Source organism: Molothrus aeneus, chromosome 3 (assembly GCF_037042795.1).
Source record: "Molothrus aeneus isolate 106 chromosome 3, BPBGC_Maene_1.0, whole genome shotgun sequence".
In the NCBI taxonomy this organism is placed as follows: domain Eukaryota; kingdom Metazoa; phylum Chordata; class Aves; order Passeriformes; family Icteridae; genus Molothrus; species Molothrus aeneus.
Window position 1 is genome coordinate 48,551,111 of NC_089648.1, and position 244,468 is coordinate 48,795,578.

The 244,468-nt window shown below is 39.1% G+C and overlaps 3 protein-coding genes across 9 annotated transcripts; 1 reads left to right on the plus strand and 2 right to left on the minus strand.

Annotated features, from left to right (window-relative positions):
* The first annotated feature begins 2,426 nt into the window (after window positions 1-2,426).
* On the plus strand, window positions 2,427-26,676 carry LOC136553923 (uncharacterized). The gene is made up of 14 exons (XM_066545684.1): window positions 2,427-2,652; window positions 5,809-5,928; window positions 6,854-6,973; window positions 8,048-8,167; window positions 12,369-12,491; window positions 13,519-13,601; window positions 14,799-14,924; window positions 15,751-15,796; window positions 16,932-17,065; window positions 21,347-21,475; window positions 23,087-23,201; window positions 24,075-24,209; window positions 25,412-25,537; window positions 26,467-26,676. The coding sequence occupies exons 1-14, from the start codon at window positions 2,427-2,429 to the stop codon at window positions 26,586-26,588; spliced, it is 1,725 nt and encodes a 574-aa protein (XP_066401781.1). The 3' UTR covers window positions 26,589-26,676.
* A 2,777-nt stretch (window positions 26,677-29,453) lies between these two features.
* On the minus strand, window positions 29,454-139,090 carry MAP7 (microtubule associated protein 7). 7 transcript variants are annotated; one of them, XM_066546870.1, is made up of 19 exons: window positions 138,994-139,090; window positions 77,424-77,492; window positions 72,657-72,734; window positions 64,423-64,586; window positions 63,556-63,667; window positions 62,591-62,677; window positions 60,316-60,426; window positions 54,477-54,590; window positions 50,973-51,121; window positions 48,413-48,522; window positions 47,742-48,022; window positions 43,990-44,173; window positions 42,044-42,236; window positions 40,488-40,589; window positions 40,157-40,207; window positions 40,003-40,060; window positions 37,429-37,558; window positions 32,031-32,257; window positions 29,454-31,292 (listed from the first exon to the last, which is right to left on the minus strand). In XM_066546870.1, exons 1-19 carry the CDS (start codon window positions 139,037-139,039, stop codon window positions 31,282-31,284), a joined length of 2,277 nt encoding a protein of 758 aa, XP_066402967.1. In that variant the 5' UTR covers window positions 139,040-139,090; the 3' UTR covers window positions 29,454-31,281. The 7 variants fall into 7 exon arrangements, with proteins under 7 accessions (XP_066402967.1, XP_066402966.1, XP_066402964.1 ...); XM_066546869.1 differs by lacking the exon at window positions 138,994-139,090 and adding an exon at window positions 128,011-128,576 and having other exon boundaries at window positions 50,973-51,097; XM_066546867.1 differs by lacking the exon at window positions 138,994-139,090 and adding an exon at window positions 128,011-128,576.
* Window positions 139,091-141,769: 2,679 nt separating this feature from the next.
* MAP3K5 (mitogen-activated protein kinase kinase kinase 5) lies at window positions 141,770-239,931 on the minus strand. The gene is made up of 30 exons (XM_066545685.1): window positions 239,511-239,931; window positions 210,993-211,132; window positions 208,262-208,285; window positions 198,299-198,492; window positions 197,926-198,094; window positions 196,899-197,005; window positions 194,299-194,469; window positions 190,327-190,439; window positions 184,285-184,444; window positions 182,054-182,207; window positions 179,397-179,504; window positions 174,217-174,266; window positions 170,091-170,186; window positions 168,545-168,626; window positions 166,969-167,102; window positions 162,943-163,070; window positions 161,862-161,998; window positions 161,143-161,248; window positions 160,012-160,169; window positions 159,355-159,532; window positions 158,525-158,545; window positions 157,276-157,453; window positions 157,008-157,176; window positions 153,996-154,181; window positions 150,627-150,732; window positions 148,090-148,330; window positions 145,234-145,346; window positions 144,218-144,330; window positions 143,258-143,334; window positions 141,770-142,581 (listed from the first exon to the last, which is right to left on the minus strand). Exons 1-30 carry the CDS (start codon window positions 239,914-239,916, stop codon window positions 142,521-142,523), a joined length of 4,080 nt encoding a protein of 1,359 aa, XP_066401782.1. The 5' UTR covers window positions 239,917-239,931; the 3' UTR covers window positions 141,770-142,520.
* Window positions 239,932-244,468: the final 4,537 nt, after the last annotated feature.

Sequence of the window (244,468 nt, forward strand, 5' to 3'; positions counted from 1 at the left end):
TCCCAAATTAATTTATACAGAATTCCAAATAGCCTTCACACAGTAAGGTTAATTCTTGGAAGTCTCTTTTGCACACAAACTGAATGGAAATGGTTTGGAGAGGCTTTTTTAATACTGTACAAAGGAACAGATTTTTTTTTCCCTTGGAGACAAAAATCAAGATGTTGAGTGTGGGACAATTACTATTTGAAGCATGTTCTGTACAAGAATAAAAACAAAAATAGTCTAACATTATTATGGTACTACTATTTTTTTCCTCTCCTGCAATCTTGAGGTGACATTTTATTCAATTAATAAGGAAACTTATCAAGGTCATGAAACCAATCAAAACCATTTGATTTATAGTTTCAACCCTTATCTTTATAGCAGCTGTTGTGATTTCAGAGAATGTTTGAAGATCCGTAAAACCAGCCTTCCACACTGGCTTTCAAGTATTTGTTTCAAATCAAAGAACAATTGCCTGACTGAGTAATCAAACTATGCATCAGGACACCTGAGTTTTATGCCTTCAGGCAAATTATAGCCTAGTTTTCAAGTTTCATGCACTTCTTTAACTCCCACTTATCTAAAAGAGAGTTGCAAGAGCTTGGCACCTCTGAAACTTGTTTTTAAACCATTTTGGGAATATTTTCTTTACAGATACATTGGAAAGCTGGTTTTAGTGTTCGCAGTACATTTTGAAATGTTTAGTAAGAGCTTTACAGAAATGCAGCCATTACTAGCAAATTGAAACAGTATCATTGAAGCAATCCTGTTGTTTTATCATCTCAGTGCAGTACAGTTCAAGTTACCTTTAAAGAACCTCACAATTAACCATTACAGTTTATTAGAGCAGAGCAAGAGACGAAGGAGCATGTGAAGGGTAGCAGGCTTTTAGGATGAAAGCTGATGGATGGAAAATGATGAGCAAAGGTGAAGAGCAAGTGGTGGGAGAAGTAGGACCTGGCAATCACATGGGTTCCCTATTCTTTAGAAGACCCCTACTGAAAGGATCCAGAAAACATGATGAGAAAATAGACATACTAGCCTTGCTTTTGATGACATTAAGAAGCCAGACAGAGATCAGAACTCAATGGATTTGCAGAGCTGGTCAAGGAAGTAGCCAGAAAAATCAAAATCACAGTTCTTTGTAATGAATTGCATTATGTATTAGAAGTGTCTTAATTTTTGGTTTACCAGTGTAGGCAAACTTATTTGTGACAGGTGGAATTTGTGATTAAGAAAATTACATCAAGAGAAAAAAAAGCAGTTGTTGGACAGACCAGAGAGATTTGGGTGAGTCTGTTCATGAGTGTTTGGAGATGGGTGCAGAACAAATGGTTGATTTTTAAACATGATTTATTTAGAAAATAAAGATTCATTAAAGGACAGAGGTGAAAACTTACCAATAAATGTATCAAATGCAATCATTAGAGTAAATCCACCAAATCAATGAATAAGAAGTTAATAAAAGTGATTAACTTTCAGCAGACTCGTACCTACAGGATCCCTAATTAAGGTAACTGTGAATTAAACTAGTTTTTACTGGAATCCTCAATATTACAAAAATCACCTCATGCTGCAAGAATTAAACCAGGGTTATTTGTAAAACTCTTCAGCCAAGGGTGGGCACATGCACCAGACTGGTGAATTAAGAAAAAGGAAAACTGAACATTTTTCTTTTACTACCTCTTTCTGCATGAAAACAGCAGATAATTTTTGCATCCTCCCATTGCTAACTTATTCAGCCCACTTAGCAGGACTGGCTTGACAGGAAGAAAATGGTGCTAAATTCATTTGGTCACTGTCTTTTTTTTTTTTTCCCCCTGTTTTCTATTCTTGCTGATTTGCAAAATCTCAGGTGACTGAGTTATGAGTTGTTTGTCCAACAGCTCCTTTGTTCTGATCTGTGCTTCAGCAAAAACTGGAAAAACCTGTCTGCTTGCTTTTTTTTTTCATCTTCCTCTCTCCAATTGGTAGCTGCAGCTTGTACACATGCAGACAAGGTGGTGCCTACCTCTCATGTGGAAAGCTGCCGTACAAAAACAGGTTGCATTTTCCATTATCCCAGAGTTTTTCTAGCCTCATACAGGCTTTGGTGGATGATCCATAACCTAAACTCCATTTGCTCTCTATGAAATGTGTTTAGGTCATTATCTTACTTCTCTTCAAGTGAAAGGAAGGTGTGTCTCCAGTGCACTCATTTTAAATAATAATTTATGAACTTCAGGAGATCTGCAGAAACCACCAGCCTTGTGAAATGTATTTTTTTTGGACACAGAAGTCTCTCTGCCTTACAGCATCTGCGCATGGTGTGGTGTTAATATCTGTAAGACAGAACAAACAGTGAAGAGGCAAGCTAGTGCAAAAGGCGGACAAATTGAGAAGAAACTTTTGTTTCCATCTCCTTCCTTTTCTTCTTGATTTGTGCTGCTGCTGGAACAAGAATGGGTCAGCTATGTGGACGATGCATGAAGCTCCTGCGGGACTTCATAGGCTTTGTTCAGAGGATGTCCTCTGACTTGGTGCAAGGCATCAAGGAATGCTTAACTCTGATAAGCAATTGCTCCTGCTTAAAACAGAACAGCTCTAAAAACAGGCAGCTGTACAAGCCCATCCTACAGCCTCATGAGAGAGTGACTGCACAGGAGTTTCTTCAGCATATTGAAACAGGTAAGAAGACTTTCTTTTTCTTAAGGATTGTGAAAGAGCAAGGGGATTAATTTTGTGGGTTGAAAGCAAATTGCTATCTGATCTGCTCTGGTATGGCATTGAATAGCTCAGTGATGATGAGGAAAGGCCAGAGCTACAGAGCATTTTCTTTGTGTACAGGACACCAAGGGCTCAAGTCGTGCAACAGTTGGATCTGGGTAGAAGTGGTCAATAACTTTCTTGCTCTGCCACCACTGTTAATATATAACCCATGTAAATGTGTTTCATAAAAATGACTCCTTCTAGAAATTTAAGTTATTTTTTTGAAGTCAGTTAAAAGGAACTGGCAAAACTAGACATAGGCTTTGATAGGACTGGATGCTACGTGAGTGCTGAGCTGTGAGGGAGCAGATCACATTGTGATGTGCACAGTTGTGCACCTCTGTGTTGGCTGAACCCTGGGACTTATGCTAGGAATGTCTGGGCTATACATGAGGAAAATCAAAGTCACCCTGGGATAAGCATCATTGAGCTCTCAGGATTCCAAGCAACTGTGCTTTTGTGCAAATGTTTTAGACATCAGGCTTAATCACAATCATGGGATTCTGTTTGAATCAAAGTAGATGTATGTCTTCATCTATCTCCTTAGCTTTACAAGTTATCTGCCTATTTCCTCTGTTTTTCTGTTTGTGATATCCTCTTTGTCCTGTCCTAGGATACAATATCAATAGGAAAACTTGCGTTTTTATTTCACTTCTGCAATCATCTTGAATGAGTGTATTTTGTTGGTTGTCCAATCTAAAAATAGTCCTTATCTCAAGATAAAGGGGTCATGGTTTTGCTTTGTTTCACAACTAATTGTTGTGACTTTATGTTTAACAGCTTTGGGCTAAAGCTACTACACAAAATTGCATAGTCCCCTACTTTGGTTTGTGTGAAGGGTGTGGAGCTACTATTCATTTACTTGTCTTTTTGGGAACATGAAACAATCTTGTAAGGGGAACCAGGAGAGACATTTTTCCTTGGTGTGACATGGTTAATTCTATTTGAAATGATCTGTCATGGAACAACCTTTGGAATAATTGCTGTGACTCTGGTAGTTGGGAACGAGTGTGGATTAGCCTCAGTCGGTATTAGCTGATGCCATTATCCAGCAAATGTGGTGGGTCCTGTGCTGCTGCTAAGGTTCACTGTTTGTTGCACCTTTAGCACTGGTTTAAATCCTGACATTCATATCCAGAATAGGGACAAATCTTTCAGCTTGTCATACAGTGGAGATCTTCCAGGGCTGAACTTTCTCTTCCAAAGTCCAGCGTGCTCCTGACTCCATAGGACACTGTCTTGGCAGTATCCCCGCACAGCTGATGGCTGAGATGTAATGAAGGGGAGGCCAGAATGGTTCCTTGTAGCAGCCCCTGGTGTTCCCTGAAAAGAATAAATGTGTGTTTTCTTGAGAGATCCTTTCCTCTCTGAGATCAGTCTTCAAAAGTCTGGTCTGTCTTGGATCCATGGGAGCTGGGGTACAGTAGCAGGATGCCTAGAGCTTCTCTGACAACAGTACACATGACAACAAGGGGTTTCAGGGAGGTCCCATTGTCCGTGACAGGACATATACAGCACCCAGGAAGCAGAACCAGTCTGGTTGTCTGGATGGCCAGATCTTACTGCCTAGACAAATGGAGGCAGGGAAACCTCACAAAGAGAAGCAAGAACGCATCCCTCTTACTTTAATACTCACCTTTGTATTTTATTCCAAGAGGGAACAAGCCTATCCTCAAAACAAAATATAATAAACAAAATATGATAAATAGGAACAAAATATAATAAATAGGAGCAAAATATAATAAATAGGAACAAATATAATAAGCAAAAAGACAGTGTTTGGACAATTTGGCTGCAAGGAGAGACTTCATGGTTGATCATCACACTCATCTGTTAACCAGGGCAGGAAATTTTGATATTTTGAGCAGGTGAAGATTTTGAGTGGTTTCAGTTTTATCACTCTCCCAGACAAAACTACATATAGAAGAATCAGATAGATTCAGGTTCAGATAGTAAAAGGAACAGAATTAAACCATGTGAAGAGGTTTTTTTGTTTTTTTTTTTTGTCGAAAACCTTGCACATACAGGCGAGTCCTTCCCTTTGTGTATACTACTAATTATTTTTTAAAATTATTTTTATATGAAGCAGTTCTGTGAAGCTCACTTGCCTAATCCTGAGGGTAGGAGTTTGCTAGTCTTGACATGTCAGCAGCTTCTAATGGCTTGAGATATTGGCTGTGTTTGGTAGTGAGGCATGAACACCATGCTTCTCACATCCCTCACATTTCTTTGTCTCGTGGGAGGTAATAGCTAGATATTTTTCACAGAAGTATTTAAATCGTTATTGCACAGCTTTGATCTATTGCCTGAAAAAATATCTTATAATTGTGTGCTCCACCTGTTGATCAATCATACATTGCCTTTTTAACTCTGTTCTTTCATTCAGTGTCCCTTTCCTTTTCCTCTCTGCTGTTCCATTCCACATATTATATTATGCAGTGACTTACAGAAGTCATGCATGACTGCTATTGCTTGATGACTGTTGTTGAACATCTGGTTCATTCATAGGGGAGCTATCATACTTGAGAACCGGTAGACTCATGCTAGAAATTTAAGCCTGAGGCAAGCCAGTTTGCATGTTGCTATTCCTTTAAATCCTGTATTTCAATACGCAAGACAGGAAACACAGTGAACTTCAGATGTGGTAACTTAGAAATATATACTCTTGCTATACTTATAAATATATATAGAAATACAAAATAAATTAGAAATATATACTCTTACTTAACTAAGAACACCATGTTCAGTATTTTAACAAAGATTCAGAAAAAGGTAAAGATTTTTGTGGAAAACAAGAACACCTGCATTTATATTAGATAGCATAAAAGTGTCCAAAGTTTATAATTTATCTTGTTTCCAATCACTAGCTTTGTGAGCTTTACAAGAGGCATTGCCAAGGACAGGTTATTCCCAGTTCATCTATTGCTTCTGCTCATGGAAACATGAATAAAGATAGATGGGTTTATGGAGTACAGAAATCCTTATGCGTTTGGTTGGCTTTAAATTTTAATTTCTTTTTGTAAACTAACCCTTTACAGATGTAATTAAGCCTGTGCTGTCATTTTACATCTTTAGATTTTGAAATGTCTCCACTGGGAAAGGACCCTCTGGAAGCCTTGAGAACCTTATCCTTTTCGGAAAACCCAGGTTTACAGCAGTCGGCTGCCCTCTATTACTTGCATATGAGTCAGCACAGTAAGTTATCTCAGTAAGCATTAGAAAATTTTCATGTGATTATAAAAAAAAATATTATTTCAAACTGTGAAACTCCTTTTGATTCATTAAGCAAGTTTTTTTTTTTGCTTTCATGCCATGTTGTTTGCTAAAGAAGATGGAAAACTATCATTGCCATATAGGCAGAGTCAGTTCTGGGTTTTGCTATAAGGAGATATCTCTTACGATTATAAAAGACTGTTACTTATGTGAAGCTCAGCAGAACCCAAAGTATTTAAAGTTAGTGTATACTGAATCTCCTGAAAGCAACACAGTCAAAATATGGTGAAAGGAAATGGACATAGTGACCAGTTAACGTTAAAAATTATATACAAAAGAGGACAATGGTCCAGAAGTTAGATTGTAGTGAAAAGCTATGAAGGACACATTCTTCTTTGTTTCAAATATTCTGTGGGAGCACTTGGCTCTTGAGGTAGTTTGTTAATGGTTAGGAGTCAGCCTAGATATCCCAAATAAAATATCAGCAAGAGTTTGAATTCTACAAAAAGGTAAAAATACTAGCAATAAGCAGGTTGCAATTTATTTATTTGTTTATTTTAATTTTACTTCAAAGACAATATTCTGTCACTTTGATTATAGCTTTATCCTATGTATTATTTGCTGGATAAAAAGTGCAGGTAGCCACAAGACAAGGACCTGCTGTGAGGCAGAATGACTTGTTTGTTAGCAAGGCACACCTCTTCCCTTCCCATGATGTTTTTGAGGTACTTGATTATTCAAAACTTCTTCAGGAAACTTGCCCTGTTTGCTAGTAGCAGTGGAATTTTAATGAAGGTGAATACCACTCTGCCTGTGTATGGGAGCACCTCAGGCTTAAGTCCATCAAGGGAAAAATGTGACTGTGATGAACAATGGGACTCATGAATATTTCCTCTCACTCTTGCAGTGAACATCCCCCTGCCTGTGGAACATCTGGAACCCTTCTATGCCTTACTACGTTCTGCTGACCTGGAAGTGCAGCAGATGTCTTCCTTGTCCCTTGTCAACTTCCTCCTGGAAGGAAATAGTGAGTAATTAATGACACATCTCTCTTCAGATGAAGAAGTATCTGTTCAGCCAGACTCAGACAGAAGGTGGGCACTTTACACAAATCTAGATTCCTTTTTTGTTCCTCATAGGACACAAAGTGTGAGTCTGATTCTGACTGCAAGATACATAGCTTCTGGTGGCACCAAGATAGATCAGATCCCTCCAGCTACATTATATAATGTGACAAGAGTTCTTCGATCTGTGTCCAAAGGCTGATAAATTATTCCCAGGCCAGTGTGGGAATTGTATTCTCATTCTTGGATCTACAGACATTTTTCCTTTCAAACAACGGATACAGCTAATATAAATAAACTCTCATTTTCTGGTTATTTATGAACTGGACCTTAGTCTTAAATGGCTTGCAGAGAGAAAAAAAAGTTTAAACGCTTAGTGTAATTTACTTGCTTCTGTAACCAAAGGGGAAAATAGACTTTGGATAGAATCTGGGAGATGCAGAAGAATAACTTCCCAATAAAGTTTATCTTAATAGACAGGGCAAGAACATGCCACACCTCATCAGTAGAGTCCTTGTTGCATCTACTACTGCACTCCTCGTCACCTGAGCCCCAACAAGCTCCATCCTGCAGTCCCATGATAGTAGAAGACAGAGTCAGTCTTCAGCAAAGCTGGCTTTTTTCTTTGCTTTCTTTTTTTTAAGGATTTTGCTGCAAATAATATCATGTCATTATTTACAAAGAAAAATGATACTTAAAGGGTAGACCTCAGAAGAAAAAGAAAGGGGGGAGGGCGATTGCTGAGTAAGTTGCAAACGTATTGGAAAGCTGCAGTTGCTCTTGCCAAAATTAACCTCATTTGGGACCTTCTGGCCTAAAACCTCCAAACATCTGTTACACTCTTTCATGCATCTGAAGGAAAATTAAGCAAACCCAGCTGGACACTGTGAGTGGCTTTTTGGCTGTTTCTATCTTAATTCTATTTTGTATAATCGTAATGTAGATATCCAAAGCAGTCAATGGATGATGTATTCTTTCCGCAAAATACTAAATCCTTACTTTTTTATTTGTCCATTTTTTCTTGGATTTTTGAATAGTTGACAAAGAATTAGTTGTCCAAATGGGTTTACTTGAGCCAATTCTGGATCTGCTTGAATCAGGGGATCCCACTGTCCAGTGTAATTCCTGTGCCTGCATCATGACTTTGGCTCTTTCAGGTGAGTGTTTTCTTTGCCTTTATCCTCAGCTGTGAATTCATTCAACTCTTCCATCATATTTTAAGATGAAACAACCTATTTGCAATTGGTGGAAGAGTCATAAGACGCAGCAACAAGTTTTGGTATTCCCACATCATAAATTCAACCTCCTGACATTCCAGTTATTTTTCTCAGTGTTTCTGACTTTGTGCTCTTATTATTACAAACCTTTTTCTGATTTTCATCCTAAATGTATTCATGACTGGCTTATCTTAATTAATGTCTGCATTGGCTTTTGCTTCAGGAGTTCTGTCCCTCTGATGTCTATGCTGATGAGGTTCCTTCATTTTACTAGACTGAGAAAGCCAAGGTCTTTTAAGACTCCTCTTGTAAGTGAGACTCTCCATTCATCTTCAGAGTCCTTCCCGGTGTAAATGATATGTTCCAGGAATGGAACCTCGCATTTGCATGTGCTGTATGGTGATACCACAGGCCTCAGGCTGTGGTGTTGTTGCAGTGCTAAGATGTAGAAAAATGCTGCAGGAGTTCTGTTTTGGATTAATCTCTTCTGAAAGAGAAGTCACTAGAAATGTGCAGTACTTCAGCTGAGGTCTCACCTGTGCCTTTTGTTGTGGCACATACAGAAATATGTTTTGTGGTGCATCTCATGGTAACACTTGCAGGTTTGGTGATTGTGCCATGGTGATGATGTCAACCTACAGCTGACTTAATCACTTAGGCTTGCTCCTCCTTTGCTGCTATTTCCAGCAGACACCAAGTAATCAAGTCTCTGTACCACAAGTGTTTCCAAGTGCAGATCCCTGCATTTTGTACAGGTTTCATTCTGTTTCCATTGCTTCAGTATTCTAACTTGTCTGTTATTTGTAAAATATTCTGGTCCTCCACTGCATTGACAGTTCTACATTAGCATCTTTGTTTTAACTCTCTGGTTCAAAACAAATACAGACTAGCCCTCATGGAATTCCATTTGTAGCCTCTTCCCAGGTGGTCATTCCCATTCAGCAAAATTTTCTGCCAGTTTGCTTTCAGTCAGTTTTTTATCCATCATGTACTACTTGCATTTGTCACCATCTTCTGCTTAACTATGAATATTTCATATAATGATTTTAATATTTTCCTGGTATCCAGACAGGTAAGTTCAGCCACAGTTACCAAAAGAAAGGTTATCATGTTAGTCTGTCTTACTCTACCTTGTGCAAACTCATAGTTCTCCAGTACAAACTGTGTACAAGACTGTAGAAAAGCTGTGTTTTCACATTTGTTTCCCTTCTTGTAGCCAGTTTCCTTTTCCAGCTTGGGAAGGTGCAATCTGATGTCCAAGAAGGTTAAGGGAGGCATGATGAAAGTGGTAATTTCTCATTTAAGTATTTATGTTGCAAAGGAGGAGTGGATAAGCTGGATCCAACCACATGAAAGTGCTGATTTGCATTTTATCCCACCTTTTTGTTTTATTTTGTTTTATTTTCAGGTTTTTAAACACTCTTCCCTTAGGAGCTTATTTTTAAGCATTGCATATTATGGTCAGGTTTAAAATTCTACATACTACAGTACTTTGTGTGGAATGCAAATTGCCTCATTTAAATGTCTTAATTAGGCATGGCATCACTAAACTTTTAGGTACTTGGCTCTAGAAGGACTTTCTTTGTGTAGGATCACTGAAGTTAAGCCCCTAAAAATTACAGAGATGTCCCTTCACCTGTTTTAAAAAAAGTCCACCAAGAAAGTGATTTGTTTGGGCATCTAAGGATGTTACTTAGTCCTGAAGGCACTCATACCCTGCTACATGTCTGACCTGGAATACAGGGAGGGAACCCTCAGCTACTGCAGATCCAGGCTGCCTTCATTCCCTGTGGTCTTCTTTTGTCTTTGAACACTTCCTTAAGCGCCAATGTCCTTCTGAGCACAAGTACTCCAAATTAAGCACTTAAAGAGCTTTCAGAGCTGAACATAGAGGTGGGCAGTCCTGCATAGGCTGGGTTGCTCCCTGGTGTTTGATCAGTGTTGAGGATCTCTGTCCCAGTTTAACTAGAATTCAAATGGGCTGGATCCATTTATTTGTTTTTCAGACTATATTTAGATACCACAGCAATGAGACTAAAGCAAGAGGCAATTCTTCAGGGTTTATTTTAATTTTAACTTGCAGACTCTGGTATTTTTAAGCGTTTGCTTGAGAAAAGTATCCTGTTCAGTCATATCCTTCAAGAAGACCATTTATGCAAAAAAGATAAATATGGAAGCACAACCAAATTAGGAAGATCCTTAGATGGCTTTAAGGTGACTAAAATTCTGCATCTAAGAATGGTCTAATTCTGTTGCAACAAGCATGCAAGACTATGTACAGAGTGAAACTGTTTAGCAGTGTTACTGCAGGTCATGTGTAAACTGGGTTGTCTCCCTGCTGCAATAGGGAGCTGAAAAATAAGAAGAGCAAACTTCTCAAAAAATATTTGAAGCTTAGTTTGTTCCAACACCAGCATTTGTTCACACAGCAAAAGGACACATGCATAGTTGCAATTATCTGCAGCTTTTTAATCACTGAGTGAAAGTGAGTGAATCAGTTATGAGATAAGAACTCAAGAGTACTTCAGAACTAAATGTTCACATGCTCGAGGTTTAGGGGGGTCTGAACATCTGCTTCAAGCTAAAACAAGGAGGATGCACTGAGTGTAAAGCACATTCAAAGTTGTTCTGATGGGAATTTTTAGGTACACAAATGTCTGAGTGTGGAAAGAAAGAATTTATAAATTAGTGAGTTATTCAAACACAGCTTGAGTAGATGTTGATTCCCCACTTTAGAGTACTGTCTCAAACACATGGCTTCCTTCTAAAAGCCTTCCAAGGGGTGTCAGTGGTTGCAATGGCATCAGTGGAGGGACTGCATTTTTTAAGATAAACAGGTGGTCCAGGAGAGAAGCATGATCTAGCCTGCCACCTCTCATACAGAGATGGCAAGAGTTACACATCTTGGTGAGATCGATTTCCCCATCCAGTCTGTCATCATAAACTGGTAAAACAAGTGTTCAGGCACAATATCTGATAGAAGAAAGAATTAGCCTAAGTTTTGTCCAAATGTTCATAATCCCTTTTCTCAAAGGTAAGGTTCTTTTCCACATTCACAAACATTTATGGAGTATATTGTGTACAAGAATAAGGGAACGAGTGATATCTAAATTCTTCCTTAATCTTTTTACTTCTCTTTTTTATTCACCTGAGTAGTTTGCATCACACCCATTGGAGTCATACAAAAGACTTTCTGCTTCTACTGAGGGAAACAAAAGAATGGTATGTAGGCAGATTAGATTAGAGAAGGGCTTGTCTATGAAAGGGGCCAGAATATTTCACCAGAATAATAGCTTCCCACATGGAAAAGCTATTTTAAATGGATTACTCTCTACAGAACAATTATTTTTCTCATTTTTTTCAGAATAAAAGTTATTTACTTGAGTATATACTCATAGGAAGACAGAAAATTACTTGCCCTGGAATATTAAACTGATACTCTCTGAACTATACTTGAATAAACATCCTAGCTAATCTATGTCAATTCCTCACTATATAGGTTTTAGGTATAAAACTAGCATCTTTGTTCTCATAACTCTCAAAGTTAGTTAGCACCTGAAGAATTGATCTCATCCAAATACTTTTTTTTTAATTTGCTCTGTCTGCTTCATGTTTCTCTCAGCAAACTTCCACAGACTGGCCATTGTTTAAATGGTGTATAAATATTGTTAATTTCCTTAGAAACCTCTGCACTGTTTGTAGATGTCAAGTGAGTAATACAGGGAAATTCCAAGAAAGAACTTGGCCCTGAATATACCCTACTAAATTAATTAAACCTTACCTGCAGTTAATGAGGTAGTTTTTGGTTATCACACTGTGAATAGGTTGGTCAGACATACCAAGGGTTTGACAAGTACAACACTCTGTTAACCTGTTTAAAGGATCTTAAGGATATTTTAATTATCGTAGTAACAAACCAAAAGCATTGAACCAGCTGTGATTTATGGCTAATCCAGAAATAATGAAATAAGGAAACAGGTTTCCTTCCTGTTAAGCTCTTAGAATTTTTAAGAGTTTCCTTTGAGCATGCAGAGAAATCAGAGAAGGGAACACCAAGGGATAGTCCTGCTGGTTGTCCTGCTTGTGGCTCACAGTAAGATGGCAGTAAATATTTCTTTCTTTCTCTGATTCTTTTCTCCAGAGTCCAACCGAGAGGCTATTGGTGCTGCTAGAGGAGTTACACCCCTACTGTCTCTTGCCAATTCCTATGATCCCAGAGTCCAGCAAAATGCAGTTGGTGCTATTCTGAACCTCACACAATCAGGTACTTTTGGACTAATGGTTTACCTAAATTGCCAAAAGAAAACTCACTGATAGAAAAATAATCCTAAAGCTTAAGGCAAGAATAAAAGCATATCTGATCAACAAGTTATTTCTTCTGCATGTGGCATTCATGTTGGTACCATAGGTGATGATTTAAATTTTGCTGATACAGGCCCTTTTTTGCCTAGTAGCAAAACAAAAAATCTTGATTTTTAAATCCAAGAGGCTAGTATAAGAATATTTAAACAATCAGTCAAAGAAATAGGAAAAAAGTAGCTATTTGTTAAAGAAACAATTTGGCCTAAAAAATTAGCCGGACATTTGCTGCACTTTAAAGCAATCTCAGGAGCTTATCCAACAAAGTCAAGCTTTAGGAGCTTTTTGCTGACTTAACTCAGTGCTGGAATATACTAAGTATAACTATCACGAGTCAGACATTAAAGGCTCCTGGAATATCTGCAAAGAGCTTTATCAAAAGCAGTACTTGGACCTCTGCAATGATATGTAGACTACCATAATTAACTCTAAAACAAACCAGCATTAAATTTCACCTACCAAGATGATACCATTATTCCACAGAGCTAAACGATAAAGTCATGAATAACATCTCTGAACTCTGTGTTGTGGAAGGAAACAGTTGGAAAGAACTTATACAGTTGGCTATTACATTTCTGGTATTGTTCAGGATATTTTAAATAATTTGTTTTGAAAACACAGAAATCACAGTGAAGATCATACCTGAGACTTTTCAGCCTCTCCAGCAATTCAGATTCTCAGAGCAGTTTTTAGCATAAAACCATCAAAAGCTTAACCAGACAGCCTGCTAGTCTTTTTGCTAAAATATCTGCATACTGCTGCATTACACAAGCTCTAAATTATATACTCTCCAGTCACACTGACTGGCATATATTTGGACAACATCAGCACTCTTTAGAACCCAAGAACTGTGCACATCCCTTTTGAATGGTGCCTCCAGATGAGAGGAAGGGAGGGAGGAAGACACTTTTACTTTTTCTTTTTAATGGCAGAGAAAATCCAACAAGTCCTTTGCAAGGAAGGAGCCCTACCAGTTCTTGCCTTGCTGCTGGAATCTCCTGACTCAGAAGTCCAGGTATGACTAAAATATGTCAGATTTTAAAACAGTAACATCGTGACTGTAAGGAGAGCACAAACCTCAGTATGCAGAAATGAAAAGGAGGAAGAGGAGAAATGTTTTCTCTGTTGAAGTGGAGAAACATGGGAGAGCATCTTGACAAAACTCAGCTCAGTCACATAATATATATTAAAAGACCCAATATGTCTCATTGCATAGGAGAAAGTTTGTGATCTAAAATTTCTTCTGCCAGCACACATTAATGTATGCACAGGGTTGTTATGTGGCTACCTTCTTTGTTTTTCAGATCATCAGACATGATGCAGATAGGTGTCTTCCTCTGGGTTTTGGTTTTTTGTTTCAACTGGGGCATTTTTGCATTCTAACTTTGATCATCCACTCTAAGCAATGTTACTAAGTATTCTGAGAAGACAACTTGAATAGATCTTTTTCTTGTTGTTGTAAATATCTGTAAAGCATCCTATTTTATGCCTATCACAGACACCTGTTTGTGATTCTGCACACTCATCAGAGAGCCTGTCAGTGCAAAAGTGTGCTGATAAATAGACTATGAATCAGAGCTGTAATCCTTACACTCTGCTAGTTTGTTTATTCAGTCCTTTGAGTAGCACAGAATTTTTTGCCCATTAGTTTAATTATCTCTACTCAGATATTTTAGATGTCTGAAGGGATGGACCCTCTGGAGTTGCTTTCTGGAAACTGTTTCCACATTTTTAGATTTCTCTGAGATTCATCTTAAAATTTCCATCTCTAGCTCAACCTGTTTCTTGTAATTATACCTCCCTAGTAATAGATACTTTTATATGTGTAGTCTTCCCTAGCGTTAATGGTTAGATGCTTTGGAAATAATGTCTTGACATGCTAGGGCAATATCTACATCCAGCTTGAGTATATCAATGTAAACATATAATACAATAGATGCAGATGACTTAACTTAGATGCCAGCAGCAATGTCAGTGCAGCAGCAGAGCACGTTCCCAAACAGCCAGGGTCCTAATAAATGTACTACACGCCCCAGCAGGATTGCTGGAGCAGCTACAGCATGTTGTTTCAACCCTATAAACACCCTTAGGATGAAAAAGCATGTTATTTTTATTGGTTTTAAATCTGAGCATTTCTCCAATTTATTTGTATTCTCTTCAGTGTGTCACCACTCTGACCTTTCTCTCTATGTTTTTTCTTGGCTCTTTGCAGTACTACAGCTGTGCTGCCCTGAGCAACGTGGCAGCCAATGTTCAGCACCACAAAGCCTTGCTGAGACCCAGTGACAGATTCCTGCTGTGGACACTGATCTCTCTCTTATCCTCTTCTGTGGACAAGGTAAAGCTGTAGTTTTCTCTTTGTGAAAAGACTTAGCATCCAAGTAGAGGTATAGACTTGGGCTTCCAGTTTCAGCCTCACATTAGTCTGTTCATCTACTGTGCAAGTACCTATGCAGCATCTTTCCCATGAGAAAAGACACCTATAATAGAAAATACATGGGTTCTACAAGGTCAATGTATGAAGAAAGCCAAGGGAAATTATTAAAGTTGTTCTGCAGCCCTGGACACTTCCTTTAGACTAGGATAGCCAGTGTGTTATTAACTTGAAACACCATGTGAGAAGTGCCCTGTCCAGGCTCTGTCTTTGATCATTGTGTGTGTGACAGAAGTTGTCTGACACATCTGTTGTGCTACTTGTTTTTTTCTTTTTGGTATCCGGAACTTTTACTGTATGGCTTCAAGGATGACATCTTGAGAATTTTGCTTTGTTGGAAGCCACATCAAGGAAACTTCAAGAAACCACAGTTCCTGGTGGAACTTGAAATTCTGTGTAGAAGGGAGGTGAAAAAAACTGCAAAGCAAATGGGACAATTTCTTTCCCTTAATTTTCTTATAACTTATCAGATGTTCTAAAATAAAGCCAACATCTGAACCCCATTTTTCATCAACAATAGGATGACTGATACTAGGAGGTTGAAAAAAATTTCATCAAAACTTTGGAAAAAAACATGTGCCAAAACTTACTTTTGAAGATAATGTAAGAGCTTACTAGTGTTGTCATATTTATTTTGTGTGCAATAGGCAAGAACATGCATTACTGAAACTGCTCTTTTTCCTCCTCTCTCTCATTTTTAATTTTTGGTTTTCCTCTTTGGCACAAGCAGGTTTCAAGCCAGGCATGTGTTTGCCTAAGAAATTTGGCTACCAGTGGTAAGCAATGTCTTGGAGATAAAGAAACCACACTATTTCTATCTCTCTCTGCCTTTCAGAGTGAGCACAGTGGGCCGGGAACCTTTCCTATCAAAAGCAAAGAGACATTTTCTACATTTTAACTGGATGTTAAGGGAAGAGGAAGGTGCAGTGCATATACTAACTAAATCTGCTTTAGAGCTCCCAGGTAGCAAGGGGAGTATCTGGAGAAAGTGAGAAAGGTAGCCGAGGTGTGCTTATGTACAGAGCCTTAGTGAGTTGCTGAGCTTTCCTTCTTTCCATGTTTCCTAAGCATTAAACCCAATTAGGACAGAATGTCTTCTGAAATTACTTATTGAGTGGGAACCTGTCTTCTCCAAGGCATGATTCTGTCTATCATTAAATATAATTTTCTCCCATGCATTTGTCATCCTCCTAAAAACCCTATTGAATGTCCAAGATTCATTTCTATGACATATTCAGGAAATAGTGGCCGAGGATTGGCACACTCAGTGCTAAAGTCCCAGACTCCAGGGTAGACTTATTCATCTAGAAAATGTAGAGGTGCTTAATTCTCAAGAAGTCACAATTATAGAGGAGCTGAGAGCAAAGGAAGTGCTGTGCCACTCCTTGACGAGTTTGAAACACCCAGTCTGCTTGACCTTTTAGATCTGCCTCTCCATCTGCTGGCTGCTCTGGCATTGCCTTTTAGTGCACTCACTGAGGTTGCAGGAGCAAGTGGGGTATAACAACTCAGTGGGATGGCTGGGCTCTCTTCTGGTTAACTAAAACTCTGCGAGATAGGTGGTGATTGGGAGGTCTTTCTGTTTGTTCAGCAGAAGCTGCCACCTTCATACCTGGCCTTATGCCAATGATAGAGTCAGAAAATTCTCCTCACTCGTTTTCTTAAGGTTCAGACACAGACTGAGGGTGCCCAAACCTACATTCTGTCATCAAGCTTGTATTAATCCCTCAGCAAAAGGAGGCAGAACAAATGAGCATTTCTTTTTATAACTGAACATCTGGCATTGCCTATCGCATGGAGATGGGGAGGTATCCTCTAATTTGATACAACAGTCAACTGTTTGAGTCAGAGCCTGAATTACTCCCTGCAGTGCTCTGAACCCCCCTGACCTCCTTTGTTTTCCCACACCAGTGGACATCCAGGCTGAGATGGTTGCTGAGAACGTCCTGCCCCAGCTGTGCTCTCTCCTGGCCTCTGGAAGCGAGGACGTGCGTCGTGCCTCCATCGCTCTGCTCTGGATACTCTCCCAGCACCCGCCCAACCAGGTATGGGAGATCATTTCCCTAAAACAGAGGGGAAAGACTCGTTCTGGCCACCACCAGGGGTAACACTGTTATGGCAAAACAGCCTATGAAATGCAATTTGAGAATGACCAAGAGACTCTGGGAGCCTTCCCAACCCTTCTCTCTCCTACCCAAAATAACCAGGCTTCATTTACTGCATCTGCACTGTCACCAACTACCTGAGGAGCCACCTGTTGTGCTGAGGGGGATCCCAAGGAGAGACCAGTGAGAGAGTAGAGGGGCAGATGGATGTCAGAGCCGTTGGATATGTGGATATGTGCCTTGCACTCCTTGCAACTCCCTCTAGTCCCCTCAGTCCCCAGATAGGTGTATGAGGGGGAGGACAAACACAGCGCCATGAGAGACTGCCACCATGAGGGCAACCAAGGAAGTTATATCTTGGCTACAGAGCTTCCCCACCCACTGAAAAGCAGAAAAACTGATTTAGAGCACACATTTAAAGTGCATAAGTGCAGAACAAAGAGCAAATATCCGTTACTCACTACATGGACAGTGTTATTCAAAAGTGCATTTGTAGAATATTGACATATTTTGAATGAGGATCAAAACAAAAAGGGGGACTAACAGCATTTAAAATCTTGTCTATCTTTAGTTAGTGCATTAGGACTTTCAACAGGACTGTGTATCCTCATGTCCTAAGTTACAGAACGATTCTTTTGCCCATGTTCAGGGTAAACACCACCATCAATAGTGCAACCCTAGCAAATACACGAAGAAGTCTGGCTGCAATTAAATTACGGCAAGTACTGACAGATTATTCTCGTTTTTAAATAAACTTTTCTTTACAGTAATTACAGACATCCTTAAGAACGTAGATGTGAAAGGTTTTGTAAGTGTTTTAAGCTAACAACAGCATTTGAAAGTAGTCAGAGGTTGGGTACATAGAGCAAAAACATGTGAACCTTTCCTGCCACATTGCTTCAAGCAGTAGTGATAGGGTCTGAATAGCTTCAGGTGGCCTTAGGTGCTTCTTGTGCCTGAAATACACTCAGCCTGATTGGGAATTTACTCTGGGTCTGGAAAGCTTGGTGTGTAACAATTCAGTTGTCTGTATGCAAACCAAAATTGCACCTCCCCTACCTCTGGGATGTGATAGGAAAATGGGTGAGCTCAATGCCTGGGAAGGCAGCAACTAGAGCACAGAGCTATTCAAGGCAGAGTGGCTGCATGAGCACAGAACATCCTCAATTGCTTGTAAAACTGCCTCATAGAATCAAAACATAATTTTCTCTCAACAAGCTTACAATTGAAATGCATTAAGTTAGTTGAAGGCCATTTGCACAGTAAATATGTTATTCAGTAGGAGACATTATGCTGGAACATGGTCCTCACTCAGATTTGCTTTTCTTATCTCCAAATATCATTCACATTTTTTGTTCTCCCAGGAAAGAGTACCCACAAATCCCTTTCTCCCTGATCCTCAAACCTGTCTTTACCAGTGTTTCAAATCCCTCGCCACAAAGAGACACTGTGAACTCAGCCTCACTACACCAGTGGTGAAACAGCCCATCCTTCATGGGGGAAAAAGGATCAGTAGCAGGAGACTGGAAAGCAAAGCATCTCACTTTATTCCCCAATGAGAAGTATCTACATCTCTAAATTTGTTTAAGCGAGCAAACACAGCTATCCCTGACTACTGAATGTTGCTGCTTTGTGCGAGCGAGCCCTGGGCACTCTGAGAAGAGTCTGACTTCTTTGTATTCACATCCTGCCTCCCCATCTCTCTGCCTTTTCTGGCCTGCTTTTCAAGTCTTTTCAACGTTTCTTTCTCTAACTCAGCCTGAATTCTCCGTGACTGAAAAAGGGACTTCTCCATGGGAACAACTGTTGGAAAACAAACCACTGAACAAAGCTAACCTTTACAACCAAGTCAAGTGATGCTTGAATTATTACAAATACTACCCAGGATACAATGGGGCAGAATCTGTCTGCCCTTTAGTTACCATGAAGCAAACCCCCAGGAATGCTTCACGGGAACTCCTTGCCCTGCTTCAGCCCCCTTTTTGCAATCTCCTGGTCAGGCTGTTGACAGGGATTCCCAGCAAGGGCTGGAAAACTTCGCTTTTGCAGCGGGAATTTTATTCAGTTTTCCCAAGGACAGCCCAACCCTGAAGCACTAAAGAAACAGGCTTTGTGAGAAAACAGTCTTTTAAGTCAAATTCCTTTGAGCAAAAGACCTGGAAGTTAGGTTCTCTCTATTCCAGATGGTGCCACTGAATCTCCACTCCAGGTACAAAATAACTTTGCCTTGACATTTTGCTAACTGGTAAATGGGATAATATTTACCTTGTCAAGAAATCCCTGTGTAAGGAGTATGAGTGCAGCATTGCAACTGGAAGCACACTTGCTGTTGGATTTTTTTTTTCCTTGCCTTTATTTTTTTAATATTCTAGTCTTGGGAGAAGTTAGATCAATATCCATCTGAACCACTCAATCTATTTTTACTCACAGTTTTCTCGTGATTCTCTTGCATTGTGCAGAATTGAGCCAGAAAACAAAATCTGGATCTCAGCCATATTCCAGCCAAAAAAAGAAGTTCAGCAAAATTCAAGTACTGTCACTTGCTAGTGTAGGTCCTAAATAAACAAAATATCTTGGCAGGGAAGTCATTATATATTAGAAAGTTCCTTTATAATCCATAGAAAATTTCCTCCTCTCAGGTTGTAGCAAATCAAAAATGGGTATCATAGTTGATGGGATTACGTAGAAAAGAGGACATTTGGCCCCAAAAGCGTAGAAGACAGTCATCAGTGGTAATTTAATTGGATTATCTAAAACTATATTATTTCTTCCTTTAAAGAAAATCTAAGGAAAATTTACTGTCATGTCTGCATATAGGATTCTTTAAATGCCCTGTGTTTAGGCATAGAACTGCCCTTTCAACTTACTTTCCTGTCTTATTTTAGGATTGCTGGTTATGACAGTGCTTAAAATGAGCTAAGTGAAGATGTCAGCCGGTATTAAAAGAAAATAAGATACACTTTTGCAATTTAGCCTAAGCAAAAGAAAGATTAAAGTTAAACTAACTTTTAAAGACATCCACCTTTCAACACTGCTTTAGTGATCCTGATATTTCATAGGTTTCAGAATTATGTGATTTTTTGCAGCTGTGTATAGGACCAATGATTTGTTTTATATTGAACTCCCTTGCTAATGTGTCTCAGTTTCCAGGCAGTACAAATTATACAGTTCATTGTGAACAAACAGAAGAACTGCATTAAAAACTCCTAAATTCCTAAGGGAAGGAGACTGAATGAAAAAACACTCCCAAGAGGAAATCTTTTGCTTTTAACTGTAGACCTAAAACAAACTCTGTTGAAGTCAGGTTTCTCTTACACACAGCAGTGCTCCCTTAATCCATATGGTTATTGAGGTAACTACCTGTGCAGTAATCCAGACTCCAATCTGATACTACAGAACAAGAGTAATGGCTGCAAACTGAAAGAAAGTACGTTTAGATTTGGTATTAGGAAAAAAATCCTTACTGTGAGGGTGGTGAGGCACTGGAACACATTGCCCAGAGAATTTGTGAATGCCCCATCCCTGGAAGTGTTTAAGACCAGGTTAGATGGGGCTCTGAGCAACCTCGCCCAGTGGAAGGTGTTCCTGCCCATGGCAGAGGGTTTGCAACTAGATGATCTTTAAAGTCCTTCCCAAGCCAGGTCATTCTGTGATTCAAATAATATTAGTGGTAATTGGAGGAAGGCTACATTCAGAGAGAGATACCCAGCAAAGTACCTCTAAAATATCATCAGACAGCATAGAAATGTGTGTAAATAAGATGTTGTTCAGGACATGATTACTGAAGAGGTGTCTGATCACAAACTGATCTAAACATACAACCCATTATTGTAGCCAGGTAAATTGCTGAGCTACTCAAGGACACACTGCTGCTGCTACTTCACCGTGTAGTTCTGCCTTTCACAGCAACCCTGACAACCTCTCCTTCCAGCAGGATCACACATCCTTCCCCTGACTAGCAATGACCACGGTGAGGCATTTGATGGAAACAACAATAAACTACACAACCTTGAAGACTCCAGCCTTCCATAGCAAGTACTGAATAGTCAGTGCAATCAGACCATACTTGAGAGAAGCAGCACTGGACCCAGCCACATCCTTGGTTTAAATAAGCAAACTAATGCTCTTCTTGCAGAGCTAAGTTCAATCTCTCCATAGCCGACTGCAAAGCTGCATTGTGTTGTCCACACTGGATACTGAGATACTGGTTGCTCTTCTCAGGACACTCTGGCATGTGCTGAGCTCCTGCAGAGCCTGGGGATGTTACTGGCAGCACATAAAACAGACCCTGTGATTGTTGGACATACTGCTTGCATCATCAAAAACCTGTGCCTTTCCAAAAACAGACAGGTAGGTACACAATTTTTGTCACTGAACTATACCCTGGGAGGTTGCCATTGTGTTTATATCAAATCAGCATTAAAAAATAATTAATTCTGTGGGTAATTAAACATATGCCAATTTGCTATATATTTTACACAGAATTGAATATATGAATAAAAGGACCATAATGAAAGGTAGTTCTATTCATATTTTCCTAATACAATATAAAAAAGCTAATTAAAATAATAAATATCTATTTTTTGCTATGAATGATGTGGTTACCTAATTTGACTGCATCATAGGTATAAAAAGTTCAAGCAAGAACATTTCATACTGACTAAAGGAATTGTTCAGGAAAATCTGAGGTCTGTTACGAACTGTATCTTTATTTCCTGGCTCTCATGCTTCAGCTGCTGTTTGTTGTGAAACAAAACCCCAGCTATTGATGTACATTTTGCCTCTTTGGCAAGATATTAGTTATGCCAAAATGCTATAAAGATCTCTCTTGCTGACTTTGCTTCAAAATCCATATGCAAGGATGCACTTCCTTTCTCCTTGCCTTTTAGAGTACCCTGATCAAACAGTACCACCAGTAGCAATCAATAATGAGGAAAAAACCCCACCAAATCCTCACTTCTGCTTTGTTCCACCTCATAGTACACACTTTTTAAGACTCAGTTCTTTATTTCCCCCTTTGTTCACAATACAATTACTACTAGTTCCAGAGATTTAAACCAGCCAGAAGGAAAATTACAGGGTTTTTTACTAAGATAAGAATTATATAAATTTCTAATAGCTGTGACATCGAGTTTTGCAGGAAACTAGATTCCCTTAAACTCAAGGCCCACAGTAGGAATAAAAATGGACCATCATTCAAAGTTTGACAAATATAGTCTTCTTTTGAAATACCTAAAGTCTGTGACTTTATGCTGTTATCAGCTGGGACCTGCTTTACCTTCAATAAAGCTTAATAAGATAGAGAGTATCAAGCTCTTGCTGCATAAGTGAATAAACAGACATGAGTGGGAGTGCCAGGTTTCCAGGATCAATTCTAAGGAATGCTCCCTAAAACACAAGTCCTTGGCACAAGAGGAAAAAGGCAGTACTGTTTTTATGCCAGCAGGACAGAAACTGAGTGTGGGAGCTTGAAAAGCAGCAGTCTCAAATCCACCTTGAACCTCTAAGCAGCAAGTTAAAAAAACACAGCAAAAAATGCAGCATAAAATGAGTATCCGAAAAAGATACTCCATTTTGCTGATAGACACTTGAGCTCAATTAGGGAGCCATGAGCAACTTCCATTGTTAGGACGTCCCAGAGAGCTGATGACTTCATGATTCAACTTCACTAGCAACCAGTCACCCCCAGCTGACTCATTCAGAACTCATTTCTTGGTCTCATTTTTTGCTTTTAGTCCAGGTCAGCACAAGTTAAGCCTCCTATCTCTTTTCAACTCAGTCTATAACATACGTATCTCAGTACAGGTGATCTCTGAACAATCCAAGGTGTTTTCACCTGGTGTGGTAGATCTAAGAGGAGACATTTCCATTATTGATGGTTTCACCTCAGTACTTCTGAAGCCCCCAGACACCACTAAACCCTAATGGAAGTGCTAAACATGACTCTCTCTCTTGTGGCAGAGAATCACTGAGAGCCGCTGTGTCGAAGGTCTCCTCCAGACCATGCTTTTGACCGACACTCAGGAAGACTCCCTTCATTACGTGACATCCTGCCTTGCTGAGCTAGCAAAGCAAGGTATGGCAGCAACCCTCCATCAATGGCTGAATCAGAGAAGTGCACATGTCCTGTACTAATTCTAACAGGAGATGGAGCACAACTGGACACACAGCCCAAGTCTTTCCTTTTAAATTCATTGTAAGTTTCAACAACAAAATCCAATTCACTGGCAGGATACATGGGCTCCATTGTCTGCATTTTTGTTCATCTGTTTAAAATTCTTTAATTTTTTTTTTGCTGAACTTTACTGCTGTACATGGCCTGTCTACTTCTATTTGTAACATTTCCCTGTTTCTCAGGCTGAAATAATTTTATCATTGCAGAAACTGATATAAGACTAAAATATGAAGTAGGTCTATATCTGGAAATTTTTTGCACATGGATTTTATCAGAGATACCAAATTGGCACTCATGAAAGGTACAGCACTCTTTAAAGCAGAAAGGATGAGTGTAAATTTTCCCAACATGACCCAGCATTGGATATTGTCTGTCAAACAGGTCATCTCTTCTATCTGGTGTGATGGCCATGCAGCTGGCAACACATCACATTTAATTTTGCGAGTGGAGCGTGCTCCTGGAGTAGCTGCTGGACAGACTGAGCCCAATAGGCCAAGAGTGGATCTTGCACATAAAGTGATTAATTTTTGCAGAACAAAAAGCCAACAAAATATGAACCAAATCCATGGCCTTACCTTACTGAGAGCATAACCTCAGAACATGACCCTTTTTAACAACCTAAACGTACTTTTAACCAAGTTCAGCACTTATTTTGCCTCTCCAGTTGCATGAAGGATTCACCATTTCAGCAGTTTCTGGCAGACCTCTCAGCTTCATTTCTTTGACACGGGAGTTCCTATTTAGAGACTATTCTCTTACCTTTCTGCCTTCCAGAAGGAGCCATGTTACACATGGTCCAGTGGATGGATGAACCTTTGACAAGGTGCTTGGTGAGACTGGCTGGCCAACTGGAACATCCTGAGCCATCCTTTCATGCTGCCTCCATCATCCAGCACATGATCAGTCACGGTAACTCACACAGGATTAACTGTGCTTTGAAAGAGACTTATGGCTGTCTGGAGTGAAATTAGCCTTTTCCCAAAAGACTGTCAGGCACTGAACAACCTTAAATACTCCTCTATCATCCCCCCACTTGGTCTCTACGAATTTTTCAGAGTACAAGTGCCTATAGTCACCCTTGAAATAAAACAGTCCTTGAGTGCACGAGAAACTCCAGGGATGAAAGTGGACCACAGATAAAGGTCTGATTTACATGGTTTTTGCCGTCTTCAAGAACGGCCATTCTGCAGAGCTGGTCCGTAGCTAATTCTGAGGTCCTTGCAAACAGCTTCAGTAGGAAGGTGGGAGACTATTAACATAGTCCTCACCATGGGAGAGATGAGAATGTGTTTCAGACAAGGGTCACTTCAAATAAGGTTGTATCTTACTGTTTGACCTTCTTTCTCAGTATGTAAAATATGATGGCATCCCCCACAGACAGCAGAGGCTGTGTTCCAAAATTTTAGAATAACTCTACTCCCTGACCAGCAAGAGAAAAACTCTTACTGAACCAAATCCTGCTGATATAATTCTAGACTAAATTAGCAGGAGCAGTGAAGTAAAGTAGTTTTAAGAATGTCGCCAAAATTTTTCAAGTTTCAATGAAAGAGAATAAAAAAGCATTATTTTTACCTGTAGAAAACAGTTTTATGCTTAAATACTTGCCTCATGCAGCTGAGAGCCTTTAATACTTGCAAGAAAAAGCTGTTCTGATGATACTTGCCACATTCTCTAGAAAGGTATAGTTAGATTTTAGACATTAGACATAAGAAAAACAGAAATCTGTGGTAAGTCCCCATTAAGGGAAAATGCAAATCTGTTTCATTTCTAGCATTGATGATTTGCAACAGAGCAGACTCTCTCTCAGGTAGTGAACAGAATCCAACAGCATAATCATCTAATGGATAGCTTCACCTACCAGGCCAACCACTGTCAATCAGTAGGCCCCTTGCACAGGGATCAGATTCCCAGCAGCCCACTCATCTTTTTATTTACCGGAAGTATCAGCAGTATTACCAGAAGCTGTAGTACAGGGAAGTCACTTGTCAGTCTTTGCAGTAATGTTGGTTTTAGCTGAAGGTGGATGAGTCATTATTGAAATGTTACAAAACTCAGTTTTCAAAGTGCTTAAAGGCTTGCATTGATCTCCAGTGGTTCTCCCATTTACACAGAAAAAATGATGCTTTTGTCAAAGTATCACATTGAAGAGATTCAAGCCTACCTCAAGAATTTTCTTACCCACCAAGAGGTCCGTTTTCAGCAGCTGGGCATCTCCACACTCTGCAGACTACGAGCAGGTACGTCCTTCCTGCCAAGGCTGCCTGCACCCATCAGCAGCAAACAGGCACTGCTTAGTAACAGACATCACAGAATCATTAGGGTTGGAAAAGACCTCTAAGATGAGTCCAACCACTGACAGTGCAAATTTCTCCAGGGACTAGCTCTGCTCACTAAAGAAAACAGAATAATCTTAAGGGTAGCTGTTACCTTACATGTTTTTAAGCAGCTCTTCAAGACTATCTCCCAATAAAGGCAGGAGGATTTTGTTTGTTTGCTTTAAAACTAAAGGCATTCAGAACAGCAGGGAAATGGGACTTCAGGAAAATCTTACCCTATATAAGAACTTTTGGCACTTATTGGAATAAAATCCCAATATTGCCGGATGGAACGTGCCTGGGCTCGTCTGACCCTTGCTGCTTGCAACCTAAAAGTTTTTCAAATGTGATTTTAGTTTATTTTGATGAAGCAAGCAAATAAGAAATTTGTATAATTAGCTGATAGTAAAGCTGGGAAGTCTCACATCTTCATACTTCAAAGTCCCTTAATATTACTTAATATTATGCTGGGTTAAGTTAGTCTTCTTGTCTTTGGATAAGTTGAGTACCTATGAGGGTTATAATGTGGTAATAACTGTATATTGCACATATCTTTATGTATGTAGAGCCAGAGCCAAAACCCCACTGTATCTACATAGGCAGCTGCTGCATAAGGCTGAATTTGGCAACTGAGATTTATACGTCTGGATCAGGAGAATTTAGCAGCAATCTTGAATGGTTGTAGGGATGAAAACTGAATTTGTATGTGCTTTGTGTGGTATTTTTCTGTCTTACCTGTAATAAGAATCACCAACCAACTGTATCTAACCTGAAAAATAAGTTTTCTATGCATCTGCATTAGAACATAGCGAAAAATAGCAGGTTGCCTAACACCTGTTATTTCTCTTCAGATCCAGACTTTTCATTAGCATTCAGAAAAAGCCAAATGGCCAAACTCCTTGAGCAAGTCCGTCAGCAAACAGAAGAAACTCAAGAGCTCCTTAGGGCAGCTATGTGCCACGAAGACAGTTAATATTTAAGCCAAATGGTTTATGAAAACTTACCAGATCCAATGGCCTGAACTTTCAGAGGAAACAACTCTTTTCCTTGGTTCCTGTAATTTTCCTGCTACTTGCAATTTCGCCATACATAAGAGATGTCCCAATAACAAGAATTGGAGCAGGTCAAAACACCTGCTATGCTTGGTTAACCTTCCATGGCTTGTTTTTGGTTTCCTCACCCCCCCCTTCAGAAAAACTAGCACTGTATTAATGAGGTTTTATTCATGCAACAGGCTGATTCCATTGATGAGGCATCTCTCAAGTATGCAGGTCTGCATTCATCTTTATTCTGTGTCTGTTCCATGTCCTGTATTTCAGAGCACACTCCAAGGACTTTAGAAAATAATTGAATCAACCCATACTATAAAGGTAGAAAACTACAAACAGGTTACTACAGAAAGTAACTGCTGAGGGACAATTCTCAAAGTACAAAAAATTTGTAAGAAACAAGAATAGGTAAAGCCTTACAGCTGATCCTTGTCCACACTATAGGCTCTACTCTCCAGCAGAAGAGCAGAGGCATGTTAAGGCAAGGAAATGTTGCTCAGAGCAAGTACAGAACACAGCAGGAACCATGAATGATTTGGGTGAGATGTGTTTAAGTACAGAACTGTGTTCTGCAAATGTTAAATTCTTTCTAAAGCTGCTCGCAACAAGGGATGAGTGAAAATATTTGACAAAATTAGGATTTTTTGTTATATTTTGTATTGATATTCATTTTAAATTGAGTTAAAGAACAATAAAAAGGTATTCATGTTTAAATTCAACTTATTTTCTTACACATATACTTCCCATGGGCAAGCAGATGTTCAGCCATCTCCAGGAAAACTGGGTTCCATCATGTGTAATGGTTACTTGGGAAGACACACATGTAACTTTAAACATCCCCCTTTCCTCTTCCTTCCCCCAGCTTTATATGCCCAGCATGACAATGTAAGGTATGGAATGTCCCTATGGTCAGCTGGGGTCACCTGTCCCAGCTGTCCCCTCCCAACTTCTCATGCAACCCCAGGCAGGTGGGGTGGGGTGAGAGGCAGACTCTGTGCAAGTGCTGATGAGCAGTAACTAAAACATCCTTGTGTTACCAACCTTGTGTTCAGCACAAACCCAAACACGGCCCCCTTTGAGCTACTGTGAAGAAAATTAACTCTACCCCAGCCAAAAGCAGCACACTGTCTTTCGAGGCACTTCTGACCATCTCATAGCTCTTATGTGCACGTAGAGCTTTAGAGCTGACACTGGGTACAAACATGCTATAAAAGTGAGATTAAAAAAATAGTTTAAAGAAGTTATTCCGTCACTTAAGAGCTCAGTGTTCCATTTTATTGTGGCTCAAATCTCTGAATTTAACTTTGGTGCTTGAGGGAGGCATTTTTGATAATTATTTATTTTAATATCTGCAAGTTCTTTCCAATGGTACTGTTTGGGAAAAAACAGAACAAAACAATGCACCTCCCCTCCAAAAAAAAACCAACCAAAAACCCAAAAAAACAAAGCAAAAACAAACAAGCCAAAAAAGTAAAACCAACCAAAACCACACTCAGTGCAGTAAAAAGGCCTTATGAAATTGCAGGGTAGACAGAAACTTTGGATAAAGCAATATGGCATTTTCAATATTCATCCATGACAGGAATTCCATTTTGAAATCTCATGTGACAAACCACGTGCTCAGCCTTGGGCAGGTGGACTTTCTAAAACAAAGGACTGGCTGAATGACACACCTGGGAACAAAAACATCTCATACTGTAAACCACCCCTGTGGGTGATTTTAGATCAGTTTCCAAAAAGAAGCAGTGTAATATTAAGTAATGATATTAGATATTAGTGTCCTGTATCTGTATTCTTAGGTAATCTCAAACATTATTTCAGTGTCTTAGTAAGAAAGCTAACAAATAACAAAGGATTCTTCATCAGGAATGAGGAGATAAAAGACATGAAGCAAACAGAGCTAATGGTGAGCAATGGAGCAGTTATGATGTCCTGAAATAACTCACAGAGCATCGTCCCTGTGAGCATCGATGCTGTGCTGTGGAGATGGGAGCACAGAGCTGAGCCTTCCCAGAGCACAGAGCTCTCTGCTGGGGAAGGCTGCTGCTCCCAACCCTCACAACAGCTGTCTGCACCTGCTACTTCCTCCTCACAGAGCAGTTCCACCTTGCCCCTCATGGTACAAACAACACAACCAGTTGCAATAGCAGGCAGAGGAGCTGACCTTCCTCCCAATATTTTATTGTCAAAACCAACACTAAACAGAAGAGAAACTGTTTTCCCTGCATTAAAAGAGGCTTAACCAAAAGATTTAAAAATTCAATATTAAATCCTTTTTTAAAATTTCATACATCTACTCTCAATTCCCTTGTTTTTATATTGTATGTCATGCCCTTGAAACAGGAAATAGTTGCTCTCATTTGAAGCAAACCTGGATTGACTGTAATGACAACTGTTTTTAACCCAGCCCTGCTAAAAAAAAATCAAAGCAAAAAAAGTAAATGTGAGAAATAAAGCCAGCCCATTTTTCCACAAACAGTGAAGCAAATGTGCTGAAATCTCCCCAAAAATAGACCAGCATAATTTATAACCAATCCTAAATAGCTCAAGATCAACACAATTTGAACCCGATCCTAAATGAATCCTAAGACTTAAAACTGAAGCTAAATGTAACTGCCTATTTCATTGCTCTCCTTCTTGTTGCAAGTGACTCTGTATTGATTTCTAGTAAAGAAATTAGAGAAAATCTGAAGCAAAATTTTAAGCAGACCATGAGTAACAAGAAGAGTTTTCTATCAGAGATTGACTCTTGCTTCAATTATGCGAGAAAATGAAAATATAAGTAGAAATAAATATTTCAAACAAGTTTTATTTGGTACTTACATGCTATATATAGTTTTAAAGAAAAACTACATATTTTGGACACTTCAAAATATTGTGGCTATGTACATGGAAAACTAAAGAAAGCAAGAAAGGAACCCAATTCATTTTACTGTGTCACAAGTTACTATTGAAAGCACTCTGACTGAATGGCTATTTTTTCCTTTCCATAAATATTCTGGCAGATGAAGTCTCTTTCATTTTATTTCCATTGCTTTTGTCCCATCTCCTCTATAAGATGAACACTCGGCAGCAGCAGAAATTTCTTCAAAACTCCTTCGGCTTTTGTCTCAGAGGATCTCTTCTGCTAGCACAGACTTTCTGCACAGCTTCCTAGAGGCCTCACTCAGTGCTCACCAGAGGCAAGTGCAGGAATCTTAATGGAAAATTCTCTGTTAGCAGGAGCTGAGAGCCCATGAACCTCCATTTTCCCTACCCAAGGATCTTCTCACTGATTCAGAGAGCAATGCCTCAAGCCTTTGGCGATGCAGCAAACGCAAACACCCAGAGCGAGCTCTGCCTCCAACAGCATTGTTTAGCAAAGCACAAAAACGTGCAAGGTTTTACAGTTCTGCACAACAGCAACCAAAAGTGTGGGATGGAACAATGAATGACAGTAGAAATCAGCATCAAACTAAAGAGAAAGCAACCTGCATCACTCCCCTTATCACTCAAGCTGCACTGCTTTATAAAAACCACGCACTACATAAAAAAGCACAATGACCATTTTCCATTTGCTCTGAAACGAGCAAACCCCAAAAATCCCTGAACCTGCATCATCATCCAAAACTCAAATATCCCAGGTTTCACACAGTCTTCAAAAGTCTGATAAGGCAAAGGAAAAGTCTTCCATCATTGGGAACAGCAGCAATTTACAGGACTCAAAACAAGATATTTCCTTGTATGTGTGTGCACGCATGTGTGCACATATGCATACACATCTTTTATAGTATTGTGAACATGGATGTAACTAAAAAAAATCAAGTTTGCAGTATCTTTTTTGCCACATTTGTCTAATTTATTCAATCAAATGATTTATTTCTGTACTGAGCAAAATTCATAAATACATAATCTAGGAGAACAATAGGTTATCCTCTTGTCTATGAAAAAATAATGCTTTCAAATTTTCACATTTTAAAACCTTTCTTGTTTTGTGTTTTTAGAGAAAATGTGAGAAGATCATAGTGACGTCTCAATTTACAGAATGTCCCTGTAGGAATTACATTTACAAGAACCTGATACAGAAGCCTATAGTTCGCCCCCATAATTAGAGTTCTCTGCAATAACATTTAAACCAACAGGTTTAAATAAAACACCCCATTAACTCTACTTGTAGAGCAATGAGGCATTTATTTTTCAAGTATTAGAACCATAAAGTGTAAAAGATTCTTTGCCAATTTTACAATTATGCCTTTTAAACCAACACCCACCTTTTTTAAAAACAAAAAAGAATCAGTCCCACCACCCAAATCAGCCCGTTACTTTCAGATTCCAGTGTCTTGTGTCTTAAGGAATGCAGAAATATTCATTTACTAACAAAAAAAGCTTGTTGGAAATAGCCATATTAAGTAACGCACATGAAGCATGATTTTTCTAGTGATGAAAGCTATTAGAATGGTGATCCAAGTCTATTCCCCTCATTTCTTCTGCTGGTTTTACTAAAGTCCTTCCAAAAAAGATATTCAATAAATCTTTAAAAAACTGGAGAGAAAAAATAAAACACTCCTTCATAGCATGGAAGAAACTCCACTGACTGCAGAGATGCTCATATCACCTTTGGTTCTTCAGAAGAAACAATCAGATCACTTCTAAAACAGAAGGTAAACATGACAGGTCAGAGTGGCAATTCTTTCTTCAAAATGTTAGGTGCTTATGCAATTATTTTAATGGGAGATGATTTTCCTTACATTTTTAGGCCAGAGAAAAATACAGTGCTATCCGATTTAATTTGCTAAATCGGTATTTGTTTACCTAGCATTCTTGCAAAGTTATGATGTAATTCAGAAAAACCCAGTGTCCTGGAAACCATCCCTCGATGCCTGCAAGAACTTGATGAGGAAAGCATATCCAGAATTTCAAAAAGTAGTTTTTAAGAAGTAGTTACTCCCCTTCTGCATGTGCATGTCAAGCACTGCACTTGCAAAACTGGAACCCAGCTGCTGATCATAAGATCAGAACAGCAGCTGTCACCTATCACTTCTGCTTGAAAGCACAGGGCAAACTTTTCCAAGCAACTTCAAAGGGCACAAAGTAAAGCATATGTGAGAAGCCCTCATCCAGGAAAGGATAAGGCCTCACCACCATTGCACTGCATCTGTATGTGCCCAGCATGCATAGCTTTACAAAGAGATGTGCTCTTTGTATTGATTTGTTTAGAATTTAAACAAATTAAATTTGTTTAAAATTTAAACAGCGTTTAAATATTAAAAAAATAGAGTTCAAAAATCCTTAAATGAATAAGCTTATCAATATAAGCTGATTGATAGCTCAGAGACTTCTCTCAATTACAACAAATTACAAGTGTTAGTGAACAACGGCAAACCTACCTGCTGTTTGATGTGTTTGAACACTATCTACCTGAGGCAAAAGAGTGCCCTTATCTTCAAAGGCTAGAATTGGATTCAAAGGAATTTCAGGACTGTTGCTTCCATCATTGTTCATAGCATCCAGCCGGGATGGTTTAGAACCAATAGGCAGGTTCATGATCTCTTCAAAATTATCATTCTGCATAGACATTCCATTTTCATTTGCATTCTCCTCTGGATTGAGATTGCTGAAAGAGAAACATAGCAATTTTTCCTTAGGTACTTTATCTAGAACAGAAGTTTAGTCATCCTCAAAGCAATAGTACAAATGGAAGAGAAGTCTGCATCGATCCCAAGCATTCTTTTAGCCAGTGAAAAGAAAACTATGCTTCTACCATAGTAGGAAACAATGGTTTTGCAGCCAAGTACTTGGTATTCCTTCCCTCAAACCCGTGGGATAGTAGTTACCTTTGGTTACATGATAGCCAGAACTACAGGGTGGACACTGCAGTCTGAGAAGCAACTGCAATGGGAATCAGTAAGGAAATCTCTGCAGCACCACCACTACCTGGAACCACCCACATAATGCAATTTACAGCTCCTAACATCTTTTTCAGATCTCATAACCTTTGTTGTACCCTTCCTCTTACTGCAAATCAATGTAATCACCCTTGGATAAGATCACTGTTATTTTTATTATTTCTTGGATCACCTTCTGCCACCAGTTTTGGAGCAGCTTCTTCTATATGCCACTTATCCAGAGAAAAAACTCCCTTTTCAATATAGTGCTCCTTTCATTCCCTTCTCTCATAAAAGATCTTAGAGGCCATTTCCAAGGCACTACCCAGCTCCACACTTCTCCTGTTGATCACATCCAAGCCAAAAGAGCCCTCTCCCAGAACCCCTCGTCAATCTGGACTTTCGTTTTCCATCTGCCATGTGACAAAGGTACCTTATGAGCGAGCTCCTGCACATCTCCCCCATCCAGAGCAGCACAAGCACAGACACTCTGCATTTACATGTACTGTCCCCAGATGATATTGCTCACGTCTCGCAGCCTTGGGCCTCCCCTCCCAACCCCTTTATTGGGTGCTGCATCGTCAAATCCTTCTGACTCTGCAGATGGCATGTCCTATCCTGCCAGAGAGGAGAAACTAAGGTGCTACGTCAGTGAACAGGATGACAGTAATGGAACCATAAGCTCCTCAGGCAAGAGCAAGTACTCAACAAATACTCAAAAATCTTGTGATCTTTCACAGGTTCTTCCCAAAGCCCTCAAACAGTTAGATCCTGGCAATCCTGGATACCTGTTCCCTGTTTGGGCCCCATTGCAACTATTCAGGTTGTTTAGAAATGTTTTGGCCACGAAGGCACAGATGCAATTTTCCTAGATTGAAACTTGGCTACCAATTTCCTCAGGCCATTTCTCAGAAGGCAGCTTGGCTTCACAGGCTTATTTTCTGACAGCACATTTACTAGTCTTAAAAAGAAACCTGCTTGTAATTGGCAGACAGTATATTTTCATTTGCCAGCTTCTTTGTACAACTTTGCACAAACAATTAAAGAATTGTTTTACAGTATTCCCCTAGAGACAAAAAACAATCATTGCTCTTTTGAAAGTGGCAGTGCTTTTTTATCCAAAGCTCAGATTTCCTGTGAGAATCACATGCTGGTGTTCATATGAAGCCTTCCCAGTTTTTCAAACCATCACCAGTTCTTTTTCAGAAAGGCACTCCCCTTTTTTTCATCTGTGGATATGCTGGGCAAATTTCAAAGTGAAAAATATGTTTCACTGCACTGAGTTTGAGAGCAGGCACAGGAACCCTGCTTGGTGCCACCCTTTTGTGCCAGAGACCCACATGTGTAAGAGGAGGACCAGAATCTGTGAAATGCTTTAGGACTATTAAAAGCTGCTTTGTAATGTATGGTCATTAGTTCATTATTCACTAGAAGGTATCCTGTTATTTACTTTATCTCCATATACTGCCAATAGCCATATCAGAACTAGGATAACAAGCCAAGTTTGATGAATGGGTTAGAAAGAGGTGGAAAGAGAGCAACTGCTCATTCATACAAATTAAAAAGCACAGTAGTTCAACAAGTATTAGAGCAATGAAGAACCCTTTTGCTTCTGCAAACAGAATTTTTCTACCCAATTTATCAGCTGACTTAGTGAATAAATAAGTTTATATTTCTTCATAGTTTATGTTTATGTGCCATGGCACTGCCAGTATTACACATGGAGTTAGAGCATAATTCGTTCAGACTTGAATAATGTCTTTTGAGACAGAGGAGTCTACAATCACAAAGGGGGTACAAAAAAGGAAATCAGAACTATAAAGATTCTAAATTTTGTGGTATAAAATCTTCTAGAATCTATGCTGCTTGATCCACCTAAGGACTGGAGGAGCAAATTTAGACTAAACAAGGGAAATAGAAGAGTGGAATTAATTTCCAGTGGACATCTTAGAGGCCACAAGCTCAAAAGGGGATTAGATGAATTCCTAGGAGATTGGTATGCCCTTCAGCTTCTGGTAATTAGCAGCTTAGGGAGTACTTGAGCCTATGGTTGCATTTGGACCACAATGCTTAGCAACCCTTCATTGGCCAGAGGATCTCCTGGTAATTACCTTTTTTTTTCCCCTCTACATTGTGCTACAGGCCATTAAAACAAAGAACACAAAAAAACAGAAAAGGTTTTTGACCTGCTACAGCTGTTCTTACTGTCTTATGTTACATTCTTAATGTTGTCTAAGTGTCTAATGCAACACCAGAGATATCCTTTTCAGGCATACAATGTTGCAGAAAGAACTGGATAATTTTGGCATTCTAACATATTCCATAAGTGTGCGTGTAGCAAGACACTTATGTAATAGAGGAAAAAAAAGTTGCTTAAGTTGTTGAGAATGCATTTCCAAACATAACAGTCTTGCAAGCATCTGAAGGACATCTCCATGGCAGCTGAAAAGTATCTCTGCAGCTTCACATTTTGACCTGGACACATCATTATTAACAAGACAGACTGGAGGATGTTGGGAAAAGAGGAGCCAGTTTAATTAAAGAAACTGGAACTGAAACTTTAAACAAAAATTGAAAATTACTGAAAATTATATCTGTTGTAGATAATTTTAGCCAAAACTCTATGTAGACACAGCCTGAAATTAGAATTTGAAGAGACTAAAAAATAAAGAAAGCCAGAATTTAGTATATCTGCTTCCGATCATTCATCAGAAATCAACACTGAATAGGAAAAAAAAATACAGATTTGCAGGCCTTTGAAAAACACTATTTTCACAGCTGTTACTTCTGATATAAAAGGAAAATGTCAGTCACCCCATTTATTGAGAGGATTTTTGCAGAGGAGACATAGATAGACATTAACAGCAAAATGTATTCCAGACTTCTGGATTATTTAAATAAATGATGCTTATTTTTAATCCACTGAGACAACAGCACTGAAACCAGCCAGTAATGAGGAGCTTTCTTTTCCAGGACAAGATATGAAGGCAATCACACAGACCAACTGTATATTTCTAAAAACTGGTTATCTAACCTGCCCAGACCCAGCTCCATGCACCCAGCATGGAGACACGTGAGGTGAACTGCACTCACTGAGGTGTTAGCACTGCATTGCAAGTGTTTGTAGAAAACAGCACAGAAAAGAGGAATTACAGAGTAAGTACCATAAGGAAAGTGCTGTCAACATAAACCACTGTAATGAAATAACTTTTTCTAAGAAGTAGCGGGCATGATCTATCTTGGGCAAAGAATTAGGGAATGGAGTATAAACAAAAAATCTGTAAGTGGGCTATGGATTAGGCTTCTGTAGGGTTCTGCATCACTCCATCCTCTCACCCACACAAGCACATGACACAAATCCCCCAGGTAACACCTTTTTAACTTCTGGTCAGAAACCTCAGCACTCTTGTCCTTAAAACATGAAGAAGTATTTTTCAGACAAAAGACAAATCTTGCTGAGGGCCAAAATGAGGTGCTCGCTCAGGAGACAACCTGCACCCACTGCCCCTGTGTGTGCTACCATGTCAGGTGTATCTGGATGCCAGACAACCACAGCACACAAGACACAATAGCAGTGGTGTTGGCACCTGTGGCTTTTACCATGTGACAAAAATCTGTGGGACACTACCAAGTGCTTCAGGCTTCACCTTCCCAGCCACTGTGGACATACCTCTGAAGAAGACACATTCCAACCTGGCATGCCAGTTTTCCCTTCCACAACCTCACATGTGCTTCCTACTTTTGTCAGTGTTCCTCAATCTCATTTATTCATTCTTCACTGTGGTCATTCTGAGGTTCCTTCCATGCCGATTATAATGGTACAGGACAGCACTCATTAGTGTGGCACATTTTATATTTCAAACATCAAGGTGCTTGTAAGGCTGGGAGTGATTAACATTTTAATAGCTGCCCAAGACAATTATGAGGCAGCTCTGTGCAGCTCATCCAATGCACCTCAGTGTCACTGACAGAACTTCCTCAGCAGGAGCATCCTTGTCAGCATGACAGCAGGCTAAGATCCCCCAGGCATATGGAGGGATCGAGAAAGGGCAAATTCCTCCTTCAATTAGTGCCAATCACACCCTGAAGCATACTGTCCATTACAGACTGCACAATGGCTTCCCATATTCAAGTTTTTCCATGCATATTCTGGCACTACCTACATAAAACATGAAAGGACTGCGAGATTATTTGGCTTTCTGCATCACTAAAACTAAAATAACTGACAGCTCATGCTTATGTAACAGACGTCACTCAGTTCAATAGTCAGGTTTCAAGCTTTTCAACAATTTCTCAAAGTCTGAGTGGCTTGCTTCATGGCTACAGAGCTCCCAATGTATAATATCTGCCTCCTCCAATACTCCGTATGAGGAACAAAGGTGTTTTTTTTAAATGCATAACCAAAGTGACTAAGCTTGTATCTCACACAAAGGACATATGTACAACACCACTTGCTAATACTTCAAGCAGTTTAGAAATCAAAACATCTAGGCTGAAACCACAGTATTCATTATTTGAATTAAGAAAAGCAGTGCAAGCCCAGAGTGGGTTTTATGAAGCTTAATTCAGGGAAAGAAACAGAAAAAAATTCCCTTTCCATTAAGTTTCAATAAATGTAACAACGTGTTTGCTGCCAAACACATTGTTCCAAATGCTGCAAAGAACACGTTCTATTTTGTAAAAAATTCTTCCCTATCATTTAGCAAAAATCAGTTACTACTCCTTGAAATATGACAAAGTTCTTTCCTTAACAGAGGAAAGGATGAAAACCAGGAAACAAGGCAGATCGAACAGTTGCTTCTTATTTAATTAACAAACTCATGGGTCTGAATATGATTTATTATTCCAGCAGCCCTCTCCCCCAGCCAGGGCTCCCCAGTGACACCGGGCAGTGTTTTACCTGTCCACGCTCCCGGGGGGCTGGTGCGGAGGGCTGGCGGCCGCGGTCCCGTTGTGCGGGGGTGGCACCTCTGCGTGCTGCAGCTGGGGCCCTGCTGCTGGCTCTGGGGGACATGCAGGGCTGCCTGCGACTGGGCACAGAAAACAGGGTTGCATTAAACCAAGCAGCAGCATCTACCCTGTAAACTGGGGGAAAATATTTTCTACAAAAGCCAGCACAGCCAAGGCGAGTTACAGTTTTAAAAAAATAGAGGGTTCGCACACCCCTCCCCACCCCTCTACCCAATTCCATCTCCTTTGTCAGCTTTTTGGGCATACAAACCCTGTTTCAGGTCCAAAGTAAATGTCAGAAAGCCAGATTTCAAAGCCATAGCATTGTGAACAAGAATAAACCTTTTACAATCATATGCACAATTCCAACATATAAGCCAGTGGGCAAAAGAGGCTGATATCTGATAGAATGCTATGCTGGCACTTTTCAAGTAGCAATAGAGAATGGAATAGAGCAAAACTTGGATATTACTAATTCCATACACTGGTATTTCTTGATTCCAGTGACTGGATGGAACTGAAAAGGAAAAGGAAATGAAGAAAAAAAAATCTCCATTGGGAAGGACACTTCTTTCAATAAGTACCAAATGATTACTACAAAACATTGCAGAGAGCAACATAAAATGAGGTTATCCCTGTCCCTCATGCCAAGACCACGTAATACATGTTTCTGGCCTGCCTTGTGGCTTTCTTTTAAAGTACAACTACAGCCTTCTGCATTGTATTTAGAGTCCCTCTATTCATATTCAGGTCAGTAAGAGGAAGCAACTGCACCCCACCCTGCTAACATCTGCCACAGTAATTGCAAGGACAATTAGTATTCATAGGCTTGGACACATTTATCTACATTACCCAAAACCTCGTCTGGTAAGCCCCTCCTTCAGCTGCTCAATTTCACTGTACTCCAAATGTCTGGGTAAAGACTTTTATACTGAATGTCTTAGTGTGACCTTTGGCCAGTTTTTATATGGAAGATACTAGAAATAGAGGTTTCTGTGCTTCTACAAATTGAATAACAGGAAAATATTTTTGCTTTAACATTTAGAAGGAAAAAGCAGAATAAACAGAAATGTGGAACAATCTCATATTTTTGAAGCAGAGGCCAAACAAATGACAAAAAGCTGATGGATTTTTTTTCATTGTGTGATTTGCCCATTCCCATGTATGTCTCCTCAGGTTTTGGCAAACAGTAAGACTTAAGAAAAAATTTTAAAAACAAATTGTTTGTGGAGAGTCAGGCAAATTCATGTGGCTGGCATATACCTTTAACTCAATGGTACATATAGAAAATGCAAAGTCAAACAGTAGAGCAGCCCTGAGGCTGAGAGCAGTTTTCTTTTTATTCAGTCATTCAAGGACTCTGGCCTTCCCTTGGGCCTGGGGAAATGGAGATCCGAAGTTTCCTCTGCCTTAGGAAACTGATAGAAGACTACTTTTTGTCTGTCTCTAGAGGGAAAGCACTAGCCAACGGTTGTGGAAGCCTTTATAGTTTCAGGAATTCTTTAAATGGTTTATAACACCTTCAACAGTGCCCAAAGACAAAGATGGCATCCCAGATGAGTCCTGTATCAGTAGCTCACAAACCTTTTCCCCTTGAGATAATATGTAAACAAAGAAACACAGGTAATGAAATCTATGTAAAAAAGGTTTCCTGACAGTACTAATTAGAGTGTTCACTTTAAAAATCAAGAAAAAAAGTCATCCATTAGTCAGTGCTGCTGTCTTCCCTGTTACTCAACCCAAATTCAAAGGAGAAAAAGATTAATGTCATTTAATATGTTATGCTACAATAGGACAAGCCATTTGATAGCTTGACTTCAGTATCTTTAAACACTGCTAATTCACACCTGGTGATTGTTGAATATAAGCTACATTTTATTTTTCTTCCTTTATTATAAGTATATAATAAAGGAAAAAAATATATATTCTATATAAGATTACCTAAAAAGAAACAGAGGGAATGGAGTAGAAGGAAAGCATAAGAGTGTGGGTGTGACAAGACTAAGCTTTTATATCAGCTCAATTTTGTCAAAAAAAGAAATAAAGACCAAGTGAATAAGGCAGCAGGTGTGGAAGAAAGAAGTCACAGGGAGATATTTAGAACAATAAATGCTTTGTTTTAATGACTAACAAGAAATAGTTTTTTTTTTTAAGAAAGTGGAGTAAATCTGCAACAATCACATCTGAAATAATATAAAAAACAAAATGTAGAATCAGTTTATTTTGTGATTCAAACCACAAAAGAATTTCTTTTCACTATATAAGTAATTAAACTTATTAAGAAAATTCCTTTTGCTAAACACCAATGTGACAAAGTTGCTAAAACATTGGACTCATTTAGTAATGGCTAACTACCTACACAGAAAGCCTAAATAATTAATGTCTGCTAAGATTTCATCTATATTCCTCTCATAGTTTTTATTACTGCAGTTAGTGTGCCAAGTTTCAGAACTGTTTCTCAAATCATTGTGCTCAGTAGGCATTTATTCACCTGTTGTGCTCAGGGCACAGTTAAACACAATACCTGCTTCTCCAGTAATATTTGCCTTTGATATATGTCCATTTTGCTGGTCATTGGATTTCTACAAAGGAAGCACAGTTTTGTAAATTAAGAATGGCACTAGGGAAAAAAACAGAAACGTGTTCAACATTTACACATGTTAAGTAGCAGCACTGACCTTATCTACAGCTTCTACACGCCTAGTTCTCTTCATGATCTCCTCAAGCCTCTACAATGAAATGTAAAGGAGAAAAATAATGTTTGGTGGCATTAATTTGAATATCTTTCTTCCAAACCACAACTGCTTGTCATTTATCAGCTGTATCTATTTATTGCAAAAAAATGAATTATTTATTACTGTTGGCAATATTCCCTTCATTGTCACATCAGGCCAATGAGGACTGCAGCCTTTCTGAGAGCACATTTACATCATTTACTTCCTACTGCTCAGGTGGAAACAGACTGCTAAGGCACAACCAATCACAGTTTCTCTGCATGGACTGAGTTACCTTCTTCCTTTCCAAGCGCTCTTGCTCTTCTCTTTGGAAATGCTTTTCACGTTCTAATCGAATCCTCTCAGCCTCTTCCCGCAGGCGAGCTTCCTCTTCTTTCTGTGTTGGTGGTAAAAGAAAAAGAAGCAAGGAAAAATAGGAGAGGAATGACAAGTTTTATACTCTATATCTAATTATGTCTGTCTACAACACCCTGAAAACACACTTTTGAGGTTTACAAGTCACCAAAAATCTTTTCAGATGGAACTGCGTATTTCTTGATTAATTTCCATGTTTTGCATAGTATTAAGAGAGAATAACTAAACAATGGACATTATGTTTGGTTCCGTGTCTGTTCAAGAACATGGCAGATGACAAAAAAGGAATAAATTTTTCTAGCCTTCAGCCTTAAACAGCAGCCAGGAAAGTATTAGAGAGATCCATATTTTGTGTGGTGGATATTTCTGAGAGTAAAACAAATGCAGCAGAATGTTTTGTTTGGCCAACAGAGTAACTGTTTAACAGGATCAAGGGCAAACAGCCACAGGCCCATTTGCACAAACTTTCCATTTCTGCTTTTTTAATGAAATGCAAAATTTGCCTGGAATATACTGTAGAGGGGCCTTGCTCCCTGCCTGGGACACTATTATATGATGGAACTACTACAATAGATAATTTCTTGCATCTCTAACATCCAAAAAAGCCTTGGCCCTGTTATATCTTTGAGGGCTAAATTGAGTTAAACCTCAGTTTAGCATTTCAAAGAAAGTAGCACAAATCTTCTGGAAAAGAAGAATGGAATTTCTCAGCCATATCCACTAACACAGTCCTTTAAACATTTATTATCAGAAGCATACATTTATACATCAGAAGAAAAACCTCGTGTCTACAAGGCAAATTGAAGTGTTGGATTGTGGAAGAATAAAGCACATGCAAGAAGTAAGAGGACATGTGAGAAGAGAAGAATCCAATCCAGAATGCTTACCACAGCCTCTCCTGAAGTCAGTAAACCAACATTATGCCCATCAAAAATGAAAGCACTTGAAAAACTTAATTTTCATTTATTATGTCTTTTGACTAATTTCTGGAGTACTGGGCCAGATAAAGGTTCTCCTTGGTTTGATTAATTCTACCCCTTCCCACCAGCCCCACACAAAAGCAGTATTTGACATAGGATTAGAATTCAACACAGTGAATAGTTATCTTTAGATCTGGACTTGCTATAACTCTTGGGACAAAGAATCCTCTGGTATAACAGCATTTATCAAAATTCCCCAACACAACTATATTGATCTTTTCATCCTAATTTATGAGGAATAAGAAAGGATTTGTTCAAAATACATTGAAAAGGGAGAGAGGGAAAAAAAAACCCCAAAACTCAACTCCCTACCACATGTTTCTGTCAAGTAGAAAGATCTCTGCTCTTTGAACTACTCTATGGAATGAACTCTGTCCCAACACTTTTCAGATAGCATTTAAATTGTAGCTATTGCTCTAATTTAGGAAGGGAAGTGCGGCTACATCCACTTTGCTGCCAGCTAGACTGGCCCAGAAATTCCAAGAGGGAAGCATACTTGTCTCTGAACACGCTCCATCTCTTCTTTCTCCTTCTGCTCTCTCTCTTCTGCCTGGCGGCGCAGCCGTTCCTCCTTTTCCCGCTCCTCTGCATCCTTCCTTTGTTTTTCTGCTTCTTGTCTGCGAACTTCCTCCTCCTCTCGGCGAGCTCTTTCTTCAGCTATCCTCTGTGACAGCTCCTCTTTCTTTTGTCTGCAATCATTAAATAAGCATAAGAAAAACAGGTAATAAAAGTAGGGAGAAAAGCCAAACGACCAGGTTCCTGATCCAGCACTGCTGTCCCAATTTGATAAAGGGTGCACTGCTGTCCTATTCTGTTCTGCTTCCCATAGAGGCCAAACATGAAGCCCTATGGAATATAAAAACCTTTGCAATTCAACACCAATACTTTTCCTGCATATCTCTGCCTAGTTGATGACTTGCATACTTTCTGAGTCAGAAATAGTATCTTTGATTAATACATTCTGCAAAACACTCCTTTCTGCTATAATCATATTTTTAAAAGTATGCATTTTTGTCACCCATCTCACTTCATGGCAATGATTCCTTGATTTAAAAAAGTATCTAATTCTGCCAATTTTTGAAGGTTTCCTCCCAACCTTACTAATGGCTCCTCATATCCTTGTGTTATGAAGCGAGTGACTTTTCCCTTCACCTTTGACGTTTCCCAAATTATTTAGGACTTTTTAGCATACCTTCCCAGCTGAAGAATCCTCACCTGCTTAGTAGATTTTTATATGGGAACTACTTTGTGCTTGTGATCTTCCTTGATGTCTTTCTGCACTTATTTTTCTAATTTTACTAATTTAACAATTGTAAAGAAAAAATAAAACTCAACATTCAAAACGTAGATTTATCTTGGGGTCATTCAGAATGACATTTTCATTTTGTTCCAGAATATGTTTCACATATTCAACTCCAAACAAGATCTCTTCCCTCAGAGATAATTCACCCAGAGACCAACACCAGTAAAGTTAGGATTATTTCCTATTCCTACATTCCTTTATGCTTATTAGTACAGCAATTCAGCTTCCATTTTGTAAGATATGTCTCAACCTGTTCACAACTGACTTATCTCACTGGAGACCAACATCATCTCACTGGCCTCAACTCCTTTCAAGTTCTTTTATGAAGGCACTGCACAGACACTGAAAACTCCTTTCACTGTGAAAGCTGATTATCTTTACTTTTTATTTTTGATCTTTCTGACTTAGTATTTATTCACTATATTACTCTTACGCCACAGCAGCTTTTTTTCTTTAAAACTCTTTTTGAGAGTCAGTGTCGTGAGCCTTTTGGAAAGCCAGGCTTTTTTAACTAGTTCTGCCTTGTTCCTATTAGCAAAGTGGTTTAAGAAATCCGACAAATTCCAGAGGCATGGCAGCCCTCCAAAAAAACACAACTTGTAGACTTGTAGCCAGAGTCATGAGTATTCTGATGGGCTACTCATTTGCTATTAGAAAGTGAGATGTAACATTAATTACCCTCCAAAACTTCTGCGAGGGTGTTGGGGGTGTCTTTATTTTAAACAAGAAAACAAAGAGGTCTAAGTCACACCTAAAGCACCACCCACAACAGAGATCTTACAACTCAAAGTAAAAGACTGATCACAAAGTTGAAAACAGCCGTGCAGAGTTCTCTAGCCAGAATAAAAAAGTACAGCTTAGTTAATCTCTGAGGAAAAAAACGAATCACAACTGCAAGGATCTACTCTCTCCTCCTGACTTATTTTAAAGCTCTACTTAGAAAAAGTTTTAACCTTACACATCTGCTTAGGTACCACCACCAACTGAAAAACCCAGCAGCAAAATACGGTTTTGGGGAGGAACTTGTGCCTTCTGCACTTCAGTGCTGTGCTTCACATGTAACAATGTGACAGCAGAATACACACAACAAGTTGCTACAAACGTCTACATGCTTCTCTGCTGCAGAGGCCTAGAATTACCTTTCAAGCTCTTCTCTCTCCCTCCTTTCCTGCTCCTCCCGTTCCCGCTGCTCACGGGCAAGGCGCCTCTTTTCAGTCAGCAGCCTTGTTGCTTCTTCAGGGTCAGTTGTACCTGCAGAGGGCTTGGGCAGTGCTGGGGCTGGAGAAGGAGTTGGTGGGGCAGGAGGTAGGGATGGGCTGGCTGCTGAAACAAATGGGAAAGAAAATGAGTTTGTACAGACACAGTAGCCAAGATGTCACTCCCTTGAACAAAAAATACTTGTAAATGCACTGCAAAGTGTTTTCAAGATTATGTGTTTTTTTAAATGATTCAGAGGAGGAAGAGGTTTCTAGATGCCAGAGGTTCACACACCTTCAGGGAAGTTTGGTTTTGCAGGGTATGTGAAAGCATTGCAGCTGAAAGTGTAAGTCAAATTTTCCGTCAGAACAAATGCTGACAGGTGCTGAACAGAAGTTATGCTGACTTAGAAAGTCCTTACCATCACATTACTTAAGTTTGCCCAATTCTGTTTGAAGAGCAGAAATAAAACATTGTGAAATTATATTTTCTTCTGTATGATCATCCACTTCTGAAGATCAGATCCAGAATTTTTGGTGATAGTCACTTTTGGTGACTTGGTGATCTCAAACATCAACTGCCTGATGTGATCTGCACTAATGGTAGGACACCAGCTATCATCAGTTTTGCAGCTGCTCCAACCTGAGGCAACTCATGGGACACAGCTTTTTAAATGTTGCCACTATTGGTGAACTGTGGCTTGTGTTCAAATTTCAGTAATGCCTTCATATCAATTCTTTATTCAGGGCCAGCTTTGTCCATGTGGCAGAGAAGATGTTACTTTTTCATATAGTTTTCATAGGGTTTTTTTCATATTTCTGTAAGTTTGCCTGGCATTATCTAGCACAGGTACAGAGTGACTTATCACCTTTTCTCTAGACACCAGGGACCATTACCAACACACAAGCTAATGTTAGGAAGCATTCCCAGAGTAATTCCATCTGGTAATGCAGGCAAACATGGAGAGGGAAGACTTTGAACTGTCAATGAAATTAGATTCTGACCCAGTAATATATATGTAAAATAAGTCATAAAGAGCAGCAAGCAGATGATTATAAATCTGCATTTCTAACCATACACTGAGCTGTGGCAATTTTCCTAACCTCACTAACAACTTCTAAAGGGGGGTCTCCTCCCCGATTCCCCCCTTCCTATACCTCATCATGTAAACAAACAAATTAATTTGTTTTCTGTGCTGAATTCCCATCTGTTGACCTCTCCTCTCCTCTTCTATCAGCTAAAAACTACAGAGGTCTTTCTATAACTGCTTCAGAGCTTCGACCATGAATTTAAATGATACTTCTACACCAGTAATTCAAAGAGTGCCAGTGCCTGTTCTCTAGCCTTGAGGTGAGCTGGCACAGTTTAGCCCTAGTGCAATGGAGCACTATTCTCTCACATTAACAAAACAGGTATTCAGCCCAACCCCAGGGAACAGTCCCGAGCTGGGCTAACCTCCAAGATGTAGCTGGGAACTTAGAAAATTCTGGGATGTTGGAATATAAAAAGGTAAGCAATTTGATCACTCTGAATCTTGGGAGCCATTTAGAGCCATGCTCTTAGTAGCCTTGGGGACAGAAGGTAAGAAAATGAGGCTGCAATTACAGCCTGGATCAGAAACATACCAGAGAGCCTTTGTAATTGTAAACAGTATAAATGACAGAGTTCCTGTACCTCAGCCCTTTCTAATTTACTAACATGGGCCAAGGCAGGGCTGTTGCTTTGAAGGGAGCATAGCTTTGTGCTGCTTGGAGCTCGCTTCTTGCCCCAGGCGCTGAAGTTGGCAGCATAACAAGCAGCTTAATGCACACCTGCCCTGCTGTCAGAACAGATAACACCCAAAAGACCTTTAAAGCTTCAGTGGCATTAGTAAAGTTGTGTATGAGATTTGCCTGCAAAAGCTTGAACAGCTTCATCAGCAATTGCTACCTGCTGACCTCCTGGCTCCTGTGAACACAGAGCCAGCAGGCAGCTGAGCCAGACCAGCGAAAGGCGAGTGTGTTACCTGTAGGGAATGAGCTGTACTCACCTGCAACACAGTCCCAGGAGAATCAGCAACATTCCTCTAGCCCCAAATGCTGTACTTGCACCTCTCTAGATTCTTGAATTCAACTAGTGACTCAGTTTTGGTAGCTGGGGCCTCCATTGGCAGTACAAAGCCATCCTATAACCTCACATGTAAAATGTTTTGCTTGAGGTCTTTATCTCTGGTCCCAACCACCACCTCCTCTGGCTTTGGGAAAACACATTCAATTTGAAGGGCTGCTCCCTGCTTTGACTATAGTACCCTTCTCTTTCATTTGTCTCCACTTTATATCTTTGCTTGTATTCTTTGATGTGAATACAAACTGCTTGAGTTTTGAATACCTTTATCACACATAAACACATCTTGAAACACACATGTTTCAATACTAAGAGATCTTGTCACAAACTCAAATGTTGACAGATGCTGCAAAGAAGTGGAGCCTCTCTTTCTCCTGAACTAAACAGTGAAACAAGCATGATGGTTTTTCTGGTCGGCACCTTGTACTGGAGAGCTACAACTTGTAAACACTTGCAAAGTTATCTCAGTGCTATCTCTGAAATGGTCTTAAAAGGAAGTTTTCTCCTCAAAAGGAAGCAGACAAAAGATAGCAATTAAATCTCCTTTGCATGCCCGTGGCGAATAGATACATCCATTCACCCTTTTTGTGGGGTTGCACCTTCTGTAGTAGACCTGGGTATCAGACAGGAACTGCTGTAACGGGACTTAAAAAAAACACAAGAAATCAATTCACGTGAGGCTTTCTTCACAGAACAACCCCAAACTATACCTGCTGCAGTTGAATGCAAGCTTACTAATACTTAAAACTCTTATCTGAAAGATAACTACAGGGAAGTCTACGAATTTTAAGTTCAGAATCATAACTAACCCAACTTCTGTATCCCAGTGGCCACACTGGACTTTCTATCTCATCTGCAAGAGACTGTTTATGCCATATTTAGAATGAACTAAATTGTCTGCTAGAAGAAACCTATATTTTTTAATTTTCAGATTTACCTTTTGCCCTTTCTACACTTTACAGTCTTTTTTTTGTGTACATCCTTTTCTGCATTGCTACTTTTCAAGGCTGGTAGGGTTTGGTGTGGGTTTCTTGTTCACTGGTTAACTATTTTTAATAACTCATTTTCCCTTAAAAATTCTCCCTATTCCTTTTTACTCTTCTCCTTACTCTTCTTTGCATTCCACTATATTCTGCTAATCTCTCCTGTGATATGGTTCTTTTTCAATATTATACACAAGCTAGCAGTGTTACCAGCACAAGTGCACTGTGTCTAGCAGAGCAGGACATTCTCACTGCTCACACACCTTATGTGGTGGCTTCCTGTACCATCTTCAGACCATTATTATTCTACTTCAACAGCTTGTAAATAAGCTATGTTAGGATATGGAGAACAAAATTCCTGTCCAAAAAGGCAGAGAAAAAGCTTGTGAAGCTACGCTGCGTGAGGCAACTTGGCATGTTGTTTTGACTTAGAAGAATGAGGGCTTCAACCTGCCTACAATTTTCTCATCATGAACATACATCAATAGGAGTGTTGTGAAGAATTCAGACAAACCTTTGACAGAAAAATACTGAAAGCTACATAATTTCAGAAAATGGGAAGGAAAAATATAAAAGATTCCTTATCCTAAAGTAGGATGTCTCCTTACCTTGAGTTAGCTGTGCTTGGACAGTGAGCTGCTCCTGACTTGTGGGTTCTCCAGCACCTGCTGAAGTTCCTTTACTCTCTTCTGTCCTCACCTCATTGGCCTTTTCAGCCTCCTTTTCTGGTCTTTTCTTCTCACCTTCTGGTTTGATCTCTTTTTTGACTGGCCGGATGTTGCCAGGAGAGGGAGGACGTGTCTGAGCAGAGGAAACTTTGGAGGAACCAGGTGGGGAAGTTATCTGCTTGGGTGTGCCAGGCAAAAAAGGCAAAGACTTTGACGCATGCCTGTGTAATCAAAGAGTGACAATGCTGGTTTCCACTTATATATCACTTCTACAACCATAGCAGCTAAAAATAAAGCCACTTCTCTGTTTCTCTATCAAGCAGGACTGCTGGCACAACTGAATGGGTTTCACGCAAAATGCCTCTCTCCAACTCTCCAGATGTGTGTGAGCACTGAGCCCAACCAGGAAGGAAGAAACCAAGTATTTTCCTGCCCCTTCCCCTTCTCCAGAACAGTAGCAAGATTTTTTTAAAAGCAGAACTGTCTTTCCCTTTCTTCACAGAGAGAAAACATCTACATCATCAAATACATTTGCCCTGTTTCACATTTGATTAATAGAACAATCAGAGCTGCCTATAGCTCATGTCCAGCTAAGGCTGTACTTGACTTACCAAACTGGAGAGGGAGCTGATGATCTAGCTTTGAGGCTGGAAGTAAAATGACCTCCTTTAAAGTTGGCTGAGAAGCTGGATGACAAATGGTCCTTTTCTCTTTTGTCAGTCTATAGCTCAGCAAACAAAAAGACAAAGTCAAGCCAGAGTTCACACAGCTAAAGACAGCAAAGCAAGCTTAGTTAAGGACAAGGAGTTGGGGGGCTGAGAAAAAGCAGTGCTGAGTCAGTGGTTTCTGCAGCTTGTTTAACAAGTTCCTTAATATAGCTCCTGTAACCTGACACCATCTTTGTCAGTAGATGTGCATTTGACAACAAGAATCCTTCCTAACCATTCTCTCCTGTCCTAAGATGTAATGGGCTAATTTGCAGAGGCTTATTTTTACACAGGCAAAAAAATTACCTTTTATAGTTTGATCTTTGCTGACTGCCACAGAGTACCTTCCACTGCTTCCCATAAACACAGAATTTCTTTTGAAGAAAACACAAAACAAACTCCCCCTCCCCTTGGCTCATACTTGGTCACAGTCTTTCTATATAGCACAATATTTTGGATTCATGCTTATAAGTGAACACCACAGATGTCCTCAAAGCTTCCAAATATGGTACACCAGTTATCCAAGTCTTTCTTTCCTTGGATGATTTTACAGCACATACTTTTTGCCATTGGTTCTTATACATGATAGTGATTTCCTTTTTCCTTCTTTATTTTTTAAAAAATAAAATGCTAAGTTGAGAAACATTTCCAATAACACAAACCAGAGCTACAACAGAACAACTGCTTTAAGGCAATATATCAGAACTTAAGTATCTATATACTCCCCATATTTTAGTATAGATGAAAAACTTCATGGTTTTGGAATAAGGAGCTCAGACCCCAGGAGTCTGAAGACTAGGAATGCTGGAAAGTACACTGAGCTGCCACTCAGCCAGCATGATGAAGAAAGAGGCCGCTGCTCACCACCTTGGCTGAGGCTGAAACACAACCCCTGTAATAGGTGCATCATGAGGCTTGAGAGCCTCACCAGCTGAAAGCTGTGCAATGCTTGTCCCCTGAACTGAAAGCCAGGTTAACAGCTGGAAAAGACAGACTGAAAACAACTTCATGAGCACATGATGCACTGAGTTAGCAAAGTAAATACAACCAGAACAAATGCACTACAATGAACAAGAGTTTTGGCTTGCTAACAGTAACTCTCTATTGTATCTACTTTATTAGTATTGAAAGCAGAGCATCAGAAAATTTTTCCTCATATCAATAAAGTAAAAAGCTGAATTAATACAGAAGTTTTCAGAAGCATAAAAGATTCTCCACATCATACAGGCTACTGGAAACAGCTCTTAACTCATTTTATATCAACAAGAGTTTCATATTACCTCCTCCACCAAAAAGTAACAACCTGTCTTCTTTCTAATTTAGGAAAAAAGAAAAGCCAAACCCCAAACCTCATGCAATCAGAAAGACTTAAGAGGAAGCACCAACAGGCCGTGCTCTATGCACATGCTAGGAAATTTCTCTAAAGATACATACTAAGACTATGCCTTAGCTTAAACTTCAGTATACTACCCTCTGCCTGAAAGATTAAGTAGAGGCTATGACTTGTGGCACTTTGATTAACACTGCTTCCAATAAGGATGGCAATAGCAGCACTGCCTCTTGACCTTCTGCCCATCAGGCCAAACAAAAATGCGAGCACCTCTTACACAATATTTTGCAGAGATTACTTCAACCCTTCTCACACTCTAACTCAGGTTGTGGAGTACAAGAAAAATATAACTGCTCAGGTTCAGCAAATGAATTTGAACTGGGTCTGACTGCATCCCATTGGCTTGGAGCACAGTGAACACGAGTTTGCTCTACTGTTTCGATTTTCCTAAAAGCTCAGATCAGCCATAGTACTGCTATTAAATCATTCAGAATGAACAGTGACCTGTAGAAAGCCTTGCTTATAAACCATGCTCCTAAACCAACTTCTTCCTTCCCAGGGAGGAAACATTTACTAGCCTTTCTTAGGTTCTGGTACCTAAGAAAGTACAGATGAAGTGAGAGTACTCTATGCACTTGTGGACAGAGACATGTGAGTGCATGCATTCCCCGCCCCCTCTATTCTAGGGGCTCAGCTGAATTTGCCAGAGGTCTCAAAAGACATCAAATTCTGGAACCTTTGTGGAAACAGCCTGCTGGGAAAAACAAGTTCCCCACTGAGGGAAAAATGGCAACACCATCTTGGGCCTTAAAAGGCAGCAAAGAATCCACTTGAGAACAGGGCACTGTGACTGCCTCTGTGCCTTGTGAGAAACTAAGGCATCTACTCTGCAAACACAGGTGTTTGGAAAACATCAGTGCTTTTCCACATGGATTCTTTGGTGCATAATCAGGTTGTGCCACCACATAATGTAGCATGTTTCAGTTAAAATCCAGCCAACTATGACACAAACTGGAGAGGAGGGGATGATGCAGAGGAGAGGAAGTATCCCTGCAGCTATTCCAGTCCTAACAAGCACTGCAGTCAGGTGGTCATGGCACGGGACACCAAGGACACATTGGCTGCCAAGCTTACCCCTGAAAGGTGCGTTGTTCTCCGACGTCCAACGGCATCGGTGGAGGCATAGAGTTTTGCTCTTTCTCCTGAATTCCTGCAGTTCAGGGCCTTGTAGGACAGAGGGCTGAGGGGGCTGCAAGATGCTGAACGGGGACAAACGGGGATAACTACGGTGTTGGTTGGTTTCATTATTTATTAGTTTTAATTACAGAGTAGCATTGGAGAATTGACAGAGGAAAGCCAGCAGGAACAGAAACGACCGAGAAAGACAGAAAAGAAAGAAGGTATTAATACACAGAGAAATGGCTAAGTATCAAATCAGAACCATCATTTGACACGTTAGCTTGGCCACACATACAGTAAGGATGCAAGTTCAATAGGTGTTCATGCACTTTTCCATTTGTAAACTAATAATTTCTTTCTAAAAATTTAAGAAATATGCCATGATACTGGGTAGTAGATAGTATTTTCCCATTAAGTTTTTGTACAACTGGTGGTTCTGAAAAAGCAGTAGAAACAATGGCTGCTCTGACAGATTAGCTTAGTAGACACATTGAAATGAGTTTCAATTACATTCAGAATAGAAAGCAATCAAATGAAATCAGAATGCCTACGAACTGCATTGGAAGTGAAGAAAAATTAAAGGAGACATACACACAAAGATCAAAACTCATTGACAATACAAACCAGTTTCAACTAGGAAATCAATGAAATTGCTGTCTACAATTTGCAGCAAATGATTTTTTTTTAATTCTTGTTTTTAGGAATATTTCAGCCCATTATATTTTTGATACTTCTAGAATAACAACTTACTCAAATACATTCTCAACAGCAAATTATGTTACGCATTAAAAAAAAACAGGCTGACAACAACAAATCAGCTTGGAAATTAGTTTTTGAGTAACCAGGATGGCAGCTTGTGTTGGTCTGCACAAGCAAAAAGACTGTTATCAAAAGACCTGACAATAGCAGGTATCAGATATACAATGCTCTGATTTTATCTTCAAAGAGAACTTTAACTGCAAAACATATCATGGGAAACTTCTTGCAGCAAAGTGTTCTTGGACTTTCTCTTGATTTAACTGAAGGAGAAGATTGGGAAAAACTACGTTATCAGCTCCTGTTTGTCTCTTCTGGTCATTTAATTGAGTCTTAGCACAGTTACTATCCAGCATGTCACTTGAGGATAAAATAGGGGCTCTATATAGTATCTTTCCTATTCCTTTTTTTTCCTCCATGTCAAAGAAATTTACATCCTCTATTTCCATAATGAAAAGCCAAACCAAATGAAACTAAACCAATATTTCTTGCCTGTATATCCCTCCCTGAGCACACTTGAAAGAATGCAGTTCCACATACAGTTAATTCTTCTAGTCTTACAAAAGTACAGCTGCTGTTACAGGAAGAGCTCATAGACTTAACAGTACTAATGCTGCAAATTCTCCTGTACCAAGAGATTAACATTATGAATAAAGAGTCTCATGTAAGCGTTACAGCAATGGCGCTAATGCTTGCCTTATAGTTCATAGGGATTTATGTTTAATGAGGAATTATGACTAACTTAAAAACAAGCAAGAAACAAGAAAACAGGGATTTTTTGCTTGTGGTTTTATGTTGGTTGAGGGCATCTAAACCAGATAGGAGGCAGTGGCATAATGCTTTACACACCTTATCATTTATGTGGCTCCTGCCCTGTGATTCAATTCCCCTTCTGCATGCTGATTATCTGAAGTTACCACCAAGGAAGACAACACAAGTATTAAAAGAGAAACAGTTCATTTTCCTTTGTGAAGTTGCCAGACAATGCTTTAGGCAGCACTTCCAATGATTCACATACTAACAGGATTACATCTATTCAGAGGAGCTTTTTGAAAGCTATTTACAAAACATTTTGGCTTCAAAGGATTTATTTAAAAAAAGATCCAGATGTATTCTTATGCTGGATGTCCCTAATACTTCCTTAAAATTTAAGGACATGAGTACATATTTAACTCAGTTTGGATTTTTTACATTGCAATTTATTTTTACAGCCAAAGGGCAGGGTAATTTTCTAGGGAATAATGGCAGGCTGGGATGAGTGGAGTGTTCAGAGTGCAGCTGTGAGCCATTGACATCACTTGATCATTAATCTCCAGGAAGCATCCTGTATGAAGGGGCTGAAGTTACTGCTCCTAGAGAATAATACCTGGAAAAAAATGAGCAGATGGATCATTTTTCTGGTGCTTTAGTTCCAGTTAGCATAGGGAAGGCATTTCAGGGAAGTGCCTTAGACTGAACTGACAAATCAGTCTTTCCTGCTTTTTGTAGCCTTTCTCAATATTCCACTCGGTTTAGCTGTGCAGTATAAACAAGTATAAACAAGAGCAGTCACAAAAAGCTTCATGCTTGCTCCAAGAAGGTAACACATGCAACCTTCTCAACTATTCCCTAATGAAGAGCTGAGTTTCCAATATCCTTCTTGGTAGGTGACATTAAATATTAATTTTATGAGTGATTGTTTTTGAAGAGTAAAAAAGAATGCTGTGCTTCTTAATTTTACTATTTGTAGAATATCATCCATATTTTTGCTCCTACAGCACCACCCCTGTGGAAACGTACCACAGCCTAATTAGTTATAAGAGTTCTTAAGTGAAAGCTTCTTTAAAAGTAATCTTAGCAGATCTCTGTTCCTTCTTACCTTCTATGTTCTTTAATTAGAATAAAAATCCTGTCCACATCAGACAAGAAAGACTTGCCTCAACTTATAATAATATATTGCTGCACGTGCTGAGGGTGTAATGGTAAAGTTCCAAGTGGATGATTACAAAACATTCTATTATAAAACATCCTATGATAAAAGAAGAGGTAGCTGTCACCTAAAATACATGATAAGCAAGTATGCCCTGGTTGTATTTGGAATACAGTTTTGCCTGGGCCTTCAATTACCACCTAGCAATATCATCACATTTCTGCACATTAATTTTCCCTCAGTGAGTACCATCAGGGAGCTGTTCTGGGGTTGGCAGACAACTTTACAATTATTATAACCCCACTGAACCTGCACACTTAACTTCACAGGTATTAAATGCACAGTAGCCAGGGCCTATCTTTATAAAAGTCTAACTTTCTCCATGTGGGAAGTGCTCTGGTAGGGGCTGAAACTCCTTTGCAGCAAGCAGCTCACAGCTTTAGCAGTGGATGTGCTAAATCAGCTCTTTCCAATAAGGTGTGCATTTCCTTAAACAGCCATGGCCAGCATGATGTTGTTGCCCTGCATGTTTTGTATGTTATGTTTTTTATTCATTTATTGCATTGATGAAGAGGCACAAGTAAGAACGAGTTAGTAGGAGAAAGAGAAAGAGGCATAGCAAACAACTGTACAGGGAAGCTTTCATGCTGTCATGCACACTAACCACAGACGTTCAAGTTCATTCTGGGATGCTACCATACACCCATAATTAGATCAGTGACTTTACAGCTTCCGGCAGGGAATCTGGAAAAATAAGTGTCTGAGACATGAAGCCTCTGCTGTTACAGGATTACCTGCATCTCCAGACAATGCAGCTGTGCTTTTACTCCGAGCCAGGAATGAGTGTGTGGGCGTCAGGAGCCTGCTAACGATGCTGCTCTCCCAGGGACTGAGCTGAAGACGGCGAGCTGAACATGCACCATACAAGCAAGATGTTAGATCAAACACTTCACAGATAACCACATGCTGCAGAGTGTTAGTACTCTTTCCTCACTACTGCATACCATGAAAATCTTGAAACTGTCCACAGTAGTTCAGTGTTTTGCATTTAATTATTACTCCTTTTTAGCAGAGGAATTCCTATAGAAATATGTACATCTGAACATTTAATTTATGTTACTGCCTGTGGCATTATGGCAAATTGTTACCAAATGAGTACGGATATTCTGCACATCTGCCACATTCCACGTTAGGAATCACAGGATAATTTCCCTACTAGAGAAACAGTTGCCACTTCTAAATATAGACTTCAACAGAGATGTTTGTGTCCCAAAGGCTTCCTACACTAAAGGCTTCCTACACTTAAACACCTTCCAAAGTTTGCCAGCCTACTTAGAAAAACCAAAGAAGGCCGCTCACTGCTATACAGAGAATTATGTCAATGAGGTTTTATCAAAGCACTGCAAAAGGATAGTGTGCCTCAACTGCAGATACCAAGCTCAGCAGCTGCAGTTGTCTCAGTAATAGGTGAAGCCATAGAAAACAGTTAATATATTTGATCATTAATTCTCTGTCCACAGATCCCGCTAATGAACACTTTTCACATAGTTGCTCTGTTTTGAAAATGCAATACATGTTGACCTGGCTGCAATCACACTGCTACTTTGCTTTTCCCAGTGTTGTCTAACGCAAACATAGCTTTTCAATATAATCCTTTTATCTTGTAAAGTTTCTTTACTTTTTTTAAAAATACTAATTAATGATTTATCATGGCAAAGCATTAACCAGAAGAATCCTGTAAGTTACTTTCTGCATTGAATTGGGTATTTCTTTCATATTCCAATGCAACAAATTGTTTCATTATGACTATCACAAGCCAAAACATTCAACTACTTCCCAAAGTAGTTCATTATAGTAAGCTTACACTACAGCAGTAATCTTGATATTGCAAGCAAAGGCAGGTCTTTTTACACCTCAGCATTCATTTACCTTCGTTTAGTGTTTGCCGCAACAAAACTGCAGCTTGAATTTATGAGGCTTAATCTCTATAACATTCATTGAAGTGACTGGCCATAACAAACTTGACATTCATTTGCATTTTTAAAGGAAGAAATCCATCACTTTTAATAGACATAAACTCTGAATCTGTCTTTAATCTATCTACTCCTTGCTGAGCGCCATGAAAAGAGAGGCTGATCTCAATCTCCCCCTATGAAAATATAATTGCTTAATCTGCCCTCAGTGCTGTTTTGCACTTCTCAAATTGCTCCCTTAAATTCCAGTAATGCAATAAGGGGCATTACTACAGAAATATAGGACTCTCAAACACAGCAGGCTCTTTTCCTAACTGTCCTTTTACACAATGTACTATTGCCAGAGCTTTTTGTGATTAATGGTTCCATTCTGCAATGGTAGAGATCATACAGACACACAAAATACCCTACAGAGACCTCCATTACAGCACACACATTATCATTAAGCTTGCAGTTTAACAATGTAGAAATCACAGAGCTACCATTAAACTGGATGCAGCAATGGCAAAGCCTTTGCTTCCTCTCATCTCCAGGCCCCATGCTCAGTATGATCCCTGTTTAAAGCTACTGTTGCAAGACAACAGATTCTTTTTTGTGGTCTCAGGCTTTAGTAGGTGAGGCTCACAAGTATTATTGTGGATGAGTTTGGAGAACTCTTCTACCATAGTTTAACATAAAGATCACACAACTTCAGAAAGCAATCCTCGATATTTTAGGCCAGTAAACCAGTACTATATACACTATCCATTTCTTGGCATTTATCTTTACATGTTAAGTGAATGTTACCATGTAAATACAGTCCTGCGGGCCAGCTGCAGGCCTTACGTCACTATATAAGCTTATATAAGCTTCCAGAGATGAAATAATCTCAAGAGGACACAGCTAAGAGACTGATGATTTAGAACACCAATGTCTCACCTGCCATGTCTCACATATTTCATATTCCTTGCCCTAAAGATGAGTATGGTTTAATTATCTTAGGCCCTAACTCAGGGGAGCTTGTATACACATCCCCTATTAGAAGCAATCACGTGTCACAGCATCCAACTGAAGCACTCAGGCAGTGTTTGGGAGTGAGTTAGTTGACATGTACAACAGTGAATTAAAACCAAAAACTACTTTCTCCATATAAGTAATAGGCCTGGTTCGAGATGTCAAAATAATTTTAGCCAGGACCTTGGAGTGAAGTCACCCTGATTCTCTGCAATGGGTGTAGATCAGAGTTTGTTCAGATGCACCTTGGCTTTGTGGGCCAGGGTCATCACATAATTAATTTTCCAAATGCACAGCTACCTGAAAGCATCACACTTCACACATTCAATACATATTTTAACAGATTAGCTCCACCATTCACCTAGAACAGACAAACTTTCCCCCACTGGGTTCCAACTACAAGAGTATTAATATCTAAATGCATTGAACAGCTTCAGTTTGGTGTCTAAACCACACTGGAGCAAAACTGAATACCAAACAAAGAACATCCCAGAATAATAAGATCAACTTTAAGACAATGAGGTCAGGGGTTTCTTTTCTTGCTCTTTTTGTTTTTAATGCCTCAGGGTGATATTTTCAAGAATTAGTCTTACAAACCATCTGACAGACAAGGGGAAGCAGTATTTTTTGTTCTCATGATGTGTTAAGCTATCACTCATAGAATAGGGCTATTTCATAGAATTATAGAATGGTTTGGGTTTGAAGGGATCTGAAGGATCATCAAGTTCCAACCTTCCTCTCATGGGCAGGGACACCTTCCATTAGATCAGGTTGCTCAAAGCCCCATCTAGCTAGACCTTGGGCATCCACAATTTCCATGGGCAACCTGTTCCACCTGCCTCCTCCAACCTATCTCACCAGCCTCAGAGTGAAGATTTTCTTCCTAATATCCAATCTAAACCTTTCATTTTGAAGCAATTAGCTCTTGGTCCTATTACTACATGTCCTTGTAAGAAGTCCTTCCCCAGCTCTCTTGGAGGACCCTTTTGCTGTAAAGTCTCCCTGAAGCCTTCTCTTCTCCAGCCTGAACAAGCCCAAGTCTCTCAGCTTTTATTGCTCCATTTTCACACAGGAAGCACATTTATGATAGGCTTACTGGTACAAGGAAGTACCCTTACCCCCAGCCACAAGCAGGTTATTTTTAACAGATTAAAGATCTTTACAACCTAACTTGTAACTAAAAAACACACAAAGTTGCAGGGTGCTGGCAAAATAAATTGGTTACAATCACCTGTACTTGTCTTCAGGATATACAACCTGAATACTGGAAAGTTGTCTTAGCAGCAGCAGAATAATTTGCAAGTAAGCAAACAGCAGCATTTGATTAGCTGTAGGAACAGATGGGAGGCAGGGATTTAACAGGCCTTCTGATGAGCACCACGAAGGAGACTCTCATTGATAAATGTGGTGTTTGCTTATACACATACACAATATGGTGAAGAGTACATAGGAGGAAACTGCTCTTTCTACAGGAAACAATACTGAAGCCCCTGAATATCTTCTACAACGGTTGCAGAAAACAGTGATGCAGTGACTGAGACAATCATCTTCTTGAAAGAAAAATCACTGCAGAGAAAGGGGAGGAAAACAACTAGGGTGCAAGTTTCCAAAAATTCAAGTATGTAACTCATACCTCATGAAAAATAGTATCCCTTTGCTAAGCTCTCCTTAAAGAGCAGAACTGCCAAAATCTATTGGTCAACAGCAGTTTTCTCCAGTTGAATGTGTGTTCATGTTCTGTTACAGTTTCAACTATTCACTAACTACAGTAACATAAAAGCATGAGAAGCATGTTCTAGCTGCCCGATTGTACAACTGTGATAAAGAGCTATACAGCAATACAATGCTTGAAATGGCATCAACCAGTCTTTTAGCCAATTAGTTAATGAAAACTTTTGTCTTTTGCTGCACCAAAAAAAAAAAAAAAAAAAAATTGCCCTTCAAATGATAAAAAGGTGCTGCACAACAGATGACAAGTTCTTGTTGACAGCTATAAGCCACTTAGTAGGTAAGCTTATCATCCTTATCTCCAGCTCACTGTTTTGCAGGTAGGAGTCTGTATCACAGAGTGTGGTGATTGGGTGCCCTCTGGAAGGTGAAATGGGGAGCAGGCAGTCACAGCCTTCCTTTAAGCATCTGCATTAAGAGGTTGAGGCCACTAGAGAGACTAGTGGCACTTCTCCAGATACATGGCTCAACTAGATTTAGGTATCTGACTTTGCATGAGAAAAAGCATTTCTAGCATTTGCATTTACTTTCTGTCTTGGAGCCTGAAAAAGTCACAAGAGACTCCTAAAGGGTTCCATGCTGTTTTAGTAAAAATGCCAAGCAAAAATGCCTCAACGTTTTGACAGATGGCCATCACTTCCATATTCCTTTTTTTTCCCTACCATTAGACTGCCTAGTATGCTGTTTAAGTTCTCCTGAATTTGAAATGGGTGGCAGAAGCTAAAACACTGTGTTACAGTCCATAAGAGACTATCCTTCATACTTAATGCCTGCTGCTGTTCACCTGCCCACTTCACCAAGATCCTTCTTCAAAAAAAGCATCCGGCAAAGAACAGCAATAATTTGAAAAAATTTACACACCTGAAAAGCTAATAAAGTTAAAACTGACTGGATTTCAACATTTAGAGCAAGAAATAACTAATGCTTAGGAATAAATTATTTCCTAAGGTAATACTGTATTTTTTACAAGTTACCAGACAGTACGACTAGGTTTGCCCCCTAAGATGAACATGGCTCATCAAATCAACCAGATAAACATGTTCACTCAAACTTGGAACTTGGTTAAGACACACAAATAATGACATCAACCAGACAACTCAACTAAAAAAGTCCATTTAAAAAAAATTTTTAAAATAATTTTATGGATTGAAATGGGACAGAACTCAGTAGAGGACAAAAAAAATCCCTACCAAGTACTTTACTGTAAAGCTCTTTGCACAAGTTACACAAGAGACATTCTTTTATAAAACTTGTAAGCTCAATACTTCAATCTCATAAGTCTTCAGAACAGCAGCAGAAATTCAGCTATGTTAATTTTTAAAAGCTTGATGGTTTGTCTTTTTTCAGACTTGTAAACATCAAAAATGTACACTGAAATGAAGCAATCTTTGAGAAATAACTGGACACAAAAATTCAATAAACAGACAATATGAAAAACATCCACACCTCCACACCTCTTCCATAAAAATAACCAAAATGCTAATAAAATCAGAAAATGTAATAAAATAACTGCTTGAAAGCTTCATGCAACATGTTCTTCGACATTCAAGAGCTATTACCAAAAAAGAAAGGAAAACAAAATAATGACAAAATGGTCTAATGCAAATAAAAGGTCACACATGATTGCATGCACTATGGAGTGATGTATTCTTTCAATAGTTGTACCTCATTTACTAAAAACCTGACAGAAGCACTGCTTTTATCATTTGCTAAAGTAGGATTGTTTAGGTAAGTTCTCTTGTTTTAAAAAACAAGAATTATTTGTTCTCACAGGAAAAAATGTTCAACCATTTACTTGTCACATTTGAAGTCTTTCCACTACCACTTAGATGAAGTACAGAAAATGACTTCAGAAGCTTGTTTTATGTGCAAAGTAATACATCAGTATAGAACATTCTTTCTTGCTGCTCTTTTAATGCTTTTTTCTTCAAAACTGTACCTCTGTCTGGAGAATTTAGTAATGTTGCAGATGAGGAGGAGAGCCGCTTGTTTATGACTGGATCAACATGTTTCGAAAGGTTCATTGTTGAAACAGACCGCCTGTCTCGATCTAAAACAAATGGAGATAATGCTAATTGACAGCCCACATGCAACAGTGCAAGTTCCTAGCTCACTAGTGGGAGGAGGAAAACAGGACTAAGGTCACTCCTGCTCTACCACAAGAACTTCCAAAATAGAATGGAATTCTCAGTAGACGTTGTACAGGTGACTCAAAGACTAGGCACAACACAATTTAAGCTTCAAATGTGTAAAACATTCTGTTCATTATCACTCAATGGGTTGCAATCTAAAGACTTTCAATATTGTCAGAAAATCTCTACTCACAACTTAGAATAGAAAGCTTCATGGAAGGACTAAGATGCTTGGAAACACAAAGTTATTCACTAAAACACCACCCTGCCATCTGAATAAAAGGTGACAGGGCACTGTTACTAGGCAGATGGTCAATATTGTGGCAATGGCATGCTGAAAGATTAAGGGAATATTAGTGCACAAAGGAAGTAAGAGTAAGCACAAAAGAAATTAAAAGATTTAGTTAAAAATCCCACAGTTATGTGTAAGTTCTAAACCACCTACCAGAATTATTTTCAGAGTGCTGAAAATCCAAGCTCAGCACACACCTTAGCAGATATAAAAAAATCAGCCTCTGTGGAAAGGACTTGTAATGCACCTACTTGGCATACATAACACGAAAAATTTATAATTTGATTTCAGTTTCTCTACATTTTAGAGCGGTATTGCATCGTTTGCACAACTGTTGTAGTCAGCATCTGCGTCCTGCTGAGGGGGTAATGGTTACTTCAAGAATAGAGACTGCACACTCTTTGTGCCTATGTGTGCCACAGAAAGTTTGCTGTGTCCCTTTTCTCTCTCTCAAAAAACACCCCAAACAAAAAGAGCTCCAAGCTCCGTGCTTCAACTACACATTCCCCGTTACAAATTTTCATCTGCAAATCTGAGATCCAAAAGATGCTGTGAGAATCAAATCTGCTTTTGCTTACGTTTTAGCATGTACTGAACCTCAGCACGACTCAGCAAAGCACTCAACCATGCTGAAATGCAATGAGGCTTGAGCACATGCCTAACTGCTCTGCTGATTCATAGTCTGTGTGTCCAAAAATGTGTCCCTACACTGTTTGCAAAGCAGATACAAACTCAGGACAATGACAGCATTAAGGATGCTGCTGCTGAAATATTATTTGCCACTGTTTATTTGTGACAAGTGTATTAAGATTGTATTTACCCGTTCTGTCCCAATAGATTAAACTATACTCACTGTGTACAAAAAAATTCACAGAATTTTTCATAGAGTCTATGAAAAAAAAATTAATAGAAACAGAGTCTGTGAAAAAAAATTCATAGAAATAGAGTCTGTAGGCTGTCAAGATGATCCCAAATTGATCTGTGGTGTAAACTGGAGAATGCCCTGTGCAAGTCACTACTGGACACACTATGTTCAGGCTTCCTGAGAACAGGAATATTTGTGGGAACAGGATGAGGATCTTGATCTCATGTATAATCTGCCACTGAGAAACTACACAGTGTATCGGTACAGCCATAAAGCTTCTATATTTGGTAGAAAGGATGTACTGCATAAACTGGCTTTCTGAAGATGACAAATGACAATATTGAAAATCACCTCTGTTGTTAGGCATGACAACATTTCTCGTGTCAATGAACCTTATTTAAATGAATGACATTCAGCATAAGGATTTGCATACAAGTGTTGGCAATACGAATCCTATAAATGTAGAATAGGCCAAATGCAATCCATTGCCTGGAAAATTGCTGCTTTCTTTATCCAAAAAAAAAACCAAAAAAGAAAGAAAAAAAAAGGAATTAAAATACCCATGAGCAACGAAACAGCCAATGCAGCTGGTTATGTGTCTGTGTTCTTGTGCAAAATTGTAAATCCTACATGCCAAAAGGGTTTTAGACAATAACAAAATATTCAAATTTGCTCTCCTTGAATTCCAGCAGATAGAATATTATGCTTCATTTCAGTGAATTGTGCCAAATCTTTAGAGTCAGCCAGCAGTAACTCTCCACCAGAAAAATAAATAATAATGAAAAATCTGGTACTAACAGTTCTAATCTATCAGCATGGTGTTAAGCATGCATTGCAACTACATGAGGGTGGTTTAGTTACTGATGATCTCACTTCCTGAGAACTAGCTACAGGTGAAGGAATAACAAACCACAGCATTATGTACCAGGTTTTCTAGCACCACCCAGAGATTTGAAGTGGTGCTCCAGGCCTGCTAAATCGAGAAAGGTGAATGATGATTCAAAATAATAACCTAGGGACAGAACGCAAGACAATGATTTTTCACAGAAAATAAAATAAAAATCAAATAAGTTATACAAAGTTAAGCAAAAAAGTAACCTTTTATGAAAAAAAACTGTTTACTGAAATTATATATGACAAAGATTTCAGAGCATTCTTTTCTCAACTTTTTTTCCTCCCCTGATGAGAGGTTAGACACATAGAAATTAGAATAGGAAGAAAAGAACTTAAAGGATCACTTCCTGTTAAAAGAAGTAAAGGAAAAGTTCTCTTTTGGGAGATTTGATTCACAGTGAACAGGGCATATACACATTAATGATTGACAGATTAAGTTAGAGAAGATATTTGGGTGGAAAAGCATATAGCTAAAATTCACTTAAACTTAATTTGCCAATCTTTAGGGGAAGAAAAGGGACTTCTATTTCCCCAAATTTCAGTACACAGCACAGATCTCTAATTGCAAAGAACAATTTTCCTCCATTGTGTCTTGTATTTGGTCATTTCCACCAGACCTACTTATAGAGGCACAAAGCTAGCATTTGCCACAGTAGCTCATATCACAAGATTGACACAGCACAAGCACACCCACATATATATACACACAAACGAACAACAGCAAAGCAGCAGGAGCGAGAAGCTGTAGCAAGGTAGTTCCAGAATAAGTCAACTCCCAAAAGAAGCTGTAACTTTTGTTCATATTTCTTTCTCCTTGTTACCTTTTTGCTACACAAGAATGTCACAAACATGCCACTGCTAGCAATAATAGGACCAAGAGAAAAGAATTCAAACTAACATACACTGAAATATCCTTCCTTTCAGAAGGAGAAATGTAAATTCCAGTTGACTGGTGGGGAAGGGAAACTGGCAAGCAAAGCAAGCCTCCCTCTTTACCTGTGTTATTAATGCGGTTGTGCAGTGCTCCTCCCCAGGACCACCTGTTTTGCCTTTGTTTTGGCTTCTGGCTTCTTTCAATTGTGCGACGTACAACAGCTTCATGTCGTTCCTTGAGTACAACAGGATAACACATTTGGATACTACTGGGTTCTTAACTTTATTTTCTTATCAAACCCTGCTACCCTCCATCACATGGACAATACCAAGTAGGCATCTTAGGTCTTTAGGCTTATGTGCTGCCTACTTAAAACACACAGACTAAAACAAAATTAAGCAGCAAGTAAGCCATAAATAAGTTAGAATATTAAATGAAATTTTGAAAAGGTAAGATCTGTTTAAGTGGCCCTACCACTACACAAACACACCCTAGTGCTACTTCCCATGTACTAAATACCAGAAGAGTGGGAGAGATAGGAAACACAACACCCACAAGGATGAGGTGGCTTAGATAGGATCACACTGCCCATACTTCCCAGTTTAACTGGGAGACAAATCAGCCAAGAGCATATTTCACTGCACACTCATTTCTGAAAAGGTTTTCTTAGGGCAACTTATATTTAACTACCCTTAAACTGAATGGCTAAGAATTAACAGATAACCATACAAACCTGACCCAAATTGTTTTTCTGCATGAGTTTGCACAGTGCCATACACAGTAATCCAGGCAGGCTCAACTTCACTGCATTTGATTCATAACAGAAGCAGTACCTGTGCAAGTAAGGCTTAAAATCCTTCCACACACACTGTCATACTGACCATGGCTCATGTTGCATTGTCTACATCAGCTCTCAGAGAAAAAGGCTGATAGTACTGTACCTTAGGGCAAGAGAAGTTGAAAAGCTGTTTCATGACATTCGTTCTTACCTTCTCTTCTTCTAGTTTCTGCCTTCGCTTTTCCTCTACGGCAGCTCGCCTTCTCTCTTCCTTTAGTCTCTGCTCTTCTAGCTTCTTTCTGCGTTCCTCTAGGTGCTTCTCATAATGTTGCCGTGCTCTCTCTTCTCTTTCTAACCAGACGGATTCTCTTGCAGCTGTGAGAAAAATGGGAAATAAAAGTATTAACTTGCTTTATGTAATGAAGTCTTTAATCCATTTTGAATAACCAAGGTAAATGGAAAGCCTTTTGAACTCTCTTTCTTCAGAGATACATAATATCCTTACCTCTCCTCATGTATGAAAACATACCCTGGTCACACACTGATTTTATGTAATCTCAATATACTTATTATGAATTACCAACAGTTATTTGAGCAGACAGTTTCTTCATGGAAGACAGAATTTTTTGCCAGCTTAAAATGCCTAAATACCGAAGTCAGATGCATGTGAACAAACTTATGTTACATAAACCATGCTAATTCTCTGTAATATTTTACTGAAAAAAAACAGTAAAAAGAGAGGTGAAACTATCAGAACTTTCACCTTTATTGATCAATACAGATCTCTTATGATAGAAGTGGATGGAATAACAATTCTAGCACCTGGACCAACAAAAGAAGTTACCCACCGAAGAAGTCTAAAGGTAAACATTAATCTGTCACATAATTCCACTTATACACAGCTTCAAACAACATGTTTCAGAAGAGTTAATCAAGATAAATCAAGAAGCCCTACACAGGACCAATTTGTTTCCCTATCAGGGTCTGAATTTTCATTAATTTTGTAGATGCAGGCTCAGACCGAAGTCCACATGAAACCACTGATGATACTCTGGATCTCTCCACACTGGTGTCTTGAAAGCTTTGCGACCCAGAGTGGACCTAGATTGTTCCCTTATGCAACATTGTATGTTTGCGGTCTAAGTCAGTGCTACCATCACACAGGAAATGCTCTAGAGACTTAAAGAATCCTTTCACTACAGTGGTACAAAAATTAATTTAAAAAACCAAAATCCAACAAAAGCAAACCAACCTACCACAAAAAAACCCCAAACCCAGTGCATACATCCTGTTACCTAGACCCTGAACACACTAAGTAACCCAAACAATGTAGTTGTTCAAAACTGGAACTCAATCAAACCCTTTTGCAGAAGACTTGAAAAATCCATTATCTTTGAAGGAGCTAAGGGCATCTAAAAACATAATTGCATATATCTCATGAAAATCCAGCTTGCTGTAGCATGTCAGCTTTTAATGAATATGTCACTTATGTACAGACTCTATTGATCATATCAAGATGAGCTGCTGCTGTGAGCCACAAGACTTCCACGGATCCTGTGATGAGCTGGCTCTTTTGTGCCTGGAATATGCTTACAATGGGAACCCAGCACAAAAAAGCTCTTTGGTGGTCTACTGAAAATTAATAAATTACAAAAAGAAAAAAAAACCAACAAAACCTCAACAGCTTTCTTAACTGATGTCACTGGAATATTAATTTGCCTATAAAAGACATGGAGATTATTTGTTCTTGCTTTTATTAATGTAAATGGCTAAACTTTCTTGAGACACTGTTCATGGTGATTTCCATAGGATTCAGTCTGTCATGTTGTTCAGAAAAAGCAATGAAAATAGGACATTTGAACTTTTAAGACTAAATTCAAGAAGAGAGAGGCTAAAAAGATATTTAGGCATGTTCTTAGTTCTGGTACAACAATCAGAATGCTGGACCTCTGGACAGAACATTTATCTTCATCTTTCTGCTTCTCTGAGAAGGGGTGATAAAAATCACACTTCTGTGATACAGCAAGACAGCTCAATAACGGAAACAAGCATTAGTGATGGATTAATCCAGGCTGTGTTCAGAATCCAGGATGTGTTCAGCTGGAATAACTTTTAACAAAAATAATAGATCTGATTCAAAACAAATAAAAAGCTACAATGTTTCCACCTTTAGACTACAGGCAAAAGACAGAAGAAAATATGTGCCCACCTGCTAACATGAGGAAGTTACTAATTTTATGCTTGGACCAAGTATTTAACAAGTACACGAAAGTATGATTTATGATACATCTGTTTGCTGAAACAAGTGTAATATCTATTTTCATTAATTTAACTTTTTTCACAGATAAAGATATAATCTTAACTATTTCTATTTTTTTTTCAATTTTCAATTCCTGCATTTTATCTTATTAGAGAATCAAAGGAGAACATCTGCTTTGTTTACACTTCTTCCTGCACGCACTACTGACATTCTTCTATGAACTTAAGGGCTCAGTTTTGGTCACCTATAAGGTAGGAATATACAGGGACATAAGTTAGTGTCCTTAGATATATAAGGATATCTTCAGGAAAAATAAGAAGTCTAGAATATTTTTCTTTCATTCTTATGTCCCCATTTATGAATTTTCAGAAACATTTTCCTGCCACCCCAAACAGATAGAAAAAAATTGTCTTGTAGAGTAAAAAGTTTACTCTTTAGACCTCTGCTCTAACATAAAAAAAATATTTAAAAAAATATATTAAGCTCTATTCTGGATACACAGGTGTGCTTCCAGAAGCACAGCATCAAATGCCTTGCTGATAGAAAGAATCAGCAGATGAGCCTACAGGAAACTGAAGATATCTCTAAAAGGTCTCATCAACCTGAAAGAGCAGCCAATTTGAGGATGTGGCAGGGAAGAATACCAGCTTCTATGATGGGGTCTCCAGAAACTGTGCCAAGAGCTCTGCCTGGTGCTAAGCCAACACAGAACTCCACTGGGGGTATAGTCCAACAAAAAAGCATTTTCTCAGGCCTGAGCATCATTAAGGTTCATGATCTTTCTCTCCCTTGTAATACCTCATATTGTATGACAATGTGCAAGATTCATTCGAGCAAAGTCTGGTCACCATTCCAGTAGCACCTGCATGATGAAAGCTTAAATTCCATTGGAACAATTACATTAAAGCTGGAAAGTACAAATAAAAGTCACAGCCTGATCCATTTTCTATTCCATTCCTTAATACAATCAATATATTTGAACAGTCATGTGATACAAGGACACAAAATTAGAGCATAAAAACAGGATTTAGAAATTGAGCCCTAAACATGCTGTTGAATACCTTCTGCTTGTTTGCAAACTAGAATGCTGGATTAGATTACAAAGCAACATAATTAAGGCTGTGTTTCTGACACTTCTGAAGTGAATAACATCAAGAGAAAACAAGGTCAATCAAGAAAGAGACACTCCAATATTAAGAGACACATAAGACTTGAAACCAATAAATTTTACACTGGAATTAACTAATGTAATGTGGAAGATGTTGGCTACAAACCTTGCATATTTCTTTCTTGGAAATAATTTTGTCGTTTCTTTCCCCAGCCACACATACTAGAATGATTCTTTGCAGGGGTTTTAGGCAGTGAGGGAAGGAGGAGCATGCACTAGGTATCAAAGCCTTTATTTTCTGTTTATCTCTGTGAAGCAAAGAATGTGCCCCCAGATTCTCTTTTTCTGTCTCTTCCCTTCAGTCCTTTTTCTTTTGGTTTACCACCTATACAAGGGCAGATCAGTCTATCAACCATGATTTCTCAGTCTGCCTTTTGAATCCACCTCAGATGGACAGCTCACCTGAGCCAAAATCCTACAGTCTTTGTCAAGCTTTCCAGCCTTTATCTTTTCCAACTTTACAGCACCGACCTCAGCAAGAGCTTTCTCCTCTGACTGCTCTTTCACCTTTGCTCACTGCCAGCTCTGCACTGAGGCTGTGATTGCCCCCTTGCTGCATTAGTAGTAAAATGGATCAGTGATGCTTTAACCATACCTAAAAACGGGGACATTACACAGAAGTGGCTGACTGAACAAATTAGAAGGTGAACTTCAGAGCTGTAATTAAAGGTGAAGTAATGTGAGATTCTCTAAGCCAACCTTTCCCCAGTAACCACGCTCCAAGGGACATTTATCACATAAGTTTTTAAACTATTCTTCCTTAAAAATTGTTTTCTTGTCTTATAAACCCTTTTAACATTCAAATTATCCAAGGAGATCCCAAAATTATTCATATGCTAGGGTCAATGATTCCCAATTTCTGTGAGGCTTCTTTCTGTTGGATAAAGTTCTGCCCCCAAGTGCCAGGGAAGAAAACAGGCCAGAAGGAATTTACTCACAGAAAAAAAATTGTAATTTTTATTAATGTTATTATTATCCCAGTGATCACTTACTGTGATGTTTAAAATACTACTTTAGTGCTTATGCATTGTAAGTATTAAGAATTTAATGAATTTAGCCAACTGAAACTCAGACATATTCTAAGAACTAAGATTAATCACTCTTTATTTAAGGAAGTGTGCTAAGTCAAAAAGCAGTATTACCATCTTTTGTTCCCAACACCAGAAACTAAATTAACTACGTGTCCTTGTCAGGATCATAATTCTGATTAAAAAAAGATCAGACTTCAAGCAGGATTACCGTAGATAAAACATGCACAGAAGTGAGACTCAAAAAAGTGAGACTCAGTTTTCTAAAGAATCAGGGACCAAGATACTGTTAAGTAATAACAAGAAAATTCTTCCTCTTTGCCAGGCCACCACCTAAGAATTACCAGAATGAAATCCATTTTAACACCCCAGTTATTTTCCCCGTTGAAAAACACATTTTGATTTTTCTTTCCAGTTAAGGAGGACCAGGTCTGTGCTTTCCAGTTAGGGAGGAAACAGAGACTAACTGGCAAGACTAACTTTCTCCTCTGTTACTAAACTTCTACCCTCCAAAATGGTAACAGCACTTAATCTGCACATGCAGAAAAGCCCATGGACCTTCCCAGCTGATTCCCAAACCTTGTCTGGGAATCAGCAAGCAGACAGCTAGTTGGCTGGAGCCAACACCCTGCCAGGATCCATCATAACAGCTTTATAGTAAGAACAATTAAGTTTTAGCATCAGGAAATGCTCTTCAACACTGTTAATTTGGCAGTACAGATACAATCATTACAGCAGATAAGGGTAAAATTCACATGATGAAAAAGCAGCAATTTTCAGTAATGTTTTCCAGTTTGAGCAAGCCATCTACCATAGCTGCATTCATAAAAAGTCAGTTCCAACATGTTCGTCTCAACATTCAGGGCCAGAACACAGCTGCTCAGCCTGACACGTGTAAGTGCCAAGCTGGAGCCAGAGTGTGATAGCTCCCTTTGCTCCAGCCTCCAGGAACAGAGCCATTTGACCTACCACTGCCTCTCTTGGGATTTCCATTTCCCCCAATTCAAGAGGGTTAGTTTAGTCTCGCATAGAGAGATCTGATATCTTTATTTTAAAGGACAGATGTTAACTTTTATGCACAGGTGCTATGGGAACGAGCACTGCTGGAAAAAGCACAAAAATGAAAACATGGTTACTAAAGAGCAAGTGACAACTCTGGAAGCATTACTTAGAAAATCAAGATCACCCTAATAATCCTTTAAGGCCTGAATGTGATATCAGCAAAACACACATTACCAAATGGTTAGGAGATTAAAAAGATTGAAGCAGAAAACCCTTCATGAAATTGTTACAACTTTAGTCACGCAAAAGGAACTACAAAAAAAAAAGTCAAAGAATTAATATTTTAGAAGTGTTGGGATGGCATTTCAAAAGCAATGCCTTTCCTACAGTGAAGAAACTAAAACAATCACTTTTTGATGGTGTGATTTGCTGATTGTGTCCCTGTGTATCTTCTAGGTTACCTAAAGAAAAGTCCAAAAGAAAACATGAATATACTAAAGGTGAAAGGGGCATTTTTTGTAGAAGCTTCTTTAATCTTTTCCATTAGGTGGCTCAACATGATCCTCAAGAAACAGCAGATACTGACAGTCCCAACGCATATATGTGCTCTATATATATATATATATATATATATTCAGACAAAAATGATAGCATTTCCTACTCTCTAAGCACTCATTAAAAACGAGACTTAGAAACCCAAGTGTGCTAAGAAGTCTAAGGCTGCTAAAATACTATTTCCAGGTGCAAAGAAATCCTCAGGAGTTCAGAGCACATGCCAATCCACCACAGGAAAGCCAAATCTATTACAGCACAGTGGAACTTGAAAAAAATTAGAACTTGAGAGTAAAAAAAGGGGAAAGAAAAATGGTCTTAAATCAACTCTTCTTTAATAACTGAATATTGCCCAATAAATAAATATAATCCTTATTAAAGTGGTACTCCACAAGTTCTTAACAGAAGGGTCAACAACTTAATTTTCCTGACCTCCAGGAGATAAGTTGCTGAAAGTACAAAACAAAATTACTATCAGCTCTACACCTAAAGAATTGAACACTGTCCTTTCCTTTTTTTAGAACAAAGAATAATTTTATTTGATGTAGGACTGAAATTCTCAACTTCTGTATAACAAGAAGTCTTTGCTAAACCTGAAAGATCCCCTGAACCAAAAGGAAAGGAATTAAGTTTAAATCCAACATAATTCTATTGAAAAAAATTAAAATTCCTTCCTTTAGTTGCTTTACTGTTGCATGGCTGATGTCCCAGTATTAACAAAATCCAACTCTAATTTTCAGCAAGACACATTTATGTAACAATATTATACAACCTAATGTTTAAGAGAGACAGCTTAGGAATTTCTTTGCTGTGGTTCACATGACATGAGTGACTGATTATCTAGGATCTGCACTAAATGCACTAAAAAAAAAAAAAAAGAAAAAGTTACACGCTGTTGCAAAAATCATTGCTCTGCTGTACTGGAACACAAACCTCAAGAGACAGCTCCTAAATCATACTAAATCATAGCAGACAAATATACAGATGAAAGTACAATGCAACTTTCAATTTTCTTGTTAGTTCAAAATAATCCTCCAAGCAACAACACACAATACACTCAGACATCACAGGGACATGCAAAACTCTCCCATGTGGAAATGAAGGATTCCACATCAATTTACAAAAACTCCCGATGTTGCTTTGATGTTGCTTTTAAAACACATCACACAAAATAGCACATTTATCAACAGAAGTCATGTCCTTCTGGTAATAAATACTCATTTATCAATAGCTAGAAAAATCAGAGTTGAGTTGAATTCAAGGAAAGTATCTTTCTCTTCCATTTGACTAAAGCATTGTTATTATACAATGATAAAACCTGAGAAAAAAAGAAATTCAAGACATGGAACCATCATATGTGAATAATTAATTAAAATGGGCCAGTAACATCCATTTGCTCTGAAACCTGAAGAAACTAAGCCCACACATACCATCAACCTCAACTCCAGGAGCAGCTTTTCAGGGATTATCAAACATCCCGTCATGTTACCCCTTGAGCAAGCCAAAACTAAAGCTTTCCTTTTCCTCTCCAAAACAATCCTAGTGATTCATGCATGGCTACTGCAATGTTATAAGGTGCTGTAAACAAGGGAGGATATAAATGCTATCAAGACCTAGGTGACACTTAATGATGGCTCTTCAGGTTAGAAGAAGCAGCATAATTCTGGCTGGAGTTACAATATAGTTCAATAAACTTTCAGAAGTTGGAAATGGGAAATAAAGAACTTCTGTTTCTCAAGCCCTTAGAACAATTCAGCATTGAAATAAATCAGAGTAAACACATAAAAAAGAGGAAATAATTTTATTTCCCAACTTCCCTATTACCACAGAACTTTGTGGCAGCCAAACATTTAAATGTTGTTCAGAAAGCCACCAGTTTGGCTTCACATAATTCTTAATTCTCTCACCACCACACTCAGTACACTGCCAATCAGTAGTCACTTGTTAGACAGCCTTCACTATTCACTCAAACTGTGTTATACTTATGCAGGCATGGCTGACATAAGATATTGAGCACACCTATTTGATACCTACAAAAGGTTTGACCTGAAAAATGTACCCCAAATATACATTAAAAAATTCAAAGCATACATTGGCAAGATGTTCTTCGATTCTATTTTATGGTATTCAGAATTTTAATCTTAATTGATAAAATATCCCAAAACCTCAAAATTCCATTTACAACAGCTAAGTTCCCTTGCATGATTTCAGATTTAACACCGACTTTTCATTCACATTCATAGAACAGGTGAGAGATACAGTACTGATGAACTAAAACATTTACTTTAAAGATATGGTAGCATATCTGGGATGACACTATTGCAAATCTAGCACTACCATTTTGCTGACTGCCCCTAAAAGTAAGCTGGCAATAATGCTGCATGCAGATGACAGTCCAGTAAAAACAAACAAACAAACACCAGAGGGGGCCTTACCTAGCTGTTTTTCTCTCTCTTCTCTCCGTTCTCTGGCAAGCCGTTGCCTGTCATCAACCTTTAGTACTGTTGGATGATCTACAAATGGAGAAAGCGGAGTATTAGGCACACAGCATAAAATCAAATACTACCAAACCCAAACTTAAAGGACAATGGCTGTTAAACAGCCCTAATTATTCTGTCAAAATAGATAATGTTTTGAGAAATACATCTTATTTTAAAAAACCCAGAAAACTGGTAATTAGAATGCATTCCTATTTTTTAATAAATAAAATACTTCTAAAGAATAGACTAAGATGTGACTGCAAATACCCAGCAAGACTACTGCTTGTGAAAACCAAGGAAGAAACTTTATATTGTTTCCAAGCCTAAAACTACTTGAATTCTAGAGAGCATTTTGAAAAAATGCTGTTTATTATTCCATAATAATGTCTCTCCAAAATGCATCCACAGGAGAGGCTATTATAATCAAGCTTTGTCTTCCCCTTGATATTGCCTCAGAACAGCTAATAAGCCCTATATCATGACACAAGAACCTCAACATCCAAGCAAAACAGGCTGAACCAAAACACTGATTTGGCTTAGTAGTTCTAAAGCAGTTCTGGCTGAGCCTCTGGAAAAAGCATGATATTGATCTCAAAAGATGTTTATGTGCACATGTGTTAAAAACTCTGGCAAATATACTAAAGGCAGTGAGGCATCACATGCATGGACTGGCATAACACGAGTCAAGTAAGATGAGAGCTTTAACTATCGTAGATTGAAATTTATCTACATGAGTACTTCACAACTATCTGCAACTGGCTGCTTGGATCACAGCAGTAAGACTGAGGATAGCATGAAGAATCTGTGTCAGAGCCCAGGTCTGACTTTAAAAATTCAGGTTTGGTTGGAAAACATCACTTGCTCAATGATGGTTCTGGAAGACAACAAAGTGCTGAACAGCTAGCATCCAACTTCCAGTCTCAGCAATGGAGCTGTTCCAGACAAAGGGAACAAAATCCAAGTTAGCAATTCATCTCAGCATGCTGCCAAAACCAATTTCCTACTCAGCCTGTCCTGTTAAACCTGGAAAGCTCTTAATTTTATGGGGTTTTTTTCAGTAGCACTGAAAAAGTCTGCTTTGCATAAGAATACAATAAACAAAAAACCCACAGAAAAATAAAAAAAAATTCTGGATATAAATAAATGGTCTGATTTATTTTGGTATTGAGAGGAACTCAGTTTTAAAGTATTTTAAGATAAAGAGCTTTTCGAATACTGTCATCATGAAAGAACACAAGACAACAGAGCCTTTTCACTATTCGGTGTGAATACACATGTAATCAACTTGTAAAAATGTGTAGACTCAGCCTACTTGTGTACAGGCTGCATACCTATGAAAAAAGTTATTAGCAAACAATACAATGGGTCATAAAACTGAGGTTAAAGATATTTGCAAAGTAAGTCCCTGAACTGAGGCTGTGCTAAACTAATTTTGAATAGATATTTGAATTAGATTTTTAAAAAATTATGTGCATTTCATCCTCCAACAGAGGTTTCTGCATGAGAATGACAGGATTTCTTGGGTGAACCTGTTCACCAACAGCTACCACACTTTAATTACTCTTGAACTCTAATCAGTGAAAAACTATTATCTCAACTACTGCCAGACTAGAGCCCCAATTAAGAGTGCTAATAGCAATACAAAGTAACAGCTGCAAGGAGCAAACCCATTGCACAGTTGGCAGGGAGAACCTTCAAGCACGACAGCCCCCATGAAGGGCACAACAAGTGAAAAAGTCACCAGCAAAGGCAAAGGTAATCTGTCACCCAGCTGCAGGTCAAAACTTTAATGTTGGCTGGCTAGCCCAGAGTGCTGCCATTAATGACACTGTGCTCAGCCATGGCTTGGCAGAGATTTGCCCACTGCAGGGTGTACATCTGCGTTTGGCTGATGTTCAGCAGCGCGCTGACTCACACGCAGTCCCTTCAGCATGCAGACACAGGTCAAAAGGGTAATAATATTCCTTCTCTCTGGTGACTGGCACACCAGGTTCACAAAACATGAATTTCTGTGGCATGAGTAATTAGTGCTTGTGGAATAATGCACATTTTCCCTGGAAAACAAGGATTCCCTTCAAGGGCTGTCAGCAAAGTCAATGTAACATTGAGTTGACAGAAAATGATGAGGCACTGGGGAAAAATGTAGAAACCTGCTTATTTCAGAATATCCTTCCACTTGGGGTTTTTTTCCTTTTCTTGAGAAGAGAGATTTCCCTATCGGAGGGAAGCAACAATTCTTCAAAGAGGCAGGAGGGTTACATGGAGAGGCAAACTGAAAAGGCTCCCTTAAGAATTCCTAATTATAAGCAATGAAGGTATAAAATAAATTTTTAAAGTTGCCCTCTGCCACTCTGTTTGAAGATATCCAATTATTTTTTTCATATCACACACCTGATATTGTTCACACAAGAGCAGCCCCTCTCCCAACACCCCAGGATGTTAGAACAATCCTAAAGAATTCACATTAAGTTGCAGGCTATGCAGAGCGTGTGTCTTCAGTAACAAGCAATTCTGCATACATTTGGGATCACAAAGAGCTAAATCAATATTAGTACAAAGATGAGGGTAACACCTTTGTAGCAGACCATCATTGCATTTGCTCTGCTAGAAGCTGGAGCACATATTATCAGTGCAAGACTCACACTGACAATTAAAATGTCTTCTCTAAGTCTTCAAAATTATCCTTCATGGTTTGGCTACAACCCCAACCTCCAACATTTGCATTCTGAATCCAGATATTCTGCTGGCACCCCCAGTGCAGAGCATCGATAGTTTCAAACTGTGGCAAAAGAAGAGAGTTCACTGGGACTGCTCCCCATTTTATTTCTCACATCTCTATTCATTAAAAACCCACCAGGCAAATACCTGGGGGATTGGCATTTCTTCTTATTCAGTAACAATACCAGGACAAACAAACAAAATATTTTGTACTCTCTTTTGCTCATATTCCTCATCAGACCATAAGCTTTAACTTACTGTGAAAGGAAATGGGAAAAATGTCAGCTGCAACAAATCCTGCAAGAATTTCTCATTTTTTAGAGAAATAATTGCCAACTTGGCATATGCAAAACCCAAGAGACAACACTCCAAGAAGACCCACATGCTGCTTTGGAAGTTGCAGTCTGGTAATGCTGCAATATGTGGGAACTCACACTCAGCAATCTACTTCCTTCCACTCATGTAACAGGCATAGAATTAAGCATTTGTATGATAGGGATGTTTGGAGAATAAATAAGCCATAGTTCTGCATAGGAGAAGTTAGTTTTGTACCTGCTGCTGGAAATTAAGCCTCTAAATTCCTTATGAAAACAGTGTATGTCCATATATTTAGAACATTTAGTGTGTGTTCAAAATACATTTTAATAAGTTAATAGGTAATTTTGAAAGCTTAGAAGCCGTGAACAATATTTTGCAGAAATTCTGCACTGAAACATCAATAGTTTTTTTGTCCCTAAAGACAGCAACAAAAGGAAAAAACAAGTTTTACAAATCAACAAAAGGAAAAAACAAGTTTTACAAATCTTCTATAGAACTAAGACTCAACAAACTCTTAAGCAAAATTGGTATTTGTAGAAATTTAGTTCCTAAATTAACAATTGTCATATATAGTTGTAAATATGACCAGTTTTTGTGGCTCATATTATAAGCTCCATTCTGCTTTCCCTTGCTCCAGCCCCAAGAATTTTGGATTCCTTCTACACACCACCATAGATGAAGGGAACATAGGAACAGGTAGGACAGCCTCCTGAGATATGAAAACTGGATTAAACTATTGTAGAATAAGGCAAGTACTGAACACTGTCCATCACAAAGAGCTGTGGAAAAAGGTAATATTATCTTTGTTTTCTCCTCCTTTTCCAACACTGTATATCTGATTGAGAGCAGCCATGATTCCTGCACTCTGTGCAGGACCCAGCATGCCTGGCAGAGCATGCCAGGTGTGATCTGAACACAGACAATGCTGGGATTCCTTCCCTCTGGGGACACAGGCCAAGGCACCCCTTTTGGTGATAGAGAAAAATCTGTCAGTACAAAACAGTCACTGAGCTGCCAGGCTGTCAAGGAGCTGAAAGGGGGATGTTGCAGTGAGCCTGGTCCTCAGCACCACAAGCACCTCTCCTTTCCCAGGCATCTAAGCACAAGCATTACTAATTGCATTCTTTAACCTTGGGTACCTGAATTGCAACATAAGCAGAATTTAGAATCTGAGTCCTCTTCTGGATCTTGGTCTGAGCATGCAAGTGGAACAGACCCATGACACCAAGGACTACAGTAAGGTTTTAAGCACATACATTTTCAACTGTGTAAGCAAACAGTGAATTAATTCCACACAATGTACCCGTGAGGTATGGTGAAGTAATGAGAAACATCTGCCCACTGCATAGAGCATGTTACAGAATGTGGCATGCTTTGTGGTAAGTGAGGAAATGCCTGAACAGAGGCACATGTATACAAAGCTGCAAATCTTTGCCTACAGCACATAATTCTTGTCCAAGCACAGATGCAAATACGGTGGCTTCTGTTGTCTTTTCTCACTTCCCAGCCCTCATTCCTAAGCTATTCTAAAATATAACTGAACAGTCACTGATACCAGTTTTGTCTGAAACAGTAAGTGAGGTACAAAAGCAACAAACTTTAGAACTAGTTTCTGTGACAACAGCTGTTTTCCATGCACCATTGAGGCAAACAGCCTTAAAACATGGAGCATGTGGAATGGTGTACCTGGTTTAGTTCCAGCGTTGCTTTGTCCTGAAGTGACTTTCTTATCTTGTGTTTCAGAACCTTCAGTTGCTAAAATAAGGAAGAAGATATTAATTAACCATTTTACTTAGTAGTAGATCACTCACCTTATTATATTGAAACTAAAATATTGCTGTATTGCCTTTAAAATCAGACTGTTCCAAGATTTCACCTAAATGCCATTCTACATCATTTTGCATTAAAAAAAACCCCAAAGGCAGAAAGCATTTAAGCCACAATACAAGTTCCCAATTCAACTTGAGCAAAGAGCCACAAGAAGATTTCATCTGAGCAATGTGTTTTAACAAGACTTATAAGATGACTTGCAGATCCCAGGTTTCTAAAGGTATGGTATGAGATACTGGTAAAAACTTCTTTACAAATTACACATCCATAATGCAGGACTGGAGAGAGGACTATTAGGGACCTGAATGAAATATAACTGAGGAAATATTCCCATTGTTTGCAACAGACTTTTGATTGGCCCCTACCAGCCTAGAACAAGATCTAATTTCGGAGTTCTGAATGCCCTTTCAACAACCCTTTATAAAGAAAAAAACCCCAGAAGATTCATTACTATTATTCAAATTAAAACCATATCCTTGGTTCAGCATCTATCTCTAACTAAAAAAAAAAAAAAACAACAAACCAAGAAATTAGATGCCAGGATTTTTTCATCTTACTACTCATCTTTGTACCCAGCTGTTCCACTATAGGGGTGCTGGAGTCCAGAACACACCAATCTGGGAGCAGCCTAAAGGCAGACTGTAAGAATTCTAAGAAGCCCTCCAAAAACAGCTTGAAAGCATTTGCAAGCAAGGATAAAGAGGCAGTTATAAATAAAGCCTAGGGGATGAAAGACACCAATTCATTTGAACAAAAATATCACTAGAAATGAAAGTTGGAAAAAAACCCTGATTACTCCAGATTTAAAAGCTAAACAGGCATTACTGTATTAGATCCACTTTAGAAAACATAATTAAAACAAATTTTCCTCAGAAGGCTCCAAGCAATTTCTTACGCATGTCAACTTTAACAATACACACTCAGCATTTACTACCTCAGTGAGTTCATTCCCTTCGTGCCTCACAGAAATCTTTGTTTCCCTGCTTACCTCTTTCCACAGGCATGTTTCAGGATTAACACAGAGGGTAAAAGGTAGCAGGAAGAACCTGTATGCTACACATACTGTACCTTTTTTGCAGGGGAAAGTTGGGTGAGGGAAATAGAAAAATGCTGTTATCAAATGTTTCATGTTCAAGAGCAATGTTTTGCCAAGAACAGTGTTCAAAAATCACATCGTCTCACCAAAAAAAATTGTGTGAAACCTTAAATAATTGTCAGACACTGCTCTTCTTGACACCTGTATTAAGTCTCTTGCAAATAACCGCTGTTCAACTTAAAAAATACTGATTCCAAATGACCTGAAAGGCAGCCCAGCATAAGATTTTAGTATTTGCCATTTTAAAGACTCATACAAAACATTAGTGTGACCTATGGGTAGATGGATTGATTTTTGGCAAGATAATTTGAGCACCACTGAACTTGGTAGGATCTACCATTATAAAAATCCATACCTGGTGCTGGAACAAGTCCAGAGAAAGCCAAGAGAGTTGGTGGAGTGACTGGAGCACAAGTGCTGTGAGGAGCAGGGGAGGAAGCTGGGGGTATTTAGCCTGAAGAAAGGGAGGCTCAAGGGGAATCATATCACTTTCTACAACTGCCTGAAAGGAGCTTGTAGCCAGGTGGGGGTCAGCTGCTTCTCACAGAACAAGAAGAAGGAAATGGCCTCAAGTTGCACAAGGGGAGTTTTAGACTGGATATTAGGAAAAAAAATCTTCCCAAAAGAGTCATCAGACTGCCCAGGGAAGTGTCGAAACCACCATCTCTGGAAGGGTTAAAAAACTTGGGGATGTGGCACTCAGGGCCGTGGTTTAGTGGTGAACATGGCAGTGTTAGTTTAACTGTTGGACTTCATTTTTAGAGGTCTTTTCCAACCTTAACATTTCAGTGATTCTAAACTCTTTATATCTTACCTCTCCCTCAAAGTTAAGGTACTTGTAAAACAAGCTTTTCTCCTGCATGTATCAACTATTTAGAACATTCTCAGAAAAAGTCCTACTATAACTCAGTGGGACTACATCACAATTCCCATCAGTCTGGCCTAGGGCATCATCTAGAAGAGCAAACTGTCATAAAAAAGTAAAAATACTGTTTCTAAGAGCTAGTGAGTACACTGATGCTCTAATAGTGTCAGCACAAATTTCTCTGCATCTTTCATACCGAGTATGTGCATTATTTTCTACAAGGACTGCACCATGGGATTATGCAACACTCCATTAACTTCAAAACTGTGGTTTAAATGCCATCCAGAAAATACACTTGCAAAAAAGGCCTAGGTACACGAAGTAATACTTTTTTCCCATATTTCCTTGTCTAACATTTCCTTGGAATATTTTTTGACATGGTTTGAATACGCATTCATATGACCACTTATATGACAAGTGATGAAAAGAACAGATGGCACACCATGAATTTTAACGATGCTGGAGATCAAATAGGAATTGGCACATTTAGTGCATTTAGTAACCAGTGTAGGTGTGCTCCCACACAAAATACCTCCTGCTCTAGGATACAAACAGATTAATCAGACAACCAAACATCTAAAATCTACAACTAAATATTGACAGCACCGGTTTCAATACCTAGCAGATGCCGGAAGAGATATAATTTAACTGCCTAATATTTGCTCTGCTGTTTATCTTGGACCACTACCTTTCCATAAGGGAATAAAAGTTGCATAAAGAAGTGTTAGAGATGGATCATTTTCTGTGAAGCACAGCTGTCTCTCTCAGCTCTGCCATTACTGCATAGCACAGCTTTACACAGAAAGCTGTACCTCAGCTTCTTTTTGTGGAAAGAGGGGAAAAATAGGGGGGGAAAGGCAAGAAAAGATATATGTATTGCTACTAAATAATATGCATTTGTAAATGCTGAGCTTTCAAGTAACACCAGTTGCAACACAGAATTCAGCATCTATACCAGGGGCAGAGCTGAAAGGGATCCATAAGGATGACTAGTGCTAGGGAGGACCTCTGCAGGCTCAGCTTTTAGCTTTGCTTTGAACCAAGACAAGTTCAAAACTGGCAGATTATTCCTACAAGAACATTTGGTAATGGAAATTAAATCTATTTAGAAGTTTCTGATCAGTTTCAATATATCTATGTGTTCATGATCAGACAGGTTTAATCAATAGTTCTGGTACCAAGGTAAGTACAAGCTCTAGAAGGACTGACAAGCAATTTCATAGGATGTCAGCTCACCCCATGTCTCACACACAGCCATTATAATTATAGTAAATTCCTACAGCAGTTAATAATCTCTGTGCCAAATACCAGTACCAAAGTTTACTTGCTAAAATGGAAAAAAACCCCCCACTTTATGATGGCCAGAACTACTTTGAAAGAGGCTGTTCCATGATCAGCATCTGTCAGAGAAAAATGCCTTTAATAACCTTCCAGTCTAAGGTGTTCCTCTTGAACTAACAAAACCAGTTATCTCCAGCTTGTCCAAAGGAGGCCTGTGTGAGGAGAAGTAGAAATTGCCAGCAGTGGGAAGTAAAACAAGCACAAAGAGAAAATTTATATTAAAATATTCAAAGCTGAGAAAAAGGCTCATGAAAAACACTGTGAAAGAAGGAAAACTGCAAGTTTTTAGTGCTTCTCTACGTGCCAGATAAGCTCTGGCCAAAGATTGGCGAGAGACAATTTAACATACTCGAGGGGAAAAACTTTGTTGAGAATTAGAGCCTCTGGGAGGATGCACTGGAAAGCAAGAAGGAACATTCACCCAGATCCTGGAAAACACTGAATGCCAAACATTGAGAGACAAAGCATCACACTGGCATTTTGACAGGCTTTTTTAAAAACACAAGGGTTGTGCAGATTACGAACACTTGTTTTTCAGACTGTGGCACATCAAGCACATGTTTGCACAGCGTGAACCAGCTATTCCCAGTGAGGTGAATGGCAAACCAAAGGCCCCACAGCAAGGCTGAGGAGCTGGAAAGAAGACGCTTAAGCTCTGTTCCATGGAAGAAGGGAATCAGCCACAAGACAGAGGCAGTTCTATTTCCAGAAGGTCTCTACCTCCAGAAGTGTAAGCCTCAAGAGATTAAACGCAGTGTGAAGAGGCACTTGGGGAACACAAGGAAGAAGTGCTGCTGAGACCTGTGCCAAGGTCAGGATGGGCACAGCAGCCCCCCCAGAACTGCATCCTAGCCCAGGTCTGGAAAGGGGAGCTGTACCAGGGCTGCACAGCTGTGGATGAGAGCACAAGCACAGGAGAGCCCCAGGCCTGCAGACAGCCATGGCAGTGCAGGTACACCTCTGGGCACAGGGTGCTCTGAGCACCAAAGGGGAAAGACCACCCTCCAGCTCCCTGCTCTATTTCTGCTAGTGTGAGAGAAGTTACTGAGAAGCAGTCATGAGAAAAAAGAAACAGCTAAATCAGAGGAGGAGGGATTACAGGGAAAAAAAAGAAGAAAATCTAGCTATTCTGTACCTGCCACTTGTCATCTAATGCCCCTGGTATGACTAAACAGCTACTTTTTTTAGCTGTCAGAGAGTGCTGGGGGTGTGTGGGATGGGGAAGGCTTCAGAAATGACAGCTGGAACAAACTCATGCCTCAGTAAAAAAGTGCTGCCAATACACAGCAGAGGAAATTCAGCATTAAACTGGGAAATTTAAAGCAGAGCTAACTGGGAACTGATATAGTCTTTACTCCTTAGCATCTAATCCTGCTACCTCCAACTACTTCCTTATGAACACTGCTCAAAAAGAAAAATAAAACAAAATAAAAGCCCTACTCTTAAATTCCCTCGTGTATTTTATATAGCATGTCGCCCCTGACATGCACAATGTAAAAAATGCATCGTTTGAATTACCCAGAATTAAGCAGAGAACAGAGTAGTCTAAATTTGTATATGTAATAATAAAGAATTGGGGCTAGTCTAGGCACTTTTGTCTAGACACTGGGAACAGTGGCTAGCTAGCATGTCAGTCAAGTCAGAGGCATTGCTGTGCTAGGTAGAGCATGTTGAAAGTACAGATACAGGTCAGAGCTGACAGAATTTATTATTTATTAATTCAGAAACACATTAAGACCAAAATCCTGAGTACCTGGCTCAGAATAAGCATCTGAGCATTCAGCAACTGGCTATTCTATTCTAAGGCAGCATCACTGAAATTTAATACTAAAGAGTCTCTTTAATGGCAAAACTGGGTTGTTTATCCTAAAAGCAAATTCCTGTGAGCCATGATCCGGGGGCTGAATACATGGGAAAGCAGAAGTCAACACAAATTAAAGCTTTTCCAGTACTTGTGACTTTTGCCTCTTCTTACATCCATAGTTTATGAATAAGACATGCAAAAACTACTCTCCATATTTACAGTAAAAATATATTTTGCAAGTCCTTAGACTTTCACATTCTTTGTGTCATCAATATCTATATATATTTAGACAAACGATATACTAAGTAATATTTTAGTGCAATTTATTGGTTTAGAGTTAAATAATGTGTTCATTCCATACTTGCACACCATGCTTACTTCTTACTTGCATTTTAAAATTGCAATCTGAGGAACAAAGGACAGCAATCTTTCCAGAGAAAAATAGGTCTCAAAGCTCTATGGCTGGCCAAAAATTACCAAGATGCATGCAGTACAGCTGACAGATAAAAAGGTAAAAAAACCAAGTACCTGGATGTTTAATACTAAAATCCTCATAGTAAGTCTGGACAAAATGATGATCTGCTCTCTTCTTTAGAGTTGTTGGAGAGGATAAGTTGTAAAGAGCCTCATTTAAAAACTCACTTGTCAGACACTAGTTTTCAAAATCTGCTTGTCAATAATGACTCTGAAACTTCCCCTCAAGAAGAGAGTGGGGTGAGTGTTGGCCTGGAAGCCTGTTCCAGCACTGCTGGAGACAATATTTTCCAGTGCTTCTGTACTATACTGAACATTGGACAGACCAAATTTCTTATGCTGCTGCTTCTACTATCTCTGTCTGAGCTGAACACTAAGTCAATGCTACTCCTCACTGTCACAGCATAAGCACATTGCAGCCCTAATCTTATTCAGGGCCTGTTAACACTTTTCAGAAGATTATTATAAAACAGTGCCTTGAGCGAACCCAAATTGCACTGCCACCAGCACTGCTTTGCTTCTGTAAACGCCTATGCATGCAAACATAACCATTACCAAAGCCAAGTCCTTCAAAACAAGATAAGAGGGAAATTCTCACCTTAAATTAACACATGCTACAATGAGACCCTGCTGAGAGGCTTGAAAATGGATTAGTGACCCAAACACAACACTTGGTACACAAAGCCCAACCATCTTCCTCTCATCACCGAAATCCATTTGTACAAACTGCACAGAAGAGCTGTGTCCAAGACAGTTACTCTAACACTTCAACTGTACAGGAGCACAGCACTAAGCATTGGCATTTTATTAGTATAAAACAGCTCCTCCTTTTCTCCCTTTCTGTAACAACTTAAAACTTCCCTTCTGTACAGGAGGTAATAAATGGTGCCTTGCACGTTGTTGCTGGCCTCCAAGGCGCAAGCAGCCTGGCAGCAGCCAGCTCCTATCCACAGACCATTCTGAAGCAACCTTCATCCTTTAAAGCCCTGCCTGCTGAGCCCTTCCTGCATAGCAAATGTGCTGTCCTGGTAGTTGGCAGATGCTCCCTGAGCAGTAGCTTAGGACAGGAGCAAAAGGGGACACTAAGAAAACTTTGCTTACACTTACTATGGACAAGGAGCTTCCTGGTGCTTCTGGGAAGGTTCAGTGACCAGTTCAAGAGACAGGCTCAGAGCAGCACTGGGGGTGAGCTCAGATCCTACAATTCTTTTAGTGCAACAAGGGAAGTACCTCTGGAGATTGGAGGACTGTTAGACTCAGCAATAGGTTGCAGGAGGGACAAGGAGAGCACAGCATGAATGTGCCTTTTGCGGAAGCTTGCCCACAAAGAGATGTCAGCTTTCTAGGGAATGGGGAAACCAAGACACTGATGGTGCACTGACTGCCCTTATTTCAGTTTAATCCTTTAGGGAAGGGCATACAAATAGGAATAGAACTGAAGCATCAGCTTGGAAATTTTACACATGTATTGTCCATTCTATTCTACCCAAAAAACCCAAGCCCTCTTGAATGCACTGAATACCAGGTTCAATAGAGACACTAGAAATATTTCTCTAGCAGAGCTACCATTTCAGAAGAAAAACAGAAACACATCAAAAACAACTCTATCAGGCTTCTTAATTTAAATTCTTCAGAAAACTCTTGGCAGGATGGGTAGGGCTATACCATCAAATCAAAATATTTTTGTAACAAATTTTTGTTCTAACTAACAACACAGATAAAATTATTTCAAGAGATTTTCAAGGTTTTGCCAACTATTATAGCAGTGAGGGAGAAAGAACTGCAGGAATTCTGCAGAAGTCCTGGATCTAATGCACTCCAGTGTGATAAAACGAAAGTCTAGATTTCTGTTTTGAAACGATAGAGACATGTACCTAATTCTTGTTATGTCAACACTCAGATCATCTTGTTAAGGGAAATAAGTTTAAGCGATTTCTAAATGAACTAAGGTGAAGAAAGAGTATTTCCAGACTATAGACAAATTTGCTATTTTTATTTAAGGTAATACAACTCTTCGCAACTTCAGATAAAAACTTTTTGAAACTTCCATCATTAGCAAATGGAAAATGCCTGCTCTTCTACAGTCTAAACAGCAGTACTTACAAAGTACATTTGCAAGTTGGAGTTTGAGTCAGAAAAGTGACAGAATATCTGTGTTTCATTTGTATTCACTGAAACATGAAAGCAAAGTTCATGCCTTATTTAAACATGCCTATTAATTAAGTTTATATTAAAATATTTTCAATTCTTAAAAGGTCAATGCTTTAGTACATCTTTTTGTACTTCCAACAGTGTGGAACTTACCAGTCTGGTTTGCAAATATAAATAAATTATATGACACCAAGCTGCAGTGACCGTCCCAGTTCTTTTTGCTCTGGCACTTATCACAGAAGTCTACAATCACAGTTGCCAAACAAAGCACTGTTACCAATGCTCCTCATCTCTAATGTCCTGGCTGAGCAAAGCAGAGTGAAAACTCACCAGCATTAGTGCTTACTACTCCTGGAATGGTATAAAACTTGCCATTGTTTTCATCATATAGACTAGAGAGATAAACACAGCTAATTCAGCCCTCAACTGTAAAACATTAAAGACAGAAGCACAAATAGATTTATTTGGAAACAATCCACAGACATAAATCTGGATGATGCAACTGGCTATAGGGAAAGGGACAGCTTTTTTTTTTCTTTTAAAGATTAAACTTGTATAACTCCTCCATTGGGAGATGCATATTTATAAAAGATTACTTTTGGCTGACCACATCAGCTTTAAAAAGCATTGTATCCTAAAATATTAAATAACGTAGAAGATACCAAACCAAATGCCTTTGTAGGGAGAGTTAGATTCTCTTAAGGATGATAAAAGAAACACAGTGTCTGTAACAGCATTTTTTAAAAAGCTGACACTCATATTCCCTGGATAATGAAATTTCATTATCTCACTGCAATATAAAACAAGGATACTAACATGAAAGGAGCCCTGGAAAAAAGGTTTTCTGCTGAAAAAGCCTGTGCTATGAAGTCAGTTCTGCAGTTGGCCAGAAGGCTAGCAAGCTCACCCAAACACAGATGAGACACGTGAATGGAAGCTTTTTAATTACACATCACCAAAATGAAATCTGAAATGCCACTGCCTGAGGGCATGCAGGACAGCTTCAGTTCCAGACAGCCAGCAATTTCTGCTGTGCAGCCTGTCTTAGGGCATGAGCTCTCCGAACACCAAAAGCAGGCAATGTGCAAGATGCAGTGATTTATTTGTGAGACTGTTACACAAGGGCAAACACCTTCAGCCAAGGTACAAGAGTACCAGCTGCTTCTCCTCAGATTTCTCATTGCTGCAGGCAGCATTTGCTACCACGATGTCAGAGAGATTCCCATACCCAGGTTGAGTGTCAGTGTATTGCTGCAGTAGCTGTACATGGAAGGTCACCTCAGACAGTATGAAATGAAGCACCTGTACAATTTTCTAGATGAAAAGCTCTTCTGGACTTAAACCAGAGATCATTCTCCAAACTATGAGGTAATTCCTGTGAGTAATTCCAAGGTACAATGAAGCTTACACCTACTGCTGAGAAATGGAGAATCGGGCACAGACCAGCCTGCTTTCTGTATCACACCGATTCCAAGGTGAGATTGCTTGAATTGCAGAAAGAAACTTGAGTGTCCAATTATTTGATACCCTCAGTCAGAGGGCACAGTGACCAAAGCATATTGCAGCCTGTGAGTGTTAGTGAGATAGCAACTGCAGCAAAGTGAGTGTGGGCATGGAGAGGGGGGAAATGGATACTTTGCTATACATTGCTCTATTGAGCAATTTGATCTTGAGATATAGTTATTTTTGAAAACAATGCAATCTCTTTAGTCTCAAAGAAAAGAGGACATAATCACTTCTCCCCACTGAAGTAAAATAAAATGAAACATTCTTTTGATGCGATACATATTTTTAATTTAAATGACTATGCTACAAAATGAACAATATCTAGTGATTAATTTAGGATACTCCTGCCAACACAGAGCTTTTCAGACAACATAGTGCTTTCTTCTTGCCACCCCACTGACATACACAAGTCACCATACCCATGCTTTCCTCTATGCTTTCAACTCTTCTGACTTAGCTCCATGTGCACTGAAGTTCATAGTTACCATCCCAGTGACTTCATGTTTTAGACAGAGTAGGCCCATAATAGTTGTTCTTCTGCCACCACAGAATCACAGGATGAATCACAGAATGGTCTGGGCTGGAAGGGACCTTAATGATCATCTAGTTTCAACCCTTCTACTATGGACAGAAACATAGTCCACTGGAGATCAAGTTGCTCAAAGCCCCATCCAACCTGGCCTTGGACATTTCCAAGAATGGGGCATCCACAACTTCCTAGGCCACCTGTTCCAGTGCTTTACCATCCTCATGTGAAGAATTCCTTCATACATGGCAGCATACTGATCATTTAAAAGCAAGGCACTACTCTTTTTCTGTGTCACAGTAATTAATTCCTATCTACGGCACCAAGTGATTCAGTTGCCTTGTGGGGACACCCCCACACACACCCCTTTTTCAGGCGGCGTCTCAGTGTGCCCTGCGTAAGAACAAACAAGTGTTATCTTCACCGACATCCAAATGCTAAGCCTTGCTCTTGCCAGGTGAGGTTTAAACCAAGGAAACAAATGAGGTTTTAGAACTGCTTTTTTCCACAGGTAGGAAATTCAGATTTTTGCTTTAATAATTTCTCTCTGCTGCATGTGCAGCTGCAGGCACACTCTAAAACTAGGGCACTTTAGCATTTTACACACACAAATACACACAAGAGCAGCTGCAAGATGCATAGGACACTTAGCAAATGAAATGATATTAACTTTTTAAGCATAAGAAAGTTCAAAAATAGAACTATTCTCCTTCAAAGCCTTCTTCTTTGGTTACTCTGCATTGCCACCTTACACAACTATACAAGTGAGACTAGAACAGAACTCTCCCACTGCGTTACTTTTAGAATACACTTAACATCTCCCTGACCTTCTGGGTAGCTCGAATCACTTTCTTTCTACAGAGCTTCAGCCAACAGTACAGCAGCTCTCACTGGATTCCAGGTTACTGGCCTGCCACACAAATGACAATTCCCTCACTACCCATCCCCATTAAAAGACATCTACAATAAAGCTTAAGAGAAATCCATTATCCAAGTTCTCCTGTCCTCTGCTTTCAATTACTTTAAACTCAGAATCACTGTATCTGCTGAACTAAGTGAAGTCCTGGCCTTCATCCCATAATTGCTTTAAAGCATCTTCAGTCTCATCCTTTTGCGTCTAGGAAGAAGATGGGGTTGCAAGAGTAACGTTGTTCAATTACCTCATTTGGGAGAGAATAAATGGGCACTCATCACAATAAGAGAAACAGGACAATTTCAACCCAGCCTATTGATTTAGTGGCTATTTTCCTCAGTCATAATAGAAGTACATTTGCACAAACAGACAAGTGGTTTTAGACTGAAAGTGTTTCATGCCCATTGTGGTTTAGTTTCACAGGACAACTCCCAAGAAACTGCTCTGCACAAGCCCTGACAACTACCTTTGGTGAGATCTTATCAAACCTTTCACCAGAGAATGAGTTAAAATAAAGATGCTCAAAACACAAGAAGAGAGGATAAGGGAAAAAAAAAAAAGAAGTATCATTTAATGCTAACAGTCTAAGGCATTAGTACTCCATGTAAAGGAACATGGGGTAAAATTTACTATAATTGGCTATAAAGCTGCAGTTTTCTGTAAGATTTAGCTTGTAAATAAAATAATGAAGTAGCACAACCTTTTTTACCAAGAAAAAGTTCATTGCCACATGGGTTTCATCTCCTGACTTGGCACCCTGAACTGAATGTGGGAGAGCCATGTCAACACCAGAATCCGCCTCAGGAGCTTGACTTGGCTGAAAAGCCAAGTTAGGCATTACACTGAGATAGCTACACTGCTCCTGGTATCTAATTATCTTCACACAACAACACTTTAGGCCACTTAGATTTATTCCTGGCACATTTGCTGTGATTTCTCTTCCAGACAGATAAAATCTAGACTATCTACAAATTAATGGGATCAATACAAGTAACATAGGTAATCACTGCTGCAGGTTTTCTTGGGCAAAGCTCCCTATAGGTTAAATTTTGTGGAGATGTTCAAAAGTCCTCCTTCAAGCCTCAGAAAAATAAAACATGAATAATGCCTGCAAATTGCTATAGCAACAACCACCTCTCAACTAAAGACAGCAGGAAGATTCACGGAAGCTGGGCTTTGTTTATATAGCCTACTCTGTAGAGACATTTATTTCCAAAACAGAACTACAAAGGCTCCATGCTGTTATTTAGTAGTTGAGCTCCTGGATGCACACGTTCAAGCCATTACTCTAATTCAGAGTTCTCTTGCCTGAGGAAAACAGGCAGTTTTCTGGTAGCCTGCCTCTGCCTCGCTGGAAGGGATGCTGTAACTACTTAGAGCAAGTGCAACACTCCATTTGCTGCTTCTTCTCCTGTTCTTTTTATATAAAAGATCTGTGCTATGACTGCAAGCCAAATAAAACGAGCATTTAGTGTGGTGCAAAATGCATGTACACAGAAACAGCGCAGCAAAAAGGAATGTTTCCTACCATTGCTGAGCAGGGAACAGAGCTGAAACACTGACTTAAGAAAATATATTTCTGTTGCATGACTTATCCTTAATCACTTCAATCACTGTCAAAAACAAAAGCTGTGCCAGGCCCACACTATCATATTTAAGGAGGCAGAAGACAAATATAGCTAATAGCAGCCAAGAGCTCAACAAGATTCTCAAGACACCACTTTCTGGAAAACTTGTGTTTCAAAGTAAACAGCATAGGAAACTGGAAAATTTATTTTCAATTCAGGGAGCATTTCTTTTCTGCTGTCCAGCTGTCGGGAAGTAGGGCTTCCTGAGGAGCTATGTACTGCTTGGCAGAAAGGCAGCAGATTCTAATTGCTAATTACAACACCCCATGCACAGAACTGAGTCTGCACAAACAATCTTAGTAATTCCTGAGCTCCATGCATTTGAAAAATTATAACAAATGAATATGTGTTTAGGAAGCTAAAGGTATATATTTCTATCAGAAGGTATTACGTGCAGTCTTTAAATAACACCAACAGTTACTTTTAAAAAGTCTTTATTAGGAAGACATCAAATGGTTACAAGAGCTCTTTGGCCTTCGTTTAAGAATAACTCACCACAAAAACCAAAGTATATTTTTTACCCAGGTTATCTCTCAAACCTGAGGTCAAGTGGCACACCAGTAAAAAGTACATCTTGTCTTTATACACTGCCACCCCACACTCTCCATACAAATCCACAGCTTGCAGAAGTCTTTTAAAAAACCAAAACTTGTTTCTCTATAGGATCTCCATGGGTAGGTGATTTCTCTTAGACACAGACCACTCTATTGGCAGCACAAACATTTGCCCTAAGTCCAGTACTACAACAGCTCTTTGTATCTCATGAAAGCATAAAACATTCCAAGTCCATGAAGGTTCTCTTTTAGTTACTTAAGCATTGGTGTCATTGGCTTTCCAAGCAATTGCTTGTTAGCTCTCTTGGTGATTCCATTGCTGGACTGCCATAAATTGCAGTTCTTAGGCCTTTGGGGACATAAATTTCATTTTTTGCCCCTCTACAGTCTTCAGAGAAACCTTTTGCCTCTGACTGACTCACTTTTATTTTAAGCATGTTCCACAATTTCAAAACCAGACTGAAAGGATTCAGCCATATTCAGGTTACAACCACTGAAAATTAATTCTTCTGAGAAAAAACCACATGGATGGTTGCTACTGAAAATAAATCAAACCAAACATTTCTGGTTTTTTAACAGAAGTAAGAAAAATCTTTCCTTACCCCCTTCACTGCTTTTAGTTCAATATACATGTATAGGTAGTGTGTACATCCAACCAATCAAATAGGATGTTTAAAAAAAGTGTTACTGTCATTGTATTTGATGCCTTATTTAACTTGGAGAAAATCCACCATGGTGCTGTTTGGATTGTGTCTAAGAGACAAAACACAGAATAAGTGTTAAAGTTGTTGCCTTGCTTTTGTGCTCTAATTTTTAATTGGTTTATAATGATGACATGACAGAATATGCAATGTAAAATATCTGACTAAGCACAGCAACAAGCTGTAATCAGAAGAACTCTATTTACCAACAAGTTTCAAGAATAAAAACCAAACCCAGATACTATTTCAAACTTAAACCCTCCAGTGTTCAATATTTTGCTACAAAGGCCTCTCATTCTTAATACAAAGATGTGCACAAATCTTTGCTTTTGGACTGTTTCTAGTAACTCAACTACAAACTTTCAGAACATATTTGAAGTTTCCATTAAGCTGTATCATCACAACCTCAGGTATGCAGGGCTACCGAGATTGATCAAAGTCTGACTTCCTCCACAGTTATTTAGCCTTACTGATGGGAGGGTTAATAATTTCCAATAACACAATCACATGCTTAATTATTTGATAGTATGTCATGTATTATATGTATTAAACAAGCTGCAGGGTCAAATTTCACACTGAGATTTCCTAACTTTTCAGTTCTTGAACTTGAAACCCTAAAAGTTAACCAAAAGCTTGCATAATGCACTGACATATATCAGTCATCAAAATTTATGAATATACAATCATTACAAACAGGTAACTTTACATACCAGCAAGATTCCTTTCCACTAGATGCCCTCCTGTTCCTCTTATCCTATTGAACAACTTCTTTGGCCCCTTTCCTCATCTTACATCCCCCCTCTATGCCTTCTCAACCTCCATCTCTTGTTCTTGAAACTGCTACACTGCAACTCTCTTCTGTGGCCATTCTCCTTTTTACCCCTGTAGTTCTCTGGGCAGAGAGAATTGCTCAGATTGTTCTAACAAATATCTCCTCATGCCCACCTCTCCCTAAAGGCATCACATCACGTTTCCTGCAAACCCAAGCAGCAGGCATCTGGGCAGCATGGGAGAAAAACAAGCCTCTACACTCCTAGCTGGTGCACCTGGTGCCAAAGCTGCCAGCAGAGACTGGGACTTTTTTCTCTGGCTGCTTCCCCTCAGACCCCAGAGCTCCAGGGAGGACCATGCTCAACTCATTCCATGGGGACTGGGAATAAGTTGAACACTGATTAGACCAAAGCATTTGAGAGGCAAGGCTGCTGCCTCAGTTCAGCCAAAAATCCTGGACAGAAATATAACATTCAAATGCTGAATTCATCCCTGACAGGCATGAGCTGTGACTCTTTATGCCGCTAATTTGAATAGATTCGCATAAGGTCAAGAGGAGACGTAGCTCTAAAACCAAATTCATACTGTTCCCAGTTTCAAATCTTTTCATTAAAGCCTTGTGCCCTTAAGCCATCCCTTGAGACTGATACTAAGATTTTTTTTTTCCAAACAGCAGAATTTCCCTATTTCTTTCCTATGTCTCATTCTTTAGAAATTGGTCCATTTGCTGAAGATGAAGAAAACAAGAATTAGGGAGAGAATCTGGCAAAAGAGAAATAGAGACCAAACCATTTAAATCTATCAAAGTTGTAAAGAGACTGAAACAAGACTCTTTAAATGGGAAATGTTATGCAACCTTTATTATTTGCCATCTGCCTTGTAAAATTCAAATTAAGCATGAGAATGATAAAATTCTCACTTGGGGTTATTTTATTATGCAAAGCATCTTGATTTTACAACATCACTGAAACGCTTCATGGAATTACAGCTCTTTAATACAATAAAGTGGCCTCCTCTTTATCATGGATTGATAAAACAAAGAATTTAGACCTCTAAGCCACATACTTCGTGGCAGCAGCCTAGCCTTCACAGACCTGCTAACAAAGATGAAGGATTCCAATCACTCTGATAGCAATGCTAAAAATAGAATTTCATGAAAAGTCTTTAAATGTTATCCCAGAAACAATGAGGCCTTGTTAACAATTTATATAATGTTTTAAACATTAATAACAAGTTTTATATATTTCATATATTTTGAGTCCCTGCCTTTAAAGAGTTTTACAAGAATTGCTAGACTAAACAACAGTGTACCAAGAGTACCTCTAGAGTTATTTTGTTTAAGACCATGTTCTTGGTTCTGATTCTTTTGTTTAGTCAACCAAAAGAGGAAAAAATGGACTGTCTCATTGGGGTGTTTATTGCAAGTGACTTACATCAGTGCAACACTTCAAAGTCAACCTATTGTTCTATAATGCACATCAAATATTCCACTTCAGCACAAAAAATGAAGCCACGCAAAAAGTTATGCATTACATAAATAGTAAAAAAGGAGAAAATGGATGCTGCAATCACAGTATTTGACTCTATGCAGAAATGCATTGCTCAGCATATTAGAGTTATATATCTGAAAGCCCAGGCAGCCTGTGCTGGACGCCTGAGATAGCAGGTCCACTAATTTCAGACCGGCTGACCACACCTCCCTTCTCTCCCTTGAACAAGTGAAACAGGGATGGAAAAGTGCTCAACACTTCTTCATCTTCAGGCAGGTCACTCAGGCACTGTCCTCCAGCCCTTCCCTTCGCTCACAGACACAGTGGTTTGGAAGCTGGTTGCCAGAGCCATTAAGTCTTCTTGTGCACAAACACCAAACAGAACTGGCTCCATATAAACAATGGAATGGTTCCCACAAATTGCCTGCAGGATCCACACACTCCTCTTCCTGGCTAGACTCAAGTATAACTACAAAACTTTGGCTTATATGGGAGACACACATTGAGTTTTGTTGCACAAAACTTGGGACCACATAGATCGGTTACTGGTACTAAGTGCTTCCTGGGCTCCCTGTATTGCACTGTGGAAATTAGTTTTAGGATGCAAATGGACTTATCTAAAAGGTTGTTCATTAAGCCTTGCCCAGGTGGATTGCCATTCCACAGGGAGACAAAACTCATCAAACCTGCTTCAATCTTTCATAAAAGTATTTTTGTGGGTAGCGAGTAGCTTACCAGTGAGGTTCCAGGCTACAAGATTATTAAAGCTCTATGGAATGTGACTAAAATAACATAATTCGTGTCCACCTTACTGGTTTATCTTCATTCAACACAATGACTATTTCAAAGTCAATCACTTTGAAGCATGATGCTGCTGTGTAAGAGATCACCTTGCTTCACAGCTCCTTGTTCAGCACAGCCAAGCAGAACATCGCTGACCAGGCTCTGAACAATTAGGACTTATATCACAACTATACAACAGAGGACACAATAATAAGATGCACTCTGTATCTTTTCACAACACTCTAAAACATTGCTTCCAGCAGCTGGAGTGCCAACTAACTTATTTTCATTAGTGCTTACCTATTGCTGTGCCAGCTTTGTAATTAAAACAAACAAAACCAAAATAAATTTGGCAGCACTTTTTGCTTCCAACAAGCACTTCTCCTGCTTTTAATAGAAGATCAATGCCAAAAGCTGATGCAACTAGAGACAAACACTCTGCAAAACTAAGGTTTACCAGACAGCATTTTAAAGGTGCCCTCAACCTTTTCATCACCTACCAGTTCTTGTCTATGAGCAGCAGGTTTAGCAAAGCATGAGTCCTAGTCAGTTCATTGATCACCTGCATCAAGAATTGTTTTGGGATGTGTTAAACTCATCTCCTGGTTTCTAGCACCCAGCTGCATTTCCCTTCCAGAACAGTGTTTAAGGGACACCCGTGAGTACTACAGCCTGAGGCTCTCTCCAGCTACCTAAAGGCAGCACCACCAACATTTCTGCTGGCCTGCCCCAGTCCAAGCTCCAATCATTCAAATATTCCTTTATAGAGAGCACAATCCCTCCTCTTTTACACTCTGAGACTAGCTCAGTTGGTGAGAACATGGTGCTAAAAACACCAAGGCCTAGGGTTTAATCCCTGTATGGGCCACTCACTTAAAAGTTGGACTTTATGATCCTTGTGCATCCTTTCCAACTCAGAATATTCTGTGATCTGTGACCTGCCACTCTCCTTTATCTCTTTCCACCCAGTAAAGGGCCTGACATACCTCTTGCGTCCCATGCTATGCATGGCCTGACAACAAGCCTGGGGGTGGATTCTCTCACAGTTGAGTGTTTACTCTGCTGTCCATAGTCTGCTTTGCAGCACAGATCACAACAGATAAATGGGAAAAATGGTACCATACCTTTTAAATAACTTTGTTTGGGAGTATGTTTGAAGGGGAACAAGAGCAGTTTTATTCTGAGGCCCAGAAAGCAGAAAAATAAATTAAAAAAAAAAAATGAAGCAACAAACATACAAGCTTGTCCATCTAACAACACCATAAAGCTGAATATGATTTTTTTTAAATGTTAAAAACAGACATGTGATCTTCAGAGAGGTCTTAGGAACAGAGTGATTTGGAACTGATTGCAGCCTTCATAATAAGACAAATTATTATTCTTCTCAGTGTTCTTACACAATACAGACTATTTTGGATGGGAATTAGGCTGCCTGTAAAGCATACAAAGCATCCTAACTACCACAGCTTTTCAACAGCCTGCTTTTTTAAACTATTTATCAAGAGAATCACTATTCTTTGCCAATTTTTGAATATGCACACAGCTTTATACATCTGTCAGATTTTTGGACAGATCTTTGCTTGGCATTTCTACACCACCTTGAACGACAGCACCTGATTCAAGGCAGCACTACATCAGTGCCACTATGCAAAGCCAGAGAGAAAGAGAACTACCCTCTATTTTTAAAGTCCCAAAATTCACTAACAAAACCTAATGCCAAACCCACACATTTTCAAACTACACAAATGAACAGAAATTAGTGTCACAATGAACTGATACTCATACCTGCATAATTACCAGTAGGTAGTCCTAGCTGTCCTCTCCTCCTACCCTTCTGCAAATTAGGAGCAGTCTAAATTTAGCTATACAAGTTAAACCTCCTGCTATTGCTACATATAGACTGGGAATTATAAGTATGTATTAATTATAAGCAATTATAAGTATGCATATACTTAAATATATTTAAGTTAGTTTGAGATAGCAGCAAGAAAATAAATCAGTTTGCACCCTATATAGAGGTTTATTTTGTCTGCATTTGATTTTATTTTGATGACACAAACAGTCTCACAAACCAAGAAGAGTTGATCTTGAGTTCAAATTTTTTTCCTGAATTCTGTTGGTAAATAATGTGAAAAAATAATATGAATTAAGGAGTTCCAGCTTTTATTATTTTCTGCTAAGCCAGGAAAATATTATTTTTATTTTGGTAGAAGACTAGACCTATGCAATTAGATTGTGCTAAATGTGTAATTTGTTTTCATTTGCAGAATGTTTATCACTTCATTCTTCCCCTCATAGCTGTGCTCAATGTATACTGAATAAAGTAGCATGGTTTGAAAACCAAAACAATTATCATTCTACCTCAAAAGAATAGAAGTTCTATTGAAGAGAACAGAACACTTGTCAATTCCCTATTTGGGCAAAATTCAGATAACTTGCCAAATTACATACAGCAGTGAATATGATTATCTGGGAAGATCATTCTGATAATATTGTAAAATTTATTTTAAAATAGGGCTGTAAATTATCTTCCCCTTGGAAGAATTAATGTTATATAACATGAATTGGTCTGTGATGCTCTCAGATCTCCGCTAGAACAATAATCTTCTATGGACGTTCCAAGGAAATCTCTTAAAGACATGCTAGTGAGTCATCTGGTCAGGAGCTAAAGAACACTCACTGGCTTTGGAAACTGTTCTTCCTCAACATCTAATCTGGGATTAGATATTGTAATGATTAAGAAGAGACTGTAAGCAACCTGGGAGAAGGACACTGTACTCCAAGTAGTTCATGCATCACGTGGTGCTACTGTGAGTCAGGCTGTACAACTTCAGTGGGAAGCTAAATAACATATTTGCATATGTTGAAAACTTCTTTGCACAGTAGCAGAACTCAAAGCTCCCACCCTATAAGCACCTCCTCCTATGCAGAAGATCTGCAACACTTCCTTAAGACATGAGATCATAATGCATATATTTAAGCCCATTCAGGCTCTTCATCAGAGATCTGGACTGACAAATCAATCCCCAATTGCTACAGAACAAGGTTTACAAGGTTTACTCTGTTTGATTCCTCTGAGGTAAGTACAAATCAGAAGGAACCATGCCAGTTGAGTGGAAAGAAAATGTCTCTCCAATTCCAATATTATAACCCAGGAAGTCTTAAATATGTCCCAGATTCGCCAGTGGCTAATTGCTACTATAGGACAAGTCACTACTTCCCCCCCCAGAAAAGCTCTCAAAACAAGTCTTATGAAAGCTTAGTTTCCTAAGCATAAGAAACACTGGGCAAAGAATAAACTACACTGTTACATGTAGATTTTTTTGTATTTTTTCATAAATATGAAATTCATTAATTCAAAATTTCTGAGGTATCCTGTATTTTAACAGATACTTTGTGTGCCCAATGAGGTCTGAAGCTTACCGTGTCCCACAGACCACTAGCTATTAACGATTCTGGCCTCAAAACATTCTGAATGCAAAAAAGTGCTCAAGATATTCCTCCTCTACCTCACAAAGCCCTTAATCCTTCCAATGTAGATATGACAGCCCCTTCCCCTACAGCTAAGCAGCCTAAGGCAGCTCTTCCTGTTTAAGAGGTGGCCACCCAGCTAACTGCATACAGTTAATTCTCCACCACCAAAGGCAGCACACCACCTAAACCTCACAGTAACAAACCAGAAAGCCCACACTGTTGTGCTCCACCCTGCCCTTAAAAGGAAATGGTGGAAAATATTTTGCATTTGTATTCCTCTTCTTCCATTTGACTAAACCATGCAAGTGACCTGAAATAATAAGCATGGGCTGATTAATTACTGCATGTGTTCCCTTCTGCAAAACTGAAAGGTCAGCTGGGGTAAAAGGAAAGGGTGACTTGATGAATAAGACTAAACACTCCTGTTTTTAAGCAGCCACCTTGTTCGATGAACCACACACAAACCAAGAAAGGGCTCTTTTCACTACATGCACTCAGGCTTAAACAGACCAGCTGAGAAATAGTTACTGAACTACTAGCTCTGAAGATGGAGAAAAAGCCTTATGTGGGCCTCCTTCCCAAGGCTAAGCGCTTAATGGTGTATTAAATATGTAGACATCTTAGTGCAGATTTCTAAGGATTTCTCTATATTTACATAACAGTTGGCAGCTCTCTCATCTGTGGTTGGAGTTTTTTGTTTGGGTTGATTTTTTCTTCATAAAACCATCTGCAACAGTGTACTTGTTTTTACAGCTTTGTTTGTGTAGAAGAGGTGTTCACAACTGCATTTTCTCTTACTAAGTGCCACAGACATCATTAGGGCTCTTCTGGGTATGAGGACACAGATGTACCAAACAGCAGCAACCATCCCAAAGTGCATTCATCTGAGACTGCATCTTAGAGTTGATTTTAACACTTTCTCTGACATGACTTTGTTACATTATTGCTGTACTTAAGTGTTGAAACGCAGGGAATCATACAGTGTATGATTTTCAGAAGCCCTTCATGTTATACTGATTGAGGACTGAAGAGGAAATCCAGAGAGATCAGAGCAAGGCAATGCTGAATTAAGTCAGAAAATTTAGATACTTCAACAAACAAGAAATATTTCACTCTCCTACTCAAGAGTGGTCCTCCTGTTTTAACCATGATGTGGAGAAAATTTACTGTGAAGAAGTTTCAGCAATCCCCAGTTCTCAAAGTCACAAAAGTTAACACCGAGTCAATTCCTAATTTTGCCATTAATAATATCAGTCTTTCCACAGAGAAAAAGCAACTAGAGAGCAAGCAGGTGTTTTGAATCTAGCAAGATGATTACACAAATTAGTTTTTCAAGGTATATAATTATCAAATTCTTAAATCACTTACTTCAGAGACTGTAACAAGAGAAGGCAAGCAGACAGGCTGAGCCTTGTAGATTAAGCAATGAAAATGTTAATTAAGAAAGTTATAGAAGGGAAAGGAAATAATCCAGTTCCTCTGCATTAGCATGTGGAGCCGTGGGCTCAGTTGCTATGTGGTGAGGAAGACTTTTATAAAGCAAAACCAAGTGGAAAGTAGAGTTCAGGCTTCAGAAGGGGAAAAGAGAGGGTCAAATTTTTTAGTGCTGTCTCCTGCCGTCACTCTTTACACATCCTTCTGCATGCCCAGGGGACAGAAGTAGCAGTCTAACAAAAAAAGGGGCAGATGTTGATGCTAATACACACTCTACACTACACCAACTCCCAAGGGGCTCCATGGACAGCATGTCAGCCAGCTTCAAGGCTGAAGCAGTGAGCAAAGACCCTTATAAATCTAATATCTATTTGACAGGTGCTTCTGTTATTGCAAATGTACATATTTCACCAGGACCAGACTGAATACCTAGAATTATTTTTTCCAGGAGAGATAAACAAGGTTCATAAACCATGGGCACATCACCCACTCCAGGCTGACAAACTAGTGCACAGAGGGCACTAAATCATACATAAGTTTGCAGGCCCCTAGGAGTCTGGGGACACAGCTTCATTAAGCAAAAAGAGCTTACTAACAGTGACTGCAAGGCTTGGGGGATCAGGTCTCACTGGGCCACTATGAAAACTACAGCAAGTACAGAAAGAGGCTAAGGACTCATTGACTGCTTCGAATGTCACAGCCTCCTTTAGAGGTCATGTTTAGATCTGCTGTAGTCCTATGGAATATCACCTTTGCTTCCATATATGCATTCAGGCCTTTAAAGTGTGCATCATTAAGAGCCACCTTTGCATTTCATACAGCTGAGAGAAAGACTTGGCTATGATCTAATTAAACAAAGTCACTGGAGTGCCTCCTCCAAATCTGTCCTCCTAAGACTACCATACCCCTCTGCCATTGTACAAGTATAGATCAAAGCAGCAGGGATGTATTTATCATGGCATAAAACATGCTTTAGCACAAACCCACCATATTTTCCTCAGCCAAAAGCACACAAATAATCTGTGACTGCAACAGTAGCAAGTTATTTCACAATAACCTAGTTTCTGAACTAACAACTTATCTGGCAGACCCAGCAGCAGTACTTCTTGTTCAGGACATTCCTAATGGATGTAACACGTTCAAACCACCTACTCCCTGTCCCAATATCCCTCTTCATACACTCTTTGCTTGCTCTGCAGTTTGATGCAAGTCTAGCTAAAGCAGCATGAAGAAATTGAGAATAGGGGCATGTCAAGATGAAAAGCTCTCTCAGTAAAGTGAGTAGAGTAGGGGGAAAAAAATAAATCTGACTGTGCCACATCAACAGCTTTTTAAAGACTAAATCTAGCATGTGCCAACAGGCCTAAGAGCAACCTGTCACTGAAGTCCAGAGACACTCAGCTTGAGTGACTCATCTACAACATGAGCTCTCACCTCCTATATGCCTTCTTAAGAATCACCCAGAGTTATCCTAAAATTTACCAGGAAGCAGAAACAGTCCCAGAATACTAAGATATTTTCATATGTGTATGGTCTTGCCAAGATGCCAAAATTGCTCTTTTCCAAGCACTACTTGCCTGTATTAGAGCAATAAACTAAGAACACTAAAGCAGGCTTTGCAGTAAGAGCCTTAGAAAAAACAGATACAGTGAGCTACCAGCTTGAAGGACTCATTCAGCTGCCAGTAAAGAAACTCTCTGACATCTCTTGAAAAATCTTCTATAGTCTACTATAAATTTTATCCTTCAGCTTGCTAGCAATGACCTACACTGAAAACTAGGGGAGCCTAAGGAAGTTCTGAATGTATCTCAAGACATCATATTAAAATTATATGTCTGAAAACCAGGCTTCACCTCCCTACAGTTCAGACCCTTTATTACCTGCTATCAAACTGCTTAATATTTCTCTATCTGTTAATACTCACACCCTTGCAGTCCCTTGAGTGCTGCAGTTGTTAACAGAACTGATTGAGAAGGCAGGTGCAAATGCTTGAGCACTCGTGGAGACCTGAGGGCAGAGAACAAGCAGGGCACACGTGCATCCTCAGAGTTGTGGGCACTGCCCAGCTGAGGCCATAACTTGGGCTGAACTCTTCCTGCCCCTGCTGAACACAATTTGTCTTGTGTGCACTTGATAAATAGATAGTAGAACAGTCAGAACAGGGGGTTGCATTTATTAAGTTTAAATACATTTTAGTGCGATTCAGATCTTAATTCAAGGAAAGGCTGCAACTCCTCTGTCCATTGGCTCAAATTAATCTCCAGTTAACTATTGGAATGCACCAGGATAAAAATTTTAACTACTAAGTGACTTAACTGTAAAAACTTAAATGTGTGTCAACATTTTACCCTTCCATTCATTTGCCTCCTTTTACAATGAAAAGAGTGCAGAAAACAAGCACACTGAAATAATATGTGCTCCTTTTGTTAATCACCAGCTATATTATTTCCAGTTATCTGGACAAGAACACCAATCTTTTGTCTTCATCTCTAGAACACTACTATAGTTCTATAGATAAAAAAAGCAGCTGACCTGTTAAACAAAAGAAAATACATGCATGTTTTAGTTTTAGATAAGACTAATACCAACATCCTCCTCTTCACACCTCAGTCCTCTCCCTCAAAGTGTTCCTGGGTTACCCTCATATAGAGTTACACCAAAAAATTTCAGTTGAAATCTGGTCTTTAGTTAGGCATCCCAAGTATTTACAGGATTTTAGTTTCCTATTTTTCCTTCCTCACAGAAGGAAAGGTTGTGAAGTTAGTTGACATCTTCTTCCACATCCCAATATGGTCTGGAAAAGACAACACAAACTAAAAGAAACAAATCTAACAGCCAACTCTGCACCCAAAGGGACTCCATGGTTTCCCACAGCCTTTTTTCTTAACATCATTGAAATCAGTTTTCACCCCCAAATTCAGTGATTCATCCCTGTGTCATGACATTGGTTTCAGTACCAGGTAAAAACCCAAATCCTAGCATGGGATTTTAACTCACTGTAGCCATCTGTTTCAAGAGGATTACATGGATTTTTTTTTTAAAGTGCTAGACACATTAAAAATAGCAGAGAGCCATTTCAAATGCTTTTTCAGCTTCCCTGTGTTAAAAATATCACTTAGGCTTGAAAGTCAGAGCTACACAGCCCTATAAATTTGCTGTGTCTATTATGTCCTCTGACATCATAGAAAACCCAAAACTAATATTATAAAAGTAGTAGTACAAGCATCAGTGATTTATTAGCATCTCCATTTTTATTATTCATGACTAAAGGAAGCAGATGTAGTCCCTGTCTAAGTCTCAGCTATCCTCAGGCTTTCATTTAATAGCATAATTATAATTTCAAATAGGGCAAATCTTCAAACACTGCTTCATTTTTATTTTGACAACTTAGTGTTAAAGTTTTCAAAACCAGGAAGAGAACACTTCCAAAGAACATTTGTTAACAAATGTGAAAGTCTCATTCTGCTTCATACATTGACTGCACAGTTGCAGAGAACAAACAGCATATGCATTTCAGGGAGGTGGATAAACGTCTTTTTCCAAGACATTTTGTTGCTGGCCAATATGTGTATTTCTAATCTTTTACTGCCTAGGGAAAAAAAACAACCCACAGAAATTTTGTTTGCTTTGATTCAGATAGCTGGAACTGATCTGCTTTCTGTCTGAGCTGTGATTTGTTCTGCATACATGACAAAAAATTGCTTCTATCCTATCCCCCTATGCAAGAGAAGCAAATATTCCATACATATTCTGATCTATGGATTTTTTGTTTCTTTTTCTTCCAAGAAACCTGTGCAATCTTCTTTGTAGGTAAAAAAAAAAAAGCACCAAATGAAAGAAGCATTATCCTTTCTATTTGATCAAATAGGTTGTTCAGTTATTGTAGATGTGTGATGGACTTGTCATCCTGGTAATATCATAGCTCCCTAACCACAAGCAGGAAGAACATAAGTGAAGCCACACTCCAATACATGACCCTAGTTTTGAAAAGTCAGGACAAACCTTTTGTTTCATAGGAATTTGTTGTCCCTACCCAATGCCAACTTTCTGTAAATACAGATCAGCTTTCCAACCAGGCCAGAGGGGCGGGAAGTCAACTACTAAGGATGTGCACACAGAAAGGTGCCTGTGGATGTACAAGCTACTCCACGTTCCCTGCCCCTCCCACTTGCATCATTTTACGCTGCCTTGGCCTCTGCTTTTGTTTCCCATACAAATGTTGGTCACTGGACACAGGTTTTAAGAACTGTAGCCGCTCTGACTTTGTAGCACTACACAGAGACATAGCAAAACCCCTCACTTCATAGTATTTTCCCATTATAAGTACTGAAGAATTACATATCAACTCTTTATTCTTCTTTTCTACTAAAGAGCCTCAAAATATAGGAATTTCTTGTTTAATTTAGTATTTTTTATTATGCTGATTTTTAAAAATAGCTAAGTAAAAAATTGTATCAACCTAAGTTATAATGACCTAAAAGTTTGCCTTGTTTTCTATGAATTCATTTAGTCAAGGCCTTATAACAAAATGCTGTCTTTTTTCACATCCTCCAATGATGATTTTTATTATATTAATTATTACTATATTGTACTTCCATTTCTACTTTCCAGCATTATCTGACAGCTGCAGAATTCCTCAGCTTTGGTAACCAATATTAAGTTTTCAGATGAATTCAATTTCCAAAGATTTTGGCAATGATACAACAGATTACAGCAACAGCTTTTCGTATCTGAAGTTCCCAATTACTTTTGAAATTAAAGTGAGGTGCATGGTCTCAGCTTACTTTTACTGCTGTTCCCCCTCACAATTACTCCACAGCTCAGCATCCCCATTTTTCCCTTCCTTGAACTCTCCAGACCCTAGAGAAAAAGCCTGCAATCTAAGATCAGAAACAATAAAAAGGGAGAAAATTCTTATAACCATCAAGGAAAACAGTTAAGCATACATTAACAGTAACAAACCATCAGAGAATGCTAGCAAATCTTTATTTCCAGAAACACTAAGTTTCATTTGCCCCATTTAACTAATAAATTCAACCCCCCCCAGATTACTCATTGTCATAACTTCACAACCTTATTTGGAGATTACAAAACCTCATACTGAATTCACTTTCAGAATAATCCCAATATGATAGCATGATTTAAGCAAATGAAAGTTGCAGATATCAAATCAGGCCACATTTACTAGGACCTCTGATTGTTCAGTGAGCACAACTGCATCCTGTGCTGGGGCTGTGCCCTTGGGAATGGTGCCATGATGGGCAAGGGCTGATTGATCACTGCTGTGTGCTAAAGGCAGGCACCACAACATAAGGCAACACCAGCAGCTGCTGACTCCTCTATTCACAGCATCTGTGGTGACTTCCACCCCTCCAGGTTAGCTCTAGAGCTGACACCAATTGTAGGGGAAAAAAAAACCAAAACAAACTGCTGCAGCTGGCACCTGGGATACAGAGGATGAAGTAAAGGACCATCTCCATACAGGGACTGTGAGCTGTCATTCCATGAGGGGAAATAAGGGTCAGATGAAGGTGTTGCACGTAGAAAGCATGATAGCATCAAACTGCTATTCAGTATCAGGCTACTTCCAGGTATGTTAAATAGCACTTACAGCAAAGGAAATAAAAAGCAATTAAGTGATTACTTCAGAGAAAGTTCATAGTGAACAAAAAGGATAGCCTTAAGTTCACAGAATAAACACAGGAGGCAACTACCAAAAAGTCAAACAGAAATGCTGAATGACAAAATAAGACAGCAAAAAAGCACCTTCATCACAAAATGGCTTATTGTTTGTTTTAGGTTTTTTAAAAATATTTTTGCTGTGTTTATTCACCAGAAAATAACCTAAATGGAGGTAGAAGGGAAAACACAAAATAATACTCTTGTTTTCACGCTGTGCCTGTACAAAGTTGAAAACTAAAGAGATTAAAAGTTATAAAAAGCACCACTAATTCACCCTTTGGGGAGTAACTCTGGCAGTGCTTCCATACCACAGAACATCTTTTGCCAGTTGTCTGGCCTAGAGTGGATGAAGGAAAGGAAATATTCTGATACCAAAGTTGTCAGTACTTTTGGAATTGGGATGTTGCACTGCAGCTGTTTTAGCAACTGCAGGCCCTAGTTTATGTAAAAGACTTCATTACAGACTAACAAGCCCCTTCCTGTTTTTTCAGATTTGAAGTTACAAGTAATTAGACTAAATGATGTTGTGAACAAATAGATAATTGCACCATATATCAAGAGCATGGCTACTTGTAACCAATAAGTCAACCTTAATAAGTAATCTGGTGTTTTAGAAAGTAATTAGTAATGAATTACTTAGATATTAACAACAGATACTGCAGGAAGATAAAACCTTCACTTTCATAATCTACCTTGAAAAAAAGAAAATCAGAATATCAATGTATTAGCAGGTTGCTCTTCTGCAACCCTTGCATCATGTTAGACTCTTCACAGTTAATTGTAAAGTGAAAGTACAAAGGAAAACTACTACATGCATTCCACAACTAGAAATAATGTTTTCCATTTACAAATTTTAATTGGAAAGACATTTAAAAGGTCTCTTTCTGGAAAGACGAAGAGCAAGGTGCTTACCTATTTCATCCATTATATTCAGTACTGAACACTCATTTGCACTGCAGAGGTCTACTGTGCATCCATAGCATGATCCATATCACCCTGAATGCATGGCTTCAATCTCCCAGCCTATATTAAAAAAATTCAGGCTGCCAATTTTGCAAACCTGAAGTAGAAAGGAGGTGGTGTCACGGCAGAAAAAGGCGCAGGTTCAGAAAGCGTGGAGAGCGCATGCCATCAAGGTATCCTTTTGAGGTCAAAACTGACCCACTCTCACCATTTCTGGCCCCACATCTGATCAAAATGGAGTTTGTCACATCCACAGCATCATGAGATTATATTCAAGGACAGGGAGGGGGGAGAAGTCTGCGGAGCACTTCCCTGTGCTCTGCGTCAATAGATTTGGGCTTAGCCTCTGTTAAGCAGCTCAAGCCACCGGTTATTGGTGCTGGCAGCTGTCTACCACACTGCCCCACTTCCTATTTCAAAACACACTGCCTGGGAAGGAGGCCTTGGACAGCCAGCTCCAACCTGCTCCCAAATAAAATGGAGAAGTCACACAGTGGGAACCTCCATGTTTGCCTTGAACAGCCCTTCAATTGTTTAAAACACATCCTCACCTCCCTTTTCAAACAGCTTAATGCAAAGATCAGTTACAGCAATACTGAAAAATCCAACAAGCATTTCAAGAGCAAATACTGAATTGAGATGGAGCCTTGATTTTAAAGAATTTTTGCATGTGTACATAAGCAGATTGTTTACTTAGGCATTTCCAAGATTTTAGTATTAAATATATTATTTGGCATTTTAACATTTCTTTGACATCAGGTAATTATTCATGTGTTTCTATTGGCTTGATAACAAACCAGCCTTTTCAACAATCATAATGCAGTCATTAATGTCAACACTTTTCTCAATATGGCAAAACAGTTGCTAGCAAAATAATATCAACTACTATACCACTTCCCTCATCCTCAAAAAAAAAAAAGCTAATAGCATATTTAATCTAGATTTTAAGAAATACCTGTGCTCTAGAGCCACCTACTCTATGCCATGTTTAATTTACCACTAAGAAATAACACACATCTATGTAATATGACCAAAACTAATTCTCCCCTGCAATTCACTCATTATAAATTTTGTTACAAAACAACTAAAATCAGATTTGTCTCACCAACAAAATCATGGCATCGTTATAGCTCCCATTTGAGTACCAACAGTGAATAAACATGCTGGTTCTACACTGACCATTTGCTAAGCCATAATAACTCCTGTACTCATGTGGCACAAGGGCTTCTCCCACCCACTGCATGCTGGCCCATGCACAGGAGCTTAAAAAGGCACACAGCAAAGTCCTGTGCTGCAATGTGAAAAGCAGCCATGTGGCTGGTATAACCAGGGAGCCTGGGAGAGTGGGATTAAGCATGTAGTCCTGTCAGAGCCTTCTCATACACCCTCAGCAATGAAAGTCCCAGGAGCACTAGCCAGCACTTAGCCTCTCACAGCTTGGATCTACATCTTTAGATGAAAACATTCCTATTCTCTGATCTTTTATCATTCATTTACTCAAATTATTGGTTCTGAAGCAAATATTCTCCTTCAGTCCTACAACTGAAAAAATATGAAACCAAATTTTGCAGGAGGACTGGCTACCCTGTCATTGAACTGTAACTAAGGCTCTAGAGCAGCTCCCATGAAACTGAGCCTGATGGTTTTATGGAATAGTACAAGTAGATTGCTAAACATTATGTAGTTTGAGTTGCAAACTCAAAATAGAATGTAAATATTAATTACCTTATATTAGGAATACTAAGGATTCATTATCATTAATTTTATTACTTTTGTTTGGATGATGAGCAGGTAACTTGCTCTGCAAAAGGTCCCCCTGAGGTACAGCACATGAAGTATGGAAAGCACACAAACAAATCCAGAACCCAGTTCACTCGGAGCATGTCCAAAAACACCCCACTGATAGGGACTGCAAAGCAGAATTAGAAACCTAGGGAGAGAACAGGTTAAACTAACAACACCCCTCCCAGCAATAGTTCTAAAAGGAGTGTTTGTGTATTCTGATACAGTCACACACAGTTCAGATCACATGGCCTGAGGAGGTAAAAGCTATTCCATCACTGGCATGTAGGGTAAATTAACTTGCTAATTCACTTTCGAATGCACAGTTCACTGAGCATACAATTACATAAAAAAGGAGAATAAAAACTTATGCAGCCAAGCATATTAAATTTGTATGGGTTTCTACATTATACAGAGTAGGGTTTTTTAAAATTCTGATAAATACATATTCATAAACAAAACCACATCATTCACCTTTAAATCAAGTCACATGCACAGCAGTGAACATACGCCATCCGTCTCTAGCACTGCCAGACAAAAGCTACATTGCCAAAAATAGCCACAGAGTGTGCTGGAGTAGCTGCAGAATGTCCTAGATACATTTAGGCCATAAAGACTGAACAGCACTAATGCAAGGAAAACTTAGGCAGTAAGGTTCATAACAGGCCAGGGCTGAAAAGAGAGAGGAAGATGAATTTCCATCCTTGAAGCTAATTTTTAATAGATGCTATTTTAGCTCAGTTTAAAAGGGAGACTTAAAAGGCAGAAAGCTGAGAAATGCAGAGCCAGAACACATGTATATCTACTCAAAACATTACAGAAAAAGAATGTATTAAAACCCTTGGTAGAGGCTTTCTATGAAAAAGCCAGCTAAAAGAAAAAAAAAAGTGCTTTTCTTTGTTTTAAGAGAAGAATATATAGAGAGCTGACTTTACAAGAGCACTGTCCTGTGCTCTGGTAGATGTTTCTCCTAATCAGTTTCTGAATTGTTTTTAAAACAGAATTTCTTCCTACTCCTCTTCTGAAAGGAATAGGAAAATTTACCAGGTTTTTTCCTAGATCATGTAAAATACTATAAGCTGAAAGAGCTAAACAAGTAAAGATCAGAGAGGGTGCTAAGTGTTTAGGTCAGTTTCTATTGCACCTGGGCTGCTGGCAACAAGTAGGCCCCTGTCTGTCTGTCGGCAGGGTTCATTGAGAGAGCTTTAAACTAGACTGGAAGGGAGCTGGAGACATAGGCTCAACAGAGATTGGGTGTGGGAGAACTATAGCAACCACACTAGGAGGAAAAGGAAGCTAAAGAGAGAATACCTCAAACCAGCACAAGCAGCCAAAGATGCAACCACAACACAGGATTTATAGGGCATCCCTCTGGGGATATTGGCACAATCAAACAGTTCTGTAAGGTGCTTGTACACAGGGCACACATATGGGAGACAAACAGGAGGAACTGGAGATCTGTGGGCAGTCACAGGGTTTGACCTCATCACAGTTATGGAGACATGATGGGATGGGATTACTGGAATGCTGTCATGCAGGGCCATGCGCTGTTTAGGAGAAACAGACCAGGAAGATGCAGTGGTGGAGTTGCCCTCTATGTGAGACAACACATAGCATGTATCAAGCTCTGTCTAGGGACGGATGATGACCTAAGAGTCAGGAAAAAAGGACAGATCAGTAAGAGACACTGTTGTGGGTGTTTGCTGCAGGCCGTCTGATCAGTAGAAGGAAGCAGATAAGCCCTTCTACCAGTGGCTCAAAGCAGCCTCAAAGTCACAGGCACTGGTTCTTGTGGGGGTCTTTAACCATCCTGACACCTGCTGGAGCAACACAGCAAAGAAGAGTCTAACGGTAGAGAAGGTTCCTGGAAAGCACTGGTGACAACTTCCTGTCACAGGTAGTGGAGGAATGGTGTGCTGCTTGACTTCATGCTACCAAATGGGGAAGGCCTTCTTGGAGATGTGAAAGGTTGGGAGCAGCCTTGGCTGCAGCAACCATGAGATTGAGGAGTTCATTATTAGGTGAGGAAGAAGCAGGGCAGCAAGTAAGATTATAACCATGGACACAAGGAGAGGTGACTTTAGGCTCTTCAGGGATCTTCTTTTAAGAATCCCATAGGAACGGGCCCTGATGTTAAGAAGGATCTCTAAAAGTTGAGATCACTTCGGCCAGGCTCAAGAATGATGCATTCCAATGAGAAAGAAATCAAGCCAGCAGGGCAAGAGACCTCCATGGATGAATGAACTTACTCCATTCAAGTAAGTCATTACTTTAGCACAAGCGCCATCAGAGAGTCATCTTCATAAACTTCAGCCATTTCATTTCAGGAGATTTTGGATGCACTGGCAAGTGAGTGTTTATCAGTCAAATACTGAGAGTGACCAGAGCTAATCTCTGCAATAGAGAGAGCAGTGTTCTGTCTTTCTAATGCCATCCTCCAAGTTACCTCTGAGGAAGAAAGCTCAGTCTGAGTGAAGAGATCATTGCCTATATCAACTGACTGAGACAAAATGGATTTCCCCAGATTAGCAGAGGATTGCCTTACACTGGCAGGCAAGGCTTCACCTTTAGGAGGCAGACCAGCAGTAGAAAGACAAGAGGCATCTTGACACATGCCCTGACTCACTTACTGAGTGACTCTCCATGTGGGCCTTCTTAAATTGTCTGTGAACCACCTATTGCTCTTCCTTTGTGTCTATAAATGTCTCCATAATAAATTAGCCTATCAGTTATTTATCATACATGTATAGATGTATTCAATTTATTTTTCCTGTTCTTTAAATGTCAAAGCAAAAAGTGGATATTTGAACTACTTACTTTCTGTAGACAGGAAACAATCACAATTATGGGGCTTAACAGTCTCCTGGCAAGACATGCTTTCACTGTAGATTCAATGTCCTCACAAAATTATTTTAGCACATTAACAGAAAAAGCTTCTGAAAATCTGAACAAACAGCCAGTTCCTTCCCCCCCACAGCCCCCCCCCCCCCAGCAGTAATAGCACTTTTTTTTTTTTTCTGTAGAAGTCAATAGTCACTGTGGCATAAGAATAAGCAGAAGTCAGGTGTCCTTCACTGTTCTGTTGACTTTGCTCCTGACCCACTGTGTGAGCTCTGCCCTTCCAACTGCACGCAGAAGGGCAATGCCCCCATACCCAAGAGCAAGCTAGTATATAAACATCAAAAAGAACAATTAAACAGAAGCATTGGTACTGAGAGCAGATCTCATGTTGAAAACACTCCCCAAACCCCAAAGAGCATTAGCTGAAAACAGCTGAGTGCATTGGCTTAAGACTAAGAACAATGTAAAGATCCCTTTTGAGAGTTCAGTCTCTTCCATCGCTGTCCTGAAAACAACCTGTGTAAGGCAAATTATGGCTGGACAGGGGGAACATGGCTGGCAGCTGACAGATACCATAAGGGTTCTGCAATTCCCATTCCAGGAAGGGGAGAGAAACACACCTCTCTCTTGGAGTTCTCATGAGCCATATGCCAGAAATAAGACCTGTAGGTGATCCAGGTAGCCTGAGACAAGTCATTAGATGCTGAAAAAAGCCCTCTTTCTGCCCAAAAATGTGATCAAAACATGCAGAATATTTTTTTTATTCTTAACCCATAATTGCACAATTGATCACACAGTTTCAGCAAAAAACCTTCTCCAACTATTTTCTATGAGCCTTAGGATGCCAATTTGATTTCAAGTTTTTTTAAGTGTAGTTTATGTCACTATACACATTTGGACTTCAGTTAGACCTATATCCACAGATTGTTTTTTTAACAGCTATTTTGATTAATAGTACGGTTATGAGGGAATTTACTTGAGGGTGAGATTTGCTTCCCTTGTACCAGTGTCCTAGAAGAGGAGAAAAGAGTTATTCCACACATTTAAGTACCTAAGCAATGGTGTCTAATACACTCTTCAGTAGGAGGCTGTCAGGAGAGTCATGGCTTCCACTGTTGAGCAAAAATAGGCAAGTTTCAGTCACAAGAAATCAGAATTAAGCAGCAGTGCATGTAGGCCTCCTTAATAAGAAGAGAGAGGTAGAATTCAGAATCTTGGAAGTGCCATAATTTGCAGCTATGGAGCATTAAAGAAAGAAAAATATTTCTGTTTATTACCATCATTATGGAGCTCCTAGAAATGCAGGCTAAAGCAGCTAAAGTTAGTTTCACTAGGATGTTATTACTGGAAAGACATAGGAACTTCAACAAACAGCTCCAGGACAGGCCATTTTCCTTAGGAAGTGCACCACCTTTTCCCAAATGCTTCAGTGTACTGTCAAAGTGTTATACATGTAACTGCTGTACAGCATCCATGGGAAGCAGGGACCCTTCAGAAACACTGTCCATTCACTTTTTTGTAAGCACGTCTGTATCCAGGTGTGACTACACACCTACACATCTTTTCTGTGAGAACTGCCAGGAACTGCACCTTGCCTGATGTGCTGGCGCACCTTTCCTCCCAGCTATGTCCTTTCCTCCCAGCAGACAAAATTCTGTGGAAAGAGCAGTCTCTTCTGCATTTATTTAAGCTGTATGCTTGGCAAGTCCTTGAAGAAACTGCTCTGGACCAAGGAATTTGGTGAACAGCTTTAAAAGACAGAGCCACACTATCAAACACTGCAATTACTGAACAGTGAATAGAGCCTGAACAACCATGCAGCAGTTAAGTATTTGATTCAGTGGCAGAGTAGCCAGCCTCATTACTCCCCAAAGTGTTATTTGAGGCAGTTCATAAGCTGCAGCCAAATCCCAGTCTTAAGGCAGCAGCCTTGTTAGCCGATGTTAAAGTACTTGCAACAAAAAAAGAATCCCCACAACCCAAACAAAGAAAAAACAAAAGCAAAAAGCCCCCAAACAAACCAAAACTAAACAACAGCAACAATCATCCAACCAAAACAACGAACTGAAAAAGCCTCCCAAGCCTCCAAATAACCAATAACATTTGGGACAGGTTCACTATTAAATAATGCAGACTTCAGAGACCACACATCAAAGAATTGAGTGGACCATTTCACTTTTTTGTAATAGTCTCCCTGAGGCACCGGCTAACTGTTTCAGTACAGTCACTTCTGTAGCTTTTTTGTTTGAAAATGCTGACTTTATACATCCTGGATGACATCCATAAGCCATCATTTTAACACCTCTCTCTTTCTGACTCATGATGCATCGTTTGCAATAAAATAAATGCAGCAAAGTCAAATTCAGTGCCAGGTTCCCCCAGCATAAGCAGTGCAGCAAATTGATGGTATGGCTGCAAAACAATCTAGACATTTACTGCCAGTAGCATGAGAACAAACCCAAGGAATCTGGACCCAGTCCAGCATAGCTTCTCTCCCATTCTTGTAAATGCAGCTTTGATCTCTGGGAAGCTCTAAAACACAAGTCAGATGAGCTACTGGCACACAAATAGCCACTATTCCAGATAAACAGACAGTGCAGGCTTCTGGGAAGCCCAGGTAAGTAAACATTGCAATAAAACAACATGAAGTGTGAAAAAGCAAGATTTCAGTCACAAAATTAAAGCAGAAGTAACTCTTCTCTATAATGCCTGTCTTCCTTGTGCCAGACATTCTTGACCTGTCGTCCCATCAAATCCTATGGAGCCCTGTTCTCTGATGAGTAGTAGGCTGGGTATTTCAGGACTGAAGCCCTTTGTTTCTCCACACAAGTAATACCAGGCTGTGCTGGAGCAGCCCTGCCTGCAGTCCTGCCAGAATGCCTCAGCCCTGACTGAGGAGAGAGATGATTCAGACCATTCATTTTATAAGTCCCTTGCTCCAAACTCCCTTTCTCCAAGTTGCCTAATAGCCTAATAATTCCCCACTTGCCAGAAAAAAAAAGTTCTAAAAGTAGCTATTCCACTGCAAAATTATCAACCTTTTTATAGTTCTACTATTTTGAGATATCATGTGACAGCAGGATGTACAGCCCCACCAATAATTCAGAAAATAAACAGATCTGGGATTCAAAGGCTGATGAGAAACTTGCACCAATTTCTTCAAGGCAACTTGAGGTACTGTACTTGTCCTTGGGAGCATTCTCATTCTTTGAAATGGGTATTGTATAGTTATTTTTTAAAGCAAGAATTAGACCACTAATTGTTTACTTGCAAAATGCAGTTCAGTTCAATAAAGCCAGAGAGATCCAGACAGGGCAATAAGTGCTTCCAGTCCATTAACAAAAGAAGAATAAAAATGTTTTAAGCATGGTCAGATTTGCTACATTTTCAATTTACTTTGCTTCAGAAGAATGACAACAGGGACAAAGTTGGCCCAGCCTTGTTAATGGTGCTGCACAAGCCTAAGCATGCATCTTCTTGCCAGACATCTTTAAAATTCCCCACACATAGCTCTTCTTAGGACAAACTGAGCTCTGCACTACTCATGAGTTAGAACTACATTGGGCAGAATTACAGTTGGGCAAAACATTTGCAGCTCTGAAAAGAGAAAACCATTCAGTTGCAACTATCCCATGCAATATTTTAAATACTTCAAGCTCAATAAGCCTTGTTTTTATTTCAACTCCTATTTAGAGAATTTATTAAAAGACCTTTGGTAAAGGTTTTTAAAACCATGGGAAAGGAGCACACATGAGCTTTTCAGTGCTCATAAACAGAAGTACCTAAGTGCTTTACTAGGTGGACTTCAACTGATACCATGGGATATCTTTCCAATTGTGACAGCTGACTACAAAAGTTAGTGTCCATCTATTTGTAGAATTAACTACAGCAGGTAATAGCCTAGCTGAGCTTTTTCCCCCACTCTCTTAGAAGCAAAGTACTTGACACAATAGAGCAAGAACGGGATCTAGAATTGCTGTCTACAAGCCTTGGGTTTCATTTTGCCAAAGCCTGTGACACAACCAATAGTGTAATTTCTTCCCACACCCTTCTGGCATTAATAATCTGCCTATGTCTGTATTTGTTTAAGGATTTGAAAAAAAAACCCTCAAAACAAACCATACTCCATCTCCTCCCCATAAATAAGTGCTCCTACTTTGTTTACCTGGGGGTGAAGGAATGGCTTAGCAATATTAACTATTGTTCTTTCTCAAATAATCTATTTGAAGTATTGGCAGAGTTGTCAACGATGCCTCACAAACACCTATGTCACAGTATGTGGGTGAAGGGTAGTACCCCCCTTGCTCAAGGGCAGATACAGGGGCAAAGGCTTCCCTTCATGTCAAAAGCACTAAGCACATAACCACAGCACTGCTCTGTACTTTGCCACAGCAGTCAGCAGCAATCCTTGCTTGGAAAGCTCTGACATGAAGATATCCTCCAAAAGGTACCCACAGACAGCAGAAATACAAACACCACTGATGAAAAAAGTTTAGCCAATAAGCTTCACCAAAATCACAAATCACACTATAATATGTTAGAATGTCTTACCCAGCTGGGACAGGGAATGGAAATACTTCAAAAATTTGTTATTTCCCAGGCTGACCAGGCAGCTCTGTATGTGCAAAATTTACCAAAAGATACTCAAACTGCACAGAAGATTATATGAACTGTTGTACATATCTACATCTCAAGTCCATGAATAGGCAATCCGATGCAGTGGCAGCAGAGCCAGCAAACCAGCCTGGCAGGCAAACTCCATTTCCATCTGCTTGGCCACCAGCACCTCAGCACGCAGAGCTCTTGGCTCCACTGGCACGTGACGGGCAGAGCTCGGAGCACCATGGCCATCGTGCCATGCAAGTGTCCATTAAAGCAGCCCCACTCTGCAAGCAGCAGGGTGTGAGCAGCTCTGACCAGATACAGGCCATGCCAGCCCGGCCCAACCAGGTCACCGAGTACAGCACCAGGAAACAGCAGAAAAGGCACAACTGCCAATTAACATAAGCCTCAACGCTCCACTTACTCAGCAGCCAGCTGCATTCAACACAAATTAGCTTCTCTTTCAGTACAAAGTCCCAATTAATCTTAAAGGCATGCAGGACACCAACAGATTCCCAGTTTTCCTCATTTTATTTTCCTCCCTTTAAAAAGCAAAGCATAAAAACATAATCCAACATTGCACTGCTTTGTAGTGCAGCACAAAATAAAGGTATTTGGAACATGGCATTAGCATTTATAATTGCACAACAGTGTCTTATATAATAGAAAAGCCAGATCTCATTGGATTTTCCCATTTAAAGATCCAAGAGTGCAATAGAGAGCAGAGGTTTAAGGACATGCACACAGTGATTTCACATCTTTTAATATCTACAAGTAGCAAAGTCTTCTCAAAAATTTACAGGCCAAATATGTTGTTAAAAAAAGTATTTGTGATATGTACCTCACAAATATATGTATGTTATGCTCCATATTAAATCAATCTGGAGGAAACAATAAATGCTGTTTTTACTTAAAGAACATTTAAGCAAATGGAAAGTCTGACAAAAAGAAAGGGAGAAAACCTTGTGCAGAGGTTTTGGAAAGGAGGTGCACTGTTGCTCTGCCAGTAAGTAATTAGAACTTCTTTGGCTGACTGTTTTCCTGCAGAGTAATATTCAATAATCCCTACACAGCATGAAATATTTGAATCAGATGGGAAAGCTCTCATATAATCACTATTGTCAGGATGTTCTGTAAAAACAAGTTTCCTCTCCCCAGAGAGGGAAACAGATACTGTTCCTGTAAATGCTACTAGACATGATATTTTTTCTGTAAGTCACAAGAATTTCCATGTGAAAAGGTCTCAGAGGGACTGTTAATCAATAACTGGTTATTTTCCAATAACCAGTCTCAGAAGGAAGCAGCTTTAAAACTGAAAAACAAGCTTTCCTCAAGTGAAGAGCAAGCCTCAGTTTTTATAAATATACTGTTATGCCATCTGGAGAAAAAAAATGTCATGAAGATAGGTAGTGATAGGACAAGGGGGAATTGATTTCAAACTGAAGGAGGGTAGGTTTAGAGTAGATGTTGGAAAGGAATTCCCCACACTGTGAGGGTGGGGAGACACTACAACAGGTTGCCCATGGAAGCTGTAGATCTCATCCCTGGAAGTGCTTAAGACCAGACTGGATGGGCCTCTGAGGAACCTGCTCTAATGGAATATGTCTCTGCCCACAGCAGGGGGGTCAGAAGTATATGAGCTTTAAAGTTCCTTCCAGCCTAAACCATTCTGGGATTCTCTTGACTTGTGTCATTCTCGCTCACTCCCAGCCTCCTAGCTCAGTGTACTTCCACACTAGCTCAGTCCACCGAAGTGAGGTCAGGTTGGATATTCTGTGAAGAGAATTTGCTAAGAATGAGGATGGCAAAAGTCCTTTAAAAGTAAGGAAATGCCTCCCCCTCTCCTCAGACACACATTACAACAAGTTTTATAACCACAGAGAAAAATTCAAAATCTTACTCTTAAGGGTACTGGCTTCTCTTTACTTCAGAACAGAACATCCCACTTATAAGCATGCAGTAACTCTATCAATCCACTATGTTTTAAGAAGTATCTTGGCTCATTTTAAGCATAAAACATGTTACCAACACCAGAAATGCAGAAGTGAACCTTTTCATGAAGTTGTTCCCTACCTTGTTTCCTTCTAAAGCTATGTTACTTTATATGATGTCACAAAAGTGAATGGAAGAGGGAGCATAACCTCTCTCCCTAACACAGACTCCCTTCCTTCTGAAAGCTCCCGGGAACTCATCAGGATTACAAACCCATATTGATGTTTCCCCTACTTAAAAATAAAACAGAACTAAACCAACCACACCCCCCACATCTCCCCCACAAAAAAGGCAGGAACACAGAAGAGGCCAATGACATCTTAAAAGTACCCCTGCCCAAGAACTCTACTGAAAACTGGCTGTCAGACTTTGACATCAGCAAACCTTTGTGCCTTGATGTATAGGAAAAAAAACCAAACCTCAGTTTAAGCATCTGGGACTAGATTTTAGGGGTAAGAGCTTGCTACTGACAATTATCTAGATATTTTTGAAAAGAAATCCCGGGACAAGTTTAAGAAAAGTCTGCAATCCCAGCCTGGAGTATAAAGAAAGACTAAACAGCAGCAGTTTCTCAAAGAGTAAGCTAAATCCTCATGGAGATTAGTTAAGAGTTCCCTTAAAGGAAACTGCTAGTAGCAGCAAAACACACTGAACTGTTTATAGTCAGGCAATAGCAGGGCCTGTTTGCAGAAATAAAATGAGCAGAAATCACCTCTGCGAACCTTGGGGTCAGGAGCCTTTTCAGAACTGCAACACAATTATCATGGAGATGTTGTCTTCACTTCTCAGGAAAGGAAGATCAAACCATCCTACTATCACCTTAAATATTTCAGTCCTGGAACATTGCTCATCACGCAGATGCCACAAACATGTGAAATCTGAGAGGAATTGTAAAAAAAGTCTAAAAAAACCAGGAGGCATCCACAACCATTTCTGTGCTCTGTGTGACCACCCCAGTCTGCACAGTACTGCTTTGCTCTGCATCAGTTACTGACTACAAAGATTTAAGTTGAACATACTGTAGAGAAAAGCCAGGCTGTGCTGCATGCAGCCTTCAGTGACACTGAGCATGTGAGGTATGGTTTACAGCAGCATAACTCTACCTAACTCACAGGGATGGTGAGGCTCATAGAAACTCCCTGGACACAAACTATGACAATTGTGTTTCCTAAAGCTGACAATAATCTGGTAGAGAAAAATACTAGCACAGAAGCAGATCAATACATTACAGCATAATTCACAAAAAACCAAAGTGGAAGTGTAAGAACATATCAAAACAGTGATAACCCAGGCACAACAAGCACAAACTACTTGATCTGCAGCCTGGTTTTATTGCCAATACCTCTCTCAGCAGCTGGTTGTTGCTGTCCTTTTCTGGTTTACAGATGGCAACTGCCATCTGCTTTTTTCCTTACCTCTTATTTTGCAGTTCAGACTGCAAGTAAACACATCACTACCATTGTTAGGTGGCTAGTAAAGGTTGTTTGTGTTTAGAAAAACCCAACAAAACAAAACCTACTTTTTCTTCCTTTGCTGCAGAGAATGAGAGTGAGGTAAACATGTTTTCATTTTTCTAGTGAAAGGAGATGCACACCAAAAGTGAAAGCGGCATTATCTAGAATTTGTATGGACCGCATGTTCAAGATGGGATGTACATTCCTCAATGAAAGCACTGCTACAATTAAGAAGAAATGACAGGCAAGAAGGTTCATCAGATTGTTTTCCACCACACTGCCACTCCTGCACTATAAACTAGTGCAAACTCCACTGACATGACATCTCTGTCCTTAGAAACAGCTCAGATGTGTTTGGTGTGATTAGTGGTGTCTTAGCACACAAGCCAAAATTCAGTACTGTAATTTTACTAGTGCATTTAGTCAGCATGCAGGCGATGAGGCAATTGACTTTGAATAAAGGAAAAAAACCCAAAGCCAGAACTGGCTGTGTGAAAGAAGGACTTCTTATTTCAAGGGCGGGTAACTGGATAAACCTGCATTTCCAAAACAGCTTTCAGAAAAGCTTCCTGAAGCAGAATTGAGAAACAAGATAGCTTTGTACACTAAGATACAACAGTATGAATCAAGTTCTGTCAGCACTTCTATAATACGCCTTGCCTGTGCACGAGCTTAAAAAGAAGCCGAAAAAGATAGGAATTCAAGAAGGAAAAATCCCCACCCAAGCCTCCTCAGCACATTTAACAAAATGTTCTAGAGTATCATAGATTTTAGGTCAAGGATCTTTCACTGGACTTTCAACTTCTCAGACTGTCTGCCTAGGACATCAGCACTACAATCATATTCCCATCAATCAAATCAGAACTCAGGCATCCTAGAGAAAACTGAGTTTTGAAAGTGTTAGCTCCTTAATCCTTTTCCTTACTGCCTCCCAACAGAAAGATGATAAAAATTCTTCCTAATTTTTTCTGTGTCATTGACTATCCTCAGATCTTTCAGGGAGCAACCCTTTTCTTGATTAGGAAAGAGCACATTTTTAGCAAGGCATACCGTGCAATTGAAGGTGGATATGGCAGTATGCTGCAGGAAAGCTCTTGTGAAGACAGAATTCACCAGCTGGAGTATTTCCTGTAAGGGTGTGCCATGGCACCAGCTTCATTTCATAGCCCTTCAATGCTCAACAAAAAGCCAGTGGCAGAGCACAGAAGAGATCTGTGAGCAGTTGTGCCTGGTGTGACATTGTAGAAGGAGACTTGGTCCTATGTCAGCTTCAGATATAAGAAGACAACTCAGAAGAATGTTGACAGTGAAAATAAATCAATCAATCAACCTCTGTGTGAAGACTAGGCCAATTAGTAGGCATTACTGGAGGCTCACACTGCAGTGATGTGAAACAGAAGAAATAAAGACTGATGAGCAGGTGGCCAGCAACCAAACCACAAACTCTAAGTACATTGAGTCCCTTCTGGGAACCCCAGTACCTTGACCATTTCTCCTGGCTTCTTGAGGGTTTTGGATAACTCTCAGAACAGAAGTCAGTTGGTCTATGAATTAAGTTGATTGTAGATCTGGCCTCCAACATGCACTATTGAAGACCCCTTGCTGCAATTAGAGACCAGTTGAAAAACCACAAATGTGACTTCTACCAGGAAACTCCTGCTTTCCCTGAAGCCATCTCTACAGACACTAGTACCAGATAAGAAGGAGTGCTTCATCTAACTGAATTTTTATTCCTGTGTGATAAGCATCAACTGTAAGACCTCTATAACTTGGAATCTCTGCTACTTGCCACATTTTACATCTCATTAGATACCTATGCTTGATTTGTTCAAACTCTTAATTCCAAACCCAGTTTCTTCTTGTTGACAACTGCACAGATAAACTACATAAAAATGTGCAGAAATACAGCTAATCCCTGAGAAAAACTGTTTCCTCCAGAGAGCTGAAGAGCAAAACTAGGCTTCAACAGATCTGAAGTAACTGGATGAAAATCTATTTGTCCAGAATAAAACAGAACAAAAACTTCAACAAACAATAAAAATCAATCTCGTACCACCATCTCATTGAAGCTACAGAAGGTATTCATCTACTTCAAAACAACTCAGAGCTCCCCAGGAGAAAAACACAGAGTAGAGTTACAGGTATGTGCCAGTACTGACAAAGCAGTTCAGTTTTTCACTGGTATAGCCTGCTCCAAACCCCTTGTCTCCTCCACTACAACAGGGACACAATTCTGCTTTCTGGAGAAACCTGCATCCACGTTAAGCTGCAGTGACCTGCCTTCTGGAACTTCATTTACTCTAGCCATTATCAGCAAGTTAATCATTTAAAGGAGAAAGTGAAGCTAGCATTCAAGTGGTTCTCCTCTGAAACTGCCAGCATAAAAAGAAAATTTATACCATCTGCATGCTACCCCTAGTCATTCCTCCCTTGAACTTGACTAAGCAGTTAAGGCTACATCTACACACTACGATGAGGCTTGGGACAATTCAGTCATGGGTTTCATGGTTAGCCCTATAAATCAATGTGAGTTTTATGCAGAATTTAGTAAATGTGATTCCACTCTGCTGAAAAAGAAAAATAATTTACTTCAAGCAGCAAGTTTTCAAAGTCCAAGTTTTAGAATACTCTGATTTAATTTCTGATACTTCATCTGCATTTTTGTTTATTAAACATTGGCTCTTAGTGTCTCTTACATTCATTATACAAATCTGACCTATAGACATCAGTGTCCACTCAAACCATGCTTCAACTCAATGCATCTAAAACTCATGAGTTTCAAGCAGTGCTTGGCTGCAAATACAATGCACTGTGAGATGCACCTTCAGTGACTAAAGGCAGTTCATTAAAACAGAGCAAATTGCATTAATCATTGTGGCATTTGTTCTGGAACATTACTGTTGTGGTCTGAGGTTGGGTAGACTAGATTAAATAATACCATAGCATGTCTCAGCAAACAAACAAAAAATCCCACATCCACAAATCACTTCTGAAGAGACGTCTGATAATGCCATGAGACTCTTTTGAGATGCTGTCATTCAGAACTCCTAATTCTCAAACAACAGAAAAACAAGGCCTCCGGTTGTAAAGTACAGATTGAATTCAAAGAAGCCAGAAAAAATTAAAAAGGCACAAAAATTATTCTGTAGGTAGATAAGAAAGCAAAGAAGGCACACATGTGAGCTTGTGTAGGAAGAAAAATTATGTACTCCCACTGAATCAGCTGATCCTGGTAATACATAGAGCTCCATCACCACTCATGGCCACAAGCAACGCCCTAGGCCAGTGCTCATTAATTTCTCTGGAGTTCAACATGACAAGCAAAAGCTTTTCCCTTAAAAATAAATTTAGACTGCTACATACCTGGGTAAAAAGCCAGCTTAGAGGGAGTGAACAGATACAGCAGTTTCTGAGCAAGCTTTGCAAACAGCAGCAAGAGAACCAAAACCACAATCACAAAAACATCAGGTGATAAAGTGCAATGTATTTCTTTTGAAAACATGAGCTAAGCTATTGCCTCAATTTTTCACTGCAAAATAAAAACATGGTGTGTGTCACACAGTACAATAGGAAACGGGAATCCATTTCTTCTTGCTGTCAACTTATTCCAAAGTTGTGTTACTGTATAAAGTCCTCTAAATAGTATTATTGGCATATTTTCAGGGAAAAAAGAATGCAACAAGAACTCAGAGCATTTCAGGATTCTTGGACAGATCTATCACTCTCCAGGTTTCTCTTTTTCCCCATAAGAAATGGCCATGAACCCACATTCCCTTTACACTTATTTTCCACACAGAATCATATATCAAATTCCAGTTTTTTAAAGTCATGACTTTTACAGAGATAATAGGGAATAGGGAAAAATTCCACTGCTTGCTGTCAATCTTTCATGAGTGGTGTTTCTTTCAAGAAATTCTTTCAAGAAAGCTTTCTCAAGCTTTCTTGAGAATTATCTCAAACTGAACACCAATCTCTTTGCAACTTCAACAAGCATCCCATCCTGCAAGTACAGTAGCCAAATGTTGCATCCTATTCTCCCCAGTTCAGCAGTTCTGCTGAACACCATGTTATCATTTAGACCTTGGTTGAAATAACTGCATGTACTTAACAAAAGCTATTTTGCAAAATTCAGTCTTTCCTTAGAAGGGATTATCCTAGTTCACATGCCAAGTTCAACTGAATGCACCTTAACAAATAACTTAAACTTTCAAAACTATCAACATCATATTTTTTTTTTACTTTTGCCATCAATGCACTCAATGTCAAGTGTGCTCCCTGAACACATGAATAGACCACAGGCTGTTTCCCCCCAAAAAAGTAGTCACCAAAAGAACTGAACAAAATCCTTCAGAATCAGCCGTGGAAGCCTCTTCTCATGGGACTGAGCTAGAAGTGTAAGATGATTCTCACCCAGCACAGATAAGCACTGTCAGTAATCCCAGCTCACACTTTGATGAACAGGCTGTGTTACAATACAAGCCAAGTCCTCAGACCTTGGACTTTCACTCTGAAAGCCAGAGGGACTGAACAAATCAGATTTGCTCTACTGGTCTGTAGACACATTCCCTGCTATCCCCCAGACTTCCAGCATAGTCTCTTTCCTTTACTGCTTATAAATTTCTTCATGTTAGGATCTCTTTGTCATGGTTACAAATGGGATGCTTCCTGCTACCTAGCACCTACAGCTATGAATGGGGACTCCCTACAAACAGAGGCAGGGGTTTCCTGAAAAAAACACCAGTTCGTTTTGTATCCCCAACAGCTACACTGTAAACAATGAATGTAGGGCTTTTAAAAGAATGTACCTCGCAGACACTTTGAGAGGCATTTCAAAAGACCTCATTGCAATCTACAACTGCTTTGTGCAGGGAAGAGGAGGGGCAGACAGTGATTTCTATGCTGACCAGTTACAGGACCTCAGGGAATGGCCTGAAGTTGTGTCAGGGGAGGTTTAGGTTGGATATCAGGAAAAGGTTCTTCACCCAGATGGTGGTTGGGCACTGGAACAGGCTCCCCAGGGAAGTGGTCACAGAACCAATCCTAACCGAGTTTGAGAAATGTTTGGACAATACTCTTGGGCACATGGTGTGATTCTCAGGGATGGTCCTGTGATGGGCCAGGAGCTGGACTCAATGATCCTTGTGGATCCCTTCCAACTCAACCTTTTCTGTGATTCTGTAAATAAATGTCCAGAAGAATCAAAGATACTTTTGGACCCCTCTTCTCCTGACCTTAGCTAGCAGAAAGAAAGGAAGTGCACAGACACATCAGCAGAATTCAGTGGAAGGTGCGGGACACCAGACCACACTGTCTGGGTTCTCAACCCTGCCCCTTTACACAACCAGCATCGAAATGAGAATTGGTTCCTGTCCTTCCTTCCATCCACCTTTCACTCACTTTGCCTCAAATGCAGATGGGCAAATAGGGCTATATATTGTCAGAAAAACCTCCAGTACTTGATTTTGGTAAGCCAGTTCATCAGCCTTCAACAATTGGCTCACCATTTTTTGCCCCAAACAAACTGGAGGTCAGCCTCCTGACCAGCATCAAGAGGCCCCATTGAGAGCCACCATCCCAGGCAGTTTTGTTGGTTTAAAGTGTGGTGAAAGCCAGAGACTCCACTGTCATGCTGGATCCTGCCTGAGGCACAGACTCTGCAGCGTGGGATAAAATTACACTTCCACGCCCCATGCAATACCTGTTTTGTAAGTATACAGTTTCAGTGTCTAGGACTATCAGTTTAATGCACCTAAGATGCCAAGTTCCCTTTTCTTTCAGGTATCTTAAGTTTGCTTTGGGTATAGACACACAGTAACAGACAACAACTGAACTACAAGTTAGACAATCTGAGTCTAAAAAGAAATATGTTTCCCTATCACATGCAGAACATGGCAACTAAGCACCCTAACAGTCATGATATAAGAAATCTCCTCCATGTCTCTGGAAGAACAAATCTTTCATCTGAAATGAGCAGTATGCACAAACATTACCAGCCACAGAACAGTTGCAAAATCTGCTGGTGATCACTGACATCACTGTCATTCACCAAGGGACTGAAAAAAGCCCTTCTCTTGTTTTCAAGATGACAAAGAATCAGTGCTACTGTTCAGAAAGCTAAGGCAGGTATGTCCAGCTTTGTATTAGCAATACTCACTCAGTAGATTAGAGGTACCCTCTCCCTTGATGAGTTTTAAATAAGCAGGATGGTGAAGGATTCCATTGCTAAATTGAGACTTTTCACTAACTTGTCACAAATGTCATAATTATTTCAGTTATTAAGTATTCAAATTCATAACCCAGAAACATAAGCATTGCTTTTCCAGCCTTGTCAAGTGATAGTTTTAGAAACACATTATCAACAGTTGAGAAGGTCCTCCTCCTAAGAGGAAGGAGAGGAAGCATCACTTTAAAATTTCATAAAATTGAGCAAGGTTTTAAGACTACATCCAAGGAGCACAAAATTAACAGAGCAGAGGAGGGAAATCTTCTAAGGCACATTGAATTGCTTGTGCCTGAATTCAAGGAATGGCTGAAGCTGAAGTTCACACACACAGGATGGATACCTGTAATTAAACACTAATCTACTCAAAGTGATGTATTTGTGATTTATGTACAGAACCACATACATACATTCTCTTCAGTCACAGAAACAATATCTGTTTAACTACACACACTTTAAGGAAACATTAAGGCTGCTAAGTGTGTGGTTCTCTTCCTGTTTTGCCTGTTTTCTTTGTGAATATAGACGCAGAACTGCAGGAAAGCTGGTAACTAAACCAAAAACCAATTCAAGTGCAGAATAAGCTTCTGTAAACCCATAGAAATTGTATTTGAAGAGTGTACTATGTAGCAAAATTCCTGAATATTATAACAGGAAAGGAGAATAAATACTGTTAATAAAGGTAAAAAAGGATAATCAAAGTAATTTTTATTTGCACTCTTCTACTACACAACAGCATCTCAAGACACCCCTGAAACAGTGGGTGACATACAGATATATAACAAATATGCAGGCCTTGTTCCAAAACCAAGAAGAGGAAAGGAAGTTGAAATATTTGTTGAAAAAGCAGTAAATACAGTTCACATCAAAGCAAAGGAAAGATCAGGAGCACTTGGCTATAAAGGTCATTGCATGCTTTTCATATCTCCAACATTGTCATTATTTGTTTTCACTGGAGAAACAAACTCATTTTGCCCACCAGACTCCTCCAATTACAATGCAGACAGCCAGACAAGCAGAGGAATGGCCAGTACTAAAATCAATTTAGAGAAAACCTCACAAAGGCCAGCCACTTTAAGATCCACATAAATATTTGTTTCCAAGATGATAAAACAACTCTCATAAAAAGTCTAATCAAGGCTTAGTAGTCTAAAAAGATCTGAACAATGAAAATATTGATTATTTTAAATCTTGTGATGATATTGAAATACTCTTAATGGAGGAAGGAACTTCTTTGGAGTATCAGATCCATTAAAGGCCTCTTGGGTTTTAAACTGCTGTACAAAGACAGGTCCAGCATGATAACAGAAATTGCAGATTAAGACAACATTTAGCCCATTTCCCACAAAGACAACCCTGACTTAGGATGTGCTAGAGAGAAAAAAAAAAATCTCAGTAGCTGCAGGTGCTTGCTGAGCAAAAACAACAGGTAAAGAACTAAGAAAGGCAAACTCTGTAAAGAAGCAAGAGAAAACAGACACTAAAGATTCACAAAAGCCCCATGTGGGTCCATCACCCAGTCAGAGCTGCACTGGAGTGAACTTTCTTGGTACCAGGTGAGAAGAACAGCATCCTGAGTACATGCATTCTTCATTACCAGGCATTCCAGGCTAACCCACCTAATGACTGATAACATTCAAATGTACAGACATAGGTATTTACCAACAGGTATCACTGTGCAAATGGTGTACTGTTCTAGAGACACTATGAGCTACTTTAAATATTTAGTAAAATGAAAAGCAAATGAATATTGTTCCAGAATATTTTGTACCATTTCCTATATTATTTCTCACCAGGAGTAGTCAAGGTAAGCTGACAAATTTTTTATCTTCTTAAAACTGCATGAACTTGTTTGCTTGCTGTCTGTGCTACTGTTCACATGCATCTGCTTACATTTCACAGCAACAATAGAAAATAAAGGAATAATCAAAAATCAAATCTCAGTTAAAACAAGAGAGACAAAGGATAAGCACATATGTGCAGCTCTTGCAAGTAGAAAAGAGTAGCTAAGTCAACAAATTGTTGGGAAACTAGCAGTGCCATTGAATAAAACCAGGCAAATTATTGATTTTTAGCTTTATGGACTGTTGACTCTGGAAGCCATCCAGTGGGTGATAAAGGAAAGTAATATGCTTCTTAAAACATTAAGAACTCAATAACCTCATGCTAGAGTTTGGATCTCCATTTTATATGGGCAGTTTCAAATACACAGAAGAGCAGTTAACTTACAGCATACACAAGACCCTAACACAACAGGCATATTAACAATGACTGGCAATATATATTTTATCATGAAACTCTAACCAGTTAAGTTTTTTACTATTCTGAGAAAAAAAGAGTACAAGCTGCAAACTCAAAAAACCCAACAAATAAGACCTGAGTTCTGAATTTGTTTGTAAAAGCTTTTACAAGAAAAAGAAAATAATCAGTTAGCTGTAAATTATTCAGTTCTAATAAATACACATGCTATAAATTTGCTATTTAAATGCTTTCTAGGCTCTCCTGTTACATGGTAGAATGGTAATAACTGAAATTTAAAGCAGTGTCTTGAGGCTACAAACTAACATTTGTTTTGTAAACAAAAACTGGTACAATCCACCCCCTCCCTCCGCCCCCCCAAAAGGAGTGCTCATACACATAGAACCACTCGAAGAAAAAAAAAATAGTCACAATTGTAAGTAGCAGAATCCCTGCCAGACTGAGTTTAAATACGAGGATCCATGTAGGAAATAGGAATTAAATAATACAAGGGAGACAGTGACTACACAGGCTTAACAGACCTACTATCCTACTATAAATCAATGGCCATCAGTATCCCTCTGCCATCACTGCTTACCTACCCTAAGCACCATAAATATGTTTCTTTAACAATTTTTCGGGTTTGTGTTTTCTGTTTTGTTGTCAGACAAAAAGTCAGCATATTAGAACAATGTGTATTTTTATACTCTGCCAAAGGCACACTGCCCCTCCCGCACACAAGTGGAAGTATGGACAGTTTCACATTGTCTTTGGCAAAGCTGTCTTCTGTAACAGGCAGGCATTGCATTCTCTACTCTCCAAGCCTACCCTTCTTTTTAACAGTTTTTTACCCAGACTGTAAACAGAAGTCAAAGTAAACACACAGAAACTCACTCATATATTTCAGATACAGGACCACTATCCCTACCAGAAGAATTGTGATTAATAACGAAAAAGTATTGTTTTCTTCACAGTCAAAGCAGCCGATTGCATAACAAGCCAGGGGATTTAAACACACCTATCATGCACAGCACATTTGTGAGTGCCAAACTGCACCAGTCACTTACAGACTCTGTAGCACACAGAGGAGCTAATAAAACACTGCTGTGCCTGCTATCCCTCAGGCAGCCCTGAGTGCACTGCAGAACAGTAACGTACCTTTCAGTCTTGTGGAATTCCCATTTTTTTGCTGTTCATCCTCTTCATTAATGGTGAATAAACCTGGGGGATTTGGCCTGGCACTTTTCTTCAGTCTCTCTTGTCGGAGGGCAGTAGTTGAACCAGGCATGCTGCTGTTGCCTCTTGCTTATTAAAAAAAGTAAGAAACTCCAGCCCCTAATTAGCTGCTAGCTGCAACGCTGTCTGCTCATTTGAGCACTTGTAACAGATCCCCTATGGATAAGCAGTATGCAAACAGCTGACAAATACCAACATCTAGTCGGCAGGAAAGGCTTGCAGTTGTTCCCCTCCTTGAAGAAAAGCCCTAATCAAAGGCACATTGGTTTGGATGCTGCTCTTTGCTGTCTTAACCTGTTCAATCAGATCCCAGCCCACAGCTCCAGGTTCCTCGCAGCAGCACCTTCTTCCCTGCAACCTTCTTCCAGCCACAGCACACTAAAATATTCAGCACGCAGTACAAGAGGAGAAAATATGATACGCCGCTGTTAACAGTTGCCCTGACAACACGGACACATCCTAATCAAAGGAGGGTCTATGAGTGCTGTCTCCTCAGCTGCAGCGAGCCAGCCTTGGGAACGCTGTCTCCTGCACGCTTGTGGAGAGCTGGAAGCTCCTCGGCAGCACGGGCTGCTCCTTCCTCCTCTCCAGGCAGCGGGAGAATGGAGCTGCCGTTGCACAAGCAGATGAGCACTGAGTGAAAAGAAGCCTGGAAGGCACCAGGCATGAACCTGCTTTTTGCTCAGCTGTTCTGCTTATTCATGTTTAAAAATTTCAGCCTAACCTAAAACAATGAGGATGAGTCCTCTTCTGTATTTGCATGTGCTGGGTGTCGTGTGTGCCGCCGCCCCCCCACCCCCTTAATCACCTTCCTATGCAGTACATACCTTTTGCATTAGGAATGCATACACCCACAATTACAGACAGGTGTTGGAACATTCTTTTCCACATGTGAAAACGCAAAAATGAGAATTTCTAGTTTGTGTGGAAAGCATGGGGCAACAAAATTCTGAAAATTCTGTGCCACGCCATTAGTTTTACAGCATCAACCTTTAACATACACTTCACAAAATGAGCAAAGTCCAAGCAGCCCAGGTAGTTTTAGTTAATTGATTTCCCTCATTAAAAAAAAAAAAAAATCCAGCATTCTGGATCCAGCTCATAAAATCCAGCATTCTGGATTTTCTTAAGCCATTTACAACACAATGCTTGCTCACAAGTTTGGCAGTCTGAATGTTTCATCCTTCACAGCTGCAAATGCCACTATGCAACATGCCGGATATTTCACCTGAGAGACACCTTAAACTTCATCTGCTTCCACCTCAGTTCAGGGTGTGCTCACCATTTCAAAATGCTACTGAAGAAAAACTGCCAGCTGGAATCACTCTATAATTTCAAAAGTACATTATTTTTCCTCACTTCAGGGTTGTTTTGTTTTGGTTGGTTTTTTGTTTGTTTTTTTAAGAGAATCTTGATGTAACCTGATCAGCCACCACAAGATGGCACAGACATTAGCTGACAAGTCTGTAGGTGGCTCATTGAAAACTGCGAGTCACACAGATCTATGTGATCACCTCAACAACAAGGGTAACAAAACCAAAGCAGGGTCAGAATTTATGACATGAACGATGCTGACTGCCACAGTGGCCTGGGATGCTCTTTACAGAGGAGTCCTGGATCATGCTCAGCTGGCAAGATAGCTCTGTCCTTGCACATCTCAGGCTCATGAGCCAGGACCACAGCAGATTGAGAAGAACACAGCACCACCTGAAGGCTCAGCTGCACCGTTCTTCCCTCTCCAGCACAGCCACAAAACACCCAACCAAAACAGAAGCATTTTTCAGGACCAAGCCCAGAGCCCATCTCTAGCATGTATTTCCTCCTGGCTACACCTTGGACTCTGGGTGTACACGGAAGCTGCACATGATGACATTTGTGTGCAGTTAGAGACGCTTTGTACTACAGGGTGTGGACAAAAGAGTAAGGAAAGAAGCTCTAACACAAGCTGCTCTTTGCCTCAGCAATTTGCCTTCTGGCGTTTATACAGGCACCACTACTTTATTCCATAAAGAGAAGCAGCTTCATTCCTCAAATCCCATCCACCTAACGCCTCCCACAAACACTACATAACAGAACACACATCATCACAGAAAGTGGACAGTAGTTAGTACCATCACAGTTTTCCATACGTGCCAAGATTTGCCAAGAGAAAAAAGTAATAGAAAACAATATTTATATGGCAGCTTCATTAAATATTGCTCCACCCCGTTTCACTGCTTTAAGTCCCTAAGTAAGGATTTCTACCCTTTTAAAAATTATGTTTAATCGCCTTTGATTAGAAAGTCCTTAAATAGGCATTTCAAAACATGCCAGAAGTATGTACACAAAAATACACCTGACTGGAGCAGCTTCCCACCTTACAGGTATGTTTACTGTTTCAGCATGTCCATTTCCCTATTATGCAGAACAGCTACAGGACTGAGAATTACTTCCTTGGTCCTTGCAGAATCCCCCACACCCATAAGAGTAACTTGCCCTCCATGCAAAATGTAGTAATAACCAAGTTTGACGCTTCAGGGGCTGGTGCAGATGGATTTGGGCAATGACACACAGGCAACTGATGGTACATTTTTCTTCCTGTTGACTTACTAATGCAGAGGTGACAGAGCAAAAGTATCAACAGCACATTCAGCTTACACAGCAAGATTTTATTTCAAGGTCCCTGTGGTTAAAAACTATGCCAGCTCACAAAATGTTTTCAAATGCCTAATAAAATTCAACCTACTACGTATAAGAGACACCTATTAAAATAAAAAAACCCATAACTTTAGGCACTTGGGAAAATTTTTTTTTTCTGAAAAACATTCCTAAAAATACTATTGAACACATATTAAAGATACCAGCACTGCCTAAGAGACTGTACTGACAACTCCCCCTTCCTCAATCCACTGGTTGAAGGAAGAAAAAGAAGTTCCTGAGATATTCCTAGCAGGAAAGCTTTGCTTATTTCAGCCTTGTCTCATCTACGTGGGAGCTTCTATAGGAAAACTGGGATGAAAGCAACATTCTCCTGAGGGAACAAAGGGGTGGATAATTTTAGGAACAAGGCTTTTCAACACTTGGAAAAAAAAAAAGACAAAACAAACAATTTTCTTAAATAACCTCTATTATTGATATTTTTTCCCCCCTCTAACCACTAGTCATCCATGTTTTTGTCATTAAAACAATCACAGCTGAGCTCTCTTACTGATGGAGTAAAACTCTCTCAAGAGAGAGATGGCGTGAGGACAACTGTGTATCTTGAGGGCACTGGGTCATTTATGGGTTTTCCTTTTTACAACACCTGCAAACTGATTATCAGTCAAACCATGACACTTAAACACACCCACTTTCACCAACTAAACTCTATAGGTGTAATTACCTGCACAAACCATCATCTGATATGCAGCAGTCTTTAACAGCAGTTTAACAAGGACTATTAGGACACTTAATATCATGATATGGGAAATGTAAATATTTAAGACAATATGCTGAGAGATGTTTCTGCTTCATCATCAGGTATTAAGACTTGATATCTTTACCTATGAAATGCAAAGGAAGTTGAAACCAGTCACCATGGCTGAATTCTAGATTTGCTATCTTCTTTCATTAACAGGATTGTTTCATTCCCTGTAAACTATCCAAACTGTCCATGAAGTTCATTACTGGGATTTAGAGTATAATGAATTGCACTTAATTTTACATTCCACAGCCACAACCTTGTGAAAGCTTCCCCTCAACTTGCATGTATTTTGTATCAAGAAATAGATCAAGTAAATATATTATTTTAGCATACATTCCTTTACAGATTGCCACTATTCCATTGTTTTTTTTCTGATTTTCTTACAACTGAAGAGGTTCAGGGCAAGGTAGTTATCTATGTTAGAATTTTGCTTTCATATTCATGTTTTCCCTGTGTGAAACAAAAGGGTTCCATTGGGAACTAGGTTCCAAATGTTTTTTTCTTGGGGAAAAAAAAATCAGGAAAATTCAGTTAAAATCTCCCATCCTGTTCTGCAAAAAACATTACAACAAAAAATTTTAACATACCTAATCATCAAAACACACAAATCATATTTTGCATAGATTTTTCATATTTTCAATATTAATAATCTGTAGCAAAAGCCTTTTCTAAGAACTCATTTAAAAATACATATTATAGGCAGTGCTGGATCATACAAATCTCAAATTTGAAGGGATCCATAAAGATCATCAACTCCCTCTGCCTCACAGGGCTATGTTGGAATATACATAAACTAACTAAATTCCAAACTCAATCTGTTCCTAGTTTTCTTCAGGAATCATATGTCTGTTTATTTTCTACTTCACTAGGTTTTGAATCAGGAAGTCAAGCCTAAAAGATGGAGAAAGTAGGGCCTGTTTTGTTTTCTGGTTGGTTTTTTTTTTCCTACTCATATGAGAAAACAGCTATTTATCCAGCCTTAAAGCACTGGAAACTTCCTTTTCTCTAGCATTTAAATCTAGGACAAAACAAACCAGCCTTAAAAAGACAGACAGGATTCATCTCCGTACCTCGTTTTGGGGTTTTTTTACAGTTAACTTGGAAATAGCCAAAATAGCTACTGTATTAGAAAAAACACTTTCTTCCATTAAGTCAACCACTGTCTCAAACACCTAATGTTTTTCATTGCAGCTCTCTATTTTCTCTTCCTTCTACCTCTTGTTTTCCAAAAATGACACATAGTAACCTTGTCTTTATAGACGTTTCTAAGTTTCTCTTCAAAGATATCTCTAAGGCCTCAATTTTATACACAAGATAATAAAGGACCAGCCAATTATTTTTACTGCAGTAATGTAAAATTTAATTGTACTGAATTATTTTCAAACAATTTCAGTATATAAACATCTGATATAATAATTGATTTCTTCTTTTCCCCTTCTTGGAAGGAAAAAAATTGCCTCTTGAATTAATCAGTAGGAATATAAAATGCTAGAGAATAAGAAGGGAAACCTTCTTCCCAGTTTGCTGTTGTGCTGACATGCACGGCGCCACACACTGGACCAAGGGCTGTTAGAGCTCCTCAGAAGTGACTAGGCAGAAGGTAAGTGTTAACTGTTTCCCCTTCTGTCAAAGAAATCTAAACCTGTGTGCATTTCCATGCATAGGAAAAATTTAGGAGAAGGCTGGAAGCCCTACCCTGTTTCAGTCAAACTCATTCATCAGCACAAAAAGGCACATGAACATGAGGAGAACTTCTTCATCAAGAACTTAAGAGTCTCATCATTCACAAACACTTTCCACACATACACACCAATAAAACAATCACACAAGACTTACATTAACAAGTCTGTCACATGTTTTAATTAAATTGATTTGCATAGTATGACTAACTATAAACATTGCACAAGGCACACCATGATGAATCAGAAACATATTTGATCATTCTTAGTCAACACTATTTTTATATAACAGAATGATGTTGGATCAGGCCCTATAGTAGAACATATCATGTGATTTCAACCACTGGTCATTTAAATAATGAAAGGCAGCAAGGAATTGGGAGTTCACAGGACAGTAGCAAACAGGAATTTGGTAGAAGATAGAAGTTATGAATTCTAATTGCCCTACAATTAATACCCAGGGCAATGTTGTCACTGCTTCTGTCTGGGGGAAAAAAAACTAAAACAACAACAACAAAAAGCAGCTTATTTTTTTAGAATACCTGGGTTTAATACGTGTCAAGAGAACCAAGCATTTGTATAGCACTCAAAATTAAGTGCACTTACTAAGTTTTCAGTAGAAATGAATACTTCAAAGACAAGGCTCCAAGCTTTTTTTCCACAGAAATGGGGACATGAAAGAAAAGAAACTATGTCAAGACCAAATTAAAATTTTTTCCATTGTTGTATTACCGGCATTAGTATCTGATGGAGGGAATCCTGTGAACTGTGTTAATTACCAGTGCTTTCCTGACATCTTAGTTCCCAACATGTTTCTTAGAGGATGACCAAGATGTCTGGACTTTTGGATAAGGAAGAACAGAGTTTCAGACAGAGAGACAGGGATATATTTGAAGACATCAGTACTTTATTTCTCCCCTCATGAGTCCCACAGCAACTCTCGTCCTGGAGCACAAATCATTCCATCACCTCTCTGAAGAATCTCATTGCCAACAAGAGTCAGGGTTTCTAACTCCATTTATCTGAACAGCAAGGCAGCCTAGTCCTGCATGTCATCTTAGCAGACACCTTACAGTTGTTTCCCCTGAACTCTGACAGATCTCTTAGAATACATATTTTCAAGTTTTGTCCCTAAAGCCTACTTGTTTTCATGAAAGCAACTATGGCACAACTCCAGAACCAACACTAAGGGAGAGATGCAGAATTAAACCTTAACCAGTTTCACAAATACACCATTTCTCATGCATGTGTAAGGTAAAAGAAGAATATAATATACACAGAACCTTTTCTGCCATAGTTCCTGGCAGACCACTGCATTTCTCTAATAGAAGTCACATAGAGGGGATCCCCTCCCTGAAGGAAGGGCAGATACACAGAGTTCCCACAACAACTGCAGCAGCAGCACACTGTGTCTTGTATTGTGGATGTAGACTCACCTTCTTTTCTGCTTGAAAAAATGTGTATGTTGTTGCAAGATAATACAGTATTTACATAATTGAGGCAATTATTTCTCTGATCATTTAATTACCTTTAACACTACAAATAATTTTCAGCTCTAAAGTATTAAATTTGTTTATCTGGGATAATAATAAATCATGCAAATAAAATATTAGCCATCTCAGAGTATGGTAAATTTACAACTTTTTGCAGTTTGAAACAGCACATACACAAGTACATCTCTTTTCAAAACTAAGCCCAAGGAAAACAGCAATGCATACTACTTTAACTAAATTAGTAAAACTTCTCTTTGTGTACTGGAAGTACCACATAAGCCAGCTGTTTGACTATCACTTAACAGGCCTGATTCTTCATAAACTTTTTTTTTTTTTAATAACAGTGTTTGGTTTTGAGGCTTTTGTGTGTGGAGAGTTACTATGGTCTTGAACTCTAGCGTGGGGGGGGGAATTTTTTTGGACAGGGTTGGATTTTTGTTGTTGAGTTTGTGTTGCTTGTGGTTTGTTTCACACACACACACCTCTTTTTTTTTTTTTTTACTAGTAATGCTGGGTGTAGGTGGGTGGAGAAAGCCTCACTCCCATTACACAATAAGCACAGAAAAAGGCTCGTTTCAACTTTTCCAAAGTGTGTAGTCCTTGCACAGACATTACTTGACCAACAAGAGATACCCAGCCACAATACTTGAACAGCTTTCTGAAGCTGAGGGATGGCTTCTATGAGGATTTTAACCTAAATTTAATTTAGTTGTATCATTTTCATTCTACAAGGTAGTGATAAATCTGAGTCTCTGTGCATTTAGTACTGCCTCAAAAATCGTTAATGTGGGACTAAAGATATAATCACAGGCTCTGAGACACGATTTCATAGCTTGAATAGATTTTCTTTAGAGGGGAGATGGCAATAGAAGAATTGCAGATCCACGATTTATACACCAAAAGATAGAAAGGATTCGCAATGTGCTAACGTTTAGATAATCACAGATGGAAATCAGAGCACGCCCACCACACACAAGCATCAACACCTGCAGCGTTTGTGAGCACCCACCCTCGCGGCAGTCCCTGATCCCCACACCTGGAAACAGCTCCCACAGTGGCTGTTCACGGGAGGGGTGAGCGCAAGGAGCCCTGGCCGGGGCAGAGGTGACCCCCGGGCGGCACCGCAGCCTGTGCCGGAGCACCGCGACATCATCACCCCGGGGCCGGTGGCCGGGCACGGGCATGGTCCATCCCCTCCTCCGGCTGCAGTGACCGCCCTGCACCCGGCAGCTCCCCCTGGGAAGGACACGGAGCGCCTGAGCTGGCCAGAGAGACAAAACCCGCGTGTCTCAACACCGTCGTGTAAACTCTCCCCAGCAAAACACGTTGGAACCGCTGGGAAAGAGCCATGGGAACCAGAGCATGCCTTCAGCTCCCAGACACTCTATGCTTTCTGCACTTTTGTGTTTTCCCGAATAATTTATCTATTTGTTAGGAAACAAAAAATAAACACAGAAAGATGAAATTTGATTTCTTCTCAGATGGAGAAAATACCAGGCTAAGCAAGCAACAGATCAGCAGTTAAAGAGCAAACACCTCAAGTTTTCAGCTTTCACAAGCCACTTGGCACTGACATGATTTAAAGGGCAGATTTGTTTTGCAGCAAAAAGCACAGAGTAATACTAAGCTCACTTAGAAGACAGAGCTAACTACAACAGTACACAAAACCACGGCATTAAAGCTTCTTTGCAATGTTACAAACACATAGCTCTCTCTGTTATCCCAGAGCTTAAGTAAATTGTTACCTGTGCACAGAGCTGGCCAAGGCAGCCCAGAGCACGCATGGGGAACTCTCACAGGCAGAGACATGCCTATGTTTATGGATGGGCAGCCATAAAATGAGGTGCCTCAGAAGCTTCTCCATGTGGCATTCCCCACAAGAGGGCTCCTCTCATCTCAGGAATCACTGAAGAGCTCGTTAGCGCTATTAGATGCTCGAGTAGCTATGACTGAAAAATTCTAACTGGTGTAACTTAGTATATCTCCTGAGCACTCTACTCACTTTGCCATCTATAAATTTATGAATGGCAGAATAAAAAAACTCCTTCACCCTGATAATTAAGCCATTTACCCAAAGAAAGCTAGTTAAGTGCAGCAGACCATTTGCCAATAAAGGGATCCACTTGTAACATCCCCCTGCAAAATCCTGGTGGTGATGTTGAAGCTTTCCCCAGGATCAGCCCTGAAAGTCCATGCATGTAGCCACACGAGGCAAGGAAAGAAACAAACCAGCCAAGCACCACAACACACACACAGAGCTTTGTTTTTATAACAGAGGCAATAGTTTGACCGGTAGCTAATTTCACCAAACACAGATGGGACGTTGATCTTCCTGAGGAGCCGGATGCAGACACAGGTGTTCTGCCTGCGGAGCAGACTGCAGCCAAAGCCATCTGCATGGCCCTCCCTGGGCACACACATCTGCTCACTCATGGATGGACCAAAGAGCCACGGAGCAGATCCCTGATGTGCTTTGAGGTTGTTCCTGTTTCTGAACACCTGCAAAGCACTCCCTGTGATATCTCAGAGACCTAAAAGGATCTCAGCAGACAACGAACTTCACAGAAAAGCTTCATAGAGGTTTAACTCTGACATTTTACTCACAGAGAAGTTTCAAATGAACTTTGACAGCACAAAGTAATTTAAATTCAAAATACTCAAGAACTTAGCAAGCAGATCCTTCAGTCTACAGATGTCCCAATGAGTAAAAGTTCAACACAGCAGCTTGAAATGAAACTATAAAGCAAACACAGAATAAATCTAGGCACATAAGTAATTTTAAAACAGAACATATGCAAAATACATGTCATCTGTTGACTCATTTCTAGTTTTGGTACGTAATCATAAAAAGACTGATAATCCAGCTTAAAAAAAAAAAAATCTCATCAGCAAGGTAAGAAACTGGAAAAGAGTTTGTTAGAAATGGCTTCAATAAACCAGTCAGTTCTTCCCGTGGAAAGAGAAGTCAATGTGGTTGCAAACTCTGAACACACAGGATGTGCATCTGTGTTCCTTTCTGAAGATGAAATTTAGAGTGATACCTGGGAGTGACTCGTAAGGATTTCTGAGCTATATTCTATACTTCTAATGAAGACAGCACTTGGCTGGGTCTGCCCACAGTCATTGCTTGTGACTGCATGTCTGCATTACATAAAGTATGTATTAAAAATATTATACTGAGAAAACACTATCAGCCAACAGCCATATGGCCTATTCATATGCTGTTTTGATATAAAAACTCACTCTTTGATTTAGAGATAAACTTGGGCTTATATTAGAGAAGGACTAGCAAAAGGTGAATGGAATGGGACTGGGGAGGAAGGTAAAAAAAGGAAAAAAGGAGAGGACCAAAAGTTGGACTCAGACTTCACAGTCCAGCAAGCAGCAAAAGCAAACAGCATCCGCGCCTACAACAGTGATACAGCGGTCGATCCGCTTGCGTAAGCCAAAATCTCCTCCCTGCACCCTCCTCGCCCTTAGGGCCAAAATAAAAGCGAGTTAAAACGGTCTCGCAGTGTACATCCCTCCTTATAGGAGACATCTGCAAGGACATCTCCCCTCTTTCCCTGTAGGAAATGAGGGCTTGCAGCAGCGCGTCGCTCGCACGCGTTTGAGGCGCAGCCAAACCCCGCAGCGGGCCTCGCTCGGCGGGCACCGGGGCGCTGCCACCGGGTACCTTGACCCTGCCGAGAAGTCCCTCTGCCCTCGCCGGGGCTCACCCCGTCCCCGTTAGCAGCGTCTTGCGGCTGCCCACCCTCCCTTATTGCGGGAGCTCGGCGCTACCTCAAGCCCCGGTCAAAGCCCGCAGCCCGGCGGCCGCCCCCTCCAGACCCCTCCTCGCCGGGCGGCTCCGCGCCCCGCGTTAGTCCCGCCACCCGGCCGCACTCCGAGCCCTTGGAGCGGAGCTTTCAGAAGAACCAGCGGCGACCCGGGAGCGACGGCGCGGCCCCGCCGATGCCCCTGCGCGAGGTCGGGACGGGTCTCGCTGCTACGGCGGGCACGGTTCGGGCGCGCCGCCCCCTCCAGGGCAGCTCTGCCCGCCGCCCCGGCCGACCCCCCGGCTGTCCCCGGCCGGGCCGCGGCGGTGCCCGGGGAAAGGCAGCGAAGTCCCCGCACGGCCGGGCGGCCGCGGAGCGCCCCCGCACCTGTTGCGGGCGAGGCCGCCGCCGGGCCCCGCCGCGCTCCCGCTCCGCACGGCGCCCGCAGCCGCCCGGGAGCGCAGGGCCCCCGCAGCCGCGGCCCGATCCGCGCCGCCCTCCCGCCGCCCCGAGCGGCCGCAGCCCCTGCTCACCTGCGGGCCGCCGGCGCGGGCCGCTCCTGCCCGCGGCCTCCGCCATGTCTCCCTCCTGCTGCTCGCCGAGCGCGGCTGCTCCGCCCCGCGGCTCCGCGGCCCGGGGCAGGTGAGCGCCACGTCCCCCGCCCCCGCCCGCGGCTCTGCCCGGCAGCAGGTGAGGGCGGGACCGGCGCCCGCGGCCCGGGAGCAGCCGCCTCTGACGGGCTGGAGGCGTTTATGCCGCGGCAGCGGTGGTGGTAGCGGTGCGGGGGTGGCTGCCCGCACTCCCGGCCCCTGCGGCGGCCCGGGCTGCCGAGGTGCCGCCGTTCACACAGGTGTGATTAGTTTTTTCTTCAGAGCAGCTCCCGCCGCATTGGCACAGCTCGTTCGGTACCGGCGCCGAGAGAAAAAACAGGTTTGGGGATGCTCGCCATCTCGGCAGTAGGTGGGAGGAGTGGCGGCCGCCTCGCAAGCCCAGGCGATGCGCCGCATCGTGTGGGAAAGAGCTGCACTGCCGTAGACTCGTTCCTGAGGCACGTGCTCCTAAACAGCCGCTTCTAAAGCTGCGTGCAACGCCTTGCTTCCAAAAAAAGGCTCTGTGAAGAGCTGTCGATGTATCAGTCGCTTCTGTAAAGGTCATGGTCCTGTTACCTTTCCTATGAGTTTGCCTTAACTTGTTTTATGCTGCTTTTTAGGCTCGTAAGAGTGTTTCTCTTTAAAGTGTTCTAATCTGCATCAAAACATCATTTAATTTTTCATCTGCTTGTAGGTAGCACCAATCATCAGAACTACAGGTGAAGGAGGGTGGGTGAATTGGGGAATGCATAGGATGCAGCTGTAGATGCAGGCAAGCAGGTGGAGAGGGGCAGCTCCCTTGGTCTGATGCACTTGGACCAAGCAAACTTCAGTCACCATGCAGAGCACTGCCCTTTCAGAAACTGCTAAGTTCAGAGCACAAGGTCTTCTAGGGGAAGGAGAGATTAATATTTTGCTGTTGCACCAAGAGCCATTTGTGCTCTAAAACAAGGAGTTTGGGGCTTGGGTGATAAACACGCCCTGTGGCTTGTGGGCAGGAGTGTCTGTAATAGAAGAATAGGCTGGGCTCTATGCTGAAAGGTGCAAAATCAGCACTGCCTTGGTCGAGTTTTTACTTCTATGGTCCCTTAAGGGAAGTGTAAAGGTGTCTCTCAGTCAGCTTGAGTCCTGGATTAAACAGCACTGATCAAGGACTAAGAGGCTATCCAAGTTCAAAGCCAGTGGTATGCCCTATGGTCAAAATGTTGCCCTCAGCAACATCCTGCACTAACATAATCTCAAAGCCCTCACCTGTGGTCTATCCACCCACCAGGGAGCCAGGCTGAAGAATCCCAGGCTGACCTGTCTGATGCACATTGTCCCAAAGTGTTATGTCATGTTTTGTCTGAGGATGTAAAAGGTAACATCTGGTACAATCTATATGAAGTAGCTGATGTAGGGATCTTACATAAGCTTTTGTGCACAGATCTGGTATCTGTATGGATTAGCTGTGCTGCTTAGGGAACCACATTCAGACCAGAATTGCGTGTACATGGCCTGGCCTGGGCATGGACCAGATCCAACAGAGTCTCACCATGGAGAATACAGAACTGATTGCTGAGCAATGCTGCAGAAGCCACCTTGGGTCTCGTGAAGCCAGCAGAGAACTATAGGAGTTAATTCCAGCTGGTTCCAGGCTAGGTCTCATGGAGATGTTCAGTGGAAACCTCGATCACAATTCGTTCTCCCTTACATAGCTGGCATTTCTGAGCAGCCTGAGTCATAGAGAACAGGCTGCATGCTTTCCAAGTAAACAGAGCAGTGCAATTACCTTCCAGTCATACTGCATGAAAACAGAGGTTTTCAAAGCTGGACCAATACAGGATCATGCTTCACACAAAAATCAAATAGGGGAAGTTCATTGTCTTAGGGTTACTTCTCAATGGGTGAAGTCTTTTTTAAGTTTTGGGTTTTACAAGTCAGCTTCCACCTCTGGTCCTTCTAGTGTTTAAAATTACTTTGAAAATGTACTGTTTTCTGCTGTAATAGCAGTAGAAATTAATAAACAGTAGTTGTGTTTCTAGTGAAATGCAGTGAAGTTTTTGGAATGAGTTGAATACATCCATGCCTAAAAATCAATAGAACCATCTTCAGAGTAAAAAAAAAATCTGACTAAAATGATTTAATCAACTGTTCTGTATCTTATTTTTTTAATACATAATTGTTGCAGCGTAGCCAGCAAAAGTTACTGTATACACATTAGGACAATGTGTTTATGTTTAAAAAAAATAATTAGTTTCTTTTGAAAATACCTGCTAGACCTGAAAAATTAAGAGCATAAGCCTTTTACTGGTTACCAAGGCTTATGAAAAAAAGAAGTAGCTTCTTGTCCAGGCAAGTCCTACCTGCAATGGAATTTTTGCAGATGACCCAGAAGAATCTGTTGATACCCAGTACTAGAATAGTGGAGTGACAATGACAGTGGATGAACAGGGAACACCCACCACCCTTTTTAATTGCACATGAGAAAAAAAATAAATCATTACATAAACAAAAGCAGAAAAAGAAACAACAGTCCACAATGACTATTCAGTGCATGGAGGCAGGACTTTTCATTTCTCAAGTACAGCACCCAGAGAAGAATTTTGTTTGGTCTTGGCTTGTTAGTACTGTAATTAGACTGAATAGAAAAACAAAGAAAATATTCAATGCTATGGTTATCATCCTCAAATCACAATAAATGTAAGATGCATCAAAAAGGTTCCCTTGATACTCAGTATGAATTTTTTTCTTTTTTTTTATTCCAATATTTTCCAGTTCTACACCACTGTTGTTATTTTATAAGTCCAAAAATATAGGAAAAAGTAAGTCTTAGGTTATTTTTATTTTCAATTGTGTATGTCAGAGATAGCTTTAGAACAAGCTAACATTACCATGGTTCAGGTGTATACAACTGGTACAGTTCAGTAGTACATAAACAACTCTAAAACAAATGCACCATAGAACTTAAATTACCAAAAATAAACAATATTAGACTATGTAGGGCAGTAGGTAAAAACAATTACCTTTAGATCTTGCACACTAAAAGAAAAATATCTAATTATGATTGAAATTATGAAGCTGTACTACAGATAATATTAATATATATTACAAAGAAATTGAAAGTTGTCACATTTTGTTTTTGTTCCAGTGATGTACTGTTACATGAAATCTTACATCAGCTTGTCATGAAATTAACATCTGCTTACTTTAACTACAATATTTCATGAGTTTATAACTTTTGTGTGTATGTTTTCTAAAAATTGTTGAAAAACTTGCATGTAAAAACATTGAAAGTAAAATAATGTTGCAGGTTGTTTACAGATTCCTTATGGATTATAGGAGTAAAAGCAGTCAGGAAGCTGCAGTGTTTTTAACATTGGTAAACAAATACTGGATTAAAGTGCAACAGTCCCTCTGACAGCACACCTGCTCTGGCTGAAAGGAAATCTTTTCATCTCTGCAGAGAAGCAAAGAAAAAAATATCAGTGTCAGGCGTGTTTCTCTCGAAAGTCAGTGATCGCCTTCCAGAGCGTGCACAGCATTCCTCCTCTGTAAAGAAAAATCATAAAGACACTCAGGTACAAAGAAACTCTCTAGTCTGAAAGCCTTCCAGCTGAGGTGCTTTCTGATTTTCTTGCTCTGGTTTTGATCAATGATATTCAGTGGGAAGGTTAATCAAAGGTGAAATCCAACATGCATTACTCAAACAAGGAACAGAGTCCTTTTCTGATTACAAGACAGGGCAATCTTTCCACTTGGCAGATGCCTGCTGTCTGGAATTCAGACCTCTGGTCCAAAGGACTTGCATAACCCACATTTGACTTCCAACATGATGCAAGCTGGTGACCTATACACCTGGCATGATTAGGTGAAATGTAGTGTTACTTACAGTCCATGTGTAACATTTCTGAAGTTTGATGATGATAATAAACTACTGAAAGTTTTTCTAGCTCTTCTTTTTAAAATAAAAGCAAGGCTCTAATGGGATATCTAGGGTCTCCAGATGTAAAGTAAATGCTTTACCTTAAAATTTTGCTTTCAATAGAAAAAAAGCTTATTTTGAGATTTAAATAGTATCAGCTGTTTGGCAGAAATGTATCAGCATACAAAGACATACTGGAAAGTGTTAGTTATTTTAAATGAATTGCACACAGTGCAATAAATAGAGACTTAGTATCAATTTTTCTTCTTACAAAGCACAGTTCATTTAACTCTGAAGCATTACCTCAGTCTCAAACATTTCAGATCATCTCGTGTAACATAGCAGAGAACGTCCGTTAAGGTATAGTCTTCAGCCAAGAACTGCAGAAAGAAATTTAAATGAACCTTTTGTTAGAAATATTATTTAAATTCCTAAGCTCATCTTGCTAGAATCATCTGCCCCTAAAAATAGAAGGGTAAATTTGAGAGAAACCTAAAATTGGGCTGAAATGTAGTACATGCAACAGAAAAACATGGTTTCTACAAATACAGTGAAACTACTTAAATTTTTTACACTGTATACTCTGCATCGGCATACCAAACACAACTTGAAAGATGTAATGCTTTTACAGCTACTCAAAACCTTTGTCAACTGGCATTTCTATTGCTACCACTGGTATCACAGAATTACAGACTTCAATGAACGCAAATTGGACCATAAGTAATAGCACATTTAACCCATGAGGAAATTCAAACAGTTAAGATGTACGTTTTCAAGAATGGCATCTAAATTTGATGTCATTGAACTTGGAGGAACCTTTGGTCTGATCTGTAGGAGTGATAACTACATGCAGGTATTCCTAAATTAGCTGAAATCTTTAACACCTCAAAATTATATAATTTGCTGCAGAGCAGACTGATCTACTTCAGGATATTTCACTGTAGCACAGCTAGCCAAGGGTGAACATGTATCCTGTATCCAGAGTATCATCAGCAGGAATGCTGCAGTGTGTAAAGACACTGAAAACCCAAGAGTGTCTATTTACCAGGATATTTTATTGCTTTATTCACAATCATATTTAGGAACTATTAATGGTACTTTATATTTATGAAGGCCTTCACATTCATGGCTTTTCCCTATCCTGTAAAAACAAAATAATCTCTAAAAATGTGCTGAAGTAATTAGAAAGGTTTGGTATTTTTTAAACTGTGTCACAAAACAGTAATGGCAACTGTGCCAGGCAGTGGATGGGATTATTGCTACCTTGTTTATTGTGGCCTCATCAGCTCCATGAACTCTCAGCCAGTTTATGAGATCAGGGTCTTCGGTCCCTGTGCCAGTGGAATGACGATGACGGACAGACAATCCAGGAATATCTGGAACAAGCATATTTGAGACAAGGTTTTGTGTTGCCAAAGCAACCTTTTGTCATTTTTGACTCCTCAAGCACTTCAGTGAGCTTTTGCTTCAAGTGTAGAATACCAGTATACCCATAAATAAATGCCAATTCCCAAAGAACACACTTAATTACAATTTATAGACAGTTATACATTAATTTCTCTGCTTGGTTAGGGTATAGTTAAAGTAGTGTGAACATTGACACACACAACATTTTTCTGCCCTCTTCTGAAAATGACTTTGCTAGTACAAAGCACATCAATTTCACTGTCACTCTTTCTACACTAAGGTTGTTGCATCAATTAACTGAACTGTTCAGTGTAACTCATACAATTGCTGCACAGGCAATGTCTTAGGCTGAGGATCAGCTGCTTTTGGAAGCAACACTTAGAAGCACATTACACAGAAATATCAAACTGCATTAGCACTTCCACCTTCTTCGGGGCAGACACAGCAAACTCGGCTTTTCTCAGTAACATTTAAGTTGTATTTGCATCTCACCAATTAAGTGTATTTGCATCTCGCCTCTTGAACTTTCACTGTAACAATTGGAACAGTCTGTAATTCAAGGAACATATATCGAAACATACTAGATTATCCTCTTTAGGAATAATATTTATTCAGTAGGATATGAGCCTTGCTCTCTTCCATATAATCACAAACAAAAATATTCAAATCATACTCATTCCTTGTACTGTGATTAACAAATCCAGTAATTTGTTTCCACAATGCACATTCTTACTTCAGAGCAAACCCTACCAGAAGCAGCAAAATAAAGCATCTTTGCTGAGGCTACCTCAATAAACTGGACAGACATTCAGCTGGCACTTTGTCATCTGTAGCGAGTATGAAACTTTTCTTCAAAAATTCTTCTCACTTACCTATTGGCTGTGACCTGAGCTGTAGGTTCCTGATCTCTTGATCTTTTTCTTCTATAGCTTGATGCAAGAGGACTTGAAATTCTCTCTCCTTTTGAACTAACTCCTCCAATAACCTGTGAAGTAATGAGGAAAAAAAAAACATTTCCTTCAGTAGCTTCAAATTTTCAGGAAAGGAAAGATCTTACTATACCTAAACTGGAAACATTCATGGCAAAGACAAGGACAGAATTCCTCAGCTTTCACTGAAGGTATATTCTTTCACTACAAATTGATTTTGATCTATATCAAGACACAAACATTCATACAGAAGCCCCAAACACACCAGCATCCACATAAACATTCACCCACTAAACAAGTGGTATGGTAGAATATTTCAGTAAAATTTCCACACCTGTGCTCTGTTTTAAACAAAACTGGAACTGAGAACAAATATCAAAGTGGTTCATAATCTAAGGGTTAAACCTTTGTAAGGAAAAATGCCAGTTCACATCTCTCCAGCAGACATTTTCAAAGGTATGGAAAGGGTAGAGTAGTGATGAAAACGTGGTGAAAACATATGGTTGCATTTCATAAATATGAAAAAAGCTTCTCAACCACACAAGGGCTGTCCCTTCCTCACATATAAGGTACTTTGTGCCTGCCCTCCTAGACTATATTAAGAGTGAGAAAAGAGGAGGCAAAATACTTGCCTACTTCCCTAAGCAATTATTTCTGAGAATGTAAAGCAGAAGTAAATTGAAACTCATGTTTGACCTCCTTCATAAGACAAACCCAGAGAGAAACCTGTAGAGATTCAGTGGCTAGCACCATTTGAGCTGATCAAAAGAAAATAGAATATAATGGAAAATTAGTATGTAAAACTGCTGCAATTTGTTCTTTTAGAAAAGTGGTTTAGTAAAATGCAGGACTTGTGAATGATATCTTATCAGGAACTTGGTCAAAATTTGGACATGGAGAGCAGATTCATGAACCTAAAATTGACTCCTGAGTCTTCAGAAGTTCTGCCTTGAAAGGACTGCAGCATCTTCATCCCTTTCTTGAAACCTCTGTCAGCCTGAGAACTGTGCAATAACTGTTCTATTTCAGCATGTTTCCTTTTATTTATCCATGTATTATTATTTTTTTTTATTTATACCAGTTGAGCACTGCAACCCTTTTCTGAAAGACAGGAATTCAGTTAGAAAATATGCCACAGAAGCCCCTTACCTGCCTTTGCACAGGGGTAAACTGAATCCCGCATGATTGCATTGTAAAAACATCTTGCCCTACTTTTAGCTTGCATGCAGGCTCACTAGAAACATATTTGCACTTGAGTGCTTCCACACCTGAGCTAAGAAACCTTAACAAGTCCACCCTGCATGGGAACAGAGCTGGTTGCTGCATCACCCACAGCTTGGGTGTAGGGTGTATTCTCAGTGCAAACCGATACTCTGTCCAGACAGGTCACCTTTCAGTTAATTTATTCCTAGTCTATCTATTCTGGTTGGAAAAGGCCTTCAGGGCCAATAAAATAATCCATTATTTTCTCCTGATAACTGCTTGCTGCTTGTGCCAATAAAGCTTTCAAAAATATTTTTTTTAATTCTCTATTATTTATTAAAAATTTCTGCATGAATGACTGGATGTGATTATTTGGCCAAAGGCTTTGCATTTGAGAAATTTACAGAAGCAAAATGCTAGCAAAAAAAAGTACCTCTACAAGCTGATCACTTTGGAGGCTATTCCCCACCATAAGCTGGGGAAGTAAAGTGAGTCAATCTGTAAGGTGAGTCAATCTAAAATATTTATGTATTTCTCTAGGTATAGCAATAAGACAATCAAAATATTTCTCAGTGGTCACAAGTAAAAAAAATTAACTGTGACATAAGGACCCCAAAATACTCATACTTTACTAAATACAGTACAGTCTAATGAATTACTCTAATTATGGCAACCTTCTCAGACACATGTAAAAGTAAAGTGTAATTTAATATTTTAATTTCAAATGAAAATGTAGCTCCAACACATTTTCTACCAGGATGACAACTGTCTTATTGAAGACATGTTCTCTTTCTATCAAGGTCACATTTAAAATTTACTGAGGTCAGTGTCATAAATCACATACTGCAAAAGCGAAATATCTATTTTAACTAGACTATTTGGTATATTTTAATGAAAAGAAAACAAAATATATAGAAGATGATTTGGATTTTTCTCTGACATTGCTTAAAAAAACAACAAAACCTTAAAGAACCACTTTTCACTTGCACAAAGTGCAAGACATATTTCTGAAAAAAACCACAATATCCAAATTTCTGGTTCATTTCTTCTCTTAAGCAAAACACCTATTTTCCCCATCTTTCTCTTTAATAAAAAGCTAATGGTTGCTGGTAAGAACAGATTCTCCCTGCAGTGACTTCTGTGCACAAAACAAATCTGAAGTAGTTTCCTTATGGAGTTTCTGTGTAGCTGTCTATTAGCTTGAGTTCACTTGCTGAGAATAGCTAAAGAAAAGAACAGCAAGTTCTGCCTTAATGGAAACAAAACATAACACCATTTATCAGCCACACAGAGCACACCAAAGAGAGAAAAAGCAGAAGTTTGGCAGCAAGTCAGTTTTTTACAGACCTTCCCTGAAAGGGCACCTGAAATCAAGTCTGACCTTAACTTGCTTCACTCTGGTTTTGTTGAAATTCATACAACTATGTAAGTGATCAGTCACAGCTAAAAAAGGATGATCATTAAAGGGAACAACTTACACTGCAATGGAATTTTGGCACTGTCACTAGTATTCCAGCTTATATATATTTTGAAAGCTAACCAAAGCATATTGCTGTGAGCAGGCTAGTGTCCCTGCCTCCTGATATCCAGACTTACCTGTTTGTCTCTAATTTTAGCCTGCCCAGCTGGACACTCAGTGATCTGTGAGCAGCCTGGGAGTCATGGGACACCGTAGAGCTGAGTGTGCTAACACCTGAGGTAGCTACTGCATCCTCCAAGACAATGCAAGGCTGCTGGATGGTTTGATTCTGAGGCTGTTCATCTTGATCTTCAACTTCTATATCATCTTGATCAGCTGTATCACTTTCAGATGCAAGGCTAAAATGTGGCCTCAATTCTATTAAAATATAAGCAAGAGAAAAACCACCAAAGAAGTTAAACATAAGTTAAATATTAAAACAAAAGCAGACCCAAGTGACTGTTTCCAGATCATCCTATAGCTTTGGTTACAACAGACCTGAAATTTCTGTAACAGGACAAGAGATATTTTCTAGGGGTTTAAGAGCACTCAAAACATAACAGCACTTTTGTTTATACAGATTATTATTCTGCCTATCAAAGAGCTGTAAAAAACAAACATCTGTATGAACATGATTCCTGATTTGGCTGCCATTTTATGACAAATTGTGCTGAAGTATCATGTATAGCAGAGTTTCTTTTGCTTAATTTCATTCTCAGTAGTTTGCATTTACTTATGTGTCTGACTTGAAACATTTTATTGAACAAATAGCCATTATTTCTTTTCTATCCAGGTATTCCTGCTGTTGCTGCTCTGGCATATTTATCATTCCATCCTTATAAGAATACCATGTTCACAAAAAAATTGCATTCAAACATAAAGAAATTATAAAAAGGCCCCTCTCCCAACAATTAAAAGCACACATCCCTTCTCCTTATCAGAGAGAACGCTGCCTATTTTGTAATGATGCACATCCACACAACTACAAACACAAAGCTATACCCTGGTTTCTGTTGTTCCCTGTTTAAACTACCTGCCAGAGCCTACTAGGTATGCAAGATATGTATACTAGATCTGACACTCCTACACAACCTATTAGTGTTAACAACATCTGTTTGTTTATTCTAACTATTTAATATAAATCTTTCTTCTTTCTTTCCTTCAATTGTGGCTCCTTATTTCTAAGAACTCCCCCTAGTCTCCTCACCAAAATGTAATATTTTTCCTGAATCCCACTTGCTTTATGCCCTTTCTGCTGAGTAACTAAACTAACAAGTATGTTTATCTTCCTTACAAAAGAAGCTTTTGTTCCTTGATCTATTTCACCTCTTCATTTCAATGCTACATACCTTCCTCAAGGTATATAGCATTGAATATAATAAGGTCAACAGAGCTGTGCTTCCTCTAAATTCAGGAAAGCAGATTTATTATGTAGCAGTTACCCAAATATTGCTAGGCAAATATGTCTGGATTTGCTTTGAACTTCTGTTCTTATTAGCAGGATGTACAAGTTCTTTGCCATTGTTCACCACTAGGCAGCATAATATTGGCTTTGTACCATTCCTTAAACATCCCATAACTTTTAGAAGAGTTAAGGGCAGTGATAAATCTCCACATTATAAGAAAAATAATTAAGAAAAAAGAGTGAGAAAAAGGCAAGGGAAAGTAATCAGAAGTAGAGAAGCAGCAGGTGATCAGTGCCTGAAAACCACTGGGGCACAGAGGCTTTTGTTTAAGCTTGACCACCTACAATTAATGCTGTCACTGAGCTGTATGGGGAAGAACAGACTACTAAGGAGGAATTCCACAGTTACTCCTATTACACAGCAATGAAGTACATTCCTGTAAGAGGTGTTCAGCATTCTAATCAGAAGACAGGAATTTCTTTGTGACCTGAAAGTAACACATAAACTCTATTTATATCTTGTTGTTTGTGCTAGGGATATGGAAAGTAAGGAGAATAGGAATAGATGTAACTTTCAAAGTAATTTTCAGATCCCCTTATTGATAATCTAAGACTCAACCCACTGCAGGAAACAGAAATGTAAGTATTCTGACTTAAAGCATTAAATGAAAATTATTTTGTGATATTTGAAAATATCACCATTAATTCCATTACCATTAATTCCAGCATTAGAAGTTAAGAAGAAGCAGAAAAACTAAACTTGGAAATAGGTAGAGAAGTAACAGAATGGGCTACAGTTTCATCTAAACAGACTCTTTCCCTCAGTGAAGCCATACACTCTAAAGCCACATTTAAAATACAATGTAGAAATTGCAGGCACTGCAGACCTGTTTGTTTGGTTTTGGCAGGTTTTAAGTCAAGGTTTTGGGGTTGTTTGGGTTTGTTGTATTTTGGGATTTTCTTAAGACAGCTTCTGGCCATAAGCAATAGGCCACATTTTGCACCTCAAAAAATTAGGTCCCAGAGCACCTTAACCTACTACTACTCACCGTGTTGCAGAATCATTTAGATTACACATTGTGGAAAGGTGCTTTCCAATGCAGCTTGAACAATACACAGATTAATTTCTGAATTGCAAAACAGACAGTGAACAGGAAAAAGGCCACTGCTGGTTTCAAAATCTTAAGTGAAGCATAATGATCAACAACCCTAAAGCATGTTTAAAGAGATCAGCTGATAAACATTTGCTGAGTATTAAGAATGACTCACCTGGGACCAGAATTGTAATAGCAGTCTGCACAGCTTTTCTGATTATGCTGTCCAGTGCAAACATCCAATGTGGCTTAATATTATGATTTCGGAGAACTTTATTGACCTAGTGAGAGAAAATTCAGTTCAGATATTACATATCCCACAGCTTAAAATGACAATATATGTCATATGAAGTGTTTAAACTTCTAGATGCTATATCCAAGCAGATGATTACAATTATTTCTTGATAGTAACATTATCAACTTCATCTATTTTAATATAAGTCATGCAATATGTTGTATTTTTTTCATCAAAAAAAAATACAACATATTGCTGTGTTAGGTGACAGTTGATGGCTGTGATACTTAACCTTCATGGCTGTGGAGAGAAACTTCAGAAGAATGCAAGCAAGACAAATAACAAGGACTATGTTATGAAAGGCTTGCAGCTGAAGCTAATTAATCTTGTTACTTTTTTTGGCATCACTTTCACTGCTTGCTCTGAGCACTACTTGTCTATTCCAAAGTACAATTGTAGGAAATATAAAAGAACTAATGTAATGCTGCTCCTACTTAATTCTGAAACTAGTTAATTAATATTAGTTTAAACAATTAGGGAACTTCATTTGTGTGCTGTACCATTTTCTCTTTCCTTCTGCTTCTTACTTTATATAGTCTAATGGTTTTCTACACTGATTTGCTCCTAATTGCCTACAGACCTGCTTACAAACTGCTTTGAGTCATATTTTACATACAAAACTATCAAGTTACAGCATTATAAAAAAGGAGCAACTACTGATAATGAAAAAAGTGGAAAAAAGATACTTCACTCTTCCTAAAAAAGGGATAAGTTCAATTCCCTCATTCTGTGATAACCTTTCTGTAAAAAATGACTGAAGTCACACAAATGATGCCTTCAGAGGATACGTAAAAGTTACTAATCCTACTATTTTCACTGCCAAAAAGCAAGAGTATTCAGTGATGCAGTAATTTATGCAGGTACCTGCACTGGCTTTGGTTGGGATGGAGTGAATTTCTTTCACAGCAGTCCACATGGTGCTATGTTTTAGACTGTGACTCAAACAGCCTTGATAGCACACACGTTTCATCTCCTGCTGAGCAAAGCTTACATGCTGTAAAGGCTGCCTCTGTTCCTTACACTGCCCCAGCAGTGAGGGGGCTGTGGGTGGACTAAAGGCTGGAGGGGCACATGGCTGGCACAGCTGGAGCAGCTGACTTAGGAAATATTCCCTTGTGTATGGGCAATACATATGATGGGCAATAAACTAGAGGCTGCTTTTTCCAAAGGAGCTGCTGCTCAGGGACTGGCTGGGCACAAGTCTGCTGTTGGTGACTGACTGCTTTTGCAACACTTGTGAGCTTTTTTCCCCCCTTTCACTTATTTAACAATCTTTATTTTGACCCACAAATTTTCTCACTTTTGGTCCTTCGAATTCTCTCCCTCCTCCTGTTGGGAGGGAGTGAATGAGTGACTGGGTAGGGGTTTTCCTCTACCTGCCAGCCAGGGTCCACCCAGCACAGCAGTACCTGTGTCTGCTCAATTCTATGGCCGATGGCCACGAGATGGCACTTGGACACTGTGTTTGGACTTGGAGAGCTGTGCAGTGCCAGGGGAGCCTGCCTTGGGCCTGACACCTGGGCAGCAGCTGCCCCTAAGGCTTGCCCACTGTCCTCTGAGGCAACTCAGCTCCCCTCTGCGAGCACTTTGCACCTTCCCAAACCAACTGCTGCCAAGACAGTGACATGTTTAGCTAAGTCTAGCTTTACTGAGAACTGAAGAAACAAAATCTAACTTTGTCAAGATCACAACCATCCATAGTAATGTGACTTAGTTATTTATATGACATCACAAAATTACTTTTTCTTGGTTGGTCTGATAAGGATGTTGTGATTATTAAACACTGTAACCTAAGATCAACTTATTAAGTACTAAGAGCAAGGGAACCACTTTCCCTCACTTTTAGCAGTACCTCAGTCTCTGCAGCATCTGAGGTCTTGATACTGTCCCGGATTTCAGTGTAGAATAGAAATCTATTGTATGGCCAAAATAATTAAGATTGCACACATATAAAGCAAAGTTTTTCTTTTAACTTTCTGTGGGTTTAGTTAAATAACAGATAGTAATGAAAGAGACACTTATCAGTTAAAAAAAGCAACTTGTAATTATGAAGTTAACAGAAAGTAAATTTTTTACTGATAAGAATACAACCCAGGAAATTACTACCAAACAACTGATGCCCAGCAACATCTTTATCAAAGAGCACAAGTATTTATACTATTACCCCCTGCATTGTTTTCTTGACCTTGTATTCTTGTTTTTTCTCCTCCAGTATCAAAACAATATTAATATGAGATTAATAGAGAGAGCTGAAAACATACTCAAAAGAATCAAAAACTTTTGATTTGTAGAAAGATCTCTTTCACAGATTCATTTAACACTTATTTTTAATAAAAGCATCTAATCTTGTTAGTGTAGTCTATGCAACACTTTACATGATATGCCATCCTTCCTGACTTGTCTTCTACTTGTCTGAGTGCCCCAGGTTTGAATTCTAAAAGGCTCATCCACCTCAAATACCTACCTGAATTGTCATTTCATTTTTACTACATGACTTCAGTCTGGACAAGTGATGTTCAGTACAGCTGCACCCTCCCATGTTCATTATTCATCCTAATAATTAAGCCTAACTGTTTGGGAATTAACACTTAAATACATATCTTAAGAAAACATTTGCTGTTTGTAAACTGGCTATTTAAGGGCTACCCATGCATGTGTTTGGCTGCTCAATGTAGGAAACGATAAATCTTGCATTTATTATTAGTAGAAAAGTAACAATCCTCCTTATCCTGCTTATTATAAATTGAAATGATAATTTTAGTTTGGCAGAAATCTGCTAATCAAAATACCAAAAATAAGAATTAATATAGTATTACAAGATAGATAGACTACTATGGGGGGCAATGCATTAATTTGTAAGACAAGTTTAAGAGATCTGCATTTATGTAGGATAAACCTGACATTTATTGTAAGTCTTATTACCCAGGAAACCTTCAAAAATGAGATTTTTTAAAAAGGCTTTCTTGCCTTACTATTATGACACAATATTCACACAATTATTCTGAACTTGCTTTATCTTTAATCAGTAAGATCTCGGTAGTGTTCAGGGTCTGTGTCCTGCCAAAGGATCACAAGGCAACCAAACCAAGTCACTGCTATGGGTTCAGATTTTGCTATTACAGTTTCAAAGCCCTCAAATATTATTGTTTCAGCAGCTCTGGGTGGAAGTTAAACAAGTTCACTTTGATCCTGGTTTATTTCGTTTTTTCAGTTTAGGTGAACAAATTTCTGAGTAAAAACGCAACTTACAGCATCTTGAAAACCAAACAGCACAAGCTGCACTTGGCTGATACCATGGCTATCAAAGTCCAACTCCAGCTTCAATTTTGAAAGCGTGGTTGCGATGATTTTGCGATCAGTGGACCGTACAAACTCTCTGAGGCTGGAAACGAGTGTTGTGATATGTTCCCATTTTAGCTTGGGTTCTTCAGCTCCCTGGGAGAAGAGAGGGGAAAAGAAATAGTTTTGATAGTCATCTTTTTGAAACATACATCCAGAAAGACTTCAGTAAATAATGTCAGCCGGCACTATGGGTTTTCAGAAACTCTGCTGCTATGGTTAAGGGGAAGGTGCAGCTGCAGGTCAGGTGCTGGTGGCAGCATAACTGCAGCAGCACAGAGCTCTGGGGCTGGGCTCCCTGGGGACAGGCAGGGAGGAACTCATTGAACAGGTAGCTGACTTCATTTTACACCATTTGCTGAAGAATGTGTGCACACTGTAGTGTGTATGTGTCTTTGTACAGCAATGAATAAAGATATGAATAAATATACTGTGCACTGGGTACTACAAATGACTCATAATTGCAAACACACACATGCTTTGCAGTGCTTCTAATTTCTGGGTGCCTCTCAGAGACAATGTGCAAAGTCCTACAGCAGCATTTAAAAGAAGAGATTAGTCAAAGTTATGCAGGAGGCTTACAAAGGTACTCCTTGTTTCTTATGTAATTTCCTAATTTCCCTTAATACAGAACTTCTACACTTGGCTGTTCTTAAAGCAAGTCTACAAAGATCTCACCTTTCTAGTATAAATATTCATATGCCTATTTTTAAAAGCTTTTGTGATCATGAGCTACCAAAAGCAAAAAGCTCAAAAGCATTCATCAGAATAACCAGCCTAAGTAACCAGGAAGCAGAGCACTGTATTTGCTCTTATAATTAAAGTTATGCTAAGTGAATGCCAATTTCAAAGCCAAATCTTAAATTAAGCCAGAGTTGTAGTTCAACATGAAGTATTAGATGCTTATTCTGAAGGAAGTAAAGTAAATATTTATATAGACTAAGGATATCCAACATTGATTTCTGTAAAAGAAGGACATATGGTGTTTGGTTCTATTGCATTTGCCAGTTTTATGCCATGAATGTTACGGCTGGCCAGACACCAAGAACTCTTGTTTGCCAGTAACACTGAGCTTTTAACTATAGTCAAGTAATTCTGATCAAGGTGAAACAAGGATAATTTTATTGAGAAAGAAGCTTAAAAAAACTTCTAGTGCAGTCAAAAATACCACTGACTAAAACATCCACCTAAGATAAAAGGTCCTAGCCTCTGATCTTGATCTGCTTTGAAGAATTCACCTGATGATTTTCTACGCAGAAGTGGATCTCTCACTGCTCTGCAGTAGCCAATCTTCTTTCCAGGTAAATAATTAAAAAGCCATTAGGGCAGATAGGTAAAGGCACACCATAGCCCTTGACTAGAAGATCCAAGTCCACCAAGGCACTAGGCACCATGGGGACAGGAGGAGCAGTATGACTTGCTAATTAGAAATAGTGACCTATTTTGTGAGGAGTATTCTCCTCCCCTAGCCCTCAAACCCAATGACTTTACTGAAAGCTTTCTTGTGAAATGTGTTTGTGAAGAGAAAAACTCTATGAAATCCTAAACCCTGATGAGGCCTAACAAGCAAGCCAGGCTTGTTCTATTAGTAATTTCTTGCATCTGACTCCCAAAACAGTCTTTGGGAGTCAGAGCTCATCATCCTTTTGAAGGGCAGCCAGTCACATGAACATGAGTTTTGAACTCTTTGGCTCTAAAATTCTGCGTCTCTGCTTCTCTCTCAAGCTGTTCCAGCCCAAGCTGAGAAAGGCATGAAACACTGAGCACACTCTCTGGGATTTGTGATTGAGTTTCAGCCTCTCACAATCACTGATTATTACTTGCATACACATGCAAAAACTGTGTCTTTTACAACAACACTCTCACAAAGCACAGATCACAAATGTCTTTCTCACTGCCTTATCTTTTAATATTTTCTGTAGTTACTAGGATAACTGTGGGTTGTTCTCTCCCCCTCCCAAGAGTTAGAAGCTGTTTTTATTTGCATGGCACCCATTTCCATTTATATGCATAATAATCATACTGGTTTGTGTCAGTTTCTAAACACTAGTGTCTTTAGAAGATGAGTTGTCATGTTTTATACAAATGTTTTAGACCAGCAATACTTTGCCTTGAGAGTGAAGTGAATTAATTAACTACTAACACACACATAAACAAGAACAAAAAATCCTCTCTTCCAATTACAGTGTTGCAACACTTAGCAGTGAGGTCATGATCTGTTATTTCTTCAGTGTTGTCCTGAACTGATACATCATCATAATGAATCATCCCCACAAAAGAGTGCCAAAAGGTCATTCTGCAATTATTTTGTTGATTGTTGTAGCTCTCACAATTACTACATCTTCGCTCCTTACGTGCTCCCAACCACACTGAAGGATAGCTGCAATTTGTTTTCTTCCCAGCCCCCTCTTTCCCCTGTTATGGCTGTTGGCTAGGAGGCAATGGTGTATCCATCAGCCCCATTTTTTCTATACAATAGCCTAACATAAGGCCAGAGCAGGCCAAAGGACCTAAACCTCCCTCTGTCAAACCAGTCAGTCGGAACACAGAACTTTAAAAGGAGGTCAAGATAGTCCACTCTTGGAGATCATCTACCGTATATGAGTTACTCAAATTTGAAAAGCACTGGAAAAATAGAGTATCATGAAAACATGTTTTTCTGTTGTCTTGCCAGTACTAATACCCAGGTATATACATAGTAATTACAAACAAAAAAGGCCTATTTAATGCATCATGAACAATTTCAAAGCCTGTTTTTAATAGCCCAAATCAAACAGTAAAAAAAAAGCTTACATGGTGTATGCTTTCTAGTTTAATCAAACTTCATTTCTAGTTGCTTTACTATGTTTAATTTCAAGAGTTCCAGGTAACTGCAGAGAAGTCTTAGAATTCCATAAAATTCTTGCTGCCCTCTGAAATTACCTGAGTCAGAGCTTCCATCAGGTTCCTCACCACCTGCTCTTGGTCCTCAGTTAATATTCTGTGGAGGGTGGCTCTCCTTTCACTATCCTTCTTCAGCATGAAAAACCCAGAATCTTTCTCTTCAGGTGAAGGAGGTGCACTGTGATCCTCAAAATGTTCATCTGGGATGCTGAATAACATTACAAAAAGAAAAGAAACATTACAAAAACCATCCTGATGCACACATTCCTAATCTACTGTCTAACAAAAATGTCAGGTAGCTCTTTACCTCAGAAAAAGGGACCGGATTCCCTTCCCATCTTTTTCTCCACAGGATTTGGCTCTTGTTTTGAAAGAGAATGGATCAATTTTTAATTCTGTATCAGGTGAGACAGAACCATATTCACTGCTGCTACTTGTATCTTCCACCAGAACAGGGACAGGTAAGGATATGCTCCGAAGATACTCTATTTGTATAGGAATATTAAGAAATTAGAATTTAATAATGCCATCAGAGTTTTGAAGTGAAGATTATTTTTTCAGAGGAGACAGAAAAACTCCAGCCTTCCCTCATACAAACACAAAATATTAGAGAAAAATTGACAAAAAACACCTAAAACTTTTTTGTCTGGAATAGAGTTATCTTTCAGGTATGTTTTTATTCCTGAAAGATGGAAATGCTGGGCTTCTTGCGAGTTCATTCACAGAACTTCAACACTGAAGTGAACGTGCATCCCCTATCATGACTTCCTGCAATAGGAAAACTTTTCTATAGGGTAAGTTGTCCAAGCACCTTCCAAGATCTTAATATTATAGGTGTATATATTTATATATACACTACACATAAGTGTAGATACTAAAACAGATATTAGATACATTTCTTCATCAAATTCATTTGTACAAGTTTAATTAATTCATAACCATTGACTAATAATAATAAACATGCAGTGAAATCATAACTTTTAGTTTTAAATCCAGAGCACACATTGCCACTGCAGGAAACTACTCATATCTATTTCACATATGCACATTTGAAAATGTACTTTAATATCCATTCAGCATGAAGGTAACTATGTGTGTGTTCAGTTCCCTCCTGCACTCTCTCAGTTAATTTCCTGAAAGAGAGGAGTATCCTGTATCCTGGTCTGACAAGGGGTCCCAAATGCATTCTGGTTTGTCACTTACAGAATTTAGTCTAATAAAAATCTATGCTCTCACTCTCCATAAACCTTGGTTCTGTGGCTACTATAAAACAGCCATTGGTTTCCACCAAAAGTCCCCATAAATGACAGCACAGCCCTACAAGCCTGTATCACCCACCTGCCTGCACAATTAAGCCATAGTCTGGTAGGATTAAAAACAGTACTTCAGATATGCACAATGAGTTAGATGTTCCTAACAGAGAAGGGTCACTTATCTTCACAATTGTGACCACTTCTCTTTCCATCTTTTTAGTGTTGAGAAATTATACAAGGATAAGTGATAACTACAGTATCTACACAGGTATGGTTTTGATGGAGAAGTAGGTTAAAACTCACCATTTTGGTTGGCTGAAAGGACTGTGTGAGAAAAGGAAAGAGAAAAAAGGAAGTTAAATATGCTGAAATTAACTGAGAAAAGTCTAAAGGGTAACTTCCCATTTTTATGGATTATCTCAATTCTCCTGGCTGCAGTCTCCAAAAGTGTAATCTATTGCAATTTAATTTTATTCTGAGGGGGTGGAAACCACAATAAAAGTGATCATCAACTATCATCTCTTTACCTGATATTTTTATTTCTTTAATATCATGCTAAAAATATACAGAAGATATTTTCCCAAGTATATATCTACACACAATAGAATATGTTATTACTGCTCTCAAAACTCCTTCCCTACTTTCCATAATTTAGAACACTACAGGAAATGAACACTTCCTGAAATGAAATTTCATGAAACAAAAATAATGCAGTGTATGCACATTTGCTATGGGACAAAGATTAATTCTGCTTATGTAGAAAACTCCACTGAGATTTAATAGCCTGTTCTAACCTTACACAAAATATACTCTATATAAATATACTTTCAATGAAAACATATGCAAATTTAAAAAGAGGGAAAATGAAACAAAAATGCAACAACCATAAAAGCTGCACAAAATCACAGACTTTTAAAAAATACTAGAAATATTTCTATAAATTGACTTCTGCGACAATATGGTAACAGAATTCTGATACAACAGCATTTCAGCAGTAAGCTGCCAGTAGAGAAGGCCACAACTGAGCATTCACATGGGATGGAGATCCAGTGTGTTCACCTTAAAGACTAAATCAGCAGTTCCAGGAAACATGGGCAAGAGGAAACTTCCAGATTGAATTTAGCAATGCTTACCTGAGAGCTTTGAAGGAGACTTTCTTTTCTTGCTTGAAACCTTCAAGAATTCATCTATAAGTAGCTCATGAGCAAAAGCTCGTTTATCAGGATCTGGTTCAAAGCAACGCAATATGAAAGCCTTGGCTTCTGCAGACATGGATTCGGGAATTTCTGGGTGTATTTTAAACATCCCCACCTGAGACAAATAAAGGGAGAAACAATGGCCTGAACTGTTCTTCCTCCCAAACGCTAAACAACATCAAAAAACTGTTTAGATAGTAGAAGTGGTATATCATTTTCAGGTTTTAATATTAACCTTATACAACTAGTTTATTAATTCAGAGAAAAAAACCCAAACTATTACAAACTGCATAAACAATTGCATTTAAAAATCCCCACAGCTGCAAGTAGAGGCTCTTCACAAAGCAGAGAACTGTTTCTTTTTCTCAGTTTGGTGTTTTTTCTTAACACCCAGGCTCCTGAATATCTGCTACCTTTCTACTAATCTGTTCAAAAATACAGAGTGCTCCCTCTCAGGTGAATCAGATTATTGTTCTTAAGAGAATCCAAGCACTTCCTTTATCTCCCTTTCTTACAACCTTTAATTCTCCAAAACAGTCATCAGATTTCCTATGTTTAGAAATATGACTCAGCTGTACAAAAAAGATATCTGACCTTAAACATGGCTGCTTGAGGTTCTCCCAGTTCATAAAATGGGGGTTTCCCTGTAGCCATCTCAATGATTGTGCATCCCAAAGACCAGATGTCTGCAGCCTTCCCATAGCCACGTGGCCCTTTGTCTATGATCTCTGGTGCCATATACTGGAGGGTACCTGTTTAAAACACACTCTTTTTTGTTTACTTAGGTGTAATAATGCTGCAAATAGATAGCTAAAAGACAAGAGGAACAAAATGACTGAGGAGTGAGCAATATCAGAAGAGTTAAAAAATCTCCTTTTATTATTCAAAATTCAAAAATTTTCACATGCATTCTATATAAAACTCAAAATACTGCTCAAGATATTAAAGCATTTGGTATCATCTACTGATCTGGAGATCGCTTTTCAATGTCCAATGACAACTGCTAAATGTTTCAATGAGCTTTCAATCAAGGATCAAAGAGAGCTTTCTTTTTTTTTTTTTTTATCTTAAGATTAAAATATGGGAAAGAACTCTGAATTGTACCCAGAGCGGAAAAGGAAGAGAAACCTGAGATCTTAACCTAAAAGAGTAGGTGAGATGAACATTTTCTTCTGAAGTAAGGGAATTAATGCGACACATCATCCTGCACTCTGTTCCTTTTTCAGAAGCAATGGAAGGGCAAAGGATGGAATTAAAGTAACAACAGCCACTTCTCATTTTACATAACTATTTAATGCAGTGTCACTGCATGATTTAACACCCAAATCAAATTATCAAGCAGAGGGAGGAGTAACTGAATGACAGGTTCTGCAGATATGCAATTCTGGCCATGAAGTCAGGATGTCCAAGCCAATCATGAAAGAAAAAGATCAGCAAGATGAAAAAGCTACACGCACAAAGGAGACAGACTCAAATAAAGCACAGGAGAGACACAGCTCTTCTGCTGTAGAGGACTTTGATGTCACAAGTGGAACATCCAAAACAGCACTCTCTTTGAACAGTGCATGCAAGTACAGCGTGTAGCTTAAGATTATATCTCCGAAAGTTATTCTTCCAGTAACCTTTTATACTGATTTGAAGTCAATGAAAGTTCAGCATCTGTGGATTCTGACCCTACATACACAGTTCGAGTGAGGATAAGAAAAATCTCCTCTGGGAACATACCAGTGAAGGTTTCAGTACAAGGATTGATTCCTGCAAGTCTCTTTGAAGTTCCAAAGTCTGAAATCTTTAACACTCCACTGTATGTGTTGATAAGCACGTTATCACCCTGAGGAAAAGAACATGCAGAGCAATTATTATTCTCTGCAGACCCTTTATCTAAGACTTTTTGCATAACCTGTTTCTACAACACACTCTTTACTAAGTAAGTGACTTCTTAAGAGAGGAGATGAAAGAGAAATCAATAGTGTTCCTGCCATATGCAATCCCATTAACAAAACCTTCATCTTAGAGTGAATTTCCCCTCTTACCAGAAGGAGTTCAGTTAAAGAATACTAAAAGAGGGAAAATGGCTTTTTTTTTAAAAAACAAGCCAAGCACTTTTTCATCTGCAATCTCCTTGGAAAAGAACTTGCTAATTATACCATCCACAATCTTCTTCACCTCAATCAGATTTTATGAAAGTTCAGTCATGTCTTTGAAACCAGAAAACAAAGTATCTACTTTGTCATATATTAGGTTGCTATATGAGAATTTTCCTAAAATAAAAAAAAAACCCCATATTTTGTTGGTGCAAATTGAAATCAACAATGGTTCACCTATGTAACCCATGGCTGAGTATAGCAGAGAGCTTTCAGAAAAAAAGGTTTTAAATTAAAGGATAAATAAATGGTTATGCAGCTACATAACACTGTCAGGCTTAGTTCTCTGCAAATCCTTACCTTTATGTCTCGATGCACTATTTGATTATCATGGAGGTATTTTAATCCTTCAAGAATCTGCTTGGTGTAAAAGCCAATTGTCTGCTCATTATTTTTTAATGGTCCCCACTTTGATCGTAGAAGAGCAGAAAGACTGCCTGTAATTTTGGAGAGCAAAAAGTGAGAATAAAAATCCAATTAAATTCTGCTTTCTCCCCCAAAGGTAAAAACGTAACAAGAAGCATCAATCCCAATCCAAGTGTAGGCATCTTGTCTATAACCAAAGTCCTCTCCAGTCAAATGCTTTCTTGCATCACCACTGGCCTGTGCAATTAAAGAGAGAGTATCAGTATCCCCTGGGCAGTTTGCAAAAACTGAAGCCCATGGGAAGGACTTGCATTGGAGAAGATCATGGAGGACTGTCTCTCTTGGAAGGGACCCCATCCATGCTGGAGCAGGGTAAGGAAGTGAGGAGTCCTCCTCTTGAGGAGGAAGGAGTGACAATTTCCATGAACTGACCACTTTCCCCATCCCCCTGCACCACAGGTAGGAGAAGAGAAAATCCTAAGTGAATCTAAGTCCAGAAAGAAGGGAGGGGTAGCAGGAATGTGTTTCTAAGATTTGGCTGTATTTCTCATTACCCTACTCTGATTGGGTTGACAATGAATTAAATGAGTCTCCCCTAGTCAAGTCCATTTTGCCTGTGAGGGTAACTGATGAGTGATCTCTCCCTGCCCTTATCATGACCCATGAGCCTTGGGTTGCATTTTCTCTCCCCTATCCAGCTGAGGAGCAGAATGACAGAGTGGCTTTGGTGGGCACCTGGGATCCAGCCAAGGTCAGTCCATCACTGATTTGTAGGTAAATGGAGCTCAACTGCTATAGCAATGATCTGAGATTTATTGGTAGCACACCATATCGAACTACTCAAGCAGTTTGAAGACACAGTTTTCCCTATTGATTTCAGAAAGAGACACTGTAGAATATTACATCTGTATGAAATATGTCTCATGGCCCTATTATATGTTTTTATACTTTTAAAATGCTAAAAAAAACAAAAAAACACAATCAACCACCAAACCAGTCTTCTCCCAAAACTTACCACCTGGCACCTGTTCCATGAATATTTTGATGAAGCCATTCTCACTAAGAGAACCTAAATACTGGACAATGTTCTTATGTTTGAGATGCTTATGCAAAGCTATTTCTTCATGCAGAGGTTGGGAGTACCTGGAAAGCAAAGAAGCAGTTTATTCTTCACCTTGGTGAAAAAAGCCTTGAAACAGCTTACTTTGAAAATGAGTATTTGTTAAATGAATTTAACAACACTGTTTGTGACCAGCACATACTAAAATATTATGTGTTCATATGTAAATACAAATAACATATAAAAAAATATAATATTGTGTATTCATACATACAAAATGTTACAAACATACATAGAGTGAGGAAAAATAATTCTGAAAAATAAACTACACTCCACTCTAATTCCAAGAGAACAGTTGTGAAAGTGGTTGGATTCATATTGGTGCCAAAGTGAACTAGTAAACTATAAAGCCAGTGTATAAATAAAAACAGTTCAATAATGACAATTAATCACCATTTAAATTTTATGTTAGAAGCCTTTGCTGAAGTCTAGATGGGGCATCAGAGTAAGAAAACAGAAATAATTAATCAAGATATATTTAAAACAACAGATCGAAACAACTTTACCAAATTCAATTTAGTCCAAGGTAAAGTATTTTTAAGAGATATGCTTTTCAACAGGCTTTTTGGCAAGAAAGTTTCTGGAGTCAGGATCTGTCTCCAGTGTTGAACACCACCAGAATTCAGCAGCTGATGTGCTGAGGTAATGTATTAGTTCCATCCTGAGACTCTTCCTAACTTAGGCCTGCCCTAATCCTTCCCTTGGAGGTGGGTCAGCTGTCAGATTTTGTGTATTTTCTGTGTATTTCTGGCAAAATGAAGACAATATGCTGACAGTCTGGTAGCTATCTTCTCTAAAGCACTAACATCTGTGGCAACACTTTCAGGGTAGCTGAAATAGATGAAGGACACCGACCTCCTTCTGTCAGTCCAAATGTGAAAAGTAGTTGCAGCATTTGCAATTGAGGTTGTTGTGGGAAAAGTACCTGTGACTTTCACTCCCTTTTATCACCTCTCCCTCAAAGAGCATCAAGCTACTAGTGGAGGTTGAACTCTTAATATGGTGTAGGGAAAAGAAAAAAAAAGTGATCATCTGAAAATCCCACTGGAGAATAACTGTTGTAGAAAATAATTATTTGGTTAATGAAAAGTATGATTATGCAACTCTGAGTCCGTTTACTAAAAACTAATTTGAGTTTTGTCTTACCTCTCCACATGATTATAAATATTCTGACTACATTGTTAGTCATACAGAAATGCAAAATCAAAGATTGCATTCCTGAATTAATATCTCATTCCTGCTAATGAGATATTAATTCTGAGCAGCAGCAGAGAGACCATTATAATCCTTCCACCTGCACTTTTAAACAGCACAGTTGAGACTTGAGCAACAAAATAATTTTTCAAATAAAGTAAAGCCATAAGAAAATTTTTCCCTAGGATGAAGCACTTTTTGTTTTAGAATTTAATCACTAGAAGACTTTAAATGGTATGAACAAAAATTCTTAATCATCATCATAGAATGGTTGGAATTAGGGAGCGACTTTAAAGCTTCAACCCTCCTGTCATGTGAAAGGCTATCTCCCACTGGACCAAGTTGCTCAAGGCTTTATCCAAGCTGGCCTTGTCAGTCTCTCTTCCCTTATCTGCCACTGCTGTAACCCTGTCACAGAAGGCCATCAAATTTGTTAGGTGTGATTTGTCCTTAGTGTTGCCACGTCTGCTGTCACCAATCATCTCATTATTTTCCATGTGCCTTAACACAGTTTTAAAGAGCACCTATTCCATGATCAAAATCAACAGAGAGGTGGAACCTTTATTAAGTTCCCTGGCTCTTCCTTATTCCCTTTTTAAAAACAGGGGGTTTATTTCCCTTTTCTGGTCTGTGGGAACCCATGGATGCAACTCTTCAGGCCCCATGGACATGTGCATGTTCAGGTTCCTCAGATGGCCTCAAACCTGATCTTCTACAGAGTGTGGTTTTTGATTCTCCCAATCCCTACCCTTGCCTCCTGTGGCTTGGATGGTGTGGCTGGAGCAATTGTTGAAGACTCAGCCTTCTAATGTCCTGGATACCCAGGCCTCTTGTTTCTTCCTGGAGAAGGTCCACATGTTCCCTAGCCTTTCTTTATCACAATGTACTTACAGAAGCTTTTCATGATGTCCTTGACATCCCTGGTGAGATTTACTTCTGTTAGGTACTTTTGCTTTCCTAACCTGATCCCTGGCTGCTCACACAATATCCAATTTCTCTGTATTCCTCCCAGGCTACGTGTCCTTGCTTCCACCCTTTGTAGGCTTCCTTTTTATGTCTGAGTTTTCCAGGAGATGCTTTTTCCTTCAAACAGCTCTCCTGGCTTTTTTTCCTGGTTTCCTCTTTGTTGGAATGGAGAATGTGTCTCTGTAGTCTAACATTTCCTGACAAGTATATTATTCAATAGCTTTTATTCAACATATAGCAAAATTGAAGACTCGCTGTTTTTTGCATAGAAATATTTTAATTTCCAGCCCTGCCTGACTCAGAACTTATATATTTTTTACAAATTCAAAAGGTGGTAATTCTTACTTATAAAATAATACAAATTAACTTCAGAGATTGTTTTCTTTCAATAGACTTCTTTCAAGGTGTGAAAAGATCAGGTTACAACTAACCAGAAATGAATTAATAAATTTTTCTTACTTTGCTATTAAAAGAAGAATACTTGAAATTCTTTCTGGAAGCCTCTAAATATTTAGATGAAAGACTAACAGCCTCCTAACAATCTCTTTTTGTGGTACCCTTCGCACATTGAACCTGAAACCTTTTCTGTTAAAAATTCTTTTAAAATGTGTATTGGAGAAGAAAAATCTGGATTTTTTTTTCTTTGAAGTAGTTACTGCTGTATTCAGGCTATTTTTCTATTAATCACAGTTGTTACAAGAAAATTCTTCTAACATACACAAAACTTGCAACTATTTTGGGTCAACAGATTATTTTATGCAATAAGGCCATACTTTCTGGGAAATCATAACATATATTGAAGTTCAATTTGGAATAACAATATAGAGGATGGAAGGATTCCCCTCTCCATAATCTAAGTTCTAATACCTTTAAGAGATTATGAGAATGGAGAAATTATTAAACCACATATTCATTTGACCAGCCAATCTATAAATGAGTTCCAAAAGATCAAGAAGGGCTAATTTTTAAACATCAAAGAAAAAATAAGTCAGAACAGAATAATGAAAAAGACAGACCCATGAAGAAGAAACTGAGCTAAGCTTGACAGTTTAATACAATCAGTTTCCCTTGGAAACTCTTTAGATTTCATATCACTTTTATCACAATATTTGTGGAAATCTGTGTATGCAAAATAGCATAAGACTATGAAGACTGGTAGACTTCATATACACAAATACTAAGGACATGAAGTGGCTGGTCCTTACATGGAAAACTTAATACAGGAGAGAGAGTTACACATACAAAGACACTCAGCATTAAAAAAAAATTAACAAAGAGATTATTCCACATGATTTATTCTAATGTTGAGGCTTCAAAATATTTGGTGCAAAAACAAGAAAGAAAAATGTCTTTATCAACAATTCAGGCCTGGAATTTTAAAGGACTGCACAAATAATGAATTTCAATAGGTCTTTTATGAGGACATGCCAGAGTATGTCTAGGTAGATAGGGCTCATGACCAGATGTTTGAAGTAATATTCGGCACTTCAATGGGTTTTTTGTTTAGTTTTCATTTGTTTCAAAGAAAAAAACACTAGTACCAAACCCAGCAAACACCTAAATTCTCAATTGTGATCACAATCTACTCCACAACTTGGAAACATTTAATTACAAAGAAAGGGAACACTACTATATACTGCAGACAGGTAATTTATTGGCAGCTTTGTCGAAGAGGCACTCTTTGATCAGCAAATTGATTGAACACATTAATGATGAAATCATGTAATGCCCAAAATTTGGAATTAGCCAGAGTTACTATACCTGCTGTCTCTCTCTGGGATTTCTTTAATTGCAATTCTGACTTGATTGCTCAGATCTCGTCCTGCATACACAATGCCGTACGTTCCTTTTCCCAGAATGACTCGCTCACCATTCTCATCATACTCATAATCATACTGCAGAGCAAACAACAACAACAACATGAAATGGAGCAGAAGGATAACACTTATTCCATCTGACCCTGTGATCATAACTAAGGCATCCAAGATGCCAGTAGCTTTCTGCAGAACACAGAGGATGAAGGAAAAATAACACTTTAAGATGACAACTGGGATGCCGTGCAGACACATCGATGTTTCCCCAGTGGCTTCTGAGGTAGCCTTTTCAGGGAAGAGCTGAGCTGGGCTCTACCCAGTCGGTGCAGTTCCAAATCGCGTCTCAGAGAGCAGCTCCCGCAGCTCTGCCAGCAGGAGCTCTACAAGCAGAGCCGACAACAGAGGGCACTCACTGTGCGCCAGACGGAGAGCCCAGCTCCTGCTCGGGCACAGGGAGCAAGGCAGGACACACTTCATTCCTCCCAGGGGCTCTCCTGACCTCCCCACGGCTTCCAAAACCAGCACAGCCTCAATTCTGACACTGCCAGGTCTGCCAGCAGACTGTGCCAATGGAGGTTAGTCAGCACTGCAGCGCATTTAAGCGTGGTTTCAACTGAGTTGGAATTTCAAACAGCCTAAGGCCAGCCCCAAAACATTTGTTAGAGAGATTACCAATGGGTCCCCTTGTGTAACGCAGACACAGAATTTCACAAGCTCACTCCTGTGCTAAACCCAGTAGCTTAGGCCTAGTTAAAGTATTTTTTTTATTTTCTTCCATATAAAGACAGCTATCTTTTTAATAAAAGAAAGAATTCACTACTTCTTTTAGTAGTTTGTTTCAACAATGAATTATTCTCATGGTTGTCAAGCCTCTTAATTAATTTTTTTTGTTTTCATTATTAAATTACATTTTTATTCAACAAAGTAAAGAGACCATTAGCACATTGCTATTTTTCCTGCAAAAATACTTACCACTGTAATGAAGTCACCCACTGCTTTTCTTTTTGCTAAAATAAACAAACAGGCACCCTAAGGTTCTCAACAGAGGCTCTTTTTCTCTGCCCCGAGTCACCCTAGTGGTTTCCCTGTGTTCAATCTCTGATTTCAGAGAGAGAATGTTATAAAATGTGTTATAAAATGCTAACATCAAAATGGGGACAGAGAGCTGTCTGTATTCATCACACAGCACTGACTCTCTCAGTTAGTTATGGATGTCTCTAGAGCTTCAAAACACCAGAATTTCATGTGATAGGACAGGGGCTTAGGTATTCTATTCTGCTCCCTGCCACCTAAAAGAAGGCTTAAACACCTTAAGAACTGCAATTGCACCCAATAGTCTGGTACTACCTCTCCAACTGTGTGTGTGTGTCCAGATAAAACTCCAGGTGAGAACACAGTGTAAACAGTAACTTCACTAATTAACTTCATTAATCCCTAGAAAAGGAATGAATAATTTACTTCAGTGAAGTACTAGACTAGAAGCCCATAATTTTGTATGTTGAGAGAAAAAAAAGCACAAATACCTCTAGAGAGTCTCCATCACATTCCCCTTCCTCTGTAGTCTTCCCCATTTCTTCAGTGATACTGTTCACCATGTCAAAAAATCTGTACCAAAAATAAAAAGGAGAGGAAAAAAGCAAACACACACTTGAGACAGTAACTTGAGACAGTATAGGAACAAAGTAATGAAGGGATCAAGAGAGGAATTAAGTACAGTAATTATTATTTTATATGACTACATATTATGTAATAACAATGTATATATAATTTATACAGCCAGTATAAATTCAGTATTCAAGCTTGCATTTCTTGCAGAAGAAAAATTTTGTTTACATGGTTATTTAGCCATCAAAATCTGAAGTGTTTCTACTCCTTTTGCATGTGCAAAAAATCCATGATATCTGAAATTACCAGTGGAATTAGTATTTCAAAATCCACAGCTCAGTTGAAATGCTTATCCTATGCCACATTTCTTTATGTCCATTGAAAGCACTGAAGCATCATGAGAAGTGCCGGGAAGTTTTGCTACATTTGGAAGAGATTTTGTAGTGTAGGAAGGCTAGCTTCAAGTTTTTCCTTGAATGGAAAGGATTTCATAACCTTTTATTTAAAAAATTATATTATTATACTATTATACTTATACTATATACTTATATTATTATATACTATTATAATTATACTATTATAAATTCTACCCTTTTGAAAGAAGGCAAGTACAAAAACCATGTCATGCTAAGGTATTGCTTACTTATCTCTTCAGAAGAGCTCAGATGTGAAGCGGAATGAACATCATCAAGAACCTATATGAACTGGAATGGATGAAGGACAAGCTAGAGATTGGGCTTTGAGGGGGATCCAGTCATTAATAGAGAGCACCTGCAGTGCTTTTAGGCAAATTTGCAGCCATTTTAGCACAAAAAGATGTGAAATTTCCTTTGGGAGTGCTTCCAGGATCAATTCAACACTACAGCCTCAAGCTTATGGAGCAGAAACACAGCTTAGAGAAACTGAGACACCCCTAATTTTGTGCAACAAAGCTTTGCTAATTTTCCTGCAGAGACAGATGTACAATCTTATTTATGTAAACATATGCTAATAAAAGGAAATCAAGTGTGTTGGTTTTTAATTGTAAGTAAAGCTGTATTTACAGTTACAGAGAAATCTCGACCAGACTTTGTTGTTACTCCAAATGTTCCCACTTCAATAAGTCCTTCTGAAGTTTAGTAGGATGCTTTATTGAACTGGGGGCACACACTTTTAGTAAACCGTAATATTGTAAGTATTACAATACAAATCCCAGAAAGGTGTGTGTAAAAAATAATTAGATTTATAATTGTATTTGCTTCTAATATTTGCCTGAGCTTGTTCTTTGACCCTTCATACATCAGATCTCCAGTGTATTAAGGTACACAGGATGCTGTGCATTAAGCTTCAACACAAAACACACTGATCACTGAGGACGCTCAGATCAACTTTCACCATAGTTCTGAAACAGTCAGTCCCTGTTGTGCGTGCAGGGATCTATCCCATCACAGGCCATGGCTTTTTTAAAATAAGACTGTGACCCACCTCCTACAATGAAGTTCTGTGCAGAAATAGATTTGAAAGTCATCCGAGTTGTGCAGCACATACAAGAAACAGCATCGTTCTTCAAACTTTGAAATGCTGAAAGAACAGCCAAGAAAGTTATTGAAAGATGCATTTAGACTTCTACCAGTTTTGTCAAACCATACAGATCAACCCATTTAACATCGGAAAGCACCAGATTAAATCTGAGAATCCATAGCTTTTCCTTATTGTAAAATGACTCTTTTGTATCCTCCAAAGTTCACATTCTGATGTTTGCTATCATTCAGCTTGCCCCGCTAGTCTACACATTGCTCAACAAATAGTAGGAGCAAAGAAATTCAAAGGAAGATTTCCATTGACCTGTGACATTTTTGTCTTCAGTACATTTAGGTAAAGGCCTTAATTTTAACTCCTGCAACCAGAATGAAACATCCTTTAAGCATCATATTAGAAAGTTAGACTTTGAACTGAAATAAAGAGCTCTTTGTGCTTTAGACATCAGCCACAGCTCAATTTTGAACACAAAATTTTCTACTCAGCTCCTTGTTAATTGGTACCTTGATAGTAAGTAGGAAAACTGTTTTTAAATTAAGTCAGCATCTAAATATGAGGTGAATTACTTTATTACACTTGCCCGCTCACGTCTTCCTTCAGTTTTGGTTTTATCTGCTATAACTGCAGAGCAAAGATAAAAGAGGAGGCATGTATGCCATTTTCTTATGGATGCATGAATGTCTCAGTGCAAAACCAGAAGAGGTGCAAACTCTTGTACAGTTGCCAGTTTTCCACCCCAAGTAGGCGGCAGTTCGTGCAAAGATATTCATTCACCAGAACTGTTTTATATGCATGTCATTACTCCGCTCCTTATAGAAAATATTAAATGTAATTTGAAATAGCTCTTTCTGTAACTTTGTTACATATTGAGTGCCAGCTGTCAAGCTGATGCAGTATAATTGATTCTCACTATATTGGAAAAGGACGAAGGGAAATGGCTAGAAGGGTCACAAGGGAAAATAATGCAGTATTTGAGAAACCAAGACAAATTAAGTCTCCTTATTAAGCTTATTAATATACTGGAAAAAATCCATAGTCCTAGTGAAATCAATCTATTTTAGATGGATCAAGACAGCCATCATGTTACTACTTAATTTGTAGCACAATAAAGTAGAATTATGTATTATGTTCTGCCAAAGGATTGATGATTTGATTAATGTAGCAGGGTGAATTTTTTAAAGTATCAGGAAATACTTGGAATTTTGAGCCTTTAATAGGTGTTTAAGATTGTCAGATCCTTGCTCTCCTTCATGGTTATTCTATTGTAAAACCCTCTAAGTTTTGATGAACAAATGACTCTTTAGACAAGCTGGGGTGTCTGCCCTTCATAAAGCTACTTATGAAAAGAGTGAGCTTCATTGTAAGAATATTTGTCTCTGGGTGTGGTGACTCATTTATTTTTACGTTAGGAAAATTCATAAATGCTAACTAGTGCACGCATTTAGGGAGACAGTCACCATCCTGAGCTTATAAACTAACTTTTAATTCAAGCTTTTCCAGCATATAAGTAAACTCTCTAGAATTGGAGTAACTGATATTAATAGAATTACTCATTCAATTTCCATGTGCATTGAAACATTTGACTGACTAAATTGTTAGCTGAAACCTGACATGCCCAGAAACCACTGACAAACACAGCAGTGAATAAAAGGGTAAGAATGTGGAGTGTACACATAGGCCAGGGAAATTCATAAATATTTAAGACCTTTAAGTGAGGGTTTACGTTGCTTATACGTTGCTTTCCTCCCTGGGGAAAAAAAAAAAAGAAAAAAAAGCTAAACTAGAAAAAGGAAGACTAAAAATCACCTGAATTATAAAAAGACACAGGATAATTTGCTCAGGAAATGCCTCACTCTGACAGTGCCCAAGCAGATGTAGTACCCACTACATCTGTGACAGCAGAACTGGGGCTGAATTTGCTAAACTCCACAAACAAATAGGGAAGCAAGAGCAGCATGGCCTTGTGCCCAGCTCATGTGCATCCAGAACTCCCCTTAGTCGATAAGAAATACTGCAAATGCTGTAACTACTGATTACTAGTACTTTCAGAAGAAGCAGCAGATTCAACAGGTGAACACTGGCAGGAATCACAGAAAACGAGCTGTGTGGAACTTCAGTGTGTTTTTGAGAAGTCTAGCAGTACAGGCACCTCTTGTTGTAATTAAGTAGTCTGATGAGATTCAAAGCTCCAAGAACTTGGGATGGAAAACAAATATCCTTGTCTCAAGCTTGTCTAAGTTCTTGAGCTACAAAAGAAACAGGATGCAGACCTCTGAAGCACACTCCCACAGAAACAACACGCGTAGTGGTTATTTCATAATCCAGAACTTCTGAACAGTGAGTAAAAGCCAACTTGTAGTCTACCAAACTTCAGACAGCCACTTAATCTTCCATTGGAAAAATAAATTTCCTACCTTCTTGCTCATATGCTGCCAGCTCTGCAGAAGAGTAGGAACTTTGCTTGATAACTTAAGATGCAAAGTACCTTGAAGAAACAGCCATGTTCCAAAAGCTCTTATAAATCCTTTAAAGAATAACAGCAGTTTCTGGGCTGATTCAATAAGAAACACTTGTATTTAAGAGGTCAAGAGGGCATATGGCAGAATCAGAGGTATTTACATTGGCACACAAACCGCTAATCGATGAGTTTCTTACTCCAAAGCCAACTCCTATGACTTCCCACATACAGAGTGTGATTTAGCACTGTTCTGCTCAGGGAGTTCTACATACATTCCAAGCTGTTTTGCAGCTCTTGAGAGCTGAACCCTACTACTTGTGAAACAAAATGCTGATTATACTGGCTGTTACACGGCATGCAGAAGAAGTGACCCTCTGTCACTGCTCTGAAGTGTTTACCAAAAACGCGAGCCATTTCAAAGCCAGGTGTCTCTTCAGACCTGCTGTCTCCTTATGGAGTACCATAAATATTTATGGAGGTCTTTGTCATAAAAGCCTCCAAGATCATGTACAAAGACCTGCTTTGTACATTAAGGCTGCATTTCTAAAGCTGACTCTTACTAGTCTAGAAGGGCTGAGAATCTTTATAAAGCTGGGAACCTCCCCTTCCTAGACCGCTTTAAGTCTAGGAGCCTCAAAGTAGCCAAAAATAGCCTTGATACAAAAATAGATTAGAAGCAGGCCTAGTTCTGCAGACTCACCCACTCCAAACAATACTTGCCTTCAAAAAACTAGGAAAAAAACTCTGTAGAACACTGAAAAATTAGGTGATCAGAAACTTGCATATATTTAAAAGAAGAAGAAAAAACCTCATTCAGCTTCATGCTTGCATAAGATAAATACTTCCCCCTGCAGCTCCTCATGGAGGAAGCCAGAGAGTTCTCTAAGAATTCACAGTGACTCTTGGCTCATTATAAAGTCATCTGAGTTGTTTTGGACATCTGTTCAGATGAACAGATTGGAAAATCAATTGAAAAATTAAATTATAATTCACAGTTTAAATAACCAAAGCAGGAGGTTGCACTAGAAACTGTACTGACCACAGCATGGCTTAATAAGGGGAAGGAAAACCCAAATGACAGTAAATAAATAAATAAATTCTTTCTTTCCCTCTTTTTTTTTTAGAAGCACACAAAAACATACTGTAGCCAAAACCCAAACCAGACTGAACAAAGCATATTGTTGCAATTTTTGCCTAAAATAAGCTGAATCCCACAGGATTGAATTTTCATGCCTATTGATAGTTTGGTGTTTTAAAGTTACTTTTTGGAAGGAAAAATAATCATCCATCTGTGCAAAAACGTCCTGCAGACATAGCAACAACTCTGTGTATGGAACAGTTATTATTAGAACAGAGCAATGACTATTTTAAAAATGTAAGTTTTCTGGACCTTTTTTATCTAATTACACTAAAAGGAAAGTGGAAAGTTGCAAGATGACAAATATGGATAAATCCTAGGGAAAAGAAAAAAAGAGACCAAGGTAAAGAATAGATTGCAAGAGGTTACAGCAGTGATAAAATATCACTGTCACTCCAAGGTCCACAGCAGCAGCATAATACAAAATTCATTCAATTACTCCTTTTATTTCAAAACAAAAAAGGGAAACAACTTACCTTACGCCCCTAATAGAAGCAGCACAGAAGTTCCACTCATGGATACCTTTCTGTAACACACAGTAAAAAACAAATAAACAAACAAAATATTCCTCCTTTATATGAAGAGCCAGTAGAAATATCTTCTAGAATGAAACTCATGAGATGGAAGGGGAAACACTCAAATGACAACAGTCTATTTATTCATTATCTGTTAACACCTATTTTTCAAGGCGCTTTTTTTTCACCTATAACAGAAGTTGACATAGAAGGAATTTGGGTTATTTCTTCACTGTTTATGCTGCAAACACAATTTACTACTCTAGAAAACACTCAGAAGACCAGATCAGAAGAGATGCCAGTACACTCTTGTTCAGATGCTGAACTAGGGATCACATGTGATACTCAGGAAAGGAGGGGGGAAAATATTCCACCTCTGAGAATAATGAGAACTTGCTCTGCACACTCAATCCCCTGGTGTAGGGGAAGGCCATGTGGAGAGAGCTACAAGTAGAAAGCCTAATGCAGGAGAGCAAAGTAGAAAACTCTTGAAAAGTAGAAAGAATTTCTCAAATATGAAGGCAAAGTGTCCAAGGAAACAGAAAGGTGACTATTTCACTAGGAATCCAGAAGAGAGCAATAAAAATGCACCAAAACCCCTAAGAGCTGCTGGAGTGAAAACATGGCTGGAAGAAAGAAGCCACCTTATGAAAACACAAAGGGCCAGGCCTCATTTATTTTCAGATCTCTTCAATTTACAGCTGTCACATTCAGCAGAACTGAGTTCTCTGTAGACAGTTATATTGCTCTATGTTTATGTTCTATTAAAACTTTACTGTAGCAAACAGAAGCCTTTTGTATCTTCTAAAGAAAACATTCTCCTTTCAGGAAAAGGTGGAATTACACCACCTCACAGCTCTGGCAACATTTGGATCCCATCACAATGAGCCCCATATTTGAAGAACTTTTCCTTTCTGAAGCTGAAATTCATTTGTCATTTTAGTGATCTGAGCAAGGGCATACTGTCAAACAGAAGCATAATCAAATGTTAACAAAATCAAATTCCAAAAGAAGTCTTAAAAATGTGTAGCATATAAAATGAATAGTGAAAGATACAGAAGTCAGAACAGATACACCACTGAAATAGTTGCACAATGTGCAGAAAATGACAGTGGAAATTACTCTCCCAGCTTTAACAGCTTTCTATGATGATTCCTACATCAATTTTTTCCTCTTCTGTAATTCTTTCCATCCTGCTCAAATCATATTAAATGTTGTGATGCTAATATGGAATGCCTAACACAATGGACCAAAAATACAAGCAAACATCTTTCTTGATGCACAAGTTCCATAACTATGGTAAGTGTAAAGTAAAAAGCAGTAACTTCCATATCTCTTCAATGTTAAATTGGGTAAGGGTTTCTTTCAGGGGGTAAAGGAACAGAAGAGTAGTCCAATATTAGGAAAAGCTGGATTTGCATCTTAAAGTGGAAGTACTAACTGATGCTAGTTATGGCACGTTTGTGAAATGTTGTCTGGTTCTCTCACATGAAGGAAGATCAACTCAATCCCTATGCTTACAAGGAGGGGTTTCTGAATATGCTATTACTCCCTTCATATACAAAATCTGCTGCTTTCCAATTTTCCATGCTAATAAACTCTCTTCAGACCTAAGCTATTGGTGTTTGTCCAATTCCCACTATTGGGAATAATCTAAAATCTAAGTAAGTTAAAATATACATCCTGAGCGGCAGAAATGCTCAAGAAACATAACGAGAAGCATTAGTATTGGTTTTTTACCTGTCATCTATGTGAAATTGATCTCTTAAATCTTAATTATCACACAAAGTTCTCAAGCAATGAAATAACATAAAAGTTATGTCCCTTCATGATCATGCCAAGGTTTGAATACATTGGAGTAAATATACAAGGCGTGCTATCCAAATTCAGCATCTGTTCTTTGGTTAGGCAAAAAAAATCATCAACTACCCAAAACAAAACTCAAAATGGATTCAGAAGCCAAAGCAAAACAGAGACAGGCTGTTCTATTTCAAACTTACAAACAGCACTGCTGCATTCCTCTAACCCCATGCGGGCAGGGCTGCTAAAATTAGGGAATTGCAAGGCGAAGGTAATGTGCCTTCTACAAAATAAAATGCTGTCTGATTTTTCTTGGCAGTTGTTTATCTAAAACTCAGTATTATTAAAAACATAAATATTAAAATACATAGCAAAAAAGCAATAGAAAAGAAAGAGGCTACATTATTTATCCTGGTATTGACTGTCATTTGTCTATTTAATAAAAAGTTCCGGCTGCAGACTCCACTGAGTTTCAGTTTGGATGTGAAATGGAAATTCAGCTTCTTTGTGCATGAAAAGAATTTCATACACTTTGTAACTCACAGATCTTATTCTTGGAGCACTGACCAAACTCTGGAAAACAAGTAGAACCATGAATTTATGGGCCAAAATGAACTGAAATCTGAAGCAGGAATTGCTAAAGCTCTGACAGACCTATGGTTGCTAGATTGAACTTGGATAGATGAAGACATTTCCAAGCCCAGCTGTCTAACACACCCTTGCAGCAGAGATAGGTGGTGCTTGCTTTTTAATCAACCCCAAAAATGCTTGTTTTCAGGCTACTAAGGACAAAAGTATGAGTCTTCCTCTGTGCAGTAGACTGACAGATAATACATCCTTTTCCTTCACAAAATATCTTAGCAAAGACAAATACTATACTGGTTATATTCAGCTGAAAAGGAAGCTGGTGTCTCCAAATTCTTCTGGTCCCTTTTCTCCCTCTGAGGTTTCTGATGGATTCTAAGGACTCTGACAAATTGCAACAGACCATAATTGTACAGCTGAAGGTGTAACAATCAAATTGCCCATTGCATTCTTTCAATGGGTATGATGGCTCACAGGGTACAGACTATCAGTCAGCCTCCTGGCTACTCAAGAAGCTCACCACAGTAAGGATCCTGGCCAGAGCAAAAGTACAAGGAGTTCACTTAATGTCTAATGCCAATGATTAAGACTAGGCCAGAAAAATAGGAAAATACTATTCTGCAGAAAATACACATGCCTGACATCAGGAAGGAGAAGAGGGAAATGGAAAGAAATGTTTAACATGCTACCTATCTTCTGAACACCAAACAGGCATAGACTAATACATACAAATCCTTCTCCCAGACAGAGGGTAACTGGGCAGTCAAATGCCACAGCTATGAAAAAATATCATTGCTGAATGTATCAAGCAAAATATCCCAGTAGCTAAATGATAAATGAATGCACATTTTGGAATATGAGTGCACATGCTCAAGGAAGGTTAACTCTAAGTAGAACATGGGAAGTCACAGCAATGAGGTGTCATGTGTGGCCAGTACACCAAGCCTACTTGTTTTTCCTAAAAAGAAACCTACACAAAATCCCCACAGTAAGAGATATTAGGATTCTCCTTAAAAATACTGTCAGGAAAACCTTGGAGAGAGAAAGGAAACCACTTAATATAAAGACTTTGTTAGCAAAAGAACAAATGTGTATGAAATGTCAACAAATTCAGACTGAAAACTAGAAGACTTAAGGTATTTTCACTTCACCAGCAATATTCTACTCTTTGTTCTTCTACAGTTGCAGTGGAGTTATCAAACCACTTCTCAGCATGATTGGTGAACTGTGAAACCTATACTAATATTCAGAAAGAGCTTGATCACTTTATGGGAAACATTATATGGGGAGAGTATCTGCAACAGAAGTGAACAGACCTCAACAGTCCAGAAAATTTCTTCTAGTCCTATGTTCCTTCTTACACTACAGTTAAGCTACTTAACAGAATGAAAAGTATTGTTTGGAGGTGAACCAAATATACACACAAAAAAGTCCACAAAAGAAAAAAAAAAGCATGTTCAAGTAGTCTCTAAATAGAATAAATTCTGAATACATAAATACTTTCCAAACAGGTATTTTAGAATAGCAAGATTAAGTCTGTAGTTCTGACAAATAATTACTTACAGTATGGTAAATTTTTATTTTGCCCAAGAACCGCATGCATTTATTTTTTAAATTATTCTCAGAGGCTGAGCCTACTTCAAAAAACATCAGTCAGTATAAACCACAAATAAATAGAAATTTATTGGTCTAGGCAAACATTTCAGTTTGTTCTCTATATATGCTTTTTCAGCTGCCATTTACGTTTTCTCATGAACTCACAACAAAACTAAGCAGTAGAGTGTCACTGTATTTTGTGTTCAAAAACTTTTACTAGCAGGAAAGCTGATGATTGGACTTACTAGTGTTAGGTTAACAATTGGACCTGGTGATCTTGAAGGTCTTTTCCAACCTAAATGATTCTATGGTTACCTGAAAAAAAGGTCTTCATTGTCCTATCCTGCAGGCAAACAAAATGCTGCCATGGAAGAATGAACAGTGCTGGTTACAAATCACAGCATCCCCGGTGTTCTGCCTCCAGCTGACTGAGTCTCTGTCCACTCCTCATATACTCCTTCATTTTCCTTTGCTGACTTCCTTCTCTAAGGTTCTATGACATCCTCTCTGTCATCCCTCTTGCCAACATTTTGCTTCCTAAACATCCCAGAATGTAATAACCATTCTAGGTTTTCCCCACCACTTCTATCTCCAGATTTTCTAAGCTCCTTTCCAAATATCTCTGGCTATCTCGCACCTTGACGTACAGACTTAGAATTTTCAGTTTCTAGAGCATCCATCTGTCCTTCTGCCAAATACTTCTTTGGCATTTGATTGATTCTGCTCCCATTTTACCATATCAGTCTCCATTACTTTCATAGTAAAGGAATATTTATGGCAGCTGACACGGAAAACTGCAAGGGCAGGAAGAAGATAGTTCAGTAAGTATAAGTAATTTTATGCTACATTATTGATATGATGGCATTAAATTGTAAATTACTTATGAAATCTTAAGCAACAGATTTGCTGTATATCATACAATGGCTTAAAACAACCTGAAGGAAAATGCAAGTTATTTTGAAAAATGATGGGAAACAAAAGATCCATTAAAAATCAGGACAATCTTAAGCACAGCACAATATCTCAGCATCTTCCTGTGTGTTACTAAAACACTTTTCTACTTTCCAGAACCATAATTAGATGCAACTGGTCACATGCTACATGCCTTATGTAGCATGCATACTTTTAAATTGTGAAAAAAGTTACAACTACAAACATACCTTGTCATCAGGCAGCACATGCCAGATGGATACTGTCTTCTCCTCGGCTTCACTGTTGATGGAGAGATATGAGGGCTGATAGATTTTTGTTGGTTCTAATATTAAAACCTTGCAGAAAAAAAAAAATTCAATAATTAGTGCAAAATTGATAGAACTTCAAAAGGTATTGAAAACTGTCAAAACTATTTCTTTAGTCATACCATAGCAGGAAAAACAGGGAAATAATGAAATGCAAAATTTTAGGTACTGGGTATCTAAAATTTAGGTACTAGGTACTAGCCACACTAGTGTGGCTGCCAATAACTTAAGATTAAAAAAGAAAAAAAAAGCCGACTTTAATTTTTTTTACATAAGGCTATTATGTGTCCATTGGTAACATGTATCAATTTTGCAATTTCTTTTTTTTAAATGTCAGGTTTTTCTGTCACAATTCAGTCTCCTACAATGCCACTCTAGAATGTCTATCTCCCATGTGGAGAAGGTTCATGGTACACCTTTATCATCTTTTGGTAGAAGCATATTTGGGTGAAGCAGAGGAACAGATTAACCTAGAGCTAAATTGAACAGCTTTTGATTTAGGCCACCATGAACTGTAGCCACTAGAGCAAATTATTTTCTCAAAAGTAACAAGTACCACTGCAAGAGGTTGACAGCTGAAGAGTATAGAAAATGTTGTGGAATAAGAGAACAAAAACTAGAAGCATAATTTAAAAGAGATGAGATGCAACAGTGATTGACTAGGACAAGTTGGTCTGCATCTATTTAAAAAGTATATAAACATCAAAGTAGAAAGTCTTGGAGAAATCCATGGCTTAGAGTGAAATCTAAGCCATGTCTCTTCCTTCAGAGTTGATAAGCACAGAGATACACTGGAAGCAGCGCAGGGCTAAATTCTGAAAAGTACCTACACATTTAACTCTGTAAATTATAAGCAGTGGGAATTAAAATGTGTTGCTTGACATCTCCAGACACCTACAGCTTGTAAAATCTGATTTAAGCCATTTCACAAACTGTGGTCTTTATCCTTTAACAAGTTGTCCATGCACTGCCATTTCTTCCTCTAAAGGCCAAAGTGATGACACTGATGTTACTGGATAAGAGAGTAACTAACAGCTAACTTAGTGCCATGCACAGTGGAACTCTTAAGCTCAAACTCTCAGCATACACAGAACAATGCACAATAAGGAAATATGAAAAAAGCTTCTTTTAGAATAAGTTAATTGCAATCAGAGAGAAGGGAGGGAAAAAGATGTTGCTAATTTTTATTTTGTTGATTTGTTGAACTGTGTGATTTTCATTCTGAACAGGCACAAATGGAATTTTTGTATGATGAGAAATCTCATATCTCTGTCTGCAACACCAGTGTAGTCAGTTCATGAAATCACAGAATAGACTGAGTTGGAAGGGACCCAGAGGGATCACTGAGTCCATACAGGGATGACCTTGGCCTTGTCAACTCCATGCTCCAACCAACTTCCTGTACAGCACCATCAAACCAGGTGGACACTGGGTTTATCTCTTGGTTCATGCTATTGCAGTGATCAGCTTTGGTTTACCTCTTAATATTAATAAAACTTCAAACAATTTTATTTGGACACTTTTATATGCCAGAACCTATGGTAAGTATGTAATTGAACTATTCCAGCAACTAAAATCTAAAAGGATTATGCCTTGTCTTGTACAAAACCCAGAAGATGCAAAATATCTTTTGTTTCCCAGCAAAACTTTCTACCTGTTCTCATCAGAAAAGGAAAACCAGGCTCTTTAGACAGTCTCAGTTGTTTTTACTTTACTGCCTCAAGCTCTTGCTGTTTAACATTGAAGTCTTCCTAACAGTTTATTAACACATCTACACATGGAAGGTAAATGAACTGTACCAGACAACCTGTATGCACTTTAACTATCTGGGAGGCAATAGCAATTCCTATTTAAGACAAAAAGCTGGTTTTACTGATGGTTAGCTGAAAGGAATACCCATATTTCCTGGACATATACAGTTTGTATGTACAGAAAACATAGACTTATTTACAGTATACTTTCAGGATACTGTATACATGGTACAGCACTGGGGCATCTAATAAAAACTCTCAGCAATTTTTTTGTGGAAGAAATCAGAAACAAATATATATACACACACTTATAGTGCAATGTTGTTGAAATGCATTTTCTAGTAGCTGGAACAATAGATTTCTGACTGTTTGGGCTGATTTTTAACCTCTGAAAGGGAACAGTCTTAATTGGCAGTAGAGTATACAAAGTCTGCTGAGCTAGAAAAAGACTGAAATTAATTAATTTTTTTTTTTCAAAACACCATATAATTAATATATAATCACCTGGAGTACACTGTAAATGTTTGCTTTAGAAGTATACCCATTGGTAGCAGACAATAAATACCAAAATTCTATCTTGACTTTTTTCCTCATTACTTTTGTATGGAACACATTGTGTAATCCTGTTGTACCCATGTGCATTCAACTAAAATCAATCTAAGATTCAGGTCAAATACATTCCTTCTGGACAAACAGTTAGTCTGGCCACCTAAAAAGAAGCAGAGCTTTGTGCTCATTTCCTTTACATCACAATTTGTTTTAAAAGAGCCCAACCCTAAAAACATTACCAAAAAAAGCCTCAAAGACCCAAAAAAACCAGCCACTTACTGGAAATCGAACTACAGTCACATCTGTCTTTGTGGCTTCAACTAGGAAGTCCATCCAGAAGTCCACAAGTTCCTGTTTGGCTGTATGTTGCTCTGGGGTCAGTTTCTTAAAATGCTGATATATCAAAATAGTCTCTACAATAGACTTCAGGTACCTGTGACCATCCAAACATATACAGATAGTAAATTCAGTTCAGTTTGTAAGCAGTAATGTCTCTACCTTTAAACACAACTGAAGTATTCACCATTGCAACACCAAGGCTGCCAGTAACTTTTCACTTCTCTAGGATTGCTTTTCATAATAACAATTCCCAACTAGAATTGGAAACGCAGCTGCTAAATGAGGCAACTGAAATATAAAAGAGTCCTGGAACACTCCTTCCTGCCCATATACCTGATACCATACACTGTCTTCTACCCTAAACCATGAAAAATTCATGAAAGAGCTAAACCCTCTGCCTAAGGACCAAGCTGAGCCCATGTTAAACTTGTTTCAGTAGTGACCGACCTCAAAGAAAAATTAAGGTAAAAAGTCCACTAGTTTAAGTATTCTATCTCCTATATTGTGTCTGCGTTGGCAATTATTTAACACATTTCTAAAACATGATGCTTCTGGAACTAATTATCCTGCAAAGATGACAACAGCTCTGTTAGGCACTCTTTTGGCATTGCTAGAGAAGGACAACTGGTGTGTTGAATGTTTCCCCTAAATGCAGTTTATCCCTCTCTCTGTTGTTTTACTTTCTGGGGCTGATTTCTGGGGCTTCTTGGTACCATTGCTTTCTCTTGGCATTTTTGAAAAAAAGGGTTGTAAACATAATCTCACACAATTTTTATTAATACTACAGCAAGGAGATATACACACTAAAAGAGGATTTATCACTGCTATCACTTTATCACAGTTAGGCTATTAATGAAAACTTATGTTTCACCCTCAGAGGGTCTTTCATGAACATTTCCATAGCTGTGCAATTTCTAATTATCCTGCTTAGGCCATCAGGATAGCTGGCTTATGGTACTGTGTCTACTCTTGTTTGCACCAAGTGGGCCCTGCTATAAAGCAGGCAACAGGCTGGGAAGGAACTGCTCACCGGAGAAATTCTTCACAAAGCACAAATGAGTGAGCTGTATTTTCAGAGTTTAATCCACAGACTTAAACCCCAGAGGCACTGGGGTACATAAAATCCTGACAACTAGGCATTCATAATCTCCAGAAAATTCTACCAGGAGACTTCCAGACACTGTTATCCAGCTTCTTAGAAAAATAAACACATAGTAAAAAATTGAAAACCTTGCAAATAAATACACTGCAAAAAGCATTTATGAAATGTTTTGTCTGAAAATTAGAGTTTTTAATTTTGACATTTTCTATGTTATGTCAATACAGCAATTTAGCATTTCTGTATTTTAGCATCCCTCTGATCACCTTCTGGAGGTACAATTTATCCTTTATAAAAAGATAAGAATATATATGTTGTGATGTTCACTCTTAGAGTTAGCAGAGTGACAACTTTTTTAGTCAGAAAAGAGTCTTGGCTCTCCCCATCCAAGATAATCCCAGCCCTTAATGAGTAGGTGACTGGTCCTTAATTGCTGCCTATATTCACCACTGGTGCTAGGAACCTGCTGTCAGAGCACACATCTCTGGGCCTTTGCATAACAGATGCTGAGTTAACAGGGTTGCCTTTAACCCTGGATTTATGGCCTTTCTATTAATTGGACTTTGATTTGCAGTCTTCTCAATCGCTACAAGATGCAGCTTGCACCACACAGCTCATTTGCACTCAGTTCCTAAAACAACTGCTGTGTGCCATAACCTTAACAATATATAAAGGTACAGCCAGGCCTCCTTAGCTAAGCTGTCTTCATTGCCCAAAACCTTCAGGCTATTATGATTAACTCACAAGCCACTACCACTTCTCTTCAGCAATGTAGCCACAAGCAACTCCTCCTTTCTCCTTTGCCCTCAGAAGAGTTTGAAGTCCATGATGAATCTGCCCTTCGCATACATCAAATTAAAGACCCATATCAGATCTACCCCTGAATAAGGGCAAAAGGGGAAGGAAGTTCCTTCTCTGGATAAAAGTACAGTGAAATAATACACACACAGTAAAATTTGTTAAAAACCACAAAATGGTTTCCTGTCAGCTGAGTACAGTGCCTAATGTGAAAGCTGAGGCAGTCCAATGTTTTCAAACATAGGAATGTACATGGCCTTGTTTATCACCTTACCATGCTGGTGCCTTTAGTTTAAACAGCTTTTCTGAAGCCTGGATCACTCGTATATGATCATTAGCCAACATACTGGCCCCCAAGAAAGATCCCACTTCCCAATAGCTTTGCAGTTTCTCCAAGCTCCCCTTTTTACCAAGCAGGCTGCTGATCTTTACTCCTGTAGCAAAGAGAATAACAAGTCACAAGAATTTGCATTAATGCAATTTTAAAATAACCATTTCCCTTATTAAAAATCTTCTAATTGCTTACATGACTATACCCTCTCCATTTTGATAAAATAAGATGGAAATCATACTTACCAGTTAATGTTATATGCCTTCCAAACCTTCTAATTGGTAGAAAATTCTTTTTTCCCCACCCCCTCTTCCTACAGGCTTCTCAAGCAAGTAATGTTAAGACATCACTGTCAGGACAAGGCCACAGTCAGATTACCTATGTTCTTGCATGGACCTCATCTGTAAAGGTAAATTGGGGCCTTAGGCTACACAACATAGCTGCAAAAACTTAACAGATGCTGAATAAGGCACCTATTATGTTTTTTTCTGCTTTGTTTTTTTAACTTACAAGCCCCAAGCCCCAAACTTACCTTTATAGACAAGGTCCCATGCAGAAGGAACAGATGATCCACTGGGCTTCTTCCAGCAGTGATGTTCTTTTAACTGCCGCAAGTCCTACCCCAATGAAAGACATCTATTAATATTCACAAGCCCCTCAGCAACTCAAGACTACGGCGAGCCTCAGGTTTTATTTTGACTTGCTAAGTTTGCTGAGAACTACAGGCTCCCCTGTGGCCTTCAGGATGAGTTTTAGTTCATATGAGCTGCTACATATAGCTAACATGAGATATGCTACACCATCCCCTGCAAAAAAACCACAATTTTCAGCTTACACAACAAGCTGCTCCATCACTGTAGTGTTTTATTCACTTTTCCCACACTACTCCCCTATGACAGTTTCCCTCTCACATCATCTTCCATTGTCCTTGATATTCAGGCTGAGTATTCACAAGAAATTTCAATGCAACTGTTGATCTTGTTTTTTTCCTTAACCTTCCCTGAGTAGCTAGCAGACTAAAGTTCATGGTGGAAGCAGTAATAAATATTAAAAAAATGGGTATCATTACATAAGCTACATTTCAACCTACAAAGTTTATCTTGTTTTATCACATTGCTCACATTTTTATGACATCTATGTCAGGTAATAAAGGCTTTTAAAAATGCCATAGATGCTACAAAGTGTCTCTGATCTGCCTGAGAAATGTCACCTCCATCAGGGTACCATGGTGACCATCTCTGCAAGGCTTTCAGCCAGGGTGCTACACACGCTCACACTGTCAAAGAGACCACTTGAAGATGCACACCTCCACTAGTCAGTGCAGAATAGGGAGGGGGAATTTGTGTTGAAAGTGTTCAACTTTAGTTGGGTTGTAGAGAACAAAACCTGAATGCTATCCAGAAAACACAGTAAATGGAAAAAAATTAATCTTTCCCAGGACTTTAAAGTAACACTCCTCCGCATTATCTGCACAGGCCAAAGGGCTCTACTAGAATGTCTAAAACATTTGCATGCATTTGATAGCAACACACAATAAAAGACAGACACCTACTAATTTCCACAGGCTTTTAATGTGACTTCATCACAAGAGGTGTAAAGAACTGGTATCCCAGGGATACCTGGATTGTTTCAGTTGGACATGCCCTTGTTGATAGCTGTGCATAGGGCTAAAGTGAGGTACAAAATGAGTGTGTGGGTCTGATGAAGACTACAACTCACATGGGGAGGGACCCATGTTTCTGGCTGGCAGGGAGAGGGGTTTGTTAGGAGGGGAGGACTGGTGACAGCAATCATTTTGAGTCCCAGCTCAGTAAGGGAGACTTATAGGAAGATAGGGGGAGAAAGGATGGATGTGTGGCAGTACCTCAGGACACCAAGTTTGGGAATCATTACTGCTACGTAGCCTGGAGAAAATGGAAGTTTTACCCAAGTATTCTGTGAAGTGGATCTTATTACCTTAGAGAAGACAAGATCACCCTCTCATCAAGTTCTTCTGAGAAAGGTGAGGTACTTGGTGCTATAACTCACTCTAGTTTGTTGACTATGCTCTGCAAAGCTCATCTGTAAAGTTACTCATCCCTGAAAGGCAAGTTACTTATCTCTGAAATGTAGTTGCTTTGTGATGACATTTGCAAGAGGTTCTAAAGCCTATAACTTCAATTTAAAGAACTTGGGGGGGGGGGGGGGGGGGGCAGGATTATTTGGAAACTTGCTAAGTGAACCTTCATGAATTGAATTCTGAGTTTATGGTCTCCTTCTATAATTTCTCTTTTCTAGGTTTATTTTTACTTCACCATCTTTAAAAGGTTCTTGAGAGTGTAAGAAAATCCAGGCAAAGACAAGACATTCTTTCCTTCCAGGATAAATTTGGCATTCATAAGGGGAGGGAAAAAAAGCAGCAGGAATTCCAATAAATTTTATCAGAAATATTTTGCCTTTAAAACAAATGAGGCAAAATAGAGGAACCATTAATGCCAGAAAAGCCTTTCTTTTTATAACACCAAGAATATATCCACAGCTTGTGATGAAAATAAGATAACAGTAAGTAGATATTACCAGTTTAATATTAATATGAAGGCTTTATAAATAAACTGCTGTCCTTGCTCAAATATTGATGGAACAATTCATATTACAGGATCCTTTGTGAGTCAAAGTTGCACAGCCTGCAGAGATCATAACTGGCAATGCAGATCACAGCATTTCTGTTCTGGTCTCAAAGTTATTTGTATGGTTAAGAAAGCAATACTACTCAAAAAATAGAAGGAGGGTTTTTATTAATAATCTGTTTTCTCATTTAGGTGTGAACTATTATCTGACAAGTACAGGTAGGAAGTTTTAGAAGGCAAATTTTCTGATCTGGTGCAGATTGGTAAAAATTCTCTTGGATTTATTCTTCTTTTACTGCAATTATTATAATATTCCAAATGTAATCAGATATGCATCTTGTAATTACAGTCTCATGTACCCTCTGAGGAACTGATAATGACTACATCCTTACCTACACCTTTCCCAGCCTAGCAATGTAATTTCCATATAACCTGGACTGAACTTGATGAGTTTGGTCTTGCATCTCTCCTGATCTCCCAGCAGAAAACAGAACTTCTCTAATTTCTGTGTACTACAGATAATGCTGCGGGTGGACACCAAACAGAAAGCACTGCATGGAAAATCTAACTATTGCTAAAAATTGATCTTTACCCACAGATCTAAACAAGAGGTGTCATCAAAAGAATTACAGTTATGTAAGAGATACTTAGGACCAGAAAAAAAATCAAAACATTTTCCCATACAATCTCTGTGATATTGCCTGATTTTGTTTAAAACATTGACCTCAGACAAAGAAAATACTAAACCATCCTCAGAATCTAGCACAACTCCAGCCATCTGATAAACCTTGTACAAAGATCATTGTAAGGTCTTGCATCTGGGAAAACATAATCTGGGAGTGCAGCACAGGCTGGGATATATTGCACTGGAGAGCAGCTCTGTGGAAAGGGATCTGGGGGCCCTGAAAAACAAGCAGCTGAATATAAGTGAACAGTGTGTTTCTTCAGCTAAGAAACCCAATGGGATGTTGGGATGTATCAACAGGGGCATCATTAGGAGGGATAAAGAAGCCATTATCCCACTCTATTCAGTGCTTGCCAGGGCACTTCTGGAATAATGTGTTCTGTTTTGGTTCTCACTATACACAAAAGATGTGGACAGGCTGGAGAGGGTCCAGAGAATGGCCACAAAGATGAACAAAGGACTGGAAGCCTGCCATATGAGGAAAAGCTGGGTTTGTTCAGCCTTGAGGAGCAGGCTTAGGGCAGGTGTTATCACCATCCAGTGAGTAAAAGGTGGCTACAAAGAAGATGGAAACTCCTTTTTAATAAGGAGTCACAAGGAAAAGACAAAGGGTGATAGGTACAAGTTACTACTGGGGACTTTCCAATTGGGCACAAGACAAAAATTTTTCAAATTTTGAAGAATCAGCTCTTGGAATCATCTCCCAGGGAAGCAGTGGATTTGCTGACATTGAACATATTTGAGGTTCAGCTGGACAGGGTGCTGGGCCATACTGCCTAGAGTGTGCTTTTCCAGAGAAAGTTTGTAGCAGATGATCCTGGAGGTACTTTTCATCCTGGCATTCCATGATAGTGACCACAGTCTTATCAACAAGAAACAAATGATACACATAGGGTATACTATACTATAATGTATTTGAAAACATGTTTCGAAATAGCTGAGTCAGTCTGACTAAAAGTATTTTGACAATATTCCCTGTACCTAAAAAAAAGAAAGATGGACACCAGTAGCTGACAGGAGGGGTTGCTGTATCAAGGGTTTCCAGCAGACACCAACTAAATGTTAACATAAGACAGGCAAACAAACACACAAACAAACCACCTAAAGAACAGGATACTTCTGCACTAAATAATTCATGAGCTGGGGATGGAACCTTATGTAAGAATGAACATTAATTTCTGTAATGGTCTCAATACAAACAATAGGGAAAACAACACTGGACAAATTTATAAGAATATGATACCAAAGAAACAGCACACAAATTTCATCAGTAAAATGAATTTGTACAGATCTAGTTGGCTGTAGTCTCAATGCAACTAAGAAGTTTCTTTCAAAGTAAAGGATTCATATTAAACTACACAAAAAATATAGCCCAGTTCCATTAAGCTACCTAGTTTAAAATTAGGCCAGCAAGTGAGTATTTGTAAATGCTATGCAATGTATAGAACATATCTTCTTACCTCCTACTCTGGCACAAGAATTCAAATTTCAGCATAGGATGTGGAAGTATTCTATGCCAACCAAAAAGCAAAATCTCACCCACTCACAGAAGGGCAAACACAGTAGTTGGGGCAACTCTACGCAGCCTCACACATCCAAATTAATACCTTCATTTACACCTGAGAATTTAAATTTCACTTCCACTATTTATGCGAAAGTAATCACCTCACTCTGACCTTCACACTCAAAATTACCCAGGAAATTACTTCCAGACATACAGTGCACACCTAACTTCAAAACTAGAGCAGTCACTGAATATAGATACATTCAGTGGAGTGAAAAAATTTGTTTCTTTCTCACTTGACAACCTCCTCAGGAGAAACAAAGATAAAAAAAGACTTTACAGAAAGTCATGAATTATACAAATTCATGGAGAAGAACACCAAATGCAATGCATATTACAACATTCAGTCCTTTCTGCCAAATCTTCCCTGAACATATTACTGAATAATCTTGAGTTTTCACTCTCCTCAAACCCAGAAAACCACAAACAAGATCATAAACAAAATCTTCCTAATTCTTCCTTCTTAAAAAAGAATTTTTTTATGACAAGGATGGCGAGACATTGGACCAGGTTGCCCAGGGAAGTGAATGCCTCTTTGTTGGAAGTGTCCAATGTCAGTCTGAGCAACCTGATCTAGTGAAAAATCTTTGTCCACAGCAGGGGCTTGGACTAGAGGGTCTTTAAAGGTCCCTCTAACCCAAACCACTGTCGTCCTATGATTCTATGAATACAGACATTCAGAAACCTCTAAGAATGTATCAGAAGAGAAATATTCTTCTCTCAACCCAACCCAAGCTCAAGTCAAGTGCATTTTCCTCAGTCTTAGGATAGACTTCTCATCCATATTCCCTCCAGGGGTTTGTGTTTGCTTTTTTTAAAGAGTGCTAGCTGGAACTGGATTCCCATTCCAAGTGCTCCTGTTTGACACAAATGGTGCCTTTACAAAGAAGCTTATCTTTTACTGAACTCTGGTAACCTTTTAAAACCTTGACACTGAAAACAAGTCCTCATGACAGCACTCACCTGCAGTCAGGTGGGATCAGCAGTGGTGTGAGAGACCAACTTAAATATTCACATGCTTTCTGTCAAAGCTTTCACATAGAACCATCAGAGTTTTCCCCTATAACAGTGGGTGGTAGTGTACTTTCACTAGAATGTGATTTCCCCATGAATTTGCAAGCTATAATTACCAACTTTCCGCAGCTCAAAGGAAGTATCAAAGCAATGTCCAGCTGCCAGGAGGAGTACTGCATAATTAATTCCTGCTGGTAACGTTGGCTCTGACTCAAACGCCTTCTTGAACCTAGAAAAACAAACATTCAAGCTTACTTTGTAAATAACGCAATCTAGTTGGGGCATCATTACAGTTTTAGGTAATTTAAGAGCTTATCTTCTGTTTACACAGCAAGAATCCATAGAAGCAAAAATATTTTACTGTTTTCCACACATTCTTTGCGGTTATTTTTAGGAGTCTGGTATTTATACATCCTCCTCCCATTTCCTTTCCCCCCACACAACAAGCACAGATCCTAATCATCCATCCCAGTAAAATTATCCCAGTAAAGTTACAGTATCTTACAATATTCCTTTAAGATCAAATAAAAACAAATAATATTATCAGTCTGTAAAAGACCTGTTTCAGAGTTATATTTATTAATAAGCTCATTAATTTAGTCTTTAATATATTAAATTTCATTGACCTGAAACCTTGGATTTTATTGTGGATCTGCTACAATGGCACACGCAAAAGCAAGTGATACAAGAATATACCTCACACTTAGCTATGATTTCAGCTATTCCAAATTTTATTCTTTATTGAGTGTCATATTGACACTGTCCTTATGAGTTCACATAAAAAAGGACTATCCCATATTTCATTCTCCTCAAGAGGAACTGAGCAATCAAGAGAAATGGCAGAGGCATTCACCTAGGCTCAATCTTGTCTTAAAAGAACTGGAGGTGCTTCACACCAACACTGCACACACTGTCCTCATGCTAGCAATGCAAGTAGCTGTGACAACAGCAACAGGACATTTACAGTGGTTTAAACTTATTCCTCAGAATAACACCTTTGGTTGCAGGTATACATACACATATTCACACCTCCGTAGGGAGAAGGCAAAGACTACTATCGTATGTGAGTTAAGGAGCACAAGAGATTTAGTCAACACAACTCACTACCATAAAAGCAATGGCATTTAAAATTACTTTCTAAAGGATGAAAGAAATACAAACAAACAAATGGAATACACCTAAATAATTAAAAAGGTTGTGAGATTAGTATATAAGGAAGGAAAGAAAAACAATCTGCACAAACCTTAAGTATTTAACTTCTAGACCATGCTTTGACATGCAAGCAAAACTAAGGCATTTTTATACCACCAGGTCAAAAATACAGCCGGTTTTTAATTTGTTTGTCCATTTTTCTGCTCTAATGATTAATGTGTTTGCATCCTTTAACATAAGCTCTGCTCTCCAAAACTGTAAGACAGGCTTCTCTTCAATCTGCTACATATATATACTTTTTATACTTCAGCTGCCCACCTCCAAAGAACTTAATCATTAAACAAGCACCTACTGCTCTAAAGAAAAGCAAGAGAATCAGAGAGTACTAGATCTTTTTCTTTCATCATCTGCAATTTTCTCTCTCTTTGCGGGTTACAAAAAAGTGAGGAAGAAAGTACATACAAAATGTTTTTGGCTCATTTAAAAAACCCTAACCAACAAAAAACATCCAACCTAAAAACAAAAAACAGAACATATCAACCAACCAAACAAAAACTAAGCAAAGGAGAAAAAAAGCAAACCAAAAAACCCATAAAAATCTGCCAACTAAACAGGACAACACTCTCATTGATTCTAAGTATATACATCTAAGGGAAGCTCTTGAGCTGGCATTATCTGTTTGGAGACACAGCGCTGTTGGGAACTGGACCGCCTTTTCTGCCCTAGAGATCTTCCATGCTTAAATTCTCATACAATACAAAAAGGAGAGAGGAAAGATTGACAGAAGACGAAGAAAAAGCCATGGAAATTAGTGGTTTTGTTCCAATATAAGAAAGACTGTACTTTTGGAAAAATGTTGCAGTTGTTGACATTTGAGAAAATGTTGCAGTGCAGACACTGAATTAGGGGGGTAGCGGTGAAAGGATATGAATAAAGACTTGGTAGCTTTGGTAAGTCTGATTCACACTGTCGGTGTGAAACAAGAAAGTGACAGCTAATAATTACTCTTTCATTCATTCTCTCATATTTATATGAAAAATGTCTTTTATTCTATTTTCTAATTGTCAGAAAAGCACATTGTTGGTTTGTTTTTTTTTAAATTGGAATAGACAAATTACCTTGGCATCACCAGTTGTTGCAAAACCAATGCTTTGGTTCTGCTGCCAAATTCTCTTTATCTCATGCAATTCAGTGTGCTTCCCTTACATCCTTATTTTTCTAAGACTGAGATAATAACCTTTATCTCAACATAACATAGCACTGCCATTGCTCCTGTACACACCTTGCCCTGTTGTGGCCTGCTGGAGCACTAGAGTGGACCTGCTCCTTTCTAAGAGCTTTTCACTAAGTTATGAGTCAACCCTCCAGCATGTCAGGCCTGCTGTGTGACTAACACTAGAAACTCAAATCAATATCCAGTATAAAATATAAACCAAAAGCAATTGGACCATCCGGTAGAGCTTCCAGCCAAATTCCAGCCTGACTCAACAGAGATCTCTTTGTTCTGTGGCAGGAGGTGCACAGAGCATTCTGCATTGGGTCTCAGTTGCCAGAGTCCTTTCCTAGACTGGAATGCCTGCAATCACTTCCTGTCATCAGATCCATGATTGTCATGATTGCTAAGATGCATTTATTCAAAGTGTGTTTAAATGGCTACATGAACTCACCACTGTTATACATATAATCATTCTTAGTTCAATTATGTTTGATATATCAAAGTTTATCTGTTCATAAGGCACCATGAACAAGGAGAAAGAAAGATGTACAATAGCAAGAGTAATTTGTATTTAATTAGTCTGTAATAATGCCTAAAATTTGTATGCAAAACTACACTTTTCTTCATATCTTTATATTTATGATATTAGCAAAATACAGTGTTTACAAAAAACCCCTGAAAGTTTTTTACAGACTTTGCACTTTACAGGAAATGAAACTTTTTTAAATCCAAAATTATGCTAGGAGGAATGAAAATAATATGTTGCATTCCTGTTATTTCAACATCTTTTAAAAGTGCAGTAAGAATTGCCAAGCTGTAAAGACTGACCAGAAGTTATAAACTGAATTTCTATTCTGAGGCCATAACTGGTAAACAATTTTATCTTATCTTTTATGAGAGACAGCTCTAAGCTGAAGTTTACTGAAAACAAGTGATAAATGACAAAGAAAGAAGAAAGCTTTCTATTTTAAGCATTTACTTCAACAAGCAGCTGATGATCACAAGATCAGAGCTAAGATGTGATCTGCAGGACACATAAATGCAGATTGTCTGTATCCTCATCTGAATGCAGAAAAGCAGCTCATCCTGACAGAAGTCTAGGATGACATCCCATGCCTTCATTTTCTAACCTCTTCCATGTAACAGTGATTTACAGTGCATTTCAAAAGCATTAAAAAGACAAGATTCTTGTCTCTAAAATGCAGATAAGAATTCATCTATTATCGACTAGTTATTGTGTGGTTTTTTGACTACTGATGCTACTGTAGTCCACTGCAATGTGCCTGTACTATATGACAATGATAAAACTTTTACCACTGTACAGTGATAAAACTTTTGTCAGCAAGTTTGGAACAGCCATACTGGTTGTGAGTTAAACCTCTAAGCCAGACATGCCAATCAATTCATGACTGATTACTCTCTGGCCCAGATTCCTAAGAATAACATAGTAAACAGGAGACTTCATATTTGGGAAAAATGATGAGTTTAGTTTACACCTAAACTTCAGGTCTCTGAGGCACTTGAAGAGCTTTGCAGAATGAGATGTGTGAACAACAAAAATCTCTCATTCTCAACAAATAAGCAAGGCAATTTAGAAGATGCATTCTATCCCCTAAGGATGCCAAATATTTGCAAAGTAAAACCATTCAAATATATTCTTGTTTGAGGAATATTTTTCCAAAGCTAAAAAAAGGACATAGACCAGGAAAATAGTACTCACCAGAAAGTTGCTTTGTCCCTGCTTTCTATATCTATGAACCCAGATTCCAAAAACATGTCCTTGTAAATTCGACCAACCAGGCAGTACATATCTGAAGCTACTTGGTCTTCCTGCTCTACAAGGGGAATCATAATTTCTAGAGCTTTCTGTCTGTCTCCAGGCAGATTTCTCCTGTTGAAAATAATAAATTTGATTAAAAAACCAACAAAGTTGACAAGAAATAATTTTTCATTATTGTTTTTAATTGGCATATGACTTCATCCATGTAAAATGATAGATAGACACAATGTACTATGTTATATACACACACTTACCCCTTCTTCCTTTCTTTTTTGGTCTTTTCTTTATGTTATGGGAAACCTTTATAAATGCCCCTAAACATAACTTCTCTCTCTCATGAAGCATCAGCTATAGCAAAGCACTGAAAACAGCATCAAGAACCTCCAGGGAAATTCTTAGAAGGGTCACGTGTTACTTCCTTATAAAATAGAAAAATGCGAACCTTGATTTCATGTCTAGTTTTTCTTCCAATGTAATTCATGCTCTAAAGGAAAAAAAGATTCAATCTTGTGTTTGTGATTTTTACTTTTTATATACATTTTGACTGTGAAGCAAAACTTCCAAAAAGCACAAACCAGATTGAACTCCCATGATAGGGAAGGCTTAGGAGTAAAGCCAAAAAGGCAATATTAAAAGAATTACTTTGGACAAATAAACCACGTAATTGCAAGAACTAGACACTTCCTGGTGAGTCATAGCTTTGGTACATACATCATTCAGTATCAAAAGTTTAGAATTTTAACATGTTTGTGTACTGAACAATCAAATGACTCCGTTTTCAACTTTTCCACATCTTGTATTGACTCTCACTAATCCAGATTAATGAATTTAATGAGAACAAAAACAGTAGGGCAAATAATGTTTTGCAACGTGGATTATTTACACTTAGCTGGTCTTCAGAGACAGAGGTCCCTACTTTTATTTCTGTTTACTTTTCCATCATCAATGCCCTCACATTTCTTGATTTAGGTCAGACTAATCCTGACTAATTGAGCTGCTCCATCCTTCCGTGCTAGTGACCTGGATTAGAAGCAAGAGACACATTTTTTTCACAGCAAAGATTCAGAAGTGCAGAGTATTCCAGACCTGCCTCAGCTCACTAAATATCCTCTGCAGTCTCAGTAAGGAGAAAGCTACAATTAGCCAAAGTAATTCCTTCTTGGCACACCAAAGCATGAATGTTTTCATGGCTGTCATGGCTTCTAGTTTAATGGTCAGTCTGGAAAGGAGAGGAATAGGAAAATCTCATCTGGATTCCTTTGGAGGTAGTGTGTCAATCTTCTGTCAGATACTCTCGGAGGCAATATCTTGAGTCACAGAACCAGTGAAGTATAAGGATATACCTGAAAAGATTATGCTGCAGTTTTCTAGGTTTTTAGTGCCTCAGTGAACTAGTCCTGTTTTCAAAGACAATTTTGTTTCAGAAAACTGTGACCTTGAGGTCTAAACAACACATTACATGTCCAAGGAATACCTCGAAACCCTTGTGAAGGCTCTGTAGAAGTGGCAGGTATAGGCTGGACTGTTTAATCTGCAAAACTTCACATATTTATGTCAAAGGAAACAAAAAAGGCACAATATTTATACCTTCATTTACCTGGTATAAAGACAAAATTAAGGATCTGGACATTTTATTCAGACAAAAAATGCCAGACAGCTGTTTGTCTGGGGTTTTTTTGCCTTTTTTTTTGTCTTTCAAAACCAGGTTTATTTTTTCAAGTAATTCCTTGTGACATGTTTTGACATCACTTTCACATGATGTGCAGTTTTAAGCCTCCTCAATGAAGCTGAATTACAAAATTCAAATCTGTGAGAAGCAGAACCACCTATCAACATTTGCTATACTTGACAATTTCAATACCTGCTGATACCTGGTCTACTCTTCTAAAAGTCAACAGCAAAATGTTCACTGCAATAACAGCAATGGAGCAGAGAACATCTGTAATTTCCTCTGAAAAAACACCCTTCTTAGTCACTTGGCTAAATGTCAGTATCCTAGAAAGAAAATCTAGGCTTGGCTTTTATTTAATCCATAGAAGCAGTGTATGTTTCTCCATGTATCACATTTTGCCCATGTTATCAGACGATGTGAAAATTATTTTATCATCATAATACAATAAAATCTTCCTATGGACATTTGATGAAAGGTCTGCTTCCGTCTCCTGACATTACCAGAACTCAGACTTGAATGAGATGATGTCCTTGCCAGCACAAATGACGCAGCGCTGTCACTCACACAGCCATGTCAAAAGTGTATTTTACAGAAGGATAATATTGTAAGGTATTTGTTTTTTCTAATTTAGGTACTGAAACAAAAAAAATAATACAAACCTATGGAAAGACAAATCAAACATGCTAAAGAATGAAATTTAACAGTATGAGATAAAAAGAAGCTTAGAATCCCCAGAGCTGCTTCAGTCAAAATCCTAAGATTGCGTATAAAGATTCCACTAGGGAACTTCAGACAGTATTACCCACCCCTTACAAAGTTTGAAGTTTTGATTTACTGTTCCATAGCAGAAGGAAGGGTAGATTCTTACCTGTTTAGGGCAAATGCATAATGCAACCTCACATGGTGGTGGGAAGCCAAGTCAAAAGTGGGCAGTTTTTCTAAAGTTTTCACCAATTTCACAATGGAATCGTAATCCTTCCAAAAGAAAGGAATAATAAAGTTTTAAGGGGCTGTACTGAGGTATGCCTCCATAAACTCCTCTTCAACCTAAGCAGCTATTGTTTCATACAAAATATTTTCAGTCCATTGTAAGTTTTATGGATTTCAGTTTCTTCCGTCTCAAACTGTAATTGGCCTAGCACTAATCAGAGATGGGAATATGCACAGTATTTAGCAGGGAAGGCCAATTTGGTCTCCTGTGCTGCTTTAACATGGTCCTGTGGAAATTTTCATACATCTGTTTCATTATTAAAGTTAGGAACTGAACGCATCTCAGTGCTCATATTGTGCAGACATTACAAAGCTAACTGCATTTGAATTAAGGCATTTCAAATCTCTGAAGTAGGCATAAGCCAAAAAAACAAGATTCTTTAATACCAGAGTTTTTAAAGTAGCTTACTCACTGACATATTTAAAAAACAAATAAAAATAAAAAATCAAACTCAAACCACTTCATAATGTTTAAGGAGTGACAGTTGAAATTATGGATAACAAAGCAGGCAATTACCAGCATCATTCCAAAACCTGAAATATGAACTATTTCTGTTTCCATAAGAAATGTCATCAGCTTTGGTGAAAAAGAATACATTTGCCTATCAATTGCAGAATGCCACCATAGCCTTTAACTACATGCTGTTCATCACACAGCAGTGCTGAGATGGAGAAGAGTTATTACACATCATGTACTTTTTAGGTACTGCCATAAAACCCTTTTCTGCTATGGAAAGGCAAACAGTGAAACTACAAAACCAAATAAAAACATCAGAGAAGACACCATAAAAAATTTTTACTAGTGTGCTTTATCCACACATTTTATTAAAAAATCTGCACCAAATGCACCAAAAATTTCTGTGAGAATGTAATTTAATTTACTATTCTTAGTAGCGAACTCCTACCTGGATGTCTCTGTAGGACAGCAGCAAGTTTATGACAATGTCAGCAGACAAGACTTCGACGTTATCGACTCGCTGTCGAATCCTTGCCAGCTCTGCTGCGAGCTCTTTGCCCGTGTAAAGCGTCCGGGCCTTTCTGATGTCATTCAGAATGGATTCCCGGAAATACTGGCTGCAGGGAACAACTTCACATCAGCACAGCTCTCTCACAGTGTATGTGCAGAACATGTACAGATGGAACAGTGTCAATGCAGAGATTTGGTCAAGCTAATCAATTAAACATCAGTTTTTCTGAGCAGAAGGCAAAAGAGGCTGACATTTATCTTGTCAGCTGGAATATTTGCATTTTACACAGGTGTACAAGAAGACAACTCACCTGGAACTGGCCTGTGCCACCTTCAAGAGCTGAATAAATCGATCCACCAGAGGTAAGCATATAGGCCCAAGCAGAGACTCAAAACCAGGTGGCATCAGCTCTGTGAGTCCCTTCACGAAACTGCTATCACAGCAGTACACCTTGTTATGTGGAGTTATCATATAAGGAACAAATATGTAGTTCCCAGTGCACATCTGCAGGGAAACAAGGGGCAATATTTAGAGCAGTTGTGGCTTGGCAGGCCAAAGTATGAAACCATTGCATGTACCACCTGTTAAAGTCAAAGGGAGACCTGCTGCTTATTTCAGCAAGACTAAGTTTTGATGCATAAACTCAGTTTTCACATCAAATATGATATACACCTGAAATGTATTCTTTCAGATTTCTGATCTGCTTCCTGTAAAATCAGTCTTTCCAGAAGTATCAAGTTGACCTTAAAATTGTAATTGGCTCAATAGTGAAATAATTCTCAGGCCACACTCTGAAGAGGCAGATGGAATGAAAAGAAGCTGAGGTACTTGCTTTTCAAGGTGACATGATCAGAAGAAAGCAGAACAGTTTGGCTCACAGATACTGGAAACAGTAACACAATCTAGTTGCCTCACAACAGGACAACCATAGAGAAAATTAATCCTCATATGAACTGCAAAATTATTCAAATAGTTTTGCATTCAAAATCAAAATAAATTTCCTACTAATATTTCCTGTAGAAAATATTTTTAATGGGACCTAAAGTAATGCATAGTTCAGAAAAATCACTTACAGAGCACCTCAGCATTGCTAAACTGCATTGATTTTTATATATCAATGTATGACAGATACTTTGCAAAAAAAAAAACAAAGAAAGGAAAAAAATTAAGTGCCTTCCAAGGAAGAGGGAGGCAAGATGACTGCTGACTGTGATATGTGTGTGAGTACAGATTTATGTGCAGAGAAAGTTGCCAAACAGTTGTGTTTTAAAGAGTCTTAACTGAGACAGAATACCAACAAAATCAGGAAGAGTTCCTTCATTCACCTCTCAAAGCTCAGACTCCATTACTGAAGTGCCCAGCAGCCCAACAACAAAAGCCTTAATGAAGCACTTCTTGAGACCCATCATTTTTAGTATGCCTAAATTACTTCCAAGGTTAATTAGCTTCTGTTCAGCTGCTTTGACTCTCCCAGAAGTCAATACTGCAATGCAGACACTTCAGAAACTCCCTGCCTAGCTGAGCTCCATGAATTGAGAGGGCAGTGACTGAATAGTTTTTGAATGCACAATACCAGCTGTGTGCTTAAAACATGCATTTTAACATGCATTATTAGATTTTTAAAACATGGAAGGATTGAGGTAGTCAAGTCTGCAAATCATATGTGTATAGACATGACAGTAAACACACATTTGTGTACAAATCAGAGGCTGGCTATGAAAAGTACAGGAATTATTTTTTAATTACATCCATCATACTATGAAATTGTAAGACCTCAATATAAAGGCAACCCCACTGCACTTCTGAGGGGCATTGACAGACTCTGTAAAATCTAAAAATAACTGCTGCAGGCATTTACATGAGATCAATTGAATTCAACTAACACAGAAGTTGTTTGGAGATTATTGTGTACTGTACCTTGCACAAGGGTTAATTTAGTCCTCTTTCTGCAACCATTGTGAACTACTGCTGCTGACAACCTAGGGAATATTTATCTCTGTGTGACTGCAGCAATTCCAAAGGGAACTTGAGAACTGGGGAGTGTATGACAAATTTTTTAACAAGTAACTAAGGAGTGGGATGCCAGAACCCAAACTGGTTGTCTGTGCAGGGGAGAAGTGAATGGATACTTCTATTCAAGAATATCCTAGCATGTAAGGCAATCACGTGCTTTCAACAGTGAATGGATGAACTTTTTACCCTGCTAAAATCTAATGAGCCCCACAGTCAAAGGCAGAGGGAAAATTATTAATTTACTGGAACTGGTTTCAGCAATTTTAAGAGATGGGTACATTGCCACTGGCATAAGAGCCACTATTACACATAGGCAGACTGTTATCCACCTTTCCTTTTCTAGGTAAAGGAGAAAAAGGTTGAGAAGTCAGAGTCAAGAAAAAGGGTGAAGTAGCTACAGATATCCGGAGACGAGCATTTTACTTCCTAATGTTTATTCAGTGCATTAAAAATAAATTCAAAACTGTTTGCAGGAAGACCTTCTCAGACCTCTGGCACACTGTTTCCAATGCTGAGGTCCTAAATAAAAATCAGCTCTGAAAAAGGATGTTCTTAACTTTTGAAATTCAGAGAACCCAAGGTTTACCCTTGTAAAATGGTCGTGCCACCTACAGAGACAGTACCAGAGCCTTAATCTTTAATTCTACCAGGAGGAAAACTGCTCTTCCTGCAGATGACAAGTGCCTGAATCCATTACTGAGCATGAGCTCTGAGAAACTCATCCTGAGAACACCTTCTGTAGGAAGTACATATCTATTTCAGTGAAACAAGAGAGCCAGCAAAAGTTAGTTTATATGCATTCCTCCTGTTAGCTGAGGGGGGAAAAGAAAAGCTGGTTATAATATAAAGCCTGGCATAGAAGACATGCAGACCCAAGAGTCATTGGAAGCAATGGACAGGAAAGAACTTAACAGTAAAAGACAGGAGAAAACATTGTGGGAAGAAAAGGGAAAAAATTAATCCATTTACAGTTGTTCAGAAGGCCCCCAGGGGTCTCAGGGAATTGTCTCAAGCTAGACTCTCACCCTGATATTCAGTAGCAAGTAGTGTGAAAACACAGTGGCCTTTCCCTCAGCCAGGGCATCACTTTGCTTCTTAACTTAACCTAGATAGGTATCTTTTGTGGGAGCTCTGTATCTATGAAACCTCTCAAATTTGGCTGAAATTCATCAGACAGACAAACAGGCAGATACAAAACAAAAGTGGAGGATGAAAAACCAGTACAAGCTGTTAAGTTTCATTTCCTTAGGAAATGCACTTAAAATAAAAAAAAAGTAGAAAGAGCACACATGCAATAAAGCTAAGAAACACAAGAAATACTGACCTCAATTTCACTTCCCTAGCTAGAGTAGAGTAGGTAGATATTTAACAGCTAAAACTAACAAAGGCAGACATGCAGTAGCTCTGGCATCAAAAGAAAAAAAAAAAGAATCAAAAGTTATATATTATTTACTAAAGGTGGTGGTTGAAGAAAGATAACAGTGACGGCAAGACTGCTTTTTTATAACAAAGTCTACAGTCCCCCCCTCTGGAGAAACATGTTGTGCCATCACCACAAATTCTCATTGCAAAGAGCCCAACTCCAGCTGCCTTTGGGCTATGATTAGGGTGGGAGTCCAAGAGAACCAAGCTGTGGGGGAAGCAGTTGTGGAGCTATTCTAAATGTCAGACCACTTTCAACCATTTTCCCCAAAGTAGAGTGTGTGACTTGCTTCTTTCCTCATTCATCCAGTGATGCAACCTGTCTCAGCAACTTATACTTCTTTCTCATCTTTTTTCTGTCAGAATATAAACTATGCTAGCTTAAGTCAGAAAGGATCAGGTGATCTTTCTGAAACACACTTCCCATCTGCTCACACTTGCTTTACATTTTCACTTAGTGCATATTACTAGACTTGGAAGCTTAAATATATTTAACTTATTCTATTATATGTGCCCTGTAATGCTCCATCCTGACTCTGATCCCACAAAATTTGATAGTTACTGTTGTTCAGACTAATGCACAAGAACTCACGACATCAGACAGGTAATCCTGGCCTAAGCTTTCAGATCAGCTGAGCTCCTTTTATCTGGGAGATATGAACATACATATCAAAGCCTTGGGCTAGCACACTCAGTACCTGGCAGCATCAGGTCATTTTCTGACAGACTATCCATGCCAGTCCATTTCATCAAGTCAGTCAGATTAATCAGAAGGCAGAAGTGCTGGCTGGAGCCAGCTACACACATAAATGCTTACAACTAAGTGACAGATACTGTAATTAATTTTTGCAAATGTTTTAATTGCTCTGTATTTTTCTAATGTTACTTCCTCATTTACTGAGGACAAATTGAACAATTCCAAAGCATGAGTAATTTCAGTTAGAGATGTAAGATCATTTTTAATAGCTCTATAATTACAGAATTTAAGACAAGGCTTCTAGCTAGACCTAGTGGTCACTGGATCATTAAGCACCTCTTTCTTGTTCAACATCCTTCCTCAGCTTCTGAAAGAAATTAATATAGCACCTATTTATATTCAAGAGATAATAAAAATCAATAGCACATACTTACATTTTATTGATCACAATAAGAATATAAACCAGCCCTTCTTTCAATATTCCCCTCTTCTACAGAACTACTTGGGAAAAGGGCAGCTTTTTGGACTTGAAAGGGGAGACCATGTCTTAGAAAGAGCATCATGAAATAAACACTATTCTCTCTCTAAAAAATAAATCTGATGTAATATAAATGATTTTTTTTCTGAAAGTTGCATAGATTAAAAATACATGGTACTAGACAAAGGAATATTTGAGTTCTGGCCAATTAATTCTCCTATCTTTATTTTTTCTTCACAAAGAGGGGGAAAACTGAAAAATTGTAGAGAGTCAGTGATGCACAGTTCTTTCAATACCCAAAGGTTCTTTACTAACACTGCTCTGTTGGGATGATTTAGCAGTCAAATATCCACAAACAGAGAAAAATTTCCTTCAAGGACAAGAAGTGTCAAAGAAAACAAAGATTCCCAAAACCAAAACCATGACACTTTAGCCATGAATGGGAGAATCTAGCAGAATCCCACCCACTTGCCAAAGCTTCAGGTCAGCATACAATGTAACTTTAATAAAAGAAAAAAAAACAGCTGAAGTAATAAAAATTGCCAGTATCTCTCACAGTAGGAACTGTTCTTCCTGCTGACACTCTTATAATTAAAAGAACTTTTTTCTATTTCTCCCACTCATCCTTTTGAAAAATATCTGCTTTTATTTCAATTTTTCTGGTGAAATTTTTAAGGTAGCTCTCTGACTGCACATGTTATTATGTGTAGCAGATGGCAAAATCATAAACCAAGTTATTAAATCTATTCCCTCCATCCCCCAAATACACAGTAAATCAACATGTGCTGATGTTTTAATGAATACAGACTCAGTTTGGGTTTACTTTAAATCCCACTCACATGAATGATAGCCTTACTACTGATTTGAAAAGGAACTTAAGTTAGCCACACACCTCAAATAAACTGAAACACTGAGACTGGACCTACACTATCAAATACCTCCCCTTTTTTTTTGAGACTATATTCTTTCTTTATATACCCAGCAATATCATTCTATTGCAGCCATGCTACATCCTAAATGCTTGTTAAAAATCATCTTACAGCCTATATGGTCCTTTCATCATATTTACACAGGAAAAAAGTTAACAACTTTTTCCTAGGAAAGTATGTGTCAAATATATTAGTCAAGAATTCACAAAATTAAAAATAAGCAAGATGTAATGTTGCATCATAAATAATTAATACCACAGTTATCATTTCCAGCAAAATATCTACTGAAGGCTACATAGCATTTTTACATACTTGGATATCAAAAATAAAACTGGCCACAAATCTCCTGTTGGCTGCAGGAAGAGTATTAAAAATATTTACCCCTATTTCCATGGTGAATGAAATCAACAGTTAAACATACCCTATGCTACAGTCTTTTAACAGCAGCTATATGAAAATTCTGAGCTTGCAGATGCCTCTGGAATGCCTCATCCAGAGTCACAGAATGGGTCAGCTTGGAAAGACACCACAGTGGTCATCTAGTTCAACCTCCCCACTCAAGCAGGGTCATCCTAGAGCACATGGTACAGGATTGTGTCCAGACAGTTCTGGAATATCTCCAGTCAGGGAGAATCCACAATTTCTCTGGCCAGTTTTTCCAGTGCTTGGTCACTTGCACAGTAAAGAAGTTCTTCCTCATAATCAGGTGGAATTTCCTGTGCACCAGTGTCTGGCCTCTTGTTCTAGTCCTTGGCTCCATTGAAAAGAGCCTAGCTCCATCTTCTTGATACCTTCCCTTCAGATACTTATAGACATGGATGGGGTCCCCTCTCAGCTGTATCTTCTGGAGGCTGAACAAGCCCAGCTGCCTCAATCTTTCCTCCTAAGAGATGCTCCTGTCCTTTCAACATCTTTGTTGTCCTGTGCTGGACTTGCTCCAGGAGCTCCACGTCTCTCTTGCACTGGGGATCTCAGAACCAGACGAGTTCTCCCACTTACGTTAAAGGAGCGCTACACCAAACTGTCTCTCGAGCTCCACCTTAACAAGAGGCAATTAGGAAAGACTCTGGAAAACCAGTAAAAATTACAATCACAGAGCCATAGAATGGTTTGGGTTGGAAGGGACCTTAAAGGTAATCCAGTTCCAATATCTGTGTTGTGGCCAGGGACACCTTCCACTAGACCAGGTGGCTCAGAGCCCCATCCAATCTGGCCCTGAACACTCCCAGGGATGGGGTATCCATGGCTCCTCTGGGCAACATGTTCCAGGGCCTTACCACCCTCAAAGTACATAATTTCTTCCTAATACTTAATCTAAACCTTCCCTCTTTGAGCCTGAAGCTATTGCTCTTTGTCCTATCACTACAATCTGATCCCTTCAAGTGTTGGAAAAGCAAAGCACTGCTAAGGGTGCCCAGCCATACAACACTAACTCTGTTGCTCAATCACTAATGCCTGCAAGTCAGCTGCCCAAGAGAACAATTCCCATTGCCTCCAAGGGCCCTTCTGGCCAGACCAGGAGCAGTACTGCAGCCTCACACCCCAGGCAGCCCCCAAAGCTATCCACTACTCCAGCCTGGTGCAAGCAAGCAGCCTGAACTGAAAGGTGTGCACTGTGTCAAGGTGTAACTTACCGCAGTGGGTTGCAAACCACATGTAGAATACATGGATATTAAACACTCAGATTCAGCAAGAAGTCAAACTTTTAAAAAAATTGAATAGCCCTGCAACTTTCCTCCAAAGGTGGTAGAATTCAAATCACCATGGAAAATTATGATGAAATGAAAACTGGTTAGCTAAGACTAGCAATGTACAGTCATGAACTCTAACCTTTATAGCAACATCTTATGACTGAAACTCTTCACTAGTAATTTCTAGAATGCCTCTGCTGCTTGATTGACCTCAAAAATCAGATAACAGCAAAAACTAAACTAAAGCTTTCAACCAGCAAAGTAACAGGATACCTCCTGTTAAGGTATCACTCCCTTTAAAAATGTATGGTTTTGGTATTACTGGAACATTTGAAAAAGGTCCAAATAAATAGCTATAAAACCACATATAACAGGAAATAAGCCAATGTTATCTTGTACTGCTCTGCCCAGACAGGCTCCAGGCAGCTTATCCTTGCTATGCAACATTGTATTGACTATTACTAGGAAGCATAAAAATCCAGCAGAAGAACAAAACAGTTGGCAATAGATTTTTTTTTTTTTTGTTATCCCACTTATTTTTAGGGAAACAAGGTTTAGGAAAAGCAAACACAAGGCATTTCAATTAGGCAGATATATATAGATACACACAGACTTGTTTTGCAACCTTTTTAATCCCCTGGTGCCAAGGATACCATGGTCCTGATATGGCTGATGTTTGCATGCTATTAAAAAACATGTTCTAGAACAGCAAGACTGAACTCCTCGTTTATCCATATGTATTTCATTTTTTTTTTTTAATATCAGTAACCTCACATGACTATTTTGGTAAGGGTGGGCATCAGAGACACGGCTTCTCTAGATCAGAACCTTCCATATGAACTCCTCGTTTATCCATATGTATTTCATTTTTTTTTTTTAATATCAGTAACCTCACATGACTATTTTGGTAAGGGTGGGCATCAGAGACACGGCTTCTCTAGATCAGAACCTCTGTCATACCCATTTATCCAAGAATCTTATAATTTATGAAGAAACACAATTTTTATGAAGCAGGCATTATATTCAGTAATTAGGCATGCAGCAACATTTTGGAAAGTCTACTTCCAGGTAATTTGGCTGAAAAAATGAGGAAAAGGGAGACAAAGGAGCTGCTAAAACCATTTCACTGACTTCCCTGTTCTAATACCAGGGAAAATACTTCCTCTCAGAAAAGATGTTATGTGGGTGTGCTTGAAAACATCTGAGACTTTCAAGGAACACATTCTTTTTCTGGCATACACTGAAACATTTCTAAAAGTGATAAATGACAGTGTCACAGTCGCCTATCCAAATTTAAATGAAAAACAGAACTATCCTTTCTGAAATAGACGAAGGCCAAGTTATCATACCTCTCCTTGAGCTTTGGGGACTGTCATTTAAAAACAGGACAAGATGACATCTCCCCTTTATTCTATTTTACCAGTCATCTCCTGCTGGTTTCCTGCTAAGCGAGCTCTTCCCCCTACCCTCCCAGGAACATTACATTAGTCACACATCATTTTCCCTAGGTCCTAGGCCACCAGAACAAAAACACAGAATGTAATACATTCATTTACAAGAATGGCCTTACTGTTCTCTTTTCATTTTATGTAAAAGGCCTAAATGATCATTTCTTCCACTTTCATTAGAGAAAGGCGAGAGATTTCTAGTCTAGCACATCTTTCACAGCCTTCTGTGAGTGTCTGAAAAGCACTTTTTGGATAAGAGCTATACAGAAACTCTATAGGGAAGCCTCTTTGCTTTTTTGGTTTTTTTAACAAAAAAAAAAAAAAATCTGTAATTTAAAATGCAGCATTAGACCAAAACTTTTACTGGTTTTGAAGCCATCTTTAGAAACACCATGCAGAGAAAAGAAAAGACTGCATCTTTTTGAGAGAGTCACATTTTAGACTGGCAAAAGTAATAACTTAATCCACTGTTAAATAAAGAAGTAAAATCAGGAATGCTGCCGTTTTCATGGCATAGAGAAAAATAAAACCTGGCCAGTTTCTGAAATTAAGTGCTTCATATCCCCCTGTAGAAAAATTTATTCAAATATATGGAATTGTACGGCATGCACATAGCACCTCAGGGTATCAGCACAGCACTGGGTAGCCTCTCTGAAATTATATCTTAGCAAATGTGGCTACCAGTAAGTCACGAAGCAAAGCCAAGAACAACTCGACATGTCAGATATATATTCTGACATGACTGGCCCTGCTGCTCCAGAAAAAACACATTAGAAAAACAGTGTTCTCCCAGCCACAAGTCTGCCTCCATTGAACTTGGGAGTGAAAAAGGGAAGGGAGATTTGGAAGGCCAACCTCAGAAATGAAAGAGACATCAAGGTGCAGAGACCTACAGTTTAATAATGATTGGCACTCAGACCACTGGGACCTGTACTACATTTTGACTAACAGCTCCAGGACACAACTTCTAGAAATAAATACTCTATAAATGTACTTTATATATATATATATATATATATATATATATATATATATATATATATATATATATACACACATACATATATATATATATACATGTACATATATATACATAGATATACACACATTTACATACATACATATATATGCACATACATATATTTACACACATATGCATATATATATATACACACACTTTTTCTTTTCAGAGCTGTAGCCATGGGTTTCTAAAATGAGCAACAGTTTCCAAATAACTCTACTTTCTAATAGAATATTTTTAAAAACATTAAAGAATACTGAATAGAAAAAGGCAACAAAAAAAAGGATAAAATGACAAATGCAAATGGGTGTGAGATAACATGACAGACAAGTAGAGGCAGCAGAGAAAATACCACTGATAGATACAGACAAGGTAAGAAGTGAGCCTGGTACCTAGCAACCAAGTGATTTACTCAGATTTGCTGCTAGAATTTCCAGAATTCTACGTCGAACTCTGTAAAATACAGTAGGAGAGCGCTAAATGACTTGAGTGGAGAAGAGAATATAAACAACATTAAATGAAACAGAAGTTTGGAATGTTTATGATTCAACCGAAATCCATGCATCATACTTACATTATTCTTCTGGAAAATAATTTCCTGAAATAAAAAAAAAGAAAATGTTGATGGCATTAGGAAAGATATTTGATCAGTATGACTTTCTAATACTACTGTTTGCACACATGACAAGAAAAGGTTGGTTGACAGATATTTTCTTATGTTTGTCAAATCAACATAAATGAGGTATTGTCTCAGAAGAGACAAAATTACTATGCAATCAAGTAGATACATACAACTTATGTATACATAAGAGCATACCTACTGTCTGCATGTTAATATACATATATACACCTATATACATGTCCCTCCATTTATAGATTTTTTCTAGAGGGATGATGTCCAGAAGTTGTCTATTAATAAACATCTATTCATATTGGAAAAGCCAAATATAGTAAGTAACATTTTGCTACCAGCAGAAGCAATCAAAAAGAATAGTAAAAGCAGCATTCATATGAGGTTTTAAAATATTCCAAAACTGCTTGAAATTCACTTGGCTCTAATAATCAGATGCAAAGAACATATCTTCACATTTTCAATGTGAATTTTCAGAGAATTAGAAGCACATCCAGATGGAAAGAGCTGAGTCCTGCACACTAATCCAGGTGGTACAGCTCAAGTATAAACCACTTCTGAACAATGATCATCTTGCTTCCAGCATGACTTGTCAGCAAGTTCTGATCCTAGGAATTGATAACAGATTTATCAGACAGTTTTTCCTGTGCCACTGGGACTGGTGAGCAGCTTCACAGGCAGAACAGCATTAAAAACAAGAACAGTGTCAAACCAAGGTTCCTCCTACTTTCTGTGTTGTTTAAGTCAGGCTTTGATAAAACTGTTCTTCTCCCTGTAGAGAGGGCATGTTTCACATAGGACTGTTTCTAGCTTTCCAAGTGTGGGTCATAAAGGTCTGGTCAAATCCCCCAGCATGGACAGGGATATCTTCAACTAGATCAGGCTGATCAAAATCCTGCCCAGCCTGGCCTGAGTCTTCATGCAGAAGAACATTTCACCAGCAAAAGTTTACTGCTTCATGCCCTGATTAAATCGTCTGCTGCAGTTCTGTATTTCTTTCATTTTCAGTTTTTTAATTCCTCCTTTCATACAGGATTAAAACTGCACATGCTCTCCTGCATTGCTTCTACTCTTTACCTGCTGGCTGTAACAAACACAGGAACAAACACTGCCTCAGAAGATGTCCCAGTATGCCCACAGCTACTATTTTTAGGCAGTTACTAAATAGTATGGAAAGGGTCTCACTCTTTGACTAGTTCCCTACAGGCTATCAAGAGCAGAAATACAAGCCCAGTTCAAAACTAAGGGAAACCAAAGGGAATCTTTCAATCAGCAGAGTACTGGTGGCAACTGTGACATCCAAGTCCCCCTGCACAGAACTGGGCTTCCACTGAAGCCAGTAAGAACCCAGCACGTGACCCATTTACAAAGCCCAGCTCCTAAACTAGTAAAAAGTTCTTCCAAGTGCCCAAGAAAGCCTGATGCCTCACCCCAAGTGATTTCTCCGTGGGAGTTGGGTATTTGGCTCCTTGCCCAGGACAATGAAATTCTGCTCTGCTTATACTGTAGATCATTGTACTTACACAACTGGATTAAATTTCCAGATACATCTTTTATCATTAGCATTATTTTTAGGGCTTTTATCTGTATACTCTTTGTGTTGCAAGAAGAAAGGAAATAATTGGATTGCAAGCGGTCCAGTTAGCTGAGAGAATTTAGAGGGGAGAGCAGGGGGCACAAACTGAGTTACTAAGCATTTCCTCCAAAATATAGGGCCAGTCTGAAAAAAATAGGACAGAATCAAAACTAAATAGCCTGCACTTGCCAGAAGCAGTGGAAGCAAACCCTTCCTGAGTGGTGCTGGTGCCCAGACTGCAGTCTGACTCACCAAGCTGCTCATTCTAAATTCTTCTTCTCAGGAAAGCTTGGAAGAAAAGTGAAAGAGCATAAAACACCTTCTGAGTAAAGCCAATGCATCTGAGAGAGGGGAAGTAATTGAAAAGACTGCCAACCAAGTTGTCTGTCCTTTCCCATCATGGAAGTTGCTAAACTTTTAGGATAGTTGCAGTAGGAAGCAAGTACCAACTTCTTGGCTGACAAAATCCACAGCCCCCATAGATTATCTTAAAACACCCTCTTGCCTTAAACCAAAGTACTATAACTGTGCACTGAGGCATGAGTTTTGTTCTTACTGACTCTTTTACACTGCTGCTAATCCCCAGAACAGCAGTCCTGCAGGTACCTGACGCAAACAGCTGTAACTCAGCAAGATTTAGCAGGGGGTATCAGGAGGCCCCATAAGGTTTAGCGGAAAACTGCTAATTTAGACATAATCTAAAGCCTAAGGATTATTTTACTGCCTACACACTACCACTCTCACAGGATTGTTATTACTGTAATAGTTTACCACAAACACCAGTAATTCCCTTGAATGACAAAGTCTTGCATTTAGTTTCTCATCTCAAATTTGGCAAACTTCTGTTTCCATAAACAGCCATTTAACAGCTAGGTATTTAACTGACTCCAATCAGGCAATCTAAATCTTTCTCTTTAGAAAACTAAACTGAGTTTTACAGCATGGCATTGTAGACATCTTTGCCAGGCCTCAGAACTTTTTTTTGCTATTCTGTTCTGAACCACAAGTGGTCTTTGTATTTCTTACAAAAAGAATTTATTTCAAGGGTTAGACTAGCTGTAACTTCCCCTCCAAACCCCTTTTTCCACCCTAAGCTACCTTCAGTGACTGCAGAGACTCCGCATTTGTGTCACAGTAGAGGATAATGTTGTTAGCCATGCTGAAGCTCTCCCTGACTCCCAGATGGTAGAACAGGGAAGGTTGACGGAAGGCATCACTCATCTCTACCACAGCAATATCTGCAGAAATAAATAAATAAAAAAAAATAATGTCAATGCCACACATTTCTGACAGTCAAATACATCTAGGTCATGTTTCTTCACACAATTTATTTTGGTAAGAAGGCCTGGCTTTAAGTAGGAAATAAGAGATCTAGAGGGATTTCCCCATTTTAGCTATTATGCTTGAATTTTGAACACAGTCAGCAGGATGTGGTTTAGTTTTTTTCTATGTCACTATTACTCCTTTATTTTTTCTTTAAATGAGACCTGAAAACGGTAAAAATGGATAAGCCACTAATCAAGAAAATAAAAAAAAATGTAATTGCTGTCTTGAAGAATAAAATTTGCTTGGTAAATCTATACATGGTGAATGTTAACCTTAGCAAAAAATAAAAGAAAAAATTACATTAGATGTACTTTTTGCAAGTTGCAATAAAAATTCATGTAATCTATAACATACTGTATAGATTCTGTACTAGAACCTGGAAGAAAACAAACTGAAAGGTAACATTCCAATATAAATCACCATTCAGATCTATTTTGATTCATACAGAGAAATGATAGAATGAGAAAAGGACATGGTACAGATGCAGAGAAGCAAAGAGGGAGTGAATATATAAAGGCAAAGAAACCCCATATAAGTAAAAACTTTACTGAAGAGAATTCTGTTCATAACAAAGTTTACCTGTGTGAATAATGCATGCAAGCACATACATGAATGCTTACAGAAACAGGAATGTGGTCCACAATTTCTCTCAAACCATGTGTTTATCTTGACAAGATTTGCACCAATGCCAAAGTATAACAAGAGGCAATTAGCTATTTCTGCTGACTCTTTGCAAGATTCCTGTTATACCAGGCAGCCTATTTCCATGGCAAAAGTCTTGTGGAATCAAGAGAGCAAAGCAAGAAAACTGACTCATCTCCACCTCTTATACAAACACCTTTCTGTCTTTTCACCCAATTAATTTTTTTCTTAGGTTTCAGGAAAAAATACCAGAAACCCAAACCCAAACCAGAGAAATAAGCTTCTGTTAAAGAGTAGGACAAGAAAAGCAGCCTGGGTACCAGTATCTCTCTATGCTTTCCCATTCCTTTGGAAGCTTCCATGACTGAAAAGACAGATAGCAAGACAAGCTCTGTAGGGAAAAAGCCTATACCCTCAAGTTTTTCTACTCTAATTAATCTAATCAGAGATTCTACCTCTAACCACAACTTCTCACCTCACCTATTTACTTAGATCATCAAAACTGAAATGAAGATATTCAATAAAAGATAAGCCTTGTGGTCACACTCTGAACTGGGGAAGCTGTGTCTCTCCAACTTGTTGAAAAGGAATACCTTTGAGACATCTAGTCTTCAGTAATGTGTAACTGGCCTACAGGCTTATAAATTATTAAAAGCCTGAAGGAAGGATAGATATACACAGGGGAAAGAGCAAACATTTGCCTATACGAGCCTTGGCTCTTCAAGAAACAAAATTAAAATAAAGGAGACTAATATGGTATAAAAAAATATATTTTTTCACACAAAAATTTAATATTATGTTTTCTAAAAGATTCATAACTTGTGTTCTAAGCATCTCCCTCTGTCCAATTCCACATAAATATTTGCAGTATGGATGCCATCAAATTTTATTGAAGCAAAAAAGGCAGTGCACTACTAAGACTACACATATACTCACTTTCATTAATTTTAGGAAACTGAAGCATCACAAAAGCGAAACAAGAATGACAATACCACTGCTATATTTTGGGTGAGATTACAGTCTATTTATTTTCTTCTGAAACTTGCCGTAATACAAGTTATATTTTTAACTGCTCTTACTCACATAGAAGTCTAATCTTGAGCAACTCCAAATCTATGGTACATATCTGTTAGTGCCAAGCAGGAAGAAAACTTGTGCAATGTGCCATGACTTAATTCTGCAATCTTGCAAGATAATGTGCTCTCACTAGAGTTGCAAAACTAAGATTAAAAGAGAAATATTACTTTACATGGAACCTGATCAAAGCTAAATTACAAAAAACACTTGAGAAATCCTATGTTAAAATGGCGAGTTCCTAAGATCATGAAGAAGGAAGGAGAAACTAAAAAAAAATTATGTATGTATATATATATATATATATATTACTGTCAAGCTGGCCAAACAAATTGAACAGAGTCTGATACAGGACCACACCATAGGAAACATTCCTGGGTCCTATACCATCCCTACCATAGTAAAAATAAAATAAAATAAAATAAAATAAAATAAAATAAAATAAAATAAAATAAAATAAAATAAAATAAAATAAAATAAAATAAAATAAAATAAAATAAAATAAAATAAAATAAAATAAAATAAAATAAAATAAAATAAAATAAAATAAAAACTATACAAAAACCTTGAGTTACTTACACAGATGAGGGAAGGACCATGAGTAAAGAAACATCTGTATGACTGACACTGAGATACTGGCATAAACTCTTCTGTGATACTTGTATTTTTTATGTAACTAAAGAAGAAAAGATATGTCAAGACTTCTGTGAAATCTTTCTGGATAATCTCATGTGATAGATAAAGCAGTGTCTTCCTTAGAATAGGTCCATCTTTTGTGAGGTTTTCCTGCTCATTCTAGCAGTTATATATTTTAAGATGAAGATGCCATTCACAACAAAGAGATCAGATTTCTCAAGTTCAGGTTAGGCCTCAGGGCTGGTATTGCAATTTCCAAGGGAAACAACCCAAATCTTACCTGCAATTCCAACAAGCCAGAAAAGGTATATGCACTTTTGAGATCAGATGTCTATTCAAATAAAAAAAACATATATCCTAAACCAGCTCTTCTGACAGACCTATTTCTGACTATCTTCTTTCACAATATCAGGAGAGAAACTCCTCTGAGCAAAGGAGGCATAAATGTACTTGACAGAAGTCAAATACTATGCAACTGATTTGGGAGGGGGGGAAAAAAAAAGATAAAAAACCCACCACAGAAACATGAGTGATATTGGTTTCTATAAAGCACCTGAAATGTACCATCAAGTGCACTACAAAACAGCCAAACGCTATATTCAGTTACATAAAATATGATTAGAAGTTTAGCAAAGATGAGCAAGACTGATGGTTTTCAAGACAAATCTAATTAAAAGTATACATACATATATCAATATTCTCATTAGTTACAAAGAGCCAGGATTTAGCTAAGCCCAAAAGAACTGTTTGGTCATCAATACATAAACTGCCATGATCCTCTTTATCAGGTTCTCACTCTCATTTCCCCCAAATGAAATCAATTGAACATTCTGATGCCATAGAGGATAAGTTTTCTATTCATTGGAGAACACAATTTCATAAGTGGCAAAGTGGTATTTCAACAAAGGTGGAGGAATCTGCTCCACAGTTACACTGGAACTACTCCCTTACCAAAACACCTGTGGTTTGAGTTTCAAGGCAAGTAAAAAAAAGCCTGATCAAGCACAGGAATCAGAGTAGAGCTCTCTCAACAGCTAGGACCTCAGAATGAAGCACTCTGAAGACCAGGAACATCAGTTCACTGACATCAATTCACTTCAAATGCTCTTGCACACCTTCCATGTTGCAGCAAACAAAGTCTGTTCAGGCTCCAGCAGACTAATGAGGAGGGTGGGTGTGGAAGCACACTGCATAAAACAGGAGAAAAGACAATAAAGTGCAAGAACTGCACGCTTTGCAACCTCACTGGCTGCAAGAATGTGAAATTTAATTTTGTGCCCAAGACCGAAGTAGGGGATAAAATTTACTCTATCATGAAAGTCAATCTAATGACAGATCGCTGATACTAAAGAAAACAGGTATAGAACAGTCTTTACCTTTTCTAGTAATTTTCGACATTACAGCTAGAAAGTCTTACAATAGGTCTAGCAGGAAATTATTGTCTCCTGATAGTTTATGAACAATAAAGTCTAATTACAACCTTCTCTCCCATCTCCTTAACAGCTGGCACGCCTAAATAGATAAGACTAGAGCTTCATTCACTCTGGCCTAGGCACCAAAACCAGCATAAACCCAGCAGCAGGCAGTTTAGTGTCCATGTCCTAAATCACCCCGAGCTCTGTCTGCCTGCTGACAGCAGCCAAACTGCCTCTAATGAAGCTGCCTGTGTACACATTAGCTGAGTAACCACACACTGAGCTGCAGACACGCCAACTACTGCGCAATCACAACCTAGACTGTTATTAGGCTAACTCACATCTACACCAACAATAGCTTGAAACACACTATCACACATCCAAGAGAACAAAGTATCACTGCAGTAGTAACTGGCTTCTTATTACCCTGGGAAATCAGATTCATGAGTTGGAATTGGAGGCAACCTACTTAACCTCTTTTACCTGAGAAGCGCTGGAACAGTACACATCTCTGTGAAGTCTGGCATAGATTAAAACTATCTTACCAATCATTCCTAACTGTGATGTAAATCCACTTACTTTGCTTTAAGTTATCTACGCAAAGACGGACAATCCTATATGTAAAATCTCTGCTAATTAACTTGTCTTGAAAAATGGTAAAAACTCAAGAGTATACACATTAAGATGGCGAAAAAAGGGTAAGTGTCTATTAGTGGATACACAGCCCTTTGCTCTTGACTATTAGCCATGCCTTTAGTCACCAAGACAGTGATAAATGAAATGCAGTGGTCAAAGTTCATCTCCTACTCATTGTTTTAAATGTAACAGAGCAAAGAAGAATGTTTAAACAAGTGCTCTGAGATATCTCACATGTACACCCTACTTTTTGATACTACCTGCTTGCCACAGTGCTGCCAGGAAAAGCAGTGAATACAAACAAAGCAGCTATACAACTAATGAATGTTTATGTTTGCTATTATCTTGTGATTAATTGGTATTAAACACATGACCATTGCCTTGCATTCACTGTCCCACAATTAATCAGGGGAAAAGGAAAGATGATAACGGCAACTTCTGAGACCAGAATTTTGTGTTCTTTTCCACTTGAGGGCTAAAAGAGTAAGATACCATTCTGACTGAGTTATAGAAGAAAAGAAAGGAGGGCAAAATTTATTTCGGTGCAAGTGTGAATACCAAACTTATTTCATACTGCAGTAGCAGCTCTCCATTCAGCCTCAGAATGATGATATGATGACACTTACTATTGGGCAAACTTTCAGAAACAAGCAAGGAATCCTTATCTACTTCAACTTCTTTATGACTCTCTGTGCTTGGCATAGATATTTTCCTGTTTATCAGAGACTGCCTGCATGAGGTAGGAAATCTGCTTTGGCAATCCCAACATGTCAGTACAGATTGGTATTTCTGGTTCAACCGTGGAAACCACAGTGGCACTGACTTGTCAACAGCACTGGAAACAGACATTTCCTGTCAAGAGTGTCTCATATGGCTCCAAGACCGGAAACAATTGATGGGAGCCACTGAGGTGAGAATACCCAAACACAGGTGAATGGCCAACCTCCCAGGAAACCAGTCCAGCCAAGCCAGTCTGTTGGGAGAGGCTAACAAAAAACCCAAACAAACAAACAAAAAAAATCACGCCACTTTGTAAGGGTGTCTGAGGCTTGAATATGGGGAAGGAAAAGCAGGTGATGATGGCACAGGCAAGTTAAGTGTGAATACCAAACATTTCATACTGCAGTAGCAGCTCTCCATTCAGCCTCAGAATGATGATATGATGACACTTACTATTGGGCAAACTTTCAGAAACAAGCAAGGAATATCCTTATCTACTTCAACTTCTTTATGACTCTCTGTGCTTGGCATAGATATTTTCCTGTTTATCAGAGAGTCAAGCCAGTTTGTTGGGAGAGGCTATCAAAAAAACCCGAACAAACAAACAAAAAAAAAATCACGCCACTTTGTAAGGGTGTCTGAGGCTTGAATATGGGGAAGGAAAAGCAGATGATGATGGCACAGGCAAGTTAAGTATGCCATATACTAGAGAAAAAGGATGGCATTTGTAGAGGCTTGAACTTATGCACAAAGTAGGCTTAAGAGCATCAAGACAAAAACAAGTGATGGACATGAGCTAGTTCTTATCTAGAGAAATGCACTATGACGTAGGAATCTTATCTTACTGTCTCAAGAAGTAACCCTGTCTTGAGCAGTCTCATTTTTATGCAATGGAAGCAGAGATCCACCATGAATGAAGTACAGATCAGAGCCTGTCCTGCAACCTACCCAAAAGAGAGTTTCTGAGCACAAATTCCCAGAAGATACAACACAAACCCAGCTGTCTGGTGAGTGGTCCCTTTCCAGATGCTGCATAACACAAAGTTGAGCTAGAAATAATTAGAGCACTTAGTACTTGCCCAAAAAGCACCAAGTTACCTTTGGATACAGCAGTACTATTTCTATTTTGCCCTCATGCTGGTATTAAGAGCCCACTGTTCCTTGAATAGTTAAACTGAGCTGAGCTGCTCTTGAATTTCAAAGTGAACTCCTACACCTAGACTTATAAGCAAAAAGGTATGATTTCACTTCAGATAAACTCAATAAACAGCTTTTACTGTTGCAGGTGGTTCTGACTCTCTTCCACATTTGTTTCAGATCTAGTGTGGTCAATACACAGTGAGACAACTCAGTCTCTCTGTTTGCTTGGAGGGGTGGGGTGAGTGTGCAGGATCAGCTGACTCCTGGATCAGTTAGATGATCTCACTTTCCACCTACACAATCACTAGGTGCTATATAAAGAAGGCACCAAACATCACAACATCTGCAAGGAAGCAACTGAATACCTACTTAGTCCTGCTTGAGAGTCACATATTGTTCCAGGTCGGTAAATTTTAATCCTCCATACAGACATGGATGCAACATCCACTTGTTTAAGAATCCTATATATAACATCACAGGAAGAAGAGTTCCTTAAGGAACAAAACAGAAAAGAAACAAAAAAACACAAACACATTCTACCTCACAGCATTAGGCATCTATAGCCATACTGACAGACTCTAAATTGAGTATGTGACTCAATTTAGATCTCTAGGAGTCTGCTCATTACTAAAAAAAAAAAAACAAAACAAAACCCAAACTAGCTACTCATGTAAAAGCAATCTTTCCTCCTTTTACATCATTAATAACTGTTTGTTTCTTTCTAGTTAAGGTAAGAGAGAAGAACTACTTAAAGACTGACAATGTGCAAATAGAAGATGTCCCTGTATAAATTTAAACTGCAAATCACAAGCAAGTTCATAATCTACAAACTCTAATGTCCTGGAGAACTGCCCCAAATGTTTAACTGATTGGCAGTGATCTGCTGTCACACGGGAGCATTAAAAAACTTGCACCCTGTCCCAATACATCAAGGTGCTCCTTAGTAACACTTGAGCAAATTGATTCCTGCCAACTTTTGTAGCTAACTGGCACACATCACTCTCACAAAATCAAATGTAATACTTCACCAAGTAGAACTAACCAAGCAAGGAGGAGAGAAAAACAAGTTACTTTTCTTGTTGCAGCAACAGTATTCAAGACCAAGATCCTCCAAGTGAAACTCTGGCCTTTTTGTCTGCACTATGCTTCAAAGATGGGAAGGGAAAAAAACCTCTTGCTTCTGTAATCAAAAACTGATGAGAGATAAGCTGAACACAATTACCAAAATAAAACAGCAGAAGCTGGCAAGGAACTGGTAACAAAAAGAAAGTTGTAACAGCTGTTAGAAAAGAAATGAGACAGAAAGATAGAGATGACAAACAATAAAGGGTTGTGCAGGAATTAACACATCAAACTACACATCAAAACCTAAATTACTGTGTCAATGATCTGAAGACAACTGAAACAATATAGAAAGGCTTTCTGATAAAGAAAAAGAAAACAGAGGAAAGCTTGAGTTTCAAAAAATCCTCTCTCTCGGCCCAAAAGAGGATTATAATGTTATCACATGATTCCAACCCCCAACAATTCAGAAAAACCACTCTCAGCTTAATGCATGTGGGAGGAACTCAGGATCAGGCAAGAATAAAAGATGACAAGCAAACAAAGAGCCATTTATTCAAAAATAACCTCAATATGTTCAGACTCACTGCATCTGTATCAATCCTAGTGAAACAGGGCCCCTAGTACCAATAACACCAAATACTAAAGACTACCTTAACTCTGAACTTTGCATCAGAAAAAATACTCGGATCACAATGGGGTAACTACTGAAGCTCAGCTGAAAGCTGGAGCACATTACAGGGCTAGATTTAGGATCTGTACCAAATGCTATTTAAGCAACCCACTACACAACAGCAGAAACAGTCAATGGAAACAAGGCAGGCTGCAGGAAACCAGTACTTCTACATTGAGAAATTTTGTTCAGAAGATCTTCATCACTGTAATTTTTTTCAAAAAAGACCAAACACTCCTTTGGCCTGGACAGGATCTTAAGCAGGCAAACTCCTAGATAGATAGAGATAGAGATAGAGAGAGTGATAGAGAGAGTGATAGAGAGAGTGATAGAGAGAGTGATAGAGAGAGTGATAGAGAGAGAGCGTGATGGTACTTACGTGATTATTTTGGTTTATGTCCCATGTTATGTGTCTTTGAGATGCAAGATGAGAGTGATTATTTATTCTCTGGAGAAGTGACTGAGCCTACCCAAGAAGAAAGAACTTGCAAGAACACAGGTGTGCCAACAGAAAAGTTCAGAGAAAAAAGGAGAATCCTATGAAAACCAAACAGCCAGGTCTTATGGGTGGTGGAAAGTTTTCCAAAAGTCTATGTGAACTGCAGAATTTGCAACAGCTCAAAAGTTGCAGAGAACATTAAAGCCAAGGAAAGAAACGACCATCCACCTCAAGAACAGGACAGGCAGGAGAAAAACCTGATCAAAAGTTCTTTTTATTTCTGTCTTTCCTGTTCTGTTTATTTCTGACTTAATGACCTCAAGTTTTCTCCACCTAAGAATTCTTCTAGCTTGAGTTTTTATACTAAAATCTAACTATTTTCACTTATAACACAGTTATATATTTGGTTTCTTTGCCCAGCTCACTGTGACAAAAATGTCTACACAAATTCACTTCCAAGCTTCAAAACTATGTCTGGGTTTCATTGCAGCATCTGGAGGGATCAGGTCAAAACTCTGTTTTTCTTCTCTGCCAGAAGCCAGCAGGCAATGTGGCAGAGATGGTAAGAATGGTGCAAGTAGAGACTGAGCTTTTTTAAACAATCCACACACATTTAGAGTAAAATGTTGCGCTACCTAGAAAGCAGAATATCAACAAGTAATTTAGTGCTTAGTATTATGTGAACAATTAGAGCTGCTTTTCTTCCTGTATGATACTTCGCATCCACTACCACTGAACTTCAGCTGTCCTTTAGCTGTTCATTTCCCTGGTACCATAAAACCTTCTGCAATTCTTTACTGCCTGTTCTCTAAAGTTTTGACAGGCCTGCACCAGAAAGAAATTTTCAGATCAGCCGTGAAACTTCTGAAAAGCCCAATTCAAAAAGAGAAAGTAAGGAACAATCCTTTTAACAGCCTGTTTTTCTAGAGGCAACCTTGCTTCATTGCAAAACTTAACTTCTTTTCCTTTCCTTTAAGAGTCCACTTAAAGGTTATATCTGTCATCTCCAGATATTTTGTCCCTTTAAGAGTATTTGGTAAAGTATGCCATCAAAAGCTTTTTGACATTTCAATATATTGTCTTAAATGGATGACCCTTAAGTACAGGCTCATCAGAAGAGTGTGATTTCCTTCTACAAAAAACCCACTTCAACTCCTCCCTGCTGCCAGATTTTACCCATGACTCTAAATGATGTGCTCTTCATTTATATTTTTAACCCATTTGCCCTAATGTAATACCAATATAATCTCCCACTACAATGCTGCCAACACCAAATAAAGTCAGAAGTCATGCACCAAAAAAATAGCAGTCTGCAGCAAGTATTACTCCAACTCTTTTGGAAACTGTCTTACTAAGGCTTCCATGCCTTTTTACACATTTTTAACTTGTTTACTCATCTGAACAAAAGTACAAAAGTTCTCCTTCCAAAGGGCATCATTCCATTTCTTCGTCTTCTTAGCAATGCCACCTGATGTAGATTACTTTAAAATTTCTGTTAATAAACAGCACACATTATCTGGAAGGAATTTTTCTTAGAATGTCTTTATGCCATCTGAAAGCTCTTCCTGTTTTTAGATAATCCTGTCAATTTCTTGTTGAGAAGCTTGCTCATTTTTACATATGTTCTAGTAGAAATGTGGCCTGCACCAAGAGGAGCTAAATGTCTAAGACAGACTCTAAACCCTTCTCAAGAAGGCAAGAGCCACACCCATTAAGCCACTGAAAAGACTCTGGAAGTGTTTCTAATACAAAGATGTACAAATATTTCTTACAATATTATTTTCAAGTAATGAGAGTTAATGTTTTCCAATCCAGTGATACCAAAAATGGTTTAAACTTAGAAGATTCATGAGCAGCAAGTACAGATGGAAAAATAAATACAAGCACTTCAAGATTATGATGAACAGCATCTGGAATGCCTGTAAAAAATGGGAATCTTCCTAAGCCTCTGAAAATTTGAAAGCAGAATTTTTCTAAGAGATGTAAACAAACACATTTGTTAAATGTTTTTATTTAGTCATGGAAATACTTCCATTCTAAAAAAAAACCCCTTTTTTTCATAAATAATACAACACTTGAGAATTTTAGACCCCAAATTTCATGATAATCAAAAAAAAAATGCCCACGACTCCTGCTTTTCACCACCCTCTCCACAGAAATCTCTACCTTGTAGCATTTTCACTGCTGTGTCCAATGTTTTCCCATTAACAGAAAGGCTTTGACAAAACTAACTGCCTGAAGGATTTGGAATTTCACATGTTCTGTTTTCTGATAAAAAACAACACTGTCTCTTAAAAAGTGCACAAATTTTGGCAAAAAGGAAAAGAAAAAACAAGTGCAGTACGCCATGGTACATTCTAAAACATCTGGAAATTCAAAGAGTTTCCAAGTCATTTCATGCATACACAATATATAACAGGTCTTAGAAAACCCATCCCTCAGGAATGTTAGTCCTTTTAAAGACTATTTAACTATGTCCTCGTATGGAAAAGTGCTTCTTTTAGCTTCTTATGAAGCTGCTTACAGATAAGAGGTAGAAAGTCAAAAATTAAAAATTAGTCATTACTCCTTAATAAATCTTTCCTTTCCATTCCTGATTATAGATTACACCATCTTTACCTTTGTTTTTCTTCTGGAAAGATCCTATCTAGTCAGTCTCCACCTGCATGGAAACAATTCCATGAATGATTCTGATAATCCACTTTTTCCCTTGTCTTTGTCTTCCACCAAGACTTAAATTCAGTTTTTCAAATGTGGTGATGCACATGGTAAAGATATAGCACATCACATTTGTACAGCAAACACCTCATGGAGTTTTTAATTTCTTTCTTTCTTTTCTTTCTTTCTTTCATTGTGACTGCTGACAAGTTTATTTATTACTCCTATGAGGTTTTCAGTAATTTATTCACAACAGCTCTAACCTCTGTTACACATGCCAACACATTAAAAAATATGCATATCCTTCAGCATTTAGTTGTTTTGTGTCTCTGTCTATTCATTTGATTTTAAAATTGGTCTAGTGACTGCACTGACCAGTATTTCCCAAAATAAACCTGTATAAGCACTAGTTTATCAATTGTTTCCTTGCTCACAGATTTCTGGGTGGCAATGCATGTTCCTTCCCTATGAGCACAGCAATGAATTTATCATTGCTAGCACATGAATTTATTATTATTTATTGTCTATTTGCAATGTCCTAAATATTTGTTGTTTAAATTCAAAATATTATGTCTTTTCCTAGTCATCTGCACCTTACAAGGTCTATTTATGTTCTATTTCAAAGAAATCCTTGGAAAAACATAGACACATCAGCATCTGTTTCCATACCTCATATACCTTATCCATTTCCAGCCCCTCCTTTAAAAAACAAAACAAAACAAAACAAAACAAGAAACTACCACCACTTTCTTTCAACAAAGCAAGCTGTAGAATTACAGTTAAGCTGCTTTTCCCACGTAACACTACAACTAAGGCTTCTCAAGTCAAACATGATTTGAAAGCAGGTAGGACAACCTTCACAGGGCTTGGTCAGACCTCAGTGATCTGTAAGTCACAAGTACAACATTTGCACGCAGCCTTCCTTGCAATTTAGCAGGAAAAAACCCACACACAGCACTCAACCACACAAATCAATTTACTTGAGTCAACACAGGTGAAGTACAGCGTAAACAAAACACACCTGATTAAACCTAGCTTGAAAGATCCTCTGGGCTCCACCAAAAACACTGCAAAGAAGTATCAACTTCACTCGGAAAATAAAGACTTAAATTTAAAGATGAGACTGTTGTTTGCAGTATTCAGAAATTTAAAAAAGCAACCCTCCATCAAGCTAGACACTCGTCACTTACACTGCACATGGCACAATAATTATCTTCTATTGCAACAATTCACAAAAGATAGAGCTGGGATCAATGTCCTGCTTTGCAAACCACTCCACGGTACATTTTTGGGTAATCTTGCCCTGTAACACAAAAGCCTCAAATACTTATAGAAATGTAAAGGACCCTGTTAGAAGGTAACAAGGACGACGAGTTTATCTCCAGTAGAAAGAAGCAAAGTTGCAGCCTTGTCTACAGTTGCAGACACACAAGTTACAAGATTACACTATTGTTGCCAAGTACAAGAAAGTGCAGAACGGCTGTTGTTTCATAAACTTCATCCCTCACCCGTTCCCAAGGACAGCAATTACACAAGTCTAGGATAAAAGTTCAGACAGACACAGATCCATCCAGCCTCCTTTATTTAGCTTAAGCTCATCTCCCTTTTGCACAGACCAAGCTTGAAATGAATTTCACAATTTGAGCTATGACTTTTTGCTTTAGCTTACTGGAACACAGATCACAGAACTATCCCTTGCCTTTCAAGACTGTCAGAGTAACAGTGAAAGTATCAATAAAGAAAGGGGAGACAAGGTGATACACAAATTATTCTTATTAACGAGGACAAAATCTCCCACACTAGTTTTCTACCAAAATAACCACACATGTGCACAAGTAGTAACTTGGTATTTAAGTTACTGGAAAAATCACACTCAAAATTCCTGAGAAGCAACTACTAATTTGCAAATTAATACAGAAAATATGACTGCTCACACCACCGCCGTCTGCCTGTAAGGCAGCACAGACTGCCCAGCCTCACAAGTAACTGCACTATTGCATCCCCCAAAAGAAAACGGATATGACTCATCTGAGTTAAATTCTTTAACGCTTGACATGATTGCTGCTAATTGTTGCAAAACGAGATTAAACAGATCTGATAAGAGTTTGGCTTTGACAATGGTAACTCCAGGTGGCCTGTGATAGCTATGATTCCGTTCTCATTCAATTCAGTTTTACAGCAAAAAAGAACAGCCTTGGATTATTGTGGCTTGTCCCTCTATTAATACAAGATGCTCAAACTTTACTTCCAAAGGCAGCCCATCTCTGCATATGATTCAAGTACCAAAACTGACTTTTATATGGCTATGGCACTAATTTAGAATTACTACAGTACAATTTAATATCCAACCACTGTGTAAGAATGTTTCAAGTTTCAGATTTTATGTTAACTATCATGGAGGTTCTTGTCTTCGTAACAGAAATGAGTCGTATCTAAATCACCAGTGATCACAACAGCAGTGCATCTGATCTAGCCAGCAGCTCACAAACTCAGGAAAGCTGAGTTCTCTCCTCACCTTTAGCTATAGTCTACTGCCAAACCTCAGGCAAGTCATTTACTCTCCATCCTTTTGGTTTCATTCTCCTTAAAATTTTGAGATGGCTATCTGTTCCCTCCATAAAGTGCTTTAGTCTCTCTGGATGAAATCCTTAAGTAAGTACATTACCCACGAAGAAGAACGGCCAGCATCAGAGCTTGCAGAAGCAAGATAAAAGACTTCAAGATAAAGCACTTGGAGCATTGTAAAAATTGAATTCAATTCTGAAGTATTTATATATGGACATTCACCAAGCTAGGACAATGCTGAACGCCAGGTACAGAAAAAAAAATTTATATATTGTATCAGCAGCACTTATGAAGCAGAATTAGCACTACAAAGGAGGTTTTAAGTGTCTTACATTGCATCTTATTTTTGAGTAAGAACAAGGACTACAAAATAGAAACACAAGCAAATATTTTACTTGAAAAAATAGTCTACAAAAGTCTACAAAGAATATAGTCTTTAAATATTTTTTAAATCACAGTAGACAGTAAAACCTCATGCTAGTTAGCCCACAACTGAACCAAGGAAATGATACTAAAAGAACTTTATGAATTCATCAATTCCAAGTGCCTAAATCAGTGGAACAAGAGAAAGTTTGATGACTGGCATAGATTAATCGAGTCAAAGTGGCAAGAATTACCATTTACATATGAAACTGGTGATTTGCTTAATCTAATCTATTTCTTTCTGCACTCTATGTACAGGTAAAAATGTTTTCATTCCAAGTAACTTCTGGAATTCAGTTAATATTCCAAGTGTTCAAGTACCAATTAACTAAAACAACTCAGTAAACATGATCTCACCGCAATATTCAACACAGGCTTCAACCTCCATTCAACCTGCAGTGCTGAAATGGTAAAGATAACAGTAATTTATGCTAAAAACAGAATTCTTTTTTTTCCCCCTACAGCAATTATTGATGTGAACAGGAAAGCTACACAGATGTAAATCTGAATAATTGCCATCAAAATAGATATTTAGCTTTACACAAACTAAATAACCCACACAACTTGTAGGAAACCTAGCTCAGTTTGCATTTGTATCATATAAACATTTAAATTCTCATGCTTCAGGCTCTTCATCTTCTATAGAAGAGAAAAAGAAATATTTAGGATGAAGAAACACTTGAGACACTGAAGAAAAAAGGGTGACATCTCCCACCACCTACTCACACATTCATTTTTAGCAGAGTAACCACTCTTTCACAGAGATTTATCCAAAAATACCTGGATATAAAGGCCAGCAAATTAAACCACAAACTCTAGGAAACAAGTTTGCCAGCATAGACCGAGTAATTTACAACAGCATAAGCCAAAAATTAAGCTCCTGAAATTTAATTTGTTTCTTTTGCAGTTAACCTTCTTCATTTGCCACACTGAAGGCTTTTCAATAGAACTGCAGGGCAGTTACATTTAAGCAGAACTTAATAACTGAAAATATTATATCTTTTATTAAAAAAAAATAACAGATGTGCTCTCTGAGTTATCAGTTTGACTAAAAAAATCAAATGTATTAAAATGGAAAGTGAATTTTTTACATCACATTCAGTCATGACATTTTGTACATTTCCTGCAGAAACAAACTGATGATCCATGCTGGAAAAGATGCACAAATGTTATGCTTGCAATCTAGTTCTATATGGTGGATCTGAAAGATTCTTATTCAACCAACAGCACGTATTAGCAGGTTATTTGCTGAGTGACCATTGAGGCCAGAGATTTGCAATAGCTGCACACTGCCCTTCATTCAGTTTAAGGGCCTCAAGAAAGACTGTGAATTTGGAAGCTAAGATAGCTGCTGGAACTGTGCATTCACAAATGCAGTATCTTTAACCCATCTTCCTGAACAGACATGGCACTGCAACTGTGCTTCCCCAGCTCTGAACTGAAGCTTCAAAGAAGCACACTTGTTACACCTAAACTAGGAAGCCAGTGTAGCCATGGTCACCAATTAAACATGCCCCAGGTCCCACCTCTGCATCAGGACTGAGTGGCTTGGAATGGTTTACATCAGTCTTAAATCGTCCTAGCCTCAAGCTGCTCCCTTCAGACAGGTCACTGGGAATGCTGCTGAAGCTCTACTCATTGGCACAGCCCAAAAGCATGCCAGAACAGCATAGGCTGCTGAGCTCTGCTATCCATGTGTAGAAGCCTAGAAGATAAGGGGACTAATGTGTATGTCTCCAAACACCAATAGCCGGATAACTGTGGAGCCAACCAAGGATTGTTGTGAGAAAGAACAGGATGTGGCTGGAGAAGGGGGCCATATAGAGGTAGGGAAGCACTTTTCCGGGACAAGCGTCCTTGTTCTGGCTCCTGGAGATAAGCACAACAGAGTGCAGTGTGTGAATGAGATCAAGAAGTGGGCATGGACTATAGGGGGGATCAAGACCACCAAAGATCTCCAAAGCCCTCTAACCCATTTCCAGAAAGGTCTAAAAGAAGGGACTGAGCATGATAAGTATTTTGCATAGAAAGTGAGAAACTTATCTCCAGGGCAAGAAAACTTATCTATAAAAAGCCCAGGTGCATGTGCATCCCAGGACCTCAGCCATGCATCAGCTGGATCAATGCTGGGGCCAGGACTGCTGATCTCTCTTCCTTTTTTGCTCTTTCACCCTCTTTAACCCATCACTCTCTCTTCCTTTTCACTCTGCCCCTTTATTCAAAACCCACTACTGTTACTTATACTGGGAGACAATGGGCTAAAATACCAATTTTCATGGCAAGTATATAACCTAATGAAATTTCATAAGTTTTTGCAGACCCTCTGACTTTTGTCATTCCTTTCGACCATGAGCACCTATGAATCTTGGGTGCTCCCTTTAAGAGTGGGACACCACACCACTCATTTGCTAGCTAAGATATAGTCAAAATTTCAATTCAGGCGGCAGAATCTTTGCACTTTCAGATGATGAGAAGTCCTCAAGTTTTTGGTGTAATACACAGCAAAACTCAGAGAATGTTTTCAAACCTTCCTGTAAACTGAAAGTGTCTGAAAAACATCAGACTGGGAGCACAAACAGCTGGCACAGCAGCATGAAATACATTCCTCAGCCACCCTGACCGGAAGAGGAAAGGATATGAGGCAACCCACAAGGAGACAAGATCAAGAATAACACGAAACCACGCCTTTAGACAATCTCAACACAGGTTGCTGCAGTCCTGCTTTTGGTCTGTCCTCTGGAATGCATGCTCAGCTCACAGAACTTACTCAACAGAAAGCTAACCAGAAGGAAATAAAGGAGTGAGTTGGCAATCAGGCCAGCTCCATGACCTACCTCATCATGTCATTCTCTGAACACTGAAAGCAGCAGCAGGGAGAAGCATGTTAGTTCATTTTCTTCTTCACTTAAGTTGCCATGGGACTGCATCTCAAAGGATACAATACACTCAACTATTCCAGCAGTTCTACTTAATGAGAGTAAGTGCACAGAAAAATGGATTTTATGATCGTCTTACCCTACTTAGCACTGCAGCTAGAATGAGGCAGCAGTATACTCTTAGCAGGAGGGTAATTATCTTTTGTAATATTGATATGCATATTGCAGTAACTGTCATCTTGCTTGTATTTATTTATTGGCATTAAGGTTATTTGAAAATGTGCCATGTCAACTTTCAGTGTTAGAAATCTGAGACAGTACTTGACATTACTATGGCAGTAGCTCTAAACACAGAATCATAGAATGGCTTGGGTTGGAAGGGACATCAAAGTTCACCTAATTCCAACCCTGCTGCCTTGGGCAGGGGTGCCACTCACTAGATCAGGTTGTTCAGGGCCCATCCAAAGCGGCCTTGAACACTTCCAGGGATGAGGCATCCCCAACCTTTGGGCAATCTTTTCTAGTGCTTTGCCACCTGCTGAGTAAAGAATTTCTTCTTAACATCTACTCTAAACCTGCCCTCTTTCAGTTTGAAAATTAGTTTTAACCTTTCAGTTTAAAACCATTCCCCCTTTTCCTGTCACTATCTGGCCATATAAAAAGCCCCTCTCCCTCCTTCTTTTAAGCTCCCTTAAGGTACTGAAGGGCTGCAATGAGATCTCCCTGAAGTCTTCTCCATATTGAACAACCCCAGGTCTATGTCTGTAAATCAATCTCTTCAATTCATAATAGATAAGGAATATATAATTTCTTACAAACTGAACTACATATTGAAGACAAGTATCTGCCAGTTTGCAACCAGACACAGCACAAACTGAAATCCACTAAGGTTTGCCTACCAGGAAATTTTTCAGCTGAAGCTACTATTAAAGTACTTGAACAGAGAGGATACAGAGACAAGTATCAGGTTGTCAACACACTGATAACTCAAAGCAGAGACACTTCTGGGATGCTGCAGAACAGAGACCAAAATGCAAGCAGTTAAGCAACAAAACGGACTGGAAATTTTCCAGTTCACACCCATTTGGCAGGGCTTGCTGCAAAAGCTCTTGCTTTAGTACAGTCCATTTTCCCAGTGCTCTTATTGCATTTTGGCCTTCTCGCATCAGCTGGAAAAGGGAGGTCATGGTTTCTGGTAACAGAATTAGTGGCAAGAATCCCCATTTTCTTGTTTAATTTGTGGAATGCTTTTAGAACACATACTTTTAAGACTTTTTCCAAGTACCTCAGAATTGTGAAATGCACCCAAATGTGTTGAAGTATTTAAACCATGTTAAATCCACTTCACACTTAATGACCTCCACAAACTTCCGGTGTTATTAAGCCTCAATGAAATAAGCAGATTTGAGTACATCTTCAATACGAGCTCTTGGAGTGGCTGCTAAATCCAGCCTGAGACACTTCTCTCCCACAAACAGAGCATTCTGCAATACACCCTGAGACTGGTCCAGCAAAAAGCTTCTAGCACAACTGGGCTGGGCTGCATCCCAGTCTCAGCTGGACAGTGCTGCCAGAAAGGCTTGTCCAGAACCAAGCATCCACTGTGAGTCCCCAGCTCTGTCTGAGGTGAAAGAGCTTCCTTTCTCATGCTGAGAGGTTGATGAAGTACTTTCTCTCCAGCTACAGACCTGGACTCAGCAAAGCCATGGGAAGTTCAAACTTCACTACTGGAAGCCTTCTATGGTTGTAGTGAGTCAGGGTACCCACATGCTGCCCTTTACTTGTGGCAGCAAGTAGAAGAAAGAAAAAAACCACCTCTGTTCACTCTGATGTAGGGCAAGGAAACACCATAATCCCTCAAGAACAAACCAGAATTGGGCACTGCTGCAAGACCCCAGCAACTCCTCAAAGCTAACAGCATTAGTGTCATATAATATAATAATATAGCTGTACAAGTTATTTTGGAAGGGCTACTTTTTTTTCTGGCTTGCCCTGCAATATCTGCCATGCTTCATATTTGCCACATTCACTATACACAGAGCTGTTATTTCTGGCTAATAAATCAGGAAAATTCCCAAAATAATAAAAACCCTGAAAGACATAAAAGGAAATTAGAACAACAAAGCACATTGTTAAAAAAAAATCAAAAAACAAACAAACAAAACAAAACAAAAAACCAAATTAAAAAAAACACCCAACAAAAAAAGCCAAACCTAAACCCAAACCAAAAAACCTCTTTAAGAAATTCTGTTCCTCTTCTAATGAACATGCAATCATAAAAATAGTTTTGGAAATAAGAGTCATCACAGTCTTCAAATGTACATAATATACAAATATTGAATGAGTTCATCAGGACACTTTACCTCCCAAAAAAAGTTTCAACATAATAAGCAAAAGAAAATAGTTTGTGCACAGCAACTTGAATGATTTGCAAGGTCACTGAAAACCCTTGTAAGAAATTATATATTGAAGGACTTCAAGTATCAAAGGAAGTATATTTATTTTTATATGAAGTAACGGTGAAGTTCAGCTCTGCAGAAAACAAAAATTGAAACTGATCTCAGGGAAACAGAACATAAATACTCAGGACTTCAGCTTTTTTACATATGTAACAATCACTTCTTGTGAAAGTGGTCAGTATGGTGTCACTGAGCCTTTTGCAATTGCACTTGACCCAGGAACGATGACAATGTTAGAACTGACAAAATTCCACTCCCAAGGAGATTTGGAGGATTCTCTGTTGTTCACACCAACTGCCTGGCAAAAAGCTCTCATTTCCAACTCTGATCTGGAAGACAAGGTTACATTCAAGAGGTAAATGGCTTCTCCCCTTCTCCACAGATGCCACAAGTCACTTCCATTGATGGCAAGAGCTGACAGGAGTGAGTGAAGACAGGGTGCAGCACACAACCAAAATCCTGGTTTCACTATCGTGCTACATTATTGAAAGCATAACCAGTACTCAGCATGCATACATTCAGGTTAAAGTCAATCCATTTTCACTCAAATCAGCCATAAGGTTCCTGGAGTAAGGTCAAGAAACCTTATCTGAGATATTGTACTGAAAGGCAGTAATAAACCAATAAAAACCAAAATTATGGCATACATCTAGTGTGTTTCCCTTCAGATACATTCTTCTATAGAAAAAAACCCAGTACTGTCGCGCTTTAAAAAGTGTGTGTAGCTGCAAAAATCATATTGAAGGTGGAGCAGTGGAAGTGGGAGCATTTAATCTTATGGGTGTGCCTCTATGGTGGAGTTAAATGAAGTACTTGGCTACTGTGTCAAGATAACTGAATAAATTTATCCCAAGCAGGAGGGGGCCCACTTCAGAACCATAAATTAATTCCTACAGTGGTACAACTGCTCATTGACTTCTGGTACATCATTGAGTCTTCCTTGGTCACATCCAGGGCTTCCTGTGCTACTGTCAGGTGACTTGTGCATGCTGCAGAATAGACTTCTGCCAGAAGTTTAACCTGTCTCTTCACAGTTCAAAGACTGCAGGTCTCAGTTTATAGGTCCCTAATAAGCCAGAAAGACTGTAATGAAACCAGCATTAAAACAGTATCAGATAAGTATTATGGGAAGGGGAAGAAAACCAGATAAATTCTGCAAGAAGTGCAGATAACTCTTCTGTGGAGATATCACTGAAAAACTGTCTTCACCAGTGAAAGCACCAGCTGCTTACTCACCCAGAGTGCACTCTCTGCAAGAGACACCCACTGATACAATCAGCAAGCAAGTCCCAGAGCAACTCATTTACTTTATTACAGTAAGGGAGAAATGCAGAGCCAAATTTTTACAGGGGTGTCTAGCTCTTAAATCAAAACATACACTTCTTGTGGGATTTGAAAGAGCACCGATTCCCACTGGCTTCAAATGATTCAGACTGTGGGAAATCTTTAAGCCCCATGCTGCATCTAAACTCATCCCAGTGTTTATGAATAAAGGCAGACACTATTTAGAAGAGAATTCAACTCTGGCATGCCGTTGTTAATAGTTGATCAGCGGCTTTTCATAACTGAAATATTATATCTGCATCACTCTAGGCATAAATTTGGTCTCAGAGGAAAAAAGTAATATAAACCAAAAAAGCAGCCTGTGCTGGTATGTCAAGCTCAGCCTGAGGTTCATGTTCTCTTGGAACACAAACAATTACAAACTCCTAACAGAAATCTGCCGATCAGTAATTACCAGAAAATCCCCCAATTGTCAAAACAGATTCTTCTGTCATCTCTCACACACACACACGTTCTGTGGTATGAGATGACTTTGCTGACTCCTACAGATGTTTATCTCATTCTAACAACTGCTGCACTTTGAGTGTGTCTGTACTGCTGAGCATCAACCCCCAGGGAAGCCAGACTGAAAAAGCAGGAGCAGACTACTGTGGACAGTGGATGTTTGGGGAAAATCTAAAGCAGGGAGCCCACAATAAAAGATGTGAATCCCAGCAATAACTTCCATTTTATTAAATACAGACTTGCAAAGTCCCTGTCACTATAGAGCCACTGAGGTTTTAGAATTCCTTTGGGTTTAACTTACAAATAAACTTGCAGGTTACCTTTGCATGCAAATAGAACAATTCCAAATACAGACTGTTCCAAAGGCACTGAGGAAACAAAGGAACAAGTTTTAAATTATCAGCACCACAGAATACACTCAAAACTCAGCTGCTCTATACAGAGACAATAGAAAAACTGCCAGAAAACTGAAATTTTCCCTTGCTTAACTTAATTTTATTTAAGACATACCAGAGGGTGAAATTTACTGAGGACAATAGTGCTAAAGCATGTATACAAGGTCTTTTCTAATTTCCACTTGAACCTTAGGCTTTAATACAACTTGTTTCAGCTGTTGTCACTTGCTACATTTACAGCTTTTTGTATTGTGCTTCTTCACTTTGGAAAGCTACTAAAAAGAGAAGCCAAATTATTATCATGACTGCAGCAAATTCAAGAGTAATTTATTTATGACACATCCTCTTCAGAGCTACAGAAATGCAAACTGCAGAAAAATCAGTCACAAGCTTTCTTCTGCATTACTCAAAAAGCATTCATCTAGTTCCAGTCAGCATTTTCTCCAGTGGGGAATGAACTTATATGATGTTTGCTCATACAGATGCCTCACAAGTTTTACATCTTTACTGTATTTTAAGGGCCCTAATAATTTCATAATCTGCTTTCCTCCCACCACTTCAAATACTATGAAGTATTTCTAACTTCTAATAACATCCAGTAACTTCTAAATAATCCAACAAAAGCCTTCACGTGGACTCTCTAGTCAGCTGTCTCACTGATAATACTTCGGTAAATAAACTCATCAGGAGCATACCCTTAATGTTATTTATGTTACAGACACGGCTGATAATGCACACCCAAGGCACATGCTGCATAAGCCTCTCAGCTGTGTGAGAGGCCTGAGGAAGTTCCTTCTGCACAGCAGAGCTACAAATTGCGGTGACAGGCCAGTGACAGGGTCTGAAAGAGAGCTCAGGTCTCACAGCCCACATACATGGAGTGGGTGTATCTGCTGTGCTCCTCTTGCTTCAGACAGAAACCAGAGGAATAATAGTTTTCCAGTCACCTATTGAGAAGCAGCCTGATGAGAGTAGTGCAATACAGCACCAATATTGGAATTTGGTTATAAAAATTTACAGCTGGTCCAGCAATGGAAATATTTGTGAATATGTTGTTTCAAATCCCACCATTTCTTCATAAATTCAGACATTCTCCACTAGCACTATGAACACACAAATTTTGTATCAGGATTATGGATTTTTTTCCAGACTCATATTTTTGGTTGTAGATGTAGATGACATTCAGGTGCTTTGGAATTAAATACTCTTCTGTGTCGAAGATATGCCATGCATTTGTTTTGTGTTTCTAATGCTGCTTTCTAAGAAAATCTGGACTCAATATGCAGAATCAAAAGGAGCTTTAAAACCCACCCCACTTAAACATTACAATATGTGCTTTGCATTCTGACACAAAGATTCTGTACTCCTAAAATTTTACATCCCTGATGTGATTATGGTCATACTCTCAAGGCAGCCATCAGCTCAAGTCTGCACACCATTATTAACTTACTTGGTATCTCTTGCTCCAACTCATCACTTGCATCATTGCTGCTGAAACACAGAATTTTCCAACATGATTTCCACTGACAGTGGGACTAAACTTCTTTTTATTTTTTTAGTAGTTGTCCTGGACTCTGAAATTGGACAAGAATAATGCATCACCTGATACACTAATAAGAACTATAACTTGATTCTCCAGTCATGATGCTATAAAAACAGTAGTGGGGTTACAGCAGCACCTGGGGAATGATGGGGGAGGGGGGGAGGTGTCAAAAAGAAGTAAAATAAGATATGAATGTAAGTGCTGCATAATCACAGAAAGTATGTGCAGTATTTCAAGTGTGTAACAAAACTGTCAGTGAAATTAAAAAATATTAATCAGGAGGCACTGAGAAAAAGGTGGTGAAAAACACCTAATTGTTCTGAGAGATAATGTGGAACAGAACAAAAGTTCTGATTACTCTCTCCACTAGTGACTGTTTTTACTCCTACAAACAGCTAAAATGGTAGGATACATTCTGCTTTTTACCACAGAAAATATTTACATCAACTTCTAGAATCGAGAACATTAGTTTTGAATAGAATATGACCCTCTTTGGGTTTAAGAGGGAAGTCTGTGTTAGGGTGCCACAATAATGAACTTCAGGAAACTTCTATAAAGGCATAAATCTCACTTGAAAAAAACAGCATTCTAGAATTTATCATATTTAGACGAAGAAACCACAGGAATGCTGTTGAGCCCTGGCATTGCTTTACTACATTTCTGTGTGTCTGTAAATGTTTCTAAATGCACAATCTGCAAATGTTCTGTAGAATCTGCAGAAACAACTTAGGCGTAGAACATCTTTGAAGTAATGTTCACCTTCACACAAGTGACTGTACTTGTTCCCTGAACTTTTTGTCATTTTTACATCAATTCCCAAGAATGTCGCACACTATGTTTCTAAGCCCAGTAAGCCAACATGCCCATCTCAAGCCCAAGCCTGCATGAATTCTGAAAGCAATAATGCTGAATTCCATAAATAAAGATAAGATATTAGACCTATTTTATCATCTCTTATTTGATGAACTGGATTTTAGTTGATCATTGCTGTTCTGAAGAATTATCTCAATAGACTCACACAACAGTGTTAGTACAAAATGCTATCTCTCCTAAGGGCCAGTGATGGATGAAACTTGAGCATAAGAAGCTAATGAAATTTAAATTCCCCATTATAATACAAGGTTAAAGTTAGAAAGAGAGTTTTATATGAAAAGCACATCAGTCAAGCTGTTTATCTTGAGAACTGACCTAAAACAAGTGGTTGCACAGATTAGAAAACTCATATCCTCCTCAGTAACTGTATGATCCCATATTTCACCAGTCCCTCTGAGACCGTATTTAAAAGTCAGAATGCACAGTGTTTTGCATCTAGCAAACTACCATACACATCCCTGTCTGATTCTAAAAACATTTGTGAAGAAATTACCTTGACTTAGAGCATCTCCCTCCCATGAAGAGCTGACTTCATTCAGATTACTGAATTCATGAGACCTTTTTTCCTTCTACCATACTTTTACGTATTTTGTTCTTCTCAAACACTCTGTTCAGCTAGTCCTTGAGTCACTTATGTAATACAAAGTGACTATGTAAAGATCTGCTCAGAAAGAAAATCATTCTAATTTCAATTACCAAAAACAAGAATGCTTACCTAAGCCAAACAATCTCTAAATATTTTACATCCATTTATGGCTGTTTCCAAAAGAAACTGAGCAATTAAAGAAAAATCAACAGGATATGCAGATCTAGTCATTAAAATTTGAAAATACCATTTAATCACAAATATCAACAGCTTCAGTGACTTTTAAAATACCATGATAATCTACTGCACTGTAGAATAGTGTCTCAGATACATTTTGGCATATCTTTAATTGCTCAACTCTTACAATATTCCTGCAGTGTTTAGAAATTAAATTTAGAATTTAGGATATACCTGTAATTCACCTGCACCAGCTTAAAATTACTGGAGACAAAAAAAAAAACCCAAAAAGCAACCAAACTAGCTATCCTCTTTACAAAGGAAAAGAGTCTTTAAGACAGCTGATTAAATCCATATACATCAAGTTTTGCAAGAAACTGAACTACATTTTCCTCTCTTTACCTTCCTCTTTAAGTGGAAGAAAATGTCATAAATATTGAAGTCTCTGTTTTTGTCAGATCTTTCTACCAGTTTCCAGGAGTCATTTGACATTTGCTTTTTAAGAAACAATTTTTAATTTTTTTGCTGAAATCAAGTGGAATTTAACCCATGCAATGAAAAATGCTAGACTAGGCTCACTCTTAATATTTGGTGCATGCATGGTTCAATTATACATAGCTGACACCTACTCACTAAATATGCACTGCTAATTATGTCTCAGCATTTAAGGGCCATAGTTGACTGAAGCTGGCAGGAGATTATTAGTAGGCTAATCTACATTTAGAGCGGATGATGAGTATTTTCATCTAAGATATTTTAGTTAATACTCCTTCAAGTTCTTTTTGAAGCAGTGAAAGGCATGAAGCAAACATACATCAGAAACCACCAAGACTTCAGACTGTGTTATACAAAGCAAAAAATGTGACAATAAAAAGGGAAGCCTTAATGATGTACAGGTAGGTTATACTGTAGGTCTGTCCTCGTAAATCACAGTTCATTTACATGCATTACAGGAGGTGAGAGGTTTAATGGTTTGTTTTGTTTCATACAAACACAGTTACAAGTTGGATTTTCCAAACCTTCATGAAATTACATAATTCCTTACTCTTGCAACTTAGCTGGCCTTTACAATGAATCCAGGAGGACTTCATACCCTGAATATGACCACTTAACTATATGTAATTTGAAAGGACTTTCACTGCTGAAATTTTATTTCATATTTACTCACACTGTGCTCTTTTAATACACTATTTTTAAATAACATACTGCGCAGATATTCATTGTTATTATTATTACTAATGTCACCTTTGATCACTGAAAGTTCACAGCATAAGAGGACAAGAAGGGTAAGAGAGAAGAAGTTTAGGTCACCTACAAATGCTCTGCTCTACCACTATGTGAAAGCAGGTAAAAAAAAAAATCTGTGCAAAAGCTACACCCTCCAAGGCTGTTTCAGTTTTGTTTCCTACACTGCTCCCCATTTGTATTCTTCTACTACACAGCTTCTACTCTTTAATGCTGTTCCCAATCTGAGAGAGATTTTTTCACTACTTTAAAGCTTCTGGAGAACAATTAATTCCTAAAAATAGAAAGAGTGTAGAAAGTGCAGCAGGGATAAAGAAACAAGTATGAAAATCCACAGATCCCTCTAGACCTAAGATCAGCAGCATAACACAGTTTTAGAGATTGCAGCTGGTTTATCAGTGGTCATCTCAGACAGTACAGAGTATAAGTAGAGCAAATTTCTACATCTAGCTCTCTTCAGTCCAGACACTGGAGGTGATCAACTCTCCTAGTTCTTTACATGTTTATGGACTTCACTACTAAAGCAGAATGACAAAGTGCTTTTTCTGGTTTGCAACAGTTCCATTAAATTCCAGCCAAACAGGACAAAAGATAAAGTAATGTTTTCACATTTATAGTTTGCTGAAAAGCCATTGAAATAAGTGAATTATATTACATAAGCATGCAGTTATGTAGTACTGTAAGCCAGACGCCTACTGCCAGAATTAAAAGGGGCCCACTTCAAGTCAAATCTCCCATTACAAGAAAAGCGTCCATGAACTATCAAGACCCCGCCTACTGAACAGCTCAGAGTCAAAAAATTAACCAACATAAGAGGCACAAAAACATCCCAACTTCTTGAGCCTCACTATGCAACAGCTTCCACAACAGAACCATGAGACTCAGGTTTCACCTGCCCTGGAATGAAGAGATGCTTGAAAGGGTGCTTGAAATCTCTCTGAGCTGAATGCAGAGAATAAAAAGTTTCATTATAAACTCTATGGCCTTCCTATTTCCACGTGTGAGGACAGATCCTCTGACTTCTGAGAATTGTCACTTTTAAGGAAACAGCTCTTCATGGGACAAAAGGAATAAGCTGTAAGTGCACGCTTAAGAATCACCCGTCAGAAATCAGCAGTCCATGAGGCAAAGCTTGCAAAGTTTCAAAGAGGTAACAGGCATATGCATGAAGAGTTTTTTTGTGAGAAGTGGTTACAATACCGGCAGGAGGTTTTTGTTTGTTTGTTTTTCTTTCCCTTTTTCTTCATCCCTCCCCAGGAAAGGAGGAAACCACAGTATCTGACAAAAATTTGTTAAATGCTTCTTTTTAGCATATATTTCATATACCCCAAAGCCGCACCACACAATAAGCTTAAAATTGCAGGTCAGGTCAATTTCATGGTTCTGATTTTTTTTTTTAAAGCAAAAAGCCATTAATTCAGTACTATAACCTTAGTTGTATGAAGTCTTTGAAAATCTAACAAGCAGGGGTATTTTTTATTCTACATTCACACCACACATCTGTTGGTAGGATAAGTAGATGGGGAAAAGTTTTAGTTATTACTTTTACAAATGGGGCCATGTACATCATAACACAGAACCTCAGGTCACCACACCTTCAAATAAAGGTGCTGTCCTTTTGTTGCCGTGCAGCTGGCGAACTGGGATGAGAGGATGCAGCCTGGGTACTCTTGTCAACTAACCTGATCAACATGCGCAGCTTTTTGTTCAAACGCATCCATCGTGTGTATTATGTGCAATCAATATCAAAAGCACAAACTTTCAACCACAAACACGTGGAGCATCCCAGATGCCGTGTCAGCACTAAGAAATTGTCCCTATGCGTCTGGTGTCAAATCTGCTTTTCAAAGCTCCCACGGCCTCGCAGCTCCTGTTTCAGCCCGCACTCATCGTACTAGTACAAATTTGCATCCCTGCACTGTTAGGAAACCGAGAGAAAGCAGCCAGGGAGCGTTTAACCCGCCGGTAGCAGCCACCAGCACTGATTCACAGCACGCTTGCTGACCTAAGAGTTTCTTCTTTATTAGCGCGGGGGACAACAGCGGGTTCTGGCACGCTTTTGCCTCCCCACGTACCCGCCGTGGCCACCCGGGGGTGTCACTGCAGCCGGGGGCCGCGGGGGCACCGGGGGCTCGGCCCCCGGAGGAGTTGGCGGGCGGAGCTGCTCCCGCCGCCCCGCGGTGAACCCGGGGCGGTGACGGCGAGCCCCGGCCGAGCCTGTCCCGTGGCGGCGATGATCAGCCCCGGCCGGGCAGCCCTTCTCACCTGCGTTATAGAAGCGGTCCAGCACCGCCGTCTCGCCGAAGTCCAGCTTGCCGAAGTGCAGGGTCTCCAGCGTGGCCCCCACCGCCTCGCACGCCTCCCGCAGGCTCTGCAGGGCGCCGCTCTCCGCCGCCAGCAGCGGCCCCTGGCTCGCCTCGTTGATCACGTAGGTGACCGCGGTCCGCCGGCCGCCACCCTTGGCCCGCGCCGCGGTGCTCGGGCAGGCGGCGGCGGCGGCGTCCTCAGCCCAGAGAGCGGCGGGCGGCGGCGCAGCCAAGTCGGGCGGGAGGCTGCGGACGCCCGTGTCGGCCCCGGGCGCTCTCCTGCTCAGCACCTCCTCGCAGGGCGTCCCGCCGCCGGGCGGGCCGGGCACCGGCAGGCTGACGGTCCCCTCGCTGCTGTCGTTCATCCCGGCGGTGAAAGAGCAGCCCCGGGCTCTGTTGCGCCGGCCGGGGTTAGGCGGATGCCATACTACGCCGCCCGCTTCAGAGCGGTCCCGCTGAGCTGCTGGAATGGAGAGGCGACCGGGCTGAAGCGAGGGACTCCCACTCGGGCGCTAGCAAAGGTTGCCGGAGACAGGGAGACGAGCACAGCCTCCCTCCGTGCCTGCCACCGGCACCATGACGCGCCGCTCCCTTCTCCTCCGCACCTGCAGGGACTACCCGGCGCGCCGACCCCCGGCAGCCCGGCCTCCTTCTCCTGCCGCCCCCGACACCCCGCTCTTCCTCCGACCGCTTCACTCCATGGACGAAATTCCTCGGCCGCCAGCAGAAACCACTTGTGGGATCGCTCTCCAGCGCCCCAGCTCCAGCCGAGCGACAGCTGCGGAGCCACTGGCAGCGCGGGTTGGGGCGGCCCCCGCACCGGGCACCTCCTCCGGCCCCGCCTCCGGCAGAAATAACCTTTTCCGCCCCCGTGCTCTGCGTTCCGGCCGCGTCCCGAGTGGAAGCTCTCGAGGAAGGGGAGTTACATCGTGTCTTCACGGGCTTGTCAGCCTGGAAGGACGCCGCTCCCCTTGGGAAGTCCCGGCTCGGCCACCCTCGCTCCTCGGGGCGCTCCGGGAGGGGAAGGAGTGCTGCTTGTTGGAGAGGACCGAGGGCGGCCCTGCCGTCTCCTGCGGGACTTTATTTTGTAGTATCCTCCGCCCCTAACACGAGCCCACGGTCGCGCTTCAAATCTGTGGGGTCAGGCTGAGCCTCCCCGGCGCTGAAACGGCGGGGGCCATGCCTCGCCCCGGAGCCTTCAGAGGTGCTTGGGATTCATGTGAAGGAGCCTGTGTTTGCAAGAAGCCAGGTCCTCCCTGTGCGCTGAACCTGGTCCTGCTAAAGGGATTTTTATCATTTCCTGCTTTTCTTGTTTGTTTTTGATGGCACACATACTCTAACTAGCTTGTCAGGAGTAAATGCTTTGCGTGTTTGCAGTGAGTTGAGAGCAGTGTCAGGACTGACTAATCATTAGCCTTTGCCGCCTGCTATTATCCGCCGCCTGAACCTGCCCCGCTCTCTGTTCCCGAACGGCTTCAAGTTCACCTAAAGGTTTATGGCTGCTTTGAGCAGGACCAGCCTCCTGCCTTGCAAGTGCTGCACTTGGAAAATGGAAAACTACCCCTGTATGTTGATTAAATATGTCGATTTCTTGCTTTGAGCTGGATCAACCTCACGTTTTGCAAGTGTTGCACTCGGAAACTGGAAAACTACTCTTGTATATTGATTAAATATGTCAGTTTCTTGCATTCACCTGCAATTTACTTGTCAAGAATACTTGAAAGCTTGGTAATTACCAAAAACATTACTTCACAGAGAAGGAAACTAATAGGAATAACTAGCATATAGCCAAAAAACTGTCCTGTGTATGATATGGCACCCAGTAGAGGACAAGATCCTTTGGTGTTTGAAATAATCCTTAATTTGAAGGAAAGATGCCCTAAAATTTCAGATTATTTGCAGTCCAAGACTGAATATCTGGGTAATTCAAAATGGATTGGAAAAGGAAATAATGTTGAGACTTCTGCAGTCTGTTTTGGGGTATAAATACTGTGAAAGTGGATGATTTATCAGTGGTCTTTTTTTTTTAAGGGCTTCTATTAAACAGGTACAAGAGAGAAGGAAAAATAGCATCTATTAGCTTTGTTTATATGTTATATCAATAGGTCCCATCCTGTTAAAATTGATGCTAAGACTAGTCCACTTGTTGGCACAAAGCCTCCTCCTGTATTATTGTTTTCCATTACTTCTGTAGATCAATTCTGGAATAATTAGAAAAATTACTTGCTGCAGTAGCTTCAGTAGCTCTGTTTGCTTTTGCATTGAGCAGTCCCCTTTTCAACAAGATATGCTTGGCATTTGCTTCTGCTGATAAGAAATCGGTAAATGGGGTGGGAAGATGACAAGCAAACTAAAGACTAATTTACAGGGAAAAGTTAATATTTGCTCATCTGCCAGATACAGTAGGTTATTGTTTCTTGCCACAGTCTGAACGGCAAAGTGTTTTTCTAAATTATGGTGTGTTCCACAAAATGCAGAATTGGTGTTAATCCATTCAACATTGCACTTACATCACCTTACAGGAAGCAAGAACAATATGTCTCTGTTGTTCTCAAGAACAGCCCGTGTTTGTCAAGTGCAGAAGGAAGTCATGGACTGAAAGGAGACGGAAGAAGCATGCTATTCCACTTAGCATTACTGACTTGTGAGGCTTGCTTCATTATTAGCAACATGGCTCTTCCAAGTACAAGGTAGTTTTTCTACTGATTTGGCTGACTTGAGTGAGGTTGAGCACTAAACTGGGAAAAAATCAAAATACTGTTGAATAACAAACGCAAATTGCTGATGCTTTTATAAAGTGAAAATATATCTTTTAATCTGTTAGCTCTCTGAAACAAACAATTAGGCATTTAGGAGCTCTTATGTTTTCATGTTTGATTAGGAGATAATTCCAAGGTCTTTTTAAAAACTGAAATAACAGCCCGTTTGTAATCAGAAGTACTCTTACCTTATTCACTTGTTTCTCAAGGGCTGTGAAATTAACATCTTTAACACCAGATGGTTTGTATATAATCACTATTCAGTACCATCCTGTTGCAGCTCTGTTTTTTCAGAGACAAAACAGACAAAAACTTGGAACAACCAGTTGGCTGTAGACTTGTTGAAATAACAACCTTCTCTTTGTTATATATTTCTACAGCTATAAATCATTTACCTCTGGTATTAACTGTCATTATAATTTTACCATCCAAGAGTTTGCCAACTTTATTAGTTGCAAATATAAATGCAATAGTTACAAAGAGCACATGCCAAATACCACAAGCTCGATTTTGCTGATCCAACTATTGTAAACAAGGTCCAAGACCAAAAAAGAGAATTCAAATGTGTCTTGATTTATAGAGATTAAATCTAAACATAACTCTGTCCAATTTTATTTTTCATGTATTGTGGCCATCCATGTCCAGTAGAGGGAGAAAAATTATTTTAGACAAATCTGCATTTTGAATGTTTACAGTAATGTGGATGGAATTCAGGGAATAAACTAAAAATTATTGCCACAAATAAATTTTGTGGGTTTAAAATGGATGTGAAATTTCATTCATCCTTTATGGCCCTCTTATTTAACTACAGGATAACATATAGGAGAGAGAGATTGGAGATTCACTTAAATTCTTCATTGATAAACAGGAAAAAGTTTCTAACGTCCTTCAATTATGAGTGTCTAAAAAATCCCAAAAGAATTTAAAGAAACTTGGAGATGCAAAAATTTGAACCAGATACTAAAAGTACATATGTTAATACGATTTTTGTAACCTTTAGGCCAGAACTATCACAAGCACTCAAAATGATTAAACTGAAATTAAAAAACTTTGTTTCTAAAAGCTATCTAAAAAGTTAGGCTAAGTATATCACTGTAGACAATGAGAAGTAACTTTTAAGTTCGATAGGGAGAAGGCAGTATTTTGAGGCAGCCATCTGCCAGTCTTTAAGAAAAGATACACTTATGGTCACACTGAACATTTAAAACAGTATTCAGGTGGCAAGGTGGCGCGTAAATAGAGACTGGTGGCCATTGTGTAGGGATGCAGCTGATCATGGAACAGGAATAACATGGGGAATCTGCTTACCAAATTACAGCATGGTGCACTTAGGTGGCAGCCAGCAAAACCTGACCAAACAATGTGGATACATCCTCAGGGATGGATATTTCACCAGTCAGGATTGTCCTTGTAGCACTTTTCTTGTGAGCATGGTGAAGACTGTGTGCTGTTCTTGCTTCATACTCTTTCCTCATAATTCTCACATTTCTTTCTGAATCTCCATGTCTAAATCTTCATTTGCTCTAGTGTCTTTCCCTCCTCTTGCTTCTTTTATTCTTTTGAACTTCCAGAAAAGCCTCCATGCTAACTGCCTCTTCCTTCCAAATGCCATAACCCTCAGTCTAGCCATATGAGGGAAGCCTTTTCCCTTTGCATTCATTACTACAACCCCCTTGGTTACTTTTATTTGTTTATTTTCAATATTGCCAGTTTTTCAATCTTAAATGAACCTTGGGGTTCAAAACACTTTTTCTAAAGCTGCAACACATTCAGCTTTATGATTATATGGGGATTTCAGCTAGAAACATCTCTATGCTTTTATCAGGCAATAAGCATTCACTTGTAGAAGAAAATCTTCATGGCATGGAGCCTAGGGAATGGTTCAGTAGTTAAAAGACAGACAAAAATTAACTGCAGCCCTTGAATATTTTTCAAGTGTTTTAAGCTACCTGCCCTTGCACATGAGGAAATAGCTCACATTATACTTTCTCTGGTAGAAAAGATCATTTTATAAGTTGTTCAAACTCTCCGACTTTGAGCCTTTCTGATTACTGTTCCTGCTGACCAGCAAGGGTTTTGGAAGGATTTGTGCACACAGCAGTGATGGTTACCATCTCAACTCACATCTAAGCTAGCTGCCAGCTAGCAAGCTGAGGAA

Excerpts from the sequence above, each read along its gene's own strand:
- LOC136553923 (XM_066545684.1), top strand. The coding sequence starts at position 2,427 with ATGGGTCAGCTATGTGGACGATGCATGAAGCTCCTGCGGGACTTCATA. Across the intron at positions 15,797-16,931 it reads AAGAAATTTGGCTACCAGTG|TGGACATCCAGGCTGAGATG; the intron begins GTAAGCAATGTC and ends TTCCCACACCAG. Across the intron at positions 25,538-26,466 it reads ACTCTGCAGACTACGAGCAG|ATCCAGACTTTTCATTAGCA; the intron begins GTACGTCCTTCC and ends ATTTCTCTTCAG.
- MAP7 (XM_066546867.1), bottom strand. The coding sequence starts at position 128,140 with ATGCCTGGTTCAACTACTGCCCTCCGACAAGAGAGACTGAAGAAAAGT. Across the intron at positions 40,590-42,043 it reads TGGAGCGTGTTCAGAGACAA|AAAGAAGAGGAAGCTCGCCT; the intron begins GTATGCTTCCCT and ends CCACCAACACAG. Across the intron at positions 40,061-40,156 it reads GTGTAGAAGCTGTAGATAAG|AAATCCAATGACCAGCAAAA; the intron begins GTCAGTGCTGCT and ends CTTCCTTTGTAG.
- MAP3K5 (XM_066545685.1), bottom strand. The coding sequence starts at position 239,916 with ATGAACGACAGCAGCGAGGGGACCGTCAGCCTGCCGGTGCCCGGCCCG. Across the intron at positions 190,440-194,298 it reads AGGGACAAAGCAACTTTCTG|GTTCAAGAAGGCGTTTGAGT; the intron begins GTGAGTACTATT and ends TTGTTTTTCTAG. Across the intron at positions 148,331-150,626 it reads TATTACAATTCTGGTCCCAG|AATTGAGGCCACATTTTAGC; the intron begins GTGAGTCATTCT and ends ATATTTTAATAG.